Raw genomic sequence first — 288,358 nt, 5'->3', positions numbered from 1 at the left:
TGTCCCTCTACTCCCTCTCTCCCTCTCTCCTCTACTCCCTCTGTCCCTCTCTCCTCTACTCCCTCTCTCCCTCTCTCCTCTACTCCCTCTGTCCCTCTCTCCTCTACTCCCTCTGTCCCTCTCTCCTCTACTCCCTCTCTCCCTCTCTCCTCTACTCCCTCTCTCCCTCTCTCCTCTACTCCCTCTGTCCCTCTACTCCTCTACTCCCTCTCTCCTCTACTCCTCTGTCCCTCTCTCCTCTACTCCCTCTGTCCCTCTCTCCTCTACTCCCCTCTCTCCCTCTCTCCTCTACTCCCTCTCTCCTCTACTCCCTTTGTCCCTCTCTCCTCTACTCCCTCTCTCCCTCTCTCCTCTACTCCCTCTGTCCCTCTCTCCTCAACTCCCTCTGTCCCTCTCTCCTCTACTCCCTGTCTCCCTCTCTCCTCTACTCCCTCTCTCCCTCTCTCCTCTACTCCCTCTCTCCTCTACTCCCTCTGTCCCTCTCTCCTCTACTCCCTCTCTCCCTCTCTCCTCTACTCCCTCTCTCCCTCTCTCCTCTACTCCCTCTGTCCCTCTACTCCTCTACTCCCTCTCTCCTCTACTCCCTCTGTCCCTCTCTCCTCTACTCCCTCTGTCCCTCTCTCCTCTACTCCCTCTCTCAATCTCTCCTCTACTCCCTCTCTCCTCTACTCCCTCTGTCCCTCTCTCCTCTACTCCCTCTCTCCCTCTCTCCTCTACTCCCTCTGTCCCTCTCTCCTCAACTCCCTCTGTCCCTCTCTCCTCTACTCCCTGTCTCCCTCTCTCCTCTACTCCCTCTCTCCCTCTCTCCTCTACTCCCTCTCTCCTCTACTCCCTCTGTCCCTCTCTCCTCTACTCCCTCTGTTCCTCTCTCCTCTACTCCCTCTCTCCCTCTCTCCCTCTCTCCCTCTCTCCCTCTCTCCTCTACTCCCTCTGTCCCTCTCTCCTCTACTCCCTCTCTCCCTCTCTCCTCTACTCCCCTACACTCCTCTTCCCTCTCTCCTCTACTCCCTCTGTCCCTCTCTCCTCTACTCCCTCTCTCCCTCTCTCCTCAACTCCCTCTGTCCCTCTCTCCTCTTCTCCCTCTGTCCCTCTCTCCTCTACTCCCTCTCTCCCTCTCTCCCTCTCTCCCTCTCTCCTCTACTCCCTCTGTCCCTCTCTCCTCTTCTCCCTCTGTCCCTCGCCTCCTCTACTCCCTCTCTCCCTCTCTCCTCTTCTCCCTCTGTCCTTCGCTCCTCTACTCCCTCTCTCCCTCTCTCCTCTACTCCCTCTGTCCCTCTCTCCTCTACTCCCTCTCTCCCTCTCTCCTCAACTCCCTCTGTCCCTCTCTCCTCTACTCCCTCTCTCCCTCTCTCCTCAACTCCCTCTGTCCCTCTCTCCTCTACTCCCTCTCTCCCTCTCTCCTCTACTCCCTCTGTCCCTCTCTCCTCTTCTCCCTCTGTCCCTCTCTCCCTCTACTCCCTCTCTCCCTCTCTCCTCTACTCCCTCTCTCCTCTACTCCCTCTGTCCCTCTCTCCTCTACTCCCTCTCTCCCTCTCTCCTCTACTCCCTCTGTCCCTCTCTCCTCTACTCCCTCTGTCCCTCTCTCCTCTACTCCCTCTCTCCCTCTCTCCTCTACTCCCTCTCTCCCTCTCTCCTCTACTCCCTCTGTCCCTCTACTCCTCTACTCCCTCTGTCCCTCTCTCCTCTACTCCCTCTGTCCCTCTCTCCTCTACTCCCTCTCTCCCTCTCTCCTCTACTCCCTCTCTCCTCTACTCCCTCTGTCCCTCTCTCCTCTACTCCCTCTCTCCCTCTCTCCTCTACTCCCTCTGTCCCTCTCTCCTCAACTCCCTCTGTCCCTCTCTCCTCTACTCCCTGTCTCCCTCTCTCCTCTACTCCCTCTCTCCCTCTCTCTCTACTCCCTCTCTCCTCTACTCCCTCTGTCCCTCTCTCCTCTACTCCCTCTGTTCCTCTCTCCTCTACTCACTCTCTCCCTCTCTCCCTCTCTCCTCTACTCCCTCTGTCCCTCTCTCCTCTACTCCCTCTGTCCCTCTCTCCTCTACTCCCTCTCTCCCTCTCTCCTCAACTCCCTCTGTCCCTCTCTCCTCTTCTCCCTCTGTCCCTCTCTCCTCTACTCCCTCTCTCCCTCTCTCCCTCTCTCCCTCTCTCCCTCTCTCCTCTACTCCCTCTGTCCCTCTCTCCTCTTGTCCCTCGCTCCTCTACTCCCTCTCTCCCTCTCTCCCTCTCTCCCTCTCTCCCTCTCTCCTCTACTCCCTCTGTCCCTCTCTCCTCTACTCCCTCTCTCCCTCTCTCTCTACTCCCTCTTTCCCTCTCTCCTCTACTCCCTCTGTCCCTCTCTCTCTACTCCCTCTCTCCCTCTCTCCTCAACTCCCTCTGTCCCTCTCTCCTCTTCTCCCTCTGTCCCTCTCTCCTCTACTCCCTCTCTCCCTCTCTCCCTCTCTCCCTCTCTCCTCTACTCCCTCTGTCCCTCTCTCCTCTTCTCCCTCTGTCCCTCGCTCCTACTACTCCCTCTCTCCCTCTCTCCTCTTCTCCCTCTGTCCTTCGCTCCTCTACTCCCTCTCTCCCTCTCTCCTCTACTCCCTCTGTCCCTCTCTCCTCTACTCCCTCTCTCCCTCTCTCCTCAACTCCCTCTGTCCCTCTCTCCTCTACTCCCTCTCTCCCTCTCTCCTCAACTCCCTCTGTCCCTCTCTCCTCTACTCCCTCTCTCCCTCTCTCCTCTACTCCCTCTGTCCCTCTCTCCTCTTCTCCCTCTGTCCCTCTCTCCTCTACTCCCTCTCTCCCTCTCTCCTCTACTCCCTCTCTCCTCTACTCCTCTGTCCCTCTCTCCTCTACTCCCTCTCTCCCTCTCTCCTCTACTCCCTCTGTCCCTCTCTCCTCTACTCCCTCTGTCCCTCTCTCCTCTACTCCCTCTCTCCCTCTCTCCTCTACTCCCTCTCTCCCTCTCTCCTCTACTCCCTCTGTCCCTCTACTCCTCTACTCCCTCTGTCCCTCTCTCCTCTACTCCCTCTGTCCCTCTCTCCTCTACTCCCTCTCTCCCTCTCCTCCTCTACTCCCTCTCTCCTCTACTCCCTCTGTCCCTCTCTCCTCTACTCCCTCTCTCCCTCTCTCCTCTACTCCCTCTGTCCCTCTCTCCTCAACTCCCTCTGTCCCTCTCTCCTCTACTCCCTGTCTCCCTCTCTCCTCTACCTCCCTCTCTCCCTCTCTCCTCTACTCCCTCTCTCCTCTACTCCCTCTGTCCCTCTCTCCCTCTACTCCCTCTGTTCCTCTCTCCTCTACTCACTCTCTCCCTCTCTCCCTCTCTCCTCTACTCCCTCTGTCCCTCTCTCCTCTACTCCCTCTGTCCCTCTCTCCTCTACTCCCTCTCTCCCTCTCTCCTCAACTCCCTCTGTCCCCTCTCTCCTCTTCTCCCTCTGTCCCTCTCTCCTCTACTCCCTCTCTCCCTCTCTCCCTCTCTCCCTCTCTCCCTCTCTCCTCTACTCCCTCTGTCCTCTCTCCTCTTGTCCCTCGCTCCTCTACTCCCTCTCTCCCTCTCTCCTCTTCTCCCTCTGTCCTTCGCTCCTCTACTCCCTCTCTCCCTCGCTCCTCTACTCCCTCTGTCCCTCTCTCCTCTACTCCCTCTCTCCCTCTCTCCTCAACTCCCTCTGTCCCTCTCTCCTCTACTCCCTCTCTCCCTCTCTCCTCAACTCCCTCTGTCCCTCTCTCCTCTACTCCCTCTCTCCCTCTCTCCTCTACTCCCTCTGTCCCTCTCTCCTCTTCTCCCTCTGTCCCTCTCTCCTCTATTCCCTCTCTCCCTCTCTCCTCTACTCCCTCTCTCCTCTACTCCCTCTCTCCTCTACTCCCTCTGTCCCTCTCTCCTCTACTCCCCTCTCCCCCTCTCTCCTCTACTCCCTCTCTCCCTCTCTCCTCTATCCCTCTGTCTCTCTCTCCTCTACTCCCTGTGTCCCTATCTCCTCTACTCCCTCCTCAGTCCTCTCCTCTCACTTCTCTCCCTCTCTCTGTCCTCTCTCCACTCCTCTCCCCTCTACTCCCTCTGTCTCTCTCTGTCCCTCTCTCCTCTACTCCCTCTGTCCCACTCTCCTCTACTCCCTCTGTCCCTCTCTCCTCTACTCCCTCTCTCCCTCTCTCCTCAACTCCCTCTGTCCCTCTCTCCTCAACTCCCTCTGTTCCTCTCTCCTCTACTCCCTCTCCCCCTCTCTCCCCAACTCCCTCTGTCCCTCTCTCCTCTACTCCCTCTCTCCCTCTCTCCTCTACTCCCTCTGTCCCTCTCTCCTCTACTCCCTCTCTCCCTCTCTCCTCTACTCCCTCTCTCCCTCTCTCCTCTACTCCCTCTTTCCTCTCTCCTCTACTCCCTCTGTCCCTCTCCCTCCTCTACCCTCTCTCCTCTACTCCCTCTGTCCCTCTCTCCTCTTCTCCCTCTGTCCCTCTCTCCTCTACTCCCTCTGTCCCTCTCTCCTCTACTCCCTCTGTCCCTCTCTCCTCTACTTCCTCTCTCCTCTACTCCCTCTGTCCCTCTCTCCTCTACTCCCTCTGTCCCTCTCTCCTCTACTCCCTCTCTCCCTCTCTCCTCTACTCCCACTGTCCCTCTCTCCTCTACTCCCTCTGTCCCTCTCTCCTCTACTCCCTCTCTCCCTCTCTCCTCTACTCCCACTGTCCCTCTCTCCTCTCGTCCCTCTCTCCCTCTCTCCTCTACTCCCTCTCTCCCTCTCCTCTACTCCCTCTGTCCCTCTACTCCCTCTGTCCCTCTCTCCTCTACTCCCTCTGTCACTCTCTCCTCTACTCCCTCTCTCCCTAACTCCCTCTGTCCCTCTCTCCTCTACTCCCTCTGTCCCTCTCTCCTCTACTCCTATGTCCCTCTCTCCTCTACTCCCTCTCTCCCTCTCTCCTCTACTCCCTCTGTCCCTCTCTCCTCTACTCCCTCTCTCCCTCTCTCCTCTACTCCCTCTTTCCCTCTCTCCTCTACTCCCTCTCTCCCTCTCTCCTCTATTCCCTCTGTCCCTCTACTCCCTCTCTCCCTCTCTCCTCTACTCCCTCTGTCCCTCTCTCCTCTACTCCCTCTCTCCCTCTCTCCTCTACTCCCTCTCTCCTCTACTCCCTCTCTCCCTCTCTCCTCTACTCCCTCTCTCCCTCTCTCCTCTACTCCCTCTGTCCCTCTACTCCCACTCTCCCTCTCTCCTCTACTCCCTCTGTCCCTCTCTCTACTCCCTCTCTCCCTCTCTCCTCTACTCCCTCTGTCCCTCTCTCCTCTACTCCCTCTGTCCCTCTCTCCTCTACTCCCTCTCTCCCTCTCTCCTCTACTCCCTCTCTCCCTCTCTCCTCTACTCCTCTGTCCCTCTACTCCTCTACTCCCTCTCTCCTCTACTCCCTCTGTCCCTCTCTCCTCTACTCCCTCTGTCCCTCTCTCCTCTACTCCCTCTCTCCCTCTCTCCTCTACTCCCTCTCTCCTCTACTCCCTCTGTCCCTCTCTCCTCTACTCCCTCTCTCCCTCTCTCCTCTACTCCCTCTGTCCCTCTCTCCTCAACTCCCTGTGTCCCTCTCTCCTCTACTCCCTGTCTCCCTCTCTCCTCTACTCCCTCTCTCCCTCTCTCCTCTACTCCCCTCTCTCCTCTACTCCCTCTGTCCCCTCTCTCCTCTACTCCCTCTGTTCCTCTCTCCTCTACTCCCTCTCTCCTCTCTCCCTCTCTCCCTCTCTCCCTCTCTCCTCTACTCCCTCTGTCCCTCTCTCCTCTACTCCCTCTGTCCCTCTCTCCTCTACTCACTCTCTCCCTCTCTCCTCTACTCCTCTGTCCCTCTCTCCTCTACTCCCTCTCTCCCTCTCTCCTCAACTCCTTCTGTCCCTCTCTCCTCTTCTCCCTCTGTCCCTCTCTCCTCTACTCCCTCTCTCCCTCTCTCCCTCTCTCCCTCTCTCCTCTACTCCCTCTGTCCCTCTCTCCTCTTCTCCCTCTGTCCCTCGCTCCTCTACTCCCTCTGTCCCTCTCTCCTCTTCTCCCTCTGTCCCTCGCTCCCTCTACTCCCTCTCTCCCTCTCTCCTCTTCTCCCTCTGTCCTTCGCTCCTCTACTCCCTCTCTCCCTCTCTCCTCTACTCCCTCTGTCCCTCTCTCCTCTACTCCCTCTCTCCTCTCTCCTCTACTCCCACTGTCCCTCTCTCCTCTACTCCCTATCTCCCTCTCTCCTCTACTCCCTCTCTCCCTCTCTCCTCTACTCCCTCTGTCCCCTCTACTCCCTCTGTCCCTATCTCCTCTACTCCCTCTGTCACTCTCTCCTCTACTCCCTCTCTCCCTAACTCCCTCTGTCCCTCTCTCCTCTACTCCCTCTGTCCCTCTCTCCTCTACTCCCTCTGTCCCTCTCTCCTCTACTCCCTCTGTCCCTCTCTCCTCAACTCCCTCTTTCCCTCTCTCCTCTACTCCCTCTTCCTCTCTCCTCTACTCCCTCTCTCCCTCTCTCCTCTACTCCCTCTTTCCCTCTCTCCTCTACTCCCTCTCTCCCTCTCTCCTCTATTCCCTCTGTCCCTCTACTCCCTCTCTCCCTCTCTCCTCTACTCCCTCTGTCCCTCTCTCCTCTACTCCCTCTCTCCCTCTCTCCTCTACTCCCTCTCTCCTCTACTCCCTCTCTCCCTCTCTCCTCTACTCCCTCTCTCCCTCTCTCCTCTACTCCCTCTGTCCCTCTACTCCCTCTCTCCCTCTCTCCTCTACTCCCTCTGTCCCTCTCTCCTCTACTCCCTCTCTCCCTCTCTCCTCTACTCCCTCTGTCCCTCTCTCCTCTACTCCCTCTGTCCCTCTCTCCTCTACTCCCTCTCTCCCTCTCTCCTCTACTCCCTCTCTCCCTCTCTCCTCTACTCCCTCTGTCCCTCTACTCCTCTACTCCCTCTCTCCTCTACTCCCTCTGTCCCTCTCTCCTCTACTCCCTCTGTCCCTCTCTCCTCTACTCCCTCTCCCCCTCTCTCCTCTACTCCCTCTCTCCTCTACTCCCTCTCTCCTCTACTCCCTCTGCTCCTCTCTCCTCTACTCCCTCTCTCCCTCTCTCCTCTACTCCCTCTGTCCCTCTCTCCTCAACTCCTCTGTCCCTCTCTCCTCTACTCCCTGTCTCCCTCTCTCCTCTACTCCCTCTCTCCTCTACTCCCTCTGTCCCTCTCTCCTCTACTCCCTCTGTTCCTCTCTCCTCTACTCCCTCTCTCCCTCTCTCCCTCTCTCCCTCTCTCCCTCTCTCCTCTACTCCCTCTGTCCCTCTCTCCTCTACTCCCTCTGTCCCTCTCTCCTCTACTCCCTCTCTCCCTCTCTCCTCTACTCCCTCTGTCCCTCTCTCCTCTACTCCCTCTCTCCCTCTCTCCTCAACTCCCTCTGTCCTCTCTCCTCTTCTCCCTCTGTCCCTCTCTCCTCTACTCCCTCTCTCCCTCTCTCCCTCTCTCCCTCTCTCCTCTACTCCCTCTGTCCCTCTCTCCTCTTCTCCCTCTGTCCCTCGCTCCTCTACTCCCTCTCTCCCTCTCTCCTCTTCTCCCTCTGTCCTTCGCTCCTCTACTCCCTCTCTCCCTCTCTCCTCTACTCCCTCTGTCCCTCTCTCCTCTACTCCCTCTCTCCCTCTCTCCTCAACTCCCTCTGTCCCTCTCTCCTCTACTCCCTCTCTCCCTCTCTCCTCAACTCCCTCTGTCCCTCTCTCCTCTACTCCCTCTCTCCCTCTCTCCTCTACTCCCTCTGTCCCTCTCTCCTCTTCTCCCTCTGTCCCTCTCTCCTCTACTCCCTCTCTCCCTCTCTCCTCTACTCCCTCTCTCCTCTACTCCCTCTGTCCCTCTCTCCTCTACTCCCTCTCCCCCTCTCTCCTCTACTCCCTCTCTCCCTCTCTCCTCTATTCCCTCTGTCTCTCTCTCCTCTACTCCCTGTGTCCCTATCTCCTCTACTCCCTCCCTCAGTCCTCTCCCTCTCACTTTCTCTCCCTCTCTCTGTCCTCTCTCCATCTCCCCTCTACTCCCTCTGTCTCTCTCTGTCCCTCTCACTCCCTCAGTCCTCTCCCTCTCTCTCTGTCTCTCCCTCCCTCAGTCCTCTGTCTCACTGTCTCTCCCTCCCTCAGTCCTCTCTCTCTCTCTGTCTCACCCTCCCTCCAGTCCTCTCTCTCTCACTGTCTCTCTCTCCCTCAGTCCTCTCTCCCTCTCTCCTCCACTCCCTCCATCTCTCTCTGTCCCTCTCCCTCCCTCAGTCCTCTCTCTCTCTCTCTCTGTCTCTCCCTCCCTCAGTCCTCTCTCTCTCACTGTCTCTCCCTCCCTCAGTCCTCTCTCCCTCTCTCCTCTACTCCCTCTGTCTCTCTCTGTCCCTCTCCCTCCCTCAGTCCTCTCTCTTTCTCTGTCCCTCTCCCTCCCTCAGTCCTCTCTCTCTCTGTCCCTCCCTCTCCCTCCCTCAGTCCCCTCTCTCTCTCTCTCTCTCTCTGTCTCTCCCTCAGTCCTCTCTCTCGATGTCTCTCCCACCTTCAGTCCACTCTCCCTCTCTCCTCTACTCCCTCCCTCTCTCTGTCCCTCCTCTCTCTGTCTCTCTCCTCCCCTCCTACCCACTCACCATCTCTCCTTCACTCTTTTTCTCTTTCTTGATTCCCCTCTCTCTTTTTCCCTTTCTCAGAGTGATAAACCATATAATTTCATTCCCTAAAACAAATGAGTCTCTATTCACACCCTGCCACATAGATAAGAGGTGGGCAGAGAGTTGGCATTGTGTGTGTGTGTGTGTGTGGTAATGATGATGGTATCTGAGTGTATGTGTCTCTTGTCTTGCTCGTCCACAGTGTGAGAATGAATAGGAAACACACAAACACACAAACATGCACGCACATCAGTTATAACATTGAATAGAATGTAACAGGGCTCAGACGTGTATAGATGGATGTGTGTGTGTGTGAGTGTGTGTGTTCACTCTGCCGCTCCGTCTCGTAGTTGAAGTGTTAGTGTGTTAAACCAATACCGAGGTGTTGTTTACCATTGGGAAATTCCACGGTAACGGAATGACGCTGAGACTCAGATTCTTCACTCTAAAATGTATGCCAAACAAAAAGCATTGATTTCAAAGTTTAACAAACTCTACAACTCTATGCACAAGCACTACTTTCAACAATTTACAAAGAAAATTTAACAAAAACACATTTACTGGAAGAACTGCGCAGATGCTAAGTTTGGTCATTGAATCACAGTAAAAAATCTCTGTTTTTTTTATGCGACCACGTTTTCCAAACACTCAGTCAAATATCTGCTCCGAATTAAGATTCAAAGATGTCTGCAGAAAGAATGGACTGTCAGCTATGACATCACACCTTGAGTTTGAAAACATCTCTTTTGATTATTGAACTACAGTAAGTGAAATGGATTTACACCCGGTAACTGAATTACGGTAGCCGAATTACATCATGGGTCCCTGATCTGTACTACACAGAATAGTTTAGTACAGTACAGTAGAGTACAGTACATTATACTGTTATGTACTCTAGTGTGCTCTATTGAACTCTACTGTACTGTACTTTTCTTTACTGCACTGTGCTGTCCAAACTTGTGAAACAAAAACCTCTATGTTTGGGCCAAATCAAGGCTGGTAGTCCGGACCGGACCAAAAATCAACGTCTGTTGACGTTGAAATCAAGGCCAGGGTGGACTGACCAAATCTCAACTACTTTTGGACATCCGGTGTTCGGTCGGTGCTCAGTGGGTGCGGATGTTGGTTACAATAAATGGAAAGAGAGGGGGCTCATGGGTAGGTGTCAGTAAGGGCCGGGAGAGGTAAAATGAACTGAGAGAGAAGAAGAGAGAGAGAGGGGGGGGGGGGGGGGGGGGGGGGGTGGGGGGGGGGGGGGGGGGGGGCGTTAACCACCAGATGACAGAAAGAGAAAGAAAACAGTTATGAGCTGAACATAACAGAATGTCCGTGGAAGGGAGGACAGTAGCAGGTGACCCGGATTTGGTAACAGAATTACGAGTTTAATCACTTAATATTTTTTTTTATTTTTTTTTTTATATCAGTATAAACACTAACTAATTGGTAGGTCTACCTTTAGTTGTTACGTCTGTGAACTTTCATTATCCTCCCTCCTCATTAGGGAGAGAAATTAGAAAATGTCTTAAAGATATGTGGGTTTTTGGGAACGGAATTTCAAGAAACAAGGCAATGTTTTTAAAGGTACAGAAGGCAAATCATTTCTCTAAAACTAAATAAACTCAGCAAAAAAGAAACATCCTCTCACTGTCAACTGCGTTTATTTTCAGCAAACTTAACATGTGTAAATATTTGTATGAACATAACAAGATTCAACAACTGAGACATAAACTGAATAAGTTCCACAGACATGTGACTAACAGAAATTGAATAATGTGTCCCTGAACAAAGGGGGAGGGGGTCAAAATCAAAAGTAACAGTCAGTATCTGGTGTGGCCATCAGCTGCATTAAGTACTGTAGTGGATTTCCTCCTCATGGACTGCACCAGATTTGCCAGTTCTTGCTGTGAGATGTTACCCCACTCTTCCACCAAGGCACCTGCAAGTTCCCAGACATTTCAGGGGGGAATTGCCCTAGCCCTCACCCTCCATTCCAACAGGTCCCAGACGTGCTCAATGGGATTGAGAGCCGGGCTCTTCGCTGGCCATGGCAGAACACTGACATTCCTGTCTTGCAGGAAATCACGCACAGAACGAGCAGTATGGCTGGTGGCATTGTCATGCTGGAGGGTCAATTCAGGATGAGCCTGCAGGAAGGGTACCACATGAGGGAGGAGGATGTCTTCCCTGTAACACACAGCGTTGAGATTGCCTGCAATGACGACAAGCTCAGTCCGATGATGCTGTGACACACCGCCCCAGACCATGACGGACCCTCCACCTCCAAATCGATCCCGCTCCAGAGTACAGGCCTCGGTGTAACGCTCATTCCTTCGACGATAAACGCGAATCCGACCATCACCCCTGCTGAGACAAAACCGCGACTCATCAGTGAAGAGCACTTTTTGCCAGTCCTGTCTGGTCCAGCGACGGTGGGTTTGTGCCCATAGGCGACGTTGTTGCCGGTGATGTCTGGTGAGGACCTGCCTTACAATAGGCCTACAAGCCCTCAGTCCAGCCTCTCTCAGCCTATTGCGGACAGTCTGAGCACTGATGGAGGGATTGTGCGTTCCTGGTGTAACTCGGGCAGTTGTTGTTGCCATTCTGTACCTGTCCCGCAGGTGTGATGTTCGGATGTACCGATCCTGTGCAGGTGTTGTTACACGTGGTCTGCCACTGCGAGGATGATCAGTTGTCCGTCCTGTCTCCCTGTAGCGCTGTCTTAGGCGTCTCACAATACGGACATTGCAATTTATTGCCCTGGCCACATCTGCAGTCCTCATGCCTCCTTGCAGCATGCCTAAGGCACGTTCACGCAGATGAGCAGGGACCCTGGGCATCTTTCTTTTGGTGTTTTTCAGAGTCAGTAGAAAGGGCTCTTTAGTGTCCTAAGTTTTCATAACTGTGACCTTAATTGCCTACCATCTGTAAGCTGTTAGTGTCTTAACGACCGTTCCACAGGTGCATGTTCATTAATTGTTTATGGTTCATTGAACAAGCATGGGAAACAGTGTTTAAACCCTTTACAATGAAGATATGTGGAGTTATTTGGATTTTTACTAATTATCTTTGAAAGACAGGGTCCTGAAAAAGGGACGTTTCTTTTTGTGCTGAGTTTATAAGTGTTGATATTAGTTGGGAGTGTATTGGTATTTTGGTATTTTATTAGGATCCCCATTTAGCTGTTGCGAAAGCCACAGCTACTCTTCCTGGGGTCCAAACAGAACATGAAACATGACATAATACAGAACATTAATAGACAAGAACAGCTCCAGGACAGAACATTAATAGACAAGAACAGCTCCAGGACAGAACATTAATAGACAAGAACAGCTCCAGGACAGAACATTAATAGACAAGAACAGCTCCAGGACAGAACATTAATAGACAAGAACAGCTCCAGGACAGAACATTAATAGACAAGAACAGCTCCAGGACAGAACATTAATAGACAAGAACAGCTCCAGGACAGAACATTAATAGACAAGAACAGCTCCAGGACAGAACATTAATAGACAAGAACAGCTCCAGGACAGAACATTAATAGACAAGAACAGCTCCAGGACAGAACTACATACATAGATTTTTTTACTTCAACATTATTGTGTTTTGATGTATTTATGATACCTTTTTCGAAGGTCCCTTCTCCATCTGTTTGACCAGAAATCAAAGTCATTACTCATGCCAATAATTTTTTTTATTGAAAATGGTTGAAAGCGGCAAACACACACGTGTTTAAACATCTAATCTCACGCATGATTAGACCAGTCATAACACATCTGTCTGAACAGGTTAGGGTGAGACAGTGGTACATGGTAACTGTTGCATTGCAGTGACTCTCTCTACTCTCTCCCATTCTCTCCAAACACTATGTAACTATGTATAGGTGATCCCTGCAGGAATTGAACCCACAACCTTTGCGTTACTTTGCACCACATTCTTACATACTGAGCCACACAGGACCACTGAGAGGAACAATGAAGCACTCTCTGTCTCATTCTCTTCTTCCCTCCATATCTCCCTCATCCCTCCCCCATCTCTCCCTCCATATCTCCCTCATCCCTCCCCCATCTCTCCCTCCATATCTCCCTCATCCCTCCCTCCATCTCTCCCTCCATCTCTCCCTCCATCCCTCCCTCAACCCCCCCATCTCTCCCTCCATATCTCCCTCCATCCCTCCCTCGATACCCCATATCTCCCTCCATCCCTCCCTCCATCCCCCATATCTCCCTCCATCCCTCCCTCCATCCGCCCATATCTCCCTCCATCCCTTCCTCCATCTCTCCCTCCATCCCCCCTCCATCCCCCCATATCTCCCTCCATCACCCATCCCTCCCTCCCTCCATCCTCCCATATCTCCCCCATCCCTGCCTCCATCCCCCAATCCCTCCCTCCATCCCTCCATCCATCCCCCCATATCTCCCTCCATCCCTCTCTCCATCCCCCCATATCTCCCCCATCCCTCCCCCATATCTCCCTCCATCTCCCTCATCCCCCCATATCTCCCTCCATCCCTCCATCCATCCCCCCATATCTCCCTCCATCCCTCCCTCTCTACCCCATATCTCCCCCATCCCTCCCTCCATCCCCATATCCCTCCCTCCATATCTCCCTCCCTCCATCCCCCCATATCTCCCTCCATCCCTCCCTCTCTACCCCATATCTCCCTCCATCCCTCCCTCCATCCCCCCATATCTCCCTCCATCCCTCCATCCATCCCCCATATCTCCCTCCATCCCTCCCTCCATCCCCCCATATCACCCTCCATCCCCCCATATCTCCCTCCATCCCTCCCTCCATCCCCCCATATCTCCCTCCATCCCCCCATATCTCCCTCCATCCCCAATCCCTCCCTCCATCCCTCCCTCTCTACCCCATATCTCCCTCCATCCCTCCCTCCATCCCCCATCCTTCCCTCCATCCCCACATCCCTCCCCCCATATCTCCCTCCCTCCATCCCCCAATCCCTCCCTCCATCCCTCCCTCTCTACCCCATATCTCCCTCCATCTCCCCATATCTCCCTCCATCCCTCCATCCATCCCCCCATATCTCCCTCCATCCCTCCCTCCATCCCCCCATATCTCCCTCCATCCCTCCCTCCATCTCTCCCTCCATATCTCCCTCATCCCTCCCTCCATCTCTCCCTCCATATCTCCCTCCATCCCTCCCTCAACCCCCCCATCTCTCCCTCCATCCCTCCCTCGATACCCCATATCTCTCTCCATCCCCCCATATCTCCCTCCATCCCTCCCTCCATCCGCCCATATCTCCCTCCATCCCTTCCTCCATCTCTCCCTCCATCCCCCCTCCATCCCCCCATATCTCTCTCCATCCCCCATCCCTCCCTCCCTCCATCCTCCCATATCTCCCCCATCCCTGCCTCCATCCCCCCATATCTCCCTCCATCCCTCTCTCCATCCCCCCATATCTCCCCCATCCCTCCCCCATATCTCCCTCCATCCCTCCCTCATCCCCCCATATCTCCCTCCATCCCTCCATCCATCCCCCATATCTCCCTCCATCCCTCCCTCCATCCCTCCCTCTCTACCCCATATCTCCCCCATCCCTCCCTCCATCCCCACATCCCTCCCTCCATATCTCCCTCCCTCCATCCCCCCATATCTCCCTCCATCCCTCCATCCATCCCCCCATATCTCCCTCCATCCCTCCCTCCATCCCCCCATATCACCCTCCATCCCCCCATATCTCCCTCCATCCCTCCCGCCATCCCCCCATATCACCCTCCATCCCCCCATATCTCCCTTCATCCCTCCCTTCATCCTCCCATATCACCCTCCATCCCCCCATATCTCCCTCCATCCCCCCATATCTCCCTCCATCCCCACATCCCTCCCCCCATATCTCCCTCCCTCCATCCCCCCATATCTCCCTCCATCCCTCCATCCATCCCCCCATATCTCCCTCCATCCCCCATCCCTCCCTCCATCCCCACATCCCTCCCCCCATATCTCCCTCCCTCCATCCCCCCATATCTCCCTCCATCCCTCCCTCCATCCCCCCATATCTCCCTCCATCCCTCCCTCCATCCCCCCATATCTCCCTCCATCCCTCCATCCATCCCCCCATATCTCCCTCCATCCCCAATCCCTCCCTCCATCCCTCCCTCTCTACCCCATATCTCCCTCCATCCCTCCCTCCATCCCCCCATATCTCCCTCCATTCCCAATCCCTCCCTCCATCCCTCCCTCTCTACCCCATATCTCCCTCCATCCCTCCCTCCATCCCCCATCCTTCCCTCCATCCCCACATCCCTCCCCCATATCTCCCTCCCTCCATCCCCCCATATCTCCCTCCATCCCTCCCTCTCTACCCCATATCTCCCTCCATCCCCCCATATCTCCCTCCATCCCTCCCTCCATCCCCCCATATCACCCTCCATCCCCCCATATCTCCCTCCATCCCTCCCTCCATCCCCCCATATCACCCTCCATCCCCCCATATCTCCCTCCATCCCCCCATATCACCCTCCATCCCCCCATATCTCCCTCCATCCCCCCATATCTCCCTCCATCCCCACATCCCTCCCCCCATATCTCCCTCTCTCCATCTCCCCATATCTCCCTCCATCCCCCCTCCATCCCCCCATATCTCCCTCCATCCCTCCCTCCATCCCCCATATCTCCCTCCATCCCCCAATCCCCCCCTCCATCCCTCCCTCTCTACCCCATATCTCCCTCCATCCCTCCCTCCATCCCCCCATATCTCCCTCCATCCCCCAATCCCTCCCTCCATCCCTCCCTCTCTACCCCATATCTCCCTCCATCTGTCTCTGTCTTTCTGTCTTCAAATCAGCCCTCCTGTTCTGTTGGTAATTGCAGTATTGTGTTGTTGTGGCTGTAGAAGGTATCATCTAGAAACAACGGCACCTCCAAGAGAACACACGTACACATACACACTCTTTCCCATTCTTACAATTATATGATTTCATCCTGTGGATTACGTCGCCATCTTGTGGTAGGTTTTTATTTATATGCGTGACGTAACAAGGAAGTCTGCACTTGCGCATGAGAATCCAAAATGTAAACGAAACAACTAGGTCCAGATCTATATGACAGTATTGAGCCTGGTCCAGATCTATATAACAATATTCAGACTGGTCCAGATCTACATGACAATATTGAGACTGGTCCAGATCTACACAAAAGTATTGAGCCTGGTCCAGATCTATATGAGAATATTGAGACTGGTCCAGATCTACATGACAGTCTTGAGCCTGGTCCAGATCTATATGACAGTATTGAGCCTGGTCCAGATCTACATGACAGTATTGAGCCTGGTCCAGATCTATATGACAATATTGAGACTGGTCCAGATCTACATGACAATATTGAGACTGGTCCAGATCTACACAAAAGTATTGAGCCTGGTCCAGATCTATATGAGAATATTGAGACTGGTCCAGATCTACATGGTAGTCTTGAGCCTGGTCCAGATCTACATGGCAGTCTTGAGCCTGGTCCAGATCTATAGGACAGTATTGAGCCTGGTCCAGATCTACATGACAGTTTTGAGCCTGGTCCAGATCTACATGACAGTATTGAGCCTGGTCCAGATGACTATATTGGTTAGTGACGGAGACGTGGTGGTTGCATTCATCCATTTTTTAGTCCTGTGGCCTTCACCAAGTGAGATCCTAAGTGAATATGTTACCATTAAAATATAATTATGTAACACAATACAACAGATAATTCATAAGACCTTATTTTGAGGGCCTAGTTTTACCCTAATACAGTGGCCTGAAACTCATGGTTTACAGGCAAAATCAGGCCTGCAAGTCACATTATGCTGGCTAGCAAAGTGATGTGTAATTTCTATTGGAATCCAGCTAGAGTGGGGATATCCAACATTTGGAATTGTATTCACCCGCAGCCTGCATTCAGAATGACTGCCAGATTGGGAAGACTAAGGTATGAGACTACCTTTAGCATCGAAATTAAACTTGAACATTATTTCAATAACGGGTGCAATAAATCCAAATAACAAATTGGATTAGCTTAGAATAATGTATGTTATTTATATAAGCATAAGATGCATTAATCAATGTACATGCAAAAACATAGATATTTAAACAAACGATTACAAAAATCTAACTGCAATAGAGCATGCTGGGAAATATGATAATGATGGGCGTGGATTTGGTTTAACACTGTTTATTAACACCAACACTGGGGTTATTTTACACCAATGAGTGTTAATTTAACTCCTGAATAAACACTAGAAAATGTTACACTGAAATGGCCAGTTTAAGGAAAAACCCACCATTATGTTTACACTATCTCAAAGGCTAAAAATCTTCTGTCAATGTTTGATGGTGAGGATGATGAGGGAGAGAGTGAAGAGGAAAGAAAAATGAAGAAGAGGTGAGACTTCATCTACTAACCAATCTGGGTTCCTGCTGATTGGTTCAGCTGCTGTATAAATCAATAAGTTATGCTGCGTTCAAGACAACTGGGAACATGGGAAAAAAACGAGCTCGGACTGGCGTTGGATGACAGTGCAGAATGATTTTTCACAGTCGGCACTTGTTTTTTTTCCCAGAGTTCCCGAGTTGAAAGCACCATTAACCTTAGATGACCTTTTGAGGAGGTGTTGGAGAAGGCAGAGGGGCCTGAGGCGGCCACTGAGGAGAGGCACGAACTGAAGGCTGGCCTGCAGGAGATCCAGGAGGCAATGAAGGCTCGGCTGCAGGAGATCCATGAAATGTATGTTAACCGCCACGGAGACGTCAGCAAAGCCAACGATGTCAAAGACTAAATGGAGGTTGAAAGGTATGTATTATTGAATCTGTATTTCACATTAAAAAGCATGTGTGCCTGTTTGTGATTTGAATGAAGTCATTGTCAGCGAATTCAGTGTTGTGATTCTTTTTTCATGTTTTCCTCCTGCAGCCAGTGAAGCCCTTGTGACTGCCTGATGTCACTTCTTGCTTATGTCATCACATCCTCCTAATGCAGATCAAGGGAATATCTCAATCTCAAAATTCATTGGCGGAGCAGGTCAGAGGGGAGGGACCTCTGGCTTTCTCATCCAATGGGGTTTAAGGAGACGAGGAGAGGACGCGAGCGTGGCGTATCCGTTGAGATTTTCCCCAAGTTGTAAACTTGTGTACCTTTCTGTGCTTGTTTTTCCCTATATCTAATGTTTTGTACCAGATCATTAAAAGTGCACCTAATCGATCAATTCATTATCTTTGTTTGAATTGTAAATGGTAAAGAATTTGAAATGGGAATTGGGTAGGATGTTATCCACCTCTTGAAACAGTTCCTCCTTGCATTGATCAGTGGTGCACTGTAAACACATTGAAACTAAGGCCTGGATTCAAGCCGTACCACTGATGATCCCTGTTATGGTGCTGTTGAAATTCAAAGCTAATTTCCCATTGAGCCGACATATGCAGTGTTTACTGTGAATTACCCTATGGAGTAGACATCCTGGCTCAGTGGCCAGCCCAGCTGAATTCAAACTATTATCAGATGACTGTGTTGGTGAGGAACACTGCTGAGAGGGAGCGGAGACTGATCATGTAGTCACACTATAGAGTCAGAACCACCATGCTAAACCACCCACTAAGTCACACTATAGAGTCAGAACCACCATGCTAAACCACCCACTAAGTCACACTATAGAGTCAGAACCACCATGCTAAACCACCCACTAAGTCACACTGTAGAGTCAGAACCACCATGCTAAACCACCCACTAAGTCACACTATAGAGTCAGAACCACCATGGTAAACCACCCACTAAGTCACACTATAGAGTCAGAACCACCATGCTAAACCACCCACTAAGTCACACTATAGAGTCAGAACCACCATGCTAAACCACCCACTAAGTCACACTATAGAGTCAGAACCACCATGGTAAACCACCCACTAAGTCACACTGTAGAGTCAGAACCACCATGCTAAACCACCCACTAAGTCACACTATAGAGTCAGAACCACCATGCTAAACCACCCACTAAGTCACACTATAGAGTCAGAACCACCATGCTAAACCACCCACTAAGTCACACTATAGAGTCAGAACCACCATGCTAAACCACCCACTAAGTCATCAGAACCACCATGCTAAACCACCCACTAAGTCACACTGTAGAGTCAGAACCACCATGCTAAACCACCCACTAAGTCACACTATAGAGTCAGAACCACCATGCTAAACCACCCACTAAGTCACACTATAGAGTCAGAACCATGATGATAAACCACCCACTAAGTCACACTATAGAGTCAGAACCACCATGCTAAACCACCCACTAAGTCATCAGAACCACCATGCTAAACCACCCACTAAGTCACACTGTAGAGTCAGAACCACCATGCTAAACCACCCACTAAGTCACACTATAGAGTCAGAACCACCATGCTAAACCACCCACTAAGTCACACTATAGAGTCAGAACCATGATGATAAACCACCCACTAAGTCACACTGTAGAGTCAGAACCACCATGCTAAACCACCCACTAAGTCACACTATAGAGTCAGAACCACCATGGTAAACCACCCACTAAGTCACACTATAGAGTCAGAACCACCATGCTAAACCACCCACTAAGTCACACTATAGAGTCAGAACCATGATGATAAACCACCCACTAAATCACACGAGTCAGAACCACCATGCTAAACCACCCACTAAGTCACACTGTAGAGTCAGAACCACCATGCTAAACCACCCACTAAGTCACACTATAGAGTCAGAACCACCATGTTAAACCACCCACTAAGTCACACTATAGAGTCAGAACCACCATGCTAAACCACCCACTAAGTCACACTGTAGAGTCAGAACCACCATGCTAAACCACCCACTAAGTCACACTATAGAGTCAGAACCACCATGCTAAACCACCCACTAAGTCACACTATAGAGTCAGAACCACCATGCTAAACCACCCACTAAGTCACACTATAGAGTCAGAACCACCATGGTAAACCACCCACTAAGTCACACTATAGAGTCAGAACCACCATGCTAAACCACCCACTAAGTCACACTGTAGAGTCAGAACCATGATGATAAACCACCCACTAAATCACACGAGTCAGAACCACCATGCTAAACCACCCACTAAGTCACACTATAGAGTCAGAACCACAATGATAAACCACCCACTAAATCACACGAGTCAGAACCATCATGCTAAGTCACCCACTAGAGTCAGAACCATCATGCTAAGCCACCCACTAGAGTCAGAACCATCATACTAAGTCACCCACTAGAGTCAGAACCATCATGCTAAGCCACCCACTAGAGTCAGAACCATCATACTAAGCCACCCACTAGAGTCAGAACCATCATGCTAAGCCACGGTCTAAATCTCTGGCTTAGTGGTAACCAGGGTTGGGGTCAATTCCATTTAAATTACACTGAAATTACAATTCTCTACCATGCCTTTCAATTAGGGAAATTTGGAATTTGGTTTACTTTCTGAATTGACTGAAATTGGCCCCAACCCTGGTGGTAACATATTTGTTTTCTTCTTCTAAAGATTTGATTTATTGGACAGAGGAGAGGATCTGGGACAGATTGGAGTCAGAGGTATTGGGTCAGACCCAGAAATAACTGAGGCCAAGCAGTTACAAGTTAGAACTACATTACCATATGGAGCAGACCCAGAAATAACTGAGGCCAAGCAGTTACAAGTTAGAACTACATTACCATATGGAGCAGACCCAGAAATAACTGAGGCCAAGCAGTTACAAGTTAGAACTACATTACCATATGGAGCAGACCCAGAAATAACTGAGGCCAAGCAATTACACAAATCAGTTATTGGCCCTATTCATTCTCATACACACGCACACAGTGAGAGAGAGAGAGAGATAGAGAACATGAAATTGACAACTTGTGTCAACTTCTTTCCTAGGACACTTCTAATGATCTGTAGTTGTGATTAACAGGGACATGTGTTTAGTCCTGAGAGAAGGACGCTAAATCAGCAAAAATAGCTTGATGATGAGTTGATTATTTGAATCAGCTGTGTAGTGCTAGGGCAAAAAACATCAACGTGCACACCTTGGGGTCCCGAGGACAGAGCTTGGGAAACCCCGCCCTATGCACTTGTGGCGATATGATTGGTTTAAGCAACATGGTGAAACTTCCACCTGGCCTATCAGAGGGCAATGTGGAGCTATTAGCATATTGATTGCACCTGTCAAATCCTCTTAGATCTCCACAAGTGTGTAGGGGTTGATTTGGGATTGGGCCTTTGAGAGAAGTGAGTGAAACTACTAATATACCAGTAGCTATCCTCCTTGAGGACATGGAGACACTTTATTTTGCATCATAGCTAAATATATAACAAGAAACCTTACTCAATACATGAAGCTACAAGAGTTCAGATGAGACCCAAAAACTGAGGCTAAACAATTACACAAATCAGTTCAAACACATATTTTAATGTCCGGGTTTATACACACAGAGAGAGAACATGAAATGACAACTGTGTCAACAATAAGTGTCAACTTCTTTCCCAGGACACTTCTAATAATATGTAGTTGTGATTAACAGGGACATGTGTTTAGTCCTGAGAGAAGGACGCTAAATCAGCAAAAATGTCTGTTGTGATATAGCATAAAATAGTACTTTGAATAAGTTTCACAGTAGTAGTATATGGTATAAGGACCAACAGCTTAAAACCCCTTAAAAGAATGTAAGAGAAATAAAGCCTATAGAGAATATTCTGACTTCTGGTAAAGACACATGACAGACAGTTGTGGTGAAACTACAGTTCTCTGTGCAGCTATTTGTCCTTGGGAGCTTGATCCTTGGTGACCCTCCTGTGGATACGCTGGTGATTTTTAAGGGTTGCTGAGCGAGCAAACCCCTTCCCACAGTCAATGCATTTGAACGGTTTCTCTCCACTGTGGGTTCGCAAGTGTCTTATCAGATTAGATGTACTAGTGAAACTCCTCTCACAGTGAGAACATGTATGAGGCTTCTCACCTGAATGTACCATTAGATGTTCTTTAAGACGTTGTTTAACAGAGAAACGTTTCCCGCACAGAGAGCAAAGGTATGGCTTCGCTCCAGTGTGGGTTCGCAGATGTTTTGTGAGTGTATCCCCATCAGCGAAACTCCTCCCACATTCAGAGCAGTGGTACGGTTTCTCTCCAGTGTGGGTTCGTGTGTGTCTTTTCAGGATAGGTGTATTAGCAAAACTCCTTTCACAGTGAGAACATTTATAAGACTTCACACCTGAATGTACCAAGAGGTGTAATTGAAGTTGTTGTTTACCAGAGAAACATTTCCCACACTGGGAGCAAAGGTGTGGCTTCTCTCCAGTGTGTACTCGCAGATGGACTGCTAAATTCCCCTTATCGGCATATCTCTTGTCACACAGGGAGCAGTGGTAAGGCCTTGTATGCTTTCTCTGATGAACCATCAGTGTGTGCTTTGAAACAAAACGTTGTTTGCAAACAAAGCATGGGAATAGCTTCTCTCCATGTGCTTTTTTCTGGTGCCGAGTTAAATGATCAAACATACGGAAGCTCCTTCCACAGTCAGAGCACTGGTGCGGTTTCACTCCAGTGTGAATGGTGGAATGTTTTTTTAAGGAATCAATACGAGCAAAGCCCTTTCCACAGGTAGTGCAAACATGAGGCTTCACCCTATGTGCTGAATGAACCTCTTGGTGTCTTTTCATTGTTTTAATAGCAGCAAACATTTTGCCACAATCGGGGCACTGGTAACGTTTCTCCCCAGTGTGAAGTCTCACATGTTGGTTCAACTTTCCAGAGTAACCAAAGCCTTTCCCACAATTAGGGCAAATGTACGGTTTGTTCTCGGTGTGGCCTCTCTGATGTCTCTTTAGGTGATCAGCCCGACGGAATCTCTTTCCACAATCAGAGCACAGATGAGGGTTGGAGTGAGTTATCTGGTGTTTTTCCAGAAGTTTTAGTGTAACAAAACTATTTTCACACTGGTCACAGGGGTGAGATCCATCTCTTGAGTGGTTTTTCTCATGACTGGTAAATGTCTTGCCACAAGAGCGACGGAGGGCCTCATCGGATGGCCCCGGTGAAGAGAGGAGGAGGGCCTCATCGGATGGCCCCGGTGAAGAGAGGAGGAAGGCATCATCGGATGGCCCCGGTGAAGACAGGGGGAGGGCCTCATCGGATGGCCCCGGTGAAGAGAGGGGGAGGGCCTCATCGGATGGCCCCGGTGACGACAGGGGGAGGGCTTCATCGGATGGCCCCGGTGACGACAGGGGGCTCCTGTTTTCGTCGGTGTGACGTGTCAATACAGGAAAGTGGTCCATGGTAGTGTTCATAGTGGTCACCGCAGAGGACCCCAGTCTGGTAGAACACCCTGGATGATCCCCTTGATCATTTGGGATTGTGGCTTCAGAATCAGCACTCAGTTTTGAAGTCTCCTTGGCCAGAGAGAGACGTTCAATGATCCGCTCCTTTGAGGCAGGGAGCTGTTTACACTTATCACAAGTGTATAGGTCACTGTACTCTTCCTCATTCACTACAATGAACATGTCACATGACTTGCATTTCATGGCTTTACCGTCCATCTCCGGATCCACATCAGAGGAGTCCGACAGGCTCATACTCGGGTTAGGATCAGTGAGATATGCTTTGCCGGTGTCAAGCCAGGCAGACTAGCTAGTCGATTGACGTAAAAGCAACAGTCCCTTGAGTCCTTGCAGTCTTTTTTACACATTTGGTGTAAGCATCAAGAAGGGGTCTTGGTAAAAAAAATGTCTGGTGAGAGGTCCGTTCCTGTGGTGTTCTCTCTCCAGATACTCTGAGATGTCTGGTGAGAGGTCCGTTCCTGTGGTGTTCTCTCTCCAGATACTCTGAGATGTCTGGTGAGAGGTCCGTTCCTGTGGTGTTCTCTCTCCAGATACTCTGAGATGTCTGGTGAGAGGTCCGTTCCTGTGGTGTTCTCTCTCCAGATACTCTGAGATGTCTGGTGAGAGGTCCGTTCCTGTGGTGTTCTCTCTCCAGATACTCTGAGATGTCTGGTGAGAGGTCCGTTCCTGTGGTGTTCTCTCTCCAGATACTCTGAGATGTCTGGTGAGAGGTCCGTTCCTGTGGTGTTCTCTCTCCAGATACTCTGAGATGTCTGGTGAGAGGTCCGTTCCTGTGTGAATGGGAGAATATCGAGTCAGACAAAGAAAACAAAGAAGACAGGGTTTCTGGCTAGCTAGCAAGCTGAACTCCTGTTAGTCTAAAGTTAGCCAACCTAGCTAGGCTACTATCAACATAGCTAGCTAACTACTAGCTAGTTACAAATCATTGGTGAAACCCACACCTTTCTGCCTTATTCATGTACTCACTAGTTTAAGAATTACCCTCCGGCGATGTAACTAACTAACTTATAAAACCGTTTGTTGTTGCAAAGCTCTTGTGTGGCCGTTGTGGTTTGTTTTGAGTAAACGTGCAAACTAGTTTCGGTGAAGGAGGGCGCGGTTGCTTTGGATTGGCCCAGCGTGCCAGCGGAACGGATATCTGATTGGTCCCAGGTCGCAAAGCCCGCCCACCGAGTGGCCAAGCGATCGAGTACGGTTTGACGACACAGGTTTGAGTAGCTAGCTAGTACACTACTGAATACTTCCAAAGGGACATTTTAAAAACGAGCTGATGAGTAAAAATCTGGGCAGTTGAGAGAGTCTCCAATGCGGAGGCTGTCAAAGGGGTGGAAAGAGTGAGTATATTTGAAGGTCCGGCGGTAGTGAAGAACGGGAATGCTTACATTAGAGCCTACACCACCGCCTGAGAATCAACAGCAGGATCCAGAAATCCTTCATGTAAAAAAAGTGGACTTTGTGTCATTTACAGCAATGGGGATGAACGGAACTGCACAAGTTGAAAGGAAGCCAAGAAAGTTCGTTATCATTGTTTCTGCAGCTGAACTATTTCTGGGATTAAAATATGTTATATCTGAAGAGCTACATGGAGTACTTTTCTAGTGCGGTCGCACCCTCTCGGGGCCCAAAGCCTGAGTATGGGTTATTTGTTTATTACATTTAGTTTTTTTGTATTTTAGTATTTGTTTTGTCGTAGAAGTTTCTCACTTTTCACCCCACCCAGTAGGTGGCGGCAATACAACCATTTTGGATGTAGTCCGCCAATAAAACCTCGAAGAAGAAGAACTGGTCAGGTATCTATCCACCAACTGTCATAAAGGGTCGTTCAAACGTTGTAATTAGTGGCTAGGTTTACATAACCGTTAGCTCTGCTCTCAGAGACTAGCTAGCTGCTTTAGCTTGGTAGCTAACTAACGTTAGCACCTTCTAACTAGTAATTTTAAGCTCAGTGTCAATATTAGAATAAAATTACAATGTATTTTTGTCTGGTAGCTACAGGCTGTTCAATCAATGAGATGCTTTAATACACTGTTGTACTTTATGTTCGTGCAATTAGCATATTAGCTAGGTTGGATCCTTCAAATTAAAAGACCACATAATGGGAACCTTGAAACGTCATTGTAATTTTGAAAACACAGAACTAGAATGAGATTCTATTTCCAAAAATTTTTTTATGAGGTTTTGTAATTTTCACTGAGTAAGTAAAAATAATAGTTAAATAAAGAAAATGTCAACCTTGACAGACTTATAATGTAAATGATGTACACTACCAGTCAAAAGTTTGGACACACCTACTCATTCAAGGGTTTTTACATTGTAGAATAATAGTGAAGACATCAAAACTATGAAATAACACATACGGAATCACGTAGTAACCAAAAAAGTGTTGATGACAGCTTTGCACACGCTTGGCATTCTCTCAACCAGCTTCATGAGGTAGTCACCTGGAATGCATTTCAATTAACAGGTGTGCCTTCTTAAAAGTTAATTTGTGGAATTTCTTTCCTTCTTAATGCGTTTGAGCCAATCAGTTGTGTTGTGACAAGGTAGAAGATACAGAAGATAGCCCTATTTGGTAAAAGACCAAGTCCATATTATGGCAAGAACAGCTCAAATAAGCAAAGAGAAACGACAGTCCATCATTACTTTAAGACATGAAGGTCAGTCAAGATGGAACATTTCAAGAACTTTGTAAGTTTCTTCAAGTGTAATGGCAAAAACCATCCAGCGCTATGATGAAACTGGCTCTCATGAGGACCACCACAGGAATGGAAGACCCAGAGTTACCAGCCTCAGAAATTGCAGCCCAAATAAATGCTTCACAGAGTTCAAATCACAGACCCATCTCATCATCAACTGTTCAGCGGGGACTGTGTGAATCAGGCTTTCATGGTCGAATTGCTGAAAAGAAACCACTACTAAAGGACACCAATAAGAAGAAGAAACCTGCTTGGGCCAAGAAACACGAGCAATGGACATTAGACCGGTGAATTATTGGTTGTTGAGATTTTGGGTTCCAACCGCCATGTCTTTGTGAGAAGCGGTGTGGGTAAACAGATGATCTCCACATGTGTAGTTCCCACCGTAAAGCATGGAGGAGGAGGTGTTATGGTGTGGAGGAGGTGTTATGGTGTGGGGGTGCTTTGCTGGTGACACTGTCTGTGATTTATTTAGAATTCAAAGCACACTTAACCAGCATGACTACCACAGCATTCTGCAGCAATACGCCATCCCATCTGATTTGGGCTTAGTGGGACTATCATTTGTTTTTCAACAGGACAATGACCCAACACACCTGCAGGCTGTGTAAGGGCTATTTGACCAAGAAGGAGAGTGATGGAGTGCTGGAAGAAGATTCTGGTGTTCTGAGAACTCAGACTCTGGAATACCTAATTTGCTGTCCTGAGACTCACAAAGCACTTCCTACAGCTCCCAGTGTGGAGGGAGATATTGGAGACCTGTGGATACAGACCCATGGGGCGGCGCACAATTGGCCCAGCGTCGTCCAGGGTAGGGGAGGGAATGGCCGGCAGGGATGTAGCTCAGTTGGTAGAGCTTGGCGTCTGCAACGCCAGGGTTGTGGGTTCGTTTCCCACCGGGGGCCAGTATGAAAAAAATAATGTATGCACTCACTAACTGTAAGTCGCTCTGGATAAGAGCGTCTGCTAAATGACTAAACATGTAAATGTAAATGATACAAAGAGGAGAGAGACCCCTCATACAGTTCAGTATGAGTTTCATGCAAACTAACTCATAAGAGAAAAGGATCAATAAGGACCTGTTGTTGTTTTGAATGAGAAACATTCCACCACTAGAACCCTCAAATTCAAATCTGGACCACGAAGCCAGTTCCACTGCTTAATTTTTTTAAATTCTTCCCCTCTAATCAGGGACTGATTTAGACCTGGGACACCACGTGGGTGCAATTCATTATCAGGTAGAACAGAAAGCCAGAACATAACCTCATACCTACTGTAAAATATGGAGGTGGATCTTTGATATTATGGGGCTGTTTTGCTTCAACTGTTCCTGGGACCATGGTTAAGGTCAATGGCATCATGAACTTTACCCAGTACCAGGACATTTTAGTCTAAAACCTTGGCTGCAAGTAACCCCAACAACAAAATCCACAGAAATGGTTAATTGGCCACTAAATCAACATTTTGCAAAGGCCACCTCAGTCTCTGGAAGGAAACCCATTGAAAACCTGTGATTTGAATTGAAGAGGGCAGTTTATATGTGCAGACAAATAATATCAAGAATCTGGAAGGATTCTGTATGGAGGAATGGTCTAAGATTCCTCCCAATGTGTTCTCCAACATTTTAGAAAAAGGCTCAGTGCTGTTATCCTCGCAAGGTGGGGTATTGAAAACAGAGGTGTCAATAATTTTGACCCCTACCTTTTTGAGGAAAAACTATTCTTGCTTGTTAAACAAAATCTCTTTCTCTGAGCAATTGTATTAGTATAAAATAATCATTTACCCATTATTTTGAGTATATAATATAGCTCAGTATTTGTAGTCATTTTTGCTGATCTTTATCTAGGGTGTCAATTTCGGACCAATAAATTGACAATACACCAAAATGACAAAGTGAAAACATGTTTTTAGAAGTTTTTGCAAATGTATTGAAATTTATATACAGAAATATCACATTTAAATACTGTAAGTATTCACACCCCTGAGTCAATACATGTTAGAATCACCTTTGGCAGCGACTACAGCTGTGATTCTTTCTGGGTAAGTCACTACGCGCTATACACACCTGGACTTTACAATATTTGCACATTCTTTTTAAAATTCTTCAAGCCCTGTCAAGTTGGTTGTTGATCATTGCTAGACAGTCATTTTCAAGTCTTGCCATAAAATGTCAAGCTGATTTAAGTCCAAACTGTAACTAGGCCACTCAGGAACATTCAATGTCGTCCTGGTAAACAACTCCAGTGTATATTTGGCCTTGTGTTTTAGGTTATTGTCCTGCTGAAAGGTGAATTTGTCTACCAGTGTCTGTTGGAAAGCAGACTGAACCAGGTTTTCCTCTAGGATTTTGCCTGTGCTTAGCTCTATTTTGTTTCTTTTTATCCCCCCCCCAAAAAAAAAACTCCCTAGTCCTTGCCGATGACAAGCATACCCATAACATGATGCAGCCACCGCCATGTTTGAAAATATGACGAGTGGTACTCTGTGATGTGTTGGATTTGCCCTAAACATAACACTGTATTTAGGACATAAAGTTAACTTGGTTGAATCTGTGCTTTAAATTCACTGCTCGACTGAGGGACCTTACAGATCATTGTATGTGTGGGATATAGAGATGAGGTAGTCATTCAAAAATCATGTTAAACACTATTATTGCACAGAGTGAGTCCATGCAACTAATTATGTGACTTGTTAAGGAATTGTTTTCTCCTGAACTTATTTAGGCTTGCCAAAACAAAAGGGTTGAATATTTATTGATTCAAGACATTTCCGCTAGCCAGCAGCATACCACCCTGCATCCCACTGCTGGCTTGCCTTTGAAGCTAAGCAGGGTTGGTCTTGTTTGGTCCCTGGATGGGAGATCAGATGCTGCTGGAAGTGGTGTTGGAGGGCCAGTAGGAAGAAAACATCTTTTTTTAAAATATCCCAATGCCCCAGGGCAGTGATTGGGGACATTGCCCTGTGCAGGGTGGGCACTAAAGATCCCAAGGCACTTATTGTTAGAGAAGGGGTGTTACAAAATCTCAGTTTTGATCCATTTTAAATTCTGACTGTAACGCAACAAAATGTGGAAAAAGTAAATGGATGTGAATACCTTCTGAAGGCAATAGGGAATAGTGTCATTTCAGACAAAGACACTCATTTATAGATCTTTCAATAAGACCACTTTAAAGTTTGCATTCATCTGCAGGTTTGGTAGATTGCTGAATGATAAAACATACTAAACAAACTGGTGAATATCATCAGTAAAAAAAAGACCCTGAAAGAGAGGAGGTTGTTGTGGTCTTCTTCCCACGCCATCCACCAACAAGGAGACAGAACATCATTCATTCAGCTACAGTAAGAGCAGTCATTCCGCTAAGAGCAGTCATTCAGCTACAGTAAAAGCAGTCATTCAGCTACAGTAAAAGCAGTCATTCAGCTACAGTAAAAGCAGTCATTCAGCAACAGTAAGAGCAGTCATTCAGCAACAGTAAGAGCAGTCATTCAGCTACAGTAAAAGCAGTCATTCAGCTACAGTAAGAGCAGTCATTCCGCTACAGTACAGTAGCTACCAAAGTTGAGCTAACTGTGGTTAAACTACTGAAGAGGCTTGTCAACTGAATGGACAAAACACAACAATATTATTGATACGCTTTATTACATTATACTTTTGATATAAAAAAAATATCCCATGTCTATCTATGATCAGAGTGAATCAGAACAACATATATCTGAAGCCAACTAGACAAGCAACAACAAACATCAGTTCAGAAACATCTCTATTTTCTCTCTCTCTCTCACACGATGTACATTTACATTTACATCATTTAGCAGACGCTCTTATCCAGAGCGACTTACAAATTGGTGCATTCAACTTATGATAGCCTGTGGGACAACCACTTGGGGGGGGGGGGGGGGTAGAATGATTACTTTATGCTATTCCAGGTGGGGGAGCTTGTTCCACCATTGGGGTGCCAGAGCAGCAAATAGCTTTGACTGGGCTGAGCGGGAACTGTGCTTCCGTAGAGGTAGGGGAGCTAGCAGGCCAGAGGTGGATGAACGCAGTGCCCTCGTTTGGGTGTAGGGTCTGATCAGAGCCTGAAGGTAAGGAGGTGCCATTCCCCTCACAGCTCCGTAGGCAAGCACCATGGTCTTGTAGTAGATGCGAGCCTCAACTGGAAGCCAGTGGAGTGTGCAGAGGAGCGGGGTGACATGAGAGAACTTGGGAAGGTCGAACACCAGACGGGCTGCAGCGTTCTGGATAAATTGTAGGGGTTTAATGGCACAGGCAGGGAGCCCAGCCAACAGCGAGTTGCAGTAATCCAGACGGGAGATGACAAGTGCCTGGATTAGGACCTGTGCCGCTTCCTGTGTAAGGTAGGGTCGTACTCTGCGAATGTTGTAGAGCATGAACCTGCAGGATTGGGTCACAGCTTTGATGTTAGCGGAGAACGACAGGGTGTTGTCCAGGGTCACGCCAAGGTTCTTTGCACTCTGGGAGGAGGACACAATGGAGTTGTCAACCGTGATGGCAAGATCATGGAGCGGGGAGTCCTTCCCCGGGAGGAAGAGCAGCTCCGTCTTGCCGAGATTCAGCTTGAGGTGGTGATCCGAGATCCACAATGATATGTCTGCCAGACATGCAGAGATGCGATTCGCCACCTGGTTATCAGAAGGGGGAAAGGAGAAAATTAATTGTGTGTCGTCTGCGTAGCAATGATAGGAGAGACCATGTGAGGATATGACAGAGCCAAGTGACTTGGTGTATAGAGAGAATAGGAGAGGGCCTAGAACTGAGCCCTGGGGGACACCAGTGGTGATAGCACGTGGTGCGGAGACAGATTCTCACCACGCCTCCTGGTAGGAGCGACCTGTCAGGTAGGACGCAATCCAAGAGTGAGCAGCGCCGGAGATGCCCAACTCGGAGAGGGTGGAGAGGAGGATCTGATGGTTCACAGTATCAAAGGCAGCGGATAGGTCTAGAACGATAAGAGCAGAGGAGAGAGAGTTAGCTTTAGCAGTGCGGAGAGCCTCCGTGACACAGAGAAGAGCAGTCTCAGTTGAATGACCAGTCTTGAAACCTGACTGGTTTGGATCACGAAGGTCATTCTGAGAGAGATAGCAGGAGAGTTGGCTAGAGACGGCACGCTCAAGAGTTTTGGAGAGAAAAGAAAGAAGGGACACTGGTCTGTAGTTGTTGACATCGGAGGGATCGAGTGTAGGTTTTTTGTGGAGGGGTGCAACTCTCGCTCTCTGGAAGACGGAAGGGACATGGCCAGTGGTCAAGGATGAGTTGATGAGCAAGGTGAGGTAAGGGAGAAGGTCTCCGGAAATGCCTGGAGAAGAGAGGAAGGGATAGGGTCAAGCGGGCAGGTTGTTGGGCAGCCGGCCGTCACAAGTCGCAAGATTTCATCTGGAGAGAGACTGAGAAAGAAGTCAAAGCATAGGGTAGGGCAGTGTGAGCAGGACCAGCGGTGTCATTTGACTTAATAAATGAGGATCGGATGTCGTCAACCTTCTTTTCAAAATGGTTGACGAAGTCATCCACAGAGAGGGAGGAGGGAGGGGAAGGAGGAGGAGGATTCAGCAGAGAGGAGAAGGTGGCAAAGAGCTTCCTAGGGTTAGAGGCAGAGGCTTGAAATGTAGAGTGGTAGAACGTGGCTTTAGCAGTGGAAACAGAGGAAGAGAATGTAGAGAGGAGGGAGTGAAAAGATGACAGGTCCGCAGGGAGTCTAGTTTTCCTCCATTTCCGCTCGGCTGCCCGGAGCCCTCTTCTGTGAGCTCGCAATGAGTCGTCAAGCCACGGAGCAGGAGGGGAGGACCGAGCCGGCCGGGAGGATAGGGGACATAGAGAGTCAAAAGATGCAGAAAGGGAGGAGAGGAGGATTGAGGAGGCAGAATCAGGAGATCGGAGGGAGAAGGATTTAGCAGATGGAAGAGATGATAGGATGGAAGAGGAGAGAGTTGCAGGAGAGAGAGAGCGAAGGTTGCGACGGCACATTACCATCTGAGTAGGGGTAGAGTGAGTAGTGTTGGAGGAGAGCGAGAGAGAAAAGGATACAAAGTAGTGGTCGGAGACTTGGAGGGGAGTTGCAGTGAGATTAGTAGAAGAACAGCATCTAGTAAAGATGAGGTCAAGCGTATTGCCTGCCTTGTGAGTAGGGGGAGACGGTGAGAGGGTGAGGTCAAAAGAGGAAAGGAGTAGAAAGAAGGAGGCAGAGAGAAATGAGTCAAAGGCAGACGTAGGGAGGTTAAAGTCACCCAGAACTGTGAGGGGTGAGCCATCCTCAGGAAAGGAACTTATCAAGGCATCAAGCTCATTGATGAACTCTCCAAGGGAACCTGGAGGGCGATAAATGACAAGGATGTTAAGCTTGAATGGGCTAGTGACTGTGACAGCATGGAATTCAGACAGATGGGTCAGGGGAAAAAGAGAGAATGTCCACTTGGGAGAGATGAGGATTCCTGTGCCACCGCCGCGCTAACCAGATGCTCTCGGGGTATGCGAGAACACATGGCCAGACGAGGAAAGAGCAGTAGGAGTAGTAGTGTTTTCTGTGGTAATCCATGTTTCCGTCAGCGCCAAGAAGTCGAGGGACTGGAGGGTAGCATAGGCTGAGATGAACTCTGCCTTGTTAGCCGCAGAACGGCAGTTCCAGAGGCTGCCAGAGACCTGGAACTCCACGTGGGTCGTGCGCGCAGGGACCACCAGATTAGAGTGGCAACAGCCACGTGGTGTGAAGCATTTGTATGGCCTGTGCAGAGAGGAGAGAACAGGGATAGACAGACACATAGTTGACAGGCTACAGAGAAAGGCTACAATAATGCAAAGGAGATCGGAATGAAATGAACTAAACATCTGGGAAAGCGAGAGATGGGGGGCCTCCCTCACTTACGTTTCACTGAAACACTCCACGTGTATGGCGTCGTGTGGGCAAGCAGTTTGCTGATGTCAACGTTGTGAACAGAGTGCCCCATGGTGGCGGTGGGGCTATTGTATGGGCAGGCATAAGCTACGGACAACGAACACAATTGCATTTTATCGATGGCAATGTCAATGCACAGAGATACCGTGATCCTTTGGCCCATTGTGAGGCCCATTTGTTTAAGGTGTCTGTGACCAACAGATGCATATCTGTATTCCCAGTCATGTGAAATCCATAGATTAGGGACTAATTAATTCATTTCAATTGACTGATTTCCTCATATGAACTGTAACTCAGTAAAATCTTTGAAATTGTTGCGTTTATATTTTGCCGTATTCAATTATTTTACGTTGCTCTAATTTCCCTAATGTGGACAGTTGGTGTTCCATTACACAAGCTTGCATTTTCACCACATAAAATGTAGTGGAATTACATCCTTTTATATTTTTTGAAAGACTGCTAAATTCGGTGTACAACGCCATTTATATCCCTGGCCATTTTTATCCCTGGATTGAGGTATGTTTTCGGAGCCATATCCCGGCTCCGCGGTGTCTAAATCCTGGCTACAGGGCGTTCTGACTCGAAGAGAAAATCTGTAGGTAGAGTCGGATCTGTTGCTACTACAGGTTGTCAGCTGTCAACAGGTATTTCGTTTACCCAAATTCGTTGTGGTTTGTCTTTTAGAAGAGGCCAAACGGTACATGCAGGCGCTGTTATTGTCCCAGTTTCATTGATTTAAATATTGATGTGAGTGACTCATTTGTGCGAGCTATTGATTATAGTAGAACAGGTTAATCAATTCGAGGACGCTTGACAAATGTTTGTATTTGTATTTATTATGGATCCCCATTAGTTCCTGCCAAAGCAGCAGCTACTCTTCCTGGGGTTTATTATGGATCCCCATTAGTTCCTGCCAAGGCAGCAGCTACTCTTCCTGGGGTTTATTATGGATCCCCATTAGTTCCTGCCAAGGCAGCAGCTACTCTTCCTGGGGTTTATTATGGATCCCCATTAGTTCCTGCCAAGGCAGCAGCTACTCTTCCTGGGGTACAGCAAAATTAAGGCAGTTATACAATTTTAAAAGCATTACAATACATTCCCAACAGAATGTGTGCCCAGTGGGGTTGTCTTAACATGTATACTTAGAACCTCCTAATAATATAACAGAACTCCCTCGCTAAAGCTAGCAAGCTTTCCTCAATTACCTCGTTAGACTCGGTACTGGTACCTCTTGTATAGCCCTTGATCATGACTCTCAGTTCCATTACATTACACATAATAGTCATTGGATGAAGGCCTCTTCTGTATGGGGGAGTTTTGTTAAGAGCCACAATGCTCGGTCTGAACATTAACAAGCATCGCTTGCGGTTAGGTTTTGGAAGCAGGAGGACCTTATCTTTCATATCTGCAAGAATATATATCTTCTTCTTTTTTTAAACGAAAGGTTAAATTGATACACGCCATTACATTTTGTTGTTGCAAAGATATTTTCAGATTTTGGTTGTGGTTTACCCAAATGTGTAAATTATAACCCTTTCCCTCTAACCTCTCACCCTTTCGCGACTGCTCTCCTCTCAGGTCCTTTCTCAGCCTCCGTATTTTCTGCTGGCCCCGCCCCTTTGTTGCTTCTTCTCGAAAGCGAACAGGCCGCTCTTTGAAAAGCTAAATAGGTAGCTAGCTAGAAGACTACTGAATACTTCGAAAGGGAAATATAAAACTTAAGCTGGTGAGTAAAGCATTAGATATCTACCAATGGTCATAAAGGGTCGTCCAAACGCCGTTATTAGTAGTTCGGTTTGCATGACGACTAGCTAGCTACCTGCTCTTCAGACCAGCTGCTGTTTAGCTTGGTAGCTAGCTAATAGCTCCTTCTAACTCATTTGAAGCTGTGCTCAAACTCAGTCGATATACGAATACAAAGATTGTTTTCTGACTGGTAAAAACATGCAGATTGATTTGAGCTGTATAGAATCAACGAGTTACTATTGTACTTTCTGTTTGTGTTAGCTATGTTAGTTCGCTTGTTAGCTAGCGGAATTATGCTTCCAGGTTGGATCCTTCAAAATAAAAGCCCTCATAGGAATATTGAAATTAATGTATTAATGGTCACTGATATTGTTATATTTAGTAAAAAATAAAATATTGAAATGATAGAAAATTTAAATCTGACTATACATGTACATCTTGGATGGTACAAACTGTTTTTGTATTACACCAAGTCCTCCTATCTACACAGGTGACCTCACAAGGATTTCCCCTGCTCTGGTGGGAGGAACAAGATCCAGTGTTATGAGAACTCAGACCCTGGAATAATTTGTCTTGGCCGGAGACTGACAAAGCAGCACATCCTAAAGCTCCCAGTGTGAAGGGAGATCTAGGAGTCCTTTGAATCCATATGAAAGGAAAGACACCTCGCCCTGTTTTTGACCAAGACACATTCTAACTCATCAAAATCTTTAAGAATCTGCTGGGACAAAATGGATCGAGAGAAGGGAAAGTTGATGGATGAAATCGAAAAGGGTTTATGGAATTTGACCGAGAACAATTTACGTTACCTGTGTGAACGTCATGGACAAGATGGCAAAGGTGCATCCGAAGTTAAAGGAATGGATCACCGCTCATTGCGGCGTAAAATCCTGGAGCAAATGTGGGACAATACGGATTCAATGAAATCGGAGGAGCAGGGAATATCTTGGTTAGTTCAACTAAAAGAGGACATCAAAAGGATACAGGAGGATGCTAGCAGTGCTGATGATGATGCCGGAGACTGTGATGAAGAATGGAACGGAGAGGGAGAGGTTCAGTTACCTAGCAACGGTTTGGAGGTGGAGCCCATGAGTTCCAGCCAATCTGATGATGATGATGATGATGACGCTGTAGACTGTGATGAAGAACGGGACGAGGAGGTCAGGGATTGGATGGCTAGCGATGGGCTGGAGGTGGAGTTATCTCCAGAGAGGCACATACCAGAGCAGAGAGGGGTGAGTATTTGATTTCCCAGTCTTACATTTTGTTTCTCAAGTCTTTCCTTGATTCCTCGACCTCCTTTTATAAAAGGATCTGATGTTCCTCCTCTTGGCCTTTCTCCTTCAATGGTTTTTGAGAAATAGTTTGAGTAATCGAGGATGAGAGGAATTGAGGAAAGACTTGAGATTTAAATTCCTTGAAAGGCAGGAGATGGTTTCCCACCCTGTTTCATTCGGTCACTATTTTGACCATTTCCAGGACAAGCCTCCCCGGCCCACCTCCAACCTCTCGATGTCCCCGGGTCGTGCCTCCCGCGGTAGCGCCCTACTGCGCTGTCTGAAGAAGAGAGTGTCTGTGCAGCTGGACGACAGCAAGACAACTCGCACAGGAGAGAAATCTCACAGCCTGTCTAAAGCTAAACGATGCAAGAAAACTCTCCCAGGAGACAGGCCTAGCTCCCATATCTGTGATCACTGTGGGAAGAATTTAGGAAGTCAAAAAAGCCTGAAAAGTCACATGCGCATTCATACCGAAGAGAAACCTCACGAGTGCTCTGAGTGTGGGGAGACGTTCCGTCTGTTAAGAAGCCTAAAAAAACATCAGAAACTTCACACTGGTGAGGTTAGAGTGACGAAGAAAGTCAAAGTCCCGCATCCGTGTCCTCACTGCGGGACGATGCTAGCTTCAAAGAAAGAATTAAAGGATCATCTGCGAATCCGCCACACTGAAAAAACTCAGCTCTGCTCTGAATGTGGCAAGAGATTCTCTAGCACCTATGCCTTGAGGAAACACCAGAGACTACACACTGGGGAACAGCTCCACCTCTGCCCTGACTGTGGGAAGACCTTCTATACTCAGGCACACCTGATATCTCACCAGAGGGTCCATGCTGAACACAGGGATAGGCCGCATGTGTGCCCCGTCTGTGGGAGGGGCTTTACAGCAGCTTCATCCTTGAAGTCACATCAGAGTATTCACACCGGAGAGAAACCTTACCTCTGCTCTGAATGCGGGAAGAGTTTCAGAACATTAGGACACTTCACGACACACCAGAAACAGCATGTAGAAGCAAAGCCATCTTTCCCTTGCCCTGTTTGCAAGCAGTGCCTCTCAACAAAGCGCAACCTGGTATTTCACCAGAGAATGCACACTGGAGAGAAGCCTTACCACTGCTCTCAGTGTGACCGGCGCTTTGTTAATGAGCAGAAATTGAAAAGTCATCAGCGAGTACACACTGGAGAGAAGCCCTACCTTTGCTCCCAGTGTGGGAAAAGTTTTGCTCTTTCACAAAATCTTAAAAAGCATCTTAGGGTGCATTCAGGTGAGAGGCGTTACAGATGTACCTATTGTGTAAAAAGTTTCATTTCTTCATCTGGTCTGAAATCACACCTGCAAACCCACACTGGAGTGAAACCCTGCCACTGCCCTGATTGTGGGAAAGGTTTCTCAGAGAAGAGAGCTCTAAAGAATCACATGCTCACACACGGGAGAGAAACCGCTCCAACGTTCCAATGTCTGTGAGAATGTATTCTTAGGTAACTCAGCACTCTGAAGAAACACCAGGAGATACACATTGGGTTGAAGAGGATAAATAGCTGCCATTTGACTGACTAAGGCGCTCTGGATAAGAGTGTCTGCTAAATTAATAAAACATTTAAAAATTGAAAATAGATCTTCTACACCGCTGCCTTCCCGAATACCATGTGATAGTTCATTTCTGTCTTATTTTCTCTGAAATGTTTTTGTAAGGCTAACTAAGAAACTACCGTAACTAGTTATTTTGTCTCTGGGTGTTAGAACTCATTGTATACATTTGGTTCTGTTTATAAATTGTCTGCTTGCTTTGGGCTGTTCTATCTAGCCTGAATCCAGAACCTTTTTTGTGCTAACATATATATATATATATATATATATATATATATATATATATATATATATATCACATACATACAGTGAGGGAAAAAAGTATTTAATCCCCTGCTGATTTTGTACGTTTGCCCACTGACAAAGACATGATCAGTCTATAATTTTAATGGTAGGTTTATTTGAACAGTGAGAGACAGAATAACAACAAAAAAATCCAGAAAAACGCATGTCAAAAATGTTGACGGTGTATGTATATGTGTATGTATAAATATATATAAAAAACTCAGCAAAAAAGAAACGTCCTCTCAATGTCAACTGCGTTTATTTTCAGCAAACTTAACATGTGTAAATATTTGTATGAACATAACAAGATTCAACAACTGAGACATAAACTGAACAAGTTCCACAGACCCCATGTGACTAACAGAAATTGAATAATGTGTCCCTGAACAAAGGGGGGTTCAAAATCAAAATTAACCGTCAGTATCTGGTGTGGCCATCAGCTGCATTAAGTACTGCAGTGCATCTCCTCCTCATGTACTGCACCAGATTTTCCAGTTCTTGCTGTGAGATGTTACCCCACTGGCCATGGCAGAACAGTGACATTCCTGTCTTGCAGGAAATCACGCACAGAACGAGCAGTATGGCTGGTGGCATTGTCATGCTGGAGGGTCATGTCAGGATGAGCCTGCAGGAAGGGTAACGCACAGCGTTGAGATTGCCTGCAATGACAACAAGCTCAGTCCGATGATGCTGTGACACACCGCCCCAGACCATGACGGACCCTCCACCTCCAAATCGATCCCGCTCCAGAGTACAGGCCTCGGTGTAATGGTCATTCCTTCGATGATAAACGCGAAACCGACCATCACCCCTGGTGAGACAAAACCGCGACACGTCAGTGAAGAGCACTTTTTGCCAGTCCTGTCTGGTCCAGCGACGGTGGGTTTGTGCCCATAGGCGACGTTGTTGCCAGTGATGTTTGCCTTACAACAGGCCTACAAGCCCTCAGTCCAGCCTCTTTCAGCATATTGCGGACAGTCTGAGCACTGATGGAGGGATTGTGCGTTCCTGGTGTAACTCGGGCAGTTGTTGTTGCCATCCTGTACCTGTCCCGCAGGTGTGATGTTCGGATGTACCGATCCTGTGCAGGTGTTGTTACACGTGGTCTGCCACTGCGAGGACGATCAGCTGTCAGTCCTGTCTCCCTGTAGCTTAGGCGTCTCACAGTACGGACATTGCAATTTATTGCCCTGGCCACATCTGCAGTCCTCATGCCTCCTTGCAGCATGCCTAAGGCACGTTCACGCAGATGAGCAGGGACCCTGTGCATCTTTCTTTTGGTGTTTTTCAGAGTCAGTATAAAGGCCTCTTTAGTGTCCTAAGTTTTCATAACTGTGACCTTAATTGCCTACCGTCTGTAAGCTGTCAGTGTCTTAACGACTGTTCCACAGGTGCATGTTCATTAATTGTTTATGGTTCATTGAACAAACATGGGAAACAGTGTTTAACCCCTTTAAAATGAAGATCTGTGAAGTTATTTGGATTTTTACAAATTCTTTGAAAGACAGGGTCCTGAAAAAGGGACGTTTCTTTTTTTGCTGAGTTTATATGACTCCCGTAAGAAACTACCGTAACTAGTTATTTTGTCTCTGGGTGTTAGAACTCATTGTATAAATTGGGTTCTGTTTATGAATTGTCTGCTTGCTTTGGACTGTTTTATCTAGCCTGAATCCAGAACCTTTTTTGTGCTAATGTGTATATATATATATATATATACACAGTGGGGGAAAAAAGTATTTAGTCAGCCACCAATTGTGCAAGTTCTCCCACTTAAAAAGATGAGAGAGGCCTGTAATTTTCATCATAGGTACACGTCAACAATGACAGACAAAATGAGAAAAAAAAATCCAGAAAATCACATTGTAGGATTTTTAATGATTTTATTTGCAAATTATGGTGGAAAATAAGTATTTGGTCAATAACAAAAGTTTCTCAATACTTTGTTATATACCCTTTGTTGGCAATGACACAGGTCAAACGTTTTCTGTAAGTCTTCACAAGGTTTTCGCACACTGTTGCTGGTATTTTGGCCCATTCCTCCATGCAGATCTCCTCTAGAGCAGTGATGTTTTGGGGCTGCCGCTGGGCAACACGGACTTTCAACTCCCTCCAAAGATTTTCTATGGGGTTGAGATCTGGAGACTGGCTAGGCCACTCCAGGACCTTGAAATGCTTCTTACGAAGCCACTCCTTCGTTGCCCGGGCGGTGTGTTTGGGATCATTGTCATGCTGAAAGACCCAGCCACGTTTCATCTTCAATGCCCTTGCTGATGGAAGGAGGTTTTCACTCAAAATCTCACGATACATGGCCCCATTCATTCTTTCCTTTACATGGATCAGTCGTCCTGGTCCCTTTGCAGAAAAACAGCCCCAAAGCATGATGTTTCCACCCACATGCTTCACAGTAGGTATGGTGTTCTTTGGATGCAACTCAGCATTCTTTGTCCTCCAAACACGACGAGTTGAGTTTTTACCAAAAAGTTATATTTTGGTTTCATCTACCATATGACATTCTCCCAATCCTCTTCTGGATCATCCAAATGCACTCTAGCAAACTTCAGACGGGCCTGGACATGTACTGGCTTAAGCAGGGGGACACGTCTTGCACTGCAGGATTTGAGTCCCTGGCGGCATAGTGTGTTACTGATGGTAGGCTTTGTTACTTTGGTCCCAGCTCTCTGCAGGTCATTCACTAGATCCCCCCGTGTGGTTCTGGGATTTTTGCTCACCGTTCTTGTGATCATTTTGACCCCACGGGGTGAGATCTTGCGTGGAGCCCCAGATCAAGGGAGATTATCAGTGGTCTTGTATGTCTTCCATTTGCTAATAATTGCTCCCACAGTTGATTTCTTCAAACCAAGCTGCTTACCTATTGCAGATTCAGTCTTCCCAGCCTGGTGCAGGTCTACAATTTTGTTTCTGGTGTCCTTTGACAGCTCTTTGGTCTTGGCCATAGTGGAGTTTGGAGTGTGACTGTTTGAGGTTGTGGACAGGTGTCTTTTATACTGATAACAAGTTCAAACAGGTGCCATTAATACAGGTAACGAGTGGAGGACAGAGGAGCCTCTTAAAGAAGAAGTTACAGGTCTGTGAGAGCCAGAAATCTTGCTTGTTTGTAGGTGACCAAATACTTATTTTCCACCATAATTTGCAAATAAATTCATAAAAAATCCTACAATGTGATTTTCTGGAGAGAAAAAAAATCTCAATTTGTTTGTCATAGTTGACGTGTACCTATGATGAAAATTACAGGCCTCTCATCTTTTTAAGTGGGAGAACTTGCACAATTGGTGGCTGACTAAATACTTTTTTCCCCCAATGTGTATATATATATATATATACATACATACATACATACACACAAAAAAGTGCTATAGATGACTCCCGTTTTGGCATGTATTTATTGTATGGTGCAGTACCAGTATGGCCACTAGAGGACACCACTTGCCTGTTTTAATGTTGTGACGTTGCTTCACTTGTCTTCTACTATGGTGGCCTCGCGCTATGGCAGTTTAGAAGAAGTCTGCCAAGACAACTGTACAAGGCTGAACGAAGCAACTAGATAAATACCTTATTCCCAAGGTAACGATTCCGCCTGCACTGATCTGTCTCGTATCTCGCAAAGAGTAATGGGATAGATCAAAAGGCTGTTATAACGTTCTAAAATAATACTTAAGTGAAGTACATTTCTTCGTCAAAACAGGCTGGATGAATTTAAGCTAAATCAATGAATCCATTATTGATTTAGACGTTTTTTTTTTGCTGAGGATATCTTAGTTGCTTACTTTAACATCTAGCTAAGGTGTTTTGTGTTTGTACAAGTAGTATTTCTAACTTAAATTTGTAATTAGTTTTGTAGCTCTAAAAGTCACTTTGTGCACGGCACAGACGAACGAAGGGGTCAGGGTTCAGGTCTGGAAGCTTTCCACTTTACCCAGAGGGCAGTTTCAGTACTGCAGTTTAACTGACATCTGGCCCACAAAGACAATTCCTGTAGATGGTCCCATAGAGAAATCAGATTTAAAATTCCTAATAAGATACTTTAGCCATCACCTTTGTGCACAAAATATCAATTGAGGCCATTTTTTTTTCTCCATCACTCACAGCCGAAGACATTAAAATTGTATATTCAAGGTGTCTGCCATGTTTTTGGATGACGTGATGACGTCATCACTGCTCGCGGTGCTCCCTGTGCGCATTGAGTGCTAGTGTGCATGTGAGTTGGGCCCAGTAAAAAGGATGCAACCCGGAGATATATAGGGCGGCAGGTAGCCTAGCGGTTAAGAGCATTGGGCCATTAACTGAAAGGTCGCTGGTTCAAATCCCTGCGCCAACTATGTGAAGAATCTGCCCTTGAGCGAGGCACTTAACCCTAATTGCTCCTGTAAGTCGTTTTGGATAAGAGCGTCTGCTAAATTTGTAATGTATTTTTTTATATAGACCGTCCACGAATTGGCGTTTGCTAACGTGAGTAGGTTATGTTGAAAACAACAGTCTTCCATCTTGGACGCTGTCTCCAGTTAATTTATAGGCCGAGGCTACGAATACAGAGTTTTCACCCCCCCTCTTTGGAAACATCTTTCTCAAAACTAAGGATCCAAATCATGTTTTGCTCATGTGTTATTTTACACAAACATTCAAGTTTCTCTTTAATCTTTGCTTTTACTCCCCTTCTTCTGAACCCTCAACCAATTTAATGGACATGATGATGTAGCCTATGTCTCTGCCTCATATTTCTGAACAGCTGAAATATAAACTTGGTGGTGCGATTTGAAAGAATATTCCCAAAATATATGTGTGAAGGCTATCTGTCTGCTGTTAGCGTTTTGTGTGATGATGTCATCTTTATAGTTATGCTGCCATATAGCCAGAGTTGCTGAACACTAAATGCTTCCTCCATAAGCTAGCTAGCAACATTATGTTATCGCAATTAATGTGTTTATTATTATTAGTATTATTATCTATGAATGAAATGGCAGTTTTTAGAAGAAGTCTGCCAAGAAACTGTACAAGTCTGAAGAAGCAACTACCTACATAAATGTTTTTAATGTCTTTATTTGAAGGTCTTGGCTCCAATTCTTCTGAATAAGTGTAACACTATCTGCTTCTTGTAATGTGACAAACATTGTTTAATAACTCATTAATGAAATCTGAACAGACCCATGTTATGTTTTATTTACTCTTGTAGTTTACGTTGTTTTAGCAGATGCTCGTATCCACAGAAACATACAGTAGTAGTAGTAGTAGTGAGTGTATACATTTTCATACTGGTTCCTTTTGGGGAATCGAAACCCACAACCCCTGGCGTCGCAAGCGCCGTGCTCTACCAACTGAGCTACACGGGACTACCGGGAGTCGGCTTTTATTTCTACATGCACAATTCATAATGTAGATTTATAGTGTAGCCTGTAGTTTTTATCTTCCACTGTTCATAGTGTACATACTGTATGAGGATTGTGGACATTCTGCATGTATATATCTTGTCCGTTTATTCTGTTTATTGTCTATTTTTAGCCTGTATTCTGTTTGTGTCAACACCATTTCACAGAGTCAAATTCCTGGACATGCACATGTGTTTGACGAATAAAGGTGATTCTCTGTTCCATCTGTTGATTGGAGGGGGAAGTTATAGATGTTGACATGATGTCTCATACAGTCGTGAATCTAAAGTTTCATTTTGATATGTTTTTTTTTTTTCATGTTTAAAAATAAACATGTGTTTTTCAAATAATAAGTAATGTTTGTACCTGCTTGGCCCCAGTGGTGAGACTGGTTTGGATACAGAAATAGTTGAGCTCAGAATTTTTTTTGGTCTTGTATCTTTCTTTATCCAGGTTTTCCCAACCAAACTCAGTCCTCGGGACCCCGTGGGGTGCCACGTTTTGTTTTATGCTCTAGCACTACACAGCTGATTCAAATAATCAACTAATTATCAAGCTTTGACTATTTGAATCAGCTGTGTAGTGTTAGGGCTAAAACCAAAACGTGCACCCCTTGGGGTCCTGAGGACCGAGTTTGGAAACGCTGGCTTAATCCCGTGGAAGCTAAAGCGGTTTGAAGTGGATAGAAAATGGTGTGTATTCATTAGTTGCACACCATAGCAAACAGTTTTGCAACAGAAAATATTATGCAATGAAAATGAGTTTCTATTGGACAAATTCCTATTGAATAAACCCATGGACTCATTTATAGATATTTTCATAAGACTACTTTGAAGTTTGCATTCACCACCCCATTTGGTAAATTGTTCATAAACATAAAACTAGTGAAAATCACCAGTAAACTCACTGAACACTCCTCTTTCGCTCTATGCTGTGTCATTACATAGGCAAGTGGGTAATACATATACATGTATTCATTTGTACTGAGTAATTATTGTTGTTATTATTTACCTATGATGTAATATAATGTATCTATGTCCTCAATAAGGATAGTTGTATTACCGTTCTCGTCTCTCTCTGACCTCACCCTACTGCTCTCCTCTCGTGTCCTTTCTGCGAGCCCCGCCCCTTTGTTTCTTCTCGCCTGGAACGTGAACAGGCCGCTTGCGTTTGAAACGGTAGCTAGAAGACTACTGAATACTTCGGAAGGATTGTGTTACAATCGAGCCGGTGAGTAAAGCATTAGGTTTCTACTGACGGTCAGAAGGGGTCGTCCAAAAGATGCAATTAGTTAGTAGTTAGGTTCGCATAACCGCTAATTTAGCTGGCTAGCTGCTCTCCAGACTAGCTGCGTTTTAGCTTAGTAGCTAGCTAACTAATTGCTCCTGTAAACTATTTTAAAGCTGTAGACAAACTGAGTCGATATTCGAATAAAATGATTGTTTTCTGACTGGTAGCTACAGGGAGCTCGATTGTAGCTATATGAAATCAACGAGTTACTGTTGTATATTCTGTCTGTGTTAGCTAACGTTAGCTTGTTAGCTTCTTCTTCTAAAGGATTTGGTTGGCGGATCGCATCCAACTTTTAGGTACTGTGTGTGAGGCCATTCACGGCCTACCTACATTAAGTTCTTGATACGGTGATACAAAATTAGGGAAAAGGAAAATTGCCCTGCCAACTATTAGCCCTCTATAAAAATAAAAATAAAAACATTCCACTATTCTACTCCAGAACACTACCACTCAACACCCCCCTGCAACTGTTTTGCAGTAAATCCTCGCAATCCCAAGTACTTCTCAGAAACTGCCACCACAACCTCTCTTTTCTGTGACTTCTGATCCATTTCTGTGGTACAATTGACAACCATGGCTATGAATACTAAACAGCCCACCTTACTGAAGCACATTCTTTCCATCACTCTGTCTTGGTCTCTGCCTACTCACAGGAATCCTCTCAGTATCCCTCAGCCTGTAACCATCTTCCTCCACCACTCTCTTCACTGCCACAGCATACGACACCTTCCGTACTTCATAATACTGTATGTACCCGTTGATTCTTGAAGTATATAACTTATAAATGCCTCATGAGCTTAGTTCAACTAGGGCCCTGTGTTTTGGTTAATCATGTCACATGACCTGGACTTTAACCTTCAATGAAAGGTTTTTCTATCAAACTGGCCCCTTAAATGTCAGATGGCCCAGCACCATACTGAGACAACTGCTTTCATTTTTGGTGTAGTTCTCATGTCTGGAAAAGGCTTAAAATAAAGGTTCAAGTCCAGGTCATGTGACATGATCAACCAAAACACAGGGCCCTATGCGGAATATAAGCTTGTTTCACTCCAATGTTTGTAAAGTAAATGTAAACAAACACTGTATAGCCTCAAAACGTAGTTACAACTATTAATTTAGATTTCATGGATGGTCAGTCCTAGCTCTGTCTATAAATATGAGTGGTTAGATTTCTCCTGCCCCATCCCTCCGCTTTTTTACCGAAACAGGGTCGGGGATAACGCTTTGTTTATTGTTTTAACTGCTGATTGGTGTTTTTAAGTAAAAAAATAAAAGATTGACAATCAAATCTAGAAAATGCTTTGATTTGACAGACTCTGCAAAATAGAATGACACTATATACATGTAGATATAAGATGGTAAAAACAGTTATTTTTTTCTATTACACCACGTCCTCCTACTTCCACAGGTGACCTCACAAGGAGTTCCACTGCTCTGGTGACAGGTGACCTCACAAGGAGTTCCACTGCTCTGGTGACAGGTGACCTCACAAGGAGTTCCACTGCTCTGGTGACAGGTGACCTCACAAGGAGTTCCACTGCTCTGGTGACAGGTGACCTCACAAGGAGTTCCACTGCTCTGGTGACAGGTGACCTCACAAGGAGTTCCACTGCTCTGGTGACAGGTGACCTCACAAGGAGTTCCACTGCTCTGGTGACAGGAGGAAGATCTGGTGTTATGAGAACTCCAGATAGGAAAGAAACAGGACACATGAGAAAGACACCTCACTCTTTGTGACAGCTCCATTCAATAACCAGTTGTTATTGCCATTTTTACCAAGAAACATTCAGACTCTGCTGGGACAAAATGAATCGAGAGAAGGGAGTGTTGATGGATGAAATTGAGAAGAGTTTATGGAATTTAACTGAGGACAATCTATGTTACCTATGTGAACATCGTGGACATGATGCATCCGAAGTTAAAGGAATGGATCACCGCTCATTGCGGCGTAAAATCATGGAGGAAATGTGGGACAATACGGATTCAATGAAATCGGAGGAGCAGGGAATGTCTTGGTTAGTCCAACTGAAAGAGGACATCAGGAGGATACAGGAGGATGCTAGGGCAGCACCCTGGAGTCACCGCCAGGCTGATCATGCTGTGGACTGTGATGAAGGAGGGAGCAGAGAGGGAGGGGCTGGGTTATCTAGCAACGGGTTGGAGGCGGAGTCCACGAGTCCCAGACAATCCAACTACGATGACGCTGCAGACTGCGACGTGGAGGACACGGATTGGTTGCCTAGCAACAGACTGGAGGCGGAGTTATCTCCAGAAAAGCACACACCAGAGCAGAGAGTGAGAGGCGTGAGTATTTATTTTCCGTGTCAGAAAGTGAATATTTTTTTCCCAGTCTTAAAGTGTGTTTCTCAACAGTCTTTCTTTGATTCCTCAACTTCCTTCTATAGAAGGCATTGGAGGATAATATTTTACATTTTAGTCATTTAGCAGACGCTCTTATCCAGAGCGACTTACAGTTAGTGAGTGCATACATTTTCATACTGGCCCCCCGTGGGAATATCTGATGTTCCTCCTCATTGGAGGATAATATCTGATGTTCCTCCTCATGGGAGGATAATATCTGATGTTCCTCCTCATTGGAGGATAATATCTGATGTTCCTCCTCATTGGAGGATAATATCTGATGTTCCTCCTCATTGGAGGATAATATCTGATGTTCCTCCTCATTGGAGGATAATATCTGATGTTCCTCCTCATTGGAGGATAATATCTGATGTTCCTCCTCATTGGAGGATAATATCTGATGTTCCTCCTCATTGGAGGATAATATCTGATGTTCCTCCTCTTGACCTTTCTCCATTTTGAGAAGGAGGTTAAGTCATTGTGGATGAGAGGAATTTAAATACTTCAAAGTTCATTGACAGGTAGAAGAGCATGTCCCACCCTGATTCATTCCGTCTCTATTTCTGTGATTTACAGGACACGTCTCTCCCGAAGACCCCGTGTCGTGCCTCTCCTGGTAGCACCTTACTGCGAGGTCTGAAGAGGGTGTCTGTGCAGCTGATGGACTGCAGGAAAACACCAGGGCAGAAAACTTGCAAGAAAACCCACACCTGTGCTCAGTGTGGGAAGAGTTTTGCCACAAAAGACATTCTGGAGCGACATCTGCTAACTCACACTGGAGAGAAACCGTACATTTGCCCTCGTTGTGGGAAGAGTTTCAATGATCCAGGAAACTTAAAGAAACACATCTTTAGAACTCACTCAGGAGAACATTCTGAAGAGGAACCTGATGGGACCGTGAAGAAACCAGTCCTTAATCCATGTTCTCACTGTGGGAAGAAGTTGTCAACCAAAATAAGACTAAAGATTCACCTGAAGACCCACACTGTAGAGAAACCTCACGTCTGCCCCGACTGCGGGAAGAGCTTCGCTTTCCGTCCCTCCTTGACCAAACATAAACATTTTAGTCATTCAGAGCACGGAGTGAAACGTCATGAATGTGCATTCTGTGGGAAAGTTTTTAATCAACCAGGAGCCTTGAGGTCCCATCAAAGAACCCACACTGGAGAGAAACCCCACCTCTGCTCCGACTGTGGGAAGAGTTACTGTTTTCATTCGTCTCTGAGAAGACATCAGGTACTCCACGCAGGAGGCAGTGCGAAGCCCCATGTGTGCTCTGTCTGTGGGAAAGGCTTCAGAGATTCTGGATACTTAAAAAAACACCAATCTGTCCATTCGAGAGAGAAACCTCACCTCTGCTCCAACTGCGGAAAGACTTTCACGTCCTTACTTACCTTAACAAATCATTCCAAATCACATCGTCTAGATGGAGACCAATTCCAATGCCCTGAATGTAAGCGCCATTTCCCAACCAAGGAAAGGCTGACCAGCCACCAGAGAACGCATACTGGTGAAAAACCTTTCTGCTGCTCCCAATGCCACAAACGCTTCTCTCATTCAAATAGTTATCAAAGGCACCTTCGTATGCACTCCGGTGAGAAACCCTTTGTGTGTCCTCTCTGCGAGAAGAGATTTAACGACTCTTCGAACCTTAGAACACATGTTAGAAGACATAAAGGAGAGAAGATAGGCAAGACACAGGTCTCTGAGCCATGCCCTCACTGTGGGAAGAGGCTGGCTTCTAAGGCAGGGTTAGAGACTCACCTGCGGACCCACACTGGAGAGAAACCTCACCTCTGCGCCAACTGCGGCAAGAGCTTCGGCTTCCACTCAGCTTTGAGAAGACATCAGAAAACGCAGCACGGAGAGCAAGTAGAGAAGCCGCATGTCTGTTCTGTCTGTGGGAAAGGCTTCATGGAGTCTGGAGCGCTGAAGAAACATGTGGTGACCCACGAGGAGAAACAGCACCTTTGCTCCGATTGCGGGAAGAGTTTCAGATTGCTTCAGGCTTTGTTGAATCATCAGAAAACCAAGCATCAGAAAATAAACGAGCAAGTAAGAGAGAATAATCAGTACCTCTGCCTTACTTGCGGCCAGGAATTCAGTTCAAAGCATAGATTGGTAATCCACGAGAGAAAGCACACAGGAGAGAAACCTTACCAATGCGCCCAGTGCAGCAGGTGCTTCGCTGATAAGACTAACATGAGGCGTCACCAGACGGTGCACACAGGAGAGAAACCTTTCCTATGCGCCGTCTGCGACATGAAGTTCTCTCAAGTCGCCTCTTTAATACGGCACCACTTAATACACTCGGGTCAGAAACCGCACCACTGCACTTACTGCGACAAGAGTTTCTCTCAGTCGAACACGCTGAAAACACACATACTAACCCACACTGGAGAGAAACCGTACCAGTGCCCCGACTGCGGGAAGCGTTTCACCGAAAAGAAAGCCATAAAGAAACACCAGCGCGACACACATGGGTCAGGGGAACACAGCGCACACCGCTTTCTCATTGAGACTGAGTCAAGACCAGAGCCCTCAAGCAAAGCCGTAGCAATGCCCTGACTGTAGAAAATGTTTCTCAGAGAAAAGAGCTCTTGTGGAACACCAGAAGACACACCGGAGAGACGGCGCCCCTATTGTTTCATTTTGATCTGAAGGTTTGTAAATGTTTCAAAATAAACATGTGCTTTTTTAAAATCGTGTTCTTTCTCCGCTTGGCCCCAGTTGTGAGACTGGTTTGGATACAGAGTCATGAATTTGAGCTCAGAACATTTTCTGGTTTTGAATGTGATGTTTATTTTTGTATATTTAGCGGTATGGATTGATCTTCCGGAAGCTAAAGTGGTTTCAAGTGGATAGAAACATGGATTTATTTATAGATATTTCCATAAGACTATTGCATTCATCTGCCGGTTTTGGTAAATTGCGCAATCATAAACATAAACAAACGAGTGAAATCACCAGCAAACTCACTGACCACACCTCTTTCTCTCTGAGCTGTATCGTCATTACATGGGCAATTACCCAAAATGGGCAATGCAGATAATTTCATTCATTTGTACGTGTATTGACTCAACAATCATCCTATTGAGTAATGTTTATTTTTATTTAGCTATGATGCAATATAGAGTGTATCCATGTCATCAATGAGGATCGTTTTATTAGTGTTCTCATCTCTCTCTAACTAACCTCTTTTAAATGTGATAGGAAAGCATCCAATAGGAAGGTGTGATTACTGCCAGGAAACAGACAGTGGAGCATGTACTGATGAAGCGTGGTCAGTATGAGAAGGAAGGAGAGAGACCGATACAGTACTGAGTAGAACATCATTAGATACAGTCTCCAATCTTTTGATATAAATATTTTGTACTTCCAAAGATGGTGGATAAATAAGATAGTTTATTCAGGCCGTTTACCGTTAAAAAAAATACTCAAGGTTCCTGTCAGTGTAAGTGGGCGTTCCCTCTCTCGCGTGAGCATGATTTCCCTGGTGAGCTCATCGCTATTGGCTGGCTCTGGTCTACTTATTGTCCCCGCCCAGAATAAATGAGGCAGTTAAATGTCTCACTCTGGGGCACCCCCTATTTTTTTAAATTAAAGAATGTTATCTGGAAGATTCGTTTGAGGTCTCAAAGAAGGTGAAAAATGTACATCAGAGATGGGCAACTTGGATGGGGGTGGGGGCCAAAAAAAATCGGAACATCATGAGCCTCAACGGGCTGCCATACACCCCCCCCACCTTGCGAACAAAACATTTTAGCGGGCCCCCCTTGAGAGCAGAGAGAAAATGTTGCAGTTTTTAAAGTAAGTTTGCTGCAATTCTACACATTTTGCCATGGGACGGAGAGAAGATTTTGCAATTTTCTAACTGATTTCATGGAATTCTACACGTTTTGACATGGGACAGAGAAAACAATTTGCAGTTTTACAGCAAATTTCCTTCTACACATTCTACCATAGGGTGGAGAGAAATGTTTGCCGTTTATAATATCTGAGTAAGAGTGACTTACAAAATCAATGGGGGCCCACCGGTCGGTAATTCGACCATGATTACGAGAAGTTTAGATGGCTGGCTAGACTAATTTACCGATCTAAAAAATGTTAGCTGACCATGGGCTAATTGAGGGACTGACATAACAAGAGAAAAACCGCTGAGGCACAACCAAATTTCGAAATTTCACCTTTATGTATTCTACTATTCTAACTCTCAACAGTAAGTTGATACGCCCCCCCATAAAAAAAAAAAAAAAAAAGTAAATTGGAAATTGATGGGCCGCCAGTTGCCCATCCCAGTTGCCCAGAAGCAACCTGGACTCAGGGGTAGATGTGACATAGCAAACGGAAACACTCCAATTAGTATGATCTGTTACGTTTCATATGGGTCCATATTAATTTGTGGATGTCCAACACTCATTTTGTATGATATGCTACAAATTACAATTTGTATATGTTATGAATGGAAATTCGTACAATATGTTATGAATGGCAATTCGCACTATGTTACACATTAGCAAAACGTTTGATATGTTTACGAATTCCAATTTGTTGTGGACAACGTTAGCTAGGTGGCTAATGCTAACATTAGCTAGGTGGCTAACTTTAGCTAGACTAGGGGTTAGGGTTCAGGTTAGGTGTTAGGCTAAAGGGTTAGGGTTAGGTTAAAGGGTTAGGAGTTAGGTTAAAGGGTTAGGAGTTAGGTTAAAGGGTTATGGTTAGCTAACATGCTAAGTAGTTGCAAAGTAGCTAAAAAGTAGTAAGTAGGGTGAAGTTGCTAATTAGCTAAAATGCTAAAGTTGTTAGATGTTTGTACGTTTTTGCCTTAAGTAACCTTCTGACGTAACATATCATACTAATTTGAGTTTCCCGGATTTGAATTTACTATGTTACGTCTAGTCTATGAGATCAGGCTGCCAGAAGTGGTCTGGTTCTGATTCATTGTATTTCTGAAGAACAGAAGAAAATTGCACAAGGAATCGCAAATTTCAAAGTAATGTGCTTTGAACTTCGGAGTAGGGCCCCTGTTACAAGGAGTCATCTGGGGTGTCTATAGTAGTTGAGGCCGAATACCTCAAGTCATCTCCGGGGTGTCTGTGGCAGTTGAGGCTGAATACCTCAAGTCATCTCCGGGGTGTCTGTGGCAGTTGAGGCTGAATACCTCAAGTCATCTCCGGGGTGTCTGTGGCAGTTGAGGCCGAATACCTCAAGTCATCTCCGGGGTGTCTGTGGCAGTTGAGGCTGAATACCTCAAGTCATCTCTGGGTGGTTTGTGGCAGTTGAGGCCGAATACCTCAAGAAAATAATCCAAGGTGTGGTTGGTGCCCGTTGCCTGAGCCAAATGGTGAACGGAGAAGAATAAAACAAAGTATATGGTTCTATTGTTTTTGGATACAGAGCACCTCCCTGCACATGTGAAGCTGGGCTATGGAAGGTATGCATTAAGAACATTTGGCCCCAAACCACTACAGTGCAAGAACTGCAAAGGTTTTGGCCATGTTGCAATTGTTTGCAGAAGGATGGAGTACACTGAAGATCGGCGTATAGGGTGTTGCAACTGTGGTGGGGATCATGATCCTGAATTCATGGAGTGCCCTGTAAGGGTGAAGGAGCTGGAAGTGGCAAAAGTCAGCGCGATACATCGGATATCTTATGCGGAGGCAATTAAACGAGTTGAGAGAAGTGACAATGTAGTAGAAGATATGGTAGTGGAGGCACCACAGCCCATTGAGAATGATGTAGTAGAAGATATGGTCGTGGAGGACCCACAGCCCATTGAGAATGATGTAGTAGAAGATATGGTCGTGGAGGACCCACAGCCCATTGAGAATGATGTAGTAGAATATATTGTTGTGCTCACCACAGCCCATTGAGAATGATGTAGTAGAAGATATGGTCGTGGAGGCACCACAGCCCATTGAGAATGATGTAGTAGAAGATATGGTCGTGGAGGCACCACAGCCCATTGAGAATGATGTAGTAGAAGATATGGTCGTGGAGGACCCACAGCCCATTGAGAATGATGTAGTAGAATATATTGTTGTGCTCACCACAGCCCATTGAGAATGATGTAGTAGAATATATTGTTGTGCTCACCACAGCCCATTGAGAATGATGTAGTAGAATATATTGTTGTGCTCACCACAGCCCATTGAGAATGATGTAGTAGAAGATATGGTCGTGGAGGACCCACAGCCCATTGAGAATGATGTAGTAGAAGATATGGTCGTGGAGGACCCACAGCCCATTGAGAATGATGTGTGTGTATGTGTGTATATATATATATATATATATATATAGAAGATATGGTCATGGAGGACCCACAGCCCATTGATAATGTTTGTTGTCAGTCGAGAGAACCGGAGACGATGTGTGTGTGAAAAATATGGATTTTGTGCGAAACTGGACATATTATGGCTGCGGGCGAAAGGTTGCTGGGTACATAGCTGAAGACCTAAAAATGGTTTTGGCAAGTACGGAAGAATCCCACCTTCCCAGGCTCTTGAGCCTGAGTACGGATTTGGCGTTTTTAACAGAATAAATAGGACATTTTTGTTCCGTTTTTCTGTTGCTGTTGGTAGTCTGTATGGATTTTTTTCCTCCAACCCCCACAATGCTCCTGTTTTGTGGGATCTTTTTGTTTTCATCCCACACAGTAGGTGGTGGCGTGCACCTCTAACGTTTGTTTACGGACTGCCATAATACCATAGAAGAAGAAAAGCTAGCTAGAAGACTACGGGGTCACACTGCCTGCCCTTCAGGACATCTACAGCCCACGGTGTCACAGGAAGGTCAAGAAGTCTCACAGTTGCTGCCGCGGGGAAGGCGACTATGGGAGGAATTCATGGACCACAAAGGAGATAACTATGCAAACGAGGGGAATTGAGGTTGCGTTAGGGCTAGGTGGCTCCGTACACAAATACAAGATTTTTCACATGGGGTAAAGCTACTAGGTCTTGATAAACAAAATTCTTGATGAACTACAAATTCGCAACGTCATAAGTGAAGATAATTTGAGTTTTACTGGCATTGACCAACAAATTAGATCTGCCTAAATGTCCAAGTAAAATTGTTCCAGCGTCTCATAACATGATTCTCCTTTAATATCAAAAAACACTTTAATTAGAGCAATTTGTTCCACACCACTGAGTCTGAGCTACCGCCCCCTTAACCTCTCCCCATGCTGTACTGCCCTCTTAACCTCTCCCCATGCTGTACTGCCCTCTTAACCTCTCCCCATGCTGTACTGCCCTCTTAACCTCTCCCCATGCTGTACTGCCCTCTTAACCTCTCCCCATGCTGTACTGCCCTCTTAACCTCTCCCCATGCTGTACTGCCCTCTTAACCTCTCCCCATGCTGTACTGCCCTCTTAACCTCTCCCCATGCTGTACTGCCCTCTTAACCTCTCCCCATGCTGTACTGCCCTCTTAACCTCTCCCCATGCTGTACTGCCCTCTTAACCTCTCCCCATGCTGTACTGCTCTCTTAACCTCTCCCCATGCTGTACTGCCCCCTTAACCTCTCCCCATGCTGTACTGCCCCCTTAACCTCTCCCCATGCTGTACTGCCCTCTTAACCTCTCCCCATGCTGTACCGCCCTCTTAACCTCTCCCCATGCTGTACTGCCCTCTTAACCTCTCCCCATGCTGTACTGCCCTCTTAACCTCTCCCCATGCTGTACTGCCCTCTTAACCTCTCCCCATGCTGTACTGCCCTCTTAACCTCTCCCCATGCTGTACTGCCCTCTTAACCTCTCCCCATGCTGTACTGCCCTCTTAACCTCTCCCCATGCTGTACCGCCCTCTTAACCTCTCCCCATGCTGTACCGCCCTCTTAACCTCTCCCCATGCTGTACTGCCCTCTTAACCTCTCCCCATGCTGTACCGCCCTCTTAACCTCTCCCCATGCTGTACTGCCCTCTTAACCTCTCCCCATGCTGTACTGCCCTCTTAACCTCTCCCCATGCTGTACCGCCCTCTTAACCTCTCCCCATGCTGTACCGCCCTCTTAACCTCTCCCCATGCTGTACTGCCCTCTTAACCTCTCCCCATGCTGTACTGCCCTCTTAACCTCTCCCCATGCTGTACTGCCCTCTTAACCTCTCCCCATGCTGTACTGCCCTCTTAACCTCTCCCCATGCTGTACTGCCCTCTTAACCTCTCCCCATGCTGTACTGCCCTCTTAACCTCTCCCCATGCTGTGGAGTTTGTCTGAACTCTAGAGGAGACCGCCCTCTTAACCTCTCCCCATGCTGTGGAGTTTGTCTGAACTCTGGAGGAGACCGCCCTCTTAACCTCTCCCCATGCTGTGGAGTTTGTCTGAACTCTGGAGGAGACTGCCCTCTTAACCTCTCCCCATGCTGTGGAGTTTGTCTGAACTCTAGAGGAGACTGTCCTCTTAACCTCTCCCCATGCTGTGGAGTTTGTCTGAACTCTAGAGGAGACCGCCCTCTTAACCTCTCCCCATGCTGTGGAGTTTGTCTGAACTCTAGAGGAGACCGCCCTCTTAACCTCTCCCCATGCTGTGGAGTTTGTCTGAACTCTAGAGGAGACCGCCCTCTTAACCTCTCCCCATGCTGTGGAGTTTGTCTGAACTCTAGAGGAGACCGCCCTCTTAACCTCTCCCCATGCTGTGGAGTTTGTCTGAACTCTAGAGGAGACCGCCCTCTTAACCTCTCCCCATGCTGTGGAGTTTGTCTGAACTCTAGAGGAGACCGCCCTCTTAACCTCTCCCCATGCTGTGGAGTTTGTCTGAACTCTGGAGGACACCGCCCTCTTAACCTCTCCCCATGCTGTGGAGTTTGTCTGAACTCTAGAGGACACCGCCCTCTTAACCTCTCCCCATGCTGTGGAGTTTGTCTGAACTCTAGAGGACACCGCCCTCTTAACCTCTCCCCATGCTGTGGAGTTTGTCTGAACTCTGGAGGAGACTGCCCTCTTAACCTCTCCCCATGCTGTGGAGTTTGTCTGAACTCTAGAGGAGACTGTCCTCTTAACCTCTCCCCATGCTGTGGAGTTTGTCTGAACTCTAGAGGAGACCGCCCTCTTAACCTCTCCCCATGCTGTGGAGTTTGTCTGAACTCTAGAGGAGACCGCCCTCTTAACCTCTCCCCATGCTGTGGAGTTTGTCTGAACTCTAGAGGAGACCGCCCTCTTAACCTCTCCCCATGCTGTGGAGTTTGTCTGAACTCTAGAGGAGACCGCCCTCTTAACCTCTCCCCATGCTGTGGAGTTTGTCTGAACTCTAGAGGAGACCGCCCTCTTAACCTCTCCCCATGCTGTGGAGTTTGTCTGAACTCTAGAGGAGACCGCCCTCTTAACCTCTCCCCATGCTGTGGAGTTTGTCTGAACTCTGGAGGACACCGCCCTCTTAACCTCTCCCCATGCTGTGGAGTTTGTCTGAACTCTAGAGGACACCGCCCTCTTAACCTCTCCCCATGCTGTGGAGTTTGTCTGAACTCTAGAGGAGACCGCCCTCTTAACCTCTCCCCATGCTGTGGAGTTTGTCTGAACTCTAGAGGAGACCGCCCTCTTAACCTCTCCCCATGCTGTGGAGTTTGTCTGAACTCTAGAGGAGACCGCCCTCTTAACCTCTCCCCATGCTGTGGAGTTTGTCTGAACTCTAGAGGAGACCGCCCTCTTAACCTCTCCCCATGCTGTGGAGTTTGTCTGAACTCTAGAGGAGACCGCCCTCTTAACCTCTCCCCATGCTGTGGAGTTTGTCTGAACTCTAGAGGAGACCGCCCTCTTAGCCTCTCCCCATGCTGTGGAGTTTGTCTGAACTCTGGAGGAGACCGCCCTCTTAACCTCTCCCCATGCTGTACTGCCCCCTTAACCTCTCCCCATGCTGTACTGCCCTCTTAACCTCTCCCCATGCTGTACTGCCCTCTTAACCTCTCCCCATGCTGTACTGCCCCCTTAACCTCTCCCCATGCTGTACTGCCCCCTTAACCTCTCCCCATGCTGTACCGCCCTCTTAACCTCTCCCCATGCTGTACCGCCCTCTTAACCTCTCCCCATGCTGTACTGCCCTCTTAACCTCTCCCCATGCTGTACTGCCCTCTTAACCTCTCCCCATGCTGTACTGCCCTCTTAACCTCTCCCCATGCTGTACTGCCCTCTTAACCTCTCCCCATGCTGTACTGCTCTCTTAACCTCTCCCCATGCTGTACTGCCCCCTTAACCTCTCCCCATGCTGTACTGCCCCCTTAACCTCTCCCCATGCTGTACTGCCCTCTTAACCTCTCCCCATGCTGTACCGCCCTCTTAACCTCTCCCCATGCTGTACTGCCCTCTTAACCTCTCCCCATGCTGTACTGCCCTCTTAACCTCTCCCCATGCTGTACTGCCCTCTTAACCTCTCCCCATGCTGTACTGCCCTCTTAACCTCTCCCCATGCTGTACTGCCCTCTTAACCTCTCCCCATGCTGTACTGCCCTCTTAACCTCTCCCCATGCTGTACTGCCCTCTTAACCTCTCCCCATGCTGTACTGCCCTCTTAACCTCTCCCCATGCTGTACTGCCCTCTTAACCTCTCCCCATGCTGTACTGCCCTCTTAACCTCTCCCCATGCTGTACTGCCCTCTTAACCTCTCCCCATGCTGTACTGCTCTCTTAACCTCTCCCCATGCTGTACTGCCCCCTTAACCTCTCCCCATGCTGTACTGCCCCCTTAACCTCTCCCCATGCTGTACTGCCCTCTTAACCTCTCCCCATGCTGTACCGCCCTCTTAACCTCTCCCCATGCTGTACTGCCCTCTTAACCTCTCCCCATGCTGTACTGCCCTCTTAACCTCTCCCCATGCTGTACTGCCCTCTTAACCTCTCCCCATGCTGTACTGCCCTCTTAACCTCTCCCCATGCTGTACTGCCCTCTTAACCTCTCCCCATGCTGTACCGCCCTCTTAACCTCTCCCCATGCTGTACCGCCCTCTTAACCTCTCCCCATGCTGTACTGCCCTCTTAACCTCTCCCCATGCTGTACCGCCCTCTTAACCTCTCCCCATGCTGTACTGCCCTCTTAACCTCTCCCCATGCTGTACTGCCCTCTTAACCTCTCCCCATGCTGTACCGCCCTCTTAACCTCTCCCCATGCTGTACCGCCCTCTTAACCTCTCCCCATGCTGTACTGCCCTCTTAACCTCTCCCCATGCTGTACTGCCCTCTTAACCTCTCCCCATGCTGTACTGCCCTCTTAACCTCTCCCCATGCTGTACTGCCCTCTTAACCTCTCCCCATGCTGTACTGCCCTCTTAACCTCTCCCCATGCTGTACTGCCCTCTTAACCTCTCCCCATGCTGTACTGCCCTCTTAACCTCTCCCCATGCTGTACTGCCCTCTTAACCTCTCCCCATGCTGTACTGTCCTCTTAACCTCTCCCCATGCTGTGGAGTTTGTCTGAACTCTAGAGGAGACCGCCCTCTTAACCTCTCCCCATGCTGTGGAGTTTGTCTGAACTCTGGAGGAGACCGCCCTCTTAACCTCTCCCCATGCTGTGGAGTTTGTCTGAACTCTGGAGGAGACTGCCCTCTTAACCTCTCCCCATGCTGTGGAGTTTGTCTGAACTCTAGAGGAGACCGCCCTCTTAACCTCTCCCCATGCTGTGGAGTTTGTCTGAACTCTAGAGGAGACCGCCCTCTTAACCTCTCCCCATGCTGTGGAGTTTGTCTGAACTCTAGAGGAGACCGCCCTCTTAACCTCTCCCCATGCTGTGGAGTTTGTCTGAACTCTAGAGGAGACCGCCCTCTTAACCTCTCCCCATGCTGTGGAGTTTGTCTGAACTCTAGAGGAGACCGCCCTCTTAACCTCTCCCCATGCTGTGGAGTTTGTCTGAACTCTAGAGGAGACCGCCCTCTTAACCTCTCCCCATGCTGTGGAGTTTGTCTGAACTCTAGAGGAGACCGCCCTCTTAACCTCTCCCCATGCTGTGGAGTTTGTCTGAACTCTAGAGGAGACCGCCCTCTTAACCTCTCCCCATGCTGTGGAGTTTGTCTGAACTCTGGAGGACACCGCCCTCTTAACCTCTCCCCATGCTGTGGAGTTTGTCTGAACTCTAGAGGACACCGCCCTCTTAACCTCTCCCCATGCTGTGGAGTTTGTCTGAACTCTAGAGGACACCGCCCTCTTAACCTCTCCCCATGCTGTGGAGTTTGTCTGAACTCTAGAGGAGACCGCCCTCTTAACCTCTCCCCATGCTGTGGAGTTTGTCTGAACTCTAGAGGAGACCGCCCTCTTAACCTCTCCCCATGCTGTGGAGTTTGTCTGAACTCTAGAGGAGACCGCCCTCTTAACCTCTCCCCATGCTGTGGAGTTTGTCTGAACTCTAGAGGAGACCGCCCTCTTAACCTCTCCCCATGCTGTGGAGTTTGTCTGAACTCTAGAGGAGACCGCCCTCTTAACCTCTCCCCATGCTGTGGAGTTTGTCTGAACTCTAGAGGAGACCGCCCTCTTAACCTCTCCCCATGCTGTGGAGTTTGTCTGAACTCTAGAGGAGACCGCCCTCTTAACCTCTCCCCATGCTGTGGAGTTTGTCTGAACTCTAGAGGAGACCGCCCTCTTAACCTCTCCCCATGCTGTGGAGTTTGTCTGAACTCTAGAGGAGACCGCCCTCTTAACCTCTCCCCATGCTGTGGAGTTTGTCTGAACTCTAGAGGAGACCGCCCTCTTAACCTCTCCCCATGCTGTGGAGTTTGTCTGAACTCTAGAGGACACCGATTCAAACAGGCTTTTCTCTTTGCCATTGAGACCCTTGCTGCTTGTGACCTTCTTCTTTGTTACTGCCGCGGTAACGGTGTGAGCTGCACGCACAACTGGGAACTTCCTGTTGCTATAGCAACTCTGCTAAATCCCAGAAGGGGCACAAAGTTTGGTTTAGACGCGTTCCTCAGGAAAACCAGTTTAGCCCACTTGAGAGTGGCGCCTATAGCTCCCACCCTCTTACTTTAAGGAAGGCATCCCAACGTTGAGACTGTGCTTTTGTGTGTGTTTGTATAAGTCGGTGCATTATGTGCGAGACACAGACTGAAACTCATACATTGGTCTGTTGTCTGTGGCAGGTTGGCTTTATTGAAATGTAAGTCCATTGAATCACACTGCAGGGTCTGTTTTGTTATCCTACCTGATGGTACTAAGGCCAAGGAGTTTTCAAAGAGCAGGAATATCCCGTCTCAAATGTAATCGTGTCCTACATCACTGACAAGCCACGGTTATTTTGAGTCGAGGAGTGAATGATAATATACACTGAACAAAAATATAAACACAACATGTAAAGTGGTGGTCCCATGTTTCATGAGCTGAAATAAAAGATTCCAGAAATGTTCCATACACACAAAAAGCTTATTTCTTTCAAATGTTGTGCACAAATTTGTTTACATCCCTTTTAGTGGGCATTTCTCCTTTGCCAAGATAGTCCATCCACCTGACAGGTGTGGCATATCAAGAAGCTGATTAAACAGCATGATCATTACACAGGTGCACCTTGTGCTGGGGACAATAAAAGGCCACTCTAAAATGTGTAGTTTTGTCACACAACACAATGCCACAGATGTCTCAAGTTGAGGGAGCGTGCAATTGGCATGCTGACTGCAGGAATGTCCACCAGAGCTGTTGGCAAAGAATTGAATGTTCATTTCTCTACCGTAAGCTGACTCCAACGTCGTTTTAGAAAATACCGGGCAGATGGCAGACAGCGTATGGCGTTGTGTGGGCAAGCGGTTTGCTGATGTCAACGTTGTTAACAGAGTGCCCCATGGAGTTGGTGGGGTTATGGTGTGGGCAGGCATAAGCTACAGACAACAAACACAATTAGTATTTTATCAATGGACATTTCAATGCACAGAGATACCGTGACAAGATCCTGAGGCCAGTTTGTCGTGCCATTCATCCGCGGCCATCACCTCATGTTTCAGCATGATAATGCATGGCCCAACGTCGCAAGGATCTGTACTTCCTGGAAGCTGAAAAGGTCCCAGTTCTTCCATGACATGCATACTCACCAGACATGTCACCCATTGAGCATGTTTGGGATGCTCTGGATCTAAGTGTACGACAGTGTGTTCCAGTTCCCGCCAATATCCAGCAACTTCGTAAAGCCATTGAAGAGGAATGGGACAACTCTATGCGAAGGAGATGTGTCTCGCTGCTTGAGGCAAATGGTGGTCACACCAGATACTGACTGGTTTTCTGATCCACGCCCCTACCTTTTTAAAAAAGGTATCTGTGACTAACAGATGTACAGTGGAGAGAACAAGTATTTGATACACTGCCGATTTTGCAGGTTTTCCTACTTACAAAGCATGTAGAGGTCTGTAATTTCTATCATAGGTACACTTCAACTGTGAGAGACGGAATCTAAAACAAAAATCCAGAAAATCACATTGTATGATTTTTAAGTAATTAATTTGCATTTTATTGCATGACATAAGTATTTGATACATCAGAAAAGCAGAACTTAATATTTGGTACAGAAACCTTTGTTTGCAATTACAGAGATCATACGTTTCCTGTAGGTCTTGACGAGGTTTGCACACACTGCAGCAGGGATTTTGGCCCACTCCTCCATACAGACCTTCTCCAGATCCTTCAGGTTTCGGGGCTGTCGCTGGGCAATATGGACTTTCAGCTCCCTCCAAAGATTTTCTATTGGGTTCAGGTCTGGAGACTGGCTAGGCCACTCCAGGACATTGAGATGCTTCTTACGGAGCCACTCCTTAGTTGCCCTGGCTGTGTGTTTCGGGTTGTTGTCATGCTGGAAGACCCAGCCACGACCCATCTTCAATGCTCTTACTGAGGGAAGGAGGTTGTTGGCCAAGATCTCGCGATACATGGCCCCATCCATCCTCCCCTCAATACGGATCAGTCGTCCTGTCCCCTTTGCAGAAAAGCATCCCCAAAGAATGATGTTTCCACCTCCATGCTTCACGGTTGGGATGGTGTTCTTGGGGTTGTACTCATCCTTCTTCTTCCTCCAAACACGGCGAGTGGAGTTTAGACCAAAAAGCTCTATTTTTGTCTCATCAGACCACATGACCTTCTCCCATTCCTCCTCTGGATCATCCAGATGGTCATTGGCAAACTTCAGACGGGCCTGGACATGCGCTTGCTTGAGCAGGGGGACCTTGCGTGCGCTGCAGGATTTTAATCCATGACGGCGTAGTGTGTTACTAATGGTTTTCTTTGAGACTGTGGTCCCAGCTCTCTTCAAGTCATTAACCAGGTCCTGCCGTGTAGTTCTGGGCTGATCCCTCAACTTCCTCGTGATCATTGATGCCCGACGAGGTGAGATCTTGCATGGAGCCCCAGACCGAGGGTGATTGACCGTCATCTTGAACTTCTCCATTTTCTAATAATTGCGCCAACAGTTGTTGCCTTCTCACCAAGCTGCTTGCCTATTGTCCTGTAGCCCATCCCAGCCTTGTGCAGGTCTACAATTGTATCCCTGATGTCCTTACACAGCTCTCTGGTCTTAGCCATTGTGGAGAGGTTGGAGTCTGTTTGATTGAGTGTGTGGACAGGTGTCTTTTATACAGGTAACGAGTTCAAACAGGTGCAGTTAATACAGGTAATGAGTGGAGAACAGGAGGGCTTCTTAAAGAAAAACTAACAGGTCTGTGAGAGCCGGAATTCTTACTGGTTGGTAGGTGATCAAATACTTATATCATGCAATAAAATGCAAATTAATTACTTAAAAATCATACAATGTGATTTTCTGGATTTTTGTTTTAGATTCCGTCTCTCACAGTTGAAGTGTACCTATGATAAAAATTACAGACCTCTACATGCTTTGTAAGTAGGAAAACCTGCAAAATCGGCAGTGTATCAAATACTTGTTCTCCCCACTGTATATCTGTATTCCCAGTCATGTGAAATCCATAGATTTAGAATTGCTTTCAATTGACTGATTTTCTGTAACTCAGTAAAATCTTTGAAATTGTTGCATGTTGCGTTTATATATTTTTGTTCAGTATAAAAGCATGTGTGTTATGCCTTGTGGCTGTTAGATGGAAATAAGATAGGCTTGTGCTCTGGCCACTGCTCTACATAGTGGTAAAACATGTATGCTTCAGTTCCAACACTTGTGGCTTTTTGCTCTCCCCTTTATCCATTTAACAGCAGAACTCATTGTCATTTTACCTCAATAAAGGAATTCGTACTTGGTGTGTTTCGATACAGTCGCCAAGGGCTTCAGAGGAAAGAGAACTAACATTTTGTGCCATGAGACACCGGGCAATTAACCCCTTTGTCTGTGGTCTTTTCATCCTTTGAGGGCCCCGTGTAGCTCAGTTGGTAGAGCATGGCGCTTGCAACGCCAGGGTTGTGGGTTCGTTTCCCACGGGGGGTCAGTATGAAAATGTATGCACTCACTTAACTTTAAGTCGCTCTGGATAAGAGCGTCTGCTAAATGACTAAAATGTAAATGTAAGATCATCAAGGAGCCCAGCCACCCAAGTCACGGCCTGTTCACCCTGCTACCATCTAGAACAGGGGTGTCAAACTCATTTTAGCTCAGGGGTCACATGGAGGAAAATCTATTCCCAAGTGGGCCGGACCGGAAAAATCATGGTATATATAACTTAAAAACAACAACTTCAGATTGTTTTCTTTGTTTTAATACGATCAACATACAACATAAAGCTGGAGCCTGAGGACAGTGTGTCCAAAATAGTACAAGCACAACATCACTATTAATCATAAAACACGTCAAGTTTATTTGAAAATTCTAAAGAAAAAGAACACACAAACACACAATGCCTCAGTGATTAACAGAACTGTTTCACAGATCACAGAACTATATCAGGGTGTCATTTCTCAGGCAGAAATGTAGATAAAAATAATGAAATCCTGTTCCCCAAACAAGTGCAAGAACCACAGAGTCAAGAATAGGTTAAATATACAAATAAAATAAAATCAATTAAAAACAATAGCACATCAACATACAAACATATAAACATAAATCTGAAAGCGTTGCTCAAACTCCCGTAACAGTCCCGTTATTTTATCTTTGAACCGCTTCATGTCTGCCACATGTTGGGTCGCGCACATTTTTTTCAGACAGGGGAAGTGAGCTGCATCACCACCGGCAAGTTGCGTCTCCCACAATGACAGCTTCCACTTGAAAGAACGTATGCTGTCATAATACTGCGTGACAACTTTGTTGCGCCCTTGCAGCTGTTTGTTCAAGTTATTCAGGTGCTCTGTAACATCCACCATAAATGCAAGGTCCGGCATCCATTCTGCGGAATGAAATTCTAACACTGGTTTGCCCTTTTCTTCCATGAACTGTTCAATTTCTTCTCATAAATCAAAGAAACGCCTCAGCACAGCACCTCGGCTTAACCATCTTACCTCAGTGTGGTATGGCAGGCCATAGATGTGGTCTTTCTCTCTGAGAAGGCTGTCAAACTGACGGTGATTCAGGCTTCTGGATCGGATGAAATTAACAGTTTGGATGACCACCTTCATGACGTTATCCATCTTTAATGACTTGCAACACAAAGCCTCCTGGTGCAAAATACAGTGAAAAGTCAAAAAATCACGTCCTCCATTTGCAGATTGCACTTTCTCTCTGAACTTTGTCACAACGCCTGCTTTTTCCCGATCATTGAGGGCGCACCATCTGTAGCCAGGCTGACAGCGCGGGACCAGTCCACTCCGACCCTGTCCAGCGCGCCGACGAGTGCGGTAAAAATATCAGCTGCTGTCGTTGTATCTGTCATCGGCACCAACTCCACGAACTCCTCGGTGACGGTCAATGTGTCATCAACTCCGCGGATGAAAAAATGGCCAGTTGTGCAACATCTGTAATGTCCGTGCTTTCAACAATTGCAACCGAAAACGCAATAAATGACTTTACTTTTTGCTTCAACTGGCTGTCCAAATCCACTGAAAGATCTGAAATCCTGTCTGCAACTGTGTTTCTTGTCAGGCTGATATTTGCAAAAGCCTGCCGCTTTTCAGGGCACACAATCTCCGCTGCCTTCATCATGCATGTTTTTACAAATTCACCCTCACTAAATGGTTTTGAAGCCACTGCGATTTCATTAGCAATGAGGTAGCTAGCTTTCACTGCAGCGTCACTGATGTCTCGGCTGTGAGTAAACACAGACTGCTGTTTCTTCAGACCCGCCAACAGTTCATTCACCTTCTCTCATCTCCGCTGTCCTTGAAAGTTGTCATATTTGTCGGCATGAAGACTCACATAGTGGCGACAAAGGTTATATTCTTTCAGCACTGCAACATGCTCTGAACACACCAAACATACAGCTTTCCCATTCAATTCCGTGATTAAATAGGATGACCATTTTTCTTGGAACACTCTGCACTCTGCGTCCACTTTTCTCTTTTTTGACAGAGACATATTGGGGCAATGAGGGTGCCAAAGCACATAATGTTAAAAGTAGAAGCCGTAATAAATATCGCGGGCAAAACAAAGTAGCTCATTGGCTGCACGTGCTTGACCTACTTGCTCTGCCCCGGTATAAACAGTTTGCTTGCTTAACACAATTGCTATTGCGCCATCCAGTGGACGCAATTGGAACAGCAGTTTATTTTATTGATTTTTTTTTATTATTATAATTTTTTTTTCAAAATCATCTCGCGGGCCGGATTAAACCCGTTTGCGGGCCTGATCCGGCCCGCGGGCCGTACGTTTGACACCCCTGATCTAGAAGGAGGAGCCAGTACAGGGCCTGTTCACCCTGCTACCATCTAGAAGGAGGAGACAGTACAGGGCCTGTTCACCCTGCTACCATCTAGAAGGAGGAGACAGTACAGGGCCTGTTCACCCTGCTACCATCTAGAAGGAGGAGACAGTACAGGGCCTGTTCACCCTGCTACCATCTAGAAGGAGGAGTCAGTACAGGGCCTGTTCACCCTGCTACCATCTAGAAGGAGGAGACAGTACAGGGCCTGTTCACCCTGCTACCATCTAGAAGGAGGAGACAGTACAGGGCCTGTTCACCCTGCTACCATATAGAAGGGGGAGACAGTACAGGGCCTGTTCACCCTGCTACCATCTAGAAGGAGGAGACAGTACAGGGCCTGTTCACCCTGCTACCATCTAGAAGGAGGAGACAGTACAGGGCCTGTTCACCCTGCTACCATCTAGAAGGGGGAGACAGTACAGGGCCTGTTCACCTTGCTACCATCTAGAAGGAGGAGTCAGTACAGGGCCTGTTCACCCTGCTACCATCTAGAAGGAGGAGAGAGTACAGGGCCTGCTCACCCTGCTACCATCTAGAAGGAGGAGACAGTACAGGGCCTGTTCACCCTGCTACCATCTAGAAGGGGGAGACAGTACAGGGCCTGTTCACCCTGCTACCATCTAGAAGGAGGAGACAGTACAGGGCCTGATCACCCTGCTACCATCTAGAAGGAGGAGACAGTACAGGGCCTGTTCACCCTGCTACCATCTAGAAGGAGGAGACAGTACAGGGCCTGATCACCCTGCTACCATCTAGAAGGAGGAGACAGTACAGGGCCTGCTCACCCTGCTACCATCTAGAAGGAGGAGACAGTACAGGGCCTGTTCACCCTGCTACCATCTAGAAGGAGGAGACAGTACAGGGCCTGTTCACCCTGCTACCATCTAGAAGGAGGAGACAGTACAGGGCCTGTTCACCCTGCTACCATCTAGAAGGAGGAGACAGTACAGGGCCTGTTCACCCTGCTACCATCTAGAAGGAGGAGACAGTACAGGGCCTGTTCACCCTGCTACCATCTAGAAGGAGGAGACAGTACAGGGCCTGATCACCCTGCTACCATCTAGAAGGAGGAGACAGTACAGGGCCTGTTCACCCTGCTACCATCTAGAAGGAGGAGACAGTACAGGGCCTGTTCACCCTGCTACCATCTAGAAGGAGGAGACAGTACAGGGCCTGATCACCCTGCTACCATCTAGAAGGAGGAGACAGTACAGGTGAATCTCCCAAGGAGTGGAATGATAGAACATAGCCTGGTTAACAGTCTGTTTAGCTATCTAATCCCAGGAGTCTCAGATCTATCTTTTAATTGGAGGGGAAAGTTATCGACGTTGCCATGTCTCAAACAGTTGTGAATCAAAAGTTTCATTTTTGATTTGAAGGGTTGTTAAATGTTTCAAAATAAGAAAATGTTTTCTTATATGTTGTGTTTTTTCTCTGCTTGGGCCCCAGTGGTGAGACTGGTTTGGATACAGAGTCATGAAGTTGAGCTCAGGACATTTTCTGGTCTTGAATGTGTTGTTTCTTTTTGTATATTTAGCTGTATAGATTAATCCTCCTGAAGCTAAAATGGTTTCAAGTGGATAGAAACATGGACTCATATATATATATATATATATATATATATCTTTCAATAAGACTATTTTAATATTTTACTGCAGTGTGCTAAATCAGGGTCACACAGTGTTTCTTGTTAGTCTTAATTGCTTTAAAGTTTGCGTTCATCTGCCGGTTTTGGCAAATTGCTCAATCATAAACAGAAACATTCTAAACAAACTAGTGAAAATCACCAGAAAACTCAATGAACACTCCTCTTTGTCACTGTGCTGTTTCAATGCATAGGCAAGGGGTTAATAAAGACACATGATGCAATATAAAGTGTATCCATGTCCTCAATGAGGATAGCTTCATTAGTTTTCTAATTTCTCTCTAACCTTTCACTAATGAGTCTTCTCAAGTACCCCCTGTGGATGGGTCCTAGTACCCCTGGTTGGGAAACCACTGCAATATGCCGCTGCTCTCATCTCATGTGATGTCCTTTCTCAGCCTCCGTACTTTGTTTCTTTTTTCCTCGGACGTGAACAGGTCGCGTTTGAAAAGCTAGCGAGCTAATACCAGACTACTAAATACAGGGAAAGGAAACGGTTTCAATCGAGCTGGTAAGTTAAGTGTTAGGTATCTACCAACAGTCATAAAGGTCGTCCAAATGTTGTAATTAGTTGATAGGTTTACATAACCGTTAGCTAGGCTAGTTACCTGCTCTGCTTAGCTGCGGTTTAGCTTTGTAGCTAGCTAGATCATTGCTCCTGCTAACTAATTTGAAGATGTGCTCAAATTGAGTCGATATAAGAATACAATTACTGTTTTCTGACTGGTAGCTATATGCAGATCGATTGTAGCTGCATATAATCAATTAGTTACTGTTGTACTTTCTGTTCGTGTTTTCTTAGCTAGCCTGTTAGCTAACGGAATTATGCTTCCGGGTTGGACCCTTCAAAATAAAAGCCCTCATGGGAACATACATTTTTTATTAAATCGGTAAATAAATGTGGCACTGATATTGTTCTATTAACTAAAAATACAAATTTAATTCTACAAAATGTAAAGATGTGACACACTTGACAAAAATATAATCGTACTATACATGTAGATAATGAATGGTAGAAACAGTTTTTTGTCTCTCCTATCTACACAGGGGAGGTGACCTCACAAGATCTTCTGCTGTTATGAGACTCCAGTTATAGAAGACTTGTGAATAAACACAGCCCACTGGGCACACACTGGTTGAATCAACGTTGTTTCCACATCATTTCAATGAAATTACTTTGAACCAACATGGAATAGACGTTGAATTGACGTCTGTGCCCAGTGGGAGGAGAGACACCTCACACTTGTGACAGCTCCATTCAATAAGTAGTTGTTATTATTGCTATTTTTTACCAAGAAGCATTCTAACTCAACAGACAATATGAGTCAAGAGAAGGGAAAGTTGATGGATGAAATTGAAAAGAGTTTATGGAATTTAACTGAGGCCAATTTACGCTACCTTTGTGAATGTCATGGTGAAGATGCATCCGAAGTTAAAGGAATGGATCACCGCTCATTGCGGCGTAAAATCATGGAAGAAATGTGGGACAATACGGATTCAATGAAATCGGAGGAGCAGGGAATGTCTTGGTTAGTCCAACTGAAAGAGGACATCAGGAGGATACTAAAGGATGCTAGCGGTGCCCCCATGAGTCCCAGCCAAGCCGATGATGATGCTGTAGACTGCGATGAAAAATGGAACGGAGAGGGAGGGGCTGGGTTACCTAGCAACGAGGTGGAGCCCGTGAGTCCCAGCCAGGCTGATGATGATGACGCTGCAGACTGTGACGCGGAGGACACAGATTGGTTGCCTAGTAATGGGCTGGAGGCAGAGCCCGTGAGTCCCAACCAGTCCGATGATTATGACGCTGCAGACGGCGTTGAAGAATTGGACAGGGAGGTCAGGGATTGGATGGCTAGCGATGGGCTGGAGGTGGAGTTATCTCCAGAGAAGCACACACCAGAGCAGAAAGTGAGTATTTATTTCCCCAGTCAGAAAGTGAGTATTTATTTCCCCAGCCAGAAAGTCAGTATATATTTTCCCAGTCAGAAAGTGAGTATTTATTTCTCCAGTCAAACGTGAGTATTTATTTTCCCAGTCAAAAAGTTAGTATTTATTTTCCCTGTCAAAAAGTTAGTATTTATTTTCCCAGGCATAAAGTGTTTCTCAAGGCTCTCAACAACTTATACAAGGATTTAGACTTTCTCCTTTATTGAGAAGGAGAGGAATTTAAAGACTTCAAAGTTCATTGACAGGTAGGAGAGCGTTTCCCACCCTGATTAATATTTTTTTGGTGATTTCCAGGACAAGCGTCGCCCACCAAAGACCCCGTGTCGTGCCTCTCCCGGTAGCGCCTTAATTTGGGGTCTGAAGAGGATGTCTGTGCAGCTGATGGACTGCAGGAAAACACTGGGGCAGAAAACCTGCAAGAAAACCCACTCCTGTGCTCAGTGTGGGAAGAGTTTTGCCACAAAAGACATTCTGGAGCGACATCTGCTAACTCACACTGGAGAAAAACAGAGAAATATATGCGCTGAATGTGGAAAAGTATTCAGTACATTTTCCAGCCTTACCAGGCATCTGAAAACTCATACTGGAGAGAAATGTCATATTTCTGAATGTCATATTTCTGAAACCACATGCTCTGAATGCAGAAAGACATTCAGTACACATTCCAGTCTTAAGAGACATCTGCTAACTCACACTGGAGAGAAACCGTACGTTTGCCCTCGTTGTAAGAAAGGTTTCAATGATCCAGGAAACTTAAAGAAACACATCAGGAGAGCTCACCCAGGAGAGAAGGTGGGTGTGGAGAGGCTCTACCGTGAACCGTGTCCTCACTGTGGGGAGAAGTTTCCCACAAAGAAGGCTTTGGAGGAGCACTTGGTAACCCACACAGGAGAGAAACCTCACCAGTGCTTTGACTGCAGGAAGGGATTCAATGAATTGTCTAGTCTTAAGAGGCATCTGAGAACTCATACTGGGGAGAAACCGTACGTTTGCCCTCGTTGTGGCAAGCGTTTTAATGATCCAGGAAACTTGAAGAAACACATCAAAAGAACTCACTCCGAAGAACATTCCAAAGAGGAACCTTCTGAGAACAATGTTGGTTCTTCAGAACAGGAGGAGACAGTAAAGAAGCCTGTCCTTCATCCATGTTCTCACTGTGGGAAGAAGTTGTCAACCAAGACAAGACTAAAGATTCACCTGAAGACCCACACTGTAGAGAAATCTCACGTCTGCCCCGACTGCGGGAAGAGCTTCGCTTTCCGTCCCTCCTTGACCAAACATCAGAAGCTTAGTCATTCAGAGCACAGAGGAGTGAAACGGCACGAATGTTCGGTCTGTGGGAAAGTCTTTAATCAACCAGGAGCCTTGAGGTCCCATCAAAGAACCCACACTGGAGAGAAACCCCACCTCTGTGCTGACTGTGGGAACAGTTTCTCTTTTCTGTCGTCTCTGAAAAGACATCAGACACTTCACGCAGCAGGTAGTGCGAAGCCCCACGTGTGCTCTGTCTGTGGGAAAGGCTTTAGAGATTCTGGATACTTAAAAAAACATCAAGCCATCCATTCAGAAGAGAAACCTCACCTCTGCTCCGATTGCGGAAAGACTTTCGCATCCTTATTTACCTTAACAAATCATTCCAAATTGCATCGTTTAAATAGAAACCAATTCCAATGCCCTCAATGCAAGCGCCATTTCCCAACAAAGGAAAGGCTGACAAGCCACCAGAGAACGCATACCGGAGAGAAACCATTTCGATGCTCCCAATGCCACAAACGCTTTTCTCACTCAAGTAGTTATCAAAGGCACCTTCGTATGCACACTGGGGAGAAACCCTTCATTTGCCCCATTTGCGGGAAGCGATTTAACGACTCTTCGAACCTTAGAACACATGTTAGAAGACATAAAGGAGAGAAGATAGGCAAGACACAGGTCTCTGAGCCATGCCCTCACTGTGGGAAGAGGCTGGCTTCTAAGGCAGGGTTAGAGACTCACCTGCGGACCCACACTGGAGAGAAACCTCACCTCTGCGCCGACTGCGGCAAGAGCTTCGGCTTCCACTCAGCCTTGAGAAGACATCAGAAAACGCAGCACGGAGAGCAAGTAGCGAAGCCGCACGTCTGTTCTGTCTGTGGGAAAGGCTTCATGGAGTCTGGAGCGCTGAAGAAACATGGGGTGACCCACGAGGAGAAACAGCACCTCTGCCCCGACTGCGGGAAGACATTCAGGGTGCTTCAGGCCTTGTCGAATCATCAGAGAACCAAGCATCAAAAAATTAACGAGCAAGTAAGAGAGAAGAATCCATACCTCTGCCTTACTTGCGGCCAGGAATTCAATTCAAAGCATAGATTGATAATCCACGAGAGAAAGCACACAGGAGAGAAACCTTACCAATGCTCCCATTGCGACAAACGCTTCACTGAGAAGTCTTACATGAAACGTCACCAGACTGTGCACACGGGAGAGAAACCTTTCCAATGCTCCGTCTGCGATATGAAGTTCTCGCATGGTGCATCTTTAATACGGCACCGCCTAATACACTCGGGTGAGAAACCGTTTCACTGCACTTACTGCGACAAGAGTTTCTCTCAGTCGAATACGCTGAAAACACACATACTAACACACACCGGAGAGAAACCGTACCAGTGCCCTGACTGCGGGAAGCGTTTCACCGAAAAGAAAGCCATGAAGAAACACCAGCGCGACACACATGGGACAGACACATACAGCAACACACACGGGTCAGGGGCACACAGCTCTGCTTTCTCTTTGCCTGGTAAAAAACGGAGATTGAGTCAAGACCGGAGCCCTCGAACAAAGCCGTACCAATGCCCTGACTGTGGCAAGTGTTTCTCAGAGAAAAGAGCTCTTACGAAACACCAGAAGACACACCGGAGAGACAGCGCCCCCTATTGGTCCGGTATACTGCAGCAATGGAGTCAAGAACCGCAACACTCTGATACTGACTCAGACTCTGACCAAGACCAAGACTGGACCTCTTTATAAAGACTCAGACCAAGACTGGACCTCTTTATAAAGACTCAGACCAAGACTGGACCTCTTTATAAAGACTCAGACCAAGACTGGACCTCTTTATATAGACTCAGACCAAGACTGGACCGCTTTATAAAGACTCAGACCAAGACTGGACCTCTTTATAAAGACTCAGACCAAGACTGGACCTCTTTATAAAGACTCAGACCAAGACTGGACCGCTTTATAAAGACTCAGACCAAGACTGGACCGCTTTATAAAGACTCAGACCAAGACTGGACCTCTTTATAAAGACTCAGACCAAGACTGGACCTCTTTATAAAGACTCAGACCAAGACTGGACCTCTTTATAAAGACTCAGACCAAGACTCACCAAGACCAAGACTCAGACCAAGACTGGACCTCTGTAAAGACTCAGACCAAGACTGGACCGCTTTATATAGACTCAGACCAAGACTCACCAAGACTCAGACCAAGACTGGACCTCTTCATAAAGACTCAGACCAAGACTGGACCGCTTTATATAGACTCAGACCAAGACTCACCAAGACTCAGACCAAGACTGGACCTCTTCATAAAGACTCAGACCAAGACTGGACCTCTTTATAAAGACTCAGACCAAGACTCACCAAGACCAAGACTCAGACCAAGACTGGACCTCTTTATAAAGACTCAGACCAAGACTGGACCGCTTTATATAGACTCAGACCAAGACTCACCAAGACTCAGACCAAGACTGGACCTCTTCATAAAGACTCAGACCAAAACCAAGACCTCTTTATAAAGACTAAGACCAAGACCAAGACTGGACCTCTTTTTAAAGACTCAGACCAAGACAGGACCTCTTTATAAAGTATCAGACTCAGACAGGACTTCTTTATAAAGACTCCAACCAAGTCTGGACCTCAGTATTGACCCCCAGAGTCAGATTCTGACACTGACCGAGACCAGGACCTATTTTATAGAGGGAATATATGATTGTGTTGTCTTTTGATTGTTCTGGCCAGCAGTTTCCCAGCCTTTTCCCCTCTCTTCACAGTATGTCAACCTTCAGTATGCCAATTCTGCTTTAATTATGAGCAATTTTGTTTTGTTGCATGTTTTATTGAGACTCTAGTTTTTCCCAATACTATATTATAACATAATATATTTTTAAAAAATAAGAGTAATTGCACCAAGAGCATGAGAATATGATTTGGTCGGGAGTCTGAAGACCAAGACGATGAGATCAACAGTCCATCTCTGGTGTAAACAAGGTAAGGGATGGGAACGGGGAAAACAATCTCAGATTCATAGACATGGCAACAAAAACCTGCCCGTAGACTTTTACACAGCTACCGTTTACAACCATTGGATTTCAATGGATTCATTCATTGATTGAGTGTTCTTTGTTCTTCGAGAGAACATTTCCACAACTCTTTAGTTACACACAAAGAAACAGACAATTAGAAACAAGCACCCCTCCACCCAACACATATATACCCTAAGAGACTCAATGGATGTATAGTATATAATGTTTCACCCAGTTGTGTATAGCAAGTTATTGTTTGTTTTACGTTTTTAGGGCTCTATTCAATCAGATCCGCTTTAGCGGTGTCGGAGGTAGAACTGCATTACAGCTGTCAAATCCACAAGCGGCTCCTGGCGTTGGACCTGAAGCGGACGTTGCAATCGGCTCCACAGTCGCGTCAACAGAAATCCCATGCAGCCTTGTTTAGAAGTTCCAACACTGGAATGTGAGATGTCATCTACACCCAGTTGAATGATTTTTTTAAAATTTGAGCGTAATTCTTTCTATATATATCCTACACTTGGTTGTCGACAGCTCCAACAGTTCCACATCAGACGCTGCCAAAACATCCGCTATGCCGGTTAATGCTTGATCACATTGAATCTAGGCCTAAGTATATACTCTGGCAGATCATATTGAAGTGTGTTTCAAAGACCGTTTGAGTTTATGGCAAAACATCAACATGGAAACCGTGACAGTAAACGTGTTTGAACTGAGTTTTGAGGTTGTAGTTCTTGTCTTCAGTTATTTGACTGTCTGGTCAGAGTGGAGCGTTTTACAGCAGATTCAGAGATTATCAATATGGACAATAGTGTAATTAATTCTGGCTGCAGTTAATAGATTATATAAATGTCATTTTAACTAACACTGTCCAGATAAAATTGCTACTGGCTTTCTAGCCTGAAGGGCCTGGCAGTTGGGTGTCTTCATTGGTGGGGACTTAAGAAACATTTAAATTGTGATCTGGTCTGCTCCATCATATCAATGACAAGGGTTGGCACTTCACAGGCAACCTGAGGACAGACATTTTGGAAAAGTCTTCCACTTTTAGAAATTGAAAGATAAACTGATTGGAGCTTATTTCTAATAAAACACCTAACTTATACCTTAAGGTTTGATTATATTTGTCAAGATGTACACTACCGGTCAAAAGTTTTAGAACACATACTCATTCAAGGGTTTTTCTTTATTTTGACTATTTTCTACATTGTACAATAATAGTGAAGACATCAAAACTATGAAATAACACATATGGAATCATGTAGTAACCAAGAAAGTGTTAAACAAATCAAAATATATTTTATATTTGAGATTCTTCCAATAGCCAACCTTTGCCTTGATGACGGCTTTGCACACTCTTGGCATTCTCTCAACCAGCTTCATGAGGTAGTCACCTGGAATGCATTTCAATTAACAGGTGTGCCTTCTTAAAAGTTAATTTGTGGAATTTCTTTCCTTCTTAACCTCTACGGGATCAGTGTCCCGTATACGGGATGGTTGAGCTAAAGTGCGCTAATGTGATTAGCATGACTGTTGTAAGTAACAGCCAACTTTCCAGGACATAGACATGTCTTATATGGGCAGAAAGCTTAAATTCTTGTTAATCTAACTGCACTGTCCAATTTACAGTAGCTATTACAGTGAAAAAATACCATGCTATTGTTTGAGGAGAGCGCACAACAACACAAAACGTATCACGGCAACCGGTTTGATAGTCGCCTCTGAAGGTAAATAATGTACTTCCATTCAGTGATTTGCTCTGATTTGTCATCCTGAGGGTCCCAGAGATTAAATGTAGCTTAGTTTTGTTTGATAAAATCCATTTTTATATTCAAATGTAGGAACTGGGTTCTACAGTTTGAACCCATGCTGCCTCCACACCCACCCCACCCAGCCATCTAGATGTGTGAAAGTTTGTGTATAAGCAATGGTCCATCATGTATGATATTCCTGGGAGTGTGTAAACTTACATTTTTGTATGTTCTCTATAGTTATGTACTTGAAAATGTATCAATTGACCAATTCGGCACATTTGGGCAGACTTGATATAAAATAGTCCAATGCTTCACTGGATCAATCTCACACATTGCTGCCATCTAGTGGCCAAAATCTAAATTGCGCCTAAACTGCAATATTATATTGTGGCCTTTCTCTTGCATTTCAAAGATGATGTAACAAAAAAAATAGAAAACAAATGTTTTTTGTTTGTATTATCTTTTACCAGATCTAATGTGTTATATTCTCCTAAATTAATTACACGTTGCCACAAACCTCAACGTGTTTCCTTTCAAATGGTATCAATATGCATTTCCTTGCTTCAGGTCCTGAGCTACAGGCAGTTTGATTTGGGTATCAGTTTAGGTGGAAAAAAAAAAAAAAGGTTAATGCGTTTGAGCCAATCAGTTGTGTTGTGACGAGGTGGGGGGCGGGGTATACAGAAGATAGCCCTATTTGGTAAAAGACCAAGTCCATATTATGGCAAGAACAGGAAAGGAAGACCCAGAGTTACCTCTGCTGCAGAGGATAAGTTCATTAGAGTTACCAGCCTCAGAAATTGCAGGCCAAATAAATGCTTCACAGAGTTCAAGTAACAGACATCTCAACATCAACTGTTCAGAGGAGACTGTGTGAATCAGGCCTTCATGGTCACAATTGTGTATTTCCCACCATAAAGCATGGAGGACGAGGTGTTATGGGGTGGGGGTGCTTTGCTGGAGACACTCATTTATTTAGAATTCAAGGCACACTTAACCAGCATGGCTACCACAGCATTCTGCAGCGATACGCCATCCCATCTGGTTTGGGCTTAGTGGGACTATGATTTGTTTTTCAACAGGACAACAACCCAACACACCTCCAGGCTGTGTAAGGGCTATTTACCAAGAAGGAGAGTGATGGAGTGCCGTTTCAGATGAACCTGGCCTCCACAATCCCCCGACCTCAACCCAACTGAGATGGTTTGGGATGAGTTGGACCGCAGAGTGAAGGAAAAGCAGCCAACAAGTGCTCAGCATATATGGGCACTCCTTCAAGACTGTTGGAAAGGCATTCCAGGTGAAGCTGGTTGAGAGAATGCCAAGTGTGCAAAGCTGTCATCAAGGCAAAGGGTGGCTATATGAAGAATATAAAATATAAAATATTTTGATTTGTTTAACACTTTCTTGGTTACTACATGATTCCATGTGTTATTTCATAGTTTATGTCTTCACTATTATTCTACAATGTAGAAAATAGTACAAATAAAGAAAAACCCTTGAATGAGTAGGTGTTCTAAAACTTTTGACCGGTGGCGTAGGTGATGTGGATCTATGTCTATACATGTTTGTGTTGAAAAATATACAAAAACTGAACTATAAGAAAACACCTATACCAAAGCCTGACAGATGTAATGTTGCCATGGATACAGAACAGTTCTAAACAAGATTAAAAAGGAACACTGGATTACTAAGAAACCTTTAATTTTTCCTGTTCATAAGGAAATATTTGTTTTAACATTTTTCATACAAAAACAGCATACGTATTCTTAACGTTGACACATTTTGCATTGAAACAATCTTTTGACACAGTTGCAGGGGAGGAGTTACAACAAGGGGGAAGTAAGACTGTAAAAGAATGACATTTTATTATAATAAACGACCACAAAAATGTCTTCCATACAAAAGTAATAATGCCACTAGACCGTCTGTTGTAAAAGACCAACCACGCCAAAACCACATCTCTCTGGTTCCGTCCCAAATGGCCCACTGTACCCTTTATAGTACACTGCACTGTACCCTTTATAGTACACTGCACTGTACCCTTTATAGTACACTGCACTGTACCCTTTATAGTACACTGCACTATACCCTTTATAGTACACTGCACTGTACCCTTTATAGTACACTGCACTGTACCCTTTATAGTACACTGCACCCTTTATAGTACACTGCACTGTACCCTTTATAGTACACTGCACTGTGCCCTTTATAGTACACTGCACTGTGCCCTTTATAGTACACTGCACTGTACCCTTTATAGTACACTGCACCCTTTATAGTACACTGCACTGTACCCTTTATAGTACACTGCACTGCACCCTTTATAGTACACTGCACTGTGCCCTTTATAGTACACTGCACTGTACCCTTTATAGTACACTGCACTATACAGGGTATAGGGGGCCATTTGGGACTCACACTTGGAGAAGGTTCTAGCAGGATTGATAAAATTAGAGGGGAGGGGGCTTTAACTTTATACATTTTTTTTTTTAAAGGAAGGACAAAAGTTATTTGAATTACAATTAAAATATTACAGCACCAGGACAATGTTACACTAGAATCAGTCAGGTGGCATTGATGGTTTAAGAGACACTTAACGGTTCACTATGAACTGGACTTGGGGACGATATTTACGGTTAAAACTAAACCGGTTTGGCACCGGCAACAGACGCAGAGGGGGGGGAAACATTTCAGACTCGGTGACAGTAACTAGGTGGTAGAGGAACCACTAGCCTGGGCTGGCGTTCAGGAGGATATCATGTAGAAACGCACACACCAGATGAATGACACTATTCCCTCTTCCATAGAACAAAGCAGCACGTCAAATCTAGATGGTGTATTTCTAGATGAATATTCTGTAACGTTGCTCCTCATGGAACACTGACCCCTGGCTGGGTACTAAATGGTACCCTATTTCCTATATAGTGCACTACTTTTTGACCAGAGCACCATGGACCCTGGTTTAAAGTAGTGCACTGTAACAGGGATAAGGCTGCCATTTGGGACAGACCCTGATGGTTAGGCGCTAAGAGCTAAGCTTGGGTGTGCGTTATGCTCTCCGTATTGAACAGCTGTCACGACATGCAGAGTAGTAACTAGCCAATCGATCACGATACGGGGGGGGGGGGGGTTTATCAAATCAAAAAAATCAGAATTGATAAACAGTGAAAGAGCAAAAATACAAATAAAAGGACAGTGAAAAATGATTGATTGTGTCCCAAATGGCAGCCTATTCAATCCATAGTGCACTACTTTCAACCAGACCCTATTGACCTTGGTTAAAAGTAGTGCACTATATAGGGAATAGGGTGCCATTTAGGAACATCCTGCTATACCACATGCTGAGGACTCCGATCATGACTTATGGCTTTAATAGGTCTCTCTCAGCCAGTCAGATAAGTGCAGCTGGGTTGAAATTTCAGGCCTAGTTCCAAACCCGGTCCTAGGGGGTAGGAGTCAAGTGCCCAGGGGTAGGAAGTAGGAACCAAGGTGGTAAGGAGAGGGACCTAGATCGGAGTCGGTGGCTGGGTTCCATCGCTACCACACCTGAGGAACTTCGAACAGAGAAGACGTGGTCTCTGCACCTAGAGGGAGGGAAAAGGGAGAGGTGAGAGAGAAGACGTGGTCTCTGCACCTAGAGGGAGGGAAAAGGGAGAGGTGAGACAGAGAGACAGTCAACCTGAGGTACACCACCGGTGATGGTGCTGTTCACAACTCTTCAATAAGGAGAAGTGGAGATCAAACTCTCTCTTGGGCTCTAACTATCAGGGTCCGTCATCAGAGGACTTTAGCTCCACAGATAAATTAAGACTATTAAGTGATTTAAACACTTTGGATGGCTCACAACTTCCTCCGGCTAAATCAAGACAAGACCAAGATACTTATTATTGGAGCCAAAGCACAGAGAGAGAACATGGCCACGCATTTTAATTCACGGGCCATAAAGATGAAAAACCTAGGTGTTATTTTAGATTTTGAACTAAATTGAATCACATTAGGATTGTGACCAACATGGCATTTTAGCACCTGAGGAACATGGCCAAGGTGGGGCTGTTTCTCTCTCAGGCTGATACAGAGAGACTCAGCCATGCTTTTATTACAAGCAGGCTTGACTACTGTAATGCTCTCCTGTCTGGTCTAACCAAGAAAGCCTTTGGTCAACTGCAAAACATACAGAATGCTGACCAAGACCAGACGGTTTTAAGGCCTCTGCACTGGCTGCCTGTGAGTTTTAGAATTAAATGTTAAGATTCTTCTATTGGTTTTTAAATCAATCCACGATTGTGCATCCCAATACATGTCAGACATGCTTTTAAGTTATGTACCCAGTAGGTCCCTCAGGTCCTCTGGCACTGGCCGTTTAACTATCCCAAAGCCTAGGGCCAAGAGGCATGGAGAGGCAGCCTTTAGTTACTATGACCCCCAGAAACTGGGGACAGCCTAGGGCCAAGAGGCATGGAGAGGCAGCCTTTAGTTACTATGACCCCCAGAAACTGGGGACAGCCTAGGGCCAAGAGGCATGGAGAGGCAGCCTTTAGTTACTATGACCCCCAGAAACTGGGGACAGCCTAGGGCCAAGAGGCATGGAGAGGCGGCCTTTAGTTACTATGACCCCCAGAAACTGGGGACAGCCTAGGGCCAAGAGGCATGGAGAGGCAGCCTTTAGTTACTATGACCCCCAGAAACTGTGGACATATTTAAAAGAGATATTAAAACACTCCTTTTTAGCGTTGCTTTTCCTCAGGCTGCTTTTTAGTCCTTCAGTTTTATTGTTATTCTTTAGTTTATCCTCTGATGTTTGTTGTGTAGTAAATATTTCTGTTTTATTTTCATTGTATTTATTAGTTTTCTCATGTGAAGCACATTGTGTTGCATTCCATGTCTGAAATGTGCTGTATTAATAAAAGCTTGATTTGATGGGGCAAGACACACTTTAAAAACACACTCGTCTCACCATCAGTCTTCCTCTTCTTGTTGTTCTTGCGGCCCTTCTTGCTCTGATTGGCTGAAGACTGCTGTTGCCAGTCGCCCGCCGCTGGATCACTAGCGTCGTCCACCGCCTCTGACCCCACCTCTTCCTGGATCGGACTCATGCTCGACGAATCAGACCCAGACCTACAGTGAAGAGCAACCAATCACAGGCATAACTTCCTTCAACGAACACCCAGGTAGTTTTTCTAGTTTAAAGCACCACTAAAAGTTCTAGATTTACATGTTCAACTGTTCACAAATCTTTACTTACTGAGTTTTCAGCCAACCTTCTGACGTCCTGCTGTCCACTACTCCTGCATACGTCCGTACACACCCCCCTGGAGGAGACAACACCACATCAGGTCTACACACCCCTAGAGACAACACCACATCAGGTCTACACACCCCCCTGGAGGAGACAACACCACATCAGGTCTACACACCCCCCTGGAGGAGACAACACCACATCAGGTCTACACACCCCTAGAGACAACACCACATCAGGTCTACACACCCCTAGAGACGACACCACATCAGGTCTACACACCCCCCTGGAGGAGACAACACCACATCAGGTCTACACCCCCCTAGAGACAACACCACATCAGGTCTACACACCCCCCTGGAGGAGACAACACCACATCAGGTCTACACCCCCCTAGAGACAACACCACATCAGGTCTACACACCCCCCTGGAGGAGACAACACCACATCAGGTCTACACACCCCCCTGGAGGAGACAACACCACATCAGGTCTACACCCCCCTAGAGACAACACCACATCAGGTCTACACACCCCCCTGGAGGAGACAACACCACATCAGGTCTACACCCCCCTAGAGACAACACCACATCAGGTCTACACACCCCCCTGGAGGAGACAACACCACATCAGGTCTACACACCCCCCTGGAGGAGACAACACCACATCAGGTCTACACACCCCTAGAGACAACACCACATCAGGTCTACACACCCCCCTGGAGGAGACAACACCACATCAGGTCTACACACCCCCCTGGAGGAGACAACACCACATCAGGTCTACACACCCCCCTGGAGGAGACGACACCACATCAGGTCTACAAACCCCTAGAGACAACACCACATCAGGTCTACACACCCCCCTGGAGGAGACGACACCACATCAGGTCTACACACCGCCCTGGAGGAGACAACACCCCTAGAGAAGACACCACATCAGGTCTACACACCCCTAGAGAAAACACCACATCAGGTCTACACACCCCTAGAGAAAACAGACCACATCAGAACAGGTGTTTCTCGATCAGTGTTTTCCTCTGAACATTCTGTTCATGATTAGTACACTGGGGATGGATATATACACTTAGTTACTGTCTGTCTCCCAGCGGGGGGCGGGGGGGGTCCTTACCGTCAGTCCTGATCTTCTTGCTGCCCGTGTCGGAGTGTGTGTGACAGTGAGCGTAGCCACTCCACCCGTCAGTGTGTGTGCTCAGTGCCCCTCCCTCCGCAGGCTGCTCCTCCTGGATAGGACTGATGCAGCGTTTCCCCGACGACTGCCTGACGCGTACAACAGAGTGCACACAAGGACCGCCTTCACATTTTAAAAAAATCAACCTGCCTTAAGAGACTCCACCGTGAACTTGTAGAACGGTGGAGCAGATTCTTTGCTTCTTTTAAATAATACAAAAAAATAACATTGACAGACGCCTTTCAAGACACTCAAGGACCAACCTTGCATTTAAAAAGTATATGAAATAAAGTGGTGTCTGTGTAAACCTGTTGTGACCGTAGCTGTATCCAGTAGGTCCATCACCAACGGTAGAGGGGGAGGTGTAGTGTGGTTTAACCCAGCCGTCCTCATCCCAGGACTGGGTAGTGTGGCCCTGGCTCTCCCTGACTTGCTGTCTGCCCTGGACGTACTCCGCATACGTCTGGATACGGTAGCTCTCCGCATAGCGACTCGTGTTAATCGCTACACAGACAGACGGAGACGGCCACACAAAGGAGAGAATGGGAGTCTAGTCAGAACGATCGCTAGAAAAATATAGAAAAATATCAACTTTTATTCATTTGAAGTGAAATGTTGAGTTTTCTAGAGCAGTGTTGCTCAACCTTTTGTGTACCAGGGTTTGGCGACAGATTGACAGGAACAGAGTGAGACCACACCAACAGTACAGCCACATAAACAGCTGGTTAATAGTAGTGCAGGAGGATTGGGTAACGTCTCTGGCAGCGCTCCACTTGGCCTGAAACAGCTGGTTAATAGTAGTGCAGGAGGATTGGGTAACGTCTCTGGCAGCGCGCCACTTGGCCTGAAACAGCTGGTTAATAGTAGTGCAGGAGGATTGGGTAACGTCTCTGGCAGCGCTCCACTTGGCCTGAAACAGCTGTTCATCCTCAACCATTTAGATTTAGGTGCAGGAACTCTGCAATAGTTCTAAGTCTTCTATAAGAGGTGCCAGAACTCAAGCAGTAGAACATTTGAGGTGCCGGCCCAAGTCAAGTCCTGGTCTCTGGGTCAAACGTAGTGCACTATATAAGGGAATAGGGTGCATGTTGGGACGCTAGTTGAGGCCAGTACTCACCGATCTGCACCTGCTCCGTCTGACTCAGAGACACAAACGCTGACGTGTCATCAATCCACGACACCTGGATGTTACCTAGGAGACATGCGGGCAGACACGGCAATTAAAAGCTGTCCTGGTGTGTGTCCCAGTTGGTAGTTACTGGTTTGTGTGGGGTTTGGTGTCCCAGTTGGTAGTTACTGGTTTGTGTGGGGTTTGGTGTCCCAGTTGGTAGTTACTGGTTTGTGTGGGGTTTGGTGACCCAGTTGGTAGTTACTGGTTTGTGTGGGGTTTGGTGTCCCAGTTGGTAGTTACTGGTTTGTGTGGGGTTTGGTGTCCCAGTTGGTAGTTACTGGTTTGTGTGGGGTTTGGTGACCCAGTTGGTAGTTACTGGTTTGTGTGGGGTTTGGTGTCCCAGTTGGTAGTTACTGGTTTGTGTGGGGTTTGGTGTCCCAGTTGGTAGTTACTGGTTTGTGTGGGGTTTGGTGTCCCAGTTGGTAGTTACTGGTTTGTGTGGGGTTTGGTGTCCCAGTTGGTAGTTACTGGTTTGTGTGGGGTTTGGTGTCCCAGTTGGTAGTTACTGGTTTGTGTGGGGTTTGGTGTCCCAGTTGGTAGTTACTGGTTTGTGTGGGGTTTGGTGTCCCAGTTGGTAGTTACTGGTTTGTGTGGGGTTTGGTGTCCCAGTTGGTAGTTACTGGTTTGTGTGGGGTTTGGTGTCCCAGTTGGTAGTTACTGGTTTGTGTGGGGTTTGGTGACCCAGTTGGTAGTTACTGGTTTGTGTGGGGTTTGGTGTCCCAGTTGGTAGAGCAGAGCACTTGCAACACCAGGGTGGTGGCTTTGATTCCCACTGGGACCACCAATGTACATTGCTTTGGATAAAAGTGTCTGCTAAACAGCATATATTATTTTCATATTATGTGGTGTGTGTCTTACCAAAGGCACTGAATAGCTGGTAGAGGTCACTGGTCTTCCACTCCTTAGGGAAGGTGACGTACAGAACATGATCCCTCTTGGGCTGGACTGTAGAGGAGGAGAGGGGGGAAGAGGGGAACAGAGATGGATAGAGAGAGAGGGGAACAGAGATGGATAGAGAGAGAGGGGAACAGAGATGGATAGAGAGAGAGGGGAACAGAGATGGATAGAGAGAGGGGAACAGAGATGGATAGAGAGAGGGGAACAGAGATGGATAGAGAGAGAGGGGAACAGAGATGGATAGAGAGAGAGGGGAACAGAGATGGATAGAGAGAGAGGGGAACAGAGATGGATAGAGAGAGGGGAACAGAGATGGATAGAGAGAGGGAAACAGAGATGGATAGAGAGAGAGGGGAACAGAGATGGATAGAGAGAGAGGGGAACAGAGATGGATAGAGAGAGAGGGGAACAGAGATGGATAGAGAGAGAGGGGAACAGAGATGGATAGAGAGAGGGGAACAGAGATGGATAGAGAGAGGGAACAAGGAACATTATTAGTTCTCACCACTGCCCAATGATGGGTTTATATACATCATTGTCACGGCCCATTTCTATATGTCATCTTTAATAAACTCTCTCCATTTTCTTTGGCTGCTGACTATACGCAGGTGAGGCAGTGTATAATACTACCGTTCTGTAGGATACGGTGTTGGACAGTATATTGTATCACATAGACTACTCACGGTCTGGTCCGCTGATGTTGAGGTAGGGGATATCTATGATCCTCATCAGGAACAGTCTGGAGAAGACATGAGACGTCAATGTAGCATTATAAGGCTTCATACACTAAGACATGTTGAGGTAGGGAATACCTACGAGTCCCCATAGGAGGTAAAGAAACTGAAGGGGAAAAAATATCTTACTTGTTGACGAAGGGTTCGATGAGTTTAGATCGGGACGGGATGTGGGCTTTGGGGGGAGTCAGGAAAGTACCTGAGGTGGAAAGAGATGAACAGCCACCGATGACAAAAACGTTACAGCTTCTACTGCTTTAGCCTATATGCCGTCACAGAGACTCCAAGCTGTCCATGCCTACGGTACTGTCCCCATCCATTTTCACTAACGGTAAGTGGTAGTGTTACCTAGGTGGCTGGCCATGGAGATGGCCTTTTCTCAATTGGATTTGCTCAACTCCTGCATCCTCTCTCGCCTCCTTCTGAAAAAGGTCGAAGGTCACGGAGGAGAGGCGGTGGAGGAGAGGGAACGTGGATGAAAACGCGCCGGTATGAAATGATCCTTCTCTACTCGCGCCACATAACGCGGATGACGTTTCCAGGGGGTGGATCTCGGAATAAATGTGTAAAGTGATGAAAACTAATGAAGGTAGTTGACATTTTCTAGATAAAACGATATGCTCCTTATGGTGAGCGCATGCTTCTCTCCTCTGACAACCTGACTGGAAGGGGGCCTGGCAGATCTTCCACCAAGGACTTAGGTAGGATACACGTGACTATCCTCAATGAAAGGTGGCTGTCGACGAGGGGAGGACACGCTTCTGTTCCCTACTCTCTCCTCGACCACGGAGGAGAGAGCGTAAGGAGGACAGACTTTTACCCAAATGAGAAAAGGCCAACGAAGCAGAGGCCAGTGATGTAGGGTTAGAGCAGTAGTAGTAGTAGTAGTAATAGTAGTAGCAGTAGTAGTAGCAGTAGTAGCAGCAGTAGTAGTAGTAGTAATAGTAGTAGTAGTAGTAGTAGTAGTAGTAGCAGCAGTAGCAGCAGTAGTAGCAGTAGTAGCAGTAGTAGTAGTAGTAGTAGCAGTAGCAGCAGTAGTAGCAGCAATAGTAATAGTAGTAGTAGTAGTAGTAGTAGTAGTAGCAGTAGCAGTGTGTATAGGTAGAGTTAGGTACCTAGGTAGTTGGCCATGGCGATGAAGCAGAGGCCAGTGATGTAGGGTTAGAGCAGTAGTAGTAGTCGTAGTAGTAGTAATAGTAGTCGTAGCAGTAGTAATAGTAGTAGCAGTAGTAGCAGTGTGTATAGGTAGAGTTAGGTACCTAGGTAGTTGGCCATGGCGATGAAGCAGAGGCCAGTGATGTAGGCATCGTAGCCCGCCTCGTGGAGCTGTTCCTGGGCTGTATCGTAGCTGGGGAAATCCTCCGCCGTCACTGGTCCATGGAAGAAAGAAGAGAAGCAGGGCTAAATCAGACACTACACTTTAATAGATGTCTCTCATTATTGTCCCTGGCCATAGACATTCCAGCAGGAGTATTCAAAAGTTCAGCAGGGACACCATTTTTCCCGCCAGAATTTCTGGGGACCCCATTTTTTTTTTTAATGACTCTAGCGACCAGTGGCATGTACTCATGGATGCCAGGGGAAGCCAGGCTTCCCCAAAAACTTTACCAATTAAAAAAAAAAAAAACATTAAATAATGTCTCTTTCGTCTCAGTTTCATAATTTTCCTTCAATTCGCTAGAGGCTGAATGTATCTCACCGGAGAAAGCATCCGAGTGTGCGAAACAGCGCCCCCTCTGTCTCAGTACGTGTAGCCCATCTATCTGATGCTGTCTGGTCATAAAGAGTATGACATTGTTGCCGACCGTAGGATTGAATGCCAGGGAAGCCAGAGAGCATTTGGCCTCCCTTGATAAAAATGACAAACCTTTCCAAGCCAAACCATATCATAACTGCTACACACAGCCTACATCATATTAGCTAAAGTAACATCATAGTCAACATAGCTAATAGAACTAATGTGCAAGTAAACTCGCTACAATCATGCAGTAACGTTACAGTGTACAGTCAAGTAAGCAGTTTAGCTCTTACACCGGCGGGCCCTGGTGGCAATACATTTATAAAACCAGAAGCTTATCTTGACTTGGAAGAGTTCCAGTGTTGGATATTCATAGCCAGCTAGCTAACATAGCATCCCTATGTTTGAGCAGGGCGTTTCAGTAGGCTAAACTAGCTAGCTGCATTTGCTAGCTAAGTAAGTGAAACTGAAAGAAAATGAACTCTTAGCTTCTCCTTTATTTAGGAAGAAATTACTTTATTAACACTGTTCAACTATTGTCTCTTTGAGTCAACTACTCACCACATTTTATGCACTGCTAGCTAGCTGTAGCTTATGCTTTCAGTACTAGATTCATTCTCTGATCCTTTGATTGGGTGGACATGTCAGTTCATGCTTGTCGTAGAATTACAATATTATGTTAAATCACATTACTTTTATATTAGAATATATTCCTATATTAGTACTTTCACAATTTCTGTTCTTCCGAGAGGAGCCTCTGAGGCTTAATGCTGACAGTTGATTTACGATGGCCTGGTGATAAGAAAACACTCCATTCCATTAGCAGTGTCTATGTTGAATGCTGGTCTGTCTGCCAGGGAGAGGAGAATCCTCCCTCCAGATTATTAATGAGCACTGGACTTCATAAATTAAGGGAAGGACTTAGTATCCCATGTTGCATTAGTGTTTCTGTATAAACAAGTAGTAAATTAACTAGAGATATTTGGCGCCATGTAAATCTTGCTGTCTGTTGCATGAGAACACAATGTACCTTTGTATAAAGTCACATCTGTTCGTCGTCACGAGGACTCAGAAAGACTAAAAAGTTGTAACCTAACCCTGCTTATTTGGGCCTTAACTCTACACCATTGGGCGACCGTTAACGCTCCATTACTGCAGTAATGATTAATAAAGTTTGATGGTTATGAAGAAATCTAAAAGTCTCTCTTTTGGTTAGAATAATTACCACGACATGCTGCAAGAGCTTTGATAGGTTGGAGGACGTCCTCCGGATGTTGGTCATAACTGTTTAAGTCTATGGAAGGGGGTGAGAACCATGAGCCTCATAGGTTTTGTATTTAAGTCAATGTACCCAAAGGAGGACAGAAGCTAGCTGTCCTCCAGCTACACCCTATAGAGTGCTGTTGAGGCTACTGTAGACCTTCTTTGCAAAAATAGTGTGTTTTAATCAATTATTTGGTAACGCGATATTATATTTAGTATAGTTTTATCTAAAAAGGATAACTTTTATGTTTTACAATTTTTATGAAATTCAAATATGTACTTTTTTTTTTCCCTGGCTTGGCTTCCCCAGTGATCTAATGACGATAAACGTAGATTTTTGTTAGTATATGGTCCCATACAATAATCTGTAAAAAGGCAACCCCACTGCAGTTGCCCTGGGGTCGCTTCCCCGACTTGGAATACCACTGCATTACAGTATCTACACAGGTCCAATAGATCAATGGTTCTCAACCTTTCTTGGTTACTTATACCAGCAAGTACATGTGGCTCTGTCTGGAGTACCCCTGAAGTACTCCCTCTTGCATTCTACCAGTAAACCTATGGTCTTCATCAGTCTTCAAGTACCCGCTGTGGATAAGCCAAGTACCCCCAGGGGGTTCTACTATCCCTGGTTGGGAACCACCGCTATAGATTTTTGTCCCTTACCATAAACATAGGTTGATTAAGTTAGATTTGTACACAAATGTACCAACATTTCTATTATGTGTCAATTGTTGTATGATTAGTTAATGCGATTATGTAGTTATTTTGTTAGATACATCTCCCTATTAGCTGAATTCTTATTTTTCCAAAGCCATTTTAGCCTTCGAGCTAGCTGTTTGATCATTAGCTGCCGCGCTAGCTGTTTGATCATTAGCTGCCGCGCTAGCTGTTCGACCATTAGCTGCCGCGCTAGCTGTTCGACCATTAGCTGCCGCGCTAGCTGTTCGACCATTAGCTGCCGCGCTAGCTGTTCGATCATTAGCTGCCGCGCTAGCCGTTCGATCATTAGCTGCCGCGCTAGCCGTTCGATCATTAGCTGCCGCGCTAGCCGTTCGATCATTAGCTGCCGCGCTAGCCGTTCGATCATTAGCTGCCGCGCTAGCTGCTAGCTTCTGAAATAGCTTACTCTTAAATATGGTGTAGTTGTAAATGTTCTCTTACCAACTTTAGGAGGTTTGAAGGGGCTCTCTTTCAGCTGTTTCTGCAGCTCTGCTAGAGATGTGATGTTGATCAACTCCTAGAGGGGTTACAATAACATTTCACAATAAATACTATTCAGATTTCAACAGGGGTTTCCTTACATCGTTTTTAAACTAACATCTAAATACTTTAAATATTATTACCTTGAAAGGTTGTGTTGTGGCCATGAGCTTGGTGTCCAACAGCCTGAGAAGAGGATAGAGGAGATACTTTATTGTCCATTGGTTAGAGCGGAATGTCTGCCTTTCCCAACAGCCCCAGATACGCGCGTTGAGAGGCAACGTGTTGACAGGGAGGCAACGCGTTGAGAGGCACAGGATCAGACGCAATTGCAGCGCTCCTGGATCGAAAACATGTGGTGGGTTAAGTGCCTTGCACAATGGCAGGAGACGGTATATGGGATCAGACCAGCAGCCTTTCCAGCTGCCAGTTCATTCCCATTTGTGTCGCCGGCCTTTCCGGCTGCTGGTCCACCATTCCAACCTCTAGGCTACTGGAGAAGTTTATAGATTAACAGTACACCAGATAAATAGACAGACTCCCAGAGAGATTAGGTCAAAGTAGTGGTAAGCCTTGTCGGAGCCAGAACGGCCCATAGAGAGAAGTAGCAGCAGTATGTCTTTACCTGGGGAAGACACACTGAGTGACCTCTTTAAAGTCATTCAGGTCCTGTGGGGGAAAAAATAAAAGACTGTTTGTCAAACAGGAAAGAAACAAGGTTCGATTCTAAACCATTGCGTGCGCATGTCTGCGATGTTCATCTAATTGGTGCGTGTTTGTACCTCTGGCAGTACGCAGTAGAACTGATGGATGGTATGCATGACATCCAACAGCATGTTGTGGCCAACCACCAACTTTCCCTGTGTTGGAGAGAGGGTGAAAAGAGATGAGTCCCATCCTAAAAGGTATAAAATAGTATAGCACCCAAGTGAGAAAAAGGAGAACTCACTCAACTAAAATATTCCTTATAGTTTCAGTGCTGGATTGCAAAAGCAGCTGGCATATACAGTGGGGAGAACAAGTATTTGATACACTGCCGATTTTGCAGGTTTTCCTACTTACAAAGCATGTAGAGGTCTGTAATTTTTATCATAGGTACACTTCAACTGTGAGAGACGGAATCTAAAACAAAAATCCAGAAAATCACATTGAATGATTTTTAAGTAATTAATTTGCATTTTATTGCATGACATAAGTATTTGATACATCATAAAAGCAGAACTTAATATTTGGTACAGAAACCTTTGTTTGCAATTACAGAGATCATACGTTTCCTGTAGGTCTTGACGAGGTTTGCACACACTGCAGCAGGGATTTTGGCCCACTCCTCCATACAGACCTTCTCCAGATCCTTCAGGTTTCGGGGCTGTCGCTGGGCAATACGGACTTTCAGCTCCCTCCAAAGATGTTCTATTGGGTTCAGGTCTGGAGACTGGCTAGGCCACTCCAGGACCTTGAGATGCTTCTTACGGAGCCACTCCTTAGTTGCCCTGGCTGTGTGTTTCGGGTCGTTGTCATGCTGGAATACCCAGCCACGACCCATCTTCAATGCTCTTACTGAGGGAAGGAGGTTGTTGGCCAAGATCTCGCGATACATGGCCCCATCCATCCTCCCCTCAATACGGTGCAGTCATCCTGTCCCCTTTGCAGAAAAGCATCCCCAAAGAATGATGTTTCCACCTCCATGCTTCACAGTTGGGATGGTGTTCTTGGGGTTGTACTCATCCTTCTTCTTCCTACAAACACGGCGAGTGGAGTTTAGACCAAAAAGCTCTATTTTTGTCTCATCAGACGACATGACCTTCTCCCATTCCTCCTCTGGATCATCCAGATGGTCATTGGCAAACTGTAGACGGGCCTGGACATGTGCTGGCTTGAGCAGAGGGACCTTGCGTGCGCTGCAGGATTTTAATCCATGACGGCGTAGTGTGTTACTAATGGTTTTCTTTGAGACTGTGGTCCCAGCTCTCTTCAGGTCATTGACCAGGTCCTGCCGTGTAGTTCTGGGCTGATCCCTCACCTTCCTCATGATCATTGATGCCCCACGAGGTGAGATCTTGCATGGAGCCCCAGACCGAGGGTGATTGACCTTCATCTTGAACTTCTTCCATTTTCTAATAATTGCGCCAACAGTTGTTGCCTTCTCACCAAGCTGCTTGCCTATTGTCCTGTAGCCCATCCCAGCCTTGTGCAGGTCTACAATTTTATCCCTGATGTCCTTACACAGCTCTCTGGTCTTGGCCATTGTGGAGAGGTTGGAGTCTGTTTGATTGAGTGTGTGGACAGGTGTCTTTTATACAGGTAACAAGTTCAAACAGGTGCAGTTAATATAGGTAATGAGTGGAGAACAGGAGGGCTTCTTAAAGAAAAACTAACAGGTCTGTGAGAGCCGGAATTCTTACTGGTTGGTAGGTGATCAAATACTTATGTCATGCAATAAAATGCAAATTAATTATTTAAAAAATCATACAATGTGTTTTTCTGGATTGTTGTTTTAGATTCCGTCTCTCACAGTTGAAGTGTACCTATGATGAAAATTACAGACCTCTACATGCTTTGTAAGTAGGAAAACCTGCAAAATCGGCAGTGTATCAAATACTTGTTCTCCCCACTGTACGTCGCAACATAACAGAAGATACAGATAAAACAAAGCAACAATTTGATAACAGGTTGTCAGGAACTCCGGTATTTGATAACAGGTTGTCAGGGTAACTCACAGATTTGGAGATTGCGTGTATGACCCTGGAGAATCCCACAGCGTCATTCAGCTCCTCCTGTAAAGATTGACACGGGTCATGTTCAGTAGGAAACATGGCAAAACGTCGCAAAGAAAAACTACAAAGAAATGTCTCTTATTGGACAAGTAATCTCCCAGATTCAAAACGTTACCTCCTGATCATGTTTATTCAGGGGGGGTGAAGGTTTGGAACATTTCCAAGAAGAAATGTAACGTTTGCTTTTTAGAGACGGTAGAAGGAAATTCAGCTGGTCATGTCACTTTGTCGTTACTGTGTTTAGACCGTCTCCGTTTAGTTGGTTTGCTTTTTAGAGACAGTAGAAGGAACGTCACCTGTTCTCTCTCCTGTTTCTGCCGTTCTCTCCTCTTCCGCTCCTCATCGTCCACCTTGCTGATCTGGATGTAGCGCTCTTTCTGAAACACCAGATATCAGAATATAATATAGAATACATGATGTATGTTAAACACCATATATCAGAATATAATATAGAATACATGATGTATGTTAAACACCAGATATCAGAATATAATATAGAATACATGATGCATGTTAAACACCAGATATCCGAATATAATATAGAATACATTATGCATGTTAAACACCAGATATCAGAATATAATATACAATACATGATGCATGTTAAACACCAGATATCCGAATATAATATAGAATACATGATGTATGTTAAACACCAGATATCCGAATATAATATAGAATACATGATGTATATTAAACACCAGATATCAGAATATAATATAGAATACATGATGTATGTTAAACACCAGATAACCGAATATAATATAGAATACATGATGTATGCTGTGTCTATACTGTACATAAACCGACTGACTGGAGACACTCCCACAGTACGACAGACTCACATCACATGACACATGATAGTATTTCTGTGCTCTAAGCATTGCGTTGTGCCTTCTAGATCTGGATGTACTGCTCTTTCCGGAACACAACACCATATATAATATAAACATACATGTGTTTATAACGTATACAAACATACACCTCACTCTGTCCAGAGACAAAAAAGGCCCTCTAAGCACAGGTATACTCCAGAGAAAAGAAATGCCTTTCATTCATCCTGATGACCGACATGTAGAAAAATCCCAGAGTAACTCGACCAGAGGTATAAAAGAACGTTTTTCAAATGGAGCAGTAAACTAAATAGTTGAAAACGGTATCACGCGTCACATCCTCTCACTTAAATGGTTTTCAAACCTCTCCTCGGGGGACACCCTTCGACGTTCCACTATTCTGCTGCAGCCCTGAAGTAGCGCACAGTTGCAAACGGACAGTTTCTCAATGTTAAAGGAGTTTATATTGGACAAATTCAGGTAGGCCCCTTCCAGTTGTATTCAGTTTGGTTCCCTAGTCACCATATAAAGGGCTTGGTGACAAGCTGAATCAGGTGTGCTCGTTCTGGAAAAGATCAAATCCATGGAACGGCTGGGGGGTCCCAGAGGAGAGGTTGGAGAACGGCTGGGGGGTCCCAGAGGAGAGGTTGGAGAACGGCTGGGGGGTCCCAGAGGAGAGGTTGGAGAACGGCTGGGGGGTCCCAGAGGAGAGGTTGGAGAACGGCTGGGGGGTCCCAGAGGAGAGGTTGGAGAACGGCTGGGGGGTCCCAGAGGAGAGGTTGGAGAACGGCTGGGGGGTCCCAGAGGAGAGGTTGGAGAACGGCTGGGGGGTCCCAGAGGAGAGGTTGGAGAACGGCTGGGGGTCCCAGAGGAGAGGTTGGAGAACGGCTGGGGGTCCCAGAGGAGAGGTTGGAGAACGGCTGGGGGGTCCCAGAGGAGAGGTTGGAGAACTGCTGGGGGTCCCAGAGGAGAGGTTGGAGAACGGCTGGGGGGTCCCTGAGGAGAGGTTGGAGAACGGCTGGGGGGTCCCAGAGGAGAGGTTGGAGAACGGCTGGGGGGTCCCAGAGGAGAGGTTGGAGAACGGCTGGGGGGTCCCTGAGGAGAGGTTGGAGAACGGCTGGGGGGTCCCTGAGGAGAGGTTGGAGAACGGCTGGGGGGTCCCTGAGGAGAGGTTGGAGAACGGCTGGGGGGTCCCTGAGGAGAGGTTGGAGAACGGCTGGGGGGTCCCAGAGGAGAGGTTGGAGAACGGCTGGGGGGTCCCAGAGGAGAGGTTGGAGAACGGCTGGGGGGTCCCAGAGGAGAGGTTGGAGAACGACTAGCTAGCACACTTACCTTCTCTGTCTCCAAGGTCTCTACGTGAAGGCCCTTTGGGAACGACTAGCTAGCACACTTACCTTCTCTGTCTCCAAGGTCTCTACGTGAAGGCCCTTTGGGAACGACTAGCTAGCACACTTACCTTCTCTGTCTCCAAGGTCTCTACGTGAAGGCCCTTTGGGAACGACTAGCTAGCACACTTACCTTCTCTGTCTCCAAGGTCTCTACGTGAAGGCCCTTTGGGAACGACTAGCTAGCACACTTACCTTCTCTGTCTCCAAGGTCTCTACGTGAAGGCCCTTTGGGAACGACTAGCTAGCACACTTACCTTCTCTGTCTCCAAGGTCTCTACGTGAAGGCCCTTTGGGAACGACTAGCTAGCACACTTACCTTCTCTGTCTCCAAGGTCTCTACGTGAAGGCCCTTTGGGAACCTATCGGAGATTAGATCAACATTAGCCTTCTATAAAGACACTTCATCTCTGTACAATATACACACACACAGTACTAGAAATGTATAAACTAACATTTTATGATTAACATTAACTGTCACTAAGCAGCGTAAAACGACGGTAATAAACACCAATTAGTTTTAGAAATATCAGAATGTAAACAAACAGTTAAAAAGCGGCCTTCATTCATCTCCCTGTATTCTTGGGGTGGAACACTGAATTCTATCTGCAGAGTTCAACAACACTGCTGCTCTTGAAGGAGAGCCAGTACTTACTTCCAGTTGAGTGTCTGGTAGATCAGTTTCCTCTGAAACCTGGAGCAGAGCAGAGAAAATAACAGGAGGAATGGAGTTTGTAAATAAACAAAACAACGGTAAATGTTGCTGGGGGATCAGGAGAGCCATGTTTACATGGTAAAGCCCTTTGAGACTGAAGAAAGTGCTGTATAAATGCACATTCATCTCACACACACACGTTTCTTTACCCAGTGCAGGGCTCCAGGTCCACAGTCTTCTCTGAGGTAGTGAACAGCGATTCCACCTTCTCTCTGCAAGGGACAAGAGGCAGGAGGAAGACTTAACAAAAAACGACTACAGGGATGCATTCAGGGCTGGAGCTGAATGGTGGTGTACGGGCTGTTAAAATGGATTTCTGCTCCGCTAGACATAAAATCAGTCCCATGTGACTTCACTGTGGACCGTAGGACAGGTTCCACACTGAGGCTGTAACTTCTGTTTGGAGGAGTTTAAACCACGCCTTATATAAAGGAGCAAATATGAAGGAACTGGTGTCAGCAGATGGCTAGGGAAAGGGGCTAGGGGTGGATGGAGGAACTGGTGTCAGCAGATGGCTAGGGAAAGGGGCTAGGGGTGGATGAGGAACTGGTGTCAGCAGATGGCTAGGGAAAGGGGCTAGGGGTGGATGAGGAACTGGTGTCAGCAGATGGCTAGGGAAAGGGGCTAGGGGTGGATGAGGAACTGGTGTCAGCAGATGGCTAGTGAAAGGGGCTAGGGGTGGATGAGGAACTGGTGTCAGCAGATGGCTAGGGAAAGGGGCTAGGGGTGGATGGAGGAACTGGTGTCAGCAGATGGCTAGGGAAAGGGGCTAGGGGTGGATGGAGGAACTGGTGTCAGCAGGTGGCTAGGGAAAGGGGCTAGGGGTGGATGGAGGAACTGGTGTCAGCAGATGGCTAGGGAAAGGGGCTAGGGGTGGATGAGGAACTGGTGTCAGCAGATGGCTAGGGAAAGGGGCTAGGGGTGGATGAGGAACTGGTGTCAGCAGATGGCTAGGGAAAGGGGCTAGGGGTGGATGAGGAACTGGTGTCAGCAGATGGCTAGTGAAAGGGGCTAGGGGTGGATGGAGGAACTGGTGTCAGCAGATGGCTAGGGAAAGGGGCTAGGGGTGGATGGAGGAACTGGTGTCAGCAGATGGCTAGGGAAAGGGGCTAGGGGTGGATGGAGGAACTGGTGTCAGCAGATGGCTAGGGAAAGGGGCTAGGGGTGGATGGAGGAACTGGTGTCAGCAGATGGCTAGGGAAAGGGGCTAGGGGTGGATGAGGAACTGGTGTCAGCAGATGGCTAGGGAAAGGGGCTAGGGGTGGATGAGGAACTGGTGTCAGCAGATGGCTAGGGAAAGGGGCTAGGGGTAGATGAGGAACTGGTGTCAGCAGATGGCTAGGGAAAGGGGCTAGGGGTGGATGGAGGAACTGGTGTCAGCAGGTGGCTAGGGAAAGGGGCTAGGGGTGGATGGAGGAACTGGTGTCAGCAGATGGCTAGGGAAAGGGGCTAGGGGTGGATGAGGAACTGGTGTCAGCAGATGGCTAGGGAAAGGGGCTAGGGGTGGATGAGGAACTGGTGTCAGCAGATGGCTAGGGAAAGGGGCTAGGGGTGGATGAGGAACTGGTGTCAGCAGATGGCTAGGGAAAGGGGCTAGGGGTGGATGGAGGAACTGGTGTCAGCAGGTGGCTAGGGAAAGGGGCTAGGGGTGGATGAGGAACTGGTGTCAGCAGATGGCTAGGGAAAGGGGCTAGGGGTGGATGGAGGAACTGGTGTCAGCAGATGGCTAGGGAAAGGGGCTAGGGGTGGATGAGGAACTGGTGTCAGCAGATGGCTAGGGAAAGGGGCTAGGGGTGGATGAGGAACTGGTGTCAGCAGATGGCTAGGGAAAGGGGCTAGGGGTGGATGAGGAACTGGTGTCAGCAGGTGGCTAGGGAAAGGGGCTAGGGGTGGGTGAGGAACTGGTGTCAGCAGATGGCTAGGTAAAGGGGCTAGGGGTGGATGAGGAACTGGTGTCAGCAGATGGCTAGGGAAAGGGGCTAGGGGTGGATGAGGAACTGGTGTCAGCAGATGGCTAGGGAAAGGGGCTAGGGATGGATGAGGAACTGGTGTCAGCAGGTGGCTAGGGAAAGGGGCTAGGGGTGGATGAGGAACTGGTGTCAGCAGATGGCTAGGTAAAGGGGCTAGGGGTGGGTGAGGAACTGGTGTCAGCAGATGGCTAGGGAAAGGGGCTAGGGGTGGATGAGGAACTGGTGTCAGCAGATGGCTAGGGAAAGGGGCGGATTTGGGACCAGGCTCTCGTCTCTCATACCACTCCGTTACCACATGCAACTACAGTCTAAAGTTCTAACTAGCAATGGGAGTCAGGTTTAACTTACATCACTCGTCCGATGTACTCCCTGTGCTCCTCTGGGATGCTGCCAGGGCCTTTGTTGGAGTTGGGGGAGATGTAGGAGGGGTTTCCTGATCCGTTACTCTGACTCCGCCTCTCCTCATATTGCTCCCGCAGCTGCACTTCCTCTTCCTGGTTCAGGTACGGGATCCCTATGGCAACCAGAAAAGGAGGCAGGGTTAGATAGCTAGGTGTCAGCTAGGTTAGCTTCAATCAATAAATCAAATCATCTTTATTGTCCCAGTTAGGATTTCTTTGGCAACCAGACAGAATGCCTCCTACCGTGACGGAACACTTTGTTGAAGTCAAAACCCTGACTGGCCAGAAAGTCTATGCTGGAACTCTGAAATAACAAACAATCATATTTAACAAAACACCACCAGGAGCAACATGGGTCCTATGTTTGTTTTCTATTTCTGTAGCAAACGTTTTAAAACATTTCCCGTTGCATGCCCTAATGACTACCACCCGGATTAAATAAGACAGACCAAGGTTTTCTAACCTGGCAGATGAACTTGATGTCTGGTGAGGTTCTGTTGAATGGCTTTGGGAATATATAAAAATTAAAAGTCTTTATGACGTACCTGTGGGACAAAAACACAGGGAGAGAGAACAGCAGGTCAGGTAGGTTAAACATGACTATAGCCTGCATAGATATCACATTCAAAATGGCTGACTAAGTCTTCTATTTAATACTAAATCAGCGTTCTATTTAATTATGTGACAGCCTGGTCCCAGATCTGTGTTTCAGACACAACCCGTTTGGCATGACAGTAAACCAACACAGCAGAGAAGAGTTGGCTTAAGCACAAACTGATCTGGAGTCAGGTCAGGGGTCGTATGCGTCAAGATTATCTAAGTAAGAGGGCAGATATAGGGTCAGGTCCATGTAGTCTCATTCGGTATGATCCGAAAGGCTAAAAACTGATCCTAAATCAGCACTCCTACTCATTGTGGTGAAGGAAGGAAGGTTAAATCTAAGAAAGAAAGGTCCCACTCACTTGGACTCTGCCTGGTCATATGTGAATGTACACAGTCCAAACTGAAACAGCAAGAAGTCCATGGAATGCTGCAAGGGGGTTGAGAGGGGGTGGAGAGAGCCAGAGGGAGAGATACAAACGTATAGATGTAAAGCCTGACCGCTAGCACATGACCTTGTTGTGGCCCACAAGGGGCCATACATGTAGACTCCAGTAATCAAAACACCGGAAAACCATAATGAAATTCAGCCATGAAATAAAAAAAGTTGTGCGAGTTACCTCGCTATACTATTAGTTATATAGTTACTGACTCAGTACCCGACCGACACCGACAGTTGTAACCAGAGCCATATACTTAGTGTTAGGAAATATTTTAGAATATTGTTCTAATTCTAGACATTCAGTTACATAGCATAGTTAAATATTCCCCCATGTAATGTTAACGGGGACCTAACATGGCTGCCATAAAATGTTGTAGTGTCATGTAAATCATGCACCATAATGCAGAAACCGCATTGCCCCAACTCTAAACGCATGCCTCTGGCTCTAACGAGTTAGCATCTCTTGACCATTACCTTTTTTAGCTTCATGTAGCGCTCCTCTGGCGTGTCCAACCCGTTAGTTAGTGCGCTGACGTTGGGCCCATCGCTAATACCTGAAGTCGAAAATAGCGTATTAGCTACTATATCACTCAGTTCAAAACCGACTGCGTGTGTGGCTTGTAGCAGCCACGGAGACGGGTTGGCCAGCGAGCTAGCTAAATTGTAACTAGAAATGTTTGCTAGTTAAATAGTTAGCTAACAAGGGCTTACCTGAAAATTCCCCATCGATTGCGAGAAAGTCCGCTTCATCTATTGCGCTGTACACAGTGCTTAAACTGTCTTTGAAATCTGTAATACAAATACAACAATCAGCCAGTTTGTGGTACACTCAACGTGCTAGCTAGCTAGCGGGTTAGCATTCGCAACCTCGCGGACATGAACGGAATCATATTTTTGCTATTCTTCGGGGAGAAACGACAGCTAACGTTGTGTATCTAATAGCATATTAATATAATCTTGGTGTATATTATCTATATGGGTGCATAAAGAGGTTAATTACTTGTTCGTGTCACCTCCATCCCTTCAGAAAAACAAAAATACAATGTATCAACCCGCCGCTGTCGCTCAAGTGGATTTTAACCTTTTCCTAAGAACACTTCCGGCGTAGTGACGTGTTTGACACGACGTCACTCAAACATATGGCTATTACAAAATAAAAGCCGTATGATGCACGAATCACGATTATGCGCTTTTTAGCTCGAATGTACATTATGGGTTTATTAAACGCACGGTGAGCAGAACTGAACTTGTTATAATGAGTGTGTCCCCCCCCATTTTGAATAGCAATTTCAATGTTTCTTATCATGTCAGAGAGTTGCACGCCTCCTCAAAAAACCTACACTCGATCCCTCCGATGTCAACAACTACAGACCAGTATCCCTTCTTTCTTTTCTCTCCAAAACTCTTGAGCGTGCCGTCTCTAGCCAACTCTCCTGCTATCTCTCTCAGAATGACCTTCTTGATCCAAACCAGTCAGGTTTCAAGACTGGTCATTCAACTGAGACTGCTCTTCTCTGTGTCACGGAGGCTCTCCGCACAGCTAAAGCTAACTCTCTCTCCTCTGCTCTTATCCTTCTAGACCTATCTGCTGCCTTTGATACTGTGAACCATCAGATCCTCCTCTCCACCCTCTCCGAGTTGGGCATCTACGGCGCTGCTCACTCTTGGATTGCGTCCTACCTGACAGGTCGCTCCTACCAGGTGGCGTGGCGAGAATCTGTCTCCGCACCATGTGCTCTCACCCCTGGTGTCCCCCAGGGCTCAGTTCTAGGCCTTCTCCTATTCTCTCTATACACCAAGTCACTTGGCTCTGTCATATCCTCACATGGTCTCTCCTATCATTGCTACGCAGACGACACACAATTAATTTTCTGATAACCAGGTGGCGAATCGCATCTCTGCATGTCTGGCAGACATATCAGTGTGGATGTCGGATCACCACCTCAAGCTGAACCTCGGCAAGACGGAGCTGCTCTTCCTCCCGGGGAAGGACTGCCCGCTCCATGATCTCGCCATCACGGTTGACAACTCCATTGTGTCCTGCAGGTTCATGCTCTACAACATTCGCAGAGTACGACCCTACCTTACACAGAAAGCGGCACAGGTCCTAATCCAGGCACTTGTCATCTCCCGTCTGGATTACTGCAACTCGCTGTTGGCTGGGCTCCCTGCCTGTGCCATTAAACCCCTACAACTTATCCAGAACGCTGCAGCCCGTCTGGTGTTCAACCTTCCCAAGTTCTCTCATGTCATCCCGCTCCTCCGCACACTCCACTGGCTTCCAGTTGAGGCTCGCATCTACTACAAGACCATGGTGCTTGCCTACAGAGCTGTGAGGGGAATGGCACCTCCTTACCTTCAGGCTCTGATCAGACCCTACACCCAAACGAGGGCACTACGTTCATCCACCTCTGGCCTGCTGGCCCCCCTACCTCTACGGAAGCACAGTTCCCACTCAGCCCAGTCAAAGCTATTCGCTGCTCTGGCACCCCAATGGTGGAACAATCTCCCCCACGACGCCAGGACAGCGGAGTCACTGGCCACCTTCCGGAGACACTTGAAACCCTACCTCTTTAAGGAATACCTGGAATAGTATAAAAGTAATCCTTCTACTCCCCCCACATAAAAAAAAAAAAAGTGGTTGTCCCACTGGCTATCATAAATTGAATGCACCAATTCGTAAGTCGCTCTGGATAAGAGCGTCTGCTAAATGATGTAAATGTAACGTCATCAAGGGTCACTCAATGCAAAAGCACAAAACTCTGCCATGAAAGACACACTGAAATGAAGATCCACATTTTTTAGATAGGTGACAAATAAAGGTACTGTAGCGATCTTATCCAGATGAATGTGTTTATTATGTGGTCCTCTGTAGCTCAGCTGGTAGAGCACGGCACTTGTAACGCCAAGGTAGTGGGTTCGATCCCCGGGACCACCCATACACAAAAAATAAAATAAAAAATGTATGCACGCATGACTGTAAGTCGCTTTGGATAAAAGCGTCTGCTAAATGGCATATTATATTTTATATTTTATGTTAAAATTACACATATTACTATTGTTATCTAACTGAAGCTAGAATTACACTATTATTAATGGCATTATTGATCAATAATAAATAATAACAATCAATAACAATAACAATTTGTGCACAGGGGCATTGTCATGCTGAAACAGGAAAGGGCCTTCTCCAAACTGTTGCCACAAAGTTGGAAGCACAGAATCATCTAGAATGTCATTGTACGCTGTAGCGTTAAGATCTCCATTCACTGGAACTAAGGGCCTTCCCCGAACCATGAAAAACAGCCACAGACCATTACTCCTCCTCCACCAAACTTTACAGTTGGCACTATGCATTCAGGCAGGTAGCGTTCTCCTGGCTACCGCCAAACCCAGATTCATCCGTCGGACTGCCAAATGGTGAAGCGTGATTCATCATTCCAGAGAACGCATTTCCACTGCTCCAGAGTCCACCACTCCAGCCGTGCTTGGCATTGCGCATGGTGATCTTAGGCTTGCGTGCGGCTGCTCGGCCATGGAAACCTATTTCATGAAGCTCCCAACTAACAGTTATTGTGCTGACGTTGCTTCCAGAGGCAGTTTGGAACTCGGTAGTGAGTGCTGCAACCGAGGACAGACGATTTTTACACTCTACGTGTTTCAGCACTTGGTGGTCCCGTTCTGTGAGCTTGTGTGGCCTGCTTATTCGTGGCTGAGCCGATGTTGCTCCTAGACGTTTCCACTTCACAATAACAGCACTTACAGTTGACCGGGGAAACTCTAGCAGGGCAGAAATTTGACGAACTGACTTGTTGGAAAGGTGGCATCCTATGACGGTGCCACGTTGAAAGTCACTGAGCTCTTCAGTAAGGCCATTCTACTGCCAATGTTTGTCTATGGAGATTGCATGGCTGTGTGCTCGATTTTATACACCCGTCAGCAACAGGTGTGGCTGAAATAGCCGAATCCACTAATTTGAAGGGGTGTCCACATACTTTTGTATATATAGTGTATCCAAACATCAACTGTTAATACAAAAACTCCCAGGCTAAAATGTGAACTCAACATGAACGGGGAGACGATCAGCATAATTTCAGTTTGAGACAGATTGACAAAATATAATTATATTCCAAGTCATACAAACAGAATACAACTGCATGGCATTTAGCATTTAGAATGAACTAGTCACTGTGGTAAGATTGCTGACAAGTCTTTTAAAACCAGAAATCAAGACTCATGGACCCAATCCTAAATTGCCCACTAGACCCTATGCACTTGTTGAGATCTGAGAGGATTTGAGCCGTTTGTCTTTGGTAACCTCAGTCATCTTGTCCCAAATCCCTCTCTAGATCTGCCAACATCGAAGGGTGAGGGCTAGGGCTGTTAAAGTGACAGTGACCGTATTACCGCCACACAGGCGGTCACGAGGCATGATGGCAGTCAAATTCCACGTGACCGTTTAGTAGCCTACCAAACTTGCTAACTGCCTGGTACTCAGCACTCTATTGTCCCTCTAATCACTCTGACATCAATGCAAATATCATCTAAAATCTAATCAAACACTTCATGAGAGCCCATGAGCTCATGTTGTGCAACATTTCTATAGGCTACGCAATTGCTTGAGAAAACAGTTTTGATGGACTATTAAAAAGAGGAGGATCCCATCAGCTTTCTATAGGCTAGGCCTACTATTTATCAACTTTCCTAATATTACCCACATTGCTTCGCTTTACAACAGGAGTATAGCCTACCTGGCTGGCATGAAAATTAACCACAGGTAAACCGTCCTCCATTCGCTATTTAAGTGCATAGTTGACACATATTTTTCACCCATGCCCCTGTTCCAAGACAGGTGCATGATAATGGTCCATTCTAAATCAAAACTCATTTCACACATATATTATCTAGTATATGTAAAGATAACATTAAATCAAGAATAGTCTGATGGGTGACAATATTAGCCTATCACTTGTGGATGATGTATTATCACTTGTGAATGATGCCCAGCTTGTGCAGTAAGGCAAGGAATAGCTCATGCCTTTTTTTGCGACTTTTTCAAATCATAGTCGCACACCTGATGTAGCTTAGACCATAATAGGCCTATATGTTTTGATAAGGTTTGTATCACAACTAAAGTGACCAAATAACTCCTTAAAATGAAGCACATGAATCCGCTTTATAACCGGTGTAGAGCCTAACAGGCATACATATGCTGCTCATGAGTTTCAAGTTTGGGGAAGATCATTTTCACCATAAATATGCACCTTTTTAATAAAGCATTACATGTATAATCAGATTTGCCTTCACTTTCGAGAACAGTGTTTTCCCGCGAATTGATTCCATTTTGGAACTTTCGCGCTTATAGCCTACAGCCGTGTGCGCATTGACGCGTTTATAATGTGACGAAATAGCCTAATAGTTTACCAACATTTTAAACTAAACGTTCTGATCTGTTGCATCAGCCTCATTGCTTTAAAAATGTTTTTTTTTTATGCGAGTGGTTGTATTAATTTGGGATCTATCGCATCCCACAACTGTCCCAAGAGTATGTTTGGAATATTTATTTCTTGCACAAAAGAACAGTTGACCAATAGCATAGGTCAACTTTTGCACTATCGGGGATAGTATGAAAATGTATACACTCACTAACTGTAAGTCGCTCTGGATAAGAGTGTCTGCTAAATGACTAAAAATGTCAAATGTAAATAGTAGATTGACATAAGCTAGTGCTTTTGCTGTTCGTCAGGCCGACTCATCTGGTTGGCTAAAGGTAGACGGTTCTAACATCGTCAATATGCGCCTCGGGATTCGATAAGAGGGACGTGGGCAGTTGCGCCCCCGATGTGTCCGACTTTATTCACTTGTAGCCTACTTCCTAGCTGAAATGACTGTGAGTATGGAACCGATCATGTGACGGGCATTGGCTACATCTGAAGGACCATGTGAGTGAGAGGTGTTTCGGAGCACCGCAGCCAGGATAATTATTATTAATATATTCAGACGAAGGGCACAACGGTCACAAAAGGCATTAATTTTTTTTTTGTGGGCATTATGGTCACACAAGGGGGATGCCGCATGGAAATTCGAGGCCTGGTGATTATCAAGTGATTGTAAATTGTGAATGAGAGACTGATGAAGTGTGTGCAGCTTGCAACTTTTTTCAAATCATCCTTAGAGTCCCATCATGCAGCCTTAGAATGTATAAAAAATATAATATATAGCGCAACGTTTGTATCACAACTAAAGTTGCATAAATAACTCTAAATGAAGCATATAGGAGGACCTGTTTCATTGTTAACCGCTTAACACAGAATAGCCGCATGTGAGCACTTCCTTTGAAATCATTTGTAGAAAATATCCTTTCTATTTTATTAAGCTGTGTTCAACTGTATTCGTCATACTATAAAATAATTTTAAAAAATAATGCCATGGAATTCTAAGCAAATCTTGTCTGCTAAATGAACTAGTGTAGCCCACAGCCATATGGCATAGCCAGATCAGGGCCTAACATAAGGACAACTCAGAGTATGCTATTCTGTTCTTCTGAAATAGACTACATTTTCTTCATATCATGTTTCTTTAGAACTGTCTAAAATAAATAATGGATTTATTGTGATGTTGTAGGCTATATTAAATTAATGTATTATACTGTAGACGTTCCAAAAGGTCTGCGTCAGTGGATTTTAGGCTATGCGTGGAAGCCAGGAGATTTTGTATTTATTTATTTTACCTTTATTTAACTAGGCAAGTCAGTTAAGAACACATTTTTATTTACAATGACGGCCTACACCGGCCAAACCCGGACGACGCTGGGCCAATTGTGCGCCGCCCTATGGGACTACCAATCACGGCCGGTTGTGATATAGCCTGGAATCGAACCAGGGGGTCTGTAGTGACGCCTCAAGCACTGAGATGCAGTGCCTTAGACCGCTGAGATGCAGTGCCTTAGACCGCTGTACCACTCGGTCCGTAGTGACGCCTCAAGCACTGAGATACAGTGCCTTAGACCGCTGAGATGCAGTGCCTTAGACCGCTGCGCCACTCAGGAGCATCGGGAGATGCTAAACATGTTTATGTTAATTAACGGTAAATTACCATGAGACCGGCAGTTATTTGCTTGACAATCACCTGCTGACAAAATGTCATGACCGCCACAGCCCTAGTGAGGGCCAAGCAAGGGTACGTGGTAGGTAGGGGTTTGGGATGTGCTGAGTCCCAAAAGGCACCCCGTTCCCTGTAGAGTGCACACCATTGGGCCGTGCAAGGCCAAAAGTAGTGCACTATATAGAGCATAGGGTGCTAGTTGGGATTCAGGCTGAGTCTAGGGTAGTGTTCCAATATTTTAGACATGTTCCCTTCTGTGCATAGCCTGTGGTCTTGTGGTAACACAGCTGGATGCTCTATGTATGCCTCAGCCTCCCCACTGGAGACCAGGGTTCAATCCCTGCATCGACTCTTCACTGTCTTCCCTCCTCATCTGTCTCCCCCTCTACTTCTAACCTGTCTCAATTAAAAACATCAATTATACCCCCCTTAAAAAAAACACATCCTTCCCATCTTCTTTCCTTGAAGTAGTAAACAGATCTATAAGGGATTGGACAGGTTTTAAACCAGGTTACAATTGAGTCTGATGTGGGTAGGGATTAGGGATTATCTGATTGTGTGGTGGGTGAGTTCTTTTCATGTGTCTCCTTAAGTTTCCAGAATCACTCCAAGCCTTCCCACAAAGAGGGCAGATGTAGGGTTTCTCCCCTGTACGAGTTCTCAGGTGTCTCTTAAGACAGCCGGCCTGATGGAATCCCTTTCCACATTCAGAGCACACATGTGGGTTCTTCAGAGGATCATTTGGCGGGTGTTGTGTCTTTATGTGTGATTCCAGTCTTTCTGCAGTTATGAAGCTCTTCTTACATTGACCACAGCGGTGAGGGTGGTCTGTATGAAAAACCAGACGGTGATGTTTAAGGCTTGATTTTACAATGAATTGCTTCCCACAATCCAAGCAGTGGTGAGGTTTAACGGTGTGTTGTTTAACAGTGTGACTTCTGATGTGTCTCTTTAAGTTTCCAGAATCACTCCAAGCCTTCCCACAACGAGGGCAGACGTACGGTTTCTCCCCCGTATGAGTTCTCTGGTGTCTCTTAAGACAGCCGGCCTGTGTGAATCTCTTTCCGCATTCAGAGCACACGTGTGGTTTCTCTCCAGTCAGATACAGTAAGTGTGTTTTCAGATTGGTTGCTGTGACAAAATTCTTCCCACAGTGATCACAGATATGGGAGCTAGGCCTGTCTCCTGAGAGGGTTTTGGGTTCTCCAGCATTAGACGAGCTGTGGGGTTTCTCTCCTGTCTGTGTTGTCTTGTGTATTATATGGCCACGCTGCCCCGGTGTTTTCCTGCAGTCGACCAGCCGCACAGACACTGTCTTCAGACCCCACAGTAAGGCACTACCGGGAGAGGCAGGACCCGGGGACTCTGGGAGGCTGGAGGGGGTCCGGGGAGGCTTGTCCTGGAAATCAGAAAAATATACATGGAGAAAAGATAATGGAGCGATACATTTTAAATAATATCATCTTTGAAAACTAATAATCATCAAAATAAAAGCTAGACAGTCAGGGAGAATAAACAATGCCAAAAACAATTAATTTAGCAGTATTGATTTTGCTATTATGTTTGAGCAAAATAACTTAACTATGGACGAATGCATAGAATTCAAGGAAATTAGCTTTAAACTGCAACATCTTCTCTCAGGTCCGTGGCAGAATACATAGAAACACAGGAAATTTGCTTTACAAATGTGTTAATATATCGCTCAGCTCCATGGATAAATTTGTAGAGTTGCAGAACATTTCCTTAAAAATGATAAGAATTCTCTACACCACCAAGATGGGGGCCTCTAAAATGTTGTCCAAAATTCAACTGCGCCGATGGGCCGACCATTGACACGCCCCCATGCAGCGCCCATTGACACGCCCCCATTGCCACACCCCTATGCCACGCCCACCACCTAAACCCCTTTTTGATCCAGAAAAATCCCTTGCGAGAAATGCTCTCCTACCTATCAAGGAATAAATCCCTGGAGTGAAACGCTCTCCTACCGATCAAGGAATAAATCCCTAGAGTGGGAAACGCTCTCCTACCTATCAAGGAATAAATCCCTAGTGGGAAACGCTCTCCTACCTATCAAGGAATAAATCCCTAGAGGGAAACGCTCTCCTACCTATCAAGGAATAAATCCCTAGAAGGAAACGCTCTCCTATCTAATAAGGAAGTTTGAAGTCTCAAAAGTCTTTCCTTGATTCCTCTCATCCTCGATTACTCTGCCGCCTCCTCAAAATGCATTGGAGGAGAAAGACCAAGACGTGGAGCCTCAGTTATTCTCCTCCCAATGCATTTGTAGAAGGAGGTCGAGGAATCAAGAATGAGAGGAATCAAGGGAAGACTGTGGAGAAACAAAATACATAATGACTGAAAAGTACTCACGCCACTCTCCCTCTTTTCTGCTGTGTGCCTCTCTGGAGCTGACTCCGCCTCCAATCTGTTGCTAGGCAAACTAGCGCCTCCCTCTTCGTTCCATTCTTCTTTGCAGTCTGCAGCGTCATCACCATCATCGGATTGGCTGGGACTCATGGGCTCCGCCTTCAGTCCGATGCTAGGCAACCAATCCCTGTCCTCAACGTTACAGTCCACATCATCATCATCAGCCTGGCTGGGACTCACGGGTGCACCGCTACCATCCTCCTGTATCCCTCTAATGTCCTCTTTCAGTTGGAGTGACCAAGACGTTCCCTGCTCCTCCCATTTCATTGAATCCACATTAATTTCCTCCACATTTCCTGTAGGGTTGCTCCTCTGATTGGCGAGCCTCTTAACAACCATCTCTTCTCCTGGGTGAGTTTTTCTCATGTGTCTCCGTAAGTTTCCAGAATCACTCCAAGCCTTCCCACAACGAGGGCAGATGTACGGTTTCTCCCCAGTATGAGTTCTCAGGTGTCTCTTAAGACAGCCGGACATTTTGAATCCCTTACCGCATGTAGAGCACAAGTGTGGTTTGCGAAATACACTTTCTGACTGGGAAGTACTCACACCACTCTCCCTCTGCTCTGGGGTGTGCCTCTCTGGAGATGACTCCGCCTCCAGTCTGTTGCTAGGCAACCTAACTCCTCCCTCTTCGTTCCATTCTTCGTCGCAGTCTTCAGCATCATCGGCTTGGCTGGGACTCATTAGTGCACCGCTAGCATCCTCCAGTATCCTCCTGATGTCCTCTTTCAGTTGGAGTAACCAAGACATTCCCTGCTCCTCTGATTTCATTGAATCCGTATTGTCCCACATTTCCTCCATGATTTTACGCCGTAATAAGCGATGATTCATTCCTTTAATTTCGGAGCCGTCTTTGCCATCTTGACCATGACGTTCACACAGGTAACGTAAATTGTCCTCAGTTAAATTCCATAAACTCTTTTCGATTTCATCCATCAACGTTTCCTTCTCAGAACTCATTTTGTCTCAGCAGTTAGAATGTTTCTTTCTAAATAATACAATTAAAATAACAACTTGTTATTGAACGGAGCTGTCACTAGTGTGAGGTGTCTCTCTCCTGTGTATTCACAGGTCTCCTATATCTCCCTCCACACTGGGAACTTTAGGTAGGTGCTGCTTTGCGAGTCTCCGGCCAAGACAAGTTATTCCAGGGTCAGAAACAACACCAGATCTTCTTCCTGTCACCAGAACAGTGGAATCCCTTGTGAGGTCACCTGTGTAAACAGGAAGACATAGTGTAAAGGACGAGTCGAACGGGATTAGTTTGACCAAACTGCCCCCTGTAATATGTTTTTGTCTCATTCAAATTGACCCTTATGATGGAAGCCTGGAGGCTGTTCTAGGCGTGCAGATATTTCAACTTGTCTAGGGATCCCCAGTAAAACGAATCCCGTCCTAATAGGGATTTGTACCGTCAAATATGAAGTGACATTCTATTTTTGTCAAGTCCATCAAATGTTTAAATATTCTCTATTTTACTGTCACTATTTCATTTTTACTTAATAGAACAATATAATAGAACAATTTAGTGATCATTAAAATAAGTAAACATGTTTTAACATTATAATTAAATTGAAAGGTTCCCAAAATGAGAACTTTTATTTTGAAGGTTCAAATTTGGAATTTTAGAAGCAAACTTGCTAAATAACATAACACGAACATTAGGTACAACAGCTCATTCATTATATGTACAGTCGCTCTGCCTGTTCTTACCATACAGAAAACAATAGTCGTTTTATTCCTGTATTGACTATGATTGAGCAGAGCTTCAAATGAGTTAGCAGGAGCTATTAAGCAGCCAGCTACCAAACTGAAAAAAAGTAGCAGTCTGAAGAGCAGGTATATAACAGTAACTAACAGTTATGCAACCCTAACGACTAGGTAACTACATCGTTTGAACAACCCCGACACCTAATGCTTTACTGACCAGCTATATTCCAACATTTTCCCATTCTTGCCTCAATCAAAGAAGAATGGCGTCCACCATCTTTGGTATTGACCTGTGGTATTGATACCGTTGTGAAGCGGGCAAGAGTAACCAGAGATACCTTTATGGAGATGGTAAACTCCAATGGAATCGTATTAAGGCACATTGTGTACGTTGCCCATGCTTCGTCAATGGGCCGCGCGGTGCATTCTGGGTGATTCTGGGACAAGGAACTCACTCCTTCAAGCAGTCCATTGGGCGCTAGCTCAAAAACCCAACATTAGCATGAATTACGTGAACAAGAAGTACAACATTAAACATTTTTATCGGGGTATGGGATAATTAACTTGTTCTCTGTAATATCGTATAGCTTTGAAATCGTGACATTACGTACTATTGAGGAAAATAGGCAGGTTTCTCGACTCATACCCTGACTTTTAGAAGGGATTGCGTGCCGATTAGTTTTACAATTACGTGACGCAGCATGACAACGTGAACGCAATTGGTCGACATTCATATTGGCAGTGGTGGAAGAAGTACCCAAATGTCATACTTGAGTAAAAGTAAAGATACCTTAATAGAAAATGACTCAAGTAAAAGTGAAAGTCACCCAGTAAAATACTACTTGAGTAAAAATCTAAAAGTATTTGGTTTTAAATATACTTAAGTGGCGCAGTGGCTAAGGCACAGCATCGCAGTGCTAGCTGTGCCACTAGAGATCCTGGTTCGAGTACAGGCTCTGTCTCAGACGGCCGCGACCGGGAGACTCACGGGCGGCGCACAATTGGTCCAGCGTCGTCCAATGTAGGGGAGGGTTTGGCCGGCAGGGATGTGGGTTCGTTTCCCACGGGGGGCCAGTATGGAAAAAAAAATACATGTATGCATTCACTAACTGTAAGTCGCTCTGGATAAGAGCGTCTGCTAAATGACTAAAATGTAATTGCTAAAATATACTTAAGTATCAAAAGTGTAAATAATTTCAAATTTCTTATATTAAGCAAACCAGACAGCACGATTTTCTTGTTTTTTAAATGTACGGATAGCCAGGGGCACACTCCAACACTCAGACATAATTTACAAACAAAGCATCTGTGTTTAGTGAGTCCGCCAGATCAGATGCAGTAGGGATGACCAGGGACTTTCTCTTGATAAGTGCATGAATTGGACAATTTTCCTGTCCTGCTAAGCATTCAAAATGTAACAAGTACTTTTGCGTGTCAGAGTAAAAAGTACATTATTTTCTTTAGGAAGGTAGTTTAGTAAAAAAAATAACTTGTCGAAATATTTTTTATTTATTTTACCTTTATTTAACTAGGCAAGTCAGTTAAGAACACATTCTTATTTACAATGACGGCCTACACCGGCCGAACCCGGAAGACACTGGGCCAATTGTGCGCAGCCATAGGGGACTCCCAATCACAGCCGGTTCTGATACAGCCTGGAATCGAACCAGGGTGACGCCTCAAGAACTGAGATGCAGTGCCTTAGACCGCTGCGCCACTCGGGAGTAAAATATAAATAGTAAAGTAAAGTACAGACACCCCAAAAAACGACTTAAGTAGTACTTTAAAGTATTTTTACTTAAGTATTTTACACCACTATATGTTGGTCGACATTCATATCCCACTGAGATTCTTATCTCCTCATTCTCTAATTGCTCTGGAATAACTAAGCACTTCCGTGTCACGATTTTTGGAATCTTTCAGAATAAGAGTCCCGTCCTGTATACTTTGTAAATCAATAATCTGGGAGAAAATGATGGAAAAGGTGCACAATTAAAATGGTCAACAATGTTTTTTGTGTGTGTGTGTACTCCTATAATTTATTGGACTGTACATCATTGTACGTTGTGTCTCAGTAAGGGCTGTCCATTCTACTCAGGAGCACTTCTACTTTCCAAATCCACAGAGTTTACACCCAGACGAGCGTCGCTGCTCATTTCGCGGCTCTTAAAGCAGTAGAGAGGTGAGTGGGTAAAATCACTGGGGCCAGTAAAAAAAGCCATATTACAACCTATGTTGTGATAATTGCGTTGTTTGCTCTACAACCCATTCGTTCATATGCCACCGTGACAATACAATAAGGCCGAGACGACAAAAAGACAACAGTCACACAGTGGCTAAATATACTGAGCAAAAATATAAAAAGCAACATGCAACAATTTCAAAGATTTTACTGAGTTACAGTTCATATAAGAAAATCAAGCAATTGAAATAAATGCATTAGGACCTAATCTTTGGATTTCACATGACTGGGCAGGGGCGCAGCCATGGGTGGGCCTGGGAGGGCGTAGACCCACCCACTGGGGAGCCAGGCACAGCCAATCAGAATGAGTTTTTCCCCACAAAAGGGCTTAATTACAGACAGAAATACTCCTAGGTTTCATCAGCTGTCCAGGTGGCTGGTCTCAGACAATCCCGCAGGTGAAGAAGCCGGATGTGAAGGTCCTTGGCTGGCTTGGTTACACAGGTCTGCGGTTTTGAGGCTGGTTGGACATCACAGGAGGTTGGTGGCACCTTAATTGGGGAGAACGGCCTCGTGGTAATGGCTGGAGCCGTTCCGGACATTATTAAGAGCCGTTCTCCCCTCAGCAGCCTCCTGTGTTGGACATACTGCCAAATTCTGTAAAACGACATTGGATCTAAAAATGGGAGCCTCTTCAATAATAATAATAATAATAATATGCCATTTAGCAGACGCTTTTATCCAAAGCGACTTGTAAGTGTGCATACATTTTTACGTATGGGTGGTCCCGGGGATCGAACCCACTACCCTGGCGTTACAAACGCCGTGCTCTACCAATTGAGCTACAGAGGACCACAATGTCCTTATCAGACCAATAGGGGGAGCTGTTGCTATTGCCCATATTGTGAATCACTGGTCTGGGAATACAGTAGTTTGACTGGCTCCTATCCAGATTAGGTTTATTATGTTCTGCAATATTGTTGCTACTGCTTTTTTTGATTTGAATATTGATATTGTTGCATATTTTTTGAATATTGTATGGCTTATGGTAGAGAAATGAACATTCAATTCTCTGGCAACAGCTCTGGTGGACATTCCTGCAGTCAGCATGCCAATTGCACGCTTCCTCTAAACTTGAGACATCTGTGGCATTGTGTTGTGTGACAAAACTGCACATTTTAGAGTGGCCTTTTATTGTGCCCAGCACAAGGTGCACCTGTGTAATGATCATGCTGTTCAATCAGCTTCTTGATATACCACACCTGTCAGGTGGATGGATTATATTAGCAAAGGACAAATGCTCACTAACAGGGATGTAAACAAATTTGTGCACAAAATTTGAGAGAAATACACGCTTTTTGTGCGTATGGAACATTTCTGGGATCTTTTATTTCAGCTCATGAAACATGAGACCAACACTTTACATGTTGCATTTATATTTTTGTTCAGCATAAATTCAACTACACATTTGTTTGTGTCATCACAAAACAGGAGAGCAACATCTGTCCGGTGAAGTCCACAAAGCAAATACTGCATGTAACAAAGTTAGGCCTACATGACTTACAGTCAAGTTAATGTTTTCAACAGTTTACTAAACCACTACTGATTTAGAACCACAGAGATACCACAAGTCAGCCAAAAGACAACAGGAGCTGCCTCCCTCCGCTATTCCTGCACCATTTCAACTTCAACGTTTAAACATCATCAAATCAACAAGGCTACATATGCTTAGTTTAATACAGTGAAAACAAACTTTACGATAACAAAAAACATTTTAGTCCAATCATTGTTGCTAAATATCATGTGGCTGTCCATGGTACTGATTTCAGTGTGTGTGTGTGTGTGTGTGTGTGTGTGTGTGTGTGTGTGTGTGTGTGTGTGTGTGTGTGTGTGTGGATTGGTTCTTCTATCCTTGTGGGGACCTAAAATTCCCAAAAGTCCTCAATAGTAAAACAAGGAACATTTTCCCTCATGGGGACAAACCATTTCTGTATGGACTTCGCTTTGTGGACGGGAGCATTGTCATGCTGAAATAGGAAAGGGCCTTCCCCAAACTGTTGCCACAAAATTGGAAGCACAGGATCGTCTAGAATGCCATTGTATGCTGTAGCGTTAAGATTTCCCTTCACTGGAACTAAGGGGCCTCGCCCGAACAATGAAAAACAGACCCAGACCATTATTCCTCCTCCACCAAACATTACTATGCATTGGGGAAGGTAGTGTCCACATATATATCATACAGTGGACACCTAAGCCTATAGAGCTTTGCATCTGATACATTTAGTGCTGAAATATCTGACAGCTGAACCGTGAGGTGGACAATGATTGTGTGGTTACTAAAAGAAACACTTTTGCTGGTCCATGCTGTAATGATAAGGAAGATCCGCCGACACTGTACTCTGTTTTCAAAGGTTTATTATAACAAAGGTTCCAGCATCAGAATTTGACAGACTCCTGCAGATGTCTGGAAAACAGCCCGAGCCAATCTGATTAGCTATTCTTCCCCTATTGTCCAAGACATGGCATTTATATCATACATGACAGAGCATGACGTGATTCCAACACACCAATCCCTAGTCTTTTTCACGTCTCTCCCCATATCATCTTTCCATGAACATTAGTAATGCTTTCCAGATGTTTTCAGCAAAGTAGAGTAAAGGTCATCTATTACATCATTTTGCCACATCAGCAAAATCTTAGGGCCAAGTTCCCTCTATCACACTTTCCTGCAACAATCAGCATTTGTAGACTGTTTAAGATACTACATATTCCCCCCTTCGAGACTAATTAAGTCTCGAAAACAAAAAGAATAGGATTATGACAAATAACAATTCTTGCTCTTGAGTAACTTTAACAATAAACCAAAATTAATGGAGATTAAACACATGTTTATATAGACACATTTTTGTATGTAGTGTAAATACATTATTATGGAGTGTAAATAAATTTTCATGGAGTGTAAATGAATTGTCATGGAGTGTAAGAGCGAAAAACCTGTCTGGCAGCTTTCATTCCAAATATCCATCAGTCAGTCAAGACAGGAAAATTCTCTCACGGCCCCTCTGCCCTAGGCGACCACCTAAGTACTCCAGATCAATTCACACATCTTCATGAATACATTCTAAGCTATGATGCAATTGAATACATATGAAAACCCCAGCAAACAAAATACAATCAAAATGTCCACATTCAGGCTGGTCGACCCATCGGACCCTCCTGTGGATTCTCTCTGTCCTTGCCTAGACCCCATATCCCTAAACTTCAACGAAATAAACAAAAACATCTGAGGTCCCCACATGTACCCAACACAGAAAACATAATTGTTCAAAGATTAATACAGAAAGAATATAACACTGGAATGTAGTCCACTACACTTCATCTCCTCCACAGTGTCGTCTTTCAATGCGACGTTGATGATGGAATCGGAACATTTCCACTCCTTCCTTGTTCCACTTCCTCCAGTCCATTCATATTGTCCATGTTTGAGTATTTGAGTCCCTCTACATATTCCCCCATATGCTTCTGGAAGAAAAGAAAATACCAAACAGTATCTTTTGCAAAACAACACATGCAAATTAAAACATCAATGTCAACTAAAATTGATATATGAAATTAGATATAAAATGAATGACATTCCATTTCCCCCCTTTGATTCATATCAAAACACTAAATATCACAATAATATGTAAAGACGTGAAAAATGATCGGATATTTAAAATGGATATCTATCCATCAATACTCCATCTAGCTCTACTTGTTTATCTCCATCCAGTTCAGTAACAGCTAACAACGGCATCTGAGTGTTGTCCCCAGGCATCACAACTCCAACCCATCTCAATATCATAGCCTTCGCAAAAGTCAACAACAGAGTACAAAAACAAAACATAACACACAGCGCTATAAGAGCTGCTACCAAAATCTGAACTATCACTGCTCCCACTGGGCCCAACTGATCTTGCAACCAAGCCTTCGCTGACCATCCAGCTCCTTCTGACTGACCAAACGCATCCCTTATACTCTTCAATGCATCTATAACACTAGTGATATTATCGGAACTATCGGGGATTAAAGTATAACAATCATCTCCCGTCAGATTCATAGCCACACATAAGCCACCTTGTTTGGCTAAAATATAGTCAAGAGCCATGTCATGTTTCAACAACGTCAGTCTGTGACTTCTCTGAGTATTTGACAGAAGATCAAACCCTCGTATTGTTTCATTTGCAAAACCCTGCAAAGTATAGGTAATATTATCAATGTGATCTGCCAAAAATGTTACACCATACCATGGAAAAAGTCCAAGTCCCCACTTCTCTCCTAGACTTATCCTCCAATGGTAGGACTCCAACTTATTAAATTGTGCCATTTCCCTTTTCACCCTATTTCCAGACCTAGAATCAGATTTAGCAGTGTCCGATGCCTTTCCCTTTTGGATAGTATAGACCTCATATGGAAGTTTCAACGTTGACATGTAACAACATCCTGTCCATCCATAGGGTAAGAATATATATGCTTTATCACCACAAACCCACCAAATATCTCGAAAATTCCCAATAGTCACATTTCCAGGCAAAAGCTGATCTTTTACCATCAAAGTCCTTCTATTCTTACTAGATGGAACATGAAAAGTTACTTTATATGTCTCACCACTAACCTTACGTTCATGCTTATCCAAAGTCATCATATACTCATCACAATCTGATATACCCATAAACATACCTGGTCCATCATATGTTTTATTTGAACAAAAGCAGCTTCTAGCCCTTATTGGTTTTACCTCCAATGCTTCAGGAATCGCTGTTAACTGATTTTCATTCTGATCTAACAAATTGACATAGGGTAATTCATTTAACCAAGAGCAATTAAACTTAGGCCTAAACAAATGTCTCGACAATGACATCATCATATCTGTTACTGATTGTTGCTGATACAACAACCATGATAAAGCATAAGATTGACACGCGGTTGATAGAGGTTGAGCCACTGTCTCTAAGATTGAACCCCACGTGCCTGGTGATGGAATTCTCAGCAGACATGGACCCTCAAGATTCCTCACTGATCTTATAGAATGAGTTAACTGCTGGAACCATAGATTCCTACCTGCCCATCTATCTTTAATTTGCAAAACAGAAGAGTCAAATCCATATGCTTTCCATTTAGTTTCTCTCTTCCCTAACGAGCGGTATTGATCAGATATATGTTCTTGTCTTCCATCAAAATCCAAGAACTCATTCTGTACCCCCGGGATAGTATTCTCCACTATTTCAGATGAATGTACATGATTCACTGCTACCATCTGTTCTCCTGTTTCAACACTATCCTTACTACCATTTACAGCACTCTCCATCTGTATCACAGACTTCTGAGTCACGTTCACTACATCCTTTAGTTTCAGGAAAGTTGTTGTTGGTGTCTGTGTCACATTTCCGGGGCTTGTTATTGCTGTTGTAACATTCATTTCTTCCAAAGTTATTGTTAAAATAGTGGCTTTAGTTGATGTATTAACACTCTTGATTAGGTCTAGTGGCAAAGTTACAGATGTCTTCTGTGTATTATTCATTGTTGGAGTAGCTACTGTAGTATGCTGCTCCTGAACTCCTTTGGTAACTGTGGAAACTTCAACAGACTTTAAAGTTTCTATCATAAGCGTCACCTTCCGGGTTACATAGCCTTCTAACCAGTAATTCTTAACCGGAACAAATTTGAATGCCGGCTCTAAATAAGTACAAGTATATTCTCCCTGATCTTCCCATGTAATATTACGCAAAATGAGTGAGCAATCACTCATAACCCTTTTCCATTTCATATCGTTGTACAAAATATACTTCCTTTGGCTAGGTGGCACAGCTTCTACTTCTAGTCCTGATAACAACAATTCTTCTCCATAATTATCTCTCCACGTGGGAGGAATATCACCACCCCCACTCCGTCTCTCACATCTACAAGGAAGATGAGCTGTACCACCCATCCTAGCCCTAATGACAATATTTTTGTCTGAAATTGGTGTTGGAACGAGTTTCTGAGGCGCCATTGTAATGAAATGTGATACATTTATAGCTTTAACAGCTGTCAATGTTGAAAGAGTTGAATTGCTTCTTACTGTTGTTGCATTAGGTTGGAGTGTTGATGTAATAGTTGTGGATTCATCTATTTTCCCTATACCTTGGAGCTCTTTACTTATACTTCCATCTATCACCACTAGTGTCACTACATTAACTCTTAGTCCCGACTCTAATCCCTGACTTTCAAACTGTGGATTATAAAAAATACATTTATAATCGCCTTGATCCTCCTGCTGGGAATTGTACACATAGAGAGTACAATCACCCTCAATCTTCATTCTTCTCTTATCATTCAGCAACGCATACTTTCTCAATGCAACTGCTCCTAATAGATCTAAACTCCTGCCATGGTTGTCTTCCCACTGAACTCTAAATTTCCCTTCACCACTGTTCTCTCTCGTGCACTGGCATGGAAGCTGAGCTGACTTTCCTAGGGTTACTTCTACCCTAGTTCTCGTAACGTTTTGGTCTGACTTTTCTCCTAACTGGTCTGGGCCTACTTTGTCTAACTGAATCATCAGCTTCTCCTGTAACAGAGTTGCCCTTGGTGATCTCCGTGGTTTCACAGTCCACTGAAGTATTCCCTGTTGTGTCTGGGACGTATTGAAAGTCAATGTCCCCAAATCTCTTTTCCTTCCCATCCATTGCAGAGTCATCTCTGGCATCATCAGAAGTGTACACATTATCATCAATGTTGTCCACAACATGAACAATCTCTCCTTCCGGGTGTTGACTCTGGATATTGTCAGGCATCTCTCCTTCCACCTGTTCTTCCCTATCGTCATCCTGCTCTCTTGAGCCTTCAACATCCTCTCTCTCTATGCGTGGCACCACTTCTCCAGGTGCTTTAACGCAATGTGACAAATGATACCACGTTGGAGATCCTTTAACCTGCACAGCTGTTCCAGTACTACGAACAACCTCAAATGGTCCCTCACGGCGTTCGTTATACCACTTCCTTCTAAATACCTTCACGAACACCTTGTCCCCCGGTTGCACTGTACTCCTTTTTTGCTCATCAAGCTTCTCCTGCACCTCTTCTTTTCTTTGCCTGTCAGAAACATACGTGGACAGCTTTTTATGAAAATTGGCCATGTATGTAACGTATGCTCTCATTTCATCTTCCAGGAGAGCCAAGCTTGGACCCTTTCCGCTTGTTCGCAAACAAGGCGTAGGCATCCTTCTTCCTGTGACCAGTTCATGGGGTGTCATACGTAGATCACGCAACTCACTTGAGCGACACACCATTAATGCTAAAGGAAGCGCCGCTATCCAGTTTAGACCCGTATGCTGGCAAATTTTGATAATGCGATTTTTCAAGACACCGTTCATTCTTTCACAAATCCCTTGACTTTGTGGGTGATAAACTGCTCCTAGACGTTGCTTAATTCCCAATTTTTGCAACGTCAATTTCACTGATTTATCCACAAATTCTTTCCCATTGTCTGAGGATATTCGGTCGGGAAATCCCCACCTGCTTATGACTTCTTTGCACAAGAACTTAGCAACCGACTGAGCATCTTTTCGCTTGGTTGGACAGGCCTCCGGCCATCGTGAAAATCTGTCAACAACCACCAACATGTACCTTTTCCCATCAACTGGTTTTATCATATCAACAAAGTCGATAACCAACTCACGCATAGGACCTCTCGGTGTAGGAATGTGGCCAGGAAGAACAGTCACACCCCGGCGAACATTGTTTTTCAGACAAATTGTGCACCTGCCTATGACATGGTCAATTTGTTCAAGCAAATATGGTGCCCAACAACCATACTCCTTTGTGATCTTTCTTTTAACCTCCCCCCTTGCAACATGAGCTAACCCATGTGCTTCCTGAATCATCAGACCTAATAGGTCTGGAGGCGCTACTATCAACCCCTCATGGTTTCTCCACAGACCAGTAGCATCTTTGACGGCACCTCGGTCAAGCCATAACTGTTTGTCGATCGTAGAAGCAGCTTCCTGCATCAAAATCACATCCTTAAGCGTAATTTTGTCTTCCAAGTCCACTGCATGAGTGACCAGAAAAACTTTGCCCAATTTGTCCGCTCCTGTGACGGCTTTTGCAGCTTCATCAGCAGCTTTGTTCCCTTGTGTAACTTTCGACACATCTGTCCTATGAGCTGCACACTTAGCTATCGCTATCTCTGTAGGCTTCATCATAGCGTGTAACAGTTTCATTATTTGCGCATGATGTTGTATCGGAGAACCATCCGTTTTCTTAAACCCTCGACCTTTCCACACTGCTCCGAACAGATGACATACACTATGTGCATATGCTGAATCAGTGTATATCGTTACTCGCTTTCCTTCTGCTAACAAACATGCTTCTGTTAGCCCCACAAGTTCAGCAAGTTGTGCAGACGCAGGCTGTGGTATTACTTCAGCCTTCTCGACGACAAATCCAGTTCCTTGGGCTTTGACTACTGCATAGCCAGCGCACAACTTGTCTCCCACACGATAACAAGACCCATCAGTCCAATACTCCAGGTCTGCTTCACGTAATGGAAAGGCTTGCAAATCTGATCGAAGCCTTGAGTATTTCTCTGCTTCCTGGACACAATCATGTGGTTCACCATCCTCTGAAGTTGGCAAATTCTCGGCTGGATTCACCGTATCACACCTTACTAGGGTGACATCTTCCTGCTCTAAGAGCCTGTGATAGTCTCTGAGCCTAGGCATAGTCAATGTATATTTCCCAAAGTTCAGAAGATTTCTGAGACTATGATGGGTAAGAATTGTTACTGGGTAACCCATTGTAACGGATGATGCTTTGTTATACATTGAATATACTCCCACCATTGCTCTGTAGCACAGTGGTAGTCCTAGTTCTACTTCTGAATAGGCAGTAGAGTAGTAGGAAATAGGCTGAGGATTTGTCCCTGTGCCTGTCGGCTGACAAAGAACTGCACATGCATATTTGCCTCCAGTAGAAGTAGACACATATAGCAGAAAATTCTTAGAGTAGTCTGGTAATGTGAGTGCAGGTGCCTCCTGCAACCTCTGTTTGATCGTTTCAAATGCCACAAGGCCTTCCTGTGTCCAGGAAAGATTGCTATGGAGTTGACCATTTCCAGTATCCTTTACCATAGCTCTCAAAGGTCCTGTCAAACTAGCATAGCTCTCAACCCAAGCTGAAGAATATCCAGCAATACCAAGAAATGTCATCATCTCTCTGACAGTTCTAGGCTTCGGAGCCTTACGAATAGCTTCCAATTGACTATCCGAAATGCTTCGATTTCCGTGCGTTATTGTCTGACCCAAATAGACAACCTTCTCCTGGCAATATTGCAACTTTTTCTGTGAAACCTTATGTCCCTTTTCTGCCAATACCTGTAGCAGTTTAATTGAGTCTCTATGACATGTTTCCTTATCCTGTGAGCAGATAATTATATCATCTACATACTGAATGACAGTGCTTTGCAATATCTGATCTATCCCTACCAGATCTTCCTTCAATACTTTATTGAAGATGTGCGGGCTGTGCCGAAAACCCTGTGGTAAGCGATTGTACTCATAGAACTGTCCCTTATATGTGAACCCAAATAAACCCTGACTCTCTACACTAAGTGGAACACTAAAAAATGCACCACATAAGTCTAACACCGTAAAATGTGTCGCATCAGGAGGAATTTGGGCTAACAAAGTATGCGGGTCTGGCACTTCCGCTGGAAAGTCAGTTACTACCTCATTCACTGCTCTCAAGTCATGAACCACACGATAAGTTCCATCTGGTTTTTTCACAGGTAACAAAGGTGTGTTACTCTGAGGATTTTTTGTTGTCCTTAAAACAGTTGCTTTCGAAAGTCCTTCAATTTGTGGTTCGATCCCTTGGATTGCTTCATCTTTCAATGGATACTGATTCTTCCAAGGAGGTCTGGCTCCTGGTCGAAGTTCAACTTTCACCGGTTGGGCTGATTTCACAAGTCCAATATCGGTACTGTGTTGAGACCACAGAAATTCTGGAACTTGTTGCAACATCTCCTCTTTCATAGGGTCTGAATCCATCTTCATGCTGCAAATAGATTCGTGTGTTATCCGTACAGCTTGTGGCTCTCCTTGTCCTTGAGCCGAAATCATGATTTTGAGAAATCGATGATCTTCAGTCCTCCAGATCGCCAAATTCTCTTTCATCGGTATGAAAACAGCTTTCTCTGCTTCTGTCATAATTTCTCCTATTTGCTTCTGCTCATAGCCTTCAGAAACCAACAAGGTCACATGTGGCACACTCTTCTCAATCTCAAATTCTTTATCCAGATAATCGTCTGTGTTTATCTTCATAGCTGCTCCTTGTGGTCCTAAAATTATGCAACATGAGGTAAGTTGAACTTTCTTTGGTTGACGACTCAGCCATTCCTCTGAGTCCGATTGGGCAGCATTCTTGAAATACTTGAGCGTACAATGAGATGGATATTCCGGAAGCCTCGCATCTGGCATGTTTGTCACAATGAATTTCTCCCATATCTTAGCCTGCTTCAAAAAATCTTCACTGAGATTTCCAATCCAGAATACTGAAGAAGAATCCATCTCAGTTGTCATCGACAATTGGTAAACATTTTCCTTTGGCATCTCTACCAGACAGCCGTCTGGTGTACATTTTATTGTACAGTTCAACTTACACAATGCATCTCTTCCCAACAATGCAATAGGTGTATGTTCTGATACTAGTATGGGTATTGTAATTTTCTGATTTTCATAGCAGAGCTCAATTGGTTCCGTAAGAGGAATCAGCTGTTTCACTCCCTCAAATCCGATTGTCCTAATTAGTTGATTGGACATAGGGAGATGTGTAGCATCTTCAGGCCGAACACAGGTAAAAGCAGCTCCGCTATCCGCCATCACTTCCAATGGTCGTTTGTTTACTTTTACCTCAATTGTTGGATCTTTTTCCGGTCCTGATGCTACCAGCTGACACCCCCCTTTCGGATCTTCTGGGCACCTCTAGAATCCTTGCTCCGGGCCCCTATAAGGGTTCACCGGTCCTCCAGATGATCTTGACTGGCTCCTGTATCTTCCTCTGAAATTCCCTCTGGTGTTACCTTCTGGCCCATTACACTCACGGGCAAAATGACCAACCTGTCCACAATTATAACACACTTCTGAAGATTGCAAGAAGTGTGGCTTGAATCTTCCTCCTCTTCCTCTTCCTGAACCTTCTCGTCCTCTTCCTCTCCAATTCTGTCTCTGTCCAGAAACTGGCTGTGGATATGAAACAACTGGTACCGCTATTGGTGTCTGGTACAATTGTGGTTGGAACTGGTTTGGTTGAAGCTGTGGCAGTGATTGTTGATTTGGTTTACCCTGGTTCTGCATAACCAGAGCTTGTTTTTTCTCCTTCTTATTCTCCACCAGTTGTATTTGATTGAGTTTTCTGAGAGTTTCTTGGTCCTGTTCTTTCTGGTTGTGTTCCTTTTTCCGGTACAGATCCACTTGATGGGCTATATGATCTGTATAGACGCCTTTTGTCATGCTTCCAAGTCCAACCACTTCTGCCAGTTTGCTCCTTACCGGTAAGGGCAGTCCCATCTGTAGTTTAGCTCTCAAGATTGACTGCTCAATTTGACTCACATCTGGATCATTTCCGGTAATATTTCTCCATACTTGATGAACTCTTGACACGTAGGCTCTCGGATTTTCTTGTTGTCCTAGTGGGTCAATCAGAATGTTGTCAGGATGCACATTTGTTGGAAACGTATCCTTCAGTGCTCTCCACAGCCGATTCCTGCTTGCAGCCAACAATTCAGGATCATTCACAGCAGTTCCCACGTATCTATGAAGTCCAGCTCTCTGAAAAATTTCTTCCATGCCTGGAATCCCAAGGAGATTAGCCAAAAGTCTCTTAATGTCTCCTATGGCAGACTGTGTCCCCACCGTAATTTCTTCCAACTTTGAAATCCAAGGATATGCTCCATCTTGAAGAGTAGGCAGCTTCTCAAGTATATCTGACATATCGGTGTTCTGCAAAGGCTTATATTCTAGGTTTTGTCCTCGAATGATCACCGGCATAATTCTCTTACTAGTGCCATCTTTCCTTGGCCTCAATGTATATCTCTTTTCAGATTCTTGGGATTCTTTCCTCAGCAGCTTCTTGAGTCGGTCTTCCAGTTCTTTTACTTCTTCTAAATCATTGGCCTTATACAGGTATGATACGCATCGGTCTATATCACCTTCTATTTCTTCTGTGTTAGTCATTGGAGGATAAAATCCTCTTGAACATGAAGCACCTTTAGTCTCCAAATCTTCATCGCTGTCTCCATCTTCATTTTCACCAGGGCTTGAATCGCTTGTATTCTTCTTCTTCCAACTTCCATCACCCCTTCTTTCCGCTCTGGCCAACCTCTGTCTGATGACAGGGTCATATCCACCCATGATCTCTTCTGAATCACTCTGATCATCCTCATCATCATCGTCATCACCAAGTTCCATCCTCCTTGATCTCACTCTACCCTTAGTCTCCAGAGATCTCGTTGTCTTCCTGCCTTTGGAGTTTGGATTCATCTTTATGGTCGTTTCTGCTTGTCCCCTCTCTATTATTCGTTCATCCTCATCTCTGATGCAATAATCACCTTCCTGAATGATCACTGGAAGCTGAGGATAAACGTCCTTAAACTTGGCTTCTTTCTCATAAGGTGGGGGTGTTTTTGCTGAATCCATATATGAGAAAGGTGTATTAACTTCTGCAATCAGTTTTTCTGTCACCTTCACCTCTTTTGCCATTTTCTCTGCACCTCTGTCTCTCTTATCTTTTGTGTCTTTTATCAGTTTTTGTCCTTCATTTTCAAAAAGCTTAAGAACACCCAGCTCTCTTTGTCTTTTTTCTTGACGAAGTTTTCCTTTCTTCCCCTTCTTTTGATCTGTCTTATACGTGGATACAAGCACTTGCATTATCTTGATGACGTCTGGATTAAGTGTGCCTTCCAATGGCCATGGTTGTTCAATGTCAGGCCAACGTTTATTCCATTTTTCAGATAATTTTGCTATACCATTAACTAGTGGATTACTATTCTGTACTACATGAAGAGGAGTAATTGCTTTTGTAGTTTTGATGTCCTTTTTTCCCATTGTAATGCACTTGTTATGTGTTACCCTCTAGTTTTCCCCCTTTTTTTTTTTTTTTTTTTTATTTTTATTTTTTATTTTTTTAATTAAAAAATAATTAATCAATTAATCCAATCAATCAATTAACCAATTCAAATCAATACATCAATCAACCAATTCAATCAATCAGTCAATCAATTACTAATGAAATCAATCAATCAATTAATCCAACCAATGAACTAACCAAATCAATCAATCAATAAATCAAATTAATCAATCAATCAACTAATGAACCAATCAATCAATCAATCAATCAATTACCAATGAAATCAATCAATCAATTAATCCAATCAACAAACTAACCAATCAAATCAATCAATGGATTACCAATCAATCAAATCAATCAATGAATTACTAATCAATCAAATCAATCAACGCAACCAATCAAATCAATAAACTAATCAAATCAATAAATCAATCAACTAATTTAATCAATCAATCAATCCAACCAATCAACTAATCAATTACTAATCAAATGAATCAATCAATCAATAAATCAATCAACTAACTTAATCAAATCAATCAATCAACTAAGTAATCCAATCAAGTCAATCAATCAACAAATCAAATCAATAAATCAATCAACTAATTTAATCAAATCAATCAATCAACTAAGTAATCCAATCAAGTCAATCAATCAACAAATCAAATCAATAAATCAATCAACCGACTCAATCAAATCAATCAATCAAATAATGAATTACTAATTATTCTGTGAATTTTATTTTACCAAATTATTGATTAGTGGCAATCTTACCACATCCGATGAGGAAGAGTAAAGGAAAGTAGTCAACTCCAGAGCAATTCAAAAATAAAATACCTGTACCAGCAACACTACCCAATTGCTTAATAAGCAATTAATTACCTTAATTTTACAGAATAATTTCAATGCTGGAATTCCAACACAACTCTAATCAAAACAAGTCATTGACAAAAACTGTAATGTGCAATTATCAATTACATAAATTCATCAGTCTGTTGCCAAGCTCTTGCGAAATGGTCACAACATGAAATATTCTATGTAAACACAATGTATCAATTATATCCTGTGAGGGAAAGTAGATTTGTGAATAATAACAGCACTGGCCTTAATTTGGACTGGGTTGCCGTCTCTGATGTCAGTTGATGTCAGCCCCTCCTCTCTCTCTCTCTCTCTCTGTCTCCTCCTTCTCGTCTCTCGTATGACAGAAGGACAAAAGGACAAAGAAGAGTTTAGTTTATAGTTTTTCCACATTCACGCTAAGAAATAAGCAAACAGCTTAACTCAGGAATATTATAAATAGCTCAATAACATTTTATTTTATTCATTTATTTTAGTATTATTATTTTTAATCCGTCAATATATCTCTCATTCACCAACTCAACCGATTATCAACCAAACAGTTTTACAGTCAAGCAATAGTTAATTCAAAAGAAGATTTCACTTGTGTGCAAAATTCCCCCTCCCGTTGTCTTTTTTGGCTGCACTGAAGTGGACTCTCCCAATCAGTTCAGTGCAGGGGAGTGGCTAAAGTCATAAATCCTACGCGTGCGCAGTTCAGTCACCAATGTGATTTCAGAGTGTAAGGACCTATAAACAGACCCGCTGTTGCTCCGGTCTCTCCTCCCATAGACAATAACACTGAAGACTTTAACAGAGCTCACAAACTGAACACATAGAACATACAAGACATACAATAAGACTTAAGACATTAACAGAGCTCACAAACTGAACACATAGAACATACAAGACATACAATAAGACTTCTCACAAACTGAACACATAGAACATACAAGACATATCCAACTTCGAAGTTTGTTATCACTTATCTGCAGATTTATAGTAATGACGTTATGAAATATAAAACATCTCTATACACTCTTAGAAAGTCCTCCCTGTAGGCTCATGATTCGTTAGTAAACGTTCTCTTTTTATAGAGACTCATAAGATCTTTAAACTTATAGTCCTTCCAGGGGGCTCATAGTTTATATAGTTTAAGAATTACAAACGTTCTCACAAACAGAGACTCATAAGATATTTAACCTTAACTGTGTTGTAGGGGTTTTAACTTTTTACTCTAGGGGCTTAACATTTGAAAAGATAAATACCTAAGACATTTATTTACAAGAGACTAAAAAACTCTGGTCAAAGCCTTAGTCGACACACATCTGGAAGTCATCAAGCACGCAGCCACACTCACTCTTGTTTCGCACACACATGCTGACAGAGAAATGCGCTTTTCTCATTTCAGACACACACACAGAGAGAAATTGGATCCATCTATCGCCGTTGTTATTTCTTTATATTCCATTTGCTAAATTTCTGCTACCTTCCGGTTTTAGACATTCAAAAGAGAGGATTACTTCAGACAGATGTTTCGTCAAACAAATTCAGAGCGGTAAACTTACAATTGAATATATTGTCTTAAACCAGCAGTCCCGAGAACTGACTTGAGAGTTAATCTAATAACTATCAAGATTTATGGCCCATCTCTAATGATCGCCTCGTTTGAGGGCTTCCTTAAATTAACGGCGCCCTAAAAGTATACTGTCAACTCATTTCAAACGTTATCCTCTAAGCCTTTCCTTGGACACTCCTTGCACTTTTATTCAAGCCAAAACATCGGTGTCCTGTCGGTGTGTCCTACAGACACTCAAACTAATTTAGAAAATTTAGAACGGAATTCCTATCACACAGCAAAAAGAACCAGCAAAATGCACGCATAAGTAATTTTAACGGTACATCTCTAACGCACACACTCTGGACTCACAAAACGACCAGCGCCCAATGATTTAGTGATAAAAAACTTACCCTTAGTTGCCGGCTTCCTGAGAGGTAGTCGTTTTGTAGCCCAGGAATGGAATGCAAAGAAAAGACATAACACGTCCCAAAAAGAATAAAAAATAAAATAAAACTACCTCGTCGCCATTAAATGTGGTTACTAAAAGAAACACTTTTGCTGGTCCATGCTGTAATGATAAGGAAGATCCGCCGACACTGTACTCTGTTTTCAAAGGTTTATTATAACAAAGGTTCCAGCATCAGAATTTGACAGACTCCTGCAGATGTCTGGAAAACAGCCCGAGCCAATCTGATTAGCTATTCTTCCCCTATTGTCCAAGACATGGCATTTATATCATACATGACAGAGCATGACGTGATTCCAACACACCAATCCCTAGTCTTTTTCACGTCTCTCCCCATATCATCTTTCCATGAACATTAGTAATGCTTTCCAGATGTTTTCAGCAAAGTAGAGTAAAGGTCATCTATTACATCATTTTGCCACATCAGCAAAATCTTAGGGCCAAGTTCCCTCTATCACACTTTCCTGCAACAATCAGCATTTGTAGACTGTTTAAGATACTACAATTGTTTTAGAAAAGTAGCCTAAAACAATAGGAAAGTGTTTTTAAGGACACGTAAATGTGGCTCATTTGGCCAACATCCCTTGTTTATTGATGGCACTGGCTGTGCCAGGTTGGATCTGAATGCATATGGATGTCCATAACATTTCTCAAATAACCGGTAAATTAATATCTTCCCTGACATGTTGTCCGGTGCCAAATTTTCCTAACATTGCACATGGTTCACCAACAGCCCCAACGTTAGTCCAGTGTCACTTTGATTATGCCTGCACATGGTTCACCAACAGCCCCAAGCTTGTAAGAATTGTACTTAAACTCCCCCCTTGTACTTATCTGGAGGTTGAGAATTGTTTCATCTCTATCTCTGTAATGTGTCTATATCTATGTAATTGTATATGTACAGTGCATTCGGAAAGTATTCAGACCCCTTAACATTTTCCACATTTTGTTACGTTACAGCCTTATTCTAAAATTGATAAAATATTTGTTTCCCTCACCAATCTACACACAATACCCCAAAATGACAGGGTGAAAACAGATTTTTTTTTAAACATTTTTGCAAATGTATTAAAAATAAAAAACAGAAATACCTTATTTACATAAGTATTCAAACCCTTTGCTATAAGACTTGAAATTGAGCTCAGGTGCATCCTGTTTCCATTGATCATCCATGAGACATTTCTACAACTTGATTGGAGTCCACCAGTGGTAAATTCAATTGATTGGACATGATTTCGAAAGGCACACACCTGTCTACATAAGGTCCCACAGTTGACAGTGCATGTCAGAGCAAAAACCAAGCCATGTGGTCGAAGGAATTGTCCGTGGAGCTCCGAGACAGGATTGTGTCGAGGCACAGATCTGGGGAAGGGTACCAAAAAATTGCTGCAGCATTGAAGGTCCCCAAGAACACAGGGGCCTCCATCATTCTTAAATGGAAGACATTTGGAACCACCAAAACTCTTCTTAGAGCTGGTCGTCTGGCCAAACTGAACAATCGGGGGAAAATGGTCAGGGAGGTGACCAAGAACCTGATGGTCACTCTGACAGAGCTCCAGAGTTCCTCTGTGGAGATAAGAGAACCTTCCAGAAGGACAACCATCTCTGCAGCACTCCACCAATCAGGCCTTTATAGTAGAGTGGCCAGATGGAAGCCACTCCTCAGTAAAAGGCACATGAAATCCCGCTTGGAGTTTGCCAAAAGGTACCTAAAGGACTCTCACACCATGAGAAACAAGATTCTCTGGTCTGATGAAACCAAGATTGAACTCATTGGCCTGAATGCCAAGCGTCACGTCTGGAGGAAACCTGGCACCATCACTACGGTGAAGCATGGTGGTGGCAGCACCATGCTGTGGGGATGTTTTTCAGTGGCAGGTACTGGGAGACTAGTCAGGATCGAGGGAAAGATGAACAGAGCAAAGTACAGAGAGATCCTTGTAGCGTCATACCCAAGAAGACTCGAGGCTGTAATCGCTGCCAAAGGTGCATCAACAAAGTACTGAGTAAAGGGTCTTAATACTTATGTAAATGTGATTTTTCCGTTTTTTATTTTTAATACATTTGCAAAAATGTCTAAAAACCAGTTTTTGCTTTGTCATATGGGGTATTATGTGTAGATTGATGAGGGGGGGAAAACGATTTAATCCATTTTAGAATCAGGCTGTAACCTAACAAAATGTGGAAAAGTCAATGGGTTTGAATACTTTCCGAAAGACACTGTACTTATGAATAGGGACCACAATGGAAATAAATCCCCAACTTTATTGTGCAATCCCGGTCACTTTAAAAAGTATTTGTTTATATATCAATTTTTTTTACTGACAAATAAAATCCATCAATCAATCAATCCAAACTGTGCAGTGACCAATTAATGAATGGAAAGAAACATCTGTTACAAAACACCAAAAAGTTGAATGACATTCTGAGATTGTCAATCCAAGACTTCGATACTGGGTAAGCCTACATGGTAGGGAGGGATGTATTTTCTGTTTGTCCAGATTGACAGTCTATTTCTTGTGGTGTTGAAAATGCAAACCATGATAATGAAGTGCCCGAAGTCGGTATGCTTTGTTTATTGTGTGGCGCTGTGATGAGGTGATGTTGAAAGAGTCAGGCGCAGGAGGGTAAATCACAGAATAACAGGCTTTATTCCGCAACCACAGAGTTACGCAGTAACGCGTCAAAACACTCCAGTGCGCAAAACAGGCGCACTGGAAAATACAAGGCACTCTGGGAAATATCCCGGCGATACAAAATACAAGGAGCTCCACCGGGCTTCACTACTCTCCACAATAAAGAATCACACACAAAGACAAGGGGGCAGAGGGAACACTTATACAGGTACTGATGAGGGGATATGAAGCAGGTGTGTGTAATAAACAAGACAAAACAAATGGAATGATGAGATGAGGAGCGGCAGTGGCTAGAAGGCTGGTGACGACGAATGCCGAAGCCTGCCCGAACAAGGAGAGGTGGCAGCTTCGGAGGAAGTCGTGACAGGCGCATTGGCACAAATACCTGTTGGTGGAAAATCTGTTGCATATACATTTATTTTATATAATTATATATATGGCATCAAAATGTTGAAAATCAGATTTCCCCCTAGCTGATCATTGTCTGCAGCCGGCTCTGATCGTAGTGTAATGAAACAGACAGGGAGAGTGAGCTCGTCTGTGGTGGTCGGTGAACCCTCAACCTTCTGGCCCGTAGCCCTGCGTGGCATCGACTCTACCACAAAAGCATGCTGAAGTGGCAAAGTCGATATCCACATTTATAAACATAGGGTCGTAAACATTATTTTGAGTTAATTCTATGAGGGGGGAGGGGGTTCAATTTATTTAATAGTACAAGGGGAGGGTGATGTGAAAATATGTTTAACTTTGGGGAGGAGGTACATTTTTTTTATGACACTTTGAGTTGGACCAGCTCCTCACCCTCAGTAAATGTCGATCTGTCCCTAATATGGCAAAAATGCGCTAGCTAGCCAACCAACAACCTTAAAGATGTATTTGAGAGACAAAAACTGTTCATTGTGCAAATGAATTTATGTTTTCAATAAACATTTGGAGACGAAATATAGTTTAGTTTTGTCAGTTTTGTTGCTAAACAACCAACCTGTCTATTAAGGCAAGTCAGAAACATGTTCAGGTCTTGTGTTGAAGCAACGTTTTATGTATCATTGGAAATAAACCAAAAGTAGCCAAGAACTAAAAAGTATAAAGGCTGCAGTAGGCTACTGCAGCCTCACTCTACCCGTGGCACGAAAATGAAATAAACTATTTGGTATATCTTTTGGGGGGAGGGTGGAAGTTGAATAAGTGTGCTTCAAACTGTTTGCTTGGAATGATTTGTAGCTATCGTCTAAATCTGGGTTTTCATTAGTTACCTCAGCCACAAAGTCAAAACGGTCTATTGTAAAAATTTATAAAAACTTAATTTAAGATTAGGGTCAGGGGTCAGAGGTCAGAGGTTAGGCATAAGGTTAGCAGAGTGGTTAAGGTTTAAAATCATATTTTAAATTACATCATCCAAGATGGCAGCATGTCAAGTCGTTTGTTTGTGACTAGTACATTTTAACCTACTAATAATCTATTTATTTATGGTTGCGTAACTTCGTTGTTGCGTAGTGCAAACTATTTTATTTTTGCTGGTGTAAAGATCACGGGTCCTCCTCAACTCGGAACTTCATTACTTGAAGTTTACCAAAGTAACCCTATCTCTGGCTGGCCTGAGTTCCTCGTTAGTCCGCGGAGTGTCTTGTCCGAGCTGCTCCTTGCTCTTCGCCTGGCTGTCAGTGGCAGCTCAACCCGTTCTCTCTATCGCCCTCAACACTCAATCTACTCACACGCGCAAACACTCACATTGACTCACATACACGCTGTCCCTCTCTCCACTTACCTTCGTTGGCCTCTTGTTTTTTGGTCAGAGAAAATGACAATTTACGTGGTATTGCTTTGTGCACTGACTTTATTGAACTCTGGAGAAAACGAACATTGTCGCAGGGTGAGTACATCTGACAATGTACTCTCGCGTCCATTAGACATTTTGTCTGCAGGAACTCGCTCTTTTTCACTCGGTCCACTCGTCCAAGTGCCGATGCATTTGTGGCATGATGTGAACAGTACGAATTTGTGTCACTACCAAAGTCTAATGGTTTTAAATGACTGTTTTGTATTGTCTGGAAACTCACTTGTAGAATTCGCTTGCAGTAGGTCTCTTAAAAAAGAGAAGCCGTGCAAGGTTATTAAACAGAGGTGCCTAGTTATTCTTCTGTTGTTGATATCAGGTAATGTGCAACCTAACCCTGGCCCTGATATGCAATGTCTCCAAACCCCCTCTGATTTTAAATCAAGATCTGGTTTTGGTATTTTTCATTTAAATGTACGCAGCCTGTTGTCAAAAATTGATGGGGTTAGGATTTGGGCTAAATCAACTGATGCTGATGTAATTGTGTTTTCGGAAACCTGGCTCAGCAAGTCTATTTTTGATAAGGATATTTGTATAAGTGGTTACAATGTTTATCGTGCAGATCGGGTTAAGAAAGGTGGGGGTGTGGCTATATATGTAAAATCTAAATTCCATGTAAGTGTGGCAAAGTCTGAAACTATTTATAAACAGTTGGAATTTCTTGCTTTGAATATTGAGGTTTCAAAGGGCCTCTCTATAACTGTGATTGGCTGTTATAGACCCCCCTCTGCTCTTGGTGATGCATTTTCTTCTTTGACGCACCTTATGTCTAAACTTCTTTACAGTGAAATGATCTTGATTGGTGATCTCAACTGGTGTTGGTTAAAGCCGGTGTCTGATGATTTAAAAATGTTTTGTAATTCTATGAATCTTACCCAGTTGATTAATTCACCCACTCGCCCAAATCTTAAATGCCCTGATAAATCTACCCTGATTGATTTGATATTGACAAATGTTCCACATAAATATTCTGCGGTTGGTGTTTTTTGTAATGATTTAAGTGACCATTGTGCTGTTGTTGCTGTTAGAAATACTAAGGTTCCAAAGACAAATCCACGTTTTATTCGTAAGAGAAATTTGAAGTGTTTTAATGAGCAGGCTTTCTTTCATGATTTGTTTTATTTTGACTGGAGCAAGATTGAGCTTATCCCTGATGTGGAAACTGCCTGGATATTCTTTCATGATGGTTTTTTCCAAATAGTAAACAAACATGCACCATTCCGCAGGTTCAGGGTTAAAGGGCGGGATAATCCATGGTTTTCTTCTGAGCTGTCTTGTATTATTCACGACCGTAATCTAGCCTGGGCTAAAGCAAGGAAATCTTGTTCTGATGCTGATTGGCTTATTTTTAGGCAGTTAAGAAACAAGTGTTCTTTTCTTCTCAGGAAGGCCAAGTCTGAATATTTTATGTCTGTTACCACTGATAACCTGAATGACCCTAGAAAGTTTTGGAATGCTATTAAGTCTATGTCTGGTAACAGTAATGTTAATGAATTACCGTCATGTGTTTTGAAGGACTCTGTTGCTATATATGACAAAACTGAAATGCTGAATTGTTTCAATGAGCACTTTGTATCATCTGGTAGGCTGTTTGATTCAGTGTCCTCTGTCTCTGTACAACCCTGTGTGGATGAACCAGTGTCCTCTGTCTCTGTACAACCCTGTGTGGATGAACCAGTGAGAGCTGGTCAAACTTTTAGTTTTCTGCCATTCTCAGTGCAGGTGGTACATAAAGCCCTGAAATCCTTAGATCAAAGAAAGCCTGCAGGTCCTGATCTTTTGGATCCCTGCTTTTTGAATCTGGCAGCTGATTTCATAGCTGAACCACTTACATATCTGTTCAATCTAACCCTGGAATGTAATGAAATTCCAAAGATCTGGAAATCAGCATTTGTCCTACCACTTTTAAAAGGGGGAGATCCAACTCTTTTAAATAATTATAGGCCAATCTCAAAGCTGTCACCCCTGGTGAAAATACTTGAAACCCTTGTAAGTGAACAGCTAAAAGAGTTTTTATTTACTAACTCTATTTTATCAATGTATCAATCGGGCTTCAGGAAGAAGCATAGCACAATTACAGCAGCCATGAAGGTTTTAAATGATATCACTGAAGCCCTTGACAAAAAACAGCACTGTGTCTCACTTTTTATTGATCTCTCTAAGGCTTTTGATACAGTTGATCATGCTATACTAAGGCAGAGATTGTTGAGTGTAGGTCTTTCGGAGCATGCAGTTGCATGGTTTGCTAACTATCTGTCTGATAGAACTCAGTGCACTCAATTTGATGGGCTTATGTCTGTTAAATTGTCTGTCCTGAATGGTGTGCCCCAGGGCTCTGTACTTGGTCCTCTCTTATTCACTATTTATATTAATGATTTAGACAAAAATGTCCAAAATGCACAACTTCATTTTTATGCTGATGATACTGTTATTTACTGTTGTGCCTCATCTCTTACAAAAGCTTTCCAGAACTTGCAAACTGCTTTTTATACTGTTCAACATACCTTGTGTCAATTGAAGCTTATCCTCAATACTGACAAAACTAAACTAATGGTGTTTTCTAATGCAAGAAATAGACCTCTGAACCTTTCACCTGTTACTACCTGTCAGGGCAAGGAGATTGAGGTTGTAACCTCATATAAATATCTTGGAATTCTAATTGATGACGGCCTCTCTTTTAAATTGCATATTCAACAACTTACAAAAAAATTGAAGCTGAAATTGGGATTTTATTTTAGGAATAAGGCCTGTTTTTCTTTTGAAGCCAGAAGGAGGCTAGTATCAGCTACATTTATGCCTTTACTAGACTATGGGGATATTTTATATATGAATGCTTCCGCTCAGTGTTTGAGATCAATTGACACTCTTTATCATGGTACTTTGAGATTTATTTTAAACTGCAAAACCCTTACGCACCACTGTACTTTGTATACCAGGGTTGGCTGGCCTTCTCTAGTCACTCGTAGGCTCAGTCACTGGTATACTTTTATTTACAAAGCCATTTTGGGTTTACTACCTTTTTATTTGGGCATTTTTATTGTTCAGAAATGTGGTGGGTACTCTCTTCGTTCACTGGACTTTATCCTGCTAACTGTTCCAAATGTCCGAACTGAATTTGGTAAAAGGTATTTTATGTACTCTGCGCCATCGTCTTGGAACACCTTACAAAATAATTTTAAACTGGAAGAACTTGTCCCGATTGGTGTTTTTAAATCTCTGATGAAGGATTTTGAGGCTGATTCCCTGACCTGTCAATGTCTTTAATTTGCTGTTTTTGATATTGTTATACTCTTGTGAATTCATGAATGGTTTTTACTAGATTACTTGTAGTTGTTCATGTTGTCTGTCTGTAATTTTTTGTAATGACTTGGTGCTGCCTATCTTGGCCAGGACGCTCTTGAAAAAGAGATTTTAAATCTCAATGAGCCCTTCCTGGTTAAATAAAGGTTAAATAAATAAAAATAAATAAATAAATTGTATAAATAGGCGGGCTTTATGACTTTGTAGCTGTGGTAACTATTGACGGCTTAGAATTAGCTTGACTCGAGTGACTGTCTACCTCAGTGGTTACTGCCCTGATGACACAGAAGGCTTAATCAACAACATTAACGTGTGTTATGTGAAAAGTTGTATTAAAAAATACCCGGTTTGATAAACTAGTAGGTTAATTACCCAGCCAAGCAGATACAATTAGTAGTCATTTTGGTTTTGAAGTGCATTATCAAAATGCTTTGTCCTTTCTTTATAACAAAAATGCAATTTACCACTTGGCTGTCTATTGTATAACCCTGTCACAGGCCCTCCCAGTCAACACCACCTCATAAGATGAGGAAGTGCATTGTTTATGAGGATTGCCTGCTGCAGTTGTTCGAGAGATGTCCAGTTTGCGAGCGAACATGCTACATAGTGAAGACCAGCAAGGGGACCCTTAGCATCACCAGACATGCCCTCGCTGTGAGCATCACCAGACAGGCCCTCGCTGTGGGCATTCCTAGAAATGCAACAGGGAGGACACTTGAATCAGGTTGGTGACATTTTGACCTGGTCAAAACAGTTTCGAGTTTTGTCCCAATTCACTTTCATAACCTAGCCTGGAGGAACCAGCCTGACTGCCGCGTTTACCATTCTATTTCACTTCACGTATCATGATATCTGAAGTGAAATAGAAAGGTGAATGCAGCGATCAGGTTGGTTCCACCGTGCTAATCATAACCACCGTTGATAATGTAATCAGTGCTCTGTGTGTGTGTTTGTGTGTGACCGACCAATATCTTTGATGAGGGGCCAGGAGCTGATCTACGCTGCCGTGCCCATCAATTGCGTGCTGGCAAACACCTTACCTACAGCCTCACATCTTGCCTGCTCACCAAAGGTCGTCGACGGGGAGACCAACATTAGGTAGGTTTAGTATGACCTGTTCAAACTTCAACATGGTATATGTTTGTTTCAGTGGAGGCTCCTCAGATGAGGATAGTGAAACATAAAAAAAAAGTTATCCATTTTAGATAAAACTCTACTAAATAAATTCACGTCACCAAATAATTGATTAAAACACACTGTTTTGCAATGAAGGTCTGCAGTAGCCTGAGCAGCACCATGGTGTAGCCGGAGTACAGCTAGCTTCTGTCCTCCTCTGGGTACATTGGCTGCAGTCCAAACACGTTCTTTTTTATCCCCTCAGCCCTTGCACTAGCCACTTTCCCTCGGGTGAATCCCATGTTGAAACCGGATGCAGTTTGATTACCATCTTAAGTGGAGGTCTAATTCACAAACGTTGCCCCCTAGGCCCTCGATTTAGCTCGAGGGAGCGAGTGAATAACTTTGGTCACTTGCGGGGTTGATGTGACCCACAATTCAATGCAAACTGTAGTCACATGTTAGACTCCAGTGGCCGCTAAGTGTCAAATGTAATCAACAAGGCTGCATTTTCGGCATGTCAGAAAAAATTATGAAGCTAGCTTGCTAAAAAATACATATAAACGACATTGATTTTAGCATTGGCAAATTGGCTTAGTCTCGTAGTGAGGAGCATATAAAACGTAGCTAGATTCATAAACATTTTTTTGGGAATTCTGAAATGTATTGGAATAAATTACCAAACTATAAAACTAGCTAGCCAGCTATGGGTAACTGTAGCTAGCTACGTTAGCTTACTAGGTACATTAATAGCTTTAGGTTGGTTGTTTTTAAGCTCAACTTTCCACCAAGGACGTTGCCTCTCCGATCATCACTCTCCCTCGCTTGGGCAAGGGACTTTTAAGGTGCACTCGGACGTGACGATGTAAAACGTCTTTCAAGGGCTGAGGGTTTAGGGCCGAGGGCTGTCTACTTTGAGTTTGAAATGCAGCTATTGACTTCAATACAAAACCTAGGAGGCTCATGGTTCTCACCCCCTTCCATTGACTTACACAGTAATTATGACAACTTCCAGAGGACGTCCTCCAACCTATCAGAGCTCTTGCAGCATGAACTGACATGTTGTCCACCCAATCAAAATATCAGAGAATTAATCTAGTACTGAAAGCATAAGCTACAGCTAGCTAGCACTGCAGTGCATAAAATGTGGTGAGTAGTTGACTCAAAGAGAGTGAAAGACAATAGCTGAACAGTTTTGAACAAATTAATTTCTTCCTAAATTAAGTAGAAGCGAGTGAGAGAGAGAGGGCTAGCTATATCTGGTTGTATTTTTAAAAAACGTTCACTTAGCTAGAGAATGCAGCTAGCTAGTTTAGCCTACTCAAACACCCGGCACAAACAAAGAGGGATGCTATGTTAGCTAGCTGGCTATGGCTATCCAACACTGGAACACTTCCAAGTCAAGGTCAGCTTTTGGTTTTATTAATTTGTTGCCACCGGTGTAACTGCTAAACTGCTTTCTGACTGTACACTGTACTGCATGATTGTAGCTAGCAGGTTTACTAACACATGAGTTCTAGTAGCTATGGTGACTATGACATGACAACAATGTCATAGGTTTGGCTTGGAAAAGGTTTATTCGCCTGGTCACAGACAGCTGATGTATTGTGCACTGAAGTCCACAACCGAAGGGAAAAGGTGAGAGGAGGAGAGCGCGTAGATAGATGCGAGAAGGAATTCTATATACAACGAGCAAAGTGATCACGCTGTTTTCATGTGGCTGCTATGAAAGTGAACTTTGTTTGCATGTGATCAGGGGTGTATTCATTCCGCTGAAAATGTTTCTTAAATGGAAGCAAATGAAACGGGGATAAAAATACCTGAATTTGTCCAATAGAAATTCACATTTGCAACTGTTGGACTAATGATTACTCCCTAAATCAGCTAGATGCAGGCAAGAGTGCGCAAGGTGGTATTGAATGTGTCACTATCTGTCACCTTGATTACTCAAAATTCTCTACATTGTAAACTGTTATTAGTAGGCTAGGTTGTAGCAACCTCATGATGGGTACAGGGGAAATTAGAGTATCATGTAGTAGCCTAAACCTATCGATGTTACATTGAGCTCATAAAAATTAAAATCATCCTCCCCCATCTTAAACGGCACCGACCGCCACTGGTTTGTTTGTCAGATACCACCTATCCTAACTGCCATTGGTAATAGAACAGTGACTGTATGTATGTGTTCACAATCTATGGAGCCAGTACTTGGAGACTTGCGAGATGATGTGATGGAGTCCTGACTGACAGACAGGCTTGATATACTGACATCTATGAATGAAGATGAGACCTGCCACTCGGCATTCATATTTTACTAGACAACTTTCCGTTGTATTGTCTTTTTTTATTATTGAATTGAACGATATTAGTCAATATGGGGAAGGAGAAATCCTGTGTATTCTGCACCAGGATCAGAGAACTCCTGTTGTATACAGAACACCACACAGGAAGGTATGACCACTCTGACATGTTACCAAGGTAACCCCATTACCACCACACAGGAAGGTATGACCACTCTGACATGTTACCAAAGTAACCCCATTACCACCACACAGGAAGGTATGACCACTCTGACATGTTACCAAGGTAACCCCATTACCACCACACAGGAAGGTATGACCACTCTGACATGTTACCAAGGTAGCCCCATTGTTACCAAGGTAGCCCCATTACCACCAGACAGGAAGGTATGACCACTCTGACATGTTACCAAGGTAACCCCATTACCACCAGACAGGAAGGTATGACCACTCTGACATGTTACCAAGGTAACCCCATTACCACCAGACAGGAAGGTATGACCACTCTGACACATATATATATATATATATATATATATATATATATATATATATATATATATGCCATTTAGCAGACGCTTTTATCCAAAGCGACTTACAGTCATGCGTGCATACATTTGTGTATGGGTGGTCCCGGGGATCGAACCCACTACCTTGGCGTTACAAGCGCCGTGCTCTACCAGCTGAGCTACAGAGGACCACATGTTACCAAGGTAACCCCATTACCACCACACAGGAAGGTATGACCACTCTGACATGTTACCAAGGTAACCCTATTACCACCAGACAGGAAGGTATGACCACTCTGACATGTTACCATGGTAGCCCCATTACCACCAGACAGGAAGGTATGACCACTCTGACATGTTACCAAGGTAACCCCATTACCACCAGACAGGAAGGTATGACCACTCTGACATGTTACCAAGGTAACCCCATTACCACCACACAGGAAGGTATGACCACTCTGACATGTTACCAAGGTAACCCCATTACCACCACACAGGAAGGTATGACCACTCTGACATGTTACCAAGGTAACCCGATTACCACCAGACAGGAAGGTATGACCACTCTGACATGTTACCATGGTAACCCCATTACCACCAGACAGGAAGGTATGACATTTACATTTACATTTACATTTACATTTTAGTCATTTAGCAGACGCTCTTATCCAGAGCGACTTACAGGAGCAATTAGGGTTAAGTGCCTTGCTCAAGGGCACATTAACGTCATTTAGCAGACGCTCTTAGCCAGAGCGACTCACAAATTGGTGCGTTCACCCTATAGCCAGTGGGATAACCACTTTACAATTTTGGGGGGGGGGGGGGGTAGAAGGATTACTTTATCCTATCCCAGGTATTCCTTAAAGAGGTGGGGTTTCAAATGTCTCCGGAAGGTGGTGAGTGACTCCGCTGTCCTGGCGTCGTGAGGGAGCTTGTTCCACCATTGGGGTGCCAGAGCAGCGAACAGTTTTGACTGGGCTGAGCGGGAACTATGCTTCCGCAGAGGAAGGGGAGCCAGCAGGCCAGAGGTGGATGAACGCAATGCCCTCGTTTGGGTGTAGGGACTGATCAGAGCCTGAAGGTACAGAGGTGCCGTTCCCCTCACTGCTCCATAGGCAAGCACCATGGTCTTGTAGCGGATGCGAGCTTCAACTGGAAGCCAGTGGAGTGTGCGGAGGAGGGGGGTGACGTGAGAGAACTTGGGAAGGTTGAACACCAGACGGGCTGCGGCATTCTGGATGAGTTGTAGGGGTTTAATGGCACAGGCAGGGAGGCCAGCCAACAGCGAGTTGCAGTAGTCCAGACGGGAGATGACAAGTGCCTGGATTAGGACCTGTGCCGCTTCCTGTGTAAGGCAGGGTCGTACTCTCCGAATGTTGTAGAGCATGAACCTGCAGGAGCGGGTCACCGCCTTGATGTTGGCGGAGAACGACAGGGTGTTGTCCAGGGTCACGCCTAGGCTCTTCGCACTCTGGGAGGAGGACACAGCGGAGTTGTCAACCGTGATGGCGAGATCATGGAACGGGCAGTCCTTCCCCGGGAGGAAGAGCAGCTCCGTCTTGCCAGGGTTCAGCTTGAGGTGGTGATCCGTCATCCATACTGATATGTCTGCCAGACATGCAGAGATGCGATTCGCCACCTGGTTATCAGAAGGGGGAAAGGAGAAGATTAGTTGTGTATCGTCAGCGTAGCAATGATAGGAGAGACCATGTGAGGATATGACAGAGCCAAGTGACTTGGTGTATAGGGAGAAAAGGAGAGGGCCTAGAACTGAGCCCTGGGGGACACCAGTGGTGAGAGCACGTGGTGCGGAGACAGCTTCTCGCCACGCCACTTGGTAGGAGCGACCGGTCAGGTAGGACGCAATCCAGGAGTGAGCCGCGCCGGAGATGCCCAGCTCGGAGAGGGTGGAGAGGAGGATCTGATGGTTCACAGTATCAAAGGCAGCAGACAGGTCTAGAAGGACAAGAGCAGAGGAGAGAGAGTTAGCTTTAGCAGTGCGGAGAGTCTCCGTGACACAGAGAAGAGCAGTCTCAGTTGAATGACCAGTCCTGAAACCTGATTGGTTTGGATCAAGAAGGTCATTCTGAGAGAGATAGCAAGAGAGTTGGCTAAAGACGGCACGCTCAATAGTTTTGGAAAGAAAAGAAAGAAGGGATACTGGTCTGTAGTTGTTGACATCAGTGGGGTCGAGTGTTGGTTTTTTGAGAAGGGGAGCAACTCTCGCTCTCTTGAAGACGGAAGGGACATGGCCAGCGGTCAAGGATGAGTTGATCAGCGAGGTGAGGTAGGGGAGAAGGTCACCGGAGATGGTCTGGAGAAGGGAGGAGGGGATGGGGTCAAGCGGGCAGGTTGTTGGGCGGCCTGCAGTCACAAGTCGCAGGATTTTATCTGGAGAGAGAGGGGAGAAAGAAGTCAAAGCATAGGGTAGGGCAGTGTGAGCAGGACCAGCAGTGTCATTAGACTTAACAAACGAGGATCGGATGTCGTCAACCTTCTTTTCAAAGTGGTTGACGAAGTCATCCACAGAGAGAGAGGAGGGGGGGGGGAGGGGGAGGGGGGGGGGGATTCAGGAGGGAGGAAAATGTGGCAAAGAGCTTCCTAGGGTTAGAGGCAGATGCTTGGAATTTAGAGTGGTAGAAGGTGGCCTTAGCAGCAGAAACAGATGAAGAAAATGTAGAGAGGAGGGAGTGAAAAGATGCCAGGTCGGCAGGGAGTTTAGTTTTCTTCCATTTCCGCTCCGCTGCCCGGAGCTCTGTTCTGTGAGCTCGCAATGAGTCATCAAGCCACGGAGCTGGAGGGGAGGACCGAGCCGGCCGGGAGGATAGGGGACACAGAGAGTCAAAGGATGCAGAAAGGGAGGAGAGGAGGGTTGAGGAGGCAGAATCAGGAGATTGGAGGGAGAATGATTGAGCAGAGGGAAGAGATGATAGGATGGAAGAGGAGAGAGTAGTGGGAGAGAGAGAGCGAAGGTTGCGGCGGCGCATTACCATCTGTGTAGGGGCAGAGTGAGTAGTGTGGGAGGAGAGCGAGAGAGAAAAGGAAACAAAGTAGTGGTCGGAGACATGGAGGGGAGTTGCAGTGAGATTAGTAGAGGAGCAGCATCTAGTGAAGATGAGGTCAAGCGTATTGCCTGCCTTGTGAGTAGGGGGGGACGGTGAGAGGGTGAGGTCAAAAGAGGAGAGGAGTGGAAAGAAGGAGGCAGAGAGAAATGAGTCTGACATGTTACCAAGGTAACCCCATTACCACCAGACAGGAAGGTATGACCACTCTGACATGTTACCAAGGTAACCCCATTACCACCAGACAGGAAGGTATGACCACTCTGATATGTTACCAAGGTAACCCCATTACCACCAGACAGGAAGGTATGACCACTCTGATATGTTACCAAGGTAACCCCATTACCACCACACAGGAAGGTATGACCACTCTGACATGTTACCAAGGTAACCCCATTACCACCACACAGGAAGGTATGGCCACTCTGACATGTTACCAAGGTAACCCCATTACCACCACACAGGAAGGTATGACCACTCTGACATGTTACCAAGGTAACCCCATTACCACCAGACAGGAAGGTATGACCACTCTGACATGTTACCAAGGTAGCCCCATTACCACCAGACAGGAAGGTATGACCACTCTGACATGTTACCAAGGTAACCCCATTACCACCAGACAGGAAGGTATGACCACTCTGACACATATATATATATATATATATATATATATATATATATATATATATATATATATATATATATATATATATATATATATATATATATATATATATATATATATATGCCATTTAGCAGACGCTTTTATCCAAAGCGACTTACAGTCATGCGTGCATACATTTGTGTATGGGTGGTCCCGGGGATCGAACCCACTACCTTGGCGTTACAAGCGCCGTGCTCTACCAGCTGAGCTACAGAGGACCACATGTTACCAAGGTAACCCCATTACCACCACACAGGAAGGTATGACCACTCTGACATGTTACCAAGGTAACCCCATTACCACCAGACAGGAAGGTATGACCACTCTGACATGTTACCATGGTAGCCCCATTACCACCAGACAGGAAGGTATGACCACTCTGACATGTTACCAAGGTAACCCCATTACCACCACACAGGAAGGTATGACCACTCTGACATGTTACCAAGGTAGCCCCATTGTTACCAAGGTAGCCCCATTACCACCAGACAGGAAGGTATGACCACTCTGACATGTTACCAAGGTAACCCCATTACCACCAGACAGGAAGGTATGACCACTCTGACATGTTACCAAGGTAACCCCATTACCACCAGACATAATGCAGATAGACACTGTATCTGTATCAGCTGGGAATAACAATGAAAGGTGAAAAGTGCACATTGTTATATTATATCTTCTATGGTTTTATGTAAAGGGTTGTTTATTCTACATGGACCTGTTACTACATTTAAAAGTGATCAAAACACTTACAAATTCAGCAATTGCATTCTTCTCATATTACTCTGTAGACTACTGACCTATTCAAAGCTTCCTCCGACATCTCACCATACATCCGCCTGTAGTTATTGAACTCAACCTGCAGGAGGTTTGTTTGCTGTGATTGACTGGGGGAAACAGCTGCGGGCAACGTTCTGACAGATGTTGGTGGCAAGGACACAACCAAGAAACACCCACACTCCCAAGCCAACGTTTGGCTTCTGCCTCATTTCTTGAGGCGCAAGCCAAAAAAAGAGGCCAAATAGAGAGTGCAGTTCCCCTTTAAAGGGATAGTTCACCCTAATTACAAAATGACGTATTGGTTTACGCTGTTAGCAGTCTATGGACAAGATATGACAGCACTCCACGCTTTAGTGGTGTTTAACTGGCCACTGTTTCAATTGCTAACTTTTTAGCATTTGTAGCATAAATCCAATTCAAGTCAATGGTACCTGTATGAGCATTTTCACACTTCATGTCCAAATCATCCTAAAGTATCAAAAAATGTATTGTGGAACTGTATTAAGTTACTATCCCTTTAATATTCAATATTTTTCCACCTAATAGCAGGAACAGACATAAACCAAACAACTTCAATGACTAATTTCTCTGAACAGGTGAAAATAACCATCACCAAATCCACTGGGGATACATTACATAGTATGAAGAAACAATACTCCAAGCCGCCCAACAACCAGTTGATACTGATACTGTATACTGGTTGTTGGGCGTGGGTGGTCTGCGGGTGGTTTTTATCACACTTTCTTGGGGATTCCTCATGTCTTACTCATTGGTAGAAAAAAGTTTGGTTCAAATCGGATGTTGGGTATTATATTTATTGAATATTATTATATGAATCCTATAAATTAAAATGGCCAAGTTGGGTGCAATCAATTAGCTTAATTTATCAGAGATCAAATATATTTCAACAAAATGTTGCAGGAATGCTTATCTTACCTGTTTCTAACTGCTGAAACAATTTCAGAACAATCTGAGATGGTGGGTGTCATGGCATGAGGATACATGCACTTTGCTTGTGATGCTTGGACCCTATGCTAGGACCCTAGGTTATTCTTGGACCCTTGGTTAAAATCAAATCAAATGTTATTTGCCACATGCGCCGAATACAACAGGTGTAGACATTACCGTGAAATGCTTACTTACAGCCCTTAACCAACAATGCATTTATTTTTTAATAAAAAAGTAGAATAAAACAACAAAGTGTTGAGGAAAAAAGAGCAGAAGTAAAATAAAATAACAGTAGGGAGGCTATATACAAGGGGGTACCGGTGCCGAGTCAATGTGCGGGGGCACTGGCTTGTTGAGGTAATATGTACATGTGGGTAGAGTTAAAGTGACTATGCATAAATAATTAACAGAGTAGCATCAGCGTAAAAAGATAAGATGGGGTGAGGGGGGGGGGGGGGGGGGGGCAGTGCAAATAGTCTGGGTAGCCATGGTTAGCTGTTCAGGAGTCTTATGGCTTGGGGGTATAAGCTGTTGAGAAGCCTTTTGGACCTAGACTTGGTGCTCCGGTACCGCTTGCCGTGCGGTAGCAGAGAGAACAGTCTATGACTAGGGTGGCTGGAGTCTTTGACAATTTTGAGGGCCTTCCTCTGACACCGCCTGGTATAGAGGTCCTGGATGGCAGGAAGCTTGGCCCCAGTGATGTATTGGGCCGTACACGCACTACCCTCTGTAGTGCCTTGCGGTCGGAGGCCGAGCAGTTGCCATACCAGGCGGTGATGCAACCGGTCAGGATGCTCTCGATGGTGCAGCTGTATAACTTTTTGAGGATCTGAGGACCCATGCCAAATCTTTTCAGTCTCCTGAGGGGGAATAGGTTTTGTCGTGCCCTCTTCACGACTGTCTTGGTGTGTTTGGACCATGACAGTTCGCTGGTGATGTGGACACCAAGGAACTCTCAACCCTCTCAACCTGTTCCACTACATTCTTGTTATACTAGGACCCTAGGTGATACTAGGACCCTAGGTGATACTAGGAACCCAGGTTATACTAGGACCCTAGGTTATACTAGGAACCCAGGTTATACTAGGACCCTAGGTGATACTAGGACCCTAGGTGATACTAGGAACCCAGGTTATACTAGGACCCTAGGTGATACTAGGACCCTAGGTGATACTAGGAACCCAGGTTATACTAGGACCCTAGGTTATACTAGGAACCCAGGTTATACTAGGACCCTAGGTGATACTAGGACCCTAGGTTATACTAGGACCCCAGGTTATACTAGGACCCTAGGTGATACTAGGACCCTAGGTGATACTAGGAACCCAGGTTATACTAGGACCCTAGGTGATACTAGGACCCTAGGTTATACTAGGACCCCAGGTTATACTAGGACCCTAGGTGATACTAGGAACCCAGGTTATACTAGGACCCTAGGTGATACTAGGACCCTAGGTGATACTAGGAACCCAGGTTATACTAGGACCCTAGGTGATACTAGGACCCTAGGTGATACTAGGACCCCAGGTTATACTAGGACCCTAGGTGATACTAGGACTCTAGGTGATACTAGGACCCTAGGTGATACTAGGAACCCAGGTTATACTAGGACCCTAGGTGATACTAGGACCCTAGGTGATACTAGGAACCCAGGTTATACTAGGACCCTAGGTTATACTAGGAACCCAGGTTATACTAGGACCCTAGGTGATACTAGGACCCTAGGTGATACTAGGACCCCAGGTTATACTAGGACCCTAGGTGATACTAGGACTCTAGGTGATACTAGGACCCTAGGTGATACTAGGAACCCAGGTTATACTAGGACCCTAGGTGATACTAGGACCCTAGGTGATACTAGGAACCCAGGTTATACTAGGACCCTAGGTTATACTAGGAACCCAGGTTATACTAGGACCCTAGGTGATACTAGGACCCTAGGTTATACTAGGACCCCAGGTTATACTAGGACCCTAGGTGATACTAGGACCCTAGGTGATACTAGGAACCCAGGTTATACTAGGACCCTAGGTGATACTAGGACCCTAGGTTATACTAGGACCCCAGGTTATACTAGGACCCTAGGTGATACTAGGAACCCAGGTTATACTAGGACCCTAGGTGATACTAGGACCCTAGGTGATACTAGGAACCCAGGTTATACTAGGACCCTAGGTGATACTAGGACCCTAGGTGATACTAGGACCCCAGGTTATACTAGGACCCTAGGTGATACTAGGACTCTAGGTGATACTAGGACCCTAGGTTATACTAGGACCCTATAGGATCCTAGGTGATACTAGGACCCTAGGTGATACTAGGACCCTAGGTTATACTAGGACCCTATAGGATCCTAGGTGATACTAGGACCCTAGGTGATACTAGGACCCTATAGGACCCTAGGTGATACTAGGACCCTAGGTTATATATACTAGGACCCTAGGTTATGCATAAACCTTCTTACTCATAAAGTTATACTCCAACAACACATTGCTGTCACCCTTTTTATTAACTCCAGTTGGGGTTCGGACATATATTCAAAACACCCTTTGAAACGGACAACTTATTTAAATATCAACTGTTAATAGAAAAACTCCCAGGCTAAAACGTGAACTCAACTTGAACGGGGAGCCGAGCAGCATCATTTCAGTTTGAGAGAAAATATATTATTTGTTATACATACAAAATACTAGCCTGGGTACCAGTCTACTTATGCTTACATTCCACTCCTTGTACACAGTACCAGTTTTTCTAATTCTAATATGTCAAACATGGCATAGAGAATGTTAACACAAAACAGGTCTGGATTTCATACTAACAGCATACCCACATTTGTCATTTAGAATGAACTGGTCATGGTGGTAAGATTGCTGACAAGTCTTTAAAACCAGAGATCAAGACACGCCTGATCCAATGCCTACCGATGGCCCCAATGAGAGGAAGTTCGGCTATATATAGAGTTCTATTTCCAGCTGTTTGTCTTCGGTAACTTCAGTCACCTGGTCCCAAATCCCTCCCTAGAACTGCCAACATGGAAAGGAGACGGCCAAAGGGGCGTGTGTTGGTAAGTATTTGGGACGGACTGATTGTGTGGTACATAGGGATTCCCTGACAGAGACAGGCTGAGTTTGTGTCTCCGGATGTTTCTTCAGACTGCTCAACTGGGCTTTATCGCACAGGATGATTAGTACTATGTGTCTCCTGATGTTTCTTCAGACTGCTCAACTGGGCAAAGGCTTTATTGCACATGCGGCACTGGAACGGTTTCTCTCCTGTGTGGGTCCGCTGGTGGTTTTTCAGGACATTCCCGTCAGCAAACCTCCTCCCGCAGTCAGGGCATTGGTACGGCTTCTCTCCAGTGTGGATTCGCATGTGGCTATTGCAGTGGCTCTTACTTGTGAATCTCTTGTCACAGTAAGTACAGCGGTAAGGCTTCTCACCCGCATGAATCCGGAGATGAAGTTTTAAACTCCCTGCCAGAGAGAAACTCTTCCCACACTGAGGGCAAAGGTAAGGCCTCTCTCCAGTGTGTTTCCTCTGATGAACAATTAAGTTACCTTTAGTGGAGAAGGTCTTGTCGCATTGGGAGCAGTGGACCCGGCTAGAGTGGGTCCGTAGGTGATCCTTTAGAAGAGCCTTGGTAGAGAACTTCTCCCCGCAGTGGGCGCATGGAAGAGGGTCTTGATGCCTGCGGATGGGACCCAGTGTCTCCCCCTTGTGGTTCTCCTGGTGATGCCGTTGTAACGTTTTTGTATGACGAAACTTCATCCTGCACACCAAGCAGTGGTAAGGTTTTTCTTCTGTGTGAGTTCTGATGTGTTTCTTTAAATTTCCACGATCATTGTAACGGTTTCCACACTGAGGGCAAACGTACGGTTTCTCCTCAGAATGAATTCTCAGGTGTCTTTTAAGACTGGCGGCCACAGAGAATCCCCTTCCACATTCCAAGCACACGTGTGGATTCTTCAGAGGATCACTTGGCGGGTGTCGTGTTTTTGTGTGTGATTCCAATCTTGCTGCAGTTATGAAGCTCTTCTTACATTGACCACAGCGGTGAGGGTGGTCTGTGTGAAAAACTTCCCGGTGATATTCAAGGCTTTGTTTTCCAATGAATTGCTTCCCACAATCTGAGCAGAGGTAAGGTTTCACTGTGGGGGTCGCTGTGTGTTGTTTAACAGTGTGAGATCTCATGTGTTTCTTTAAGTTTCCAGTATCATTGTAGTCTTTCCCACAATGAAGGCAAACAAACGGTTTCTCCCCAGTATGAGTTCTCTGGTGTCTCTTAAGATTGCCGGCCTGTGTGAATCTCTTTCCGCATTCAGAGCACATGTATGGTTTCTCTCCAGACAGACACAGTAAGTGTGTTTTCAGATTGGAAGCTTTGACAAAATTCTTCCCACAGTGATCACAGATATGGGAGCTAGGACTGTCTCCTGAGAGGGTTTTGTGTTGTTCAGCATTAGACGAGCTGTAGGATTTCTCTCCTGTGTGTGTTGTCTTGTGTTTTATACGGCCACTGTGCGCCAGTGTTTTCCTGCAGTTGACCAACCGAACAGACACCCTCTTCAGACCGCCCAATAAGGCCCTGCCAGGAGAGGCATGACCTGTGGACTCTGGAAGAGGGGAGGGGGGTGGTGGAGGCTTGTCCTGGAAATCATAAAAATAAAGAATCAAGGTGAGCAACACTCTCATACTTGTCAAGGAATTTTGAAGTCTCAAAAGGTAGCCTAGCAGATAAGAGCGTTGGGCCAGTAACCGAAAGGTCGCTGATTCGAATCCCTGAGCCAACTAGGTGAAAAATCTGTCAATGTGCCCTTAAGCAAGGCACTTAACTCTAATTGCTCATGTAAGTCGCTCTGGATAAGAGCATTCTGCTAAATGACTAAAATGTAAACTTTTAAAAAGGTGATCTCAAAGCTCTTTCCTTATTTCCTATCATCTTTGATTACTTGGCCTTCTTAAAATAAATTGGAGGATAAAGTCCAAGAGGAGGAACCTCGGATATTCTCCTTCAATGCATTTATAAAAAGAGGTTGAGGAATCAAGGAAAGACTGTTGAGAAACAAAACCCTTTCTGACTGGGAAATACTCACGCAACTCTCCCTCTCCTCTGGTGTGTGCCTCTCTGGAGCTGACTCCACCTCCAGTCCATTGCCAGGCAACCTAGCTCCTCCCTCTTCATTCCATTCTTCATCATCACATTGGCTGGGATGCAAGGGCTCTGCTGTCAGTCTGTTGCTAGGTAACCAATCCCTGTCCCCCTTGTCGCATTCTTCATCGCAGTCATCATCATCATCATCATCATCAGACTGGCTGGGACTCATGGGTGCACTGCTACCATCCTCCTGTATCCTCCTGATGTCCTCTTTCAGATGGAGTAACCAAGACATTCCCTGCTCCTCTGATTTCATTGCCTCCGTATTGTCCCACATTTCCTCCATGATTTTACGCCTTAATAAGCGATGATTCATTCCTCTAACTTCGGAGCCTTCTATTCCACAACGTTCACACATGTAGCGTAAATTGTCCTCAGTTAAATTCCATAAACTCTTTTCGATTTTGTCCATCAACGTTTCCTTCTCTGAACTGAGTGGATTCATATTGTCCTGTTTGCGTAGCAACAACAACAATGCAGTCAATGGCAGGACTTTAGAGTACCTGGAAGAAGAAAAAAAGACATATACATAAAAAACACTCGCATCTGTAATTAAATGTCATTATTAGTTGTGAGATCAGCCTGGAACGTGGCCATTGCTCTGTTATCTCGAATTAGCTGGCTAGCTAGTTCCTTAGCTATTCTAGTCATGTTCTGTAAGGGACCCAAATCAGTTAAATCAATTTACAGCACCTATAATCATTTTCAACTTGAACTTGCACCAATGTTTGGGACGTAACTAGCAAGCACAATAAACCTTACAGTCCACACTACAACAACTATAGCTTGATAGCGGTGTACAAAGCAGCTAACGTTAGCGTAGCTAGCTAGATCAGCGTGTGCTAATGTAGCTAGCTATCCATGTGGAACTAGCTAGCTAACGACTACATGGTTCTGGCTATACCTATCTACAAAGCGAATACAATTTCGCTATATACGCATACGAAATACCTGATTACTCTTAATAACTTTTATTATATCGTCTGTGACTTTCCTTCCGATGTGTTCTAACCTATACCATTTGACCTCCGGCAACATGTCGATGGTGTCACTTCCGGTATGGCAATAAGAAAACCTTCAAAATAAAAGCCCTTATTTCAAGACTAGACATTTCCTCAAACCTTCACACCAACTCCATCCCTTCTCTCTCTTCCGAGGAATGATATAGGGAGTTATAAATGTACTACCAGACAGTAGAAGCTCCCCATTAAATGACCGAACCAATTTAACAACAATCCCCTGTTTATTAGGTGGACATTTGTATTTGCATTTATTATGGATCCCTATTAGCTGCAGCCAAGGCAGCAGCTACTCTTCCTGGGGTCCAGCAAAATTAAGGCAGTTATACATTTTAAAAACATTACAATACATTCATAACAGATTTCACAACATATTAAGTGTGTGCCCTCAGGCCTCTACTCTACTACCACATATCGATAACACAAAATCCATGTGTACCTGTGTGTACAGTATAGTGCGTATGTTATTATTGTGTGTTTGTATGCATGTGTCTATGTTTGTGTTGCTTCACAGTCCCCACTGTTCCATGATAAAGACAACACAAGGCATGTGATTACAGTCAACACTAGTGCACTGCCAGAAGCTGTACCTAGGACCAGTGGTGAAAGGATATTCAATTTCTTACCGGTATGAGACCTACCATGTCTTTTTACTTGTCTATTCATATCATTACATATAGATGCATAGAGTACATAGAGCCTTCAGAAAGTATTCATACCCCATAACTTATTCCACATTTTGTTGTGTTTCAGCCTGAATTCAAAATGGATGAAAACAAATATTTCTCACCCAGCTACCCCATAATGGCATAGTGAAAACATGTTTTTATTAATGTGTGCAAATTTATTGAAAATGAAATACAGAAATATCTCATTTACATAAGTATTCACACCCCTGAGTCAATAATTTGTAGAAGCACCTTTGGCAGTGATTACAGCTGTGAGTCTTTCTGTCTGCTTTTTTATATATTTTTTACCAATCTACCAATAGGTGCCCTCCATTGCCAGGCATTGGAAAACCTCCCTGGGCTTTGTGGTTGAAATTCACTGCTCGACTGAGGGACCTTAAAGATAATTGTATGTTTAGGGTACAGAGATGAGGTAGTCATTCAAAAATCATGTTGAACACTATTATTGCACACAGAGTGAGTCCATGCAACTTATTATGTGACTTGTTAAGCTAATGTTTAATTTAATTAATTTGTAAAAATTTCAAAAAACATAATTCCATTTCGACATTATGGGGTATTGTGTGTAGGCCAGTTACAAACAATCTCAATTGAATAAATTTTTTATTCAGGCTGTAACACAACAAAATGTTAGCAGTGTGGTGCCAGGACAACAACCTCTCGCTCAACATCAGTAAGACCAAGGAGCTGATCATGGACTATAGGAGAGAGGAGAGCACGCCCCCATCCACATCGACAGGGCTGTTGTGGAGCGGGTCGAGAGCTTCAAGTTCCGTAGCGTCCACATCACTAAGGACTTAACATGGTCCACACACAACCGCTCAGTCGTGAAGAGGACACGGCAACACCTTTCCCCCTCAGGAGGCTGAAAAGATTTGGCATGGGCCCTCAGATCCCAAAAAAGTTCTACAGCTGCATCATCGAGAGCATCTTGACTGGCTGCATCACCGCTTGATATGGCAATTGCACCGCTCCTTGACCACAAAGCGCTACAAAGGGTGGTGCAGAGAGCCCAGTACATCACTGGGGCCGAGCTACCTGCCATCCAGGACCTCTATACCAGGCGTTGTCAGAGGAAGGCCCAAAGAATTGCCAAAGAATCCAGCCACCTAATTCATAGACTTTTCACTGTTACCATCCGGCAAACGGTACCGTAGCATCAGCTCTCGGATCAACAGGCTCCGAGACAGCTTCTACCCCCAAGCCATAAGACTGATAAATAGCCAGACTGATAGTCAGTTAATGGTACCTGAACTATATGCTGTCATGACCACGAGAATGTTATTTTGTTTGTTATTTTGTGATGTCATTAAAAATGTTATAAAGGAAATACTGTAACTTGGAAAGTATACCCACTACATAGATGAAGTTTCCATACTATTGGTTGTAATATGAAAAATGATGAAAGTGTTTTTGTTAAGAGAGGGATGTGATTTGAGAAGTTATAAGAGATGATTGTTTTCCAAAACGTTGCACAGCGAGTAATCACCGCCCCGGAGGGAGGTCAGGGAGTGTGCCAGCCTGCTGGAACCGCCCCTTTCGAGCAAAAGGTATAAATGATGGGTTACGAATTAACACATTAGACCAGAAAAACATGAAGCTGCAGCTGCGCGTTTAAAATGGTTTGAACTTTGAATCGATAAACTCACCTCCCGGACAATCACTGGTACGGCTGATTAGCTGTCGTAAGTAAAGTATCTTTGAAAGCGAATTCAAGTTGGATCATCCTGTTACTCTGCTCAAAATATAATATTACGCTACTCTCATCACCCCACTGGGGAACCATGGATACGGCTGGCTAGCCTATTTTCAAAGAAGCATCTTCAAGACCGAATGGAAGGAAAATCAACTCTGTAGTTCTGTTCAGGACTACACGACAAGTCACCGGACAACTAGGAAGAAGGACAACGGGAGAAGAGTTGTTGGAACCATTTCGGACAATCAGAGCCTTACAAGCGTGTCGCGAAAGGGCCCAAACCCCTTTCCAAGGCTGCCCCGTTCACAGAGAGATCCCCACGTAAATACATTCATGATTTCTTGCTCAAAGCGGGAGGCGGTTCGTATACAAAGTATATGGTTACTGTAGGTGAGAGTAGTTTTCTGAATGTGGCAACGTTAAGTGTCTCAGTCCCGCGCTCTCCCTCTCTTCTTTAACTACGTCCATGTTGTTGTCATTCCACTAGGGACCTGTTTTCAACATATTAAGTCTCCAGTCAATAACCGGTGCAGAGTGTGTGTTTATCCTGTGTTCCCATTTAATTAGCTAGTAAATAAATAATTAAACCAATTTGTGTAGTACTGAATCATAAGTAAGGCTCGGTTTTTTGCAGATGCAAGGAGGATACGACTGTTCAGAATGATGATATGATACGAGGTTATGATTAATAAGTTGACTGTTTATAGATGTGATAGGTAAAGCCCTTTTAGAGTTTAATTCAGGAGATGGTGACTCTTTAAAGAATCGCTCTCGTGGTGCCCCAGATCCTAATGAGTTAATTTTTACATGATTAATTTAAAATCGGGTAACAATTAAACATAGTTAGTTAATTAGAGAAATAACAGTCTTCGGATTAATGTTAAAGTCAAGTCACGACAATGCACTAATTCTATCTCGCACTGACCCTTTGCACACTCACTAGACTATATATACACAGCATATACACACTCACTAGACTATATATACACAGCATATACACACTCACTAGACTATATATACACAGCATATACACACACACTACACTGTCACTCCCACACATTCACAAACACTACATACGCACACATACTAGTCACTTTACCCTGCCTTCATGTACATACTGTATCTACCTCAAGTACCTTGTACCTCTGCACATTGATGTGGTACTGGTACTCCCTGTATATAGCTTAAGTATTGTGTATTTTATTCCTCTTGTGTTAGTCACTATTTAAATTTTTATTATTATATTTTTAAACATTCTGCATCGTTGGGAAAGGGTTTGTAAGCACGCGTTTCACTGTGAAGTCTACACCAGTTGTATTCGGCGCATGTGACAAATAAAATTTGTATTTGATTTTCACACAATAATTCCAGCATCCAAACAGTGCACTGTGCACCCACAATTTGATGACTGGAAAGAGACATCTGTTACTAAATTGGAGTCATTAGGCCCAGTACACTTGTAGCCTGAATTGATGCATCCACTGCTGTACGTCTCGACCACTTATCTCCCCTTTGGCAACGTTTTAGTGTTCTCATGGAACTACAATGTAATATACGGCCAGTTTTCAAGTCAAATAGCTCATTGTCGTGCAGCTAACATGTGGTAATGTTAAATAATGGTGTAATTGCCTATAGTTTTCTTGGCATTTAATTTTTAATTATTGTGATAGGTTCACATTTTTACCGGTACACGGCGTACCCCCTGCTATTTATTTTTCAGGGACGCGGCACGGGAACGTACTGGCTTACTTTGACCCCTGCCTAGGACCCTTATTAATGCACTTCTTACTCAAAGAATTAGAAAAAATAATTACTTCAACAACACATCCTTGTCACCATTTTTATTTCTACCAGTTGCGGTTCGGCCATGAATTTTAAACACCTTTTAAAAATGGACAACATATCCAAAAATCAACGGTTAACACAAAAACTCTTGGGGCTAAAATATATAATTAGTTTGAGACAGATGGACAAAATACCATTCTATTCCAATATCTATATACAGTATATCAATCCTCATCGACTGCTAACCCGTCTCAATAAAATCATAACAAATAAAAATTAAATAAATGGATCCTTCCATCTAGTTAACTAAAAGGGATTGGGACAGGTTTAAGAAACTTACCATTTATTGAGTGCGTGGTAGGTAGGGTTTTGGGATGGACTGAGTCTAGGGTCCTGTCCCAATATGTTAGAAATGCATCATCCTATCTTGGACTGGTGTAAACCAGGTTACCATTGAGTCTGTGGTGGGTAGGGATAAGGTACATGCTGATTGTGTGGTGGGTAGGGATTAGGGAGTCTTGGGACAGAGACAGGCTGAGTTAGCCTATGTGTCTCCTGATGTTTCTTCAGACTGCTCAACTGGGCAAAAGCTTTATCGCACAAGCGGCACTGGAACGGTTTCTCTCCTGTGTGGGTCCGCCGGTGGTTTTTCAGGACATTCCCGTCAGCGAAATGCCTCCCGCAGTCAGGGCACTGGTACGGCTTCTCTCCAGTGTGGATTCGCAGGTGTAGATTGCAGTGGCTCTTACTTGTGAATCTCTTGTCACAGTAAGTACAGCAGTAAGGTTTCTCACCCGCATGAATCCGGAGATGAAGTTTTAAACTCCCTGCCAGAGAAAAACTCTTCCCACACTGAGGGCAAAGGTAAGGCCTCTCTCCAGTGTGTATCCTCTGATGAACCAGTAAGTTACTTTTAGTGGAGAAGGTCTTGTCGCATTGGGAGCAGTGGACCCGGCTAGAGTGGGTCCGTAGGTGATCCTTTAGAAGAGCCTTGGTAGAGAACTTCTCCCCGCAGTGGGCGCATGGAAGAGGGTCTTGATGCTTGCGGATGGGACCCAGTGTCTCCCCCTTGTGGTTCTCCTGGTGATGCCGTTGTAACGTTTTCGTATGACGAAACTTCATCCCGCACACCGAGCAGTGGTAAGGTTTTTCTTCTGTGTGAGTTCTCATGTGTTTCTTTAAGTTTCCACGATCATTGTAACTGTTTCCACACTGAGGGCAAGCGTACGGTTTCTCCCCAGTATGGATTCTCAGGTGTCTTTTAAGACTGGCGGCCACAGAGAATCCCCTTCCACATTCCAAGCACACGTGTGGATTCTTCAGAGGATCACTTGGCGGGTGTCGTGTTTTTGTGTGTGATTCCAATCTTGCTGCAGTTATGAAGCTCTTCTTACATTGACCACAGCGGTGAGGGTGTTCTGTGTGAAAAACCTCCCGGTGATGTTCAAGGCCTTGTTTTCCAATGAATTGTTTCCCACATTCAGAGCAGAGGTAAGGTTTCACTGTGTGTTGTTTCCCCATGTGACTTTTGATGTGTTTCTGTAAGTTTCCAGAATCACTGCAAGCCTTCCCACAATGATGGCAGACGTACGGTTTCTCCCCAGTATGAGTTCTCAGGTGTCTCTTAAGACTTCCAGCCTGATGGAAGCCCTTTCCACATTCAGAGCACACGTGAGCTTTCTCTGCATTCAAGTTCTCTCTCCTTCTCTGCAGGGACTGTGTGTGTAGTTTTAGACTTCTTGCTGTGGTGAAATTCTTACCACAGTGATCACAGATATGGAAGCCATCTCCGGAGTGGGTTTGCTTGCGTTCTTTAGCATTACAAACGCTCTTCTGATAGGCAAGTCTCTTCACAATTACCTCCTCTCCTGGGTGAGTTTTTCTGATGTGTCTCTTTAAGTTTCCAGAATCAGTACAAGCCTTCCCACAACGAGGGCAGACGTACGGTTTCTCCCCAGTATGCATTCTCAGGTGTCTCTTAAGACAGCCGGCCTGTGTGAATCTCTTTCCGCATTCAGAGCACACGTGTGGTTTCTCTCCAGTCAGATACAGTAAGTGTGTTTTCAGATTGGTTGCTGTGACAAAATTCTTCCCACAGTGATCACAGATATGGGAGCTAAGCCTGTCTCCTGAGAGGGTCTTGTGTTGTCCAGCATTAGACGAGCTGTGGGGTTTCTCTCCTGTCTGTGTTGTCTTGTGTATTATATGGCCACTCTGCCCCGGTGTTTTCCTGCAGTCCACCAGCCGCACAGACACCCTCTTCAGACCCCACAGTAAGGCACTACCAGGAGAGGCACGACAAGGGGACTCTGGGAGGGCAGAGGGGGGCGGGGGAGGCCTGTCCTAGAAAATCATAAAAATAGAGATGGAATGAATCAGGGTGGGAAACACTTTCCTACCGGTCAAGGAATCTTAAAACCTTTGCAGGGAAAATCGAGTCTTTCCTTGATTCCTCTCATCATCTTCTGTAGCTCAGCTGGTAGAGCACGGCGCTTGTAACGTCAAGGTAGTGGGTTCGATCCCCGGGACCACCCATACACAAAATAAAATGTTATGCACGCATGACTGTAAGTGGCTTTGGATAAAAAGCGTCTGCTAAATGGTATATTATATTATTATTACCCGGCATCCTTCTTAAAGTACATTGGAGGAAAAGTCTGAGGGGAAGAACCTAGAAACTTCTCCTCCAATGCATTTATAGAAAGAGGTCAAGGAATCGAGGATGAGAGGTATCATGGAAAGACTTGAGAAACACACTTCAAGCAGGAGGTCTCATTAACGCAGGATTCTGAGTTTTTCATGCATAAAAGGAAAGATAAAACGCATTAAAATGTGTTTTGTAAAACTTCAGTCGGGTTCACGCCAAATCATGAATTTAAAAGGACTAATTTTGTGCTTCAGTTGCACTTCTCCACTCGGATGAAATATCTTTGCTTTCGTCTTGACCAATCACATTCCAACACTCTGACTGCTGTGTACTTTAGTTCAGTTACAATGCTTAAAGATGAACTTCAAGCAAAACATAAGGAAATGTAGCTGGCTCCATTCTTTCAATGATAAACATTAGAAATATGATGGCCAGTCATCGTTTTGGTAAAATATACCTTGTGTTTTTATTGTAAGCTAATTTACTTGTGTGGCTGCTAGCCAAATAGCGTTGCACTCCCGTTGTCATCTGATGAAAATCAATCAAATTCAATCAAATGTATTTATAAAGCCCTTTTAACATCAGAAGATGTCACAAAGTGCTAAAACAAAGCTATTTTCTGCAGAATGTGTTGCATTAATGTATTACATCTGAAGAAAAACTATAGTTGCATGCCTATTGATCACTCCATTGAAGCAAAAAACACTGTTGACTTTCAATATAAAAACGCAGGTGAAATGGTTTAAAACACTTGACTTTCAATATAAAACGCAGGTGAAATGGTTTAAAACACATTTTTATGGTCTGTGTTTTGAAAAGGCAGATTTGTAAAAGCTAATGCGACCCCTGTTTAACACTGGGAAATTCAGCACTCACCCCTCTTACTCTCTGCTCTGGTGTGTCCCTCTCTGGAGATAACTCCACCTCCAGCCCATCGCTAGCCATCCAATCCCTGTCCTCCTCGTCCCAGTCTGCAGCGTCATCGGATTGGCTGGGACTCATGGGCTCCGCCTTCAGTCCGTTGCTAGGCAACCAATCCCGGTCCTCAACGTTGCAGTCTACAGCTACAGCATCATCATCATCATCATCAGCACCATCATCATAGGCTTGGCTGGGACTCATTGGTACAACGCTACCATCCTCCTGTATCCCTTCGATGTCCTCTTTCAGTTGGAGTGACCAAGACGTTCCCTGCTCCTCCGATTTCATTGAATCCGTATTGTCCCACATTTCCTCCACATTTCCTGTAGGGATGCTCCTCTGAGTGGCGAAACTCTCCACAACCATCTCCTCTCCTGGGTGAGTTCTTCTCATGTGTTTCCTCAAGTTTCCACAGTCACTGTAGTCCTTTCCACACTGAGGGCAGACGTACGGTTTCTCCCCAGTATGAGTTCTCAGGTGTCTCTTAAGACTGGCAGCCACAGGGAATGCCCTTCCGCATTTAGAGCACACATGTGGGTTCTTCAGAGGATCACTTGGCGGGTGTCGTGTTTTAATGTGCGATTCCAGTCTTGCTGCAGTTATGAAGCTTTTCTTACATTGACCACAACGGTGAGGGTGGTCTGTGTGAAAAACTAGCCGGTGATGTTTAAGGCTTGATTTTACAATGAATTGCTTCCCACAATCCGAGCAGTGGTGAGGTTTCACTGTGTGTTGTTTAACAGTGTGAGATCTGATGGGTCTCTTTTCTGGTGTGTTGCTAAGCAACCTAGCTCCTCCCTCTTCGTTCCATTCTTCGTCACAGTCTTCAGCATCATCGGCTTGGCTGGGACTCATTAGTGCGCTGCTAGCATCCTCCAGTATCCTCCTGATGTCCTCTTTCAGTTGGAGTAACCAAGACATTCCCTGCTCCTCTGATTTCATTGAATCCGTATTGTCCCACATTTCCTCCATGATTTTACGCCGTAATAAGCGATGATTCATCCCTCTAACTTCGGAGCCGTCTTTGCCATCTGGTCCATGACGTTCACACAGGTGGCGTAAATTGTCCTCAGTTAAATTCCATAAACTCTTTTCTATTTCATCCATCAACGTTTCCTTCTCAGAACTCATTTTGTCTCAGCACTGAATGTTTATTTCTAAATAATAAAATGATTGAATGGAGCTGTCACTAGGGTGAGGTGTCTCTCCTGTGTATTCACAGGTCTCCTAGATCTCCCTCCACACTGGGAGCTTCAGGAAGTGCTGCATTATGAGTCTATGTCAAAGACAAGTTATTTCAGGGTCCGATCTTCTTCCTGTCACCAGAACAGCGGAAATTCTTATGAGGTCACCTGTGTAAATAGGACGACATGGTGTAAGACAAAAACATTTTATACAGGCGTCCAATATGTATAGTGGCATACTATTTTGGTCAAGTCCGTCAAACGTTTACATTTTTAAATATTTTACTCTCACTATTTCATTTTTACTTAATAGAACGATAAAATAAAACAATATTAGTGATCATAAAAACATTTGTTTACGATATATATTAAATGTCAAGGTTTCCCACGATCAGGGCTTGTATTTTGAAGCTAACTAATGTAACACGAACATTAGGAAACAACAGTAACTCGTTGATTCTATGTACAATCGCTCTGCCTGTACTTACCAGATAGAAAACAATCGTCGTTTTACTCCTACATCGACTCTGTTTAAGCAGAGCTTCAAATTAGTTCGCAGGAACTATTAGCTAGCTAACAATACCAAGCTAAAAATATAACGTTAGCGGTCTGATGAGCAGGTACCTAGCTAACAGTTATGCAACCGTAAGGACTAGCAAACTACATTGTTTGGACAACCTCGCTACCTAATGCTTTACTGACCAGCTTTCTTTTAACATATTTCCATTCTCCCCTCACCGTTAATAAAATCAAAGAATGGCCAAATCCAACTATGCGGAATGGCGTCCAGTGATGACATCAACTTTCTTCTTCCGGGTTAGTTGCTGCCCCGGAAGTAGTTCCAGGCAGTTCTGTCAATATAGCTAACCTGTTTAGATAAACCTTACTCCAAAGCATTGTAGCTAGAGTTATTTACAAATATATCTAAACTATAATTGTCGTAGATTATTTCCATCCAGTGATAACGTAGATATTAAACTATTAAACCAGACAGACATAAAGTTATAAACGACAAGTTAAGCTAACATTATTAGCTAGCTAGGTACCGTTAGCTATCTCTGTATGCTATGCTAACTTAGCCTGCTATCTATTTTTGCGAAATAGCTGTGATTTCTCTTAGCAATGCATAATTTGAACTAAATGCTTGCTACAGCCAGAGAACAACATTTTCTCGGCAGTTTATTTTGTTGTTGCGTCGGCAATGTATGAGGTGAGAAGTCAGCTATAGCTAGCTAGTTGCCCTGAAACTAAGACCTGTTTGTGCTTGAGCCCAAAGCCATAGATACAGTAGGTATAGATATAGCTGGTTAGCTAGATACGTAAATACATGGCTCTGCTTTAGCCAACTCCATTGTCATTGTCTTGTTCAAGGCTAGCTTGTCATTTGTAGAAGTTGATATGCATTTGTCAAGTAGTAAGGACTTTCTTTATCAAGTCAGTTCGTTATTAAGACCAAAGCCAATTACATGTCATTGTCTTCTAGGCCTATCTCTGACTGTACTTTCACTTTTTCTCAGGATTTTGATGAACCCCAGCCAAACCAGTCAAATCCACTGGTTCCTGACTGTATCCATGGTAACCAGAGCACAAGCGTTCCAGAGATGGTTCCTAGGAGCCTTGACTACTTCAGTGACTTTCTAAGATTGAGAGGTAAGTTGGTTGAGACATTTCCGTTGACTTTAGTAGGTGGAGGCTGAGGCAGACTGAATGTTAAACGATCTGACTGTGTTGTTGGGTACAGCGTAACAAAACAGTGCAACAATTACACAAACTGGGGTGTATTCATTAGGAAGCAAATGTCCGAAACAGGGAAGGGACTATAAGAAACACTTGTTTTCGTTTGTTACGGGGTACACTAATGAATACACCCCTTGGTTTCCACTCGAACAATACTGATCAGACTCTTCCTATATCCCCACAGGAGAGAGTTCCAGCCATCATTCTGAAAGTGAGGGGGCAAGTTCTACGTCAGGAGAACCTGAACAACAGGAGGAGAATCACACAGCTAAGAACACACACAGTTGCAGAGAGTGTGGAGAGGAGTTCCCTACCCAGCATTATCTAAGAAAACATCGTAACACAACACACACAGGAGAGAAGAAGACCAGTCCCAAACCCAGGAAGAGCTACAGCTGCCTGGACTGTGGGAAGGAGTTCCCCTGTCCATCTAAACTACAACGACACCTTCTGACTCACACAGGAGAGAGGCCCTGCTTCTGTTCTGACTGTGGGAAGAGTTTCACTCGGGAGGAACATCTGAAGACACACCAGCGGTTCCACTGTTCTAATGGGGAGGGCAGTCCCTCTATATCGGGAGATCCTGAACAGGCAAAGAACTGCTGCCTGGAGTGTGGAAGAGAGTTCTCTAGCGCCTACAAACTACGCAGACACCTGCTGACACACACGGGGGAAAAGCCTCACTCCTGCTCCGTGTGTGGTAAGAGTTATACCTATCTACACACCTTGAAATCACATGAGCTGAAACACACCGGGGAGAAGTCTTACAAATGTTCCGTGTGTGAGAAGAGCTTCAACCAAAAGGGAAATTTGAACCAACACATGCTAGTGCACACTGGTGAGAAACCTTTCTCCTGCTCTGTCTGTGGCAAGTGCTTCACCCAGAAAGCCAACCTGACTGCCCACCAGCTCTCCCACACAGGAGAGAAGCCTTTCTCCTGCCCCATCTGTAAGAAGGGCTTCACTCAGAAAGCATATCTTAAACAACACCAGAAACTGCACACTGGAGAGAAGCCTTACGCCTGCTCCGAGTGTGACAAGAGGTTTACCTTCTGTACATCCTTGAAAAGACACCAGCTGCAACACACAGGAGAGAAACCGGACTCTCAAAGTTTGAAAGAAGTACACCAGCAATCACACCGCAAAAAAGTTGAGGAGAGTCTCTCTGCGTCAGCCGCAGAACCTGAACAACACCAGGAGAATCCGAAAACTAAGACGTCGTCTCACTGCTGCTCAGAATGTGGGAAGCATTTCAAAACATCATCATCTCTACAGATCCACATGACAATCCACACAGGAAAGAAGCCATACCCCTGCCCCGACTGTGGGAAGAAGTTTGCTACAAAAGGACGTTTGAATGTGCACCAGCGGTCACACACAACAGAAGCAGAGAAACCCATCCACTGTGAGGAGGAGAACACGTCACAGGGGCAGGAGATGGTATCTGATAACCTACAGGACCTCTGTCAAACACTGGGGCTGAAGGCTAAAGTGGAAGAGGAGAAGGAAGAGGAGGAGGAGGATGAAGAGGGAGCGACAGATGATGCAGAGGAAGTTGGAGGGCTGATTAATTCTGATGGAGAAGAAGTTGACTGGGATTCTGTTCAACATGGTAAGTGGAGGCTGATCGCTGACTGTTCTTTAGTTACACAGTAATAGAGTGAATACTATGTCTCATTATCTAACCCAGTGGTTCCCAAACTGTGGGACTGAGTTTTAAGGAACTCAGTCCGGCTTTCAACTTACTCTTGAAAGTTGTAATTGTAGAATGCACAAGCTGCAATTTCGAAATTGAGTAGTGCATCATCAGTTCCTCTTGTCATGTCAGTCATTGCATACCTTAGAGAGCTACAGTGGGGGAAAAAAGTATTTAGTCAGCCACCAATTGTGCAAGTTCTCCCACTTAAAAAGATGAGAGAGGCCTGTAATTTTCATTATAGGTACACGTCAACTATGACAGACAAAATGAGAAAAAAAATCCAGAAAATCACATTGTAGGATTTTTTATGAATTTATTTGCAAATTATGGTGGAAAATAAGTATTTGGTCAATAACAAAAGTTTCTCAATACTTTGTTATATACCCTTTGTTGGCAATGACACAGGTCAAACGTTTTCTGTAAGTCTTCACAAGGTTTTCACACACTGTTGCTGGTATTTTGGCCCATTCCTCCATGCAGATCTCCTCTAGAGCAGTGATGTTTTGGGGCTGTCGCTGGGCAACACGGACTTTCAACTCCCTCCAAAGATTTTCTATGGGGTTGAGATCTGGAGACTGGCTAGGCCACTCCAGGACCTTGAAATGCTTCTTACGAAGCCACTCCTTCGTTGCCCGGGCGGTGTGTTTGGGATCATTGTCATGCTGAAAGACCCAGCCACATTTCATCTTCAATGCCCTTGCTGATGGAAGCAGGTTTTCACTCAAAATCTCACGATACATGGCCCCATTCATTCTTTCCTTTACACGGATCAGTCGTCCTGGTCCCTTTGCAGAAAAACAGCCCCAAAGCATGATGTTTCCACCCCCATGCTTCACAGTAGGTATGGTGTTCTTTGGATGCAACTCAGCATTCTTTGTCCTCCAAACACGACGAGTTGAGTTTTTACCAAAAAGTTATATTTTGGTTTCATCTGACCATATGACATTCTCCCAATCCTCTTCTGGATCATCCAAATGCACTCTAGCAAACTTCAGACGGGCCTGGACATGTACTGGCTTAAGCAGGGGGACACGTCTGGCACTGCAGGATTTGAGTCCCTGGCGGCGTAGTGTGTTACTGATGGTAGGCTTTGTTACTTTGGTTCCAGCTCTCTGCAGGTCATTCACTAGGTCCCCCCGTGTGGTTCTGGGATTTTTGCTCACCGTTCTTGTGATCATTTTGACCCCACGGGGTGAGATCTTGCGTGGAGCCCCAGATCGAAGGAGATTATCAGTGGTCTTGTATGTCTTCCATTTCCTAATAATTGCTCCCACAGTTGATTTCTTCAAACCAAGCTGCTTACCTATTGCAGATTCAGTCTTCCCAGCCTGGTGCAGGTCTACAATTTTGTTTCTGGTGTCCTTTGACAGCTCTTTGGTCTTGGCCGTAGTGGAGTTTGGAGTGTGACTGTTTGAGGTTGTGGACAGGTGTCTTTTATACTGATAACAAGTTCAAACAGGTGCCATTAATACAGGTAATCAGTGGAGGACAGAGGAGCCTCTTAAAGAAGAAGTTACAGGTCCGTGAGAGCCAGAAATCTTGCTTGTTTGTAGGTGACCAAATACTTATTTTCCACCATAATTTGCAAATAAATTCATTAAAAATCCTACAATGTGATTTTCAGGAGAAAAAAAAATCTAATTTTGTCTGTCATAGTTGACGTGTACCTATGATGAAAATTACAGGCCTCTCTCATCTTTTTAAGTGGGAGAACTTGCACAATTGGTGGCTGACTAAATACTTTTTTCCCCCACTGTATTTGTCACTTGTCAGAAATGTCCAGATCATCTAGCCCATGTCAGCTAACATTTTTTAGATAGTTTTTTTTAGCTCATATATTTTGTTGTAAATTTTGTGTCACTCAAATATCACATGAATACACATTAGACAAAACTGCAACATTTTTCTCTGCACCCCATGACAGAATGTGTAGAATTGCAGGAAATAAGCTTTAAACCTGCAACATGTTCTCTCCGCCAAACAAGAGGGGTGGGAACAGTTTGTGTCATGAACAGTGCTTGTTCCCATAGAGATAGATGTGGCAGGTGCAAAGGTTTGAGAACCCCTGATCTATCCCATAATTTCCACAGGAGAGAGTCCTGTCCATGGCTCTGGTAGTGTCATTATAACCAGTAATACCAACCTATCTCCACAGGAGAGAGTCCTGTCCATGGCTCTGGTAGTGTCATTATATATAACCAGTAATACCAACCTATCTCCACAGGAGAGAGTCCTGTCCATGGCTCTGGTAGTCTCATTATAACCAGTAATACCAACCTATCTCCACAGGAGAGAGTCCTGTCCATGGCTCTGGTAGTGTCATTATATATAACCAGTAATACCAACCTATCTCCACAGGAGAGAGTCCTGTCCATGGCTCTGGTAGTCTCATTATAACCAGTAATACCAACCTATCTCCACAGGAGAGAGTCCTGTCCATGGCTCTGGTAGTCTCATTATAACCAGTAATACCAACCTATCTCCACAGGAGAGAGTCCTGTCCATGGCTCTGGTAGTCTCATTATAACCAGTAATACCAACCTATCTCCACAGGAGAGAGTCCTGTCCATGGCTCTGGTAGTGTCATTATAACCAGTAATACCAACCTATCTCCACAGGAGAGAGTCCTGTCCATGGCTCTGGTAGTGTCATTATAACCAGTAATACCAACCTATCTCCACAGGAGAGAGTCCTGTCCATGGCTCTGGTAGTCTCATTATAACCAGTAATACCAACCTATCTCCACAGGAGAGAGTCCTGTCCATGGCTCTGGTAGTGAAGGAAGTCCCCCTACATCACACATCAACAAGGTGGGAGAAAATGATGATAAACATTTCATATGAGATACTATTGTTAACATTATAAACATTTATCTTTTATTTTTTACTATTCCATTGAACCCTTTTTTTGTTCCTTTGTAATGAGCAAATAAACATGGTTTGCATTCCGTTCTAACTTTATTACAAACTGGGATGTTTTTATTCTAGGATCCTGGTGATCAATCGGGGTCTACAGTGTCTCAGGGTCCTGATCCAAACCATGAGGAGGACAGCACTCAAACACCTGGGATGAACGCTCATATTGTAGAGGAGGAGGAGGAGGAGGAGGAGGAGGAGGAGAAGGAGGAGGATGAGGAGGAGGAGGATGAGGAGGAGGAGGAGGAGAAAGAAGAAGAGTGGGAGGAGGAAGAGGAAGAAGAGGGTGAAGATGAAGAAGAGGAGGAAGAGGAAGTTGGTGATCTGTTGAATTCTGTAGTAGAAGAAGCTACCTGGGATACTCCTCATCTTGGTAAGTGGTGACAGAAAGGTGAGGTTAAAATAACTTGGGACGTCCCAAATGGCACCCTATTCCCTATATAGTGTAATGTAGAGAGGGAGACCGATTTATCTAACCAATCTGTCCATCCCCCGGGGGTATACGTATGTAGGCTGGAGTCAGGAGCTTAGACTGCTACACCAGACTCCGGACATAGGGCTCTGGTCAAAAGTAGTGCACCATATAGGGAATACCTGGCCACTGGTTCCACACAATAGCATGTACGCTACATACCATTAGTGATGGACCTATTTGACCCACTGAACTCTCTTCTCTCCACAGGAATGAGTCCTAACTCCTGCCACGGTAGTGAGGGAACTCCCTCAGGAGCGCTGGAACAACACCACCAGGAGAAACAGAAGAAACAGGGGAGCAAACGGAAGAAGGGTCCAGAACAAAAGCAGCCGAAGAAAGAAGAGAAACCAAAGAAGGAAAAGAAACCGAAGCAGAAGAAAGCTAAGGTGACCCATCGCTGCTTTAAATGTGGAGAGGGATTCTCCCGTATCTACGACATGCTCTTACACCAGACCATTCATATAGATGGAACGGCCATGTTGAAAACCAAGAAGGTTCACCGCTGCTTAACGTGTGGATACGAAGCATCCGATGCACATAAACTCATGATGCACGAGCGGGTACACACAGGAGAGAAACCTTTCCACTGCTCTTTGTGTGGGAAGAGATTCGCTCAGAAAGGAAATCTGAAAATACACCAGAGTGTGCACAAAGGTGAGAACTCGTACCTCTTCCCAGTGACCGAACTGTGGAAATACATTTGTCCTCTTAAAGGAATACTTCGGAATTTGGCAATGAGGCCCTTAATCTACTTCCCCAGAGTCAGATAAACTTGTGGATACCATTTTTATGTCTCTGCGTGCAGTTTGAAGGAAGTTGCTAACTAGCGTAGTGCTAACGCTAGTTAGCATTGGCTCACAAAACTACTTCTAACTTCCTTCATACTGGACACAGAGACATACAGATGGTATCCACGAGTAGATAAAGGGCCTCATTGCCAAAATCCCAAAGTATCCCTTTAAGCTTTAGATATTTCACACTGATAATTTCACTGTTGTAAAAACAAAATGTCAGATATTACACTCCGATAAATGCTTGTAGTTCTGATAGAAGTAAAAGAGGTGTAGACAGATGGTGTGACTAAAGAGGTGTCAGTGTAGACAGATGGTGTGACTAAAGAGGTGTCAGTGTAGACAGATGGTGTGACTAAAGAGGTGTCAGTGTAGACAGATGGTGTGACTAAAGAGGTGTCAGTGTAGAGAGATGGTGTGACTAAAGAGGTGTCAGTAGAGACAGATGGTGTGACTAAAGAGGTGTCAGTAGAGACAGATGGTGTGACTAAAGAGGTGTCAGTAGAGACAGATGGTGTGACTAAAGAGGTGTCAGTGTAGACAGATGGTGTGACTAAAGAGGTGTCAGTAGAGACAGATGGTGTGACTAAAGAGGTGTCAGTAGAGACAGATGGTGTGACTAAAGAGGTGTCAGTGTAGACAGATGGTGTGACTAAAGAGGTGTCAGTAGAGACAGATGGTGTGACTAAAGAGGTGTCAGTAGAGACAGATGGTGTGACTAAAGAGGTGTCAGTAGAGACAGATGGTGTGACTAAAGAGGTGTCAGTGTAGACAGATGGTGTGACTAAAGAGGTGTCAGTAGAGACAGATGGTGTGACTAAAGAGGTGTCAGTAGAGACAGATGGTGTGACTAAAGAGGTGTCAGTAGAGACAGATGGTGTGACTAAAGAGGTGTCAGTAGAAACAGGTGGTGTGACTAAAGAGGTGTCAGTGTAGACAGATGGTGTGACTAAAGAGGTGTCAGTAGAGACAGATGGTGTGACTAAAAAGGTGTCAGTGTAGACAGATGGTGTGACTAAAGAGGTGTCAGTAGAGACAGATGGTGTGACTAAAGAGGTGTCAGTAGAGACAGATGGTGTGACTAAAGAGGTGTCAGTAGAGACAGATGGTGTGACTAAAGAGGTGTCAGTGTAGACAGATGGTGTGACTAAAGAGGTGTCAGTAGAGACAGATGGTGTGACTAAAGAGGTGTCAGTAGAGACAGATGGTGTGACTAAAGAGGTGTCAGTAGAGACAGATGGTGTGACTAAAGAGGTGTCAGTAGAAACAGGTGGTGTGACTAAAGAGGTGTCAGTGTAGACAGATGGTGTGACTAAAGAGGTGTCAGTAGAGACAGATGGTGTGACTAAAAAGGTGTCAGTGTAGACAGATGGTGTGACTAAAGAGGTGTCAGTAGAGACAGATGGTGTGACTAAAGAGGTGTCAGTTCAGGCAGATGGTGTGACTAAAAAGGTGTCAGTGTAGACAGATGGTGTGACTAAAGAGGTGTCAGTAGAGACAGATGGTGTGACTAAAGAGGTATCAGTAGAGACAGATGGTGTGACTAAAGAGGTGTCAGTAGAGACAGATGGTGTGACTAAAGAGGTGTCAGTGTAGACAGATGGTGTGACTAAAGAGGTGTCAGTAGAGACAGATGGTGTGACTAAAGAGGTGTCAGTATAGACAGATGGTGTGACTAGAGGTGTCAGTAGAGACAGATGGTGTGACTAAAGAGGTGTCAGTAGAGACAGATGGTGTGACTAAAGAGGTGTCAGTAGAGACAGATGGTGTGACTAAAGAGGTGTCAGTAGAGACAGATGGTGTGACTAAAGAGGTAACAGTAGAGACAGATGGTGTGACTAGAGAGGTGTCAGTAGAGACAGATGGTGTGACTAAAGAGGTGTCAGTGTAGACAGATGGTGTGACTAAAGAGGTATCAGTGTAGACAGATGGTGTGACTAAAGAGGTGTCAGTAGAGACAGATGGTGTGACTAAAGAGGTGTCAGTAGAGACAGATGGTGTGACTAAAGAGGTGTCAGTAGAGACAGATGGTGTGACTAAAGAGGTGTCAGTTCAGGCAGAAGATGTGACTAAAGCATGAATTACACATTGGTCTTTAAATCCGCTTGGTGTTTTATTTCCTTGATACTAATGAGTAGGGCGATACTGGTATCGTCCTGGCCCCAGTCATTGTCTGGTTAGACTTAACATCAACTAACACTTTATCTTCCCCCATGCAGGAGAAGTCAGGAATCCCAGTTTCTGGCCTGACATCGTGGAGAGGCTTCCTACAATAGGAGTCCCTGACCAATACCATGACAACCACACAGCTAAGCCAACAGGAGTCCCTGACCAATACCATGACAACCACACAGCTAAGCCAATAGGAGTCCCTGACCAATACTATGACAACCACACAGTTAAGCCAACAGGATTCCCTGACCAATACTATGACAACCACACAGCTAAGCCAACAGGAGTCCCTGACCAATACCATGACAACCACACAGTTAAGCCAACAGGAGTCCCGGACCAATACCATGACAACCACACAGTTAAGCCAATAGGAGTCCCGGACCAATACCATGACAACCACACAGCTAAGGAGAACCACCACTGCCTAGAGTGTGGCGAGGAATGCCAAACTCCATCAGCTCTACAGATACACATGAGAACTCACACTGGAGAGAACCAGTCTAACCCGCAGTGCCCTCTCTGCGGGGCAGAGTTCTCTCAGAAAGGCCTTCTCGATGATCACCTGGTGATCGCCCACTCCCATGAGAAACCAGAGAAACCTTACCCCTGTCCAGACTGTGGGAAGAGATTCTCCAGCAAGAGTTACATCAAGATCCACCAGAAGATCCACAGTGGGAAGATCTCTTACCACTGCGCCCAGTGTGATAAGAGTTTCATGTCAGCGGAGGGGCTCAAGAAGCACGAGAGCGCTCACCGAGGAGAGAGGCCGTACCGATGCCCTGCGTGTGGCAAGTGTTTCAAACAACAATCCCAGCTGACCTGTCACTTCAAGATCCACACTGGAGAGAGGAGCCATCTCTGCTTCCTGTGTGGGAAGAGTTTCGCCAGAGAGTTTGACCTCCGGGTGCATCTCAGAGTCCACTCCGGAGAGAAACCCTACCAGTGCCATGAGTGTGGCAAGAGCTACAGGTACAGAGCAGGCATCCGGTCACACATGCAGCAGATGCACCCTGGGAAGCCCATAGTGGAACCAACCCCACCCATCCCCACAGGCCCTCGCTACAGTGGAAGAAGTGGTCTTCCAACATCCCTTATCAGAAAGGTACGTGGTTTGGTTTGCTGTAGGCTAATGCTGTGGTTTGGTTTGCTGTAGGCTAATGCTGTGGTTTGGTTTGCTGTAGGCTAGTGCTGTGGTTTGGTTTGCTGTAGGCTAATGCTGTGGTTTGGTTTGCTGTAGGCTAATGCTGTGGTTTGGTTTGCTGTAGGCTAATGCTGTGGTTTGGTTTGCTGTAGGCTAATGCTGTGGTTTGGTTTGCTGTAGGCTAATGCTGTGGTTTGGTTTGCTGTAGGCTAATGCTGTGGTTTGGTTTGCTGTAGGCTAATGCTGTGGTTTGGTTTGCTGTAGGCTAATGCTGTGGTTTGGTTTGCTTTGCTGTAGGCTAATGCTGTGGTATGGTTTGCTGTAGGCTAATGCTGTGGTTTGGTTTGCTGTAGGCTAATGCTGTGGTTTGGTTTGTTGTAGGCTAATGCTGTGGTTTGGTTTGCTGTAGGCTAATGCTGTGGTTTGGTTTGCTGTAGGCTAATGCTGTGGTTTGGTTTGGTTTGCTGTAGGCTAATGCTGTGGTTTGGTTTGCTGTAGGCTAATGCTGTGGTTTGGTTTGCTGTAGGCTAATGCTGTGGTTTGGTTTGCTGTAGGCTAATGCTGTGGTTTGGTTTGCTGTAGGCTAATGCTATCGCTATCTAAACGCTTCTGGAATTGGTTCAGGTTTGTGTTTATGGTTAGCTAGGGTGAGGTTAAAGTTAGGCATAGATTTAGCGAACCGCCACTCAAAATCTGCTACATATACACTTCCTGTTTGAACAGAAGGGGGCCGAGGAGGACGCTACCCTGGGGAACCTTACCACAAACATTCTATTCTCACTTTACTAATGACTGTTGTGTTTTCACTGTAGGATCCTGGTGACCAATCCAGCCCCAAAGCTAGAGAGTCCCAGGGACCTGATCCAAACCATGGCAGCAAGGCGTCCACTCAGACACCTCGGTTGAAGGCCAGCGCTGAAGAAGAAGAGGAGGAGGAGGAAGAAGAAGAAGAAGAAGATGTGAACGTTGATGGTTCGGGTAATTCTGAAGACGACGACGCCAGTTGGAATCCTGCTCCTCGTCTTGGTAAGTGGAGGTAGAACGTCAACAGAAAATCATTCAACTATAACCTGTTAATTTGGCTGCGTTCAAAATGGCACCCTGTCAACAGAAAATCAATCAACTATAACCTGTTAATTTGGCTGCGTTCAAAATGGCACCCTGTCAACAGAAAATCATTCAAATATACCCTGTTAATTTGGCTGCGTTCAAAATGGCACCCTGTCAACAGAAAATCATTCAACTATAGCCTGTTAATTTGGCTGCGTTCAAAATGGCACCCTGTCAACAGAAAATCATTCAACTATAGCCTGTTAATTTGGCTGCGTTCAAAATGGCACCCTGTCAACAGAAAATCATTCAAATATACCCTGTTAATTTGGCTGCGTTCAAAATGGCACCCTGTCAACAGAAAATCATTCAACTATATCAAAATGGCACCCTGTCAACAGAAAATCATTCAACTATAACCTGTTAACTTGGCTGCGTTCAAAATGGCACCCTGTCAACAGAAAATCATTCAACTATAACCTGTTAACTTGGCTGCGTTCAAAATGGCACCCTGTCAACAGACAATCATTCAACTATAACCTGTTAACTTGGCTGCGTTCAAAATGGCACCCTGTCAACAGAAAATCATTCAACTATAACCTGTTAACTTGGCTGCGTTCAAAATGGCACCCTGTCAACAGAAAATCATTCAACTATAATCTGTTAACTTGGCTGCATTCAAAATTGCACCCTGTCAACAGACAATCATTCAAATATAACCTGTTAATTTGGCTGCGTTCAAAATGGCACCCTGTCAACAGAAAATCATTCAACTATAATCTGTTAACTTGGCTGCATTCAAAATTGCACCCTGTCAACAGACAATCATTCAAATATAACCTGTTAATTTGGCTGCGTTCAAAATGGCACCCTGTCAACAGACAATCATTCAACTATAACCTGTTAATTTGGCTGCGTTCAAAATGGCACCCTGTCAACAGAAAATCATTCAACTACCGGATTTTCCGCACTATAAGGCGCACCGGAGTATAAGCCGCAGCAGCTAAATTGAATGATATTTAATGATGCGTACATATATAAGCCGCACTGGACTATAAGCTGCAGGTGTTTTAATGTTTAATTACCATATGTAAGGGTTCGTGCACAGAGGGGATTGTCGGGAAAGAGACAAACTGTCTCGCTCTCATAATGTCTGTCTGTCTTGCTCTCGTTCTGTCTCTCGTTCTGTCTCTCGTACCACTCTCGGTTCCACTTTTACTTTTGCGCGCTACCTGTCTCACTCTTTTCCGGCCTCCAGCTTTTCCTGCTGGAGCCCGCCGCTTAAAGGTGGGGGGCGCGGACCGGTCATAGAGTCCATAGAGTTAAAGTTGGTGGACTGTAATCTGTAAAATCCATAGATTTAGGAGGTATTCTAGTGGCCGTTAGCTGTAAAAATCCATAGATTAGCCGCACCGTTATATAAGCCGCAGGGTCGAAAAATTGGAAAAAAGGCGCGGCTTATAGTCCGAAAATTACGGTATAACCTGTTAACTTGGCTGCTGTTCAAAATGGCACCCTGTCCCTTATATAGGGCTCTGTTCAAAAGTAGCACCCTAAATAGGGATTAGCGTTACCATTTGGGACACGGACAATCTATCGGGCCAATTCTTTAACCCATTCTCTTTGTCACACAGCCAAGACTGGTGCCGGCGGTCCCTCTACAGTAGGAGCACCTAGAAAACACCGGAAGAAACGACGGGCCAAACAGAGAACCAGAGTCAAAGGAGAAGGCCAACGGAAGCGGCCCAAAACCAAGAGGTTTAACAACCGCCGCTGCTTTAAATGTGGAGAGGGATTCCCCCGGGAATATGAGCTGTTGCTACACCTGCAGACACATCTAGATTACAACTGCTACGTGTGTGGAGCGCCGTTCAACAACAAAGAACTGCTGCAGAGACATCAGACAGAGCACACCGGTAAGACAGCCTATGACAGACTCACGATGGCTACATCACGACTGGAATACTGTTATTACCCTTTTGACGGGTTATTAGTGAATTCACTGTGAGTGACTGTGTCTCAAACGGCACCCCTGTTCCCTAGATAGTGCACCCTTTAGGCTCTTGTCCGAAAGTAGTGCACTATTATTACAGGGAATATAAGGTGCCGTTTGAGAGACCCACCAACTGTGTCTTTCTTCCCCAGAGGAGAGTCTGGGTGTGTTCTCTGGTGAGGCAGGAGGTCCGGCTACAGGACAGCGCCGGGGGCGAGGGAAGAGGATTCACCGATGTCCGACCTGTGGGAAAGAACTGTCCGACGCGTCCAAACTGAAGTTACACATGAGAATACACACCGGAGAGAAGCCTTACTGTTGCTCCCTGTGCGGGAAGGGTTTCACTCAGCCAGGGAACCTGAAAACACACATGAAAACACACAGAGGTGAGAGAGACTTTTGGGTAAGACGTTCAGCGACATGTTGTGGTCCGCATTACAGTGCCTTCAGAAAGAATTCACACCCCTTGAATGTTTTCACATTTTGTTGTGTTACAAGGTGGGATTAAAATGGGTTTAATTGTCACGATCTAAACATAATCCTCTAGTCAAAGTGGGAGAAGAATTTAAAGTGTAATTAATAACTTCATCATGATCAGCTCTAAGGGATATTCAATGTCTGCTCTTTTTTGTGTACCCCATCTACCAATAGGTGCCCTTCATTGTGAGGCATTGGAAAACCTCCCTGGTCTTTGTGGTTGAATCTGTGTTTGAAATTCACTGCTCGACTGAGGGACCTTACAGATAATTGTATGTGTGGGGTACAGAGATGAGTTAGGCATTCAAAAATCATGTTAAACACTATTATTGCACACAGAGTGAGTCCATGCAACTTATTATGTGACTTATTAAGCACATTTTTACCCCTGAACTTATTTAGGCTTGCCATAACAAAGGGGTTGTATACTTATTGACTCAAGACATTTCAGTTTCATTTTTAATGAATTTCTAAAAATGTCTAAAGACATAATTCCACTTTGACATTAAGGGTTATTGTGTGTAGGCCAGTGACAGAAAATCTAAATTTAATCCATTTTAAATTCAGCCTGTAACACAATAAAATGTGGGAAAAGTCAAGGGGTGTGAATACTTTCTGAAGGCACTGTATGTTGATGTTGGGGTGGTGCTTGGGATGATGAATATGAGGTTGACATTTTTGTGAAATTTCCCTATAAGATTTATGTGAAAATACAGCTTAACGTTGATATTTTCTCAGTACATTTGTTTTGTATATGTATGCTGTTGTAAAAGCAGCCTGGGTGCCAGTCTGTTGGTGCTAACATGCCAACTCCCTGTCACGCCAAACAATGACCGCAGTGGAGTTAGCAAGAGCACAGATAGATCTGGAACCAGGCTATGAAGAGCTTAGTTGGTCTGAATTACTTGACTTGACTTAACATTTGTGTGCATCCCAAATGGCACCCCATTCCCTACAAAGTGCACAACTTTTTTTTAGTGCTCTAAGGGCCCTGTTCAAAAGTAGTGCACAATATAGGGGAGGGTTCCCCAACATTGTTCCTGGAGAACTACCCTCCTGGAGGTTTATACTCCAACCCTGTTCCTGGAGAGCTACCCTCCTGGAGGTTTTAACTCCAACCCTGTTCCTCGAGAGCTACCCTCCTGGAGGTTTTAACTCCAACCCTGTTCCTGGAGAGCTATCCTCCTGGAGGTTTTAACTCCAACCCTGTTCCTGGAGAGCTATCCTCCTGGAGGTTTTAACTCCAACCGTGTTCCTCGAGAGCTACCCTCCTGGAGGTTTTAACTCCAACCCCAGTTGTAACTAACCTGATTCATCTTATCAACCAGGTAATTATTAGAATCAGGTGCGCTAGATTAGGGTTGGAACGATAACCTACAGGACGGTGGCTCTCAGAGGAACAGGTTTGGAGAGCCCTGATATCGGGAATCTCTAACTTAATCTTGATCTTCCCTGCAGATGGGAACCCCAGTTTGTTGTCTGCTGGTGGGTTAGCTCCCTCTACATCAAGAGGTCCTGAACACATCGTCACCGCAGCTCAGGAGAACTTCAACTGTCCAGATCTGTCATCACTACAGAAACACGTGACATCTCAGGACACCTCTTTCTTCTGTTCTCTGTGTGGGGAGGAGTTCTCTGAGAAGACTCAGTTAGAAGAACACCAGTTGGCTCACAATAACAAGAAGCCTTTCCCCTGCCCTGACTGTGGGAAGAGGTTCCGCAGTAACTACTACGTTAAGATCCACATGCGAATGCACACCGGGGAAAGGCCTTACCAATGCTCTGAGTGTGGGAAGGGCTTCATCACAGAAGAAGGGCTAAAGAAGCACGAGAGCGCGCACCGGGGAGAGAGACCCCACCTCTGCCCCGAGTGCGGAAAGAGATTCAAGCAACAATCCCAACTGACATGCCACTTCCGTATGCACACCGGACAGAAGAGCCACCTCTGCGCCGTCTGTGGGAAGAGTTACTTCAGGGAATTTGACCTCAAGGTTCACCTCAGAGTCCACACGGGAGAGAAGCCCCATCAGTGTGAGGAGTGTGGGAAGAGCTTCTATTATCTACAGGGGCTCCGGCAGCACCAGAGGACCCACGCTCCTAAGCCCATCGGACCGACCCGCCAGCTAGGCAGACCTAAGCAGTCATCCAGCACGGACAGCTTGGACAGACCAAACCAATCACCCAGGACGGGAAGGCCCAGGCCAGATCCTAGAGTGGAGAGACCCATGCCTCTACCCAGAGTGGAGAGACCCATGCCTCTACCCAGAGTGGAGAGACCCATGCCTCTAGCCCTACCTAGAGTTGAGAGTGATCTGGAGAGGCCTCACTGGCATTACTGGCACCTTTAAAATGGCAATCTGCCATTTTTGTTGTTGTTTGAACTGCAGATTGCACCTTTAACCACCGCTATGTCGCGTACAACATTTAGGGCCAGTTTCCCGGACACAGATTAAGGTCCCTGTCCATGTAACCTTATTTATTGGGATCTAAAAGGCAAAGCTAACCATAAATCAGCACTCCTACCTTAAAACGCTTCACACATATGGCCTTTGGACTAGACTTAATCTATATCCTGGAAACCAGAGAGATTATTATTTCTATGGTTACTCGCTCTACTTCTGTCTCTACTGTTAAAAGGGGATTCCTGTGCTTGCTAGCATAGTGTAATTTCTCTATGTTCCTCTTCTCTGATCCCCACCACAGTTATGGAAGATGGATGCTAACTAGGTGCTGTTTGCCTTGAGAGTTTCCTTTTGTAGAGGGTCTGCACAACAACAACAACAACAACAACAACAACAACAACAACAACAAAGATTTTAAAAAAAGATGTGTATTCTGTTTTCTTCATTTAGACTGAGGAGGGCCAAAAACAAAGGTTTAGACTGTCAGGCCATCATCAGTGGGAGTCACACATAGAAGTGCATTAGTCCTTTACGTTCAGGTTCTGGGAGGGGGAGAAAAGCTAAGCTAAGTGTTAATTTGTAAGTCGCTCTGGATAAGAGCGTCTGCTAAATGATGTAAATGTAAGATTGTGATCAACGCCCTTTTTTATGTCAATCTGTTGAGTTGGGACGCTTGTTGTTTTTACACTAAATATACTATTTGAATAACTTTTTATTTGTATTATTGTATGTCATATTATTATGTCTCTCATTCATAAGCACTTAATTTTTTTTCTCTGAAGTTCATCGCTGACGTTCTCTGTGTCTGTGTGGAATGTCACCACCTGATTCAACAGTACCTGTGCATAGTAGTCGTGTCATGATTAAATAAATCATTGAAATGATTTCAAAAAACAATCTCCATTTAAAAAAAATATAATCTATGAAACTGCTGAGCTCTGTTTTTAAGCAGCAATGAGTATTGACTAATGAAATTGTTACACCGAACGAACCATCACTCGAGTCCCACTTGAGTCAAGTCGCTAGTCGTTCTATGAATCTCAGGTTTTGGTTCTCATTAAACATTCATATACACTGAGTGTACAAAACATTAAGAATACCTTCCTAATATTGAGTTGCACCTCTCCTCCCTTTTGCCCTCAGAACAGCCTCAGTTAGTCGGGTCATGGACTCTACAAGGTGTAGAAAGCGTTCCACAGGGATGCTGGCCCATGTTGACTCCAATGCTTCCTACAGTTATGTCAAGTTGGCTGGATGTCCTTTGGGTGGTGGACCATTCTTGATACACACGGGAAACTGTCGAGTGTGAAAAACCAAGCAGCGTTGCTGTTCTTGACACAAACCGGTGCACCTGACACCTACTACCATACCCCGTTCAAAGGCATCTCTGAATGGCACACTTACACAATCCATGTATCTACAGTGGGGGAAAAAACTATTTAGTCAGCCACCAATTGTGCAAGTTCTCCCACTTAAAAAGATGAGAGAGGCCTGTAATTTTCATCATAGGTACACGTCAACTATGACAGACAAATTGAGAAGAAAAAAATCCAGAAAATCACATTGTAGGATTTTTAATGAATTTATAAGGAAAATAAGTATTTGGTCACCTACAAACAAGCAAGATTTCTGGCTCTCACAGACCTGTAACTTCTTCTTTAAGAGGCTCCTCTGTCCGCCACTCGTTACCTGTATTAATGGCACCTGTTTGAACTTGTTATCAGTATAAAAGACACCTGTCCACAACCTCAAACAGTCACACTCCAAACTCCACTATGGCCAAGACCAAAGAGCTGTCAAAGGACACCAGAAACAAAATTGTAGACCTGCACCAGGCTGGGAAGACTGAATCTGCAATAGGTAAGCAGCTTGGTTTGAAGAAATCAACTGTGGGAGCAATTATTAGGAAATGGAAGACATACAAGACCACTGATAATCTCCCTCGATCTGGGGCTCCACGCAAGATCTCACCCTGTGGGGTCAAAATGATCACAAGAACGGTGAGCAAAAATCCCAGAACCACACGGGGGGACCTAGTGAATGACCTGCAGAGAGCTGGGACCAAAGTAACAAAGCCTACCATCAGTAACACACTACGCCGCCAGGGACTCAAATCCTGCAGTGCCAGACGTGTCCCCCTGCTTAAGCCAGTACATGTCCAGGCCCGTCTGAAGTTTGCTAGAGTGCATTTGGATGATCCAGAAGAGGATTGGGAGAATGTCATATGGTCAGATGAAACCAAAATAGAACTTTTTGGTAAAAACTCAACTCGTCGTGTTTGGAGGACAAAGAATGCTGAGTTGCATCCAAAGAACACCATACCTACTGTGAAGCATGGGGGTGGAAACATCATGCTTTGGGGCTGTTTTTCTGCAAAGGGACCAGGACGACTGATCCGTGTAAAGGAAAGAATGAATGGGGCCATGTATCGTGAGATTTTGAGTGAAAACCTCCTTCCATCAGCAAGGGCATTGAAGATGAAACGTGGCTGGGTCTTTCAGCATGACAATGATCCCAAACACACCGCCCGGGCAACGAAGGAGTGGCTTCGTAAGAAGCATTTCAAGGTCCTGGAGTGGCCTAGCCAGTCTCCAGATCTCAACCCCATAGAAAATCTTTGGAGGGAGTTGAAAGTCCGTGTTGCCCAGCGACAGCCCCAAAACATCACTGCTCTAGAGGAGATCTGCATGGCGGAATGGGCCAAAATACCAGCAACAGTGTGTGAAAACCTTGTGAAGACGTACAGAAAACCTTTGACCTGTGTCATTGCCAACAAAGGGTATATAACAAAGTATTGAGAAACTTTTGTTATTGACCAAATACTTATTTTCCACCATAATTTGCAAATAAATTCATTAAAAATCCTACAATGTGATTTTCTGGAAAAAAAATTCTCATTTTGTCTGTCATAGTTGACGTGTACCTATGATGAAAATTACAGGCCTCTCTCATCTTTTTAAGTGGGAGAACTTGCACAATTGGTGGCTGACTAAATACTTTTTTCCCCCACTGTATTGGCTCAAGGCTTAAACATCCTTCTTTAACCTGTCTCCTCCCCTTCATCTACACTGATTGAAGTGGATTTAACAAGTGACATCAATAAGGGATCATAGCTTTCACCTGGATTCACCTGGTCAGTCTATGTCATGGAAATAGCAGGTGTTCATAATGTTTTGTACACTCATGGAAAATGATTAATGAATTGTACAAGTAAATATTATGCTACAGGTTTATATCCAGGGTTGAGGAGTAATGGATTACGTGTCATCTGATTACAAATAAACGAACTAATCAGTTACTTTACCAGAATTTTATTTTATTTTATGAGATTACAGATACTTTTGAAAAACGGAATGATTACTTCTTGGATTACTTGCGGAATAAATAGATGATGACACCTTTCTGTTTTCTCAATGACATTCAAACCAGCATTGAAACAAGGGCAATTTTAAGTTTGTTCCACCTGAGTGAGTCTGACCACAAGTCAGAGACTGTTATGACGACACACCAAATGCACAAGTCAGAGACCGTTATGACGACACACCAAATGCACAAGTCAGAGACCGTTATGACGACACACCAAATGCACAAGTCAGAGACCATTATGACGACACACCAAATGCACAAGTCAGAGACCGTTATGACGACACACCAAATGCACAAGTCAGAGACCGTTATGACGACACACCAAATGCACAAGTCAGAGACCGTTATGACGACACACCAAATGCACAAGTCAGAGACCGTTATGACGACACACCAAATGCACAAGTCAGAGACCGTTATGACGACACACCAAATGCACAAGTCAGAGACCGTTATGACGACACACTAAATGCACAAGTCTGAGACCGTTATGACGACACACCAAATGCACAAGTCAGAGACCGTTATGACGACACACCAAATGCGGTTGGTGGCTCCTTTTGTGTTTTCTAATCGTATGCCGTGTTCAAAACACCTTGCAACTTGATGAATTCCGACTTCAATGCGTTCAAGACAACTGGGAACTCGGGAAAAAACTAGCTCCGACTGGGAAAAATATTTTTGAATGGTCATCCAACTTGGAATTCCAAGTCGGGAACTCTGGCCTCTTTCTAGAGCTCCCACTTTCCGACCTGAAGATCACTGACATCATGATTTGACCTCTTATTTTTCCAGAGTTCCCAGTTGTCTTGAAAGCACCATAATAGACAGGTTGGCTGACAGCGCCAAGAAAATGATGGCACACATTGATGTGGCCAGAAGACATGCATTGTCATGATTCTGAATGGTCAGGTCGATAGCAACAATGATGTGGCCAGAAGACATGCATTGTCATGATTCTGAATGGTCAGGTCGATAGCAACAATGATGTGGCCAGAAGACATGCATTGTCATGATTCTGAATGGTCAGGTCGATAGCAACAATGATGTGGCCAGAAGACATGCATTGTCATGATTCTGAATGGTCAGGTCGATAGCAACGATGATGTGGCCAGAAGACATGCATTGTCATGATTCTGAATGGTCAGGTCGATAGCAACGATGATGTGGCCAGAAGACATGCATTGTCATGATTCTGAATGGTCAGGTCGATAGCAACGATGATGTGGCCAGAAGACATGCATTGTCATGATTCTGAATGGTCAGGTCGATAGCAACAATGATGTGGCCAGAAGACATGCATTGTCATGATTCTGAATGGTCAGGTCGATAGCAACGATGATGTGGCCAGAAGACATGCATTGTCATGATTCTGAATGGTCAGGTCGATAGCAACGATGATGTGGCCAGAAGACATGCATTGTCATGATTCTGAATGGTCAGGTCGATAGCAACGATGATGTGGCCAGAAGACATGCATTGTCATGATTCTGAATGGTCAGGTCGATAGCAACGATGATGTGGACAGAAGACATGCATTGTCATGATTCTGAATGGTCAGGTCGATAGCAACAATGAGGGCGTTATATTACGCTGGCCCACTAGTTTTCATTGGGAAAGCAGATAAATCATTCATATTGTAGTATCTGAACATTTATAGCTTTGGCTGAGGTTTTCATATTGTTGGTTAAATGAACTTTGCTCTGCTGTGCTGAAACATCTGGAGAGTGTTACTATAGGGGCCCCCTAAAACAGTGGACATTGGGATATGTGGAGGCCAGGGATTGGTCTATTCAAAACACGCCATCTTATGTTACATAGGATATATACCATGTTTGAACAAAGGAAGGAGAGAGTGATCATATTTGAGATTGGGTTTGTTGCTCTCCAGATTCTGCAGAAGTCTGTAAATTGATGCTGAAATCTTTGATATAATAAACCGTTATAATCAAGTACAGTGTCAGCGGATTTCTTGACACATCATCACAGCATCGTTGTTCGGCCACCACAATATCAAAAGCAATTACATTTTAATGTGAAAACCCAGAATCCTACTCATCATTCCACGTGCTTTATAGAGCCCCACAGTGGAGGTGCCCCGCTCTGGCTGACAGGAAGTCGCCTCAAAACAAAAGTGACATAATAAAGTACCACTGTATGAGTCATAATACCCCAAAACCTAGCGGTCAAACAGGGAAATGGTTCCAATCATGTTTCCACCATTCATCTTTCCAATAAGGGATTTTAGAAACTAGTGTAACCATTTCCCTGTTTGACTGCTAGGTTTTATGGGTATTATGACTCATACTGTGGTACTCTATTATGTCACTTTTGTTTTGAGGCGACTACATGTCAGCCAGAGCGGGGCACCTGATTCAATGCAGGGAGTGCAGTCCGGATCCAAAACGAATGCAATCACTTTTCACCTGGTTCAAACTCCTCCCACCGGGGTAACCCGGGACAGATAAACAAACAAGAAGTTGCCATGTGGGGAATCGTAGGTGGCGCATTTCAGCTCGTTGTATCTTGTTATTGATACCATGTCTTGTTTTGAGGTGTTTTGACTGATGTCACGTCTATGGGAAAAAAAGTATGCACTGACTAACTGTAAGTCGCTCTGGATAAGAGCGTCTGCTAAAATGACTAAAATGTAAAAATGTAAAATGTATGCTGATATGTCGAAAAATTCACTAGCTAGCTAACTAACAACTGTAACGATGTATTTGAGAGACAACAAGTGCTCATTGTGCAAATGTATTTATGTTTTCAATAAACATTTGGAGAAGAAATATAGTTAACATGTTGTCAACAGTCTAATGCTGCGTTCAACGATTTCAGCAAGTCGGAAATGTCCTCCTAGCTCCGACTAGCATGTGAACGCGGCATCAGCCAACCCTGTCTGTTTTGCCCCATAGCTACGCATGTGTCGGTTTTGTTACTAAACAACCAACCCATCTATGCCTCTTAAGGGGAAGTAATCAGATTACATTACTGAGTTTGGGTAATCAAAAAATTATACTACTGATTACAATTTTGGACAGGTAACTAGTAACTGATTACATTTAGAAAGGAACCTATGACTGTAAGTCGCTTTGGATAAAAGCGTCTGCTAAATGGCATATTATATATTATATTATACCCAAACCTGTTTATATCAAACTGCTGCATGTACACCACTGTACTGTAGACATAAAGTCCCATACAGCCGTTTGCTGTTTGAACTCCAGAACAGATGGTGGCGCTAACGCGGATTGACTGAGGAATCTAACCCGGAAGCTGGCCCGGAAGAAGAAAGAAACTAACGTTGATAGTTAGCTAGTTGGGTGTGAAAATGTGTCCGATATCATATGATACTGTTTAAAGTAGACTTTGATATTGCCAAACACGGACTATAAACGTAGAACCAACGATGTTACCAACCACAATTTCATATCGTTTTGCTATCGGGTATAGGAGAGTAAGTTAGCTTGCTAGCTAAAGCCTAGCTTGCTAGCTCGCTAATTTAGCTAGTTTTGAAATAGTTCTGCATAGAAAGTAATTAGCTATCTAGCTAATGTGGCCTCGTGGTGAACAGTCAGTGGTATGATGAAGGTGATTTCAGAATAATCCGCTGTAATTCAGTGAGCTAACTACATAATTCCTAGGAAGCTATAGAAGATTTCATGATGGATGAGGTGAGAAAGACTCATAGAGATAGATGGAGGACTCTAGTGCCATTGAGGACGTCCACCATTTTGAAGTAATCAACTGGGTGGGACTTTCTATGGGTAAAGGAAGGATCTCATAATTCCATGCAGGTCATCAGGAGGGATCAGCCAATAAATTATACTTGTGAGCAAACGTTCCAAAACTGCAGGAGACAGTAAATTGCCAACCTTGGCTTTATATCTGTTCAAACACACTCCGGGTGGCAGTATGCACCCCTTTCAATTTGTTTACCAACTCATAGAAGTAGTAGAAGAGGAAAATGGACTACTTCAAAATGGAGATAGCCTCAATGGCACTACCCATGCTCTCAGAAACGTCATAATAGGACAGATACAATGACGCGTCTTCTAACTATCTCTATGGAATGACTGTAGCTAATGCTAAACCATTCTGGATGTCTATGCCTAAAGCCTGTCGCATGCTTCTTCTAAAACAACGCTATTTTTTTGAAACGTTGGAAAGGGTCTCAACAGTTTGTGCATGTATTATGATGAACATTTGTGACGTTTTTTTCGTTTGTTCGAGCACACATTTTTTTTAGTGAGTCAAATCGAAATTCGGTAGCCGAAGTCTACGCTCCTTCGTCGGTAATTGGTCAACTGTACTACCAAATATTTTGTATAACTAACCCCTATATAGACCAGAGCCTGTCGTTTCCAATGGGAGAAAATTAATAATATTTGGCAGAACAAGCAAGGAAGTGGGCAGAACCATACACGAGCTAGTGAGATCCTATTGGCGCGTTGTAGCATTTATCTGCATATTTGCGTTAGGGAACGTCTATTCTGTGAAATGCGCGCGTGCTCAGTACGCCCTTGCACTCCTAAACAACGCTATTTTTTTTTTACTTTGGAAAGGGTAAAGTCTACAAAACGCAGTCCACTCTGTTTGTTACATATTCTAGTTTGGGAAACAGAATACTGTATGGTGATCAAATATTTCATCCATGAGAAAATTAGCAGAATGTCGGCCAAAATCCATCTTGCTCAGTCTTCTCCCACTGTCAGCCACTGGGCTTCCTCATCACCATATTTGGTAGTGATTCGAAACGCCAACCGGATGCTTCACATTTACAGTGGTGGAAAAAGTACCCAATTGTCATACTTGAGTAAAAGTAAAGATACCTTAATAGAAATTGACTCAAGTGAAAGTCACCAGGCAAAATACTCCTTGAGTAAAAGTCTAAAAGTATTTGGTTTTAAATATACTTAAGTATCAAAAGTAAGTGTATATATTAAGCAAACCAGACGGCACAATTTTTGTTATTTTTTTAATTTTAACGGATAGCCAGGGGCACACTCCAACACTCAGACATAATTTACAAACAAAGCATTTGTTTTTAGTGAGTCCGCCAGATCAGAGGCAGTAGACATGACCAGGGATGAATTGGAAAGTGCATGAATTGGACAATTTTCCTGTCCTGCTAAGCATTCGAAATGTAACAAGTACTTTTAGGTGTCAGGGATAATGTATGTAGTAAAAAGTACATAATTTTCTTTAGCAATGTAGTGGCGTAAAAGTAAAAGTTGTCAAAGATACAAATAGTAAAGTACAGATACCAAAAAAGACTACTTAAGTAGTACTTTAATGTATTTTTACTAAAGTATTGTATACCACTGCACATTTGATACATCCTGGCTCATTGTTCTATCTCCTAGTAGGAGTGGGAACGGGATTCTTCAATGAAGTGTTTGTTGTCATTCAACGAGAGACGAGTAGTTTTCGTGCACATTTTTTCACTTGAGAAATACTGCACCAAACATCTTAGTTTGATGTAAAATTGTGCAACTTAGACCTCCTCGGTAAAAACATCTAAATTAATTACAGATTTCTTGATTTATCTTAGATTAATTCGGACTATTTTGTGGAAGTGTTTTTGGCTATGTTGTTGCTACAGTGGCTCAAGAGGGACAAACAACATTGCCTTTCTCTCGTTTTTCAAGCAAAGGTCTTTATGGAGTATGTGAACACAGACATTCACTTCACCTAGCCAAGTTCTGCTAGGAGCAAACCAAACCTATGTATGCGGACGCCTTTAAGTGTAAATCATAGTCCAAAGACGCTGAGACGCGACATCCCATTGTGACACAGCTACGCGGCTCTGACGCACAGCGGGGGACACAGCCCGAACGCACACCTTCCCACAATTTCAACACATTGGGATGCAATTCGAAAAGTATTAAAGCAAACAGTCCAACATTCTAGAACACTGCAGTGTGTACGCGTACACGTTTTGGACTCTGATAAGCGCAAGTGGTAGCTGATGAAGGTAGCTATTTATAACAGGTCATTCTTTATTTTAGGATTCTGTTGACCCATCCAACCCGCCTCTCTCCTGCTCCACTGAACCCAACCCCCCAGAGTCACTGGTTCCTGACTCTAACCATAGTGGCATTGACAACTGCAGTGAAATACCCAGATTTAACATTGTAGTCAAAGAGGAGGAAGATGAAGACTGGGATGTGGATCATACCGGTAAGTAACTAAACATGCTTCATTAATTACGTCTCAGAGATTATACAGTTACATTCCCCAGGATTATTTTCAGCAGTGGTGGCAAAGGTAGCAGGGGGGGGCTCTTTCCTGCTCAAATATACCTTGTAACTTCTCACTCTGATCTTTAAGGGTGTAGTGTCGAGATAACGATGCTGAGATGCTGTGATGACAAGAAATCCGCTGACACTGTCCTTGATTATAATGGTTTATTACATCAAAGATTTTAGCGTCAATTTACAGATTTCTGCAGAAAATCCGGTGAACAACCAACCTAATCTCTAATATGTTGTTCCTCTCCGTCCTTTGTTTCAACCATGGTATTTATAATCTGTAACATGATATGGGTGGTTTTCCCCTAAACCAATCCCAGGACTCCACATAACAGACTCCCTCTGTTTTAGGGGGCCCCTATAGAAATGCTTTCCAGATGCTTCCGCAAGCTGAGTCAACTTCCTCTAACACACCATTTGCAAACGTCAGCAAAGTCATAAACTGTTTAGGCACTACATATTTCCCCCCTTCGAGACTAATTAAGTCTCGAAAACAAAAAGAATAGGATTATGACAAATAACCATTTTTCTTATTGAGTAACTTTAGCAATAAACCAAAATGTATGGAGAGCAAACACATTTTTCTATGGAGTGTAAATAAATGTCTATGAAATATGAACAAATCTTTATGGAGTGTGAGAGCGAAAAACCTGTCTGGCAGCTTTCTTTCCAAATATCCATCAATCAATCAAGACAGTAAAATTCTCTTACGGCCCCTCTGCCCCAGGCGACCACCTAAGTACTCCAGATCAATTCATAAATCTTTATCAATGCATTTTCAACTAAGATGCAATTAAATACACATGAAAGCCTCAGAAAACAAAATACAATAAAAAAATGTCCACATTCAGGCTGGTCGACCCATCGGACCCTCCTGTGGATTCTCTCTGTCCCTGCCTAGACCCAATATCCCTAAGCATCCACGAAATAAACAAAAACATCTGAGATCCCCACATGTACCCAACAACAGAAAATATAATTCTTCAAAAATTAATACAGAAAGAATATGACACAAATTATGTATTACACATGCAAATATGTCTATATATCATTGCAGACACTGGAATGTAGTCCACTACACTGCATCTCCTCAGCAGTTTCGACTTTCAATGCAACGTCGATGATGGAATCTGAACATTTCCACACCTTCCTTGTTCCACTTCCTCCAGTCCATTCATATTGTCCATGTTTGAGTATTTGAATCCCCTCTACACATTCCCCCATATGCTTCTGGAAGAAAAGAAAACACCAACCAGTATCTTTTGCAAAACAACACATTCAAATTAAAACATCAATATCAACAATAATATAAAAATTGATATATAAAATGAATCACATTCCATTTCCCCCCTTTGATTCATAACAAAATACTAAATATCACAATAATATGTAAAGCCATGTGAAAAATGATCGGATATTCAAAATGGATATCTATCCATCAATACTCCATCCAGTCCCACTTGTTTATCTCCATCTAGATCAGTAACAGTCAACAACGGCATCTGAGTGTTGTCTCCAGGCATCACTACTCCAACCCATCTCAATATCATAGCCTTCGCAAAAGTCAATAACAAAGTACAAAAGCAAAACATCACACACAGCGCTATCAGAGCTGCAACTAAAATCTGAACCATCACTGCTCCCACTGGGCCTAACTGATCTTGCAACCAAGCCTTCGCTGACCATCCAGCTCCTTCAGATCTACCAAACGCATCCCTTATATTCTTCAATTCATCTATAACACTAGTGATATTATCGGAACTATCAGTGATCAAAGTATAACAATCATCCCCCTTCAAGTTCATAGCCAAACATAATCCACCTTGTTTTGCTAAAATATAGTCAAGAGCCATGTCATGTTTCAACAGCGTCAGTCTGTGACTTCTTTGAGTATTTGACAGAAGGTTAAACCCTCTTATCGTTTCATTTGCAAAACCCTGCAAAGTATAGGTAATATTATCAATGTGATCTGCCAAAAATGTTACACCATACCATGGAAAAAGTCCAAGTCCCCACTTCCCTCCAATGGTAGGCTTCCAGACTATGAAATTTATCCATGTCCCTTTTCACCCTATTTCCAAACCTAGAATCTGATTTATCTGTATCCGGTGCTTCCCCTCTTTTAATGGTAAAAACCTCATATGGAAGCTTCAACGTCGACATGTAACAACATCCTATCCATCCATAGGGTAAGAATATATATGCTTTCTCACCACAAACCCCACCAAATATCTCTAAAATTCCCAATAGTCACATTGCCATGCAAAAGCTGATCTTTCACCATCAAAGTCCTGCTCTTCTTACTAACTGGAACATAAAAAGTTACATTATATTTCTCATTACTAACCTTACGTTCATGCTTACCCAAAGTCATCATATAATCATCACAATCTGATATTCCCATAAACATTACCCTGTCCATCATATGTTTTATTTTAACAAAAACAGCTTTTAGCCCTCACGGGTTTCACCTCCAATGCTTCAGGAATCGCTGTTAACTGATTTTCCTTCCCATCTAACAAATTCACATAGGTTAATTCATTTAACCAAGAACACTTAAACCTAGGCCTAAACAAATGCTTCAACAACGACATCATTATATCTGTTAATGATTGTTGCTGATACAACAGCCATGATAAAGCATAAGATTGACACATACTTTGATAGACATATATTCTCCCTGATCTTCCCATGTAACATTAAGCAAAATAAGTGAGCAATCACTCATAACCCTCTTCCACTTCATATCGTTGTACAAAATATACTTCCTTTGACTAGATGAAACAGCTTCTACTTCTGGTCCTGATAACAACACTTCTTCTCCATAATTATCTCTCCGCGTGGGAGGAATGTCACCACCCCCACTCATTCTCTCACATCTACAAGGAAGATGAGCTGTACCACCCATCCTAACCCTAATGACAGTCTTTTCTTCTAAAATTGGTGTTGGAGCGATTTTCTGAGGCTCCATTGTAATCAAATGTGATACATTTGTAGCTTTAATAACTGTCAATGTTGAAAGAGTTGAATTGCTTCTCACTGTTGTTGTAATAGGCAGAAGTGTTGATGTCATTGTTGTTGATTCATCTATTTTCCCTACAGCTTTGAGCTCTTTACTTATATTTCCATCTATCACCACTAGTCTCACTACATTAACTCTCAGTCCCAACTCTAATCCCTCACTTTCAAACTGTGGATTATAAAAAATACATTTATAATCACCTTGATCCTCCTGCTGGGAATTGTACACATAGAGACTGCAATCACCCTCAATCTTCAGTCTTCTCTTATCATTCAGCAATGCATACTTTCTCAATGCAACTGCTCCTAACAGATCTAAACTCCTGCCATATCTATCTTCCCACTGAACTCTACATTTCCCTTCACCACTGTTCTCTCTCTCGTGCACTAACATTGAAGCTGAGCTGACTTTCCTAGAGTTACTTCAACCCTAGTTTTCCATAACCTTTTAGTCTGACTTTTTTCCTCAATTTCTTTCAAAACCATTTCACTGATTTATCCACAAATTCCTTTCCCACTAATTTGAGGATATTTCGATCGGGAAGTCCCCACCTGCTTATGACTTCTTTACACAAAAACCTGGCAACCGATTGAGCATATTTTCGCATAGTTGGACATCCTATGCACCTCTTGGTGTAGGAATGTAACCAAGAATAACAGTCACACCCCTGTAAACATGATTTTTCAGACAGATTGTGCACCTGCCTATGACATAGTCAACCTGTTCAAGCAAATATGGTTCCCAAAAACCATACTCCTTTGTGATCTTTCTCCTAACCTCCCCCCTTGCAACATTAGCTAACCCATGTGTTTCCTAAATCATCAGACCTAATAGGTCTAGAGGCGCTACTATCAACCCCTCATGGTTTCTCCAAAGACAACAAAGGCTACTCTGAGGATTTTTTAAATTTCTTCAAAACACCTGCTTTCGAAAGTCCTTCAATTTATGGTTCAATCCCTTGGATTGCTTCATCTTTCAATGGATACTGATTCTTCCAAGGAGGTCTGACTCCTGGTCGAAGTTCAACTTTCACCTTAATTGGGCTGATTTCACAAGTCCAATATCGGTACTGTGTTGAGACCACAAACATTCTTGAACTTGTTGCAACATCTCCTCTTTCATAGGGTCTGAATCCATCTTCACACTGCAAATAGATTCATGTGTCATCCGTACAGCTTGTGGCTCTCCTTGTCCTTGAGCCAAAATCATTATTTTGAGAAATCGCTGATCTTCACTCCTCCAAATCCCCAAATTCTCTTTCATCAGTACGAAAACAGCTTTCTCTGCTTCTGTCATCATTTCTCCTATTTGCTTCTGCTCATAGCCTTCAGAAACCAACAAGGTCACATGTGGCACACTCTTCTCAATCTCCAATTCTTTATCCAGATAATCGTCTATGTTTATCTTCATAGCTGCTCCTTGTGGTCCTAAAATTATTCAACATGAGCTGAGTTGAACTTTCTTTGGTTGATGACTCAACCATTCCTCTGAGTTCGATTGGGCAGCATTCTTGAAATACTTCAGCGTACAATGAAATGGATATTGCAGAAGCCTCGCATCTGGCATATTTTCCCCCAATAAATTTCTCCAATATCTTAGCCTGCTTCAAAAAATCTTCACTGAGATTTCCAATCCAGAATACTGTAGAAGAATCCATCTCTGTCATCACCAACAATTGGTAAACCTTTTCCTTTGGCACTTCTACCAAACGGACGTCTGGTGTACATTTTATTGTAAAGTTCAATTTCCACAATGCATCTCTTCCCAACAATGCAAAATGTGTATGTTCTGATACCAGTATGGGTATTGTAATTTTCTGATTTTCATAGCAGAGCTCAATTGGTTCCGTAAGAGGAATCAACTGTTTCACTCCCTCAAATCCCTGTCCTAATTAGTTGATTTGACATAGTGAGATGTGTAACATCTTCAGGCCCAACACAGATAAAAGCAGCTCCGCTATCCGCCATCACTTCCAATGGTCAGTTGTTTATTTTCACCTCAATTGTTGGATCTTTTTCCGGTCCTGATGCTACCAGCTGACACCCCCCTTTCGGATCTTCTCGGCACCCCTAGAATCCTTGCTCCTGGCCCCTATAAGGGTTCACCTGTCCTCCAGATGATCTTGACTTGCCCCTGTATCTTCCTCTGAAATTCCCTCTGATGTTTCCTCCTGGCCCATTACACTCACAGCAAAGTCACCAACCTGTCCACAATTATAACACACTTCTGAAGATTGCTGGAAGTATGGCTTAAATCTTCCTCCTCTTCCTCTTCCTAAGCCTTCTCGTCCTCTTCCTCTCCAATTCTGTGTCTGTCCAGAAACTGGCTATGGATATGAAACAACTTGTACCACTAGTTGTGGCTGGTACAATTGCATTTGACCTGGTCCGGTTGAAGCTGTGGCAGTGATTGTTGATTTGGTGCACACTGATTCTACATAACCAAAGCTTGTTTCATCTCCTTCTTATTCTCCACCAGTTGTATTTGATTGAGTTTTCTGAGAGTTTCTTGGTCCTGTTCTTTCTGGTTGTGTTCCTTTTTCCTGTACAGATCCACTTGATGGGCTAGTCATTGTAGAATAAAATCCTCTTGAACATGAAGCACCTTTAATCTCCAAATCTTCATCGCTTTCTCCATCTTCACTTTCATCAGAGATCGAATCTCTTGTATCTTTCATCTCCCAACTTCCATCACCCCTTCTTTCCTCTCTTGCCAACCTCCATCTGATCACAGGGTCATATCCACCCATGATCTCTTCTGAATCACTCTGATCATCATCATCATCATCTTCTTCAAGTTCCATCCTCCTGAACCTCACTCCACCCTTAGTTTCCAGACATCTCGTTTTCTTCTTACTTTTGGAGTTTTGGATTCATCTTTATGGTCATTTCTGCTTTTCCTCTCTCTATTATTCATTCATCTTAACCTCTGATGCAATAATCACCCTCCTGAATGATCATTGGAAGCTGAGGATAGACGTCCTTAAACTCTACTTCTTTCTCGTAAGGTGGGGGTCTTTTTGCTGAATCCGTATGTGAGAAAGGTGTATTGACTTCTGCCATTAGTTTTTCTGTCACCTTCACCTCTTTTGCCATTTTCTCTATACCTCTGTTTCTTTTATCGTTGGTATCTTTTATCAGTTGTTGTCCTTCATTTTCAAACAGCTTAAGAACACCCAGCTCTCTGTCTCTTTTCTTTACGTTGTTCCCTTTTTTTCCCCTTCTTTTGATCTGCCTTATAAATCGACAGAAGCACTTTCATTATGTTGATGACGTCTGGGTTAAGAGTCCCTTCCACTGGCCATGGTTGTTCAATGTCAGGCCAACGTTTATTCCATTTTCCAGATAACCTTGCAATACCATTAACTAGAGGATTACTATTTTCTACTACATCAACAGGAGTAATTACTTTCATAGTTTTTATGTCCTTTTTCCCCATTGTAACAACTCTTCTATATTCCTTTATTGTGAATTATTTTATTATTTTAGACTATATAGCTTATGTTTCCCTCCTTTTTTTTTCTTTCTCAAATTAATGAATTAACTAATCAATTAATGAATGAATGAATTTTTATTTTATTTTATTTTACCAAATGATTGATTAGTGGCAATCTTACCACATCCGATCAGGAAAAGTAACTGAAAGTAGTCAACTTCAGACCAATCCAAAAATGAAAGACCTGTAATCCAGCAACACTACAGCACTCACAAACCAATTGCTTAATAAGCACCCAATTACCTTAATTTTACAGAATAATGTCAGTGCTGGATTTCCAACACAACTCTAATCAAACCAACTCATGCACAAAAAACTCCAATGTGCAATTCTTAATTACATCAATTGATCAGTCTGTTGCCAAGTCCCTGCCAAATTGTCACAACATGAAATATGCTAGGCACACACAATATCCTCTATGGGAAGGTACGTTTTGTGAACAGAACAGTACTGGCCTTGATTGGACTTGATCCGTTGCAGCACACACTGTCGCGTGACTCACTCGTCAGCACCTTTTCTCTCTCTCTCTGTCTCCTCCTTCTCGTCTCTCATATCACAGAAGAACAAAGAACACAGACAATAATTTAGTATTTTATGCATTCCTATGTTATTTCAACCATATAATACCCTTTTAGAAATACCTATGTTCACATTCGCGCTAAGAAATAAGCAAACAGCTTAACTCAGGAATATTATAAATAGCTCAATAACGTTTTTTTTTAAATGTTTTTTTTATTTATTTTTTTATCCGTCACCATATCTCTCATTTATAAATTCAATAGATCTCAATCAAATAGTTTCATCATTAAGCAACAGATGATTTAACAAACAGAATACTTTATTCGTGTGTAAGTCTCCCCCTCCTTCTCTTTCTGCTCTGAGTCTGCGTCTCCCAGCAGCTCAGTGCAGGCAGGGGAGTGGCATATTTGCTCTACGTAACTCTAAACTCATAAAATCCCACACATGCGCAGTTCATTCACCAGTGCGATTTCAGAGTGAGAAGAGCTCCCAAGCAGCTCTCTCCAAGCTAAACAACAGAAAGTAGACAGACCAGCTGTCCCTCCGTTATTTCCCCCAACACAGACAAACAGTAACACTTAACAGAACTCACAAACCAACACAAAACATAGAACACAAATTCTACTTTGAAGTTTCTTAACTTCACTTATCCTAATCTGCAGATGTATAGTTATTTTCTTATCCATTACAAAACATCTCTATACACTCTTAAAATCCTCCCTGTAGGCTCCTAATCTTTTAACAGTTATTAAACGTTCTCTTTGTATAGAGACGCATAAGATTTTAACCTTAACTAACATATTTCCTTACAAAAAACTAAAACCCCTGTTGTCATAGCTTTAGTCGACACACAGCAGAGACCTCCCCTTTTTCCACACACACACACAATTCAAAAGGAATGTATCCGTTCCTACGGTCCTCTAAAGCATGCTACCGTCGTTCCTTATTTTTCATAGTTCCTTCCTAAATGTATGCTACCTTGAGTTTGCAGATATTCAATGAGAGGTTACTTCGAACATATACCTCGTCAACTATAAGTCGAGCGGTAACTTGCAACCGAATGTATCTACCACAAACCGCAGTCCCCGGAACTGACCTTAAAAATCAACCAAGTGAGTTTTCTGGATTTTCGGCCCATCCTAATGATCGCCTCATTTGAGGGCTTCCATAGATCAACGACGTCCTAATTAGTATACATTTTCCTTAGTTCCTGGCCTTATTCCTTCATTCTATTCTTTTTTAAATTTTATTTAAGCCAAATATCCCTGTGCCAAGTGTTATCAATTCCTATAGACACTCCCCCCCCCTGTTTGCGTTGCTTCCAACGCAAACAAATGTAGAAATTTAGAACGGATTCTCATCACACAGCAAATAACAGCAAAGCGCACACATAAGTCCTTTGACGGTGCAGTCTTTCAACGCACACACACACACACAAGCACACAAACTGACCAGCGCCCAAAGTTTGTGAGAAAGCTCACCGTATCTGCATGCCTCTTGAGCGGGAGTCAGCTCGGCGCCCATGAATGGAACGCTGAGAAAAGACGCAACACGGTCCAAATTCTTCGTCGCCATTAATGTAGTGTCGAGATAACGATGCTGTGATGACAAGAAATCCGCTGACGCTGTCCTTGATTATAATGGTTTATTACATCAAAGATTTTAGCGTCAATTTACAGATTTCTGCAGAAAATCTGGAGAACAACCAACCCAATCTCTAATATGTTGTTCCTCTCCATCCTTTGTTTCAACCATGGTATTTATAATCTGTAACATGATATGGGTGGTTTTCCCCTAAACCAATCCCAGGACTCCACATAACAGACTCCCTCTGTTTTAGGGGGCCCCTATAGAAATGCTTTCCAGATGCTTCCGCAAGCTGAGTCAACTTCCTCTAACACGCCATTTGCAAACGTCAGCAAAGTCATAAACTGTTTAGACACTACAAGGGAAAGTGAGAAATTTTGGCAATCTACTTACCCAGAGTCAGGTGAACTCATGGAGACCATTTTTATGTTTCTGTGTGCAGTTTGAAGGAAGTTTCATTGCGCTAACGCTAGTTAGTAATTGCGCTAACCCCAGTTAGCAACTTCCTTCAAACTGCATGCAGAGACATAAACACGGTATCAACCAGTTCATCTGACTCTGGGTGAGAAGAAAACGGCTTAATTGGTATAAATATTTGAATAAAAAATAAATAAATAAAAAGTATCATTTTTAAATTTTATTTTATTTATTTAACCTTTATTTAACCAGGTAAGCCAGTTGAGAACAAGTTCTCATTTACAACTGCGACCTGGCCAAGATAAAGCAAAAGCAGTGCGATAAAAACAACAACACAGAGTTACATATGGGGTAAAACAAAACATAAAGTCAAAAAATAAAACAGAAAATATATATACAGTGTGTGCAAATGTAGCAAGTTATGGAGGTAAGGCAATAAATAGGCTATAGTGCAAAATAATTACAATTAGTATTAACACTGGAATGCTAGATGTGCAAGAGATTATGTGCAAATAGAGATACTGGGGTGCAAAAGAGCAAAATAAATAACAATATAGGGATGAGGTAGTTGGGTGGGCTAATTTCAGATGGGCAGGTGCAGTGATCGGTAAGGTGCTCTGACAACTGATGCTTAAAGTTAGTGAGGGAGATAAGAGTCTCCAGCTTCAGAAATTTTTGCAATTCGTTCCAGTCATTGGCAGCAGAGAACTGGAAGGAATGGCGGCCAAAGCAGGTGTTGGCTTTGGGGATGACCAGTGAGATATACCTGCTGGAGCGCAGACTACGGGTGGGTGCTGCTATGGTGACCAATGAGCTAAGATAAGGCGGGGATTTGCCTAGCAGTGATTTATAGATGGCCTGGAGACAGTGGGTTTGACGACGAACATGTAGTGAGGACCAGCCAACAAGAGCGTACAGGTCACAGTGGTGGGTAGTGTATGGGGCTTTGGAGACAAAACGGATGGCACTGTGATAGACTACATCCAATTTGCTGAGTAGAGTGTTGGAGGCTATTTTGTAAATGACATCGCCGAAGTCAAGGATCGGTAGGATAGTCAGTTTTACGAGGGCATGTTTGGCAGCATGAGTGAAGGAGGCTTTGTTGCGAAATAGGAAGCTGATTCTAGATTTAACTTTGGATTGGAGATTCTTAATGTGAGTCTGGAAGGAGAGTTTACAGTCTAACCAGACACCTAGGTATTTGTAGTTGTCCACATACTCTAGGTCAGACCCGTCGAGAGTAGTGATTCTAGTCGGGTGGGCGGGTGCCAGCAGCGTTCGATTGAAGAGCATGCATTTAGTTTTACTAGTGTTTAAGAGCAGTTGGAGGCTACTGAAGGAGTGTTGTATGGCATTGAAGCTTGTTTGGAGGTTTGTTAACACAGTGTCCAATGAAGGGCCAGATGTATACAAAATGGTGTCGTCTGCGTAGAGGTGGATCTGAGAGTCACCAGCAGCAAGAGCGACATCATTGATATACACAGAGAAAAGAGTCGCATGGGCAAGTTGCAGCAGAGGGTGCAGAGTTGGTGGCCGGGGTAGTGGTAGCCAGGTGGAAAGCATGGCCAGCCGTAGCAAAATGCTTGTTGAAATTCTCGAATATTGTAGATTTATCGGTGGTGATAGTGTTTCCTAGCCTCAGTGCAGTGGGCAGCTGGGAGGAAGTGCTCTTATTCTCCATGGACTTTACAGTGTCCCAAAACTTTTTGGAGTTAGTGCTACAGGATGCAAATTTCTGTTTGAAAAAGTTAGCCTTTGCTTTCCTAACTGCTTGTGTATATTGGTTCCTAACTTCCCTGAAAAGTTGCATATCGCGGGGGCTATTTGATGCTAATGCAGTACGCCACAGGATGTTTTTGTGCTGGTCAAGGGCAGTCAAGTCTAAGGAGAACCAGAGGCTATATCTGTTCTTAGTTCTGTATTTTTTGAATGGGGCATGTTTATTTAAGATTGAGAGGAAATTACTTTTAAAGAACAACCAGGCATCCTCTACTGACGGAATGAGATCTATATCCATCCAGGATACCTGGGCCAGGTCAATTAGGAAGGCTTGCTCGCTAAAGTGTTTTAGGGAGCATTTGACAGTGATGAGGGGTGGTCGTTTGACCGCGGACCCGTTACGGACGCAGGCAATAAGGCAGTGATCGCTGAGATCCTGGTTGAAGACAGCGGAGGTGTATTTAGAGGGTAAGTTAGTCAGGATGATAGCTATGAGTGTACCCATGTTTACGGATTTAGGGTTGTACCTGGTAGGTTCGTTGATAATTTGTGTGAGATTGAGGGCATCTAGTTTGGATTGTAGGATGGCTGGGGTGTTAAGCATATCCCAATTTAGGTCACCAAGCAGTACGAACTCTGAGGATAAATGGGGGGCAATCAATTCACATATGGTGTCCAGGGCACAGCTGGGGGCTGAGGGGGGTCTGTAGCAAGCGGCAACAGTGAGAGACTTATTTCTGGAAAGATGGATTTTTAGAAGTAGAAGCTCAAACTGTTTGGGCACAGACCTGGATAGTATGATAGAGCTCTGCAGGCTATCTCTACAGTTTCAGACACGGACATTTCAGAATTTTTGGTGGCCTTCCTAAGCCATGATTCAGACACTGCTAGAACATCAGGGTTGGCGGAGTGTGCTAATGCAGTGAATAACTCAAACTTAGGAAGGAGACTTCTGATATTAACATGCAAGAAACCAAGGCTTTTACGATTACAGAATTCAACAAATGATAGCACCTGGGGAGTAGGAGTGATACTGAGGGCTGCAGGGCCTGGGTTAGCCTCTTCATCACCAGAGGAACAGAGGAGGACTAGAATAAGGATACAGCTAAAGGCTTTAAGAACTGGTCTTCTAGTGCGTTGGGTACATAGAATAAAGGGGGCAGATTTCCGGGCTTTGTAGAAAAGATTCAGGGCATTATGTACAGACAAGGATATGGAAGGATATGAGTAAAGTGGAGGTAAACCTAAGCGTTGGGTAACAATGAAAGAGATAGCATCACTGGAGGCACCGATTGAGTCGGTCTCCGCGTGTATGGGGGGTGGGACAAAGGAGCTATCTAAGGCAGGTTTAGCTGGGCTGGGGGATATACAGTGAAATAGTACAATTAGAAATAACCGAAACAGCAATAAGCAAACCATATTGACATGGGAGAGAGGCATAAAGCAATCACAGGTGTAATTTGAGAGAGCTAAGACAACAGCTGGTAATGGCGACATATATTTTGGATTGGCGGAAACGATTTAGCAGCATACAAATATTTCTGCCCGAGACACGCTTTTAAATGAATATAGTGAAAACACTGCCATATATAGCAGTTTAATTCAATAAAAGGTGAATCATTTGCAGAATAAAAACACAGGACAATTACAAATTACAAAGAGTAGAATAATTTATTTGTCATTTAACCTTTCTTGTCCTGTTGTAACAGGAGAGAGTCCTAACTCCAGCTCTAGTGATGAGGCATCAGCAGAACCTGAACAACACCAGGAGAATCCTACAGCTAAGAAGCCTTGGCGCTGCCCAGAATGTGGAATAGAGATCGCTCACCCATCTAATATCAACAGACACCTGAGAACACACACAAATCCTGCTAAGGAGTCTTCCGTCTGTCCAGAATGTGGAAAAGACTTTGTTCACCCCTCCAAACTGAAGAGACACCTCCGAACACATACAGGAGAGAAGCCTTACCAGTGCTCTGTGTGCGGGAAGCGATTCACACTGAAGCCCCACCTGGAAAGACATCAGATGACCCACCCTGGAGAGAAGCAGCCAGACGCGACAAAGAAGCATCCGTGCTCCGATTGTGGAAAGGAGTGTTTCTCTGCATACGAACTGAAGATGCACATGAGAAAGCACACAGGGGAGAGACCTCACCAGTGCTCCTACTGCGAGATGAGCTTTGGCTGTAAGGGAACTCTATCGAGACACGTACGACGCCATACGGGAGCACCCACACCAAAACCTTACCAATGCTCACAGTGTGGGAAGAGATACGAGTCACCATCGAGGCTCAGGCAGCATCAGACTATGCACACTGGAGAGAAACCGTACGAGTGCTCTGATTGCGGGAGGGGTTTCGCTTGGACCGAAGGTCTTCGCAAACACAAATGCAGCCATGCCAGTAACCATAGCAACCAGCGTACACTGGAAAGTCCAGATTCGGCGTCATCAGGCAGTCAAACTATCAGGCTGAATATCAAGATCGAAGACGAGGAACAGGAGCTGCCAATTAATGTCAAAGAGGAGGAGGAGGAAATTGGTGTTTTCGTCAATGCTGATAGAGAGAAACCTTATCAGTGCACCACCTGTCAGAAGAGCTTCGTTCACCCTAGCTCTCTAGCAAGACACAAACAATCCCACACTAGTGCAACGAAGTACCGCTGCTCAGAATGTGGGAAGGAATTCAGCCAATCGTGGACTTTCAAGATACACATGCAACAGCACACCGGAGAGAAACCGCACCACTCTCAGTGTGACAAGAGTTTCTCAGCTTCGGCACGCCTCAGAAGACACCAGATAGTTCACACTAGGGTGAAACCTTACCCCTGCTCTCTCTGTAGGAAGAGATTCTCCTCGTCAGCAAACCGATCCAATCAAAGACATCATGTCCATGCCAGAAATGTAGCTGCTTCTTACCTGAACCAAACTCCTGGACAGGGATCACAACAGCAGGTGTCTGTAGCTGTAGAGGAATCTGGTCTCAGTCTGGGACTGGATGTAAAAGTAAAAGAAGAGGAGGAAGATCCTGCTTTTGGTGAGTTCAAAGGTTGCTTTTGTACTATTTTTATTTTTACAATCCATTTATTTCCTTTGGGTTATTCAAAGTAGGAAAAACATAGTTAATTAGTCTGGGTTTTGAGTTATTTGAGTTCATTCATACTATCGCTTTCCCACAGCAGAGAGACCTGACCACTGCTCGGACAGTGAAGGGAGTCCCTCTACATCAGGACTACCTGAACAACACCAGGAGAATCACACAGCTAAGAATATTCACTGCTGTTCAGTGTGTGGAAAAAACTGTCACAAGTTATCAAAACTACATATACATATGAGAACACACACAGGAGAAAAATCGCACTCCTGCTCTGTCTGTGGGAAGCATTTAGGTGAGAAAGGTAACCTGAAAAGACACCAGACAGTGCACACAGGAGAGAAGCTGTACAGTTGCTCTGTATGTGGCAATAGTTTTGCTTTCCAAATAAGCATGAGAGATCACGAGCGATTACACATAGGAGAGAAACCTTACTCCTGCTCCGTGTGTGGGAAGAGTTTCTCTTCATCGTCAATTCTCACCAAACACCAGAGAACACACACAGAAGAGAATCAAGTGTCTGTAGCTGTAGAGGAATGTGGTCTTACACCAGTACTGGTTATCAAAGTGAAAGAAGAGGAAGAGGATCCTGCTTTTGGTAAGTTAAAGGGACTTGAAAAAACGTTTTATCAATCTTTGTATTACTTACAGTTATTCAAAGGTAAAAAATATATAGTTACAATTCGACATTTTCACATAGTTTATCGTCCCATCTTTTCCCACAGCAGAGAGACCTGACCACTGCTCTGACAGTGAAGAAAGTCTCTCTACATCAGGAGAACCTGAACAAAACCAGGAGAATCACACAGCTAAGAGCGCTCACTGCTGTTCAGTGTGCGGACAAGACTGCAAAAAGTTATCAAAACTGCAAATACATATGAGGATACACACAGGAGAGAAGCCTTACCCCTGCTCTGTGTGTGGAAAAGATTGGCAAAGGTTATCAGACCTTCACAAACACATGAGAACACACACAGGAGAAAAACCATACTCCTGCTCTGTGTGTGGGAAGCAATTCAGTGAGAGCGGTAACCTTAACAAACACCAGAAAATACACACAGGAGAGAAATCTTACCCCTGCCCTGACTGTGGGAAGAGGTTTGCTCACACAGGAGCCATGAAAATACACCTGCTGAAGCACACAGTACTCCAGAAACGCAAGCAGATGCACACAGAAGAGAAACCTCACCCTTGCTCTATATGTGGAATGACTTTTTCTACATCGTGGAATCTCACTAAACACCAGAAAAGACACTCAGGAGAGAGGGGTCACGTCTGTGACATCTGTGGGAAAGGGTTCTCTGAATCCACACACCTGAGGGCCCATCAGAGGACGCACACTGGAGAGAAACCCTACCAGTGCTCTGACTGTGGGAGGGGCTTCTCCCAATCAGGAAGTTTGAGAAGACACCAGCAGATCCACTCTAGAGATGCCGGCCTGGTCCCTGGTGCTGGCCTGGTCCCTGCTGATGGTGATGCTCTTGATCCACCTACTGACTGTACCTCCAACGAGCATGTGTCAATGCATGGTCGGGGGATGTTACGTGAGCACCTCCGTCAGATACCTGGGATTAGTGCTGCCTTAGTGGAACTGCAGGTAAAAGAAGAAGAAGTTGGTGGTGGTCTGATCAATTCTGATGGAGAAGAAGTTGGATTGGATCCTACTCAACGTGGTAAGTGGAGGTCTCATTCTCTCCTTTTCTCCACTAAGGGTGCACTCCTCGTTCACTCCCCCTCATGGATTCAAATGGAATGGAGTGATGTAAGAAACTCCCTCTTACACTCACCCAGTATTTTGTATTCATTTTAAATCCATGAGGGGGAGTGAGCAGTTTTACAGTTTGGGTAAAATGGTGTGGAATCAGACTGCAGTCAAACAACAACACCATAGAAATAGAATTCATAGAAAGGGCTTGGAACCTCTAACCCTGGCAATTTGACAGATAAACTCATGGGTACTCTCGCAATGGCTGCCTGGTATTGTGATGCAATCGTTTCCATTTTGGAATGTTCTATCAACTGATGCTGGATTGCACTGCTAACATTCGCTCTCAGCCATTTTCGCTCGCATTGCTGGTCCCGGATATTAGAATTCGTCTGCATTTATGCAAAACATTTATGGGATATTAGAATCCTCTTGTCCTAACCTGGGTATCTTCAGTCCACCCATTTTGCCATCATTGACTTGAATGAAGAGGCCCGTTCTATGGATTCTATTTCTATGAACGATCCAACAGTAACTAGTTTGCTGCTTTGCTTATTCCCATAGGAAAGAGTTCAGACCAGGAGGAGAGTCCCTCTACATCAAGAGAACCTGAACAACACCAGGAGAGTCACACAGCTAAGAGCTCTCACTGCTGTTCAGTGTGCAGAAGAGATTGCCTAAAGTTATCAAAACTGCTAATACATATGAGAATACACACAGGAGAAAAGCCTTACCCTTGCTCTGTGTGTGGAAAGCAGTTCCGTGAAAAAAGACATCTTCAAGACCACCAGAAAGTGCACACTGGAGAGAAACCTTTCGTCTGCTCCAAATGTGACAAGAGGTTTGGTTTCGCCTCAGCCTTGAAAAGGCACCAGTGGTTACACACAGAAGAGAAACCTTACTCATGCTCTGTGTGTGGGAAGGGTTTTACCTTACAGTCACGCATGAAGGAACACTTCCTGACACACTCAGGAGAGAAACCCCACTCCTGCTCTGTCTGTGGGAAGAGTTTCAGCCGTCCAGATCAGTTAAAGGACCACTCTATGCAACACGCAGGGAAACCCCACTACTGTTCTGTGTGTGGGAAAAGCTTTGCCTTGTCTAAACAACTCCTGAAGCATGAGAAGACTCACACAGGAGAGAGACCTTACAGTTGCTCTGTGTGTGGGAAGAGTTTCAGCGAGAAGGCATATCTTGAAGACCACCAGTCAGTGCACACTGGAGAGAAACGACACCCCTGCCCTGATTGTGACAAGAGGTTTGGATGTGCTTTGTCCCTACGTAAACACAGACTGTTACACATAGAAGGGAAATCCCACTCCTGCTCTGTGTGTGGGAAGAGTTTTGCCAGATCAGCAGACCTTAAAGTCCACCACAAAGATCATACAGGAGAGAAACCTTACAGCTGCGCTAAATGCGGACAGAGCTTCATCAGTTCTCAAAAACTTCAGAGACACCAGAAAACTCATGTTGGTTTACCACCTGTAGAGTTTCAAATCCCTGTTACAATTGAAGGAGGGAGGGAGGGAGAAGATGAGGAGGAGGAAGTTGGTGGTCTGATTCATTCAGGTGGAGAAGAAGTTGGTTGGGATCTTCATCGTCTCAGTAAGTGGAAGCAGAACAGCCATGAATTACATTAATACAATATTGACATTGAATGAACATCGCTCTTTTATTTAAAGATCCAATGCAGCCGTTTTTAACTCAATATGAAATCATTTCTGGGTAACAATTAAGTACCTTACAGTGATCATTTTCAATTAAAATGGTCAAAAATAGCTTCTTAGATAACAGCAACTTCTCAAGCAAGACTTTTGCTAGGACTGTCTGGGAGTTGCCTGAGTTGGGAGGGGAAAACTGAAAACTAGCTGTTATTAGCAGAGAGGTTTGGAATTCTCTTTCTTATTGGTCTGTAAACTACTTTACCGCCTGGTGATGTCACCAGACAGGCCAAAACTCCATCCCACCAAAACAGGCTGAAATTTCAAAAATCAAACAGCTCCTACACTAAAAGGGTATTATCATACTTTTCACAATTTCACAGTATTATTCCAACCTCATAGTGTGGAAATACAGTGGGGAGAACAAGTATTTGATACACTGCCGATTTTGCAGGTTTTCCTACTTACAAAGCATGTAGAGGTCTGTAATTTTTATCCAACTGTGAGAGACGGAATCAAAAAAAAATTCTCCAGAAAATCACATTGTATGATTTTTAAGTAATTAATTTGCATTTTATTGCATGACATAAGTATTTGATAAATCAGAAAAGCAGAACTTAATATTTGGTACAGAAACCTTTGTTTGCAATTACAGAGATCATACGTTTCCTGTAGGTCTTGACCAGGTTTGCACACACTGCAGCAGGGATTTTGGCCCACTCCTCCATACAGACCTTCTCCAGATCCTTCAGGTTTCGGGGCTGTTGCTCGGCAATACAGACTTTCAGCTCCCTCCAAAGATTTTCTATTGGGTTCAGGTCTGGAGACTGGCTAGGCCACTCCAGGACCTTGAGATGCTTACGGAGCCACTCCTTAGTTGCCCTGGCTGTGTGTTTCGGGTCGTTGTCATGCTGGAAGACCCAGCCACGACCCATCTTCAATGTTCTTACTGAGGGAAGGAGGTTGTTGGCCAAGATCTCGCGATACATGGCCCCATCCATCCTCCCCTCAATACGGTGCAGTCGTCCTGTCCCCTTTGCAGAAAAGCATCCCCAAAGAATGATGTTTCCACCTCCATGCTTCACGGTTGGGATGGTGTTCTTGGGGTTGTACTCATCCTTCTTCTTCCTCCAAACACGGCGAGTGGAGTTTAAACCAAAAAGCTCAATTTTTGTCTCATCAGACCACACCATCATCCAGATGGTCATTGGCAAACTTCAGATGGGCCTGGACATGCGCTGGCTTGAGCAGGGGGACCTTGCGTGCGCTGCAGGATTTTAATCCATGACGGCGTAGTGTGTTACTAATGGTTTTCTTTGAGACTATGGTCCCAGCTCTCTTCAGGTCATTGACCAGGTCCTGCCGTGTAGTTCTGGGCTGATCCCTCACCTTCCTCATGATCATTGATGCCCCACGAGGTGAGATCTTGCATGGAGCCCCAGACCGAGGGTGATTGACCGTCATCTTGAACTTCTTCCATTTTCTATTAATTGCGCCAACAGTTGTTGCCTTCTCACCAAGCTGCTTGCTTATTGTCCTGTAGCCCATCCCAGCCTTGTGCATGTCTACAAATCTATCCCTGATGTCCTTACACAGCTCTCTGGTCTTGGCCATTGTGGAGAGGTTGGAGTCTGTTTGATTGAGTGTGTGGACAGGTGTCTTTTATACAGGTAACGAGTTCAAACAGGTGCAGTTAATACAGGTAATGAGTGGAGAACAGGAGGGCTTCTTAAAGAAAAACTAACAGGTCTGTGAGAGCCGGAATTCTTACTGGTTGGTAGGTGATCAAATACTTATGTCATGCAATAAAATGCAAATTAATTACTTAAAAATCATACAATGTGATTTTCTGGATTTTTGTTTTAGATTCCGTCTCTCACAGTTGAAGTGTACCTATGATCAAAATTACAGACCTCTACATGCTTTGTAAGTAGGAAAACCTGCAAAACCGGCAGTGTATCAAATACTTGTTCTCCCCACTGTATGTATAAAAGACAGGAAAATCACGTTTTTGACTGCAATGGACCTTTAACCTATGTTTTCTCATTCACACAGACAGGAGTTCTGACAAGGATGGGAGAGCCTCTACATCAAGAGTACCTAACGAAACCAAGGGGAATCTCAAAGCTCAGAGATACAGTTGCTCTGTGTGTGGGAAAGACTGGAAGCGGTTATTTGATCTGAAAAGACACATGACAACACACACGGGAGAGAAACCGTACAGCTGTTCTGTGTGTGGGAAGAGTTTTAGACGAGCAGACCTCTTGAAACAACACTTCCGGACACACAAAGGAGACGCAGGGGAGAAACCTTACCCCTGTCATGTCTGTGGGAAGGGTTTCACAAGATCATCAGACCTTAAAATACACAATAAACGCCACAGCTCACTTCCTGAGGAGGACCTAGCTGCAGAGGTAAAGAGTGAGGAGGACTTCACTAGTATCAGTGATGAAGAGGAGGAGGAGGAAACCTCTGCTGTGGAAGGGGGAAACAAGGACTAGCCTTACATATCAAGATGTAAAAGCTACTGTACAGCAGGGTTTGGATCCATTCAGGAAGTTCAATTGAGGACAGCTTAATGAATGAACAACAGAGACAGAATGAAAATATGAAAGTTTATTAAAATAGTTAAGAGTTCAGGTGGGCCCTGTATGTATGTATGTATGTATATACACTGCTATAAAAAATAAAGGGAACACTTAAACAACACAATGTAGCTCCAAGTCAATCACACTTCTGTGAAATCAAACTGTCCATTGTCAACACTGATTGACAATACATTTCACATGCTGTTGTGCAAATGGAATAGACAACAGGTGGAAATTATAGGCAATTAGCAAGACACCCCCAATAAAGGACTGGTTTTGCAGGTGGTGACCACAGACCACTTCTCAGTTCCTATGCTTCCTGGCTGATGTTTTGGTCACTTTTGAATGCTGGCGGTGCTTCATGGGTCAGTCATGGTGTGGGGTGGCATTTCTTTGGGGGGCCGCACAGCCCTCCATGTGCTCGCCAGAGGTAGCCTGACTGCCATTAGGTACCGAGATGAGATCCTCAGACCCCTTGTGAGACCATATGCTGGTGCGGTTGGCCCTGGGTTCCTCCTAATGCAAGACAATGCTAGACCTCATGTGGCTGTAGTGTGTCAGCAGTTCCTGCAAGAGGAAGGCATTGATGCTATGGACTGGCCCGCCCGTTCCCCAGACCTGAATCCAATTGAGCACATCTGGGACATCATGTCTCGCTCCATCCACCAACGCCACGTTGCACCACAGACTGTCCAGGAGTTGGCGGATGCTTTAGTCCAGGTCTGGGAGGAGATCCCTCAGGAGACCATCCGCCACCTCATCAGGAGCATGCCCAGGCGTTGCAGGGAGGTCATACAGGCACGTGGAGGCCACACACACTACTGAGCCTCATTTTGACTTGTTTTAAGGACATTACATCAAAGTTGGTTCAGCCTTTAGTGTGGTTTTCCACTTTAATTTTGAGTGTGACTCCAAATCCAGACCTACATGGGTTGATAAATTTGATTTCCATTGATAATTTTTGTGTGATTTTGTTGTCAGCACATTCAACTATGTAAAGAAAAAAGTATTTAATGAGATTATTTCATTCATTCAGATCTAGGATGTGTTATTTTAGTGTTCCCTTTATTTTTTTGAGCAGTGTATATATATATAGTGAGGGAAAAAAGTATTTGATCCCCTGCTGATTTTGTACGTTTGCCCACTGACAAAGAAATGATCAGTCTATAATTGTAATGGTAGGTTTATTTGAACAGTGAGAGACAGAACAACAACAAAATAATCCAGAAAAAAACGCATGTCAAAAATGTTATAAATGTATTTGCATTTCAGCAAACTAAGGTCCTCAACAACAATGACAAAATGCCTCCTGTAGCCCAGTTGGTAGAGCATGGCGCTTGCAACGCCAGGTTGTGGGTTCGATTCCCACGGGGGGCCAGTATGAAAAATTCTATGCACTCACTAACTGTAAGTCGCTCTGATAAGAGCGTCTGCTAAATGGTTAAAATGTCAAATGTAAAAATCATGGGAAGGGCTTAACAAGAAAAATGTCCAAAATGACTAATTTGAGGCAGAAAGGAGTTGTAGCAATCAACAAAAAAAGCAGAGATGTATTTATTTTAGCTCACTTTAATCCATTGTACAGGATGAGAACAGTTTGATGTCAAGCTGACCTCTTCCTCAGAGTGACCTGAACATTGCACTTAACTCCTATGTATAGCCTAGTGGCCCATTGAGACACAACAATGTAAGAAAATAATAATAATATGTTTCAAGGTAAATGGCAAATTATAACACAACAATAATACTAATAAAAATGTAAGTAATGTATCTCATTAATCAATAGGCCATTTCAAAATATACATAGGTTATATTTGGGTGCCTGTGAAACTGGAGACACAGAGACCCCCCCCAAAAAAAATCAAGCTTAGATTTTTTGGGATCTCTGTGTCTCTGGTTTCACAGACACCCAAAATATCACCTATGTATATTTTGACCTGTCCTAACGATTAACCAGACATTATTGATCTTATTAGCATTATTTTGTGCTGTAATTTGCCATTTACAGTTGAAGTCGGAAGTTTACATACACCTTAGCCCAAATACATTTAAACTCAGTTTTTCACAATTCCTGACATTTAATCCTAGTAAAAATTCCCTGTCTTTTTAAACATTCACCATATCTCTTAAACATTACTGGCCTCAAACCATATCTCTTAAACATTACTGGCCTCAAACCATATCTCTTAAACATTACTGGCCTCAAACCATATCTCTTAAACATTACTGGCCTCAAACCATATCTCTTAAACATTACTGGCCTCAAACCATATCTCTTAAACATTACTGGCCTCAAACCATATATCTTAAACATTACTGGCCTCAAACCATATCTCTTAAACATTACTGGCCTCAAACCATATCTCTTAAACATTACTGGCCTCAAACCATATCTCTTAAACATTACTGGCCTCAAACCATATCTCTTAAACATTACTGGCCTCAAACCATATCTCTTAAACATTACTGGCCTCAAACCATATCTCTTAAACATTACTGGCCTCAAACCATATCTCTTAAACATTACTGGCCTCAAACCATATCTCTTAAACATTACTGGCCTCAAACCATATCTCTTAAACATTACTGGCCTCAAACCATATCTCTTAAACATTACTGGCCTCAACCCATATCCTATATCCTTCTTTTACTCATTTATCTGAACATGCCCTATTTTTGAATCATAGCACCATGTCATAGTCCTATTGATATTCCCCCTACATCCCTTAAATAACTAAATACCACTCATCGTCCCCCTTTAAAATATTCAATTTCAAACGTCCGTTACAGCTAAGCCTTACCACAGATAAGCAGAATTGGACATAATCAAAAAAAAGAGAAAGTCTGCCTACCTGTTAGTTTGGCTGTAAACTGCATCCTGTTCGTTTAGACGCCAATCTGTTATGATGAGTTTCTAGGGTATCAAGTGATTACGAATGTAAGGATGTACTTAGACACTTTTGATGGGGAGTTCATATAAGATATTTAATATGGTACCATGGTTAGTTATAACAGACATAGCCCTGCCTCTTCCAACTTCCTAACTCCAGAACAAAGATCCACTCTCTCTATATATACACTCTGTTACAAGTCTTTCCACGAACATCTGGTAAACCTTCATGGGCACTCCCATTCTTTGATGTTATTACTCTTTACCCCCAAGTCATATATCCTGTCCATCAATCATTTCTAAGATCAACATCAGTAATCTCCTTTGACATAACGGAATGTAGACTCTGTGGCAGCAAACCACTTATCTACTAACTCTCCCCTGGTCCACACAATACTATGACATGACATCATTACAAACTGTATATAACAACGTAACATGGGGTTTGATTTGCTTGCTTATCGATTAGCATTCCCACCACAGTGGCTATTTTTTGGTAGCTAGCTAGTTAAACATGACAAACTGGCAAACATGAAAAAGATGATCATCATGTCATGCATGGCTTAGCACATCAGCAATCAACATTAACAGCAGAATGCAACTGTCTCGTTGCGGGATGAAGCAAGCTATAACCGTACCTGTATGCAACTGTCTAGCTAGCAAGATATATAGCTAACAATAGCTAGCAATGAAAACGACTTTTTGATGCAGTTGAGACAATAACGTATGTACGTGTAACTATCTTGGCATTTTAAATGTAGACTCTTACCGGTGTATGGATTATGATGATTCAGGGCAGACTGAAACACTTTCAAAATAGTCCTTCCCACTCGGCTTCAACCAGTCCAGACTGCTTTAGCCACAAAAGACAGAGCTGTGTCGATACCAGCAGCTGTATTTAGGACAACATCAGTGGCGACGCGTCATTCAGGGTTAGGGTTTGCTTATTTTGCCTGTTATTCCGGCATTAATACGTGTCACATATCAGTTTGCAAACAATGTAAAAAAATAAAAATAAAAATAGAAGTGAGTTAATAAAGCTGCATACAAACATGGTCTCTTTTTTGCTTTCTTGAGTAAGGCAGCTCCAAAATGCAGGTGTTTCAGCCTAGCTCAGTGCTTTCTGTGGTGGTGGTGGGGCAGCCAGCGGAAATACGGAGCGTAGGGATTGGTAATGTTCTCTAGTTGCGCCGTGATTGGCTCAGTGTTCTGTCACTCATGGGGACACTACGTCGCAGCAAAAACTACAGGGAGAGCTCGAAAATTCAAGCCCCTTGGGTTACATTAGAAGTGCCCATCCAAGAAGGCTCAAGGTCATTGGCCACAGATATAATCACATCAAATCACGTTATATCTACAGTAGCTTTGATTGGACTGATCAGGTCAACATCATACTTTCAAAATCTTAGCTAGCAAGCATCATCATGAATCAAGTCAACAATCTACTGGCAAATCCTTTTCAATCCTTGTCACATGAAGAGAAATTAGAGATAATATGTATCGGTGCTAATCAGCCATTGGACATAAACATTACACAACAAGTCGGAAATTGCAAATTCAACAATGAGTGGTTTGGAAGGAAGCAGTGGCTAACTGCAAGCATCTGAAAGCAATCACCATTTTGCTTCCCCTGCCTGCTATTTGGTGGAGAGGGTGTGTGGTCCAAGTCTGGGTTTAAGGATTTAAAACATCTGTCTGAAAGGGTCTCAAAACATGAGAATTGTGCATCACATATAGACAACGCTGTTAAACTGGGATTACTGGGGGAATCAAACGTTGTGGCTCAGCTAGACATCAACCTTCACAACCAGCAAACAGTGGAGAATAGGTATGTGCTTGCCAGAATTATAGCATGCATTAAATTGTGTGGCAATTGTGAGACAGCACTGCGGGGCCATGACCAGTCGGCCGACTCCTTGAACCTAGGCGTTTTCAGGTGTATTTTTGAGGCCATGCGTGAAGGAGATTACAGGCTACAAAGGAATTATGACGACCGACCAATTTCTAAGGGTACATCAAGCACGATCCAAAACGAACTTTTGGATTGTATGTATGAAGTGTACAGAGAAGCTATAGCTAAGGAGGTGTCTGAGACTCCTTTTGCAGAGGAGACCACTGACGTCTCCTGTAAATCACAGATGGTAATAGTGCTGCGCTACATGTCACCAGACAACAGTGTGTGTGAGAGGTTTTTGTAGAGGTGAAGGACAACACTGGTGTTGGCCTCTCCAACACCATCAAACAAGTCCTAGCGCCACTGAATGTCAAGGAGAAGCTGGTTGCACAAACCTACGACAGGGCAGTGGGGATGAGTGGTAATGTACGTGGTGTCCAAACGCTACTGAAGGATTCCTTTCCGACCGCAGAACTCCAGTGTGCTACCAAGCTATGGCCTGTGGGCAACCAGGAGAAGTTGAAAAGGGAGCTGTTCACTGTCTACCGGCATCCTGAGCTGCACACTGGGAAAGACAGCACTTTCTCTATTGAAATCACTCCACGAGAACAATCTGCAGGAGGCCTTGTCTGAGACGTCTCTCTTCTCAAAATCATCATCACCACTCCGATGACAACCGCCGGGTCAGAGAGAAACCGTTCCACCCTTGAAAAGGATATAAACCTTCATATGCAACTCCATGGGCCAGAAAATGTTAAATGCATTGGCCATGCTGTCAATCCAGCACGACTTCATCCAGAGAATGCCAGACTTTGATAACAAAGAAATTTAGAAGTTTTCCCACAAGAAGGACCGCCGTGCAAACTTCCTGTTCAAGTGAGCACAGCACAACAATTGTGAGTCCATAAATATGTCTAGTGTGCTGCTGCATAAGTGATGTAATATGCCAGGGAGATGTGTATACCGTAGCTAAGAAAGTAACACTAAGTTTATGTTGTGTAGTAAGCAGTTAGTAGCCCATGTGCCTCACCCTAAGAATGTGGTCCCTTTCCCCCATTAGAACTTAGCCTACTGTTCTGACTTGGTGGTGCACATTTAGCCTATAGCCTGTTTTAGAGAAATCTCATCTTCGAATATTGTAACAGCTTTCATCGTCTGCTTACGTGCCCCTGTTAATTTAGCCTACTGTTCGGAGTTGGTGTACAGGGAGAATACTGTAAGAACGGCCCATGTTCTGAATTATGTCGCTGTCCATTTCCAAAGTGCTGAACGAATAGGCATATAGCCTACTGTTCTGACTTGGTAGTGAACGTGTAACCTATAGCCTGTTTTAGAGAAATGTCATCATCGAATATTGTAAGAGCTTTCATTGTCTGCTTATATGCCCCCTTTATTTATCCTATGGTTCTGACTTGGTGTACAGGGATAACACTGTAAGAATGGCCCATGTTCTGAATTATGTAAATAATGTTTTTTTGAAAGTGCTGAACAAATAGGCCACATCCGTTTCATATCTTAATCGAAATTAAGGCTTGCCTCTTAACATTTACATTTTAGTCATTTAGCAGACGCTCTTATCCAGAGCAACTTACAGTTAGTGAGTGCATACATTTTTCATACTGGCCCCCCATGGGAATCGAACCCACAACCCTGGCGTTGCAAGCGCCATGCTCTACCGACTGAGCTACAGGAGGCCCTCTTAACAGCTTATCGTCACATATGCCATAGTTTGTACATCTGCATTGTTAAATTGCTTACATAGGTCTATCTCATTAGTAGCTTATTAATACTTTTAGGCAATGTTAGAATGATGCTGTGGTGTCCAAAACAAACCTTTGCTGATAATGCCGTGATGATAAGAAGTCCGCCGACACTGTACTTTGTTTATAAAGGTTTATTATAACAAAGAGTTTCAGCGTCAGATTTACAGATACCTGCAGATATCTGAAGAACAGCAGGAGCCAATTCTGTAATTCGCTATTCCTCCTTTCCCCCTGTTCAAGACATGGTATTTATATCATATATGACATAGTATGGCGTGATTTTAATATCCAATCCCTGGCCTTTTCACATATCTTCCCATATCCTTTTTTCCAGGAACTTTAGTAATGCTTTCCAGATGTTTCAGCAAAGTAGAGTAAAGTTAATCTGTTACACCATTTGCAATGTCAGCACAATCACAGAGCCAAGTTTCCTCTAACACACTTTTTGCAAAGGTCAGTACAATCACAGACTCTAAGACACTACAATGCATATAAGTATTTTTCTTACTTTGTGTGTTATAATTAGTTCTGGTGCTTTAGAAGAGGGTGGTGAGTTACAGACCCAACAACATTATATTATAGTATCCAGTATATTGTCGCTGTCCATTTCGAAATTGCTGAACGAATAGGCCTACCTCATCGCAGCTCGTTTGCTTGCACTTGCTTATACTTAAGAGCTAAGTGGTAATTATATAAGAACAAACATTGTGAATTTACTGAAAATAAATGTAATAATGTTTGTTGTGTGGTTCAAAAGTCAAAACTCATGTCGACATTCACTATTATTGAAGGAGAATGCGTTTCTTAACCAGTTACACAAATCCACAAGGAGTCAGTAGAAACCATATTTATTTAAGCAAGTCCGCCATAAACTCCACTCTCGGGACAGCTTTATGTAGACCCTAAACGTTTGTGGGCACCGTTTGTCACCGTTATAGTGCATTTTATGTATTGTTTAGAGTTGTGTGGTGGCTTCGCTGGCATGCATCTAAAAATAAATGTTGTTTGCCCCACCAAGATTGACATGTTAAAATCACTAAACTTTGCATGTAGTCCATGATGAAAATATGAGTAAAACCAATGGATCTTTCAAATATCTGCGGTAGCAGAGAGGAGTATGTGCTATTTGACAGAGAAGCCTTCCACCCTATAAAGAGAGGAAGGAGTATGTGCCATTTGACAGAGAAGCCTTCCACTTGACTAGCATAATGGACTCTTTCTCGTGAATGTCCCAGCCCCCTTATTATCTCAACCAATCATTGCTTCTTCTTCGATGAGGTTTAACGGCGGTTGGCATCCAATAAATGTTGCATTACCGTCCCCTACTAGACTGGAGTATAACCCTTATACTTTGCTTGAAAAAATAAACAAAATACACAAATACCCTACCATCTAACACTCACTAAAGAAAATAAAAAATAAAACACCACCCTACTCTATTTGTATCTATTTAACAAGTCTGGCACACCCAATTACCTCTCTGCAGCTGCCACCACAACCTCAATCTTCTGCGACTTACGTTCCATCCCTGCAGTACAGTTGATAACCATTGCTATAAATGCTAAAAGTCCAATCTTACTGAAACATATATCACTTGTTGGCTTATCCATCTGTACTGGTACAGATCTACTACTCACACCACTCCTCTCAGGATCCCTCACTCTTGACCCATCTTCTTCTACTTTCTTCACTGCCTCAGCATACAACACCTTCTGCACTACTCTAACCCTGGAAACCTCAACCTGCCTCTCTCCCACCGGACATTTCTGATCCCCAGCCCCATGGGCACCCCTACAATTAACACATACCACTACTTTCCCCAATGCTACACATTATATACAGTGAGGGAAAAAAGTATTTGATCCCCTGCTGATTTTGTAAGTTTGTTTTGACAAAGAAATTATCAGTCTATAATTTTAATGGTAGGTGTATTTGAACAGTGAGAGACAGAATAACAACAAATAAATCCAGAAAAACGCATTTAAAAAATGTTATAAATTGATTTGCATTTTAATGAGGGAAATAAGTATTTGACCCCCTCTCAATTAGAAAGATTTCTGGCTCCCAGGTAACGAGCTGAGATTAGGAGCACACTCTTAAAGGGAGTGCTCCTAATCTCAGTTTGTTACCTGTATAAAAGACACCTGTCCACAGAAGCAATCAATCAATCAGATTCCAAACTCTCCACCATGGCCAAGACCAAAGAGCTCTCCAAGGATGTCAGGGACAAGATTGTAGACCTACAAAAGGCTGGAATGGGCTACAAGACCATCGCCAAGCAGCTTGGTGAGAAGGTGACAACAGTTGGTGCAATTATTCGCAAATGGAAGAAACACAAAATAACTGTCAATCTCCCTCAGCCTGGGGCTCCATTCAAGATCTCACCTCGTGGAGTTGCAATGATCATGAGAACGGAGAGGAATCAGCCCAGAACTACACGGGAGGATCTTGTTAATGATCTCAAGGCAGCTGAGACCATAGTCACCAAGAAAACAATTGGTAACACACTACGCCGTGAAGGACTGAAATCCTGCAGCGCCCGCAAGGTCCCCCTGCTCAAGAAAGCACATATACAGGCCCGTCTGAAGTTTGCAAATGAACATCTGAATGATTCAGAGGAGAACTGGGTGAAAGTGTTGTGGTCAGATGAGACCAAAATCGAGCTCTTTGGCATCAACTCAACTCGCCGTGTTTGGAGGAGGACGAATGCTGCCTATGACCCCAAGAACACCATCCCCACCGTCAAACATGGAGGTGGAAACATTATGCTTTGGTGGTGTTTTTCTGCTAAGGGGACAGGACAACTTCACCGCATCAAAGGGACGATGGACGGGGCCATGTACCGTCAAATCATGGGTGAGAACCTCCTTCCCTCAGCCAGGGCATTTAAAATGGGTCGTGGATGGGTATTCCAGCATGACAATGACCCAAAACACACAGCCAAGGCAACAAAGGAGTGGCTCAAGAAGAAGCACATTAAGGTCCTGGAGTGGCCTAGCCAGTCTCCAGACCTTAATCCCATAGAAAATCTGTGGAGGGAGCTGAAGGTTCGAGTTGCCAAACGTCAGCCTCGAAACCTTAATGACTTGGAGAAGATCTGCAAAGAGGAGTGGGACAAAATCCCTCCTGAGATGTGTGCAAACCTGGTGGCCAACTACAAGGAACATCTGACCTCTGTGATTGCCAACAAGGGTTTTGCCACCAAGTACTAAGTCATGTTTTGCAGAGGGGTCAAATACTTATTTCCCTCATTAAAATGCAAATCCAATTTATAACATTTTTGACATGCATTTTTCTGGATTTTTTTGTTGTTATTCTGTCTCTCACTGTTCAAATAAATCTACCATTAAAATTATAGACTGATCATGTCTTTGTCAGTGGGCAAACGTACAAAATCAGCAGGGGATCAAATACTTTTTTCCCTCACTGTATATCCTAACATCACTTTGTTGGGCAAAGACTCAACATCAAAACTCAAAAGAACAGACAACGACTCTTCTGTTTCACCACTCACACCACCCTGTCTGCGTCGCACCAAACGACGAGCATCACAAACACCGGGAATCTTCTCCTTCAGTTGGTCAGCTTTCACATTTACCGCTACCCCAGTAAACACTCCTTTCAATGGCGCCCTTTTCTTGAGAGCAAAACAATTCATATCTCTTGTCCCCATTCGTTTAGCACGGAGTGCCTGCTCCCTCTAACCAGCAGAAACACAAACAATTATCACAAGACCACTTCTGGTTACCTTCACTGATTCCACAGCACCCAACTCTGTTTTCACCCACCCTGAAACCACTAATGGATCAGCCAAAAGGCAAGGGTCCACTTTTTCCAAAAACGTATCTCCTACTGTCACAGACTCATCTTTATCCTGACCCTCGGTGCAAGCCTCGGGCTCTAAGAATTTCACCACACCTACCACCTCCGATACTTCACCCTCATTCACTTCCATTTCTCCTCCTGTCTTCAGTTCACTCTGCTAACACTTTCTACCACTCTTCTTTAACAAACCATCTCCCTTTTTTCCGCCATTTCTAAACCGATTCAATCTCACCCTCTTCCTCCCTCTCTCTCTCAGACCTCCTCTGCCTCTCTTTTTCCCTTCCATTCCTCCTCCGTATTCCAAGTATACGTTTCCTTATGATAATACTGCACTCCTCCTGACATACATCATGTTCTTGCCTTCTCAAGGGACGCCATTTAACCGGCTGTCACAATCTGCGTCATACGCCCAGCTTTCTGTAACGGGTCACATTAATGTGCTCCTGAACTGGTCGTGAAGGTAGGAAGCAAGAGTAATAATGTGTTGGAGTGAAAAGTGGTGATGGGAAGAAGATTAAAAGTCGTGTCCCAGGTGCTTATGCTAGATTGAGGGGAGTCATCACTGGGGTCCCAATATCTATGTCCATAGATGATATTAAAGATAATGTGAAGGGAGGAAGAGTGATTGAGGCCAAAATGTTGATCAGTAGGAAAGAGGCTCAAATAAGTTAAAGCTTATCAGTGCTGCTGAGGTTTGAGAAGGTTTTGCCTGGAAAAGTACAGATAGGATTCCTTAGTTTCAATGTCAGAGAATTTGTCCCATCCCCCATTGTGGTGTTTTAAATGCCAAAGAAAGGGACATGTAGCTGTTCAATGTAAAGGAAGGAAAAGATGTGCCAAGTGTGGAGGGGAACATGATTACGTTGAGGGGAACATGATTACCATGCACTTAAAGGTTTGTTTGCTGACCGCCATGATACCATAGAAGGAGATGAACTGGTGTGGTGGTGGCGGCGGTAATGTAGCATTAGTCGGCAGCAGAATCTAGTACGGACCGGAAGTTAGACCGGAAGCAGGAAGACACTAATGTAGCTAGCTGGTATCTAACCATGCATATATGATTTATTGTACAGGTAAATATTGTCAATACTAGCACAGGTTTCTAACTGAGTTGTCGAATAGCTTTGTATGGAAAGTAATCCGCTAGCTAATGTGGCCTCGTGGTGATTCTGGGATTTGAGAAGAATCTGCTTTAGTTTAATTCGGTGACCCAAATCATTCATAGGAAACTATTTCTGAAGAATTCACGCTGGATGAGGTGAGAATGACTGTAGCTAATGCTAAACCAGTCGGGATGGCTATGCCTAAAGTATTAGCTAGTTAGCTAATTCAGTTATCTATTTATTAAAGCGGCAAACAGAAGTTGATCAATCACAAAAGCGTTGTGCCTCCCCTCATAAAAGCTGATAAAAAGCTGAGGGGCGGGCTGAAGAAATGTAACCACTCTCAAATTCATAGACAGAGCTATTGATGCAAGGACTGACCATCCATGATATCAAAGTGATAGTTTTAACCATGTTTTGAGGCTATATAGTGTTTGTTTACATTTACTTTGTTTACAAACATCAGAGTAAAACAAGTTCATATTTTTTGTTTCTAATGGGGCACCACAGTTGAACTAAGCTCTAATCTAATCTCCATAGACAAACATTGGTAGTAGAATGGCCCGTACTGAAGAGCTCAACTGCCCCGGTCAACTGTAAGTGCTGTTATTGTGTAGTGGCAACGTCTAGGAGCAACAACAGCTCAGCCGCGAAGTGGTAGGCCACACAAGCTCACAGAAAGGGACTGCCGAGTGCTGTAGTGCGTAGAAATCGTCTGTCCTCAATTGCAACACTCATTACCGAGTTCCAAACTACCTCTGAAAGTAACATCAGCACAACTGTTTGTTGGGAGCTTCATGAAATGGGTTTCCATGGCCGAGCAGCTGCACACAAGCCTAAGATCACCATGCACAATGCCAAGTGTTGGTTGGAGTGGTGTAAAGCTTGCCGCCATTGGAGCAGTGGAAATGCATTTTCTGGAGTGATGAATCACCCCACACCATCTGGCAGTCCGACAGACGAATCTGGGTTTGGCGGATGCGAGGAGAACACTACCTGCCCAAATATATAGTGCCAACTGGAAAGTTTGGTGGTGGAGGAATAATGGTTCGGGCCCCATAGTTCCAGTGAAGGGAAATCTTAGTGCTACAGCTTACAATGACATTCTAGACGATTCTGTGCTTCCAACTTTTGGCAACAGTTTGGGGAAGGCCGTTTCCTGTTTCAGCATGACATTGCCCCCATGCACAAAGTGAGGCCATATTAATGCCCATGATTTTGGAATGAGATGTTTGACGAGCAGGTGTCCACATACATAGTGTATGAGAAATCCAATAAAATTATCAAAAGACACCAAACCAACCCCGCCAATCTCACCCTAACAACCAGTGTACAGTATTAGTTCTCTATGTCTGACAAGTAGTACGAAGCTATGGCTTGGAGTATTGCTTCTCCGTACTATGTAATGAATTCCCTGTGAATCTGGTGAAGTTTCCCCCCCCCCCCCCCCATTTCAGAGAAATTAGCCATTGAAATAGCTTGCATTATTTACCATACATTGGCAATTCTCATATGAAGACTTTTCCTACAAGCCCAAAACATTGATGGAGAAATGGGCTAGTGACTGAAATACTGTGACAACTCTAATAAAATAGTAGAATTATAAAACATTCCATGGCAGTCATAACATTTAAAAGGGTATTGGCAAAAGGTATTGGTTTTCTACCCAAAGTTGCAAAGAAAATGTTGTGATCCATTACATAAACACAAGAGACCAGAAAAAATGGATGAACGGGTGTGGCAGTAGCAGGCACAGCGGCATCTAGTGGGCAAAACCGGGTACTTCCACAATTTATGGTAAATAATGCAAGCAACTTCAATGGCAACATTTTCTGAACAGGGAATAAAATAACATCACCAGATTCACAGGGAATGCATTACAAAGGATAAAGAAGCAATACTCCAAGCTGCAGTTCTTGTCAGACAGAGAACTGATACTGTACACTGGTTGTTTGGGTGAGATTGGCATGGGGGTCTGTGGGTGGCTTTTGACAATTTTATTGGATATTCGGTACTATATTTATTGAAGATCATATGAATCCCTTAAATGAAATGGCCAATTTGGGTGCAATCAATTAGCTTAATTTCTCAGAGCTCAAATTACATTTGAACAAATTAATGTTTCAGGAATGCTAATCTTATCTGTTTCTAACTACAGAAACGATTTCAGCACAATCTGAGAGGGCGGGTGTTCAAAGCCTCTTTCTTGTGTTTTTTTTTAGGTTGAATGACCCCCCTTATTTTCCTGTTGAAACAGGAGAGAGTCCTAACTCCAGCTCTAGTGATGAGGCATCAGCAGAACCTGAACAACACCAGGAGAATCACACAGCTAAGAAGCCTTGGCGCTGCCCAGAATGTGGAATAGAGATCGCTCACCCATCTAATATCAACAGACACCTGAGAACACACACAAATCCTGCTAAGGAGTCTTCTGTCTGTCCAGTATGTGGAAAATACTTTGTTCACCCCTCCAAACTGAAGAGACACCCTGAACACACACAGGAGAGAAGCCTTACCAGTGCTCTGTGTGCGGGAAGCGATTCACACTGAAGCCCCACCGGGAAAGACATCAGATGACCCACCCTGGAGAGAAGCAACCAGACGCGACAAAGAAGCATCCGTGCTCCGATTGCGGAAAGGAATGTTTCTCTGCATATGAACTGAAGATGCACATGAGAAAGCACACAGGGGAGAGACCTCACCAGTGATCCTACTGCGAGATGAGCTTCGGCTGTAAGGGAACTCTATCGAGACACGTACGACGCCATACAGGAGCACCCACACCAAAACCTTACCAATGCTCACAGTGTGGGAAGAAATACGAGTCACCATCGAGGCTCAGGCAGCATCAGACTATGCACACTGGAGAGAAACCTTACGAGTGCTCTGATTGCCGGAAGGGTTTCGCTTGGACCGAAGGTCTTCGAAAATACCAATGCAGCCATGCCAGTAACCCTAGCAACCAAGGAACACTGGAAAGTCCAGATACGGTGTCGTCAGGCAGTCAAACTATCAGGCTGAATATCAAGATCGAAGATGAGGAGCTGCCAATTAATGTTAAAGAGGAGGAGGAGGAAATTGGTGTTTTCGTCAATGCTGATAGAGAGAAACCTTATCAGTGCACCACCTGTCAGAAGAGCTTCGTTCACCCTAGCTCTCTAGCAAGACACAAACAATCCCACACTAGTGCAACGAAGTACCGCTGCTCAGAATGTGGGAAGGAATTCAGCCAATCGTGGACTTTCAAGATACACATGCAATAGCACACCGGAGAGAAATCGTACCACTGCTGTCAGTGTGACAAGAGTTTCTCAGCTTCGGCACTCCTCAGAAGACACCAGAGAGTTCACACTAGGGTGAAACCTTACCCTCTCTCTGCAGAAATAAATTATCCTCATCAGCAAACCATGCCTTGAATTCTAAATAAATCACAGACAGTGTCACTAGCAAAGCACCCCCACTCAATCACACCTCCTCCTCCATGCTTCACTATGGGAACCACACATGCGGAGATCATCCGTTCACCTACTCTTACAAAGACACGGCGGTTGGAACCAACAATCTCACATTTGGACTCATCAGACCAAAGGACAGATTTCCACCGGTCTAATGTCCATTGCTCGTGTTTCTTGGCCCAAGCAGGTCTCTTCTTCTTTTTGGCATTCCTTTAGTAGTGGTTTCTTTGCAGCAATTCGACAATGAAGGCCTGATTCACGCAGTCTCCTCTGAACAGTTGATGTTGAGATGTGTCTGTTACTTGAACTCTGCAGCCCAAATAAATGCTTCACAATCTGAGGTGCAATTTACTCTAATGAATTTATCCTCTGCAGAAGAGGTAACTCTGGGTCTTCCTTTCCTGTGGCGGTCCTCATGAGAGCCAGTTTCATCATAGCGCTTGATGGTTTTTGCGACTGAAGAAATTTTCAAAGTTCTTGAAATGTTCCAGATTGACTGACCTTCATGTCTTAAAGTAATGATGGACTGCCATTTCTCTTTGCTTATTTGAGCTGTTCTTGCCATAATATGGCTATTTTCTGTATACCCCCCCTACCTTGTCACAACACAACTGATTGGCTCAAACGCATTAAGAAGGAAAGAAATTCCACAAATTAACTTTTAACAAGGCACACCTGTTAATTGAAATGCATTCCAGGTGACTACCTTATGAAGCTGTTTGAGAGAATGCCAAGAGTGTGCAAAACTGTCATCAAGGCAAAGGGTGGCTACTTTGAAGAATCTCAAATATAAAATATATTTTGATTTGTTTAACACTTTATTTTTTGGTTATTACATGATTCCATATGTGTTATTTCATAGTTTTGATGTCTTCACTGTTATTCTACAATGTAGCAAATAGTAAAAATAATGAAAAACCCTGGAATGAGTAGGTGTGTCCAAACTGTTGACTGGTTCTGTATATTAAAGTGTGTTTTCGTATGAATGTACTTTACCATATCGGTTTTCTACTTATTTGATGCCGAAGAAGAAGCAGGAAGCCGAAAAGTTGTTTCATTAGAACTACACACATAAACTACAACTCCCAACAGCTGTGTATGTCTATCTTTCGAGAGTTTGCAGCAGGGGAGAACAACTGCCCCCTCTCATTGAGGATTTCAAGGCCGACCGGGGTACTGCAGGCATTTTTTTCAGATTCCCCCAGTATAGTCATTTGGAGTATGGCAATCTTCAAGGTCAATATTCGTTGATATAATTATTTTTTTTGCTACACAATGTGACCAATATTTGCTTCTATTTCACCAGAAGTATGTCCTTGAACCAGGGGTGGAAAAAGTACCCAATGGTCATACTTGAGTAAAAGTAAAGATACCTTAATAGAAAATGACTCAAGTAAAAGTGAAAGTCACCCAGTAAAATTCTACTTGAGTAAAAGTCTAAAAGTATTTGGTTTAAAATATACTTAAGTATCAAAAGTATATGTAATTGATCAAATGTACTTAAGTATCAAAAGTAAAAGTAAAAGTATAAATCATTTCAAATTCCTTATAGTAAGCATACCAGACGGCACCATTTTCTTGTTGTTTTTAATTACGGATAGCCAGAGGCACACTCCAACACTCAGACATAATTGACAAACAAGCATTTGTGTTTAGTGAGTCTGCCAGATCAGAGGCAGTGGATGACCAGGGATTCTCTTTACTCCCGAGTGGCGCAGTGGTCTGTGCCACTAGAGATCCTGGTTCGAGTCCAGGCTCTGTCGCAGCCGGCCGCGACCGGGAGACCCATGGGCGGCGCACAATTGGTCCAGCGTCGTCAAAGATTGGGGAGGGTTTGGCCGGCAGGGATGTGGGTTCGTTTCCCACGGGGGCCAGTATGAAAAAATTAAAAATAAAACATGTAGGCATTCACTAACTGTAAGTCGCTCTGGATAAGAGCGTCTGCTAAATGACTAAAACGTAATAAGTGCGTGAATTGGACCATTTTCCTGTCCTGCAATGCATTCAAAATGTAACAAGTACTTTTGGGTGTCAGGGAAATGTATGGAGTAAAAAGTACATTATTTTCTTTAGGAATGTAGTGAAGTAAAAGTAAAAGTTGTCCAAAATATAAATAGTAAAGTACAGATACCAAAAAAAACTACTTAAGTAGTACTTGAAAGTATTTTTACTTCAGTACTTTACACCACTGCCTTGAACCGATTATTTTAAAATAACACACATTAGAAGTTATAAGGGTAATTTGCAGCCTGCAGTAACCCAGTCACCCTTCACCTTGAGATATTCAATGAAAGGGAGCAGCACTGAGCTACCCTGCAATATCACTTCCTGGAGTAGCTCAAACTGCATGTGATGTTTCCAAAAACTCCTCCATGTAGCAAAATGGCGACATGCTGAAACGACACTTGCTGATCTTCAAAATCGCCACTAAGGCTTCACATAGGAAACAATGGGGTGACGTCATCGATGGCTTCGTCGTTATTTTATACAGTCTATGGTTTGCAGGTCTACAAAAAAACTACTGGCTGGCAAAGTTCAGTCAAAAAACCCAGCATAATCTTCTTAATATCCTGTGAGTCCTCAGCTCAAGCAGGCACGCTCCAGAATGCTAACAAGGCTGCAGGAGTTGTAGTTCAAATGAGACTTTTCTAACTTTAGGAGATGGGTCTTACTTTCTGAGCGTCAAATATTTTGATAAAAGTCAACGGTTATGAGCAAATGTATATATTTTATATGAATCAAATCAAATTGTATTTGCCACATGCGCCGAATACAACAGGTGTAGACCTTACAGTGAAATGCTTACTTACAAGCCCTTAACCAACAATGCAGTTTTAAGAAAAAAATGGTTTTCATGAATTTGATTAAATAATCTTGAAGCCTATTCAAGAGATTATGGGACACGACCCGGAAGTAACGTGGAAGTGGCCATCACCAGAGGAAAAGGAAGAAGAGAGCGGCCCAATCCGGCGGAAAATCTTTCTCCCTCCACCAGGTGCCGTTGTTTCGCCTACGAAGCAAGGAGTTATTTTTCTTCTAATCGGTGCTATCAGCTGAACCCTTAAAGGAGCAAGGATTCTAGAGTGCCTAGAAGATACGAAGGGGGGTGTCAGCTGATAGCACCGATTAGAATAAAAATATCTAACAATTGAAGTGAAAACAAAGGACTATGAGAAATGATGGTGAATAGAGGAAAAGCTTTTATCTGTGTTGAGCCTAAAGAGGTTAAACATCTCATTATGTAAAATTAACTAATTAGGATAGGGATTTGAGGTAGTAAAACAGTTGATTACTCTTAAGGAACCAATTGAGCTCTGCTATAAAAATCAAAGAGAAATTAAAATAGACATACTAATATTAGAACATATACCTATTGCATTGTTGGGAAGAGATGCATTGTGTAAATTGAACTGTACAATAAGATGTACACTAGACGGCTGTCTGGTAGAAGATTTTAAAAGAATAGGGTTTTTGGGAATCATATTTGCTTGAAAAGATAATATCATAGGAAGGATGATAATCTATTAGACTGCCTATTAAACAATCTGTCTGAAAAATAAAGTTAAAAGGGTGACTGTTATTCTTGGTTACATTCCTAAACCAAGGGATTTCAAACTAGGCTAAAAGATGTTTAGTCGTTTGCCAAGTCTGTGTGTAAAGAAGTCAGAAGCAGGTGGGGACTTCCCAATCACATATTCTAAAAATTGGTGGTAAAGGGATTTTGTGAATAGATCAGTGGAAAAGGTTTAAAGGTTAGGAGAAAAGATTAGATTAAAAAAGTTATGAGAACTAGGGTTGAAGGAACTCTAGGACAGTAAGCTAAGTTTCAAAGTTAGTAGTAAGAGAGAGAGAACAGTGGTGAAGGACATTTTAGAGTTTAGTGGGAAGATAGATATGGTAGGAGTTTAGATCTGTTAGGAGCAGATGCATTGAGAAAGTATGCGTTGCTGAATGATAAGAGAAGATTAGGGGTGATAATCAAAAGTTTGAAAGTGAGGGTTTAGAATTGGGACTGATAGTTAATGTAGTGGCACTAGTGGTGATAGATGGAAATACAAGAGAAGAGTTAAGAGTCTTAGGGAGAATGGATGAAGTAAGGACAATGACATCAACACTTCAGTCTATTATAACAACAGTGAGAAGCAATTTAACTCTTTCAACATTGATAGTTATTAAAGCCATAAATATATCGCATTTGATTACAAAGGAACCAATAGCTCCAGCACCAATTTTAGAAGAAAAGACTGTTATTAGGGTTAGGATGGGTGATACAGCTCATCTTCCTTGTAGCTGTGAGAGATGGAGTGGGGGAGGTGACGTTCCTCCCACATGGAGAGATAATTATGGAGAAGAAGTATTGTTATCAGGACCAGAAGTAGAAGCTGTTGCACCTAGTCAAAGGAAGTATATTTTGTACAACAATATGAAGGGGAAGAGGGTTATGAGTGATTGTTCACTTATTTTGCGTAATGTTACAGAGAAAGATCAGGGAGAATATATGTGTACTTATCTAGTGCAAGCATAAAAATTTGTTCCGGTTAAGAATTATTGGTTAAAAGACTATGTAATTCGTAAAGTTACGCTTATAATGGAAGAGTTGAAGTCTGTTGAAGCTTCCACAGTCACCAAAGGAGTTCAGGAGAAATATATTACAGTAGCCACTCCAACAGTAAATAATACACAGAGGATATCGGTAGCTTTCCCACTAGAAGTAGTTAAGGGTGTTAATACATCAACTAAATCAACTACTTTAATGGTAACTTTGAAAGGGATTAATGGTACGACGGCAATAACAAATGTAGGAAGTATGACACAGACACAAACAACAACTTTTCTGAAATGATACGGATGGAGAGTGCTGTCAATGGTAGTAAGGATAGGGTTAAAATAGGAGAGCAGATGGTGGTAGAGAAGAATATAGATTCATCTGAAATAGTGAAGGATACTATCATGGAGGTACAGGATGAGTTCTTTGATTTTAATGACAGACAAGGAGAGGTATTTGATCAGTACCGCTCGTTAGGGAAGAGAGAAACTAAATGGAAGGCATATGGGTTTGATTCTTCTGTTGTGAAAATTAAAGATGGATGGGCAGGTAGGAATCTTTGGTTCCAGCAGCTAGCTCATTCTGTAAGATCAGTGAGGAATCTTGAGGGTCCATGTCTGTTGAGAATTCCAGCACCAGACACGTGGGGTTACATTTTAGAGACGGTCGTTCAACCTCTATCAAGTACGTGTCAATCTTATGCTTTGTCATGACTGTTGTATCAGCAACAATCATTAACAGATAAAATAATGTCGTTGTCAAAACATTTGTTTAAGCCTAGGTTTAGGTGTTCTTGGTTAAATGAATTACCCTATGTACATTTGTTAGATGGGAAGGAAAATCAGGTAACAGCGAACCCTGAAGCATTGGAGGTGAAACCAGTGAGAATTAAAAGTTGTTTTTGTTCTAATAAAACATATGATGGAAAGGGTGTGTTCATGGGAATATCAGATTGTGAGGATTATATGGTGACTTTGGGTAAGCATGAACATAAGGTTAGAGATGAGAAATATAATGTTACTTTTTATGTTCCCGCTAGTAAGAACAGCAAGACTTTGATGGTGGAAGATCAGATTTTGCCTGGCAATGTGACTATTGGGAATTTTAGAGATATTTGGTGGGTTTGTGGTGATAAAGCATATATATTCTTACCCTATGGATGGACAGGATGTTGTTACATGTCAACGTTGAAGCTTCCATATGAGGCTTTTACCATTAGAAGAGGGGTAGCACCGGACACAGATAAATCTGAATCTAGGTTTGGAAGTAGGGTGAAAAGGGACATGGCGACATTTCATAGTCTTGAAGCCTATCATTGGAGGATAAGTCTAAGAGAGAAGGGGGGACTTTTTCCATGGTATGGTGTAACATTTTTGGCAGATCATATTGATAATAGTACCTATACTTTGATTCCAGATAGTTATAGATGCATTGAAGAATATAAGGGATGCATTTGGTAGATCTGAAGGAGCTGGATGGTCAGCGAAGTCTTGGTTGCAAGATCAGTTAGGCCCAGTGGGAGCAGTGATGGTTTACGATTTAATAGCAGGTTTGATAGCACTGTGTGTGATGTTTGTAATTTATTACTGACCTTTGAGAAAGCTATGATATTGAGATAGGTTGGAGTTGTGATGCCTGGAGACAACACTCAGATGCCGTTGTTGACTGTTCCTGATCTGGATGAACAAGTGGGACTGGATGGAGTATTGATGGATAAATATCCTTTTTGATTATTTGATCATTTTTCAATTTATTTATTTTTTTCAATATTAGTGTGATTTTAGTATGATGTTATGAATCAAAGGGGGGAAATAAGATAATGTGATTCATACATCATTTATATATCATTTTTTATATTCTTAGTTGATATTGATGTTTTAATTTGAAAGTGTTGTTTTGCAAAAGATACTGTTTGGTCTTTTCTTTTCTTCCAGAAGCATTTGGGGGAAAATGTAGAGATTGAAATACTCAAACAAGGACAATATGAAAGGACAATGACTGGAGGAGATGGAACAAGGAAGGTGTGGAAATGTTCCGATTCCATCATCAACGATGCATTGGAAGTCGAGACTATGGGGATAAAGCACTAAATAAACTTCAGTTAGTGCTAAATACGGCTGCTAGAATCCTGACTAGAACCAAGAAATTTGATCATATTACTCCAGTGCTAGCTTCCCTACACTGGCTTCCTGTTAAGGCAAGGGCTGATTTCAAGGTTTTACTGTTAACCTATAAAGCGTTACATGGGCTTGCTCCTACCTATCTTTCCGAGTTGGTCCTGCCGTACATACCAATACGTACGCTACGGTCACAAGACGCAGGCCTCCTAATTGTCCCTAGAATTTCTAAGCAAACAGCGGGAGGCAGGGCTTTCTCCTATAGATCTCCATTTTTATGGAACAGTCTGCCTACCCATGTGAGAGACGCAGACTCGGTCTCAACCTTTAAGTCTTTACTGAAGACTTATCTCTTCAGTAGGTCATAATATTGAGTGTAGTCTGGCCCAGGAGTGTGAAGGTGAACGGAAAGGCTCTGGAGCAACGAACAGCCCTTGCTGTCTCTGCCGGGCCGGTTCCCCTCTCCACTGGGGTTCTCTGCCTCTAACCCTGTTGCAGGGGCTGAGTCACTGGCTTGCTGGTGCTCTTTCATGCCGTCCCTGGGAGGGGTGCGTCACTTGAGTGGGTTGAGTTACTGACGTGATCTTCCTGTCTGGGTTGGCGCCCCCCCTTGGTTTGTGCTGTGGTGGAGACCTCTGTGGGCTATACTCGGCCTTGTCTCAGGATTGTAAGTTGGTGGTTGAGGATATCCCTCTAGTGGTGCGGGGGCTGTGCTTTGGCAGAGTGGGTGGGGTTATATCCTTCCTGTTTGGCCCTGTCCGGGGGTTTCTTCGGATGGGGCCACAGTGTCTCCGGACCGCTCCTGTCTCAGCCTCCAGTATTTATGCTGCAGTAGTTTATGTGTCGGGGGGCTGGGGTTAGTTGGTTATACCTGGAGTACTTCTCCTGTCTTATCCAGTGTCCTGTGTGAATTTAAGTATGCTCTCTCTAATTCTCTCGTTCTCTCTTTCTCTCTGAGAACCTGAGCCCTAGGACCATACGTCAGGACTACCGGGCATGATGACACCTTGCTGTCCCCAGTCCGCCTGGCCTTGCTGCTATTCCAGTTTCAACTGTTCTGCCTGCGGTTACGAAACCCCTACCTGTCCCAGACCTGCTGTTTTCAACTCTTAATGATCGGCTATGAAAAGCCAACTGAGAGACCTGAGCCCTAGGACCATACGTCGGGACTACCGGCCGTGGTGACTCCTTGCTGTCCCCAGTCCGCCTGGCCTTGCTGCTATTCCAGTTTCAACTGTTCTGCCTGCGGTTATGGAACCCCTACCTGTCCCAGACCTGCTGTTTTCAACTCTTAATGATCGGCTATGAAAAGCCAACTGAGATTTATTCCTGATTATTATTGACCATGCTTGTCACTTATGAACATTTTTGAACATCTTGGCATGGTTCTGTTATAATCTTCACCCGGCACAGCCAGAAGAGGACTGGCCACCCCTCATAGCCTGGTTCCTCTCTAGGTTTCTTCCTAGGTTTTCGCCTTTCTAGGGAGTTTTTCCTAGCCACCGTGCTTCTACACCTGCATTACTAGCTGTTTGGGGTTTTAGGCTGGGTTTCTGTACAGCACTTCGAGATATTAGCTGATGTAAGAAGGGCTATATAAAATAAAATTGATTGATTGATTGATGGGGGAGATGAAGTGTAGTGGACTACATTCCAGTGTCTGCAATGAAATATAGACATATTTGCATGTGTAATACATAATGTGTGTCATATTCTTAGGCATTAATTTTTGTAGAATGATATTTGATGTTATTGGATACATGTGGGGATATTAGATGTTTTTGTTTATTTCGGGAATGCTTAGGGACATGGAGTCTAGGCAGGGATAGAGATCCACTGTAGGGTCCGATGGGTCGACCAGCCTGAGAGTGGACATTTTGGATAGTATTTTGTTTGCTGGGGCTTTCATGTGTATTTAATTGCATCATAGTTTCAAATGCATTGATAAGGATTTATGAGTTTATCTGGAGTACCTAGGTGGTTGCCTGGGGCAGAGGGACCGTGAGAGAATTTTACTGTCTTGATTGATGGATGGATATTTGGAACGAAGGCTGCCAGACAGTTTTTCGCTCTCACACTCCATAAAGATTTGTTCATATTTCATAGTAATGTATTCACACTTCATAAACATTTATTCATATTTCATAGAAAGGTATTTAAACTCTAGAGAAAAATGTTTTTGGTTTAATGTTAAAGATACTCAATAAGATAAATTGTTACTTGTCATAATCCTATTCTGTTTGTTTTCGAGACTTTTAGTTCGTCTCGAAGGGGGGAATGTAGTGTATTAAGATTATGTCTTTGTTAATGTTTTTTAATTGGAACTGAAGGGATGTTTATTTAGTGTCAGAGGGAATGTTTTAGTGTGACGCCACATACAACCGACAGGAAGTGTGTGTTGTAGACAGGGGATTGGACAGTAGAGGGAGCCACCCCTATCTTGGGAAGATTATATATACTGGGTAAAAGCGAAGAAGAGGTTTGAACAGACATTATCTTTGGACACTGTTCTCCAGCCCGGCAGGGTCTGTAAACTTATGCTGACATCTTGTGATATAAATAAAACTTATAATCAAAGTACAGCCTAAGCGGACTCTTTGTTTGACAGCAATAATTACCAGCATTGACGCGATACGACAGGACCATTTTCCTGTCCTGCTATGCATTCAAAATGTAACAAGTACTTTTGGGTGTCAGGGAAATGTATGGAGTAAAAAGTACATTATTTTCTTCAGGAATGTAGTGAAGTAAAAGTAAAAGTTGTCCAAAATATAAATAGTAAAGTACAGATACCAAAAAAAACTACTTAAGTAGTACTTGAAAGTATTTTTACTTTAGTACTTTACACCACTGCCTTGAACCGATTATTTTAAAATAACACACATTAGAAGTTATAAGGGTAATTTGCAGCCTGCAGTAACCCAGTCGCCCTTCACCTTGAGATATTCAATGAAAGGGAGCAGCACTGAGCTACCCTGCAATGTCACTTCCTGGAGTAGCTCAAACTGCATGTGATGTTTCCAAAAACTCCTCCATGTAGCAAAATGGCGACATGCTGAAACGACACTTCCTGATCTTCAAAATCGCCACTAAGGCTTCACATAGGAAACAATGGGGTGACGTCATCGATGGCTTCGTCGTTATTTTATACAGTCTATGGTTTGCAGGTCTACAAAAAAACTACTGGCTGGCAAAGTTCAGTCAAAAAACCCAGCATAATCTTCTTAATATCCTGTGAGTCCTCAGCTCAAGCAGGCACGCTCCAGAATGCTAACAAGGCTGCAGGAGTTGTAGTTCAAATGAGACTTTTCTAACTTTAGGACATGGGTCTTACTTTCTGAGCGTCAAATATTTTGATAAAAGTCAACGGTTATGAGCAAATTTGTATATTTTATATGAATCAAATCAAATTGTATTTGCCACATGCGCCGAATACAACAGGTGTAGACCTTACAGTGAAATGCTTACTTACAAGCCCTTAACCAACAATGCAGTTTGAAGAAAAAAAAAAAATCATGAATTTGATTAAATAATCTTGAAGCCTATTCAAGAGATTATGGGACACGACCCGGAAGTAACGTGGAAGTGGCCATCACCAGAGGAAAAGGAAGAAGAGAGCGGCCCAATCCGGCGGAAAATCTTTCTCCCTCCACCAGGTGCCGTTGTTTCGCCTACCAAGCAAGGAGTTTTTGTATGGAGGCCAATGAGAGTGTCGGATTTGTTCAACAAAAAAATGAATGGCTTATTTGCTACATGAGGTTTATTTGATCTAATAGATGTTTCGTAATGTTTAAGTTGTTACTAGTGTACTGATATAAGAAGGACACGTGACATCCCGGAAACTTTGAGAAAAAACACTTTAAATCGGCGTTGTTGTATCTTGTCAGTATTTCCATAATCTTTGCCGTCACTTTCACAGCGTGTTCAATTCAGGAAGTGAATTACAATTTCCACCCACCAAAACAGGCTTCAGAAAATGTGTTTCATGGTCCAGGAAGCGGAACCGAAAAATGTAGATCATTCATCATGAAAATGTCTGCACTCACTAACTGTAAATCGCTCTGGATAAGAGCGTCTACTAAATGACTAAAATGTAAAATGTATTAAGATTAAGAATTTGTGATCTACAACTTGTAAAAGTTTTGCTACTCATTGCTTTTCTCCACTAGCATTGCAGGAGAAGGGTTGGCTACCCCTCGTAGGAGTATATGACTGGGATTTACAATATGCTAATAATAATAATAATAATTTATTAAACTTCTATAGCGCTTTTCATAGAATCTCAAAACGCTTCAAACGCAAAAACAGAAAAGAAAAAGAACAAGCAACATATCATGAATGGTCGACCAAAAGTGGCCAAGTCTTTGAACGCTGCATCCTCCGAAGAGGAGATGGTCAGTTCATGGCTTGAACGGAGGGAGTGGTCAGAGGATGGTAGATGATGGTGATGGAGTCTGCTTATAATCTTGTAGAGGGCAAGTCAGGGAAGCAGCCTGAGTCATGTAGTCACTGGACTTATTACATTTTACATTTTAGTAATTTAGCAGATGCTCTTATCCAGAGCAACTTACATACATTTTTTTTTCTTCTCTTCCACTCTGTGTAGCACCCACTTAGGTGATGCCTCAGGAGCTCTGTATATGAAATATGAAATATCAGCATAACAATCAAATCAGTATTATTGTAATAACATTATTTGGATTAAGAAATGAAAATATACATTTAGTAAAACACCACTGCAATGTGCTCCTGAACTGGTGGTGGCGGTATAGCGGGGTCCACAGTAGAAGCTAATCCGGACTGGAAGTTAGGCCGGAAACACTGACGTTGCTAGACCGTTGTCTGGATTAGCTGGCCACGAAATGTTTGAGAAAAAATCGTCAAATATCACAATTATACGGTTGAAAAATATACCGTGATGTAAACAAACTCGAACTGTAAACACGGAGCGGGCAATATTTCCAACTACTATTTTTATAGTTTTGTAATCGGGTTTAGCAAAGCAGTTAGCTAGCTTCATGGCTGCCGTTAGCCTAGTTAGCTAACCTTTGTCAAATTGTAATGGCAAGTGCTACTAGTAGCGAGGCTACTAATTCGATAGCTAACTAGCTAACGTGACCTCGTGGTGAACATTTCATTTCAGGGGAAGAACGTGGACGATTTCAGAAATTCATTTTCCGCTACAGCATTTAGCTAACTGCTTCAACAATTCCTGAAGGATTCAAGATGGATGAGGTGAGAACCAAGACTTTGGTTGCTAGCAAACGCAACGTTCTCTAGCTAACTAGTTGGGTCCCGGTTATCCAGCCCTTTCCCGTAGTGTGCACTCCCAGATTTAAAACAAGCATCGGATTGGTGTTACCACAATAGTAGCGGCTGGATGGAGATAGCTAGCTAGCGTTAGCTATCAGTAGCGGTAATTAATCGTGTTTAAGGAAAGTACACGTCGGGAGAAGAGTGGCTAGTAGCTAGCTTTTAGCATTCTCCACCCTTCTCCGGACATGTACATGGCTTACACACAATAAGTCCCCGCTACTATTGAGCGATTAGTGCTTTTCGAGGTCGGTTCGATTATTTAAAAAATATTCACGGTTTCGATTATTTGGGTTGAATGTCCCATGATGGTAGTGACTTCCCATTACTGCTTATCACCTATTAACCATAATTTATTCACATTACTGTAATAAAATATTTCAGTTGTGTATATTACATTTGTTTTATTTTATGACTTTATTTCATTCCAAGTCATCTCATCTCTATAGAGCTGCTGCCTATGCTGTCTGACAAAATCACTATTTTGTAGTTCTTCAAAGTAAATAAGGCATACTTTTATGACTGCTGAATACATTTACATTTTAGTCATTTAGCAACTATCAATCACTCTATGTCCCCTCATGATCAACTGCAGCAGGCATAAAATAAACACAGACCAGACAAGTAGATGCGCAATAGATTATGGTCATTGTAGTTAATTACCACGTGGTCCTCTGTAGCTCAATTGGTAGAGCATGGCGCTTGTAACGCCAGGGTAGTGGGTTCGATCGCCGGGACCACCATATGTAAAAATGTATGCACACATGACTGTAAGTCGCTTTTGATAAAAACGTCTGCTAAATGGCATATTATTATTATATTATTTTATGCGCTAAACTATGTAGAATATTGGCCTGTTGGAAACTACAACTCCCTATTACATCTCATAGTTCAGGCTGGATTTATCTCTAGAGAAACTGCAATGTTTTTTTTATCTTTTTTATTTTTTTCTCACCTTTATTTAACCAGGTAAGCCAGTTGAGAACAAGTTCTCATTTACAACTGCGACCTGGCCAAGATAAAGCAAAGCAGTGCGATAAAAACAACAACACAGAGTTACATATGGGGTAAAACAAAACATAAAGTCAAAAATACAACAGAAAATATATATACAGTGTGTGCAAATGTAGCAAGTTACGGAGGTAAGGCAATAAATAGGCCATAGTGCAAAATAATTACAATTAGTATTAACACTGGAATGATATATGTGTAAGAGATGATGTGCAAATAGAGATACTGGGGTGCAAATGAGCAAAATAAATAACAATATGGGAATGAGGTAGTTGGGTGGGCTAATTTTAGATGGGCAGTGTACAGGTGCAGTGATCAGTAAGGTGCTCTGACAACTGATGCTTAAAGTTAGTGAGGGAGATAAGAGTCTCCAGCTTCAGAGATTTTTGCAGTTCCTTCCAGTCATTGGCAGCAGAGAACTGGAAGGAATGGCGGCAAAAGGAGGTGTTGGCTTTGGGGATGACCAGTGAGATATACCTGCTGGAGCGCATACTACGAGTAGGTGTTGCTATGGTGACCAATGAGCTAAGATAAGGCAGGGATTTGCCTAGCAGTGATTTATAGATGGCGAGGACCAGCCAACGAGCGTACAGGTCACAGTGGTGGGTAGTATAAACGGTGACAAAAGGGATGGCACTGTGATAGACTACATCCAATTTGCTGAGTAGAGTGTTGGAGGCTATTTTATAAATGACATCGCCGAAGTCAAGGATCGGTAGGATAGTCAGTTTTACGAGGGCATGTTTGGCAGCATGAGTGAAGGAGGCTTTGTTGCGAAATAGGAAGCCAATTCTAGATTTAACTTTGGATTGGAGATGCTTAATGTGAGTCTGGAAGGAGAGTTTACAGTCTAACCAGACACCTAGTGGGTGCCAGCAGTGTTCGATTGAAGAGCATGCATTTAGTTTTACTAGTGTTTAAGAGCAGTTGGAGGCTACTGAAGGAGTGTTGTATGGCATTGAAGCTTGTTTGGAGGTTTGTTAATACAGTGTCCAATGAAGGGCCAGATGTATACAAAATGGTGTCGTCTGCGTAGAGGTGGATCTGAGAGTCACCAGCAGCAAGAGCGACATCATTGATATACACAGAGAAAAGAGTCAGCCCAAGAATTGAACCCTGTGGCACCCCCATAGAGACTGCCATAGGTCCAGACAACAGGCCCTCCGATTTGACACATTGAACTCTATCTGAGAAGTAGTTGGTGAACCAGGCGAGGCAGTCATTTGAGAAACCAAGGCTATTTAGTCTGCCAATAAGAATGCTGTGGTTGACAGTCGAAAGCCTTGGCCAGGTTGATGAAGACGGCTGCACAGTACTGTCTATTATCGATCACGGTTATAATATCGTTTAGGACCTTGAGCGTGGCTGAGGTGCACCCATGACCAGCTCGGAAACCGGATTGCATAGCGGAGAAGGTACGGTGGGGTTCGAAATGGTCGGTGATCTGTTTGTTAACTTGGCTTTCAAAAACATTTGAAAGGCAGGGCAGGATGGATATAGGTCTGTAACAGTTTGGATCTAGAGTGTCACCCCCTTTGAAGAGGGGGATGACCGCGGCAGCTTTCCAATCTCTGGGGATCTCAGACGTTACGAAAGAGGTTGAACAGGCTAGTAATAGGGGTTGCGACAATTTAGGCGACTAGTTTTAGAAAGAAAGGGTCCAGATTGTTTAGCCCAGATGATTTGTAGGGGTCCAGATTTTGCAGCTCTTTCAGAACATCAGCTGTCTGAATTTGTGTGAAGGAGAAGCGGGGGGGGGCATGGGCAAGTTGCAGCGGAGGGTGCAGAGCTGGTGGCCGGGGTAGTGGTAGCCAGGTGGAAAGCATGGCCAGCTGTAGCAAAATGCTTGTTGAAATTCTCGATTATTGTAGATTTATCGGTGGTGATAGTGTTTCCTAGCCTCAGTGCAGTGGGCAGCTGGGAGGAGGTGCTCTTATTCTCCATGGACTTTAGTGTCCCAAAACTTTTTGGAGTTAGTGCTAGAGGATGCAAATTTCTGTTTGAAAAAGCTAGCCTTTGCTTTCCTAACTGCTTGTGTATATTGGTTCCTAACTTCCCTGAAAAGTTGCATATCGCGGGGGCTATTCGATGCTAATGCAGTACGCCACAGGATGTTTTTGTGCTGGTCAAGGGCAGTCAAGTCTGAGGAGAACCAGGGGCTATATCTGTTCTTAGTTCTGTATTTTTTTAATGGGGCATGTTTATTTAAGATTGAGAGGAAATTACTTTTAAAGAACAACCAGGCATCCTCTACTGACGGAATGTGTGCATTGTGCTCACAGAAAAAATATGAAACTAAATGTTGGTCAATTAGTTGTTTAAAAAATGAAAAATAACAGACATTACGGTGAATTGCTCAGCGCTAGTGGAATGCCTTGTTATTGCTGTTGGCTGGTCTACAGATCTCTCCCTGACCTAGCTAGGTTACTAAACTCAACTCCATGGTGAAGGAAGTTTCTGATGAACTCCACCAACGGAGTTGAGCAGAGACCAGGCTTTGTGGAATTCAGCTCTGATGCCCTGAACCAGATCTAACCAGTCTCTGATTGTGTTGGTGGGAGTATAGAGATGTCTACAGATCGCAAAGTTGTATCTGTCTCATTAAAGCATCTGTGAGCGCACAGGCAACACCATTGAGGCCATCTCCATTTTGAATTTGTCTGTTTATTTCTACTACTTCTATGAGTTGGTAAACAAACTGAAAGGGGGCTTACTGCCACCTGGAGTGTGTTGTTTGAACAGGAATAAAGCCAAGGTTAGCCTGCAGTTATGGAACGTTTGCTCATGAGTATAATTAATTGGCTGATTCTTCCTGATGACCTGGGCGGAATTATAGGAAGTATTTGATACACTGCCGATTTTGCAGGTTTTCCTACTTACAAAGCGTGTAGAGGTCTGCCATTTTTATCATAGGTACACTTCAACTGTGAGAGACGGAATCTAAAACAAAAATCCAGAAAATCACATTGTATGATTTTTAAGTAATTAATTTGCATTTTATTGCATGACATAAGTATTTGATACATCAGAAAAGCAGAACTTAATATTTGGTACAGAAACCTTTGTTTGCAATTACAGAGATCATACGTTTCCTGTAGGTCTTGACCAGGTTTGCACACACTGCAGCAGGGATTTTGGCCCACTCCTCCATACAGACCTTCTCCAGATCCTTCAGGTTTCGGGGCTGTCTCTGGGCAATACGGACTTTCAGCTCCCTCCAAATATGTTCTATTGGGTTCAGGTCTGGAGACTTGCTAGGCCACTCCAGGACCTTGAGATGCTTCTTACGGAGCCACTCCTTAGTTGCCCTGGCTGTGTGTTTCGTGTCGTTGTCATGCTGGAAGACCCAGCCACGACCCATCTTCAATGCTCTTACTGAGGGAAGGAGGTTGTTGGCCAAGATCTCGCGATACATGGCCACATCCATCCTCCCCTCAATACGGTGCAGTCGTCCTGTCCCCTTTGCAGAAAAGCATCCCCAAAGAATGATGTTTCCACCTCCATGCTTCACGGTTAGGATGGTATTCTTGGGGTTGTACTCATCCTTCTTCTTCCTCCAAACACGGCGAGTGGAGTTTAGACCAAAAAGCTCTATTTTTGTCTCATCAGACCACATTACCTTCTTCCATTCCTCCTCTGGATCATCCAGATGGTCATTGGCAAACTTCAGACGGGCCTGGACATGCGCTGGCTTGAGCAGGGGGACCTTGCGTGCGCTGCAGGATTTTAATCCATGACGGCGTAGTGTGTTACTAATGGTTTTCTTTGAGACTGTGGTCCCAGCTCTCTTTAGCTCATTGACCAGGTCCTGCCGTGTAGTTCTGGGCTGATCCCTCACCTTCCTCATGATCATTGATGCCCCACGAGGTGAGATCTTGCATGGAGCCCCAGACCGAGGGTGATTGACCTTCATCTTGAACTTCTTCCATTTTCTAATAATTGCGCCAACAGTTGTTGCCTTCTCACCAAGCTGCTTGCCTATTGTCCTGTAGCCCATCCCAGCCTTGTGCAGGTCTACACTTTTATCCCTGATGTCCTTACACAGCTCTCTGGTCTTGGCCATTGTGGAGAGGTTGGAGTCTGTTTGATTGAGTGTGTGGACAGGTGTCTTTTATACAGGTAACGAGTTCAAACAGGTGCAGTTAATACAGGTAATGAGTGGAGAACAGGAGGGCTTCTTAAAGAAAAACTAACAGGTCTGTGAGAGACGGAATTCTTACTGGTTGGTAGGTGATCAAATACTTATGTCATGCAATAAAATGCAAATTAATTACTTAAAAATCATACAATGTGATTTTCTGGATTTTTGTTTTAGATTCCGTCTCTCACAGTTGAAGTGTACCTATGATAAACATTACAGACCTCTACATGCTTTGTAAGTAGGAAAACCTGCAAAGTCGGCAGTGTATCAAATACTTGTTCTCCCCACTGTAGTTGACTACTTTCAAATTGTAAAAGTCTCAATGGTGATGCCCATGCTAAAACAGGCTTTTGGGCACTAGAGACCTCTACATGGTAGGTAGCTAATCTTGATGAAGGTCATGTAGGGAATGACTGCAGATTGGAATATAACAAAATTATCCCATTCTGGAGCGCTTCATTCAACCCTTCATTCACTTCTAATGTGTTGTATTTATTTAACATGATATTGTAACGGCAAATTAATTCAGTTTTTTTTAATTACATCTGTTAAGAAACTGTAATAATGCTGAAATATCAAGAAACTAAACCAGTGGTTCTTAATCCTGGTGCGGGGTGCACATCTTTTGTTTTTGCCTTAGCACTCAGAGGTTGCGTTAACGCATAATTCTGTGTTTTTCACGCTGAAAAGAGAACAGATACCTTATAGAAAATATTTTGCTGCGTTTTTGTAAATGCAGATCTAAAAAGCGTATATTTGTATTTTCTGATCGGCTTCATACTAATTATTTGCTTCAGTTGCACTTCTCCAATATGAGGAGAAATCTTTGCTCTCATCTTTAGACCAATCAAATTCCCGCATTCACAAATGGGGCATTGTGCATTCGATCAGCAGACTTAACTCTGACCGTGTACTTCTCGCCTGTGACGTTTCTCTCCGGTAGGAAGTTACAATGCAAGATTAACTTCAAGCAAAACATTAGGAAAAGTAGCTGACTACATTCTTTCTATGGCCATGCATCGTCTTTGCAGAAAATAACTTGCTCTGTCATTGTAAGTGAATTTACTAAATGTGGCTGATAGCCAAATAGCGTTGCACTTCTGTTGTCGTCTGATTTAAATGAAGCTGCTTTCTGCCGGTTGTTTTGCATTCATTTATTTTGTGTGATGAAAAACTGTAGTTGAACGTCCCCTGATCACTCTATTGAAGCAAAACCCACTGCTGCCTTTCAATAGAAAACGCAGGTGAAATGGTTTAAAAACGCACATTTTTGGTCTGTGTTTTTAAAATGCAGAGTGGTCTCTTCCAGGATGACAATGCCCCCCATCCACAGTGCGCGAGTGGTCACTGAATTAAAAAGTGAGATGAGGAGGCTGCAGATTGCACCAAACAAAGCAGCAAGGATTATTTTAAGGTGGAGATGTTGTTATTCACAATGCTCTCAGGTGGTCATCAATCAACAAGATAATTGAAGAAAAAAACAACATGTTTATTTCCTTTCACAATGTACACCATTTAAAACGGCCAAACTCCATTCACAACAGTATTCAGTTGGTAAGAGACAGACATTCAATCAATACTAGGAATAGATTGTCCAGCATCTATCTTATCCCGGCAGGAAAGAGAAATGGGCAAAATAACATTTAGATTCAGAAATTGAATAATTTATCTGAGCAAACCAGAAACCTTTTAAATATATACATTCATACAATACTTTAGAACCACTTAAATATAATAAATGTGAAGGTTGTGCAGGACTATGGTAGATGAAGGAACCAGCCTAATAGTTCAGATAGTATTTATCTGGTCAATATGGCAGTGTATTATGTCTGTTTGTAACAGTGTGTTAAATGTTAAGATTAGTCCAAATGAGGACTAAAGGAGATCCTAATAAAATGGTTTGATGAGCATGAAAACGATGTAAACCATATGCCATGGCCGTCTCAGTCACCAGATCTCAACTCAATTGAATACTTATGGGAGATTCTCTTCCCGAGTCAGCGTTTTTAGACATCTTGTAATGTTTTTTTGTTTAAAAAAAAAAAATTATGGCTCAGTTTGAACAAATTCATAATTTGCAATTAATCACAGCAAATCCTGCGAGTTAACTTTATTCATTTTTTTAATTACTTGACAGCTGTTTTCCACCACCGTCTACAAAACAACAAATGATGAAATTTCTCGTGGAAGAATGGTGTCACATCCCTGTAATAGTTTCAGACACTTATAGAATCTATGCCAAGGCGCATTGAAGCTGTTCTGAAGGCTTGTGGTGGCCCAGCACCCTATTAAGACACCTTATGGTGGTGTTTCCTTTATTCTGGCAGTTACCTGTAGCATTACATTTGCCTGTAGTAGCTTTATCTCTATTGAAACACTTTGTGTTGGTGTTTCCATTATTCTGGCAGTTACCTGTAGTAGCTTTATCTCTATTAAGACACTTCATGTAGGTGTTTCCTTTATTCTGGCAGTTACATGTAGCATTACATTTGCCTGTAGTAGCTTTATCTCTTAAGACACTTCATGTTGGTGTTTCCTTTATTCTGGCAGTTACATGTAGCATTACATTTGCCTGTAGTAGCTTTATCTCTATTGAAACACTTCGTGTTGGTGTTTCCTTTATTCTGGCAGTTACCTGTAGTAGCTTTATCTCTATTAAAACACTTCATGTTGGTGTTTCCTTTATTCTGGCAGTTACATGTAGCATTACATTTGCCTGTAGTAGCTTTATCTCTATTAAGACACCTTATGGTGGTGTTTCCTTTATTCTGGCAGTTACATGTAGCATTACATTTGCCTGTAGTAGCTTTATCTCTATTGAAACACTTCATGTTGGTGTTTCCTTTATTCTGGCAGTTACCTGTAGTAGCTTTATCTCTATTGAAACACTTCATGTTGGTGTTTCCTTTATTCTGGCAGTTACCTGTAGCATTACATTTGCCTGTAGTAGCTTTATCTCAATTAAAACACTTCATGTTGGTGTTGCCTTTATTCTGGCCGTTACATGTAGCATTACATTTGCCTGTAGTAGCTTTATCTCTATTGAAACACTTCATGTTGGTGTTTCCTTTATTCTGGCAGTTACATGTAGCATTACATTTGCCTGTAGTAGCTTTATCTCTATTAAGACACTTCATGTTGGTGTTTCCTTTATTCTGGCAGTTACCTGTAGCAATACATTTGCCTGTAGTAGCTTTATCTCTATTAAGACACTTCATGTTGGTGTTTCCTTTATTCTGGCAGTTACCTGTAGTAGCTTTATCTCTATTAAAACACTTCATGTTGGTGTTTCCTTTATTCTGGCAGTTACCTGTAGCAATACATTTGCCTGTAGTAGCTTTATCTCTATTAAGACACTTCATGTTGGTGTTTCCTTTATTCTGGCAGTTACCTGTAGTAGCTTTATCTCTATTAAAACACTTCATGTTGGTGTTTCCTTTATTCTGGCAGTTACATGTAGCATTACATTTGCCTGTAGTAGCTTTATCTCTATTAAGACACTTCATGTTGGTGTTTCCTTTATTCTGGCATTTGCCTGTAGTAGCTTTATCTCTATTAAAACACTTCATGTTGGTGTTTCCTTTATTCTGGCAGTTACCTGTAGCAATACATTTGCCTGTAGTAGCTTTATCTCTAAGACACTTCATGTTGGTGTTTCCTTTATTCTGGCAGTTACCTGTAGTAGCTTTATCTCTATTGAAACACTTTGTGTTGGTGTTTCCTTTATTCTGGCAGTTACCTGTAGTAGCTTTATCTCTATTAAGACACTTCATGTTGGTGTTTCCTTTATTCTGGCAGTTACATGTAGCATTACATTTGCCTGTAGTAGCTTTATCTCTATTAAGACACTTCATGTTGGTGTTTCCTTTATTCTGGCAGTTACATGTAGCATTACATTTGTCTGTAGTAGCTTTATCTCTATTGAAACACTTCGTGTTGGTGTTTCCTTTATTCTGGCAGTTACCTGTAGTAGCTTTATCTCTATTAAAACACTTCATGTTGGTGTTTCCTTTATTCTGGCAGTTACATGTAGCATTACATTTGCCTGTAGTAGCTTTATCTCTATTAAGACACCTTATGGTGGTGTTTCCTTTATTCTGGCAGTTACCTGTAGCATTACATTTGCCTGTAGTAGCTTTATCTCTATTGAAACACTTCATGTTGGTGTTTCCTTTATTCTGGCAGTTACATGTAGCATTACATTTGCCTGTAGTAGCTTTATCTCTATTAAGACACCTTATGGTGGTGTTTCCTTTATTCTGGCAGTTACCTGTAGCATTACATTTGCCTGTAGTAGCTTTATCTCTATTAAGACACTTCATGTTGGTGTTTCCTTTATTCTGGCAGTTACCTGTAGTAGCTTTATCTCTATTAAGACACTTCATGTTGGTGTTTCCTTTATTCTGGCAGTTACCTGTAGCATTACATTTGCCTGTAGTAGCTTTATCTCTATTAAGACACTTCATGTTGGTGTTTCCTTTATTCTGGCAGTTACCTGTAGTAGCTTTATCTCTATTAAGACACTTCATGTTGGTGTTTCCTTTATTCTGGCAGTTACCTGTAGCAATACATTTGCCTGTAGTAGCTTTATCTCTATTAAGACACTTCATGTTGGTGTTTCCTTTATTCTGGCATTTGCCTGTAGTAGCTTTATCTCTATTAAAACACTTCATGTTGGTGTTTCCTTTATTCTGGCAGTTACCTGTAGCAATACATTTGCCTGTAGTAGCTTTATCTCTATTAAGACACTTCATGTTGGTGTTTCCTTTATTCTGGCAGTTACCTGTAGTAGCTTTATCTCTATTGAAACACTTCATGTTGGTGTTTCCTTTATTCTGGCAGTTACATGTAGCATTACATTTGCCTGTAGTAGCTTTATCTCTAAGACACTTCATGTTGGTGTTTCCTTTATTCTGGCAGTTACCTGTAGCAATACATTTGCCTGTAGTAGCTTTATCTCTATTAAGACACTTCATGTTGGTGTTTCCTTTATTCTGGCAGTTACCTGTAGTAGCTTTATCTCTATTGAAACACTTCATGTTGGTGTTTCCTTTATTCTGGCAGTTACCTGTAGCAATACATTCGCCTGCGGTAGCTTTATCACAGATCTGTTTGTGTTGTATCGCAAACTTCAAAGTTTGTTGTTGTCACTGACAAACGGCTAAAGTGTTTGAAATGAGACCCCGCCGTCGTTCATTTAATTTCCAATCTTTAGCTTAAATTCAAATCACTTGTATTTCCTGAGAGGGAACTTCATGACGGGTTGATAGATACAAGACCCATAGCAACACATTGTCACATAGAACACAAAAATATTTACAGTATAATGCATGGCATAAATTATAAAATACCTATCACATTACACATTTAGTAATGACAGAATGCATTTAGTAATGACAGAATGCATTTGAAACCACCACAGTAACACTTTTGTATGACTTAGTCATTCTCTTATCGATAGGAGTGGGAGAAAAGGTGATCATGCATTGATAAGCACACCAAAGACTGTATTAACGATAAGTAGCCTAATAAAATAAATACTGCACTTCTAAATGACTAACTTCTTGTAGCAGGCATTATAGAAAATGAACGCACAAGCCCATGTGCTAGTGAGTATCCAGCTACAGTGAGGGAAAAAAGTATTTGATCCCCTGCTGATTTTGTACGTTTGCCCACTGACAAAGAAAGGATCAGTCTATAATTTTAATGGTAGGTTTATTTGAACAGTGAGAGACAGAATAACAACAAAAAAATCCAGAAAAACGCATTTCATAAATGTTATAAATGGATTTCCATTTTAATGAGGGAAATAAGTATTTGACCCCTCTGCAAAACATGACTTAGTACTTGGTGGCAAAACCCTTGTTGGCAATCACAGAGGTCAGACGTTTCTTGTAGTTGGCCACCAGGTTTGTCCCACTCCTCTTTGCAGATCTTCTCCAAGTCATTAAGGTTTCGAGGCTGACGTTTGGCAACTCAAACCTTCAGCTCCCTCCACAGATTTTCTATGGGATTAAGGTCTGGAGACTGGCTAGGCCACTCCAGGACCTTAATGTGCTTCTTCTTGAGCCACTCCTTTGTGGCCTTGGCTCTGTGTTTTGGGTCATTGTCATGCTGGAATACCCATCCACGACCCATTTTCAATGCCCTGGCTGAGGGAAGGAGGTTCTCACCCAAGATTTGACGGTACATGGCCCCGTCCATCGTCCCTTTGATGCGGTGAAGTTGTCCTATCCCCTTAGCAGAAAAACACACCCAAAGCATAATGTTTCCACCTCCATGTTTGACGGTGGGGATGGTGTTCTTGGGGTCATAGGCAGCATTCCTCCTCCTCCAAACACGGCGAGTTGAGTTGATGCCAAAGAGCTCGATTTTGGTCTCATCTGACCACAACACTTTGACCCAGTTCTCCTCTGAATCATTCAGATGTTCATTGGCAAACTTCAGACGGGTCTGTATATGTGCTTTCTTGAGCAGGGGGACCTTGCGGGCGCTGCAGGATTTCAGTCCTTCACGGCGTAGTGTGTTACCAATTGTTTTCTTGGTGACTATGGTCCCAGCTGCCTTGAGATCATTGACAAGATCCTCCCGTGTAGTTCTGGGCTGATTCCTCACCGTTCTCATGATCATTGCAACTCCACGAGGTGAGGCCTTGCATGGAGCCCCAGGCCGAGGGAGATTGACAGTTATTTTGTGTTTCTTCCATTTGCGAATAATCGCACCAACTGTTGTCACCTTCTCACCAAGCTGCTTGGCGATGGTCTTGTAGCCCATTCCAGCCTTGTGTAGGTCTACACTCTTGTCCCTGACATCCTTGGAGAGCTCTTTGGTCTTGGCCATGGTGGAGAGTTTGGAATCTGATTGATTGCTTCTGTGGACAGGTGTCTTTTATACAGGTAACAAGCTGAGATTAGGAGCACTCCCTTTAAGACTGTGCTCCTAATCTCAGCTCATTACCTGTATAAAAGACATCTGGGAGCCAGAAATCTTTCTGATTGAGAGGGGGCCAAATACTTATTTCCCTAATTAAAATGCAAATCAATTTATAACATTTTTGACATGCGTTTTTCTGGATTTTTGTTATTGTTATTCTGTCTCTCACTGTTCAAATAAACCTACCATTAAAATTATAGACTGATCATTTCTTTGTCAGTGGGCAAACGTACAAAATCAGCAGGGGATCAAATACTTTTTTCCCTCACTGTAGCTCTGTAAACAACGGATTCTGCAAATGTGATGATGGTTAGAAGGCGGTGCATATATGAATTATGTAAGATAATATTTTTAACAACATGCTAGCCTGTCCACTTTGTTCAGATGTTGAAATCAAGTGGCCTACCTTATTTCTCAGAATGAGAACGAGCTGCCAGTTCCTTATATAATTGTGTTTTAGGCTTATTGCACATTTATAAAACACAGACTAGACAGCTAGTATAACGGTCTTTGGCTAAAATTCTGCTAGTGGTCAAACTGAAAAATACTTTTACAGAATCAACATTCATTGATACTCCTGTTTTAGTAGTGTCTGCTCTGCGTGCAATTTGAGTAGTTGAGACATTAAAAGGGTATCGTTAGAAAGATTAACTTCTCGTTTACAGTAAAATAATGTCTCAATGTCTTTCGGTGTCCATATGACCAATTCTGTTGGACCAAACCTAAATGCAAAGAGCGAGTTGAAACCGCTTGTCAGAGAGGAAGAAGTGATCTCTTGTGAGCGGCAGGGAGAGGGGCTTGTGTGTGTGTAAACAGAGAGGAAGAGGTGAAGCGAGAAGTTTCACTCTCGCCCAAATCTGTCCAAAATACAGTGCCTTGAAAAGTATTCAGACCCCTTGAATTTTTTCATTTTTTTTTTAGGTTACAGCCTTATTCTAAAATGGATTAAATTATTTTTTCCCTCATCAATCTACACACATTAATGACAAAGCAAAAACAGGTTTTTAGACATTTTTGCTAATTTATAATTTAAAAAACCAGGAAATATCACATTTAAATAAGTTTTCACACCGTGGACTCAGTACTTTGTTGAAGCACCCTTGGCAGCGATTACAGCTTTGAGTTTTATTGGGTATGATGCTGCAAGCTTGTTTGGGGAGTTTCTCACATTCTTCTCTGCAGATCAGGTTGGATGGGGAGCGTTGCTGCACAGCTATTTTCAGGTCTCTCCAGAGATGTTCGATCGGGTTCAAGTCCAGGCTCTGGCTGGGCCACTCAAGGATCCTGACTAGTCTCCCAGTCTCTGCCACTGAAAAACATCATGCCACCACCATGCTTCACCGTAGGGATGGTGCCAGGTTTCCTCCAGACGTGACGTTTGGCATTCAGGCCAAAGAGTTCAATCATGGTTTCATCAGACCAGAGAATCTTGTTTCTCATGGTCTGAGAGTCTTTAGGTGCCTTTTGGCAAACTCCAAGTGGGCTGTCATGTGCCTTTTACTGAGGAGTGGCATCCGTCTGGCCACTCTACCATAAAGGCCTGATTGGTGGAGTGCTGCAGATATGGTTGTCCTTCTGGAAGGTTCTCCCATCTCCACAGAGGAACTCTGGAGCTCTGTCAGTGACCATCGGGTTCTTGGTCACCTCCCTGACCAAGGCCCTTCTTCCCCGATTGCTCAATTTGGCAGGGCGGCCAGCTCTAGGAAGAGTCTTGGTGGTTCCAAACTTCCATTTATGAATGATGGAGGCCACTGTGTTCTTGGGGACCTTCAATACTGCAGAAATTTTTTGGTACCCTTCCCTAGATCGGTGCCTTTGACACAATACTGTCTCTGAGCTCTACGGACAATTCCTTCAGTCTCGTGGCTTGGTTTTTGCTCTTTTATTTTATTTATTTCACCTTTATTTAACCAGGTAAACCAGTTGAGAACAAGTTCTCATTTACAACTGCGACCTGGCCAAGATAAAGCAAAGCAGTGCGATAAAAACAACAACACAGAGTTACATATGGGGTAAAACAAAGTCAAAAATACAACAGAAATAAATATATATACAGTGTGTGCAAATGTAGCAAGTTATGGAGGTAAGGCAATAAATAGGCTATAGTGCAAAATAATTACAATTAGTATTAACACTGGAATGATAGATGTGCAAGAGATGATGTGCAAATAGAGATACTGGGGTACAAATGAGCAAAATAAATAACAATATAGGGATGAGGTAGTTGGGCGGGCTAATTTCAGATGGGCTGTGTACAGGTGCAGTGATCGGTAAGGTGCTCTGACAACTGATGCTTAAAGTTAGTGAGGGAGATAAGTGTCTCCAGCTTCAGAGATTTTTGCAATTTGTTCCAGTCATTGGCAGCAGAGAACTGGAAGGAATGGCGGCCAAAGGAGGTGTTGGCTTTGGGGATGACCAGTGAGATATACCTGCTGGAGCGCAGACTACGGGTGGGTGTTGCTATGGTGACCAATGAGCTAAGATAAGGCGGGGATTTGCCTAGCAGTGATTTATAGATGGCCTGGAGCCAGTGGGTTTGGCGACGAATATGTAGTGAGGACCAGCCAACAAGAGCGTACAGGTCACAGTGGTGGGTAGTATATGGGGCTTTGGAGACAAAACGGATGGCACTGTGATAGACTACATCCAATTTGCTGAGTAGAGTGTTGGAGGCTATTTTGTAAATGACATCGCCGAAGTCAAGGATCGGTAGGATAGTCAGTTTTACGAGGGCATGTTTGGCAGCATGAGTGAAGGAGGCTTTGTTGCGAAATAGGAAACCGATTCTAGATTTAACTTTGGATTGGAGATTCTTAATGTGAGTCTGGAAGGAGAGTTTACAGTCTAACCAGACACCTAGATATTTGTAGTTGTCCACATACTCTAGGTCAGACCCGTCGAGAGTAGTGTTTCTAGTCGGGTGGGCGGGTGCAAGCAGCGTTCGGTTGAAGAGCATGCATTTAGTTTTACTAGTGTTTAAGAGCAGTTGGAGGCTACTGAAGGAGTGTTGTATGGCATTGAATCTCGTTTGGAGGTTTGTTAACACAGTGTCCAATGAAGGGCCAGATGTATACAAAATGGTGTCGTCTGCATAGAGGTGGATCTGAGAGTCACCAGCAGCAAGAGCGACGTCATTGATATACACAGAGAAAAGAGTCGGCACAAGAATTGAACCCTGTGGCACCCCCATAGACTGCCATAGGTCCAGACAACAGGCCCTCCGATTTGACACATTGAACTCTATCTGAGAAGTAGTTGGTGAACCAGGCGAGGCAGTCATTTGAGAAACCAAGGCTATTTAGTCTGCCAATAAGAATGCGGTGGTTGACAGAGTCGAAAGCCTTGTTCAGGTCAATGAAAACGGCTGCACAGTACTGTCTATTATCGATCGCGGTTATAATATCGTTTAGGACAGGGGTGTCAAACTCATTTTAGCTCAGGGGCCACATGGAGGAAAATCTATTCCCAAGTGGGCCGGACCGGAAAAATCATGGTATATATAACTTAAAAACAACAACTTCAGATTGTTTTCTTTGTTTTAATACGATCCACATACAACATAAAGCTGGAGCCTGAGGACAGTGTGTCCAAAATAGTACAAGCACAACATCACTATTAATCATAAAACACGTCAAGTTTATTTGAAAATTCTAAAGAAAAAGAACACACAAACACACAATGCCTCAGTGATTAACAGAACTGTTTCACAGATCACAGAACTATATCAGGGTGTCATTTCTCAGGCAGAAATGTAGATAAAAAGAATGAAATCCAGTTCCCCAAACAAGTGCAAGAACCACAGAGTCAAGAATAGGTTAAATATACAAATAAAATAAAATCAATTAAAAACAATAGCACATCAACATAAAAACATATAAACATAAATCTGAAAGCGTTGCTCAAACTCCCGTAACAGTCCAGTTATTTTATCTTTGAACCGCTTCATGTCTGCCACATGTTGGGTCGCGCACACATTTTTCAGACAGGGGAAGTGAGCTGCATCACCACCGGCAAGTTGCGTCTCCCACAATGACTGCTTCAACTTGAAAGAACGTATGCTGTCATAATACTGCGTGACAACTTTGTTGCGCCCTTGCAGCTGTTTGTTCAAGTTATTCAGGTGCTCTGTAACATCCACCATAAATGCAAGGTCCGGCATCCATTCTGCGGAATGAAATTCTAACACTGGTTTGCCCTTTCAAAGAAACGCCTCAGCACAGCACCTCGGCTTAACCATCTTACCTCAGTGTGGTATGGCAGGCCATAGATGTGGTCTTTCTCTCTGAGAAGGCTGTCAAACTGACGGTGATTCAGGCTTCTGGATCGGATGAAATTAACAGTTTGGATGACCACCTTCATGACGTTATCCATCTTTAATGACTTGCAACACAAAGCCTCCTGGTGCAAAATACAGTGAAAAGTCAAAAAATCACGTCCTCCATTTGCAGATTGCACTTTCTCTCTGAACTTTGTCACAACGCCTGCTTTTTTCCCGATCATTGAGGGCGCACCATCTGTAGCCAGGCTGACAGCGCGGGACCAGTCCACTCCGACCCTGTCCAGCGCGCCGACGAGTGCGGTAAAAATATCAGCTGCTGTCGTTGTATCTGTCATCGGCACCAACTCCACGAACTCCTCGGTGACGGTCAATGTGTCATCAACTCCGTGGATGAAAAAATGGTCAGTTGTGCAACATCTGTAATGTCCGTGCTTTCATCAATTACAACCGAAAACGCAATAAATGACTTTACTTTTTGCTTCAACTGGCTGTCCAAATCCACTGAAAGATCGGAAATCCTGTCTGCAACTGTTTCTCTTGTCAGGCTGATATTTGCAAAAACCTGCCGCTTTTCAGGGCACACAATCTCCGCTGCCTTCATCATGCATGTTTTTACAAATTCACCCTCACTAAATGGTTTTGAAGCCACTGCGATTTCATTAGCAATGAGGTAGCTAGCTTTCACTGCAGCGTCACTGATGTCTCGGCTGTGAAAAACACAGACTGCTGTTTCTTCAGACCCGCCAACAGTTCATTCACCTTCTCTCATCTCCGCTGTCCTTGAAAGTTGTCATATTTGTCGGCATGAAGACTCACATTGTGGCGACGAAGGTTATATTCTTTCAGCACTGCAACATGCTCTGAACACACCAAACATACAGCTTTCCCATTCAATTCCGTGATTAAATAGGATGACCATTTTTCTTGGAACACTGCACTCTGCGTCCACTTTTCTCTTTTTTGACAGAGACATATTGGGGCAATGAGGGTGCCAAAGCACATAATGTTAAAAGTAGAAGCCGTAATAAATATCGTGGGCAAAACAAAGTAGCTCATTGGCTGCACGTGCTTGACCTACTTGCTCTGCCCCGGTATAAACAGTTTGCTTGCTTAACACAATTTCTATTGCGCCATCCAGTGGACGCAATTGGAACAGCAGTTTATTTTATTGAAAAATTGCAGCGCATTTTTATACGATTTTTTTTTTTTTATTATTATTTTTTTTTTCAAAATCATCTCGCGGGCCGGATTAAACCCGTTTGCGGGCCTGATCCGGCCCGCGGGCCGTACGTTTGACACCCCTGCAATAGAGAGTGCATCATCTGTTGGGGCGGTATGTCAATTGGAGTGGGTCTAGGGTTTCTGGGTTAATGGTGTTGATGTGAGCCATGACCAGCCAGTTGGTCAGCGCGTGCTCAGAGTACACGTCCTGGTAATCCGTCTGGCCCTGCGGCCTTGTGAATGTTGACCTGTTTAAAGGTCTTACTCACATCGGCTACGGAGAGCGTGATCACACAGTCGTCCGGAACAGCTGATGCTCTCATGCATGTTTCAGTGTTACTTGCCTCGAAGTGAGTGTAGAAGTAATTTAGCTCGTCTGGTAGGCTCGTGTCACTGGGCAGCTCACGGCTGTGCTTCCCTTTGTAGTCTGTGATAGTTTGCAAGCCCTGCCACATCCGACGAGCGTCGGAGCCGGTGTAGTACGATTCGATCTTAGTCCTGTATTGACGCTTTGCCTGTTTGATGGTTCGTCGGAGGGCATAACGGGATTTCTTATAAGCTTCCGGGTTAGTCCCGCTTCTTGAAAGCGGCAACTCTACCCTTTAGCTCAGTGCGGATGTTGCCTGTAATCCATGGCTTCTGTTTGGGGTATGTACGTACAGTCACTGTGGGGACGACGTCATCGATGCACTTATTGATGAAGCCAGTGACTGATGTGGTGTACTCCTCAATGCCATCGGAAGAATCCCGGAACATATTCTAGTCTGTGCTAGCAAAACAGTCCTGTAGCTTAGCATCTGCTTCATCTGACCACTTTTTTATTGACCGAGTCACTAGTGCTTCCTGCTTTAGTTTTTGCTTGTAATGGAGGGCGAGGGAGAGCTTTGTACGCGTCTGTGTGTGGAGTAAAGGTGGTCTAGAGTTTTTTTCCTTCTGGTTACACATTTAACATGCTGGTAGAAATTAGGTAAAACCAATTTAAGTTTCCCTGCATTAAAGTCCCCGGCCACTAGGAGCGCCGCCTCTGGATGAGCGTTTTCCTGTTTGCTTATGGCCGTATACAGTTCATTGAGTGCAGTCTTAGTGCCAGCATCGGTTTGTGGTGGTAAATAGACAGCTACGAAGAATATAGATGAAAACTCTCTTGGTAGATAGTGTGGTCTACAGCTTATCATGAGATACTCTATCTCAGGCGAGCAAAACATTGAGACTTCCTTAGATATCGTGCACCAGCTGTTGTTTACCCCTTGTCTTACCAGAGGCTGCTGTTCTATCCTGCCGATACACATATATATATATATATATATATATATATATATATATATATATATATATATATATATATATATATATATATATATATATATATATATATATATAACCCGCCAGCTGTATGTTATTCGAGTCTTCATTCAGCCACGACTCGGTGAAACGTAAGATATTACCGTTTTTAATGTCCGGTTGGTAGGATATTCGTGCCTGTAGTTTGTCCACTTTATTATCAAGCGATTGTAGGTTGGCCAATAGTATCGATGGCAAAGGCAGATAAAAAATCCTCAGCAATCTACACACAATACCCCATAAAGACAAAGCAAAAACAGGTTTTTAGAAATTGTTGCAAATTTATTAAAATTAAAAAAACAGAAACCTTATTTACATAAGTATTCAGACCCTTTGCTATGAGACGGAAGTGTTCCTCTGTGGAGATGGAAGAACCTTGCAGAAGGACAACAATCTCTGCAGCACTCAACCAGTCAGGCCTTTATGGTAGAGTGGCCAGATGGAAGCCACTCCTCAGTAAAAGGCACATGACAGCCCGCTTGGAGTTTGCCAAAAGGCACCTAAAGGACTCTCAGACCATGAGAAACAAAATTCACTGGTCTGATGAAACCAAGATTGAACTCTTTGGCCTGAATGCCAAGCGTCATGTCTGGAGGAAACCTGGCACCATCCCCACGGTGAAGAATGGTGGCGGTGGCATGTTTTTCAGCAGCAGGGACTGGGAGACTAGTCAAGATCAAGGCAAAGATGAACGGAGCAGGTACAGGGAGAGCCTTGATGAAAACCTGCTCAGGACCTCAGACTGGGGCGAAGGTTCACCTTCCAACAGGACAACGACCCTAAGCACACAGCCAAGACAACGCAGGAGTGGCTTCGGGACAAGTCTCTGAATGTCCTTGAGTGGCCCAGCCAGAGTCTGGACTTGAACCCGATCGAACATCTGTGCAGCGACGCTCCCCATCCAACCTGACAGAGCTTGAGAGGCTCTGCACAGAACAATGGGAGAAACTCCCCAAATACAGGTGTGCCAAGCTTGTAGCGTCATACCCAAGAATATTCGAGGCTGTAATCGCTGCCAAAGGTGCTTAAACAAAGTACTGAGACAAAGGGTCTGAATACTTACGTAAATGTGATATTTCGGGTTTTATTTTTATTGGCTTGAAAAAATGTAAACCTGTTTTGTTTTGTCGTTAGGGGGTATTGTGTGTAGATTGAGGGGAAAAAACAACTTTCTCCTTTTTAAAAAATAACGCTGTAACGTAACAAAATGTGGGAAAAGGCAATGGGTCTGAATCCATTCTGAATGCACTGTACATTTAACGAAGTCCATAACGTCACAAACTCTCGTCATAATATATGCACGACAAACTCTTCCGAACTGTTTCGGCTGGGAAGCATTTGGCCTACCATAGAATACACTAAATCATAGATTTGGCACATCATTGTACATGTTACACATCAGACAGTAGCCTACAATTAGCAAAATAGAAATTGAATCTACATTTCAATATGACTTAAATATATAAGCCTATTTAGCCTAGACTGTATGTATCTTTTTAATGTAGTCGTCTCGGTTTTTAATTTGAACCATCATTTATTCTTCACTTGTTTGTAATAGTTGCAAAGACAATGGAAACTTTGTAGGCCTATTTGTAGTCAACTTTGTTCCGACGTTATCGGAGGTCACAGAAGACAGATAAACATCTTGATTCTATATTTAACAGAGATCTTCTGTGTAAAAAAAAAGCATCTAACCGACGCACTTAGCTGTTCTATGAGTGGTCTGAGGCAGTCAGTAAATAACAAGCATTTTCAAGTGCAACTGAGAAATAGTGCAGAGATTTAACGATGCTCCTACGAAGGTTTTAACGATGAACTTAGTCTTAAAGTGATGCTCCAGAGCTCTTGTATAATTTCAGCCAGTAGTTTTGAATGTCGAGCCACAAGACAAAATGAGTCCCTGAACTAATACGTCATCCTTTTTTGTTGTTTTTGCAATTCATGATATGATACGAATTCCAATTTGTTCAATGTGTTACTAATTTGGAAGTGCTTAAGATCATACTGTATCTTCAAACCGGGCCCAGGGCCTGTATTCCTAAAGTGACTTAAGATCACAGACTGTGTCTTCAAACCGGGCCCAGGGCCTGTATTCCTAAAGTGTCTTAAGATCACAGACTGTATCTTCAAACCGGGCCCAGGGCCTGTATTCCTAAAGTGTCTTAAGATCACAGACTGTGTCTTCAAACCAGGCCCAGGGCCTGTATTCCTAAAGTGTCTTAAGATCACAGACTGTGTCTTCAAACCAGGCCCAGGGCCTGTATTCCTAAAGTGACTTAAGATCACAGACTGTGTCTTCAAACCGGGCCCAGGGCCTGTATTCCTAAAGTGTCTTAAGATCACAGGCTGCGTCTTCAAACCGGGCCCAGGGCCTGTATTCCTAAAGTGTCTTAAGATCACAGGCTGCGTCTTCAAACCGGGCCCAGGGCCTGTATTCCTAAAGTGTCTTAAGATCACAGGCTGCGTCTTCAAACCGGGCCCAGGGCCTGTATTCCTAAAGTGTCTTAAGATCACAGACTGCGTCTTCAAACCGGGCCCAGGGCCTGTATTCCTAAAGTGTCTTAAGATCACAGGCTGCGTCTTCAAACCGGGCCCAGGGCCTGTATTCCTAAAGTGACTTAAGATCACAGACTGTGTCTTCAAACCGGGCCCAGGGCCTGTATTCCTAAAGTGTCTTAAGATCACAGACTGTGTCTTCAAACCGGGCCCAGGGCGTGTATTCCTAAAGTGTCTTAAGATCACAGACTGTGTCTTCAAACCGGGCCCAGGGCCTGTATTCCTAAAGTGTCTTAAGATCACAGACTGTGTCTTCAAACCGGGCCCAGGGCCTGTATTCCTAAAGTGGCTTAAGATCACAGACTTTGTCTTCAAACCAGGCCCAGGGCCTGTATTCCTAAAGTGTCTTAAGATCACAGGCTGCGTCTTCAAACCGGGCCCAGGGCCTGTATTCCTAAAGTGTCTTTAGAGTAGTGGCTGTTCTAGGATCAGGTCCCTCTGTCCATTCATTATAATCTGAAAGACCAAACTGATCCTAGATCAGCCACTCTGAGAGGCTTTATGAATACGGGCAGCAGCAGGAAGACAATAAGAGACTGAACTGGACAGAAGAGCTTCTGGCAGCTCACTTGCATCAATGCACATCTGTCATTGTACCAAGCTACTAATAATAATGTGGTGGGTGCTTATATTTCTCCTGTTTCACACATGTACAAGTCTGTATTAATACACGTGTGAATTGGATTTTATTTTTTTTGCATATTCCAACTCTCCCTGAGACCTCAGCGAATGGGGTCAAGGGTCACAGTAGAATACCTTTCAGACTGGCTTGTCCCTGTTTTACCCAACAGAAGGCTAATGTGTCAGAAGAAGGTGGTCGTTAAATGATGTCGTTTTTTAACTGACCAATGGCACTGACTGTTATGCTTGACTATTAAAGTGCGTTGCGATTTTAAATGCGCTTTAAATACAGTTTGATTTGATTGTGTATTTTAGGACTTGGGTGGCCCTTCCCCATCCTGCTCCACTGCACCCCAACCAACACTGTCACTAGGTCCTGGTGGTAACCATGGTGACCAGGGGCAGGAGATTGACTACCCTGGGGGCCTTGACAGCTTCAGTGAAACACCTCGATTTAACATCGTAGTCAAAGAGGAGGAGGAAGATTTAGAGGAGTGGAGTTTTAATTATACAGGTAAGTAGCCGACTGAAAATGCTCACTGGAAATAAAATGGTTCTCGCAAGGGATTTAAACCAGCAGTTCAATTTGATGAATCTTTAAAGATGGAATCGTCATTAGGGGAAACAGCTCCACTGTTTGCCCCAGACACTTTGTAATTTTTTTTATTTTTTCTAGATGAAACGGAGGTGAGTAGCGTGGTGTTTTTGTTGTTGCAGTATCTGCTGTTCTATCACACATGGAATGATGTCTGAGGGGGAAAAGAACAGTTGGTTGTAATGATGTCTGAGGGGGAGAACAGTGTTGGCTGTAATTATGCTGTAATTATGCATGAGGGGGGGGCAATAACAGTGTTGGCTGTAATAATATCTGAGGGGGGAAAGAACAGTGTTGGTTGTTTACAGTAACGTCTTTGTTGTTGTAATATCAAAGGGGCGGGGGTCGTTTCACCATTAAGGATTCACCTTTTTTAAAAGTAGACCGATGTATTTATTTACTAGCAAGCAATGAAAACATTGTATAAAAGAAAGTCCACACATGAAAACATTAGTTTCCTGAAGTGCCGTAGCGCATCTAGAAGATTAGCTGCTGGGGCATCAAAGGTCAGTTGGAAAGAGGAGGGGATTTAGAAAGTTTAATAGGCTGACTAAGTTAGCAAATCAATCACTTAGAATCTTTGGTAAACACCCCTGCTATTAAGTAAACATGAAAATATAGTTAATAATAACAAATAAAAATTCCCGAAATGAATTCTAGGCCTATTTAAATGGTTTTGACGGTTATTTTATTTTCATGATGGTCTTCATCCATAACGGGTCAGTTACACGGTTATTCAATTACCATCACCGCCCCTACCCACAGATGGACAATACTTTAATGCCACCTGAGGAGATGATTTATTAGTTTAATATATGGACATAGAGAGTTACAGTAGATTATGATACCCTATTTCCTATATAGTGCACTACCAGGGTCCAGGTCAAAAGTAGTGCCCTATATAGGAAATAGGGTGGCATCTGGGACGTACCATAACTTTGTTTTAATCCTTACGATTGAAACAGGAGAGAGTCCGAACCCCAGCTCTAGTGATGAGGCATCAGGAGTACCTGAACAACACCAGGAGAATCACACAGCTAAGAAGTCGTCTTACTGCTGCTCAGAGTGTGGGAAAGAGTTTCCTCACCCCTCAAAACTACGGAGGCATCTGAGAACGCACACAGGAGAGAAACCGTATCCTTGCTCTGTGTGCGGGAAGAGATTCAGTGATACAGGGGTCCTCAAAACACACGAGAGGTTGCACACAGGGGAGAAACCATACGCCTGCCCAGAAAAGGACTGTGGGAAGAGGTTTGTCAGCCAAGGAGAGTTAAAACTACACCATCAGACACACACCGGAGTGAAAACTTGCCACTGCTCTGTGTGTGGGAAGAGTTTCTCACGTATGTGGCACTTGAAGGTCCACATGATGACGCACGCCGGAGAGAAGCAGAGACTCACCATGAAGAAACCTTTCCCATGCTCTGAGTGTGACAGGGGCTGCAACTCGGCAGCAGAGCTCAAGATGCACCAGAGGATGCACACTGGGGAGAGACCTTACCAGTGCTCCACCTGCAAAAAGACCTTCGTTTTCCCAAGCTCTCTAACAAGACATGAACAATCCCATATTAGCGAAGAGAATAGCACCGCCAAGCCGTACAGCTGCTCAGAATGTGGGAAGGAATTCACTCAGCCCTGGACCTTAAAGATACACATGCGCCAGCACACCGGAGAGAGACCGTACCACTGCTCTCAGTGTGAGAAGATGTTCTCATCTTCATCACTCCTTAAAAGACACCAGAGGGTTCACACTGGAGAGAAACCATTCCAGTGCTCCGACTGCGGGAAGAGTTTCTCCTCGTCAGCGAATAGAACTAGTCACCGTCGTCGTATCCATGAAGGTATACAGGGTGGGTCACAGCAGCAAGAGGCTACCTCTGTGGATGGTACCACCAATAGGGTAGGTGTATCTGGTCATGCTTCTTTCAAGTATCCAGTTTAGGGTGGCAATTATTCTTTGTATTTATTTTCTTTAAAAGGTTTTCTAGAAATCCGTGTTGGAAGATTCCAGATGTCCTGCTTATTTCCTTCTGAGTCCAGGAATTTTTCCAACCTGGATTTCTGGAAAACCTGGGAATTTTTCAAGAACATCAATATAACTAAGATTGATTCCGCTATTGACGTGTTATATTGAATGAAGTTGTCTGATTTATTCATCCTAGGCTTGTGTTGACCAAAACGAGCAGGTTGAACCCACAGCTGTAGAGGAGTCTGGGCAGGTTGAACCCACAGCTGTAGAGGAGTCTGGGCTCAGTCTGGTACTGGATGTCAAAGTCAAAGAAGAGGAAGAAGATCCTGCTTTTGGTGAGTTCAAAGGTTACTTTGGTAAGGTGTGGGTTATATTATTGGCTCAGTCTCAGATCTTCACATATTTAAGGAGTTTACTTAATTGCCTGTTAATCCATACTACCGCTTTACCACAGCAGAGAGACCTCAACATTGCTCTGACAGTGAGAAGAGTCCCTCTACATCAGTAGAACCTGACCAACACCAGGAGAACAAAGCTCTGGGCCCTCACATCTGTTCAACGTGTGGAAAAGAACTCTCCAGCTCCTATAAACTAATGCTACACCAGAGAACACACACAGGAGAGAAGCCTTACGAGTGTATGGTGTGTGGGAAGGGCTTCTCCCAAGCCGCAAACCTCAAGACGCACCAGAAAGTGCACAGTGGAGAGAAACCGTACCCCTGCTCTGACTGCGGGAGCAGGTTTACTCACATGGGAGACCTGAAGAGACACCAGTTGTTGCACTCAGGGGAGAAACCTCATAGCTGCCCCGAGTGCGGTAAGAGTTTCTCTCAGTTGGCGCACCTGAAATCTCACCAGCAGACACACACAGGGGTGAAACCTTTCCTCTGCGCTCACTGTGAGAAGACTTTCTCCACCGCGGCCAAGCTGAAGAACCACGAGAGAGTGCACACCGGAGAGAGACCTTACCGCTGTTCCTACTGCCCCAAGCGCTTCGCACTATCTGGGACACTTGTGAAGCATGAACGACTTCACACCGGAGAAACACCGTACCAATGTGGGGAATGCGGTAAGGGATTTGCTCAACTGGTGTCCTTGAAGATACACGCCCAATCACACACTGGAGTGAACTTCTACACCTGTTCCCAATGTGACCAGAGCTTCTCCACTTCAACCAAGCTGAAGGAACACCAGAGAATCCACACTGGGGAGAACCTATACCAATGCACCGAGTGTGGGAAGAGTTTCACCATTGAGTCAAAGCTGCTGAAACACCAGAGAGTTCACACTGGAGAGAAACCGTACCAGTGCTCCGGTTGTGGAATGAGGTTCTCGCTCTCTGAGAACCTACTGAGACACCAGCGTAACTCTTCAGGGATCTGTAGTGTTGTGAGCCTTCATCAGGCTACTGGGAGTGGGATGCTACAACTACAAGATGCTGCTGCCTTCCAGAATATCAATGTAGGTGGAAATTATTATCCTGTCAACCAAACATTTGTTAAAGTTGCAGTGGTCCTCTCAATTGATTCTAAAGGCCCATATCCCAGACGCAGATTAAGACTAGTCCTGCACTAAGCATTTTCTCCATTGAGAGATTGATAAAATCTCCATTGGGAGATTCCCCATTGAGCATGCATTTTAGTCTGAACTGTGGTGCAGCAGGCAAGCCTAGATAGCATGAGGAATGCTGGTTAGGAGAACAAGCTCCAGCTGAGCACGGTTCCCTTAACGGGGGTGTGGCAGCCCTCTAATGGAATGCCTATAAACTTCAATGTCTGCAGCACGCACTCTGGAGAGCACACATCACTTGAGGTGTGGCTAGGGACGGATATGATTTGCAGCTTTTGGCTCGTCCTGTCGACTTGCTGCTTTTGTTTTCCTAAATGTAAAGTGTGACCCTGTAGAGCTCTGGAAGAGCCAGGATTTCATTCTCCTTTTTATTAATGAAAGCCTCTATTTGCTCCACGCCTTCACCTTTGAGTCTTGTTGCCTCTAAGCCCGACCCCCTAGACATTTTGAGCCTCTATGCCCCGACCCCCTAGACATTTTGAGCCTCTATGCCCCGACCCCCTAGACAGTTTGAGTCTCGTTGCCCCTATGCCCGACCCCCTAGACAGTTTGAGCCTCTATGCCCCGACCCCCTAGACAGTTTGAGTCTCGTTGCCCGACCCCCTAGACAGTTTGAGCCTTGTTGCCTCTATGCCCGACCCCCTAGACAGTTTGAGCCTCGTTGCCTCTATGCCCGACCCCCTAGACAGTTTGAGCCTCATTGCCCGACCCCCTAGACAGTTTGAGACTCGTTGCCCGACCCCCTAGACAGTTAGAGCCTATATTCCGGACCCCCCCAGACAGTTTGAGTCTCATTGCCCGACCCCCTAGACAGTTTGAGCCTCATTGCCCGACCCCCTAGACAGTTTGAGCCTATATTCTGGACCCCCCCAGACAGTTTGAGTCTCGTTGCCTCTATGCCCGATACCCTAGACAGTTTGAGTCTCGTTGCCTCTATGCCCGACCCCCTAGACAGTTTGAGTCTCGTTGCCCCTATGCCCGACCCCCTAGACAGTTTGAGCCTCTATGCCCCGACCCCCTAGACAGTTTGAGTCTCGTTGCCCGACCCCCTAGACAGTTTGAGCCTCGTTGCCTCTATGCCCGACCCCCTAGACAGTTTGAGCCTCGTTGCCTCTATGCCCGACCCCCTAGACAGTTTGAGCCTCGTTGCCTCTATGCGCGACCCCCTAGACAGTTTGAGCCTCATTGCCCGACCCCCTAGACAGTTTGAGACTCGTTGCCCGACCCCCTAGACAGTTAGAGCCTATATTCCGGACCCCCCCAGACAGTTTGAGTCTCGTTGCCTCTATGCCCGATACCCTAGACAGTTTGAGCCTCATTGCCCGACCCCCTAGACAGTTTGAGCCTATATTCCGGACCCCCCCAGACAGTTTGAGTCTCGTTTTCTCTATGCCCGATACCCTAGACAGTTTGAGTCTCATTGCCTCTATGCCCGACCCCCTAGACAGTTTGAGTCTCGTTGCCTCTATGCCCGATACCCTAGACAGTTTGAGTCTCATTGCCCCTATGCCCGACCCCCCCCAGACAGTTTGAGTCTCATTGCCCCTATGCCCGACCCCCTAGACAGTTAGAGCCTCTATGCCCGACCCCCTAGACAGTTAGTCTCTATTCCGGACCCCCTAGACAGTTTGAGTCTCGTTGCCTCTATGCCCGACCCCCTAGACAGTTTGAGTCTCGTTGCCTCTATGCCCGACCCCCTAGACAGTTTGAGTCTCGTTGCCTCTATGCCCGATACCCTAGACAGTTTGAGTCTCATTGCCCCTATGCCCGACCCCCCCCAGACAGTTTGAGTCTCATTGCCCCTATGCCCGACCCCCTAGACAGTTTGAGTCTCGTTGCCTCTATGCCCGACCCCCTAGACAGTTTGAGTCTCGTTGCCTCTATGCCCGATACCCTAGACAGTTTGAGTCTCATTGCCCCTATGCCCGACCCCCCCCAGACAGTTTGAGTCTCATTGCCCCTATGCCCGACCCCCTAGACAGTTTGAGTCTCGTTGCCTCTATGCCCGACCCCCTAGACAGTTTGAGTCTCGTTGCCTCTATGCCCGATACCCTAGACAGTTTGAGTCTCATTGCCCCTATGCCCGACCCCCCCCAGACAGTTTGAGTCTCATTGCCCCTATGCCCGACCCCCTAGACAGTTAGTCTCTATTCCGGACCCCCTAGACAGTTTGAGTCTCGTTGCCTCTATGCCCGACCCCCCAGACAGTTTGAGTCTCGTTGCCTCTATGCCCGATCCCCTAGACAGTTTGAGTCTCATTGCCCCTATGCCCGACCCCCCCCAGACAGTTTGAGTCTCATTGCCCCTATGCCCGACCCCCTAGACAGTTTGAGTCTCGTTGCCTCTATGCCCGACCCCCTAGACAGTTTGAGTCTCGTTGCCTCTATGCCCGATACCCTAGACAGTTTGAGTCTCATTGCCCCTATGCCCGACCCCCCCCAGACAGTTTGAGTCTCATTGCCCCTATGCCCGACCCCCTAGACAGTTAGTCTCTATTCCGGACCCCCTAGACAGTTTGAGTCTCGTTGCCTCTATGCCCGACCCCCCAGACAGTTTGAGTCTCGTTGCCTCTATGCCCGATCCCCTAGACAGTTTGAGTCTCGTTGCCTCTATGCCCGACCCCCTAGACAATTTGAGCCTCGTTGCCCGACCCCCTAGACAGTTTGAGTCTCGTTGCCTCTATGCCCGACCCCCTAGACAGTTTCAGCCTCTATGCCCGACCCCCTAGACAGTTTGAGCCTCGTTGCCCGACCCCCTAGACAGTTTGAGCCTCGTTGCCTCTATGCCCGACCCCCTAGACAGTTTGAGCCTCGTTGCCCGACCCCCTAGACAGTTTGAGTCTCGTTGCCTCTATGCCCGACCCCCTAGACAGTTTGAGTCTCGTTGCCTCTATGCCCGACCCCCTAGACAGTTTGAGTCTCGTTGCCTCTATGCCCGACCCCCCTAGACAGTTTGAGTCTCGTTGCCTCTATGCCCGACCCCCTAAACAGTTTGAGCCTCGTTGCCTCTATGCCCGACCCCCTAGACAGTTTGAGTCTCATTGCCTCTATGCCCGACCCCCTAGACAATTTGAGCTTCATTGCCTCTATGCCCGACCCCCCTAGACAGTTTGAGCCTCGTTGCCTCTATGCCCGACCCCCCTAGATAGTTTGAGCCTCGTTGCCCGACACCCGACCCCCTAGACAGTATGAGCCTCGTTGCCCGACCCTCTAGACATTGAGAACACAGAAGTTTAATCTGTGTCTGGGAAAGTGACTGGTCTGATCATTCTGGTGGCCAGGGCCTGAACTTAACACCCGCCATCTGCCAAACGCCGGTAGATTTGGAAATTCGCGGGTAAGATGTCTATTTCACAAGCCACGTTGGCGGGTGGCAAGGGCTCCACAGTGCCAGCATTTCACTCGCATTTGTGAATAGAAATAGTCAAGTATGATCACATTTATAGCAAAATAAATGCTGCAGTAGCTGTTTTCAAGGTATTTCTGCCGTTTTGTTTCATAACTGGAACAAGTCAAAGACCTAGGAATCCTATAGCCTATCCCACCTCGTGCTGCAACACTGCCTGGCTGGGTGCTGGGCGCAAAATATTTGTTTTTAGAAGCAGCGAGTAAAGTATTTGTTTGAAAATAAAGTTCTCCATCCTAAAAAAAAAACATTTTATATTATTTTCTCACCAGGCTGAGCCCAAACCCACAGAGTCCCTGCCTTCTGATCAGAGCCATGGTGAAGCCTCCACTCAAACTGCTGGGATCACTGTTAAGGAGGAGGAGGAGGAGGAGGATCGAACACTTGGACTGAAGATTAAAACTGAAGAACTAGAAGAAGAAGAAGAAGAGGATGATGAAGAAGAGGATGATGAAGAAGAGGATGATGAAGAAGAGGATGATGAAGAAGAGGATGAAGACGAAGAAGATGATGAAGATGAAGAGGAGGAAGTTGTTGGGCTGATTAATTCTGATGGAGAAGAAATGGACTGGGATCCTTCTCTTCTTGGTAAGTTGAGGTGGAATAGATAAGTTTGTGAATTCATGTAACTTTCCATAATGCCCAGATTTTCCTGAAAGCCTGGTTGGAAGATTCCTGGAATCAGGAGGGAATAAGCATCCGGAACCCTCCAGTCAGGATTTCTGGAAAACCTGGGAATTTTGTTAAAGCTTCTGGAATTTTTCAACCATTGTCTTGACTTGTCTTCTGCTTTGTTTAACCCATTCCATATTTTTCACACAGGATATAATCCCAGTCAGAGTTCTGACAGTGAAGAGCGTCCCTCTACATCAGGAGAACTTGAACAACACCAGGAGAATCACACAGCTACTAAGAGCTCTCACTACTGTTCAGTGTGTGGAAAAGACTGCCAAAAGTTATCGGCGCTACAAAAACACATAAGAATTCACACAGGAGAGAAGCCTTACCCCTGTACGTTGTGTGGAAAGCAATTCCGTGAGAAGGGACACCTGAAAGCACATCTGAAAACGCACACTGGAGAGAAACCTTACCCCTGCCCCACCTGTGGGATGAAGTTCGCCCATTTGGGAGCCATGAAAATACACCTGCTGACACACACTGGAGAGAAACCTTACCCCTGCTCTGTGTGTGGGAAGCGTTTTACCCAATCGTCACGTTTGAAGCAACATTTCCGGACGCACACAGGTGAGAAACCTTACCCTTGCTCTGTGTGCGGGAAGAGTTTTGCAAGACCTGCAGACCTTAAAGTACACCACAGAGAGCACACAGGAGAGAAACCTTACAGCTGCGCTGAATGTGGCCAGAGCTTCACCAGTTCCCACAACCTATGGAAACATCAGAAGACACATCTACCGCCTGTACTACTCCCACCTGTTGAGTTTGACAACCACAACCAAACACCTGAGATGAACGCTACAAATGAAGCACTGAAGGAGGAGGAAGATGAGGTATTTGGTGTTCTGATCAATTCTGACGGAGAAGAAGTTGGATTGGACTTCGATCCTCCGGGTTCTGAGGAAGAAGAGAGTCCGTCAACATCAAGAGAACCTGAACAACAACACCAGGTTAACCACACTACAACTCTGAGGTACAGCTGCTCTGTGTGTGGGAAGCAGTTCAATCGCAAAGGCCATCTGCGAAGACACGAGAGTGTACATTCAGTTGAAAAACCATACGGTTGCTCAGACTGCGACAAGATGTTTGGTTCCAACATATCCCTGAATAGACACAAGAAGTTACACAGAGAAGAGAAACCTCACATTTGCACTGTGTGTGGGAAAGGTTTTGTTCAACTGTCACGTTTGAAGGAACACTTCCCGACGCACTCAGGAGAGAAACCGTACTCCTGCTCTGTGTGTGGGAAGCGCTTCACTACTGCGTCGTACCTCAAAACCCACAGCAAAGTCCACCTGGGGGAGAGTCCTTATACCTGTAACATATGTGGGAGAGCTTGCCAGAAGTTGTCGGCATTCAAGTTACACATGAGGATCCACACAGGAGAGAAGCCCTTCAGTTGCTCTGTGTGCGAGAAGCAGTTCACTCAGAAAAGACATCTGCAAGACCACCAGAAAGTACACACTGGAGAGAAACCGTACCCCTGTCCCGAATGTGACAAGCGGTTCAGCTTCTCCTCAGCCTTGAAAAGACACCAGCAGTTACACACAGGAGAGAAACCCCACTGCTGCTTTGTGTGTGGGAATGGTTTCTCTCAAGCAGGGCGCCTGAAAGAACACCTCCGGACGCACTCGGGAGAGAGACCTTTCCCCTGCTCAGTCTGCGAGAAGACCTTCAGAAGAGCTTCTGAACTGACGATACACATCAGATCTCATACAGGAGAGAGACCGTACAGCTGCACTGAATGTGGTAAGTGCTTCGCCAGTTCTATGAAGCTGGGACGACACAAGAAGATCCATCCGAGCACAAACACTGAAGAGGCTCTGACTAAAGATGTGAAGAGTGAAGAGGATTCCATGAGTATTGATGATGAAGAAGAGGAGCCTGCCTCTGCAGTTAGTGGATGCTAGTAGGGTGAAGAGGAGTCTCTGCAGTTAGTGGATGCTAGCTAGTAGGTTGGATAATCGTGATGATTGAAAAAGAGTGCCACCTGATGACTGTTGGTCTCCAAAACGAGGTGTCGGTTTAGACTGGGACCAATGAACAATGATGACTTCATAATGTAAAAACTATATCTGCACACTGATGCATGTTTCCAATAATTGTGTTTTTGTGAAAGGTTAATGGTTTCAAGGTTGTTGCAGTTTGTATCAAATACATTCAAACTTAGAAGCGCCCCCAATATAAAAAATAATTAAAAGACAGCAGACTGAACAGTATAAAGCAGGCAAACTACCTAACATACACAATCAATCCAAGGTAAGAAATGAAATGAGCAAACTAGCTAGTGGTATCTATAAACATTTAAATAAAGTTATCAATGTTATTTCTATTAATGTGATAAAATGCTAATTATGCAACAATCCAATCCATATTAGGTTTGTAGTCAATAGAATAACCCTTCTTCCTGGTTTTTAACACTTATAGTAACTTGCCTTTAATATCATTGTTCATTATCTTAGCAAATTCTGTTAGTTATTTTAGAAAGTCAAGATAGTTCAGATATTGCTGAAAGTAGTGTGTGTGTGTGTGGACAATCATTTCAGAATGAGGTGTTTGTGGAATATTGATATGGATAGAATGTAATCTTGTTAAGTGAACAATAGAAATAAAAGTGAAGATAGTGTATGAACTAGTACTTTCATTGTCAAGAGTCGGCACGTGTTGTTGATAACATTTACACCATGGCATGTCACCATTACAACACCTCTCGACATATTGTGGTTTCTGTTCATCCAGAAGTCTTGTGAGCTTGCGTTCTGATTCGCTACAGCGGTAATCAGTCTGGTAGTACCATGTGCATGTGACGTCATACTTCCGGGGTCCTGTCCCCTAATCTTTTGAATGGGCTTGACAAATTATATCATCAAATTTGTGAAAACACGGTCATTTAAGATTATAACCTGGGTGGTATATTGACCGTAAACCACACCCCCTCGGGCCTTATTGCTTTAATATTCCAAGGCTGTCAGCTAATCAGCATTCAAATAGATTACATTCTTGTTTTGTGGATGAATTTACTTCTCCCAGATGCCTTTTATGAGGTTTTTACACTGAAGACCATTCAAAACACCTACAAAAGTTCATAGACTATAAGGCTACTTCCTGGAAAACGACGGGTCACTTTCATACCATATACAGTGGGGAAAATAAGTATTTAGTCAGCCACCAATTGTGCAAGTTCTCCCACTTAAAAATATGAGAGAGGCCTGTAATTTTCATCATAGGTACACGTCAACTATGACAGACAAAATGAGGAAAAAAATCCAGAAAATCACATTGTAGGATTTTTAATGAATTTATTTGCAAATGATGGTGGAAAATAAGTATTTGGTCAATAACAAAAGTTTCTCAATACTTTGTTATATACCATTTGTTGGCAATGACACAGGTCAAACGTTTTCTGTAAGTCTTCACTATTTTGGCCCATTCCTCCATGCAGATCTCCTCTAGAGCAGTGATGTTTTGGGGCTGTCGCTGGGCAACACGGACTTTCAACTCCCTCCAAAGATTTTCTATGGGGTTGAGATCTGGAGACTGGCTAGGCCACTCCAGGACCTTGAAATGCTTCTTACGAAGCCACTCTTTCGTTGCCCGGGCGGTGTGTTTGGGATCATTGTCATGCTGAAAGACCCAGCCACGTTTCATCTTCAATGCCTTGCTGATGGAAGGAGGTTTTCACTCAAAATCTCACGATACATGGCCCCATTCATTATTTCCTTTACACGGATCAGTCGTCCTGGTCCCTTTGCAGAAAAACAGCCCCAAAGCATGATGTTTCCACCCCCATGCTTCACAGTAGGTATGGTGTTCTTTGGATGCAACTCAGCATTCTTTGTCCTCCAAACACGACGAGTTGAGTTTTTACCAAATAGTTATATTTTGGTTTCATCTGACCATATGATATTCTCCCAATCCACTTCTGGATCATCCAAATGCACTCTAGCAAACTTCAGACGGGCCTGGACATGTACTGGCTTAAGCAGGGGGACACGTCTGGCACTGCAGGATTTGAGTCCCTGGCGGCGTAGTGTGTTACTGATGGTAGGCTTTGTTACTTTGGTTCCAGCTCTCTGCAGGTCATTCACTAGGTCCCCCCGTGTGGTTCTGGGATTCTTGCTCACCGTTCTTGTGATCATTTTGACCCCACGGGGTGAGATCTTGCGTGGAGCCCCAGATCGAGGGAGATTATCAGTGGTCTTGTATGTCTTCCATTTCCTAATAATTGCTCCCACAGTTGATTTCTTCAAACCAAGCTGCTTACCTATTGCAGATTCAGTCTTCCCAGCCTGGTGCAGGTCTACAATTTTGTTTCTGGTGTCCTTTGACAGCTCTTTGGTCTTGGCCATAGTGGAGTTTGGAGTGTGACTGTTCGATGTTGTGGACAGGTGTCTTTTATACTGATAACAAGTGGAGGACAGAGGAGCCTCTTAAGGAAGAAGTTACAGGTCTGTGAGAGCCAGAAATCTTGCTTGTTTGTAGGTGACCAAATACTTATTTTCCACCATAATTTGCAAATAAAATCATAGTCTGTCATAGTTGACGTGTACCTATGATGAAAATTACAGGCCTCCCTCATCTTTTTAAGTGGGAGAACGTGCACAATTGGTGGCTGACTAAATACTTTTTTTCCCCACTGTACAAGGCTAGCAGTGTAGGGGCTGGCTGTTCCTCACTGAGGAATATGTATGTAGCACTGATTCGATCTGTAATAAACTATGGCTGTTCTGAAGGATCATTACCCTCTAGACCAGGGGTGTCAAACTCATTTTAGTTCAGGGGCCACATGGAGGAAAATCTATTCCCAAGTGGGCCGGAACGGTAAAATCATGGTATATATAACTTAAAAACAACAACTTCAGATTGTTTTCTATGTTTTAATACGATCAACATAAAACATAAAGCTGGAGCCTGAGGACAGTGTGTCCAAAATAGTACAAGCACAACATCACTATTAATCATAAAATTAAAAAATTCTAAAGAAAAAGAACACACAAACACACAATGCCTCAGTGATTAACAGAACTGTTTCACAGATCACATAACTATATCAGGGGGTCATTTCTCAGGCAGAAATGTAGATAAAAATAATGAAATCCTGTTCCCCAAACAAGTGCAAGAACCACAGAGTCAAGAAGAATAGGTTAAATATACAAATAAAATAAAAACAATTAAAAACAATAGCACATCAACATAAAAACATAAAGCTGGAGCCTGAGGACAGTAGGTCCAAAAGCACAACATCACTATTAATCATAAAACACCTCAAGTTATTTGAAAGTTCTGAGGACAAAGAACACACAATGCCTCAGTGATTCACAGAAGGATATCACAGATCACAGAACTATATCAGGGTGTCTCATGCAGCACTTTAAGTGGGGTTGCATAGTTTATTTGACTCCTGATACCTGGCATCTTTTAGCTTTCACCAGCGCATCAATATCAGGCGTCACATCCTGAGTGGCAGCCAACTTCAGGATGTGATTCAAGTGCTTGTGCGTAAGCCTTGAGCGCAGCTTTGTTTTATTTATGCTCATTACAGAGAAAACGGTAAATTTGCCCTTCAAATCCGAGTCACACTGCAAGTCTATTATTTCAAGTTGGATGCTGACTGGCAGATCAGAGGGATTCACGGTGAATGGCGAGCAAAAAACGTTTAAGTCTTTCTCCAGTTCACCAAAAATCTGAAAGCGTTGCTCAAACTCCCGTAACAGTCCTGTTATTTTATCTTTGAACCGCTTCATGTCTGCCACATGTTGGGTCGCGCACACATTTTTCAGACAGGGGAAGTGAGCTGCATCACCACCGGCGAGTTGCGTCTCCCACAATGACAGCTTCAACTTGAAAGAACGTATGCTGTCATAATACTGCGTGACAACTTTGTTGCGCCCTTGCAGCTGTTTGTTCAAGTTATTCAGGTGCTCTGTAACATCCACCATAAATGCAAGGTCCTGCATCCATTCTGCGGAATAAAATTCTAACACTGGTTTGCCCTTTTCTTCCATGAACTGTTCAATTTCTTCTCGTAAATCAAAGAAACGCCTCAGCACAGCACCTCGGCTTAACCATCTTACCTCAGTGTGGTATGGCAGGCCATAGATGTGGTCTTTCTCCCTGAGAAGGCTGTCAAACTGACGGTGATTCAGGCTTCTGGATCGGATGAAATTAACAGTTTGGATGACCACCTTCATGACGTTATCCATCTTTAATGACTTGCAACACAAAGCCTCCTGGTGCAAAATACAGTGAAAAGTCAAAAAATCACATCCTCCATTTACAGATTGCACTTTCTCTCTGAACTTTGTCACAACGCCTGCTTTTTTCCCGATCATTGAGGGCGCACCATCTGTAGCCAGGCTGACAGCGCGGGACCAGTCCACTCCGAACCTGTCCAGCACGCCAACGAGTGCGGTGAAAATATCAGCTGCTGTCGTTGTATCTGTCATCGGCACCAACTCCACGAACTCCTCGGTGACGGTCAATGTGTCATCAACTCCGCGGATGAAAATGGCCAGTTGTGCAACATCTGTAATGTCCGTGCTTTCATCAATTGCAACCGAAAACGCAATAAATGACTTTACTTTTTGCTTCAACTGGCTGTCCAAATCCACTGAAATATCGGAAATCCTGTCTGCAACTGTGTTTCTTGTCAGGCTGATATTTGCAAAAGCCTGCCGCTTTTCAGGGCACACAATCTCCGCTGCCTTCATCATGCATGTTTTTACAAATTCACCCTCACTAAATGGGTTTGAAGCCACTGCGATTTCATTAGCAATGAGGTAGCTAGCTTTCACTGCAGCGTCACTGTCTCGGTTGTGAGTAAACACAGACTGCTGTTTCTTCAGACCCGCCAACAGTTCATTCACCTTCTCTCTTCTCCGCTGTCCTTGAAAGATGTCATATTTGTCGGCATGAAGACTCACATTGTGGCGACGAAGGTTATATTCTTTCAGCAATGCAACATGCTGTGAACACACCAAACATACAGCTTTCCCATTCAATTCTGTGAATAAATAGGAGGATGACAATTTTTCTTGGAACACTCTGCACTCTGCGTCCACTTTTCTCTTTTTTGACAGAGACATATTGGGGCAATGAGGGTGCCAAAGCACATAATGTTAAAAGTAGAAGCCGTAATAAATATCGCGGGCAAAACAAAGTAGCTCATCCGGACTGGCTGCACGTGCTTGACCTACTTGCTCTGCCCCGGTATAAACAGTTTGCTTGCTTAACACACTCTGATCATTACCCCCTCTCCCGCCAATTCACCACACCTGAACTCACTCTATGCGAAGGAGATGTGTCACAATGCATTAGGGCAAATGGTGGTCACACCACATACTGACTGGTTTTCTGATCCACACCCCTACTTTTTTTTTTTAAAGCTATCTGTGACCAACAGATGCATATTTGTATTCCCAGTCATGTGAAATCCATTGATTAGGGCTTCGTGAATTTATTTCAATTAAGTGATTTGCTTATATTAACTTTTAACTCAGTGAAATCTTTGAAATTGTTGCATGTTGCGTTTATATTTTTGTTCAGTGTGTCTGCCTGCCACTTATGGTTATTTTAGATGCTCCTTTCCGTGGGACAGTTCTATTTCAATATATTTTTCGTTTCTCAAAATAATTGTCACGTGGTTCATCGGAATTCAAATTATAAAAATCTAAAAGTTAAAATTAAACTAATGCTAGAGCACCAGCCTTTGCCATATGGACACATTGATACACCGTGATCCATTGGCGGATAAAGAAATTAGCACATGGAACTCAGCAATAGCCTCTATAGGCCAATGCAGCAGTAGGCCTATAACTTCCATCGCCAACTGAGTCAAATACATCGGCCTAAAGCAGACAAACAACAGTAAAAAAAAAAAAATCCTGATAAATTCAGGTTATTTCAGTCCCAATCTCTCTACTGTACTCTGCCTGTCAGCCTCCCTTTCTTTCTGCCTGTCAGCCTCCCTTTCTTTCTGCCTGTCAGCCTCCCTTTCTTTCTGCCTGTCAGCCTCCCTTTCTTTCTGCCTGTCAGCCTCCCTTTCTTTCTGCCTGTCAGCCTCCCTTTCTTTCTGTCTTGCAGTGGCGACCCGACATTCAGGGAAGGTGTGGCAGAGCCCCATCTGTTTTAAGCCCCACATTTATAGCATTTTTGTAAAATATATTTCCTTTTTGGGGGGGGGTTGCCTGTTTTGCATGTTATTTTGTTATTTATACGTGTGACATCAGTTTGCAAACAATGTAAAAGAAAATATAATAGAGTTAAATTAAGTTGGTCTCTTTTTTGCTTTCTTGAGTAAGGCAGCTCCAAAATGCAGGTGTTTCAGCCTAGCTCAGTGCTTTCTGTGGTGGTGGGGCAGCCAGCGGAAAATACAGAGCGTAGGGGTTGGTCATGTTCTCTAGTAGTGCCGTGATGGCTCAGTGTTCTGTCACTTATGGGGACACTACGTCACTGCCTAATCTAAGGGCAGAGCTCGAAAATTGAAGCACCTTGTGTGCTGCCATAGAGTTACATTAGAAGTGCCCATCCAAGAAGGCTCAAGGTCATTGGCCACAGATAAAATGACATCAAATCAAGTTATATCTACAGTAGCTTTGATTGGACTGATCATGTCAACATCATACTTTCAAAATCTTAGCTAACAGTCATCATGAATCAAGTCTTCAATCTACTGTCAAATCCTTTACCATATGAAGAAAAATAATGAAGAGAAATTATAGATAAAAACGTATCTGTGCTCATCGGCCATTGGACATAAACATTACACAACAAGTTGGAAATCGCAAATTCAACAATGAGTGGTTTGGAAGGAACCAGTGGCTAACTGCAATCACTAGCCTGCTATTCATTGGAGTGGGTTTGTGGTCCCAATTCTCGGTTTAAGGTTATCTTTTCCAAGTTTAAAATTATAAACATTCAACATTGGCCATGCTGTCAATCCAGCATGATTTCTGCCGCGCTCAAAACAACTCAGAACTGGGAAATCTGACTTCAGTGAGTTCAAGACAACTGGGAACTCAGGTAAAAACGAGCTCCAACTGGGAAAATACGTTTTGAGCGGTCATCCAACTCGGTATTGTCGGGAACTCGGGCCTCTTTCTTGAGCTACGACCTGAAGATCACTGACGTCATCATGTTCGACCTTGTTTTTTTCCGAGTTCCCAGTTGTCTTGAAAGCACCATAAATCTAGAGAATGCCAGACTTTGATGTCAAAGTTTGATGACAAAATTTGCCCACGAAGGACCGCCGCGCCACCTTCCTGTTCAAGTGAGCACAGCACAACGAGGTGAGTCCAAAAATGTATTGTATGCTGCTGCATAAATGATGTAATATGTGAGGGAGATATGTATACTGTAGCTAAGAAAGTAATACTAAGTGTATGTTGTGTAGTAAGCTGTTAGTAGCCTGTAGTGTCTGAGACAACGATGCTGATTATGCTGTGATGACAAGAAATCCGCTGATACTGTCCTTGATTATAATGGTTTATTACATCAAAGATTTCAGCGTCAATTTACAGAGTTCTGCAGAAAATCCGGAGAACAACCAACCCAATCTCAAATATGTTATTTCTCCCCGTCCTTTGTTCCAACCATGGTATTTATAATATGTAATATAATATGGGTGGTTTTTCATTTGACCAATCCCTGGCCTTTACACATAACAGACTCTCCTCTGTTTTAGGGGGCCCCTATAGTAATGCTTTCCAGATGTTTCCGCAAGCAGAGCCAACTTCCTCTAACACACCATTTGCAAACGTCAGCAAAATCATAAACTGTTTAGATACTACAAGCCCATGTGCCTCACCCTAATAATTTGGTCTAATTTGGTCTTAATTTCGCCTACTGTTCTGACTTGGTGGTGCCCATGTAGCCTATAACCTGTTTTAGAGAAATGTCATCATCGAATATTGTAAGAGCCTTCATTGTCTGCTTATATGCCCTCTTTATTTATCCTACGGTTCTGACTTGGTGTACAGGGAGAACACTGTAAGAACGGCCCATGTTCTGAATTCTGTCGCTGTACATTTCAAAAGTGCTGAATAAATAGTTATATTGACCATGTCCGTCCTAGCTCGCTCATCAATGTCTTAATCGAAATTACGGATAGCCTCTTATCCGCTTGTCGTCCCCTTATGTCATAGTTTGTACATCTCAATTGTCAGTAGAAACCACATTTGTTTAAGCAAGTCAGCCATATCAGCGATGTTTTTTTTTAAAGGCAGTAAATGAGGCTGAATGAACTGTTTCGCTGCCAGACAAGGCTCCGCTGATAGCCAGGTGTAGCAGTGGTAAGGATTCACTCCATGGAGCTGAAAAGAAACCTCTGCTGTTGGGACAGCTTTATGTAGGCCCTAACAGTTTGTGGGCAGTTTGTCACCGTTATAGTGCAATTCATTTCTTGTTTAGTATTGTGTTGTGTTGTGTAGTGGCTTTGCTGGCATGCATCCCCAATAAATAAATACACATTTTGCCCCACCAAGATTGACATGCTAAAATCGCCACTGCTGTCTTGACTTGAGCTATTGCTAGTGAAGTGCAACATTGTATCAACTCAGCAGGTTTGCACGCTCCCTCCGCATTATCAGGGCAGAGAAACCGTACACATGCTCATTGCATTATCAGGGCAGAGAAACCGCACACATGCCCATTGCTCACATGGAGCACTCCAAACAAAAGACAATGGAAAAAATGGACTAAACTCTTAAATGATGGTTATGAACTAAACCAAAACTTGTTTCTCACAAGTGTAGCAGGTTGTGAACTCTGCAAACAACGTTTCCACTCCTAGAATGAGAACAGTAAATGACTGTAATGAGTGCATTAACAGAAATGGATGTAACCAAATGACGGGGATTAGTTGTACATTTACTAGGCCTACTGGTTACATTTGATTTGATGCAATGGGGAAATAGATAGAAACAGAATCAAAGGGCAAACAATTGACACAGTGAATAAAATTAATGTGCAAGAATTGGCAGGAGACCACCGAGCACATTCTGTAGAGAGACGTCCATATTTTCCCCACACACCCCCTCCCCTTTTTCTTTTACTCAACATGTTAAATGATACTCAAGACGCATCATCTTCACACATTTTGAGATGCTTTTCACTGACAGCCGCAACTCAATACTCGGCAAGGCACATTGCCACGCGTGTTGCCCATATTGCTGGCTTCCGGCCTATGCACGTGTGATTTGAAACAATCCACAGCTATTTTTTTAAAGAAGCTACAACCTTCTGTGGCTAAGTCAAGCTCTCTGGTTAAGTCTTTTGAATGGTTTTATTTAGACAGGAGTAATTATATAATTTTGACAAAATATACATTTACGTGGTCCTCTGTAGCTCAGCTGGTAGAGCATGGCGCTTGTAACGCCAAGGTAGTGGGTTCGATCCCTGGGACCACCCATACACAAAAATGTATGCACGCATGACTGTAAGTCGCTTTGGATAAAAGCGTCTGCTAAATGGCATATTAATTAATATTAATTAATTAATTAATTACTTTAGGGGAAGCCAGCATCCAAACTGTGCACCTGCCAATTTACCTTTCTAATTAGCAAGTGGCTGAAACCAGAGATCTGTAAATAATGACGAGATGCTCATGTCTCCACCCTAACAATGTGAATCGTTGTCTCAAATGCGGGAATGCAAGCGACAAGCTTAGGTCTGCATATTATGCATATAGAAACGCATTGGACTTATTCAGGACAGATTTTGGCGAGTGAGCCCTCTCCCTTCACCTATTCCTCTCTGCTGAAACTAGCCAGCGAAACAGCGCCCCTCTGTCTTACTATATGTATGTATGACATGCCACACTACTTTTTGTCCAGACAACATCAGATACATGGTTTACACATAAACCCCCGCCACGTCTATTTCTATGAGCACTGTTCATGACACACACCGTTCACACCCCTCTTGTTGGTGGAGAGAATTTTGCAGCTTGAAATCTTATTTCCTGCAATTGTACAAAAGCTGAAGAACATAGGCCCGTCCAGGTACTTTCCGCGGGTGCTGGAGTTGTAGCTGAACTCATGAAAAACTGCTACTCATGCTCCCAGGTGATATTTATGTATAACAACGTTTCCACCCTTAGGTCTTCATCAGGCATCCATATCCCAGGTGGGGGTGGAAGGTCCTATATATAGGAGCAGTACTCAGTGACATCACTTCCTGAAACAGGAGGTAAAAAAATTATAACATAGGTTCACAATATTAACGTTCAATGTATCAAAATGTATGATCATATACAAGGAATGCAATCAATATTTACTGTAATATACACTGCTCAAAAAAATAAAGGGAACACTTAAACAACACAATGTAACTCCAAGTCAATCACACTTCTGTGAAATCAAACTGTCCACTTAGGAAGCAACACTGATTGACAATAAATGTCACATGCTGTTGTGCAAATGGAATAGACAACAGGTGGAAATTATAGGCAATTAGCAAGACACCCCCAATAAAGGACTGGTTTTGCAAGTGGTGACCACAGACCACTTCTCAGTTCCTATGCTTCCTGGCTGATGTTTTGGTCACTTTTGAATGCTGGCGGTGCTTTCACTCTAGTGGTAGCATGAGACGGAGTCTACAACCCACACAAGTGGCTCAGGTAGTGCAGCTCATCCAGGATGGCACATCAATGCGAGCTGTGGCAAGAAGGTTTGCTGTGTCTGTCAGCGTAGTGTCCAGAGCATGGAGGTGCTACCAGGAGACAGGCCAGTACATCAGGAGACGTGGAGGAGGTCGTAGGAGGGCAACAACCCAGCAGCAGGACTGCTACCTCCGCCTTTGTGCAAGGAGGAGCAGGAGGAGCATTACCAGAGCCCTGCAAAATGACCTCCAGCAGGCCACAAATGTGCATGTGTCTGCTCAAATGGTCAGAAACAGACTCCATGAGGGTGGTATGAGGGCCCGACGTCCACAGGTGGGGGTTGTGCTTACAGCCCAACACCGTGCAGGACGTTTGGCATTTGCCAGAGAACACCAAGATTGGCAAATTCGCCACTGGCGCCCTGTGCTCTTCACAGATGAAAGCAGGTTCACACTGAGCACGTGACAGACGTGACAGAGTCTGGAGACGCCGTGGAGAACGTTCTGCTGCCTGCAACATCCTCCAGCATGACCGGTTTGGCGGTCAGTCAGTCATGGTGTGGGGTGGCATTTCTTTGGGGGGCCGCACAGCCCTCCCTGTGCTCGCCAGAGGTAGCCTGACTGCCATTAGGTACGAGATGAGATCCTCAGACCCCTTGTGAGACCATATGCTGGTGCGGTTGGCCCTGGGTTCCTCCTAATGCAAGACAATGCTAGACCTCATGTGGCTGGAGTGTGTCAGCAGTTCCTGCAAGAGGAAGGCATTGATGCTATGGACTGGCCCGCCCGTTCCCCAGACCTGAATCCAATTGAGCACATCTGGGACATCATGTCTCGCTCCATCCACCAACGCCACGTTGCACCACAGACTGTCCAGGAGTTGGCGGATGCTTTAGTCCAGGTCTGGGAGGAGATCCCTCAGGAGACCATCCGCCACCTCATCAGGAGCATGCCCAGGGGTTGTAGGGAGGTCATACAGGCACGTGGAGGCCACACACACTACTGAGCCTCATTTTGACTTGTTTTAAGGACATTACATCAAAGTTGGATCAGCCTGTAGTGTGGTTTTCCACTTTAATTTTGAGGGTGACTCCAAATCCAGACCTCCATGGGTTGATAAATTTGATTTCCATTGATCATTTTTGTGTGATTTTATTGTCAGCACATTCAACTATGTAAAGAAAAAAGTATTTAATAAGATTATTTCATTCATTCAGATCTAGGATGTGTTATTTTAGTGTTCCCTTTATTTTTTTGAGCAGTGTACATACAATGTTCAATTAGGATTTTTTTTTAAACACACAATTTGGACGATAAAACTATAAAACCGGTTTCAAGTCATACTCCTCGTGAAGGCCAAGAGGAGAAAGTGTGTTGAGCCTGTGGATCCAGAAAGATTCCCTTAGAAGAAGTTTCCTCTCAATGTCCCCTCCCCTGCGTGACATCTTGACCAGTTCTATTCCAATGTATCTCAGAGAACTAATAGGATGTCCAGCTTGTACAAAATGAACAGCAACCTGATTTTTGTTTTATCTCACTTGTCCGTAAATTGCTGCGGTGCTCACAGATCCGTGTCTTAAGGCTTCTGCGGGTTTTCCCTATGTAAGACAGACCACAAGGACATTTCAACATGTAAACAACATTGGGGGACATGCAGGTAACCAGGCCTTTGATCTTAAGTCTTTGTCCTGGATGGGTAAATCAGCTACATTTGTCCGTGAAGCAGCATCGAGCACATTGGCCACATTTGTAATCACCCTCCGGAACCTTGTCCAAGGACGTTTCCCTTTTCTCTGGTGGGTAATCCGATTCATCCACCACGTCTCTCACGTTTGAGGGGTCTTTTAAAGACCATACGTGGGGGATATTTAAAAATGGCTTTCTATTGTGAGTCAGTATCAATTATGTACCAGTGCTTCTTGATAATGTCCTTAAATGCTTTCCCCAATGGTGAGTATTGGGTAAAGCATGAGGGGACATGTTCTGCTTTTTCTTTAACTTCTGGTTGAAGGCTTTCCAGCTGTGTTAGTCCTTCAGAACGATCATTGGCATGTTTTACCCAATTGTCTTTGTACCCCCTTTCCTTAAACCTCCGTGTGAGGTCCGTGGTCTGTTTCTGATAAGAAGCATCCGAGCTGCATATTCTTCTGATGCGACTGAATTGACTTATAGGGAGACTTTTAATAAGTGTACGTGGATGAAAGCTGTCGCCTCTAAGGAGGGTGTTCCTGACTGTATGTTTCCTATAGAGATCTGTAGAGAGGGAGGTTTTGTCCTTAATAACCATCACATCAAGAAAACTGATTTGTGATGGGTCATAGTTAACGGTGAAATGAAGGTGTTCATTCATAGAGTTTAGATAAGCATGGAATTCCAAAAGTTCTTCCTGGGGTCCCTGTATAGATCACGAAAATGTCATCCAAATATCTCAGAATTAGGAGAATATTGGAGAGAAAAGGGTTCAGGTCTGGATTCAGCACCACCTGTTTTTCAAACATTCCTAGATATAGGTTAGCATAATTAGGAGCCATAGTGCTCTCCGTCGCTGTGCCTTTGGTCTGGAGGAAAAAGTATCCTCTGAAGAGGACATAGTTGGAGGTAAGTACCAGTTCAGCCCAAGTCCACAATACAACTGGTGCTGTGAAGAGCATTAGGGGGACGTTCATTGAGGTAGAACTTGAGGGCCTCTAGGAGACCCTGATGGGGCATGTTAGTATATAGACTGGTAACATCAGAAGTACACAGAATAGAATTCTCAGGTATATGGTCCACAGATTAAAAATATAAATATATATATATATATATATATACAGTGGGGGAAAAAAGTATTTAGTCAGCCGCCAATTGTGCAAGTTCTCCCACTTAAAAAGATGAGGGAGGCCTGTAATTTCCATCATAGGTACACGTCAACTATGACAGACAAAGAGAGGAAAAAAAATCCAGAAAATCACATTGTAGGATTTTTAATGAATTTATTTGCAAATTATGGTGGAAAATAAGTATTTGGTCACCTACAAACAAGCAAGATTTCTGGCTCTCACAGACCTGTAACTTCTTCTTTAAGAGGCTCCTCTGTCCTCCACTCGTTACCTGTATTAATGGCACCTATTTGAACTTGTTATCAGTATAAAAGACACCTGTCCACAACCTCAAACAGTCACACTCCAAACTCCACTATGGCCAAGACCAAAGAGCTGTCAAAGGACACCAGAAACAAAATTGTAGACCTGCACCATGCTGGGAAGACTGAATCTGCAATAGGTAAGCAGCTGGGTTTGAAGAAATCAACTGTGGGAGCAATTATTAGGAAATGGAAGACATACAAGACCACTGATAATCTCCCTCGATACTGGGGCTCCATGCAAGATCTCACCCCGTGGGGTCAAAATGATCACAAGAACGGTGAGCAAAAATCCCAGAACCACATGGGGGGACCTAGTGAATGACCTGCAGAGAGCTGGGACCAAAGTAACAAAGCCTACCATCAGTAACACACTACGCCGCCAGGGACTCAAATCCTGCAGTGCTAGACGTGTCCCCCTGCTTAAGCCAGTACATGTCCAGGCCCGTCTGAAGTTTGCTAGAGTGCATCCAGAAGAGGATTGGGAGAATGTCATATGGTCAGATGAAACCAAAATATAACTTTTTGGTAAAAACTCAACTCGTCGTGTTTGGAGGACAAAGAATGCTGAGTTGCATCCAAAGAACACCATACCTACTGTGAAGCATGGGAATGAAAACATCATACTTTGGGGCTGTTTTTCTGCAAAGGGACCAGGACGACTGATCCGTGTAAAGGAAAGAATGAATGGGGCCATGTATCGTGAGATTTTGAGTGAAAACCTCCTTCCATCAGCAAGGGCATTGAAGATGAAACGTGGCTGGGTCTTTCAGCATGACAATGATCCCAAACACACCGCCCGGGCAACGAAGGAGTGGCTTCGTAAGAAGCATTTCAAGGTCCTGGAGTCTCCAGATCTCAACCCCATAGAAAATCTTTGGAGGGAGTTGAAAGTCCGTGTTGCCCAGCGATAGCCCCAAAACATCACTGCTCTAGAGGAGATCTGCATGGAGGAATGGGCCAAAATACCAGCAACAGTGTGTGAAAACCTTGTGAAGACTTACAGAAAACGTTTGACCTGTGTCATTGCCAACAAAGGGTATATAACAAAGTATTGAGAAACTTTTGTTATTGACCAAATACTTATTTTCCACCATCATTTGCAAATAAATTCATTAAAAATCCTGCAATGTGATTTTCTGGATTTTTTTTCCTCATTTTGTCTGTCATAGTTGACGTGTACCTATGATGAAAATTACAGGCCTCTCTCATCTTTTTAAGTGGGAGAACTTGCACAATTGGTGGCTGACTAAATATTTTTTTTCCCCACTGTATATATATATATATATATATATAACAATGGAGTTTCTTGTATACTTGGGGAGGAAGATCGCCCAGGGTTTCACAACATAGTCTACAAAAGGTAGAGATATTCTCTGTCAGAGATCCGTAACTACTCACAATGGGCCTGCCTGGTATAGGTGGTGTCATGCTCTTGTCGATTTTGGGGACAGCGTATATGACAGGTGTGGTTGGGCAGTTAACTTTCATATACTCATATTCTGTCTTTGTAATTTCCCCTTCATTCGATTTTTTTTTGGGACAATTTATCATGGATCAGAGACTTGAATTGATTAGTAGGGTCCTTAGGGAGTCTGTTGTCTCAGAATTTCCTTTTCATAGTCTGCTGCATTTACCATCACTATTGCACTTCCTTTGTCGGCAGGTTTTATAATGATACTGGGGTTATTTTAGAGTTCCATAAGAGATTATTTCTCTGCTTTGGACATATTGTGGAATACCTTGTATTCTTTTTTCTTAGCCAGGAGATTGTGCAAATCTTTCTCAACTAGGCGGCAATATGTTTCAAGAGAGGGATTTATTTTAGGTGTTGAGTCATGTCCTCAGGCCGAGAGTCAGGTTCATTGTCAATCAGGTTATCAATGGGGAAAAACGTTCGCACCGTTACCTGTCTGGTTACTAATATCGTTCAATAGATTAACATTGGCAGGTGTATAGGGAGCAAACCCATTTCCAAAAAAACTCAGTCAATCTCAAACTGTGGAAAAACTTTTGAAATTCTCTATAACTGTATCAAAGTCATTGGCCTGTGATGTTGGGACAAATGATAGTCCCTTCCCTAGGGCGGACGAACATGTGTCAGACCTGTTGGACAAGTTAATTACCGTGTCTTGCTCCGTGTATGTGGCGGAGACTTCGGGTGTTGCCGTTTTCCTACGTAATCCTCTCCTGCATTTCTTGCCAGGAAGCAGGGTGGGCGGTGGTCGATGACGTCGTCCATTGGGATTCTCCCCCAAAAAAGAAGACGCTCCGGCTCTGGATTGGTCACTGGAGTCAGATGTGAGGGAGTTGGTTGATCGCCACATTAGCGGACCTCTAGGATTACGGCTGGGCTGGCGTTTAACCTTCCAGTTTAGTCGTGAGGGAAATTAGCCAATTAGCTGTCCCCGGCCATCCCTCCAGAAAAATACCTTCTGCTCCTTGTAGTCCGCAGTGTCACGCTCAAACTTCTTCCGCTTGTTTCTCTTTGTCTCCTCTGCAACTTTATCACGAATGTTTTCCACATTGGTCAAAATGTTCTCTCTTTTGTCCTTATCGGTGATCTTGCTTTTGTAGATCAACATTTAACTGTTGAGAGGAAACTTCTTCAAAGGGAATCTTTCTGAATCCACAGGCTCAACACACTGTCTCCTCTTGGCCTTGACGAGGAGTTTGACTTGAAACCGTTTTTATAGTTTCATTATGTCCAAATTGTGTGTAAAAAAATGATAAATCCTAATTCAACATTGTATGAATATTGTATGTATATTACAGTAAATATTGATTGCATTCCTTGTATATGATCATATATTTTGATACATTGAACGTTAATATTGTGAACCTATGTTATGCATTTTTTACCTCTTGTTTCAGGAAGTGATGTCACTGAGTACTGCTCCTATATATAGGACCTTCCACCCGCACCTGGGATATGGATGCCTGATCAAGACCTAAGGGTGGAAACGTTGTTATAAATAAATATCACCTGGGAGCATGAGCAGCAGTGTGCAGCGTTTTCCTTTCTGTTTTTCCTGCAATTCTACACATTTTGTCATGGGGTGAAAGAAAATGTTGCTGTTCTAAAGCACATTTTCTTGCAATTCTACACATTTTGCCATGTCTAATATGTATTCATGTGATATTTGAGTGACTAAAAAATTACAACAATATCTATGGGCTAAAAAAACAAAATAAAAAAACACGTTAGCTGACATGGGATAGTTGATCTGGACATAAAAAAAGCTCTCTAAGGTATGCAATGACTAACATGACAAGATGCGCTACTCAATTTCGAAATTGCACCTTGTGCATCCTACTATTACAACCTTCAAGAGCAAATTTAAAGCCGGACTGAGTTCCTTTAAAGAAAGATATTCACTGCTTTCTGAAAGTTTTCAGACCCCTTGACTTTTTACATTTTTTGTCATTTAGCAGACGCTCTTATCCAGAGCAACTTACAGTTAGTGAATACATATATTTTTTATACTGGCCCCCCGTGGGAATCAAACCCACAACCCTGGCGTTGCAAACGCCATGCTCTATCAACTGAGCTACATCCCTGCCGGCCATTCCCTCCCCTACCCTGGACCAATTGTGCGCCGCCCATGAGTCTCCCGGTCGCGGCCGGCTGCGACAGAGCCTGGATTCGAACCAGGATCTCTAGTGGCACAGTTAGCACTGCGATGCAGTGCCTTAGACCACTGCGCCACTCAGGAGTACATGAGTGGCGCATTTCCACATTTTGTTAAGTTACAGCCTTATTCTCAAATGTATTTAAAAAAAGAAATGATCATCAATCTACACACAATACCCCATAATGACAAAGCAAAAACGGATTTTTAGAAATGTTTGCAAATGTATTAAAAATTAAAAACTGAAATATCACATTAACATAAAAATTCAGACCCTTTACTCGATTACAGCCTCAAGTCTTCTTGGGTATGACGCTACAAGCTTGGCACACCTGTATTTGGCGAGTTTCTCCCGTTCTCTGCTGCCAATGACTGGAACAAATTGCAAAAATCTCTGAAGCTGGAGACACTTATCTCCCTCACTAACTTTAACCATCAGTCGTCAGAGCACCTTACCGATCACTGCACCTGTACACAGCCCATCTGAAATTAGCCCATCCAACTACCTCATCCCCATATTGTTATTTATTTTGCTCATTTGTACCCCAGTATCTCTATTTGCACATCATCTCTTGCACTTGCACATCTATCATTCCAGTGTTAATACAAATTGTAATTATTTTGCACTATAGCCTATTTATTGCCTTACCTCCATAACTTGCTACATTTGCACACACTGTATATATATGTATTTCTGTTGTATTTTTGACTTTGTTTTGTTTTACCCCATATGTAACTCTGTGTTGTTGTTTTTATCGCACTGCTTTGCTTTATCTTGGCCAGGTCGCAGTTGTAAATGAGAACTTGTTCTCAACTGGTTTACCTGGTTAAATAAAGGTGAAATAAAATAAATAAATAAATAAATTATTCTCTGCAAATCCTCTCAAGCTTTGTCAGGTTGGATGGGGAGCGTCGCTGCACACCTATTTTCAGGTCTCTCCAGACATGTTCGATCGGGTTCAAGTCCAGGCTCTGGCTGGGGCGGCCAGCTCTAGGAAGAGAGACCGATGGGTATACAGGTGAGATTTGCTTGGGTCCCAGCCCATGTGGGGGTGGAGGGAAATGAGGTAGTTGATGTGCTGGCTAAACACGGCCTGAGGGGAGGTGGATGTGGAGATTTCAATAAGCAAGGCAGAGGCCATAGGGACTGATATGGGCAGTAGTGGTACAGAGATGACAGGAGCAGTGGAATAGAGAACCAGGGCAGCATCTATTCCAAGTACAGAGGAAGTCTGGGAGGGGAGGATGGTAGGAAGAGGTAGAAGAGAGGAGGCCATCCTTTACTACAGGGTTTCCCAAACTCCAGTTGAAACCCTGCTTTACTAGACTTTGGGGTGGGGAAACAGTCGGTTGAATAAGTCATTACATCTGATAGGAAAACGTCTTCTTTGATATATTGGCATTCAAACATTTTATGTGCATGCTGCCGCCTACTTAACATTTTAGAATTATTCCACAATACTGATGACGGATCAGCTCCCTAACCGTCTCTGATTTGACTCAAACAGCACTACAAGATAGGCTGCAGTGTTCTGCATTGTCGCCTCAGCAGAGACAGAAGAGGAAGCGAGACATCCCACTACCTGTTTTATTTCTGGTTCATACATGGTTAATGATTTTAGCAGACCAGACCTAGTTGCTAATGCATTGGTCAATCAATCAATCAATCAATTTTATTTTATATAGCCCTTCTTACATCAGCTAATATCTCGAAGTGCTGTACAGAAACCCAGCCTAAAACCCCAAACAGCTAGTAATGCAGGTGTAGAAGCACGGTGGCTAGGAAAAACTCCCTAGAAAGGCAAAACCTAGGAAGAAACCTAGAGAGGAACCAGGCTATGAGGGGTGGCCAGTCCTCTTCTGGCTGTGCCGGGTGGAGATTATAACAGAACCATGCCAAGATGTTCAAAAATGTTCATAAGTGACAAGCATGGTCAAATAATAATCAGGAATAAATCTCAGTTGGCTTTTCATAGCCGATCATTAGAGTTTAAAACAGCAGGTCTGGGACAGGTAGGGGTTCCATAACCACAGGCAGAACAGTTTAAACTGGAATAGCAGCAAGGCCAGGCGGACTGGGGACAGCAAGGAGTCACCACGGCCGGTAGTCCCGACGTATGGTCCTAGGGCTCAGGTCTCTCAGTTGGCTTTTCATAGCCGATCATTAAGAGTTGAAAACAGCAGGTCTGGGACAGGTAGGGGTTTCGTAGCCGCAGGCAGAACAGTTGAAACTGGAATAGCAGCAAGGCCAGGCGGACTGGGGACAGCAAGGTGTCATCATGCCCGGTAGTCCTGACGTATGGTCCTAGGGCTCAGGTTCTCAGAGAGAAAGAGAGAACGAGAGAATTAGAGAGAGCATACTTAAATTCACACAGGACACTGGATAAGACAGGAGAAGTACTCCAGGTATAACCAACTAACCCCAGCCCCCCGACACATAAACTACTGCAGCATAAATACTGGAGGCTGAGACAGGAGCGGTCCGGAGACACTGTGGCCCCATCCGAAGAAACCCCCGGACAGGGCCAAACAGGAAGGATATAACCCCACCCACTCCGCCAAAGCACAGCCCCCGCACCACTAGAGGGATATCCCCAACCACCAACTTACAATCCTGAGACAAGGTCGAGTATAGCCCACAGAGGTCTCCACCACAGCACAAACCAAGGGGGGGGGCGCCAACCCAGACAGGAAGATCACGTCAGTAACTCAACCCACTCAAGTGACGCACCCCTCCCAGGGACGGCATGAAAGAGCACCAGCAAGCCAGTGACTCAGCCCCTGCAACAGGGTTAGAGGCAGAGAACCCCAGTGGAGAGGGGAACCGGCCTGGCAGAGACAGCAAGGGCTGTTCGTTGCTCCAGCCTTTCCGTTCACCTTCACACTCCTGGGCCAGACTACACTCAATCATATGACCTACTGAAGAGATAAGTCTTCAGTAAAGACTTAAAGGTTGAGACCGAGTCTGCGTCTCTCACATGGGTAGGCAGACTGTTCCATAAAAATGGAGATCTATAGGAGAAAGCCCTGCCTCCCGCTGTTTGCTTAGAAATTCTAGGGACAATTAGGAGGCCTGCGTCTTGTGACCGTAGCGTACGTATTGGTATGTACGGCAGGACCAACTCGGAAAGATAGGTAGGAGCAAGCCCATGTAACGCTTTATAGGTTAACAGTAAAACCTTGAAATCAGCCCTTGCCTTAACAGCAAGCCAGTGTAGGGAAGCTAGCACTGGAGTAATATGATCAAATTTCTTGGTTCTAGTCAGGATTCTAGCAGCCGTATTTAGCACTAACTGAAGTTTATTTAGTGCTTTATCCGGGTAGCCGGAAAATAGAGCATTGCAGTAGTCTAACCTAGAAGTAACAAATGCATGGATTAATTTTTCTGCATCATTTTTGGACAGAAAATTTCTGATTTTTGCAATGTTACGTAGATGGAAAAAAGCTGTCCTTGAAACAGTCTTGATATGTTCGTCAAAAGAGAGATCAGGGTCAAGAGTAACGCCTAGGTCCTTCACAGTTTTATTTGAGACGACTTTACAACCATCAAGATGAATTGTCAGATTTAACAGAAGATCTCTTTGTTTCTTGGGACCTAGAACAAGCATCTCTGTTTTGTCCGAGTTTAAAAGTAAAAAGTTTTCAGCCATCCACTTCCTTATGTCTGAAACACAGGCTTCTAGCGAGGGCAATTTTGGGGCTTCACCATGCTTCATTGAAATGTACAGCTGTGTGTCATCCGCATAGCAGTGAAAGTTAACATTATGTTTTCGAATAACATCCCCAAGAGGTAAAATATATAGTGAAAACAATAGTGGTCCTAAAACGGAACCTTGAGGAACACCAAAATTGGTGCCTAAGGGAGAGCCACCCCGTTCAGCAGAACGGGTATGAAAAATGTATGCACTCACTAACTGTAAGTTGCTCTGGATAAGAGCGTCTGCTAAATGACTAAAATGTAAACAGAACAGACAATTTTTTGCAATGGTAAACAGCCTGAGTGGGACATCATTTTCCACCATCTTTGACCTCACTGCCTGGGCACATTTTACATTTTAGTCGTTTAGCAGACGCTCTTATCCAGAGTGAGTGCATACATTCTTTTTTTATTTTTCATACTGGCCCCCCCCGTGGGAATCGAACCCACAACGCTGGCGTTGCAAACGCCATGCTCTACCAACTGAGCTACATCCAAAGTGTAAAGAGTTTACTGAATAGAACCTCGACAGATACAGTATCCAATCTTTGGTTTTCTGTTTTAAGAGAAACAGGGCTGGCAGATATAATTTAGTTCCTCCCTTTCTCTGGACCACACTCCAGTACAGTAGGTGGCGGTAATGCACCATTAACGTTGGATGCCGACTGCCGATAAACCCCAACGAAGAAGAACAGAAGCACGCGAGAACAACAACTTGTTTAGGGAAGGAGAGACGACGACATGTTAGTCCAATTTTAAAAACCTAGATAGTGGGAACGTGTTTTATTATTTGTGAAAACCCCTCTCTTCCAAGTCGAGGTAAGCAACTTTCGTGGTGTAGTTTGTGCTTACTTTATTCTCCAAATAATTCAAACTAGAAAACAAGCAAGCTAATGTTGGCTAGCTAACGTTACTGTCCACACAATTCCTAGTCCTAGCTTCTCCATTTACATTTTAGTCATTTAGCAGACGCTCTTATCCAGAGCGACTTACAGTTAGTGAGTGCATTAATTTTCATACTGGCCCCCCGTGGGAAACGAACCCACAACCCTGGCGTTGCAAGCGCCATGCTCTACCAACTGAGCTACAGGGGACATCATGTGATATGTGGCAGATTACGTTAAATCAATAACTGTTACACATTTATTGTGGATAATTTGGTAAACGGCAAGTTAGCTAAATTAGAGGGCTACCACTAGCTAGTTGTCTAGGTAACGTTACCTCCCCAGCCTAGTTTGAGTTTAGATCCCTGTAAAACGATATCGTGGAGTTGAGTAAACTCCGCTACCCCCAGCCGAGATGGCAAGCCAAGTTAACCTTTGGCATTTACACCAACGGTTGTGCTAGCTATCTACGGGCTCGAAGTCTAGCAAGGCTATTCAGCCAAAGACCCACTGTCCAATTATGCAGCTATGAATGCAATCTTATCTAGCTATAAAGATACAGTCGAATCTACTAGCTAGTCGGCTTGGTAGAGACTTGTGTACACAAGTCCTTGCAATATCTGGAAACCAAACACTGGATTTCATATTTACGTCATTTAGCAGACGCTCTTATCCAGAGCGACTTACAAATTGGTGCATTCACCTTATAGCCAGTGGGATAACCACTTTACAATATGTTTTTTTTTGGGGGGGGGTGAGGTAAGGGGGGGTAGAAGGATTACTTTATCCTATCCCAGGTATTCCTTAAAGAGGTGGGGTTTCAAGTGCCCTCGTTTGGGTGTAGGGACTGATCAGAGCCTGAAGGTACGGAGGTGCCGTTCCCCTCACAGCTCCATGGGCAAGCAACGTATGCAAGCAAGCAACGTATGCAAGCAAGCAACGTATGCAAGCAAGCAACGTATGCCTGTGATGGGTGTCTGTAGTTTCCTCACACTTTTTACTTTGATCTGGTCTCCGTGTAGATGGTGTCTTATAAGAGACTGAGTCCAGAGGAAGTCCAGTTCTCCAACGCTGCTGCTTCAGAGGAGCCTCCTGCACAGGACATGGTGGAGGTGAGAACTACCTAACACTCTTGTGGGATTCTGTCGTCTATAGCAATGTAGTGTATTGTCACATTTACCCCTAGCTATATGTACATATTACCTCAACTGCTTTGTACCCCGTGCACATTGACTCGTTACCGGAGTAGCTTGAGTGCCAGTCTGTGTTTCTGCTCTGTCACCAACTCCTTATGGGATTGTCATGCCTAAACATTGGGGTGGCAGTAAGTCAGAGCCTAAACATTGGGGTGGCAGTAAGTCAGAAGGATTTTTACAAAAGAGCAGAAACAGACTAGCGTCCTGTCCAGGGGGTGTACTGGTACATCAAGCTGCCTCACCCTACAGAAACAGGAGATAAACTAGCGTCCTGTCCAGGGGGTGTACTGGTACATCAAGCTGCCTCACCCTACAGAAACAGGAGATAGACTAGCGTCCTGTCCAGGGGGTGTACTGGTACATCAAGCTGCCTCACCCTACAGAAACAGGAGATAGACTAGCGTCCTGTCCACGGGGTGTACTGGTACATCAAGCTGCTTCACCCTACAGAAACAGGAGATAGACTAGCGTCCTGTCCACGGGGTGTATTGGTACATCAAGCTGCCTCACCCTACAGAAACAGGAGATAAACTAGCGTCCTGTCCAGGGGGTGTACTGGTACATCAAGCTGCCTCACCCTACAGAAACAGGAGATAGACTAGCGTCCTGTCCAGGGGGTGTACTGGTACATCAAGCTGCCTCACCCTACAGAAACAGGAGATAGACTAGCGTCCTGTCCAGGGGGTGTAGTTGTACATCAAGCTGCCTCACTACAGAA

The 288,358-nt window shown here is 44.2% G+C and overlaps 10 protein-coding genes and 1 long non-coding RNA gene across 12 annotated transcripts in view; 8 read left to right on the top strand and 3 right to left on the bottom strand.

Moving 5' to 3' along the window:
- Positions 1 to 34,146: 34,146 nt before the first annotated feature.
- LOC311115143 (uncharacterized protein) lies at positions 34,147 to 36,437 on the top strand (the record flags this gene model as incomplete). Its single annotated transcript, XM_084190349.1, has 4 exons — positions 34,147 to 34,238; positions 34,749 to 35,493; positions 35,738 to 36,057; positions 36,359 to 36,437. Exons 2-4 carry the CDS (start codon positions 34,990 to 34,992, stop codon positions 36,435 to 36,437), a joined length of 903 nt encoding a protein of 300 aa, XP_084046475.1. The 5' UTR covers positions 34,147 to 34,238; positions 34,749 to 34,989.
- Positions 36,438 to 45,490: 9,053 nt separating this feature from the next.
- LOC311115144 (uncharacterized protein) lies at positions 45,491 to 49,141 on the top strand. Its single transcript, XM_084190350.1, has 2 exons — positions 45,491 to 46,386; positions 47,020 to 49,141. The coding sequence occupies exons 1-2, from the start codon at positions 45,889 to 45,891 to the stop codon at positions 49,009 to 49,011; spliced, it is 2,490 nt and encodes an 829-aa protein (XP_084046476.1). The 5' UTR covers positions 45,491 to 45,888; the 3' UTR covers positions 49,012 to 49,141.
- Positions 49,142 to 67,213: 18,072 nt separating this feature from the next.
- LOC311115134 (uncharacterized protein) lies at positions 67,214 to 72,126 on the top strand. The gene is made up of 3 exons (XM_084190341.1): positions 67,214 to 67,300; positions 67,837 to 68,700; positions 69,034 to 72,126. Exons 2-3 carry the CDS (start codon positions 68,110 to 68,112, stop codon positions 71,740 to 71,742), a joined length of 3,300 nt encoding a protein of 1,099 aa, XP_084046467.1. The 5' UTR covers positions 67,214 to 67,300; positions 67,837 to 68,109; the 3' UTR covers positions 71,743 to 72,126.
- A 53-nt stretch (positions 72,127 to 72,179) lies between these two features.
- On the top strand, positions 72,180 to 74,126 carry LOC311115147. The gene is made up of 2 exons (XR_014611195.1): positions 72,180 to 72,986; positions 73,295 to 74,126. It is a non-coding gene; the product is annotated as an uncharacterized lncRNA (long non-coding RNA).
- Positions 74,127 to 76,464: 2,338 nt separating this feature from the next.
- On the bottom strand, positions 76,465 to 98,418 carry LOC311115153 (poly(A)-specific ribonuclease PARN-like). The gene is made up of 26 exons (XM_084190359.1): positions 98,331 to 98,418; positions 98,042 to 98,119; positions 97,805 to 97,884; positions 97,251 to 97,318; positions 96,752 to 96,833; positions 96,532 to 96,592; positions 96,236 to 96,401; positions 94,067 to 94,129; positions 93,858 to 93,896; positions 93,522 to 93,564; positions 91,281 to 91,361; positions 90,928 to 90,984; positions 88,993 to 89,070; positions 88,836 to 88,879; positions 88,354 to 88,396; positions 88,172 to 88,247; positions 85,266 to 85,376; positions 84,136 to 84,205; positions 83,956 to 84,011; positions 83,234 to 83,320; positions 82,322 to 82,396; positions 81,513 to 81,708; positions 81,145 to 81,293; positions 80,021 to 80,087; positions 79,733 to 79,893; positions 76,465 to 78,362 (listed from the first exon to the last, which is right to left on the bottom strand). The coding sequence occupies exons 1-26, from the start codon at positions 98,347 to 98,349 to the stop codon at positions 78,316 to 78,318; spliced, it is 2,097 nt and encodes a 698-aa protein (XP_084046485.1). The 5' UTR covers positions 98,350 to 98,418; the 3' UTR covers positions 76,465 to 78,315.
- Positions 98,419 to 104,360: 5,942 nt separating this feature from the next.
- LOC311115142 (uncharacterized protein) lies at positions 104,361 to 150,108 on the bottom strand (the record flags this gene model as incomplete). The annotated part of the gene is made up of 4 exons (XM_084190348.1): positions 104,361 to 105,833; positions 106,808 to 107,829; positions 149,503 to 149,573; positions 150,089 to 150,108. The coding sequence occupies 4 exons, from the start codon at positions 150,106 to 150,108 to the stop codon at positions 104,946 to 104,948; spliced, it is 2,001 nt and encodes a 666-aa protein (XP_084046474.1). The 3' UTR covers positions 104,361 to 104,945.
- A 4,193-nt stretch (positions 150,109 to 154,301) lies between these two features.
- On the bottom strand, positions 154,302 to 159,802 carry LOC311115146 (uncharacterized protein). Its single transcript, XM_084190353.1, has 3 exons — positions 159,500 to 159,802; positions 157,783 to 159,179; positions 154,302 to 156,602 (listed from the first exon to the last, which is right to left on the bottom strand). The coding sequence occupies exons 2-3, from the start codon at positions 158,956 to 158,958 to the stop codon at positions 154,707 to 154,709; spliced, it is 3,072 nt and encodes a 1,023-aa protein (XP_084046479.1). The 5' UTR covers positions 158,959 to 159,179; positions 159,500 to 159,802; the 3' UTR covers positions 154,302 to 154,706.
- Positions 159,803 to 159,848: 46 nt separating this feature from the next.
- Positions 159,849 to 176,754, top strand: LOC311115133 (uncharacterized protein). The gene is made up of 11 exons (XM_084190340.1): positions 159,849 to 160,221; positions 160,529 to 160,661; positions 160,933 to 162,360; positions 165,196 to 165,257; positions 165,435 to 165,735; positions 166,045 to 166,491; positions 168,848 to 169,905; positions 170,757 to 170,970; positions 172,629 to 172,910; positions 173,140 to 173,373; positions 174,923 to 176,754. Exons 1-11 carry the CDS (start codon positions 160,213 to 160,215, stop codon positions 175,810 to 175,812), a joined length of 5,058 nt encoding a protein of 1,685 aa, XP_084046466.1. The 5' UTR covers positions 159,849 to 160,212; the 3' UTR covers positions 175,813 to 176,754.
- Positions 176,755 to 201,612: 24,858 nt separating this feature from the next.
- Positions 201,613 to 205,411, top strand: LOC311115135 (uncharacterized protein). Its single transcript, XM_084190342.1, has 2 exons — positions 201,613 to 202,647; positions 204,759 to 205,411. Exons 1-2 carry the CDS (start codon positions 201,747 to 201,749, stop codon positions 205,202 to 205,204), a joined length of 1,347 nt encoding a protein of 448 aa, XP_084046468.1. The 5' UTR covers positions 201,613 to 201,746; the 3' UTR covers positions 205,205 to 205,411.
- A 26,296-nt stretch (positions 205,412 to 231,707) lies between these two features.
- Positions 231,708 to 265,150, top strand: LOC311115145 (uncharacterized protein). 2 transcript variants are annotated; one of them, XM_084190351.1, is made up of 7 exons: positions 231,708 to 232,119; positions 254,616 to 254,814; positions 255,861 to 256,795; positions 257,058 to 257,199; positions 257,319 to 258,325; positions 262,111 to 262,426; positions 262,661 to 265,150. In XM_084190351.1, the coding sequence occupies exons 1-7, from the start codon at positions 232,111 to 232,113 to the stop codon at positions 264,421 to 264,423; spliced, it is 4,371 nt and encodes a 1,456-aa protein (XP_084046477.1). In that variant the 5' UTR covers positions 231,708 to 232,110; the 3' UTR covers positions 264,424 to 265,150. The 2 variants fall into 2 exon arrangements, with proteins under 2 accessions (XP_084046477.1, XP_084046478.1); XM_084190352.1 differs by having other exon boundaries at positions 231,716 to 232,119; positions 257,322 to 258,325.
- Positions 265,151 to 286,268: 21,118 nt separating this feature from the next.
- The window catches only part of LOC311115132 (lysosomal alpha-glucosidase-like), a 32,750-nt gene continuing 30,660 nt past the window's right edge, over positions 286,269 to 288,358 (top strand). Inside the window, exons 1-2 of the mRNA XM_084190339.1 lie at positions 286,269 to 286,379; positions 287,467 to 287,556. Of these exons, the coding sequence (XP_084046465.1) occupies positions 287,467 to 287,556 (90 nt within the window). The 5' untranslated portion in view covers positions 286,269 to 286,379. The remainder of the gene's footprint in view (positions 286,380 to 287,466; positions 287,557 to 288,358) is intronic.

This window comes from Coregonus lavaretus, assembly GCF_964263955.1.
Source record: "Coregonus lavaretus genome assembly, contig: HAP1_SCAFFOLD_200, whole genome shotgun sequence".
Classification (NCBI taxonomy): Eukaryota; Metazoa; Chordata; class Actinopteri; order Salmoniformes; family Salmonidae; genus Coregonus; species Coregonus lavaretus.
Note: the sequence above shows the minus strand (reverse complement) of the source record. Positions and strands in the feature narration are given on the sequence as shown.

Coding starts and splice junctions, on each gene's coding strand:
- LOC311115144 (XM_084190350.1), top strand. CDS start 45,889: ATGAATCGAGAGAAGGGAGTGTTGATGGATGAAATTGAGAAGAGTTTA. Junction 46,387..47,019: donor CAGAGCAGAGAGTGAGAGGC/GTGAGTATTTAT, acceptor TGTGATTTACAG/GACACGTCTCTCCCGAAGAC.
- LOC311115134 (XM_084190341.1), top strand. CDS start 68,110: ATGAGTCAAGAGAAGGGAAAGTTGATGGATGAAATTGAAAAGAGTTTA. Junction 68,701..69,033: donor AGCACACACCAGAGCAGAAA/GTGAGTATTTAT, acceptor GGTGATTTCCAG/GACAAGCGTCGCCCACCAAA.
- LOC311115153 (XM_084190359.1), bottom strand. Junction 96,402..96,531: donor CAACAAAGTGTTCCGTCACG/GTAGGAGGCATT, acceptor TGGTTGCCATAG/GGATCCCGTACCTGAACCAG. Junction 81,709..82,321: donor GACGGAGCAGGTGCAGATCG/GTGAGTACTGGC, acceptor CTGTCTGTGTAG/CGATTAACACGAGTCGCTAT.
- LOC311115146 (XM_084190353.1), bottom strand. CDS start 158,958: ATGAGTTCTGAGAAGGAAACGTTGATGGATGAAATAGAAAAGAGTTTA. Junction 156,603..157,782: donor CAGAGCAGAGAGTAAGAGGG/GTGAGTGCTGAA, acceptor ATGATTTTCTAG/GACAGGCCTCCCCCGCCCCC.
- LOC311115133 (XM_084190340.1), top strand. Junction 170,971..172,628: donor GAATCCTGCTCCTCGTCTTG/GTAAGTGGAGGT, acceptor TTTGTCACACAG/CCAAGACTGGTGCCGGCGGT. Junction 173,374..174,922: donor ACACATGAAAACACACAGAG/GTGAGAGAGACT, acceptor TCTTCCCTGCAG/ATGGGAACCCCAGTTTGTTG.
- LOC311115135 (XM_084190342.1), top strand. CDS start 201,747: ATGAGAATACACACAGGAGAAAAGCCTTACCCTTGCTCTGTGTGTGGA. Junction 202,648..204,758: donor TTGGGATCTTCATCGTCTCA/GTAAGTGGAAGC, acceptor TCATTCACACAG/ACAGGAGTTCTGACAAGGAT.
- LOC311115145 (XM_084190351.1), top strand. Junction 256,796..257,057: donor TGGATGGTACCACCAATAGG/GTAGGTGTATCT, acceptor TATTCATCCTAG/GCTTGTGTTGACCAAAACGA. Junction 257,200..257,318: donor GGAAGAAGATCCTGCTTTTG/GTGAGTTCAAAG, acceptor GCTTTACCACAG/CAGAGAGACCTCAACATTGC.